At 41.9% G+C, this 224,035-nt stretch overlaps 3 protein-coding genes across 4 annotated transcripts; 1 reads left to right on the top strand and 2 right to left on the bottom strand.

The window, feature by feature from the left end:
- Positions 1-63,189: 63,189 nt before the first annotated feature.
- Positions 63,190-127,392, bottom strand: LOC109869460 (phosphatase and actin regulator 3). Of its 2 annotated transcripts, none has more exons than XM_031803477.1 (12): positions 126,999-127,392; positions 96,437-96,601; positions 90,405-90,569; positions 89,388-89,606; positions 88,277-88,496; positions 87,382-87,623; positions 85,255-85,408; positions 65,905-65,960; positions 65,204-65,265; positions 64,705-64,845; positions 64,209-64,285; positions 63,190-63,803 (listed from the first exon to the last, which is right to left on the bottom strand). In XM_031803477.1, the coding sequence occupies exons 2-12, from the start codon at positions 96,591-96,593 to the stop codon at positions 63,788-63,790; spliced, it is 1,509 nt and encodes a 502-aa protein (XP_031659337.1). In that variant the 5' UTR covers positions 96,594-96,601; positions 126,999-127,392; the 3' UTR covers positions 63,190-63,787. The 2 variants fall into 2 exon arrangements, with proteins under 2 accessions (XP_031659337.1, XP_020315226.1); XM_020459637.2 differs by lacking the exon at positions 126,999-127,392 and adding an exon at positions 119,403-119,818.
- Positions 127,393-127,781: 389 nt separating this feature from the next.
- LOC109869036 (phosphatidylinositol glycan anchor biosynthesis, class T) lies at positions 127,782-164,765 on the top strand. Its single transcript, XM_020458857.2, has 12 exons — positions 127,782-128,400; positions 129,011-129,188; positions 131,166-131,293; positions 131,841-131,941; positions 132,171-132,257; positions 142,644-142,731; positions 144,061-144,158; positions 144,404-144,563; positions 149,847-150,047; positions 158,035-158,200; positions 158,517-158,600; positions 163,216-164,765. Exons 1-12 carry the CDS (start codon positions 127,857-127,859, stop codon positions 163,463-163,465), a joined length of 2,085 nt encoding a protein of 694 aa, XP_020314446.1. The 5' UTR covers positions 127,782-127,856; the 3' UTR covers positions 163,466-164,765.
- On the bottom strand, positions 164,248-169,176 carry wfdc2 (WAP four-disulfide core domain 2). Its single transcript, XM_020458856.2, has 4 exons — positions 169,010-169,176; positions 168,498-168,644; positions 168,079-168,216; positions 164,248-167,791 (listed from the first exon to the last, which is right to left on the bottom strand). Exons 1-4 carry the CDS (start codon positions 169,110-169,112, stop codon positions 167,655-167,657), a joined length of 525 nt encoding a protein of 174 aa, XP_020314445.1. The 5' UTR covers positions 169,113-169,176; the 3' UTR covers positions 164,248-167,654.
- Between the last annotated feature and the right edge of the window lie 54,859 nt (positions 169,177-224,035).

Here is a 224,035-nt window from a genome sequence, read left to right on the forward strand (position 1 = left end):
GCACACAGCCACACTCAGGCTGCCCAACTCTCACAAATTGGTATTTTGACCAATCAGATCAGCTCTGAAAAATATCTGATGTGATTTGTTAAAAAAAATGAATTAGGCTGCCTGTGTAAACACAGCTTCAGTCTTGTCTGTCTGCACACACGTTTACAGACTGCAGCTACCCACACACAAACAACTCCCTGCCTCACGTGTACAATACCTCCCTCATAAGCTCCCACTTGTGCAGTGTGCAGGCGTAAACATGAGCTTGGTGTGTGTGAAATAAATCCTTGTGCCGGTGTCCTCCTGCCTGGGTTTTTATGGCTGCTTCCCCCAGCCTCCCTGCGCACACGTACAACCCTGTCCTGCTCAAGAGGTGACGGGCTGTTTCATAGGCCTGTCGACTCAGGAAGGCCGAGCAGAGGCAAAATGCGCAGCACTACAGTAACTCAGGGAAGCAGACAAATTCCAAATAGAAAGTCCTAAGAGATCTTGTGTAGGTCATGTCCATGGAAAAGGACCAATGAGTGCCAATGTGAAGTTCATAGGAACATGTCAAATGAAAGCTAAGAGTCTAGATTTTTTTTAAATGAAGGCATATCTACATTTTCAACCATTTTCCACCCCCAAAAAATTGGAATAAGCAACGGCTTTGATTTCTGGTCCAACAGATGAAAAAGTCTTAAAGTACATCAAATCACAATACTGGTCAAATAAAGACCACTGACATCAATACTTCTATATAGTTTGAGAAAATGTTCTGCCTTCTGTAAGTTAAAGAAACATTGCCTTGTGCCTTGGAATTCCATTACCAAAAACCCACATTCTTAACATATTTTCTCATTTCTGTCCCTCATGAGGAGAGGATAATAAAAGTTCACAGAAGTAACAAGTAAAGGTAGACCAATCAATTAGTTTGTGAAACATCGACATCTATGCTTTGTTCAGAGTTGATCTTGTTTTGGGTGCAGAGCTCATTAAAATAACAGCCAGTGGGTAGAATAATGCCCCAAAATCCAAAGGATGGTAATTGCATATTCTTACCTCTGTCTAGCTATTTAGGATACATCACATGAAGAGAATGACATTCACAGCCATAATTATGCATTTCTGTGTAGTACAGATCAGCAAATCATGATGAAATTCATTTACTGCAATTCCATTACTGGGTGTAAATCCACTTCACTTACTGTAGTTTAATAAACAGTAGAGTCAATGTGTCATGTTATCGCTGGCACCCCATTCTTTCTGCAGACATCGTTGAATCTCAATTCAGAGCAAATATTTGGCAATTGTGGACACCAAAAAAATTGGGAGATTTGACCAAAAACTCTGTTACCAAACTTTGCATCTGCACAATTCTTCCAATAAATGTGTTTTTTTTAAACTGTAAAAAGTAGTCCTTGTACATAAAATGGTATGGTTTGTTAAACTTTGAAATGAATGGCATACATTTGAGTGAAAAAGAGCCACTCCATTAACGTGAAAATGCTCTGTAGCAAAACAATAAGTGTAACCTAGCTTATCCAGAACCCACTACACAGACGTGAGTTAATTTGTGACTGGAAATGTGATATTATTACATGCCGGGATTTAATCCGATTGGGCGTTATCGACAATGTCCCTTTTAAAGACAATGTTCCTGTGATCGCAGAGACCACATTCACGGTGAACGCTGCATAAGTCCGCTCAATCAGAAATTATATAAATGTCAAATGTTCTACACTTCGGGTTGAATTGCAATTCTGTCAATAATGCTAGAACATGCGTACATGAATGTTTGCAATTTAGCTAGTCCAGCATCAACTACACACGTCAGATGAATTTGAGTTAAACTGTGAAGAAAAACAGGCCACAAACGGTACATTCAGGAAGTATTCAGACCCCTTAACCTTTTCCAAATGTTGTTACTTTACAGCCTCATCTACAGACAATACCCCATAATGACAACGCAAAACGTTTTTTTGCCATTTTTGCAAATGTATTATGAATAAAGAATAGATACATTATTTAAACAAATATTCGGACTCAAAATTGAGCTCAGGTACATCCTGTTTCCATTGATCATCCTTGATGTTTCTACAACTTGATTGGATTCCACCTGTGGTAAAATCAATTGATTGGACATGATTTGGAAAGCACACACCGGTTCCACAGTTTGCAGTGCATGTCAGAGCAAAAACCAAGCAATGAGTTCGAAGGAATTGCCTGTAAGAGCCCCGAGACAGGATTGTGTCAAGGCACAGATCTGGGGCAGAGTACCAAAACATTTCTGCAGCATTGAAGGTCCCGAAGAACACAGTGGTCTCCATCATTCTTAAATGAAAGAAGTTTGGAACCACCAAGACTCTTCCTAGAGCTGGCCGCCTGGAAAAACTGAGCAACCGGGGGAGAAGGGCCTTGGTCAGGGAGGTGACCAAAAACCTGATGGTCACTCTGACAGAGTTCCAGAGTTCCTCTGTGGAGATGGGAGAACCTTCCAGAAGGACAACCATCTCTGCAGCACTCCACCACTCAGGCCTTTATGGTAGAGTGGCCAGACGAAAGCCACTCCTCTGTAAAAGGCACATGACAGCCCGCTTGGAGTTTTCCAAAAGGCACCTAAAGGACTCAGACCATGAGAAAAAAGATGATCTGGTCTGATGAAACCAAGATTGAACTCTTTGGCCTGAATGCCAAGAGTCACATCTCAAGGAAACCTGGAACCATCCCTACGGTGAAGCATGGTGGTGGCAGCATCATGCTGTGGGGATGTTTTTCAGCGGCAGGGACTGGGAGACTAGTAAGGATCGAGAGAAAGATGAATGGAGTACAGAGTGATCCTTGGTGAAGAGCGCTCTGGGGGGCTCAGGACCTCAGACAGGGGCGAAGGTTCACCTTCCAACACGACAATGACCCAAAGCACACAGCCAAGACAACGCGGGAGTGGCTTTGGGACAAGTCTCTGAATGTCCTTGAGTGGCCCAGACAGAGCCCGGACTTGAACCCGATCAAACATCTCTGGAGAGACCTGAAAATAGCTGTGCTTTCAGAATAAGATTGCAATTTTGCAAAATGTGGAAAGTGTAAAGGGGTCTGAATAGTTTCAGAATGCATTGTACATGAATAAAGTCATTTTATTACAATCCTCTCACCACAAGCTTGGTTATCATATTTTCAAGATATTGCTAGTCTAGAGTAGTCAGTCGCTGTCATATACAAAGCTTCCCACTGGGCACAGTTGTCAAAGTCTATTGCACATTGAAATTACGTGGAAATAGTGTTCCCAGTGGGTGTGCCTCCACAGTTGAAATGTTGATGGACTATGCCAGGTAATTCCAAACTGGGGTACGTGCAATGCCGTCAGGGGTACGCAAAATAAAATTCACATTTAAAAAAATTATAATAATCTTCACATTTTCAAACAGTCCATTTATATTTTCCAATGGGGCTGAGGTTTTTTTCTCGCCTGAATAGCCTCGTTTCACTTCCAAAAATATAATTAAACCATCTACACATATATTTTCAAGAATGTTAAATATTGGAATTGAGTATTTTTGAATTTCGCGCTCTGCAATTTCACTGGATGTTGGCCAGGTGGGATGCTACTGTCCCACGTACCCGTAAGAAGTTAAAGCAAGGCCCCTGAACTTTGTATTTCTGCACTATGCAATATGGGCAGCGACCATGTAACGCTTTTACAACATACAGAAGTGCGCTGGTTATCAAGGGGCAAAGTATTGACACGTTTTTTTAAAATTGAAAGACGAGGTTAAAGTTTTCACTGACCATAATTTTCACTTGTCTGACCGCTTGCATGATGTCGAGTTTCTCACACGACTGGCCTGGGTGATGTTTTTTCCTCTCCTGACTGATCTGAATCTAAGATTACAGGGACTCTCCGCAACTAGATACAATGTGCGGGACAAAATTGAGGCTATTATTAAGAAGTTGGAGCTCTTCTCTGTCTGCGTTAACAAGGACAACACAAGTCTTTCCATCATTGTATGTTTTTGTGTGTGCAAATTAACTCAAGCTTACGGACAATGTCAAATGTGATATAGCGAAGCACCTGAGTGGGTCATGTGCGCAATTACGCAGGTACTTTCCTGAAATGGATGACACAGACAACTGGATTCGTTATCCCTTTCACGCCCTGCCTCCTGGCCACTTACCAATATCTGAACAAGAGAGCCTCATCGAAATTGCAACAAGCGGTTCGGTGAAAATGGAATTTAATCAGAAGCCAGAAGCTCAGAGTATCCTGCTTTGGCAAATCGCGCTTTTAAGACACTGATGCCCTTTGCAACCACATACCTATGTGAGAGTGGATTCTCGGCCCTCACTAGCAAGAAAACGAAATACAGGCACAGACTGTGTGTGAAAAATTATTTTAAACTGAGACTCTGCATACAACCCAACACTGCAGAGTTATGTGCATCCTTTCAAGCACACCCTTCTCATGAACCTTTGGTGAGTTATTCACAATTTCGAAGAACAAAAAGTTTTATATGTAACATGGCTAAATAAAGAGCAAAATGATTGATTATTATTATTATTTGTGCCCTGGTCCTATAAGAGCTCTGTCACTTTCCACAAGCCGGGTTGTGACAAAAACTCATACTCATTCTTATGTTTAATAAATCCATTGTATAGTGTGTGTGTGGCAGGCATACAACATTTGAGATTGAGCTGACCCTGGTGCTAGATGGTGTACGCACCTGGAGGTTGAATGTTTGAAGGGGTGCAGGACTATAAAAAGTTTGGGAACAACTGGACCATGACAAACTAACAGATCTTAACAATTCTTGATCCTAAACAATTGACCTACTTGTTAAGGAAGAGAGGAGAACATCTTTTTTTATGAGTTATACCATTATAACCTTCTTCCTTGTATGATTATCAAATCGGTGCACCCTGTGTTATGATCTAAACCCTTGACAGTATGTAAATAGTTCTATTGTTCCCATAAAAGTACATTTTGATTTTGTTTTATGTGTATGGTCACGATTGCTGATATCTGTGATGTGATCCTCTGGTATGTGTGTATTGTATATTGTTAAAAATGAATACACATGTTGAGCACAAAAAATTTAATAAAGCCATTTTGTAACAGTACTACTTGTTCACTGAGGTAGTTTAAAAAATGAGCATATTGGAAGTTAAATCTCAGCAGACAACACAATCTGCATGACAACAGAGGTTAGTTGATTTGGGGTAAAATGGGTTCGAGGGAAACGGACAAAGTCATTTTATACCAGTCTACTTGTGTATGTCATTGTAACATTGTATTTCAAATATACAGAAATTAATTGATGTTCACATAGGTGGCAAAATAACAACAACACAATTAGCATATCAGAAGTTATTTTCCTCATAAAAGATCATTTCACATTAAGTCTCAGACAATACTATCTATTCTGCATAACAACATAATACAACGGAATATATACCTGAGCATAACCCCAAAACTACGAATTTATTAGCCAGAATTTATTATGATTTTGTTGTCATGGAGGACTTATTGGGCTCATTGATTTGAAAAATAAATAATGCGCTCATGGAATGGCATGCGTTGAGCACTACTGAAAAGTGCTATTTACATGTGAAAAATGAATGCCATATTGGAATTTGCTATAGGCCTATTGGTTTACCTTTTTATTGGTGACACTTTGATATCTTGATAATATACAGCTGTTTAAAGGGCAAATCCATAGACATAAAATATATTTTGATTTGTTTAACGTGTGTTATTTCAAAGTATACAGTACCAGTCAAAAGTTTGGACACACCTACTCATTTAAGGGTTTTTCTTTATCTTTACTATTTTCTACAGTATGAAATGACACATATGGAATCATATAGTAACCAAAGTGTTAAACAAATCAAAATATATTTTAGATGCTTCAAAGTAGACAACCTTCGTCTTGATGACAGCTTTGCACACTCTTGGCATTCTCTCAACCAGCTTATGAGGAATGCTTTTCTAACAGACTAAAAATGAGTTCCCACATATGCTGAGCACTTGTTGGCTGCTTTTCCTTCACTCTGAGGTCCAACTCATCCCAAACCATCTCAATTGGGTTGAGGTCGGGTGATTGTGGAGGCACAGTGATTGGAACCAAAAATCTCAAATTTGGACTCATCAGACCAAATGACAGATTTCCACAGGTCTAATGTCCATTGCTCGTGTTTCTTGGCCCAAGCAAGTCTCTTCTTCTTATTGGTGTCCTTTAGTAGAGGTACCTTTGCAGCAATTCGACCATGAAGGCCTGTTTCACACAGTCTCCTCTGAACAGTTAACGTTGAGATGTGTCTGTTACTTGAACTCTGTGAGGCTTTTATTTGGACTGCATTCTGAGGTGCAGTTAACTCAAATGGACTTATCCTCTGCAGCAGAGGTAACTCTAGGTCTTCCTTACCTGTAGCGGTCCAGTATCATCATAGCACTTTATGCTTTTTGTGGCTGCACTTGAAGAAACTTTCAAAGTTCTTGAAGTTCTCCGTATTGACTGACCTTCATGTCTTCAAGTAATGATGGACTGCCGTTTCTCTTTGCTTATTTGAGCTGTTCTTGCCATAATATGGACTTGGTCTTTCACCAATTAGGGTTATCTTCTGTATACCACCCCTACCTTGTCACAACACAAGTGATTGGCTCAACTGCATTAAGAGGAAAGAAATTCCACAAATTAACTTAACAAAGCACACGTGTTAATTGAAAAGCATTTCAGGTGATTACCTCATGAAGCTGGTTGAGAGAAAGCCAAGAGTGTGCAAAGCTGTCAGGGCAAAAGGTGGTTACTTTGAAGAATATAAAATATACAACATTTTGGTTACTACATGGTTCAATATGTGTTATGTCATAGTTCTGATGTCTTCACTATTACTCTACAAACACACACACACATTTGAAGTCAGAAGTTTACATACACCTTAGCCAAATACACTGCTCCAAAAAATAAAGGGAACACTTAAACACCATGTAACTCCAAGTCAATCACACTTCTGTGAAATCAAACTGTCCACTTAGGAAGCAACACTGATTGACAATAAATTTCACATGCTGTTGTGCAAATGGAATAGACAACAGGTGGAAATTATAGGCAATTAGCAAGACACCCCCAATAAAGGAGTGGTTCTGCAGGTGGTGACCACAGACCACTTCTCAGTTCCTATGCTTCCTGGTTGATATTTTGGTCACTTTTGAATGCTGGCGGTGCTTTCACTCTAGTGGTAGCATGAGACGGAGTCTACAACCCACACAAGTGGCTCAGGTAGTGCAGCTCATCCAGGATGGCACATCAATGTGAGCTGTGGCAAGAAGGTTTGCTGTGTCTGTCAGCGTAGTGTCCAGGGCATGGAGGCGCTACCAGGAGACAGGCCAGTACATCAGGAGACGTGGAGGAGGCCGTAGGAGGGCAACAACCCAGCAGCAGGACCGCTACCTCCACCTTTGTGCAAGGAGGAGCAGGAGGAGCACTGCCAGAGCCCTGCAAAATGACCTCCAGCAGGCCACAAATGTGCATGTGTCTGCTCAAATGGTAAGAAACAGACTCCATGAGGGTGGTATAAGGGCCCGACGTCCACAGGTGGGGGTTGTGCTTACAGCCCAACACTGTGCAGGACGTTTGGCATTTGCCAGAGAACACCAAGATTGGCAAATTCGCCACTGGCGCCTTGTGCTCTTCACAGATGAAAGCAGGTTCACAATGGGCACATGTGACAGACGTGACAGAGTCTGGAGACGCCGTGGAGAACGTTCTGCTGCCTGCAACAGCCTCCAGCATGACTGGTTTGGCGGTGGGTCAGTCATGGTGTGGGGTGGCATTACTTTGGGGGGCCGCACAGCCCTCCATGTGCTCGCCAGAGGTAGCCTGACTGCCATTAGGTACCGAGATGAGATCCTCAGACCCCTTGTGAGACCATATGCTGGTGCGGTTGGCCCTGGGTTCCTCCTAATGCAAGACAATGCTAGACCTCATGTGGCTGGAGTGTGTCAGCAGTTCCTGCAAGAGGAAGGCATTGATGCTATGGACTGGCCCGCCCGTTCCCCAGACCTGAATCCAATTGAGCACATCTGGGACATCATGTCTCGCTCCATCCACCAACACCACATTGCACCACAGACTGTCCAGGAGTTGGCGGATGCTTTAGTCCAGGTCTGGGAGGAGATCCCTCAGGAGACCATCCGCCACCTCATCAGGAGCATGCCCAGGAGTTGTAGGAAGGTCATACAGGCACGGAGGCCACACACACACACTACTGAGCCTCATTTTGACTTGTTTTAAGGACATTACAACAAAGTTGGATCAGCAGGTAGTGTGGTTTTCCACTTTAATTTTGAGTGTGACTCAAAGCGTTTATTGAAGTTGGATAATCTATGAATGCCGACAGAAGTCGCACCATTGGAAGACAGCTTGGACTGTAGCATACAAAAGCCTATTCCTGCTCTTTTCCCGCGATCCATCAAACACATTTGGTGTGTCATCATAGTGGTCTCTGACTTGTGATCAGACTCGCTCAGGTGGAACCAACTTTTTTTCAATGCTGATTTGAATGTCATTGAGAAAACAGAAGTGTCAAAGATTTGTTTTCACAAACCCTTTCTGAATTTAAAAGTAATCCTCAATGTAATCTAGTTTTTCAAATGTATTTGTAATCTGATTACAATATTTTTGTTGGTAAAGTAACGGATTACAGTTTTTTTTCTCTAATCCCTTACATGTAACGGATTACATGTCATCATTGCTCCCCAACTCTGCCAATTGGCAGGACTTGGCCAATTGGCACACGTGGTTAGGCCCTAAAGTTTAGGCTTATGCACTAATGCCAGATCAAAATAATGAAAGTAAAACCTCAATGTAACCTATTGAAATGAATTGCACAATAATTATAGTCATGGATTTTTAATGCACTGTTTTCTCTTCATTCAACCTGCCCACAACCCACCCTCTCTTCATCCATACAATATTTAATGACCCTAAACCTGCCCCACAGATATAACCGCAGGGACTGCGGGTTATGAGTCAACCCGCACATCACTAGTGTTGGAGAAGTGACCGGGAGAGCACTGTGTATGGTGTGTATGAACATGTGTGTCTTGTGTTAAGGGAACTAGGACCATGGGAGAATAAGTCGAATTTATGGTAGAAAAGACAAGTGTCGTCTGATGGTGTCTGCGACAATTTAAAAAAGCACAGGTCTTTTTGTCTGCTCTGTCGTCACTTTTGGCTGCAACCAACCCGGAATACATTTGTCTTTTCTACCATGAATCGGGCATTAGGCATCCAGGACAGGTGGTATTTGTGTGTTTGTATGTTTTTGTGCATGTGTACATGTGTGCACGCACACGTACTTGTGGGCGAGTCCTTTGGCTGCACATCTGGTGTGCTGTGATATATAGAAGTGTTTTTCTGTTCCAATAGCATGACTGTACTTTCCTGAGAGGCACAGCTTTGTGCCTGGCAGCTGGGAACATGCATTATCGTCGTGTGACACTCGGTGTCTGTAAGAGACACATAATTGTTCTGGCCAAAACATTGATGGGGCCCAGATTAACAACGGCATTACAGGGCCCTCCGTCCCCCACACTTCAGTGGCCATGGTGCACATGTCATTGGCACAAGCTTGTGTCTGTCTGCCTTGACAGGATACTTTCCCATGCATTTAAATCAGTTGCACGATTCTGCCCAGTTTTACTGATTTCTTCCAACAATAGCTCTGTTTAAATCACCTTTGATCAGACTGTAGATCTGTGAGTGTATTTTAAAATTGGGTGAACTTTGTTTTCAGGTCCCGTCTTCCTACTGCTGTAGAGAAGTAGCATGTTAACCTTAAAGTAGTAGTGTGTAAATGTAGTCCTCGTTTTGGCAGATGGCCACATTTATCGTATGGTTAACCCGTTTCTCAGAAGTCACAAAAGATGCCATGCATGCACTGGACATGTGGTGGAAACATTTGGCACACATGATTACTGAATATAAACTCGACAAGTCAAGGGAGGTTGAGAGCCATTGCATTGTGTGAGATTTTCACACGAAAGATGTAGATTTTTTGATGAATGACTATGTATTATTTTAATGCTTTCTGAAGATACAATAAGGGTGGAGGTGGTTATTTGTAAACTCAGCAAAAAAAGAAACGTCAGGACCCTGTCTTTCAAAGATAATTTGTAAAAATCCAAATAACTTTCCAGATCTTCATTGTAACGTGTTTAAACACCATGTCTCATGCTTGTTCAACGAACCACAAGCAATTAATGAACATGAAGCTGTGGAACGGTCGTTAAGACACCATACAGCTTACAAACGGTAGGCAATTAAGGTCACAGTTATGACATTTTTGGACACTAAAGAGGCCTTTCTACTGACTCTGAAAAACTCCAAAAGAAAGATACCCAGGGTCCCTGCTCATCTGTGTGAACATGCCTTAGGCATGCTGCAAGGAGGCATGAGGACTGCAGATGTGGCCAGGGCAATAAATTGCAATGTCCGTACTGTGAGACGCCTAAGACAGCGCTACAGGGAGACAGGACGGACAGCTGATCGTCCTCGCAGTGGCAGACCACGTGTAACAACATCTGCATAGAATCGGTGCATCCGAACATCACACCTGCAGGACAGGTACAGGATGGCAACAACAACTGCCCGAGTTACACCAGGAATGCACAATCCCTCCATCAGTGCTCAGACTGTCCGCAATAGGCTGAGAGAGGCTGGACTGAGGGCTTGTAGGCCTGTTGTAAGGGAGGTCCTCACCAGACGTCACTGGCAACAACGTTACCTATGTGCACAAACCCACTGTCGCTGGACCAGACAGGACTGGCAAAAAGTGCTCTTCACTGATGAGTCGCAGTTGTCTCACCAGGGTTGATGGTCAGATTAGCGTTTCATCGTCGAAGGAATGAGCGTTACACCGAGGCCTGTACTCTGGAGCAGGATTGATTTTGAGGTGGAGGGTCCGTCATGGTCTGGGGCGGTGTGTCACAGCATCATCGGACTGAGCTTGTTGTCATTGCAGGCAATTTCAATGCTGTGCGTTACAGGGAAGACATCCTCCTCCCTCATGTGGTACCCTTCCCAGGCTCATCCTGACATGACCCTCCAGCATGACAATGCCACCAGCCATACTGCTCGTTCTGTGCGTGATTTCCTGCAAGACAGGAATGTCAATGTTCTGCCATGGCCAGCGAAGAGGCCGGATCTATATGGTTATGATTACTTTGATTAAGACCCTACTCTGATTTACATAGATTTATATAGATAATAAGAGTAAGACTTTGCAAGATTTCTTCTTCTTCTTCCATAATCTGAGTAATATTGGATTATAATCAGGCATGTGTTATGTGGCTGTCTGGCACTAGTTAGAAACAATTCTTGTTTTTTTTCAGTTGGTGTGGTCCCCATTCATTTAATCTCATTATGGTACATTAACATACAGTATATGCCCATTAAATCAAGAGGAAGGGCGACTGTAGAGCTACTTATGAAATGCAGGTGCTTTACAGCCACAACACCATCATTAGTGTAGCAGAAATATCCAAACTAGGGTCAAAAGTGAATCCAAATTAACTTATTTTCAGATGGTGTTACAGCTACTTTAGGTTTGATAAATTGACATATTTATTTGGTTGGGCACGGCTTTATAGCAGCATTTGAACCATAGGCATTATTTATCAATGGTACAGTATCGTTTAGGAAATGTAACAGTTTGATTGAAGTACCACGAATATACCAGCGAGATGTGAACCTCTAGCAAACGCAGAGTAAAATTGAGTCAAATTCACACATCACTATCACACAATAAATGCTGAGAGACTGACACCACAAGTAAATCCAGACCTACTAAGTTAAAAATTCTGTGACAAGCACACAAATGGGCTTCCCTGAGGCGGTTTCTGACAGTTTGTGCAGAAATTCTTCGGTTTTGCAAATCCAGAGGTTCATCAGCTGTCCGGGTGGACATTAAAACAGCATATTCAGTTAAACGTTAGCCTTCGATGAGTTATTGTTCTCTACCTCTCAGACGATCCCGCCGGTGAAGAAGCTGGATGTGGAGGTTTTAGGCTGGCATGGTTACACGTGGTCTGCGGTTGTGAGGCCGGTTGGACGCACTGCCAAATCCTCTAGCTAAAACTATGTAGCAGAGGCAGCTTATGGTAGAAAAATGAACATTCAATTATCTGGCAACAGCTCTGGTGGACATTGCCGCAGTCAGCATGCCAATTGCACACTCCCTCAAAACTTGAGATCTGTGGCATTTCATTGTGACAAAACTACACATTTTAGAGTGGCCTTTTCTTGTCCCCAGCACAAGGCGCACTTGTGTAATGATCATGGTGTTTAATCAGCTCCTTGATATGCTACACATGTCAGGTGGATGGATTATCTTGGCAAAGCTCATGAAACATGGGACCAACACTTTACATATTGTGTTTATATTTTTGTTCAGAATAGATGTAGGTCGAAATCATCTCTAGGATATAACAGATTCAATAGTATATGCCTTTGAGCATACACCACTTTGACTTAACATCTACTACTATTTTCTACCAGCTGTTTATTGTATAATGAGCTACATAATTATGTTTCCAAACAAAACAAGGTATTCTTTGCTATATGTAGCCTGCAGCATCAGAGGCTGACTTTGGAGAAAGTGGTCCATCTTCTTCTATACATTGGGACATAGTGTACTCTAGTGGAGTATAAAGCTAATGCATGTATAATCAGTGTCTGCACAACTGCTGGTTTTCATCTTTCCTCTCTAATCCTGGATCTGGACCAGGAACACCAGATGTGTGGGTTTTGATTAGTCTAAGGACAAAAGAAAGAAAACCTGCAGCACTGTAGACCTCAAGGCCCGGATATAAATGCCTCTGCAATACAAGAGACTTGTTCAGCTGACAGTCTTAAAAAATACAAGTCCTGCAAGGTCAGTTACAGCCTTCAGGCTAGCCCCTGTTGGAATGTTTGTTTGCAGGTTACGAAGCAGATGCATCATTAAATCCCATCTAAGGTATGAGCGGATGAGGACTTCAGTGCTTAATTTGTAAATGGAGATGTGCCAGTACAAAAAGTGAGCGCGAGAGGGGGTGACTTGAGGAGCTCTAAAAGGTACCGCAAAGCATGAGAAAAAAAATCCCCATTATAATAAAGCATTACATGTGTAGCAGTGTGATGTTGTTCTCCTAGATTATGCACCAAGTTGCACACAAGGACCAATTCAAATAGGCCAGGTCAAGAGGGGATGTTAATAATTTGATAATAATACTAATAATTCAGTGTATTTTTTTATTTAATTACAGCTGCATAGCTAATGTTTTTCTTTGGTGTACAAACACTTTTTCATATCAATATTGTACATACATGTGATTGTAAAAGTTTTGTATATTTTGGTTTGGCCCATCGCATCTGTACTTCCATACCCCCTTATTGTTCTCTTTTGCCCGACCTTCAGCTAGCAAGGTATGTTGTCCTTGGCTCCGAAATTGTTTAATATAAAACTGTCATAATGTTACACAATGTACTGTTATGCTACCATAAGTTTGTTACAATGTGGATAATATAAAGATTTATGTTAACAAGTTTCACAAAGCTTGCTAACTAGGGTATCTATTGTAACTTGTGAGTACTTGGGACAGTGTTTGAGTGAGTGTCCATGTGCTTGCGCAGGTGCCTGAGAGCTAGGATCGTGCCAAGGGTTAACATAATGTGTGTTATCTCTTCATGTGCAGGTATGTCTTTTACTTTGTCCGAATTATGTTCTGTATCATTTTGCTTGTATTGTATGGTGCACTGTTGTGCATTGACTGTGTGCACGTAGCACCTGTTATTTCCTTTTGGCGCTCTTTTGCCTGACCTTCAGCTAGCAAGGTGCCTGAGAGCTAGGACTGCGCCAAGGGATAACAATGTGTGTTGTCGCTTCGTGTGCAGGGCAAATAAAAATAATTCAACTAGCAGACCTTCAGTTGTGGCAGCGTAATAATTAAAAGTACACAACGCAGAATGAACCACGCTACACATGCATATCATGACATTTGCGTCGTGGCATAGAGCAGTAAAGGCATTTACATATCGGGAACATTTTAGTAACCTAGTCTCCGGGAAATTTGTGCCATTTTATAAAGCCATTTCATGCAATTCTAAATAATTTTAGATGCCTGGACACTTTGGCAAAATCTTTTTTCAAACCGCACAAATGATCGAAATGACAAGCCACATACAAAAAATACACTGACAAATTGACAATATGAGAACAATAAAAATGACCTTGAATCCATCAATAGTATAGGCTTATGTGTGGTTTGACGAGGAAAATATAATCCTTAACGTGCTTTTTAGTTTCACTCACCCAATGAAGTGCAGCTCACTCACAGGTGATGGCCGATGCGTTCGTGCTTAACTTCTTAAACCGTATATCTCGCTCTTGTTTTACTTTGTGAAACAATATTTGGAACTTGAACAAATATTTTGTTTACCTACAGCCGACAGATTAGTCTTCCCTAAGAATCCAAACAGTATTTCCGCGATTGTATTTTAAATATTGCGTAGTGCCCGTTTTGTCTGCATGCTGTTCACTGACGCTTTGAACACACCCAGGGTGCAGGTGCATTTTGGTACAACAGAACTACATTAATTTCCAATGAAATGCTGCGTTTGCCTTGCAGAATTGCATTGCAGAGGCAGTTGTGGTGCATACTGCTAGACAGAAAGTGGCAGAAGGCGAATGTTAAACTTTTTTTTGCATACATATCCAGATGATGCATACTATTTTGTGAAAAAAAATTTTTTCATGGTTTCAGTTGGCCATTTCTTTCTGTAGACGCCTTTTTTTTCCTGAGGAAGATGACATTTATGAATTTCCTGACCGGGCTGCGTATAGTAGAATTATGACAGCACGTAAACAGGATTTGGAAGAGTTTTCATACAACTCCCGCGTATCAACCAATCAGCATCCAGGATCCAAACAACCCGTTTTATTATTGCACAGATAGAAAGATGAGTCTTCTACCTATCTCTATGGCCTGCCTGGTCCCAGGTGTATCTGCCCTCATTGGCTAGAATGGTCCCACCTGATCTCGCCTGCCTTCCACTTTCCACGCTGCGCTTTGGTCCTCCTCTCTTTCTCCCGAAGACAATCGTTACAGAAACACCCACCACAAAAGGACCAAGCAGCGTGGTAACGGGCAGCAGCAGTGATCTCAGGACTCCTGGACAAGGGAGCGAGATCTGGACTATGTCACTACTTGGGAGGAGATAGACAGGTGGTCGGTCACCCCAGGGAGAGTGCCGGAGCCCGCCTGGGATTCTCTGGAGCAGTGTGAGGAGGGATACCGGCGAATTGAGTCAGCACGGCGGCGCGGAAGGAAGCCCGAGAGGCAGCCCAAAAATGTATTGGGGGGGCACACGGGGAGTGTGGCGAAGTCAGGTAGGAGACCTGCAGCAACCTCCCCCTGCTTACCGGAGAGCGAGAGGGACGGGGCAGGCACCGTGTTATGCACAGTGTCCCCGGTGAGTGTGCATAGCCCGGTGCGGTACATTCCAGCTCCTCGTATCGGCCGGGCTAGAGTGGGCATCGAGCCGGGTGCCATGAAGCCGGCTCTACGCATCTGGTCTCCAGTGCGTCTCCTCGGGCCAGCGTACATGGCACCAGCCTTACGCATGTTGTCCCCGGTTCGCCAGCACAGCTCAGTGCGGGCTATTCCACCTCGCCGCACTGGCCTGGCTACGGGGAGCATTCAACCAGGTAAGGTTGGGCAGGCTCTGTGCTCAAGCGCTCCAGTATGCCTGCACGGTCTGATCTATCCGGTGCCACCTCCACGCACCAGCCCTCTGGTGGCAGCTCCCGCACCAGGCTGTCTCTCCATCTTCTCCCTACAGGTGCTCCCGCCTGCCCAGCGCTGCCAGAGTCTCCCATCTGTCCTGAGCCGCTGGAGTCTCCCGTCTGTCCTGAGCCGCTGGAGTCTCCCGTCTGTCCTGAGCCGCCGGAGTCTCCCATCTCTCCTGAGCCGCCGGAGTCTCCCGTCTGTCCTGAGCCGCCGGAGTCTCCCGTCTGTTCTGAGCCGCCGGAGTCTCCCGTCTGTCCTGAGCCGCTGGAGTCTCCCGTCTGTCCTGAGCCACCGGAGTCTCCCGTCTGTCCTGAGCCGCCGGAGTCTCCCGTCTGTCCTGAGCCGCCGGAGTCTCCCATATGTCCTGAGCCGCCGGAGTCTCCCGTCTGTCCTCAGCCGCCAGAGCCGCCAGTCTGTCCTGAGCCGCCAGAGCCGCCAGTCTGTCCTGAACCGCCAGTCTGCCCTGAGCCGCCAGAGCCGCCAGTCTGTCCTGAGCCGCCAGAGCCACCAGTCTGTCCTGAGCCGCCAGAGCCGTCAGTCAGCCAGGAGCCGCCAGAGCCACCAGCCAGCCAAGAGGCGCCAGCCAGCCAGGAGCCGCCAGAGCCGCCAGCCAGCCAGGAGCCGCCAGAGCCATCAGCCAGCCAGGAGCTGCGGGAGCCGTCAGTCAGCCAGGCGATGCCAGAATCGCCCTTCACTCCGGAGCTGCCGGAGTCTCCCACCTGTCCGGAGCTGACGGAGTCTCCCGTCTGTCAGGAGCTGCCGGAGTCTCCCATCTGTCCAGCTGCCGGAATCTCCCGTCCATTCGGGACCCGTGGCGTTGGTCCCCAGTCCAAGGTCGGCGGCGAGGGTCGCCGCCCTAAAGAAGCCACGGAGGCGGGCTAAGAGGCGCAAAAAAACTATGGTGAAGTGTGGTCCAAGTCCAGCCCCAGAGCCGCCACCGCAGACAGACGCCGACCCAGACCCTCCCCTTCAGGTTTTGCTGCCGGAGTCCGCACCTTTGGGAGGGATACTGGATACACACACACCTTAGTTCCTTTGTTTTTGTCTTTGTTTTAGTATGGTCAGGGCGTGAGTTGCGGTGGGCAGTCTATGTTTGTTTTTCTATGTTGGTTTTTAAGTTCGGCCTAGTATGGTTCTCAATCAGAGGCAGCTGTCAATTGTTGTCCCTGATTGAGAATCATACTTAGGTAGCCTGGGTTTCTCTTTTGGTTTGTGGGTGTTTGTTTCCGTGTGAGTGTTTGGGCCACACGGTACTGTTTCGGTTTTGTAAATTCACGTGGTCATTTATTGTTTAGTGTTCTGAGTTTTAATTAAACATCATCATGAACACTTACCACGCTGCGCTTTGGTCCTCCTCTCTTTCTCCCGAAGACGATCGTTACAACCATTCCCAGATTGCTTGAAAAGGAGAACTGCACACTCTAGGAGCTCAGATGAAATAATTCGACAGACAAGCTGTCTTCATTAGGGTATAATTGTCACACCCGGATCTGTTTCACCTGTCTTGTGCTTGTCTCCTCTCCCACCAGGTGTCTCCCATTTGTCCCCATTATCGCCTGTGTATTTATACATGTGTTTTCTGTTTATCTAATGCTAGTTTGTCTTGTCAAATCCTACCATTATGTTATCCTGTGTTTGAGTGTCTATAGTTGCTGTTTTCTAGTCCTCCTGGTTTTGATAATTCTGCCTACCCTGAGCCTGCCTGCCGTTCTGTACCTTCCTGACACTGCCCTGGATTACTGGCCTCTGCCTGCCGTTCTGTACCTTACTGACACTTCCCTAGATTACTGACCAATGCCTGTTTTGTAAATAAACATCTGATTCGAACTGCATCTGGGTCTTGTCCTGATAATAATGAAACACACTAGTTTGTATAGTGTCAAATGACACACATAGGTGTCTGCAATCATGGCTGGGTGTGGCTTGATATCATTGGTCAATTTTCAGATATAAATAGAACATACAAAAAACATGAGTGGATAGCATGCGATCATAGATACAATTTGGCGACAAAGTCCTACACACATTTACAATTAATAGCAAAATCACTAATCACAAGAATGGCTTCAGATCAAAGTCTACGTTGAGAATGAGGGGAGCAATGGTCTTTAAATGAAAGATTCAGGCAGCCTCTCGTTTTAACAATATATTGTCGAGGTTACCCCGTCTCCTAGGGAGGGTGACATGTTTGATGCTGATATAAATAATGTAGGGACGAAATCTTTGGTTCGCTTCCAAAAAATGGGCCCCAACTGGGCACGTCGAGTTTTTGCACCTAATGGTGCTCTGATGCTCCGAGATTCATACTTTTAATTCGCGCTTCGTTTTACCCACATAATTTTTCCACAAGGACAAGTTATAAGTTACAAATAACTTACCTAGTGGAGCATGTGATAACGCCTTTGTTTGGGATCCGTTTCCCTGTTTGGGGATTGTTTAAAGGATCTACAGTTGTAGCCGGAAGTTTACATACACCTTAGCCAAATACATTTAAACTCAGTTTTTAACAATTCCTGACATTTATTCTGTGTAAAAATTCCCTGTCTTAGGTCAGGTTTTATTTCTTTCATCACATTCCCAATGGGTCAGAAGTTTACAGACACTCAATTAGTATTTGGTATCATCATCAGAGTTTACCAATTGATTCCAGAATTTTCTGCCCCACGAGAATACAAAAGAGGGCGGGTCCAAAAACCTTACCGATACTGTCATCGGATCTTAGAATGTGCCAATGTTTGTGAATGATTCCCTTAATATGTTCAGAGCACCATTCCCAGATTGCCCCTTAAATATTATTTTTATTTTGTGCAGTTTTAAAAGTGTACTGGTCAGAGCGGGCCATTGGAAAGATTGATTAACTGGCCCGTTGTTCAGAAGACATTGTCGGGCCAACAGGCAAGTGGAAATGTTGAGTCCTGACTAGTGTGATATATTTGCACTGTCAATATGAGGCACTTAGTCTGAATAGATATTAAATGACAGGATCTTAATTTGTATATATGTTCTCCCACCTGCCGATCCCTGCACAAAGTGTATGTGTCACAGAAAAGGGTACGCAGCTTCCCAAGGCCATGGACAACTTTCACACTTTATACATTTCATAATTGGGGGATGGTGAAAATGTGGAGGAGGAGGAGATGGGGAGAAGGAGCCAGAGGAAAGTCACTGCAATCTTTATTTTAAGCCCATGGAAACTGATGAGCTGGCAGATTCAAACACGAGTTGCCAAGAACCTAAGGCCAAAGGCTGTGGTCTGAAGCAGGATTTAGGATTGGTCTACCGTTTGACAACCCCTGAGATCCTACAGGATCCTGACCACAACCCTAATGTAGAGCTCCAGGATTATTTCCCTGCCAATTCTGTGAGAGACATTTTACCAGCAAGCAAGACTTAGAACATCACATACCCATTAGCTAATCACCACACACACATATTCAAGTGTAAGTACTGCATCAAGTCCTTTGGCTCTAAGATTGGCCGCCGGCGGCATGAGAGGAGACCCAAAAAATGCAAAGGCAAGGCCTGGATCTTTAATATAGCCTGTGGGCCCTTTAAGTTCTTCCCCTCAGAGTGACGGTCCAGAACGTGTTTCTTCTCCCAGTAGCTCCAGTGCCTCTGTTTTGACAGAGGGAGAACAGGCATCCACATCACATGAACATAGATAATTGCAGGGTGGTCACACTTGCAAGTATTTCAAAAAGGTTTTTGATTTGCATACAAACATACAACAACATCAATGCAGGATGCACGAGCGCCACCTGTGGCTCAAAGGTAAGGAAGCCCCTCTGTTGCAGGTGGCAAACCCTCTGAAGCTACCTCCTATTACATCTCAACACGATCCCTCCAACAAGAGCTCAATAGCATTTCTTAAGAATGTAGGGGACCAAGAGGAGAAATATATGCTGAATAGCTCTAGTAACATCAGAACCTCAGCTTTTATATTGATGGGAAGATTGTGTCAACAAGCACTGTCAGTAGATGTGAGGTAGTTGGACTGGATGCGGTGATTATTAATCTTGCCAAGATCAGTCAGGCTCTTAAAGAAGAGGCTGCTACTCGCACAGGAAAAGAGAGACCTGGTCAACCCTTGACAAAAATTAGAACTGCCACACCACCTCTTCTACGCCAAATCAAAACTGAACTAGAATTGGACGCTGTTGTGAAACAGCTTTTAAATATGTAAGATGGCCTCAAACCCACCTTAATTGACTCCTATCCAGAAGAAGTTAAACATTTTTGCAAATGTATAAAAAAACTTAAATATTACATTTACATAAGTAATCAGACCCTTCAGTACATTGTTAAAGCACCTTTGGCAGCGATTACAGCCTCAAGTCTTCTTGGGTATGATGCTACAAGCTTGTCACAGCTGTATGTGGGCAGTTTCTCCAATTGTTCTCTGCAGATCCTCTCAAGATCTGTCAGGTTGGATGGGGAGCATCGCTGCACAGCTATTTTTAGGGCTCTCCAGAGATGTTCGATCGGGTTCAAGTCTGGGCCCTGGCTGGGCCATTCAAGATCATTCAGAGACTTGTCCCAAAGCCACTCCTGCATTGTCTTGGCTGCGTGGAATTTTGTCCTGTTGGAAGGTAAACCTTGCCCCAGTCTGAGGTCCTGAGTGCTCCGGAGCAGGTTTTCATCAACAATCGCTCTGTACTTTGCTCCGTTCATCTTTCCCTCAATCCTGACTAGTTTCCCAGTCCCTGACCAGAAAAACATCCACACAGCATGATGCCTCCACCACCATGCTGCCACCACCATACTTCACTGTAGGGATGGTGCTAGGTTTCCTCCAGATGTGACGCTTGGCATTCAGGCCAAAGAGTTCAATCTTGGTTTCATTAGACCAGAGAATCTTGTTTCTCATGGTCTGAGTCATTTAGGTGCCTTTTGGCAAACTCCAAGCAGGCTGTCATGTGCCTTTTACTGAGGAGTGGCTTTCGTCTGGCCACTCTACCATAAACGCCTGATTGGTAGAGTGCTGAAGTAATGGATGTCCTCCTGGAAGCTTCTCCCATCTCCACAGAGGAACTCTGGAGCTCTGTTAGAGTGACCATCAGTGTCCTGACCAAGGCCCTTCTCCCCTAATTGCTCAGTTTCCTCAACTCTAGGAAGAGTCTTGGTGGATTCATACTTCTTCCATTTAAGAATGATGGAGGCCACTGGGTTCTTGCGGACCTTCAATGCTGCAGAAATGTTTTGGTACTCCTCTCCAGATCTGTGCCTCGACACAATCCTGTCTCGGAGCTCTACGGACAATTCCTTCGATGTCATGCTTTGGTTTTTCCTCTGACATGCACTGTCAACTGTGGGACCTTATATATCGCCTCCTCGTTTGTTTTATTACCTCAGCACACTCTGCCAACCCAGATGTTGTAGCTGTGTCTGAATCCTGGCTTAGGAAAACCACCAAAAACCCAGAAATTTCCATCCCTAACTATAACATTTTCCGAAAAGATAGAACTGCCACTGGGGCGGAGTTGCAATTTACTGCAGAGATAGCCTGCAGAGTATTGCCTTACTATCCAGGTCTGTGCCCAAACAGTTTGAGCTCCTACTTAAAAAAATCCACCTTTCCAGAAACAAGTCTCTCACCGTTGCCACTTGCTATAGACCACCTTCTGCCCCCAGCTGTGCCCTGGACACCATATGTGAATTGATTGCCCCCCATCTTTCTTCAGAGCTCATGCTGTTAGGTGACCTAAACGGGGACATGCTTAACACCCCGGCCGTCCTACAATCTTAGCTTGATGCCCTCAATCTCACTCAAATTATCAATGAACCTACCAGGTACAACCCCAAATCCATAAACACGGGCACCCTCATAGATATCATCCTAACCAACCTGCCTTCCAAATACACCTCTGCTGTTTTTAACCAGGATCTCAGCGATCACTGTCTCATTGCCTGCATCCGTAATGGGTCTGCGGTCAAACGACCACCGCTCATCACTGTAAAACGCACCCTAAAACACTTCAGCGAGCAGGCCTTTCCATTTGACCTGGTATCCTGGAAGGACATTGACCTCATTCCGTCAGTAGAGGATGCCTGGTTATTCTTTAAAAGTGCTTTCCTCACCATCTTAAATAAGCACGCCCCATTCAAAAAATGTAGAACCAGGAGCAGATATAACCCCTGGTTCACTCCAGACCTAACGGCTCTTGACAAGCACAAAAACGGCATCCCGGGTGGTGCAGTGGTTAAGGGTGCTGTACTGCAGCGCCAGCTGTGCCACCAGAGACTCTGGGTTTGCGCCCAGGAGGTCCGTGGGGCGACGCACAATTGGCCTAGCGTCGTCCGTGTTAGGGAGGGTTTGGCCGGTAGGGATATCCTTGTCTCATCGCGCAACAGCAACTCCTGTGGCGGGCCGGGCGCAGTGCACGCTAACCAAGGTTGCACGGTGTTTCCTCCGACACATTGGTGCGGCTGGCTTCTGGGTTGGATGCGCGCTGTGTTAAGAAGCAGTGCGGCTTGGTTGGGTTGTGTATCGGAGGAAGCATGACTTTCAACCTTCGTCTCTCGCGAGCCCGTACGGGAGTTGTAGCGATGAGACAAGATAGTAGCTACTAACAATTGGAACCACAAAATTGGGGAGAAAGAGGGGTAAACATATTTTTTAAATAAAATAAAAAAGACATGCACAAAAACTGTGGCGTACTGAATTAGCTTCAAATATATGCAACTTTTCAGGGAAGTTAGGAACCAATATACACCTTTAGGAAAGCAAAGGCTACCTTTTTCAAACAGAAATTTTCATCCTGTAGCACAAACTCCAAAAAGTTATTGGACACTGTAAAGTCCATGGAGAATAAGAGCACCTCCTCCCAGCTGCCCACTGCACTGATGCTAGGAATAACTGTCACCACCGATAAATCCGCGATAATTGAACATTTCAATAATCATTTTTCTACAGCTGGCCATGCTTTCCACCTGGCTACCCCTACCCCGGTCAACAGCACTGCACCCCCCACAGCAACTTGCCCGAGCCCCCATTTCTCCTTTACCCAAATCCAAATAGCTGATGTTCTGAAAGAGCTGCAAAATCTGGACCCCTACAAATTAGCCATTCTTGACAAACTGGACAAACCTCTCTTTCTAAAATTATCTGCCGAAAGTGTTGCAACCCCTATTACCAGCCTGTTCAATCTCTCTTTCGTATCGTCTGAGATCCGCAAAGATTGGAAAGCTGCCGTGGTCATCCCCCTCTTCAAAGGGGGAGACACTCTAGACCCAAACTACTACAGACCTAAATCTATCCTACTCTGCCTTTCTAAGGTCTTCGAAAGCCAAGTTAACAAATAGATCACCGACCATTTCAAATCCCACCGTACCTTCTCCGCTTTGCAATCTGGTTTCTGAGCTGGTCACCTCAGCCACGCTCAAGGTCCTAAACGATATCATAACCGCCATCGATAAGAGACAATACTATGCAGCCATATTCATCGACCTCGCCAAGGCTTTCGACTCAATCACCACATTCTTATCGGTAGACTCAACAGCCTTGGTTTCTCAAATGACTGCCCCGCCTCGCCTGCCTCACCAACTACTTCTCAGACAGAGTTCAGTGTGTCAAATCGGAGGGCCTGTTGTCTGGACCTCTGGCAGTCTCTATGGGGGTGCCACAGGGTTCAATTCTCGGGCCGACTCTTTTCTCTGTATACATCAATAATGTCGCTCTTGCTGCTTCTCTGATCCACCTCTACGCAGACAACACTATTCTGTATACTTCTGGCTCTTCTTTGGACACTGTGTTAACTAACCTCCAGACAAGCTTCAATGCCACACAACTCTCCTTCTGTGGCCTCCAACTGCACTTAAATGCAAGTAAAACTAAATGCATGCTCTTCAACCGATCGTTACCCACACTTGCCGGCCGCGCAGCATCACTATTCTGGACGGTTCTGACTTAGAATATGTGGACAACTACAAATACCTAGGTGTTTGGTTAAACTGCAAACTCTCCTTCCAGACTCACATTAAGCATCTCCAATCCAAAATTAAATCTAGAATCAGCTTCCTATTTCGTGACAAAGCATCCTTCACTCATGCTGCCAAACATACAGTCATAAAACTGACTATCCTACCGATCCTTGACTTCGGCGATGTCATTTCCAACACTACACAGCAAACTGGATGCAGTTTATCACAGTGCCATCCGTTTTGTCACCAAAGCCCCTTATACCACCCACCACTGCGACCTGTATGCTCTAGTCTGCTAGCCCTCGCTACATATTCGTCGCCATACCCACTGGCTCCAGGTCATCTATAAGTCTATGCTAGGTAAAGTTCTGCCTTATCTCAGCTCACTGATCACGATAACAACACCCACCCGTAGCACACGCTCCAGCAGGTGTATCTCGCTGGTCATCCCCAAAAAAGCAAACACCTCCTTTGGCTGCCTTTCCTTACAGTTCTCTGCTGCCAGTGACTGGAACGAATTGCAAAAATCGCTGAAGCTGGATGGAGACTTATATTTCCCTCACTAACTTTAAGCATCAGCTATCTGAGCAGCTAACCGATCGCTGCAGCTGTACATTGCACATCTGTAAATAGCTCATTCAATCTACCTACCTCATCCCCATATTGTTTTTATTTACTTTTCTGCTCTTTTTCACACCAGTATTTCTACTTGCACATCATAATCTGCTCATCTATCATCTAATTTGCTCAATTGTAATTACTTCGCTACTATGGCCTATTTATTGCCTTACCTCCTCATGCCATTTGCACACACTGTATATAGACTTTCTTTTTTTTATATTGTGTTATTGACTGTACGCTTGTTTATTCCATGTGTAACTCTGTGTTGCTATTTGTGTCACACTGCTTTATCTTGGCCAGGTCGAAGTTGTAGATGAGAACTTGTTCTCAACTAGCTAACCTGGTTAAATGAAGGTGAAATAAAAATAATAGTAAAAAAAGGTTGAACATATCAAATCCACAAGGGAACCTGTGACTGAAATAAAAAATAATTGTATAAGTCCACTTGTTTTCATTAGAGCCGATTACAATGGCCACAACATCAAGAAACACTGTATTTTTGTCAGGCACTGAAGGAAAGCAAATTTGATGTGAAAAGTTAATCAGTTAATTAATCAGCTACAAAGTAGCTATTAATTAATTTGAAATATTTCTGATATTTCTGTGTACTCATTAATATATCCTAATAATGTTTGTTTGTGTATGTTGGGCAGACAACTAAACTACTTCTCTTCCACATTGTAGCAATATCAGAGCTTGCAATATCGTTAACATGAGCTTATGTGGCCCATCCCCCCCTACAGCCAGGCATTATTTAGCACTTTGAGTTTGAGAGGGGTGTGTCACTATCTATCAATTTAACCACTTTTGCAGTGAAATATTTTTACACAACCATCCATTTCATAAATGGGAGACATAAGAGATATGGAAAAACATAATTGCGCTTTGTTATATCTCGGGTAGGGTATTTTTAAAACTAAAGCCCTTTTTGAGGATGGGCCACTTGTAACGGCCGTTGGTGGAAGAATATGAGGACCAAAGCGGCAGCTGAACACTAAATACACCAAGTAACAAAAGAACAACCGAAACCTCTCCGTCAGGTGCAAAACACACTAAACAGAAAATAACTATCCACAAACACAGGTGGGAACAGGCTACCTAAGTATGGTTCTCAATCAGAGACAATGATTGACAGCTGCCTCTGATTGGCAACCAGGCCAAACACATAGAAGTACAAAACCTAGAACAAAACATAGAATGCCCACCCCAACTCACGCCCTGACCAAACCAAAATAGAGACAAAGGTGCGGACTCCGGCCGCAAAACCTGAACCTATAGGGGAGGGTCTGGGTAGGCATTTCACCGCGGTGGTGGCTCTGGTGCAGGACGTAGACCCCACTCCACCTTAGTCTTGGCCCACTTAGGTGGCGCCTCTGGAGTGGCGACCCTCGCTGGACAGGCGGGAGACTCTAGCGGCGCCGGACAGGCGGGAGACTCTGGGGGCGCCGGAGTGAAGGGCGACTCTGGCGGCGCCTCTGGACTGACGGGCGGCTCTGGCGCTTCCTCTGGACTGACGGGCGGCTCTGGCACCTCCTCTGGACTGATGGGCGGCTCTGGCACCTCCTCTGGACTGACGGGCGGCTCTGGCGCCTCCTCTGGACTGACGGGCGGCTCTGGCAGCTCCGGGCTGCCGGGCGTCTCTGGCAGCTCCGGGCTGACGGGCGGCTCTGGCAGCCCCGGACTGACGGGCGGCTCTGGCAGCTCCGGACAGGAGGGCGGCTCTGGCAGCTCCGGACAGGAGGGCTGCTGAGTAGGTTTTTAACATACTAAAAACCTACTCAAATCAATCACTAATTTTTTTATCATTCAGTTCTAATCATAATTCAAAACCCAATTAATTATCCAACCCAAAATCCAGAATGACATTGGTCAGTGATTCACATTGGTTCTATCACTCAAAATTAAACCCTCAACTTAACCCACATCAACGCTGACAGAATGTACATTTATATTACCATACAATATATTCAACCTATAACTCTAGATTTAACCTTCTCATCAGGGTTGTAAGTTACAGATCAGTACCTCAATGTATTCTTAGCATAAATTACTATACGTTTAGAAGTGTGTAAACCTCCACAATCAACCTGATACCCCCAATAACTATTTCAGACAAGTCTAAATCAATTACGGGCACAGTTTGACCAACCCCCTCCCTTTCCCAGCACTCAATCTTCTGGTGTTTCTTCATTTTTTTCACAGTTCAAAGTGGATGGCACATGACAATGTCCCAATTTCAATGTCTCACCTGATTCCCACCTGATTCTCACCTGATTTCCAGTCCTATTATGTCTTGTCCATTTGGCAACCGGTATACCAGCAATATGAGAAAGGTTTTGGAACGAATCTCTCTCCATTCTCACTCCACGTGGACTTCTGTTGTACTCCTGAGAGAAAAGGCATGAGAGAAAAGGCTGTCGATAACTTCAACTGGATGCTGTACACCAGTTGCTGGCTCGGACTCGGGTCTCTCGATAGAAGTTGTGCAGGACAAGGCCGTAGGGAACGCTATTTCTTCAGCCGGTTAAAGGTGGATTTAAGGTCCACACCATTTGGCAAATTATCCCTTCCATGCATTTAGATACCATCTCCACCATAACCTTGAAAAAGGACAGATCAGAACCACAACTCATCTCTGATTAAGGAAATCCAGACAAGCATTTCAAGAAATCCAAACAAATGTATGACAAATTACTGTATGACAAATTACTACTACTATCAATATTCCCAATGCAAATCTCTAAAACAAATGTCAAAGAGAATAACAAAACATTTGGTTGAAAAAATGTTTCAAATGAGCCCTTATCACACTGTCAATCTCATCGCAATCATAGGATCAGGAAGTTATCCCAATCATCCAGCAGACCCAATCTGGTGAGATTTATCTAAAACAAAACAGAAGAACCAACAATACACTTCTTCATACATCATTCGATACATTCCTACATATCACTCAAGCTGTGTAAACATCTATCCAAAATCCATCAATCCAATCCATTAAACATTTTTAATAGCAACCTCTGCTGGATATTCTCTCTCTACTTCCGGTGCCGACAGAGATGGCCGCCTCGCTTCGAGTTCCTAGGAAACTATGCAGTTTTTTGTTTTTTTACGTGTTATTTCTTACATTGGTACCGCAGGTCATCTTAGGTTTCATTACATACAGTCGAGAAGAACTACTGAACATAAGAGCAGCGTCAACTCACCATCAGTACGACCAAGAATATGACTTTCGCGAAGCGGATCCTGTGTTCTGCCTTTCACCCAGGACAACGGAATGGACCCTAGCCGGCGACCCCAAAAAATGACTTCGTAAAAGGGGGAAACGGAGCGGTCTTCTGGTCAGACTCCGGAGACGGGCACATCGTGCACCACTCCCTAGCATTCTTCTCGCCAATGTCCAGTCTCTTGACAACAAGGTTGATGAAATCCGAGCAAGGGTAGCATTCCAGAGGGACATCAGAGACTGTAACGTTCTTTGCTTCACGGAAACATGGCTCACTGGAGAGACGCTATCGGAGTCGGTGCAGCCAACTGGTTTCTCCACGCATCTCGCAGACAGAAACAAACATCTTTCTGGTAAGAAGAGGGGTGGGGGCGTATGCTTCATGGTTAACGTGACGTGGTGTGATCATAACAACATACAGGTACTCAAGTCATTCTGTTCACCTGATTTAGAATTCCTCACAATCAAATGTCGACCGCATTATCTTCCAAGGGAATTCTCTTTGATTATAATCACAGCCGTATATATTCCCCCCCAAGCAGACACATCGATGGCTCTGAACGAACTTTATTTGACTCTTTGCAAACTGGAATCCATTTATCCGGAGGCTGCATTCATTGTAGCTGGGGATTTTAACAAGACTCCCTAAATTTTATCAGCATATCGATTGCGCAACCAGGGCTGGAAAAACTTTGGATCACTGCTATTCTAACTTCCGCAAATAATATAAGGCCCTGCCCCGCCCTCCTTTCGGAAAAGCTGACCACGACTTCATTTTGTTGATCCCTTGCCTACAGACAGAAACTAAAACAAGAAGCTCCCGCGCTGAGGTCTGTTCAACGCTGGTCCGACCAATCTGATTCCACACTCCAAGACTGCTTCCATCACGTGGACTGGGATATGTTTCGTATTGCGTCAGACAACAACATTGACGAATACGCTGATTCAGTGAGCGAGTTCATTAGAACGTGCGTTGAAGATGTCATTCCCATAGCAACAATTAAAACATTCCCAAACCAGAAACCGTGGATTGATGGCAGCATTCGCGTGAAACTGAAAGCCCGGACCACTGCTTTTAATCAGGGCAAGGTGACCGGAAACATGACCGAATACAAACAGTGTAACTATTCCCTCCGCAAGGCAATCAAACAAGCTAAGCGTCAGTATAGAGACAAATTAGAATCTCAATTCAACGGCTCAGACACAAGAGGTATGTGGCAGGGTCTACAGTCAATCACGGATTACAAAAAGAAAACCAGCCCCGTCACGGACCAGGATGTCTTGCTCCCAGGCAGACTAAATAACTTTTTTGCCCGCTTTGAGGACAATACAGTGCCATTGACACGGCCCGCAACCAAAACATGCGGACTCTCCTTCACTTCAGTCGACGCGAGGAAAACATTTAAACGTGTCAACCCTCGCAAGGCTGCAGGCCCAGACGGCATCCCCAGCCGCACCCTCAGAGCATGCGCAGACCAGCTGGCTGGTGTGTTTACAGACATAATCAATCAATCCATATCCCAGTCTGTTGTTCCCACATGCTTCAAGAGGGCCACCATTGTTCCTGTTCCCAAGAAAGCTAAGGTAACTGAGCTAAATGACTACCGCCCCGTAGGACTCACTTCCGTCATCATGAAGTGCTTTGAGAGACTAGTCAAGGACCATATCACCTCCACCCTACCTGACACCCTAGACCCACTCCAATTTGCTTACCGCCCAAATAGGTCCACAGACGATACAATCTCAACCACACTGCACACTGCCCTAACCCATCTGGACAAGAGGAATACCTATGTGAGAATGCTGTTCATCGACTACAGCTCGGCATTTAACACCATAGTACCCTCCAAGCTCGTCATCAAGCTCGAGACCCTGGGTCTCGACCCCGCCCTGTGCAACTGGGTACTGGACTTCCTGACGGGCCGCCCCCAGGTGGTGAGGGTAGGCAACAACATTTCCACCCCGCTGATCCTCAACACTGGGGCCCACAAGGGTGCGTTCTGAGCCCTCTCCTGTACTCCCTGTTCACCCACGACTGCGTGGCCACGCACGCCTCCAACTCAATCATCAAGTTTGCGGACGACACAACAGTGGTAGGCTTGATTACCAACAACGACGAGACGGCCTACAGGGAGGAGGTGAGGGCCCTCGGAGTGTGATGTCAGGAAAATAACCTCACACTCAAACGTCAACAAAACTAAGGAGATGATTGTGGACTTCATCCAGAAGGCGAGGTCAGTACAGGTGCATCAAAGCTGGGACCGAGAGACTGAAAAACAGCTTCTATCTCAAGGCCATCAGACTGTTAAACAGCCACCACTAACATTGAGTGGCTGCTGCCAACACACTGACTCAACTCCAGCCACTTTAATAATGGGAATTGATGGGAAATGATGTAAAATATATCACTAGCCACTTTAAACAATGCTACCTAATATAATGTTTACATACCCTACATTATTCATCTCATATGTATACGTATATACTGTACTCTATATCATCTACTGCATCTTTATGTAATACATGTATCACTAGCCACTTTAACTATGCCACTTTGTTTACATACTCATCTCATATGTATATACTGCACTCAATACCATCTACTGTATCTTGCCTATGCAGCTCTGTACCATCACTCATTCATATATCTTTATGTACATATTCTTTATCCCCTTACACTTGTGTCTATAAGGTAGTAGTTTTGGAATTGTTAGCTAGATTACTTGTTGGTTATTACTGCATTGTCGGAACTAGAAGCACAAGCATTTCGCTACACTCGCATTAACATCTGCTACCCATGTGTATGTGACAAATAAAATTTGATTCGATTTGATTTGATTTTTGCTTCACACTTATTAAACAACTATTATTTTAAGATGAACCTGTAATGCACCCAATATATAAAATACAACAGCCAATTATTAATCAGTCCAAACAATTACTTTCCAATTGACTTACTTTCCTTTGTTACCTTCACTAGACTACATCTCTGTTTCCTTCAACTCAGAAAGCCCTCTACAATCTCTACTATACTCTACCTCTGTCTTTCCATCGAACGTTACTATACCAGCTAAAAACTTTTTTTATTTTTATTATAGTCAAAACAAACATAACTTCTGTTCACAGGGAGGCCACTTTAATTACTATGTTATCTCTTGTTTTGCTGGTTATACTTTCCCATATGATGCCTTTTCACCCTGCTCTACCAAATAGTTTAGTAATGTTGCGATGTTTGGCATATGAGTTTCTTCATCTTTTTACACCAATATTGTATATTACTGCCAATTTTAATATCGTACATAATATCCACTGTCCTTGATTCTCACAAGGATTATTCAACCCCAAAATCTGGTAAGGACCAAGGTTGATCCAAGCTCTCTGACCTCACAAAATATAATTATTTTCTTGCCTCACAAAAGCAGTCAAGCACCCAAGCTAACTGGCTAAAGTTGGCTAGCTTGCTAGCTAACGTTACTTCCAGACACAAACAAGAGACCACATCTTTAATATGAACATTCTACTCACCCTAGCAGAGCTGGTTAGGCTTTTCTCATGTTATTCAAAGCGTTGGTGATTAACTGTGCTGCTGGCAAAGTTATTTCCCTAATGTTTACTGGCACCGGCCATATTTACCTGACATTGAGCATTCGTAAATTAATCAGTTATTCTGCACTCTGGTATATTCAAACCAGTGCTCTGAAATCCAAACAAATGGCCAGAGTGAATTTACCAAGTACCCCATTTAACAATGTCCATTGAGAACGCACAATGACTATACCATTTAGCCAAGCTAAGAATGACATGAATAGTCATGTCAGTCGACAAATGTTGGGAAGTTGAATAGAATATAGTGAATATACTAGCTCGATGCAATGAAATGCTATGTGGTTCATAAGGCTAGCGCAACCAACAAATTTGTCATAATTAGTTCAAACAGGACCTTATATCTTAAGACCAATAAGCATAACACATACTCAAATTACTTCACAAATAATACAGTTAGTGCGGTTACACTGAGCACATCTATTAATCTTGATTTTATTGGTTTTAGATCTTCTTTTATGTCATTGTGCTCGGTCACAATTGCATCCCTGAATTCTGTAGTAGTTTGGAATTTTCCAGTCAGCAGGGAAACGCTGCCAAATGTTATCCATGATTGGATTTTTTCATATATGAGCCGAATCACTTACTGCGAAAAATACATATTCCGGCCTTAGGGGCAGTTCTCTAAATGTATAATATAACCCTGATGGAAAAAAATCCCATAAGCATTTCAGACAGTCATGATGCTTTTAACCTTATCACTATCATAAAGAGACCACTCTGAACCTACATACGTCTACGTATGGGTTGTTTAAGTTGCATCTCATTATATTCCCAGTATTACTTTATCAAATCTCTAGGAATCGATTATACACACACACAATTTCTCTTCTGTGTTTATCTTCACAGAATCCATGTATAACGTAGGAAATCTTAGGTACTCACATTAATTAACCACTCCATGTGTGTTTCCAACGGCTCTCTATCCCTACTAATCCCAGCGGATGCTGCCCTATGGGAATAATGCTCCACACGAATCCTCAACGCTTCTCCAGACTTCCAGAAATTATATACTTGCCGCTACATTCTAATTAACATCCCGTACTCAATACCACCCCGTGATATTCTATGATGGGCAGTGATGGACAGAACCCTAAGATAACCGCAAGATAACACTCCATTTCGAAACCAAATTTAAATCACCTTATTGTACACATTTTTATTTCTTATTATCCAAACTTCAAATTAAAACGTATTTCCACACTTACACAACTCTCCTATCACAGGGAATGAGACAGACAAGAGGAAAAACAGTTTAATGCTGTTTTTAGATTTTAAACCCTGTCTATATGAACAGGGACTCATACCATTATCAAAATATTGCCTAAATAGTGGTCCCACAACGGGGTGTTGTATCCACAACGGGATATCGCCTATTGCGATTACTATGGTATAGATTCTCTTATGTCTATCCAAATGTGCAAAACTACCTACAGAGTACCCATGTCTCCTATCCAACCTATGTGACCACAGTCACAAGAAATCCAATCTTACCTTGTATTTTCTAAGTATCAGGAATATCAAACACTCACAATAACACCTAACAATAGTAACCCAGGGCATACCTGTTTACCTCATTTAACAACATTTTTTTTAATTACATACATGTTATAATTTGAACTTCACCAAGCCAGATGCCCTTGCAAGGTGTCACCTGCACTCTAGTCCCTCGTTCAATGAGCTTCACCAAACCGAGTTCTCTCGCAAGATTACCAGTGCTCTAGTCCTTCACTCCACATTAACTTCACCAGTCCTACTGTGATGAACTCAGTACCACGTATCTGGACATTGGCTAATTAACAATTATGCCCAAGGATACCTCACTTAAGAACACTCTTATCAACTCAACTCAGTCCTGCTAGTTACCTCAGCTCTGGCACTCTTAAGGAAGACCTCACTCTGAGTGTACCCTCAACAGAGGCTTTTATGTTTTTACAATTTGTATTTTTTATTTATAATTTCATCACTTCTTGATAGATTGTCCAAGCCTATCTCTCTCAGTACTATGTCCGAGCTCTGGTATCCACCCATGCCCGCCACCTCTCAGAGATCCTCCTCATTGCCAAAAATTCTGTGGAAATCCAGTACTGAGAGAGACTTTGTCATTTCTTCAAACAGTCATCTTTATTTAATATCAATTAATTATTGCAATAATGAAACCATCAACCCAACAGTCTTAGGCAGAAAGCCTACCCTTTACAGACCATGCTGTTTCTTATATAGCTGATACCAAGAATGCTTCATCATGGCTGGTTCAACCCCTCCCATATAGATTGGGGTCACCATAAGCCACTTTGGGTTCATCCTCTGATCATCTGCCTCTGGTCATCTGCCTCTGGTGTTGTCTCCCAGATGCCAGGATATTTAGGAATACTGAGGCCTTTGTTCCTTCAGGCTCTCTCTATCTTGGTGACACCCACCACTTATCTATGGAATGCCAGCTATATGTTTTTAGGCTCCTCTCAGTTCACAAAGATATTTAACAGAACAGAAATGTTTTCCTGTTTAGTTAAGTATATAATCTTCAAATATCCAATGAATCAGGTAAATATGTAATTTTTCTATCACACTGGCCCGAACTGCAGTCAGGTTTAGACCCTGGTGAGGACGACGAGCACGCAGATAAGCTTCCCTGAGACGGTTTCTGAGGGTTTGTGCATAAATGCTTTGTTTGTTGTGCAAACCCACAGTTTTATCAGCTGTCCGGGTGGCTGATCTCAGATGGTCCCGCTGGTGAAGAAGCCGGATGTGGCGTTTCCTAGGCTGGTGAGGTTACATGTGGTCTTCGGGTTGTGAGGCGGGTTAGACTTACTGCCAAATTCTCTAAAATGACGGGGCGGGTTATGGTAATGAAATGAACATTCAATTCTCTGGCAACAGCTCTTGTGGGCATTGTTGCAGTCAGCATGCCAATTGCATGCTCCTTCAACTTGAGATATCTGTGGAATTGTGTTATGTGACAACTGCACATTTTAGTGGCCTTTAATTGTCCCCACCACAAGGTGCACCTGTGTAATGATCATAATGTTTAATGCTTCTTGATATGCCATATCTGTCAGGTGCATGGATTATCTTGGCAAAGGAGAAATGCTCACCGACAGAGATGTAAACAAATTTGTGCACAGAATTTGAGAAGCTTTTTGTGCATATGGAACATTTCTGTGATCTTTTATTTCCGCTCATGAAACATGGGACCAACACTTTACATGTTTATTTTTGCTCAGCATATTTAACTATTTCGCGGCCTTATGGCTTGAGGGAAGAAGTTGAGCAGGGTCCTGTAGGTTCCAGACTTGGTGCATTGCTTCCACTTGCTGTGCAGTAGCAGATTGAACAAGTCTATGACTTGGATGGCTGGAGTCTCAGACAATTATTTGGGGCATTCCACTGACATTGCCTGGTGTAGAGGTCCTGGATGGCAGGGAGCTCGGGCCCAGTGATATACTGGGCCGTACGTACTACCCTCAGTAGCACCTTTCAGTTGGATGCCAAGCAGTTGCCATGCCAAGCGGTGATGGAGTCAGTCAAGATGCTCTGAATGGTGCAGCTGTATAACTTTTTGTGCTCACTTCACACCTCACTTCACCTTTCCACACTACTGAGCCAAACCTAGCCAAGCTTTACTGGGCATCCGCCATAGTTTCTGGAGCCATGCTGGAAAATTAAGGACAGTGTGATTAGAGAATATCCAAGCCAGCACATTAAGGCTCAAGTTGGGTCTATAGTATGAATTACAGCCAGAAGAGGACTGACTGGCCAGTGGTCACCCCTTGGAGCCTGTTTCTTCCTCTAGTACCGCCACTGCCTAGAACGCAGGAAGCGTTCTAGGCAGTGGCGGAACTAGAGTTTTTCTTTTGATTTTTGGGGTAATTGGCCTAATCAAGACCATATTAAATCTGTGTGACATGTGTGACATGATACCCTTTGGTATTTAGCATTTTAGAATGTCAGTATACTTGCTAGTATACAGTGAAGGTTTTAATCATGACCAGAAGGACCGCTTAAGTGCCAAATTATCCAAGGTAGATTTAAACAGCATCATTCTGCGGTTCTGGTAAGAACTGGCTAAATGTTTCACAAACCCATCCATGTTGAGGGAGCGTGCCCTCCTTGACTCATCACTGAGAATTCCGAGGTGACTTAACCTGTCATCAACCATTGTTGTCCTAAGGTGGGTTTGAATCAGTTTTAAAGCTGAGAAGCTTCTCTCGCAAAGAAGCACTGCTGACTGGTGTAACAACAGCAATCTTACAAAGTCGAAATAGCTCATGGAAGACCTCTTTACAAGGTTCTAGAAACACAACAAAGTCAAGGAGAGTAGACGGTCTGTCCCGTCCACTTTTCTCTCTCCTATCAAGAAGCCGCTTGGTTTGATGACCCTCATGTTTGAGGTCCTCTCAATCTGACTCAAAGGTCTGAGCAAATGCAAACAGAGGCTCCTTATTCAATAATGTTGTACTCTTTGGGTTGAGAGACTGGGCCCCTTGCATTATCTCGCAATTCTTCTTTGAAAAATGCCTCTGCAGCTCAGCTGTGAGACTGTCAAGCACCTGATGAAAGATAGCTCTTTGGAAGCTCTCACCATCACTTTGGTCACTATTTTTCTGTCCTACAGTGTTTATCAATGAGTCGTGAAATCTTAAATTTGTTTTAGGCTGTCTTTTACACGCTGTCATTTGCATACTGTTTGAACACTTATTTTGCAGTGCTCTGCAATCTCTTCAACCTCTTTCCATAGTTCTCCATAGTAACCCTACCTTCTGTAGTCCTGTAATGTGTCTGTAAGGGCACCTACTAGATCTACATCCCTTGCTTGGTCAAGAGAGCTTGATTGGAGCATGTCAGAAAGACATTTAGCATCACCAAGCACTTTACAAAAGGTACCCAAAAGCCCTATGAAATATAAATCTGAGAAAAAAGGCCCCTTGCCTCCACTGATCTATCATCACTATTTTCAAGTGTGATAGCACTCTCAGAGCTGCTGAAAGCCTGTCCCTCAGATTATGGCATGCCGTGTATCTGCATGCTCACCTTACATCCGTAAGTCTCAGTAGTTCCCTGGGCTGCTGCTGTGGATACAGCTCTTTCTGAACTACAAGCCACTTGAGATGAATGTACGAGCCAGATGCAAAGTTATGAAGCTTCTGCAGGAGAGCAAAACAGTTTACTTCCTCAGGCACTGATTTTACAGCATCGACAGTAACCAAATTCAATGTGCATTACAGTGCAGATAAAATGCAACTCTTGCACTGTTTTTAATCCGTGCAGACACACCATAATGCTTTCCGCTCATGACGGATGCACCGTCATAGCCTTGTCCCACAAGATTATTTATTAGTCCAGACCATGATTTTCAAGGCAATCAATTATCATTTTTATGAGACCTGCTGCATCTAAGCTTTCAGCTGACTGAAAGTGTAAAAAGCTTTCGTGGATGGCCTCGTTGTAATAGTACCTTACAACTAAAGGCATTTGTTATTTTTTATTTAAATCTTTGGTTTCATTTGCAATTACACTAAAAACTTCACTTTCTTTTACTTCTCTTATTATTTCACTTTGTACCATCTCAGCTAAGTCCTCAAGAACTTTGTTCTGGATTTGGTGGCTTGTGTACTTAGCATTGCCACATGCATTCATCCTTTTCTCTATGAGAGGGTCATGCTTTGCTATTTCTTCTAAGATTGTCAAAAGATTACCCTTGTTGTGAGAGTCAGACTCTCGATGACCTCTCTGTGCTATATTTTGAGTGGCAGTTAATAGGAGCACATCTGCAATTGTTTAAATGTAAGTACAGTTCCTCCACTTTCTTTTTCCGGTCCTCATTTATGACATCTAACATTGATGAGATGCCGTCAATAACCATTTTATGCTGATTCCAATAGCATTGATATGATGCTCCGTCTTCGAATGGAGCTTAAACCAAGAATCTTTAAACAGCGCCTTTTTCCAGTTACAAGAACCTGACTGTGATGTGAAGGCAGATTTAGGTGTATTGGTGCAGAGAAAAATGCCTACAAGCGAAACAATAAGTTGAATCTTGACTTACAGAATATTCAAGCAATGAATTGTCCTTTTACCAGGAACTGTTGAAAGCCCTTTTCCTAGTACCATGTTGAGTTCTGGGAAATATTTTCAAACACGGCTGTACTGGACCCTCTTCTCTGGATCTTGAAATTACTGAAATACACGTTAAATAATGTGTCATATCTCTATGGAAATGTATAATTAAGGGATCAACAAGATTAGATACTAATAGCTGCTAACTAAAATGTGTAGTTTAAAGTATAGGCCTGGCCTACCATTGGGTCCTTCTGGAACAGCACATCTGGTGCTTGATGCAGTTAGGAGGGGCTTGATGACATCTCCTGGCAGCTCTGGCTCACTGTCCTGCTCAGAGTCAGAGGTCTCTGTGTCATCCCTTGTGTGTCATCTATTACATTAAAAGAACACAAGAACCATTAGTGTATAATAACAATAAAAATGCCACAGACATCAAAACAACAAGACACATGAATCAACAACCAACATTTTAAAGTGAGGCTTAATCTGACAAAACCATCTATTACAATCTGAAGCTAAACTTAAATTCTGAACTGGGCATGTGACTGACTGCCTGGTAGATGCTCTGACCTGGTGGTGGCAGACTTGGTCCTTGTGAAGTCTGACCACAGTGACTCTGACTAGACTCAGGTAGGGAGCTGCTCTGGGGTCCGGTGGTGATGCACCTGATCTGCCTGTTTGTGCTTCTTTAAAAAGAAGTCTGATATCTCTCCCTTTCTTTTCATGTTGAATTGACCCTATGCAAAAATAAGAGTCTATGACAGTCTATCCAATTACACACATTTTAGTCCAATCTCAACCTTAATTACAAATCCCCATTATCAGAACCATACCTTAAAATCAACTACCAGCCTAAGTTACTAGTTGGCTAGCCCTACTCTGCAGTAAGTAACTTAGATAGCCTGTTTGCTATTGTAAAGGTGTAAGAAATTAAAGCTATCTGCAAATTGTGGAAATCGTTTGAGTAACGTTAACAGATTGATAATAACAATTGTTCATTTTGAGTTCAAGTACGAACTGAGTTAATGGATTTATCTAACTGAGTTACTGAAGTTGCTGAATGTTAACTTGATGAACACTGAGAGCTGTAGCCTACTAGTTATCCCACATCAGCTAAACATTTGTATACTGTAACTTACGACACTGCACTGTATATGCATGTATTACTAGCACAGATGTAAACATAATGTTAGTCTAAATTGGGAACCGATCTCTCTCATCTGATTAACTGTCGGAGCCAAAGGTCTAACGTTTTAACTTACACGGCGACTCAACTTATTTTAAAAGTTGTTCAGGAAACCTAAACCCAATGCTAAACCTTAAAACTTACTTCAAATATGATTATTTCGCCAATTGCGAAAAGATCTTGTGGAGCTGTGGAAATATTCTCTCTTCTTCTTCTGTATGTTCTTCTTATTCTTCTGTATCTCGCAACCAACGTTAATATTCTCTCTTCCTCGTCCTCAATTTGAAAAATGTGCCGCAGAAAATCAAAATAAATGTGTCTTTCAACAAGTGGTGAAATGAGATGTCAATCAGCATCAAACTGCCAGTAGCGAATTACATTTTGCGGTGGCACCCGAGTTGGCCAATCAGACGTCAGTGGTGTCCAGTGCCACCCCAGACACCCCTCTGGCTCCGCCCCTGTTTCTAGGTAGTCTACAAGTTTTTCCTGGCTGTGCGTCTGAATTGCATTCTCTTTGTGGTTTTAGGCTGGGTGTCTGTAAAGCACTTTGTGACAACTGCTGATATAAAAAGGTCTTTATAAAATAGATTTGATGAATCAGTCTGTGTACGAGAAGTAAAACATAAGCCAAATGCTGTGATGAAATAACTCTCTTCCTCTGTGTTTTAGATGACCCTCGTCCAAACCTGAGAAAGCCAAACCAAAAAAGGTGAGACTGACAATCCAATGCTTTTAAATCAGTGAGGGCTAATGGGGGAATTGGAATGCAGCCCTGGCACTCTAGCCTTGTCTTATGAACCCTTCGAATCCAAAGTGTACTCATCAACGTTTTGATGAATGGCTTCCCCATTCAAGTCAATGGGTGGAATTCTATTTCTATGGTTGCATCAGTCAGCATTGCCCCAGTCGGCCATAGAGTGTCATGGTTGCCTTTCAGGAGAGACCGAATGTGAAGGAGAGCAGTGTGGAGCAGAAAGAGAACTGCGGAGTGGCAACAGCAGCACCAGTGGCTGCGGGGACCAGTCGAGCAGGCAGGAGGCCCCAGAGAGCCGCCGCCACCACTGCCAAGAGCTACAGGAAACCTGACATTGCTAGCCAATCAGAGAAAGAAGAGCTGTCCGATCTCAATGTCCTGCCTCCCTCCCTCACACATCTGACGTTTCCTCATGATTAGGCTCATCACAGAATCAATAGAACAATTAAATAATATAGGCAATGTATCTCTATGGGCTCTAAGAGTTCTCTTTATGTTTCTCCTAGCAATATATATTCACTCACTACTGTAAATCGCTCTGGATGAGAGCGGATACTAAATGACTAAAATGTCAATGTAATTCTCTTTTGGTTGGTAGTAGGGGTTGCAGACAGCATTTACCATGAATGCAGTCTCTGACATGGAAACATTGCCTTTACATTTCTTCTGCACTACGGATTGAATCAAGCCCTAACTTCTAAATCAAATGGTTCAGTCACCGACCCAAAAAATGTAGAGAGCCAAGAACGCCTCCTCTTGGCCACAGTGACAACATATATGTCACGCCCTGGCCATAGAGAGGTTTTTATTCTCTATTTTGGTTAGGCCAGGGTGTGACTAGGGTGGGCTTTCTATGGTCATTTTCTATGTTTTGGATTTCTGTGTTTGTTAGGCCGGGTGTGATTCTCAATCAGAGGCAGCTGTCTATCGTTGTCTCTGATTGAGAACCATACTTAGGTAGCCTTTTCCCACCTGTGTGGTGGGGGTAGTTATTTTCTGTTTAGTGTGGTTTGCACCTGACGGAGCTGTTTCGGTTGTTCTTTTGTTGCGTGTTTGATAGTGTTCAGTTTTACCATTAAAATGATGAACACTTATCACGCTGCACCTTGGTCCTCACCTTCTTCCACCAACGGCCGTTACAGAACTACCCACCACCAAAGGACCAAGCAGCGTGGTGAGGAGCAGCAGTGCTATCTGGAGAAATGGACATAGGAGGAGATACTGGAAGGCAAGGGACCCTGGGCACAGGCTGGGGAGTATAGCCGTCCACAGGAGGAACTGGAGGCAGCTAAGGCGGAGCGGAAACACTACGAGGAGTTGGCACGGCTGGCAAGGAGGCCCGAGAGGCAGCCCCCAATATTTTTTGGGACGGCACACGGGTAGTGTGGCAAGATTCAGACCTGAACCAACTCCCCGTGCTTATCGTAAGGAGCCAAGGATTGAACCAGAGCCGGTCAGGGCGAAATTGGAGGTGAGCGACAGAAGCGAAGCTGTGTTGGTGCATGAGGCATGACATCCGCCCGACAGAGCGTGTCTGGGATTTGATGACACCTGAATCAGCTCTCCATACTCGTCCTGAGGTGTGTGCTAGCCGTCTGGTGAAGACTGTGCCAGCCCCACGCACCAGGCCTCCTGTGCGCCTTCCTAGCCCTGCACGTCCTGTGGCAGCTCGGTGCTACAGCTCTCCAAGACGTGCTTACCATGGCGGGCATCGTACTGGTCAGGCACCGTGTTATGCGGTGGAGCGCACAGTGTCTCCAGTACGCGTTCTTAGCCCGGTGCGCTACATCCCAGCTCCCCACATCTGCCGGGCTAGGGTGAGGATCAAGCCAGGACGGATGGTGCCAGCCCTGCTCTCCAGACCTCCAGTGCGTCTCCTCGGGCCAGGATATCCTGGGTCGGCACTGCGCACTGTCTCCCGTGTGTCTGCACGGCCCAGTGCGTCCGGTGGCTGTGCCCCGCACGTTCCGGGCTAAAATCCAGCCAGAATGGGTTGTGCAGGCCCTTAGTTCGAGACCTCCAGTGCGCCTCCACGGCCCGGTCTATCCTGTGCCTCCTCCAAGGACCAGGCTGTCTCTCCGTCTCCTCCCGCCAGAGTCTCCCGCCTGTCCGGCGCCACCTAAGTGGGCCAAGCCTAAGGTGGAGCGGGGTCCACGTCCCGCACCAGAGCCGCCGCCGTAAAGAAGGCCCACCCGGACCCTCCCCTTTAGAGTCAGGTTTTGTGGCCGGAGCCCGCACCTTTGGGGGGGGGGGGGTACTGTCACGCCCTGGCCATAGAGGTTTTTATTCTCTATTTAGGGTGTGACTAGGGTAGGCATTCTATGGTCATTTTCTATGTTTAGGATTTCTGTGTTTGTTTGGTATGGTTCTCAATCAGAGGCTACTGTCTATCGTTGTCTCTGATTGAGAACCGTACTTAGGTAGCCTTTTCCAACCTGTGTGGTGTGGGTAGTTATTTTCTGTTTAGTGTGTTTTGCACCTGACGGAGCTGTTTCGGTTGTTCTTCTGTTGCTTGTTTGATAGTGTTCAGTTTTACCATTAAAATGAACACGTACCACGCTGCACCTTGGTCCTCACCTTTTTCCACCAACGGCAGTTACAATATAACTGTTTTAAATCTAATTCCCAGCAATTCTACACATTTCTCCATGGCTTATGCTATCTGAGTGACCCAAACATAACAAAATCAATGGGGGCCTCATGCCATGACAGATACTCCTGAATGCATCATTTTGGGAATTTTAGGTTCTCCCTGACTGTCATTTTGGTGATTGTAAAAAAAAACATATAGGTCTACCTTTTCTACATACTTTATCTGGTTTTAGTCATTTAAGTTCACACTAAAAACCTTCAACAATCCTGAAAATTATAAATAATAATAATACAAAAGAAGCTTTGAGGTCCAGATGTGATTTTGAGGGCCCAAGTAGATACTCTTACCAAGATGGCATAGCAGTCCTTTGTCCTTGTCTTGTCGTGTCCAGTGTATATATATATTTACATCTTTCTTCGCATATCTTTTATATATTTTATTTTCCAAAAACTGCAACCTGCCTCACCAATTTAAAAAAAATATATACTGTATATTATTTACCTCTGAAATCCACAATAGAAGCTAGCCAGAAGCTAACCAGAAGCTAACCAGAAGCTAGCAAGTTTACTGGCTAACGTTAGTATTCAGCTAACCACGGTTTGTGGTCATCAGCTATCCTTTAGCTCGAAAAGCTATAGCCAGTTTTGTACAACACAACTCAGACCAGAACATACCAGACCTATTTTTCTCTCCATATCTCCCGGATTTCAACTGCAAGCTCTGGACATTTACACCTGGATCTCGCAGCTAGCTAGCTGCTATCCATGGGCAAACATCAATTATTCCGGAGCTAGCCAGCTGAAGAGTTCCATCAGCCACTCCTGGGCTACAATCACCTATCCGGACCCGTTTTACTGTGGACGCGGATCCCCACCCATCTCCGTCTCGACGTTACCTGAACGCCCATCTGCGGCCCGCTAATCATTAGCTGTCTTATCGGCTGCTATCTGAATAGGTCTATCGGACAATTTTTCTTGGGTCACTATAACTATATCTATTTTGCCAATTGGATTGATCTCCTCTACCACACGGAACCCCACTAATCTACCGACGGAAACGCACGAGGTGGCTAAAAACAGACCTCCATCCTATGCTAGCTTGCTACCGATGGCCCGGCTAGCTGTCTGGACCCTTATGATCACTCGACTAAGCATGCCTCACCTTAATGTCAATATGCCTTGTCCATTGCTGTTCTGGTTAGTGTTTATTGGCTTATTTCACTGGAGAGCCTCTAGCCCTGCTCATTATACCTTATCCAACCTTTCAGTTCCACCACCCACACATGCGATGACATCACCTGGTTTCAATGATGTTTCTAGAGACAATATCTCCCTCATCATCACTCAATACCTAGATTTTCCTCCACTGTATTCACATCCTACCATACCTTTGTCTGTACATTATACCTTGAAGCTATTTTATCGCCCCCAGAAAACGTATTTTACTCTCTGTTCCGGACGTTCTAGACGACCAATTCTCATAGCTCATTAGCCGTACCCTTATCCTACTCCTCCTCTGTTCCTCTGGTGATGTAGAGGTGAATCCAGGCACTAGTGCCTAGTTCCACTCCTATTCCCCAGGCGCTCTCTTTTGATGACTTCTGTAACCGCAATAGCCTTGGTATCATGCATGTTAACATTAGAAGTCTTATCCCTAAGTTTGTTTATTCACTGCTTTAGCACACTCTACCAACCCAGATGTTCTAGCCATGTCTGAATCCTAGCTTAGGAAGACCACCAAATATTCTGAAATCTTCATCCCTAACTATAACATTTTCAGACAAGATAGAACGGCCAAAGGGGGCAGTGTTGCAATCTACTGCAAAGATAGCCTGCAGAGTTCTGTCCTACTATCCAGGTCTGTACCCAAACAATTTGAACTTCTACTGTTAAAAATCCACCTCTCTAAAAACAAGTCTCTCACTGTTGCTACCTGCTATAGACCAACCTCTGCCCCTAGCTGTGCTCTGGACACCATATGTGAACTGATTGCTCCCCATCTATCTTCAGAACCCGTGCTGCTAAGCGACCTAAACTGGAACATGCTTAAAACTTGTTGATGATAGGGGGCAGTATTTTCACTTTGGATGAATTGCGTGCCCATAGTGAACTGCATCAAACTATTATTACTATTGGATAGAAAACACTCTGAAGTTTCTAAAACTGTTTGAATTATGTCTGTGAGTATAACATAACTCATAGGGCAGGCAATCTTCCAAACAAGAAGTGAAATTCTGAAAGTTGGGGCAACTTTGTCGTCATCGCCCCCTCCTTTCCCAACAAGATATGGATCTGGAAGCACTTCCTACGCCTTCCACTAGATGTCGTCATTCAGTAGAAAGTGTAATGGTGCATTTGCTGTGAACTTTGACCTAATGGGAGGGAAAAGAGTCAGTGTCCCCGACAGAATGCCATTTTGCTGTGGGTGCTACGGCTGTTCCATTCGGCTCCAGATGAAAACGTATGATCCGGTTGGAACGTTATTGGATATATATGATATCTTCATCCTGAAGATTGATTCTCTACTTAGTTTGACCAGTTTATTCGACCTGGAATATATGTTTTGGAAGTTTTCGTGCGAGTTATCTTGGACCAGCAGTCAGTTTTTGGGCATGTGAGCTGAAAGTGATAGCAAATGCAGCTACTTGGACACTAGTATTGGACATTATGGAACAAAACAACAATTTATTGTGGAACTAGGACTCCTTGCACTACATTCTGATGAAAGATCATCAAAGGTAAGGGAATATTTATGTTGTAATTTCGTATTTCTGTTGACTCCAACATGGCGGTTACGTCTGAGCGCCGTCTCAGATTATTGCAATGTTAGTTTTTCCGTAACGTAAAAAAAAAATCTGACACAGCGGTTGCATTAAGAACCAGTGTATCTTTAATTATATGGAGAACATGTATCTTTAGTCAAAGTTTATGATGAGTATTTCTGTTATCTGGCGTAGCTTTCTATAATTTCTCCGGATATTTTGGGGGAATTTCTGAACATGGCATCAATGTAAACCGAGATTTGTGGATATAAAAATGCATATTATCGAACAAAACATCAATGTACTGTGTAACATGTCATATGACTGTCTTCTGATGAAGATTTTCAAGAGGTTAGTGATTCATTTTATTTCTAATCCTGCTTTTGTTATTTTATCTTTGGCTGGAAAAAATGGCTGGTTTTTGGTTTTTGGTGGTGGTCTAACATAAATATATGTGGCGTTTTCGCTGTAAAACATTTACAAAATCTGACATGATGGGCAGAGGAACAAGATGTTTATCTTTCATTTGAGGTATTGAACTTGTTAATGTGTGAAAGTTAAATATATCTAAAGAATATTTTTGAATTCCCTGCGCCACCTTTTCAGCTGAACGGGGGGGGGGGGGGGGGTGGAGTTCCCTGAGGGGAACTCCTTGCCCCAACAGGTTTTAACACCCCAGCCATCCTACAGTCTAAGCTTGATGACCTCAATATCACACAAATTATCAATGAACCTACCAGGTACCACCCCAAAGCCGTAAACACCCTCATAGATATCATCCTAACCAACTTGCACTCTAAATACACCTCTGCTGTTTTCAACCAAGATCTCAGCGATCACTACCTTATTGCCTGCATCCGTAATGGGTCAGCGGTCAAACGACCTCCACTCCTCATTGTTAAACGCTCCCTGAAACACTTCAGCGAGCAGGCCTTTCTCATCGACCTGGCCGGGGTATCCTGGAAGGATATTGATCTCATCCCGTCATTAGAGGATGCCTGGTTATTTTTTTTAAATGCCTTCCTCACAATCTTAAGCAAGAACCAGGAACAGATATAGCCCTTGGATCTCTTCAGAACTGACTGCCTTTAACCAACACAAAAACATCCTATGGCCTTCTGCATTAGCATAGAACAGTGATATGCAACTTTTCAGGGAAGCTAGAAACCAATATAAACAGGCAGTTAGAAAAGCTAAGGCTAGCTTTTTCAAGCATAAATTTGCTTCCTGCAACACAAACTCAAAAAAGTTCTGGGACACTGTAAAGTCCATGGAGAATAAGAACACCTCCTCCCAGCTGCCCACTACACCGTGCACCTGGCGACCTGGTTAGCGCGCACTGCGCCCGGCCCGCCACAGGAGTCGCTAGTGTGCGATGAGACAAGGATATCCCTACCGGCCAAACCCCCCCTAACCCGGACGACGCTAGGCCAATTGTGCGTCGCCCCATGGGCCTCCCGGTCGCGACCGGCTGCGACAGAGCCTCTAGGGGCACAGCCCTAGACCACTGGGTCACCCCCAAAACCAATTCTTCATTTGGCCGCCTCTCCTTCCAGTTCTCTGCTGCCAATGACTGGAACGAACTACAAACATTTCTGAAACTGGAAACACGTATCTCCCTCACTAGCTTTAAGCACCAGCTGTCAGAGCTGGTGCTTATTTATTTATTTATTTTGCTCCTTTGCACCCCACTTTGCACATTCTTCCACTGCAAATCTACCATTCCAGTGTTGTACTTGCTATATTGTATTTACTTCACCTTCTTTTTTTTTGCCTTTACCTTCCTTATCTCACCTCGTTTGCTCACATTGTATATAGACTTACTTTCCTACTACTTTCACTGTATGTTTGTTTTACTCCATGTGTAACTCTGTGTTGTTGTATGTGTCGAACTGATTTGCTTTATCTTGGCCAGGTCGCAATTGTAAATGAGAACTTGTTCTCAACTTGCCTACCTGGTTAAATAAAGGTGAAATAAGGTGTTTTAACCCACACATAACCGCATCCGAGAGGTCGCTAGTGTTCTTACCCCGGTACTAGTAGAACGAAGCCTACACCTACATGTTGCACAATAGTATTGAAATGTTTTGAGAACTGTAGAGTGGCCACTGCAGTAATTATCTGTTGCTGACAAAGATGTATTTGACTAAGCTATGTTAACTTCAGCGTATGCAACATTGTTACATTTCATGTTGATGTTAATGTTAACTACTGCTAGTGAGCATCTTGTTAAAACCTCTTGAAACTAGGGGGCACTATTTTCATTTTGGGAAAAATAATATTCCCAAAGTAAACAAGCTATTTTTCAGGACCAGATAATAGAATATGCATATAATTGACAGTTTAGGATAGAAAACACTCTAAAGTTTCCAAAACTGTAAAAATATATATAACAGAACTGATATTGCAGGCAAAAGCCTGAGAAAAATCTAATCAGGAAGTGACTCTTATTTAGAAACCTCTACGTTCCTATGCATCCCTATTGAGCAGTGAAAGGGATATCAACCAGATTCCTTTTTCTATGGCTTCCCTAATGTGTCTAGTGTCATAAGGCATAGTTTCAGGCTTTTATTTTGAAAAATGAGCGTGAGCGACAACATTGCGTCAGTGGTCAGCTGGTGGCTCTGAGAGTGATATGCGCGTAATAGACAAATGCGGCCATTGTTTCTCTCGCTCCTACTAAGAAGCCAACTGACCCGGTTGATATATTGTCGAATAGATATTTGAAAAACACCTTGAGGATTGATTATAAAAAATGTTTGCCATGTTTCTGTCGTTATTATGGATCTAATTTTTTCGGCGTTGTCATGGATTAGGATAGGATTTCTCAACCTAACGTGAAGAACAAACGGAGGTATCCGGGAGAATTGTCATCAACTACACTAATTAGCATAGCGCAACGGCCAAAAAATATTACTAGAAAATATTCATATTCATGAAATCACAAGTGAAATATAGTGAAACACATGTCCACATTATGTCCAGCTAGCAGCAGCAAGCTTGGTCACGAAAATCAGGAAAGCAATCAAATTAAATTGTTTACCTTTGATGAGATTCGTTTGTTTTCACTCACGAGACTCCCAGTTAGACAGAAAATGTTCCTTTTGTTCCATAAAGATGATTTTTAGAGCCAAAATACCTCCGTTTCTTGTCCACGTTTTGTTGAGAAATCCACCGGAAATTGCGGTCACGACAACTCCGAAAAAACCTCCAAATTAGATCCATAATATCGACAGAAACGTTTTTTTAATAATCAATCCTCAAGGTGTTTATCAAATATCTATTCGATAATATATTAACCGTTACAATTGGCTTTTCAGTAGGAGCGAGAGGAACAATGGCCGCCTTTGTCTTATTTACGCACAAATCACTCTGAGAGCCACCACCTGACCACTGACACAATGTTGTCGTTCACACTAATTTTTCAAAATAAAAGCCTGAAACTATGTCTAGTGGCTGTAGACACATTAGGGAAGCCATAGAAAAAGGAATCTGGTTGATATCCCTTTCAATGGGCAATGGGGATGCATAGAAAGACAGGGGTTTCAAAATAAGAGTAACTTCCTGATTTGATTTTTCTCAGGCTGTCGCCTGCAATATCAGTTCTATTATACTCACAGACAATATTTTTGCAGTTTTGGAAACTTTTGAGTGTTTTCAATCCTAAGCAGGCAATTATATGCATATTCTAGCATCTGGTCCTGAGAAATAGGCTGTTTACTTTGGGAACATTATTTTTCCAAACATAAAAATAGTGCCCCCTAGCTTTAAGAGGTTTTAACTAACTTTTGTTGGCAGCTTTTAGCGACTGTATATCTTTTAAAAAGTTTTATCCAACATCTGATTCATACTGGCCCAGATATCCTCAATGGCCTCCCATATTCGCTCTTGCTCTCTCTCTTGCCCCTCGATCTCCCCCTCCTTCTGCAGCCCCAGCTGAACCCTATTCAGCCCCCATTCTATCCCTGGCCCAGTCACGCCTCCTCGCCCCTCCTGACCTCCACGGCCTTGCAGAAGTCGGCTCCGCCCTTTCTTCCAGTCGCAGTCCTCTACAGGAGACAGAACGATTCACCTTTCATTTTGGCTCCCAGGCCTGCCTCCTTCGACAAGGAGTCGCTGGTTTCCCGTGGTGACACTAAGCCAGTTCTCGTCTGGGTCAGTGACGTCATCGACCCGAGTGGAGGTGGTCAACCCAGCAGCCCTGACCACTGCACTGGAGGTATGAATACTAAGGGCCAGTTTCCCTGGACACAGAGACTGAGACTGAAAAGTTGTTTCAATGGCGTTTCTGGGCTTATGGGTAGTAGGCACCAATTTAGCGTCTGCCGAGCCCTTCATATCCACTAAATAACTATAGGGCTGCATCTGGAATGGCACCCTTTTCCCTATGTAGTGCACTATTTATGACCATTGGACTCTGCTCAAAAGGAGTGCACTATAACGCAATATTTTGACCACAAACTTCTGGGTTATCAAATGACTGTTACCCCCTAGAAAACCCCATCCTCTGAGTGAGGGCACAAGCTGGACCAATGTAGCTTTCACCGGTCAGGCAAAAGACCACAGCTGTAATCCCCTGAAAGAAAATGCTGTTATTAACACCTGTGTCCACAAAGAAAGATTGGCAGTAATAATGATGGGGACAAGTTATTTCATCTAGCATCATCTAGCATCATCTGGTCTGGTTCAATCATTTGGTCCCCCTCTCATAGGTCCCTGCGCAGGGCTCAAGTGCCACAACTGCCACCCCTCGCCCACTAACGCGGAGGGGGAGGGAGAGCGAGCCACACGGAGAAGGGGGCCAGGCGGTCAAGATGAGGCCCAGGGAACTGTTTAAACCCAGTGAGAACGACATTTCAACGTTTGTATTTATTTTCAACAATATTCGATACACATCCGTACACTTTTACATGTGTTCACATAATTGACAAACCAGCTCCCAAAATACCTATTTAATAAAAATGATTTCCCTCCACCTCAGTGGTCAAGCCTAACCTCCACACTCAGACCCAGGCATGGGAGGAACAAAGCAGCTCTGACGAAGGGAAGAAGGGATGAGGAACAAATGACGGGCCCTTCCGGACGACCACAAAAATATAGCACCACATCTAGAGCAGCAAGAGCGCTCATGACACAGGTACAGCCATGGAATTGAATATAACACTGAAATGTTATGCATCTCAATGGGTACAGCAATCCACAAAACCTTTACGACAGAGATTCACCTACCCCCATGGTTCTTCAGAACAAGTAATAATAGTTATGATTTAGTCAAACCAACTGCCATATTTATCTTAACTCATTGAGCAGGTTGAAGCTTGTAGGATGCACTTACACATCCAGTACATGTGGGAGATGGAGTGCTATAAACACGTTAGTCTATGAAGAAGTCTCTGTCTTAAGATGGTTTAAGGCATGATGTTGCTGCCCCTGTATGTCCTTGTGACTGTGTGCATTCATGACTGTATGCTCCTGTGTGGGTGTTCATGACTATGTGCCTGCATTTGTGTTGTCCCTAGTCATGGACGTGTCTCCAGAGGGGGACCTTAGTGGGGTGGTGTCGTCCCACATGGTGACATCGTCCAGCTGGGAGGCCAATGTGGACGTGGAAGCCGAGGGGGAGCTGCCTCGCCTCCCTCACGACATGTGTCGCCAGATCAGCTCTGAGCTCCAGAGGAAATTCCAGGTTGGACCCATAGAAAATAGAATGTTTACTTCCTCCATTACTCCTATTAGTACACTCAATGTAGCTGCCAGTCCACTTTTCACACAGACCCATTGAGGACTTGAATGGGGAATACTGTTCTAGGAATTGTATGTCTATGATTGGACCCAACAGTCGTTTTTACCCAACTAATCCTTAAAAAAAAATGTGCCCACTGTTTTATTGACTCGTACAGTAAAGTAAACTGACATGCCACATCAACTTCATATTTGGTTTGATGTTACTTTACAATGATTTGTCCATTTAAATAAAACATGCACACGTCCCATTCACTTCCGTTTCATTGTTAGCTAATGGTAGCTTAAGATGGTTGAAAACCAAACCATGGATTGCAGTTTTTCCTCAGCCATAAACTAGCAAGTTGTAAAATCCTGAACTTCCCCTTTAATCAATATGCCTTTGTGATGAGGATTTTGTTTTCTTTGAGAAACCTTAAGTGCAGTGACGTAAAGTAGTTAAGTAAAAATACTTTAAAGTACAACTTAAGTCGTTTTTTGGGATATCTGTACTTTACTTTACTTGTGCAATTAAACTAAACGTTTTTACTTCAGATCAACATGTTAACAACTCGTACAAAATGCACTCATCCAATCCTCACGCCTCTGTTCACGCACAACATGCCTGATACATTCTTAAAGCAACAGTATTCAATACTGAACTGAGCTACGACACTATATTACTGAACACAACAGTAAATTATGTCGGAGTGTGCCCCTGGCTATCCGTCAATATAAAAAAAATGTGCCATCTGGTTTGCTTAATACAAAAAATGTGACATGTTTTAATCTTTTGATAAAGTACATTCTAGCAATTATATTTACTTAAGTATACTTAAAACCAAATACGTTGACTTTTACTCTAGTATTTTACTGGGTGAATTTAACTTTTACTTTTTCAGTATGACAATGGGTTACTTTTTCAGAGTTGATCCAGGCAGATGGAGCTGCACTCCAAGCAGTCTCTGAAGACTGTCCAGCAGTATGTCTTCTCTGTCAATCTTTGCTGCATAACAAAGGAAACAGAATCAATCAATTAATCACATGTATTTAATAAGCCCTTCTTACATCAGCTGATGTCACAAAGTGCTGTACAGAAACCCAGCCTAAAACCAGAAACAGCAAGCAATGCAGGTGTAGAAGCACGGTGGCTAGGAAAAACTCCCTAGAAAGGCCAGAACCTAGGAAGAAACCTAGAGAGGAACCAGGCTATGAGGGGTGGCCAGTCCTCTTCTGGCTGTGCCGGGTGGAGATTATAACAGAACATGGCCAAGATGTTCAAATGTTCATAGATGACTAGCAGAGTCAAATAATAATAATCACAGTTGTCGAGGGTGCAACAGGTCAGCACCTCAGGAGTAAATGTCAGTTGGCTTTTCATAGCCTTATCATTCAGAGTATCTATACCGCTCCCGCTGTTTCTAGAGAGTTGAAAACAGCAGGTCTAGAACAGGTAGCACGTCCAGTGAACAGGTCAGCGTTCCATAGCCGCTGGCAGAACAGTTGAAACTGGAGCAGCAGCACGACCAGGTGGACTGGGGACAGCAAGGAGTCATCAGGCCAGGTAGTCCTGAGGCATGGTCCTAGGGCTCAGGTCCTCCAAGAGAAAGAAAGACAGAAAGAGAGAAAGAAAGAGAGAAAAGAAAGAGAGAGAATTAGAGAGAGCATACTTAGCATACTTAAATTCACACAGGACACCAGGAAAATACTCCAGGTATAACAGACTGACATTAGCCCCCCGACACAAACTATTGCAGCATAAATACTGGAGGCTGAGATAGGAGGTGTCGGGAGACACTGTGGCCCTGTCTGACGATACCCCCGGACAGGACCAAACAGGCAGGATATATCCCCACCCACTTTGCCAAAGCACAGCCCGCACACTACTAGACGGATATCTTCAACCACCAACTTACCATCCTGAGACAAGGCCGAGTATAGCCCACAAAGATCTCCCCCACGGCACAACCCACTCAAGTGACGCACCCCTCCTAGGGATGGTATGGAAGAGTACCAGTTTTCCAGTGACTCAACCCCTGCAATAGGGTTTGAGGCAGAGAATCCCAGTGGACAGCAAGGGCGGTTCGATTCTCGAGTGCCTTTCCATTCACCTTCACACTCCTGGGCCAGACTACACTCAGTCATAGGACCTACTGAAGAGATGAGTCTTCAATAAGGACTTAAAGGTTGAGACCGAGTTGGCGTCTCTCACATGGATAGGCAGACCATTCCATACAAATGGAGCTCTATAGGAGAAAGCCCTGCCTCCAGATGTTTGCTTAGAAATTCTAGGGACAGTAAGGAGGCATAGCGTACGTGTAGGTATGTACGGCAGGACCAAATCAGCAAGATCGGTAGGAGCAAGCCCATGTAATGCTTTGTAGGTTAGCAATAAAACCTTGAAATCAGCCCTTGCCTTAACAGGAAGCCAGTGTAGGGAGGCTAGCATTGGAGTAATAGAATCAAGAAATGTTGTTCAAATCACGATTCTAGCAGCCGTGTTTAGCACTAACTGAAATGTATTTAGTGCTTTATCCAAGTACCCGGAAAGTAGAGCATTGCAGTAGTCTAACCTAGAAGTGACAAAAGCATGGATACATTCTTCTGCATCATTTTTGGACAGAACGTTTCTGATATTTGCAATGTTACGTAGATGGAAATGTTTTTGTCCTTGAAACAGTCTTGATATGTTCGTCAAAAGAGAGATCAGGGTTCAGAATGACATCACCAAGAGGTAAAATATATTGTGAAAACAATAGTGGTCCTAAAACGGAGCCTTGAGGAACACCGAAATTTACAGTTTATTTGTCAGAGGACAAACCATCCACAGAGACAAACTGATATCCTTCCGACAGATAAGATCTAAACCAGGCCAGAACTTGTCCGTGTAGACCAATTTGGGTTTCCAATCTCTCCAAAAGAATGTGGTGATCGATGGTATCAAAAGCAGCACTAAGGTCTAGGAGCATGAGGACAGATGCAGAGCCTCAGTCTGACAACATTAAAAGGTAATTTACCACCTTCACAAGTGCAGTCTCAGTGCTGTGATGGGGTCTAAAAGCATTTCGTATACATTGTTTGTCTTCAAGAATGCAGTGAGTTGCTGCACAACAGCTTTTACATTTTTTTTTAGAAGAATGGGAGATTCGATATAGGCCGATAGTTTAAAAAAGATTCTGGGTCAAGGTTTGGCTTTTTCAAGAGAGGCTTTATTACTGCCACTTTTAGTGAGTTTGGTACACGGTGGATAGAGAGACGTTTATTATGTTCAACATAGGAGAACCAAGCACAGGAAGCAGCTCTTTCAGTAGTTTAGTTGGAATAGGGTCCAGTATGCAGCTTGAAGTTTTAGAGGCCATGATTATTTTCATCAATGTGTCAAGAGATATAGTATTAAAAAACTTGAGTCTCTCCCTTGATCCTAGGTCCTGGCAGAGTTGTGCAGACTCAGGACAACTGAGCTTTGGAGATTTAAAGAGGAGTCCGTAATTTGCTTTCTAATGTTCATGATCTTTTCCTCAAAGAAGTTCATGAAATTATCAGACAGACACTTTCCAACTGATTTTTGTACTTTGATGTCCTTGGGTTGGTGCAGGGAGTCTGATAGGGCATCTAGGAATCGTTGGGTTGTCCGAGAATTTATAGCACGGCTTTTGATGATCCTTGGTTGGGGTCTGAGCAGATCATTTTTTGCCATTGCAAACATAATAAAATGGTGGTCCGATAGTCCAGGATCATGAGGAAAAACATTAAGATCCACAATATTTATTCCACTGGACAAAACTAGGTCCAGAGCATGACTGTGGCAGTGAGTAGGTCCGGAGACATGTTGGACAAAACCCACTGAAAAGGATGATGATAGCCTTTTGGAGTGGTTCTGTGGACTTTTCGATGTGAATATTAAAGTCACCAAAAAATGTTAATATTATTTGCCATGACTAAATGGTCCAATAGGAATTCAGGGAACTCAGTGAGGAACGCTGTATATGGCCCAGGAGGCCTGTAAATAGTAGCTATAAAAAGTGATTGAGTAGGCTGCATAGATTTCATGACTAGAAGCTCAAAAGATTAAAACGTTCTTTTTTTTGTAAATTGAAATTTGCTACCGTAAATGTTAGCAACACCTCCTCCTTTGCGAGATGCGCAGGGGATATGGTCACTAGTGTAACCAGGAGGTGAGGCCTCATTTAATACAGTAAATTAATCAGGCTTAAGCCATGTTTCAGTCAGGCCAATCACATCAAGATTATGATCAGTGATTAGTTAATTGACTATAACTGCCTTGGAAGTGAGGGATCTAACATTAAGTAGCCCCATTTTCAGATGTGAGATACCAATATATTTCAATAATGGCAGGAATGGAGGTCGTCTTTATTCCAATGAGATTACTAAAGCGAACACCGCCATGTTTAGTTTTGCCCAACCTAGATCGAGGCACAGACAAGGTCTTAATGGGGATAGCTGAACTGACTACAATGACTGTGCTTAGTGGCAGACTCCACTATGCTGGCAGGCTGGCTAACAGCCTGCTGCCTGGTCTGCACCCTATCTCATTGTGGAGCTAGGGGAGTTGGAGCCCTGTCTATGTTCGTAAGATGAGAGCACCCCTCCAGCTTGGATGGAGTCCGTCACTCCTCAACAGGCCAGGCTTGGTCCTGTTTGTTGGTAAGTCCCAGAAAGAGAGCCAATTATCTAAAAATTCTATCTTTTGGGAGGGGCAGTTTTCAACCAGCGATTGAGTTGCGATTGAGTTGTGAGCTCATCACTCCCCCTAACTGGGAGGAAGCCAGAGACAATTACTCGATGCCGACTCATCTTTCTAGCTGATTTACACGCTGAAGCTATGATGCGCTTGGTAACCTCTGACGTGGATAACAATATCCATATACTCTCTACATTTGACAGTTTTAGCTTTAGCCAGGACCATCTTCAGATTAGCCTTAACGTTGGTAGCCTTGCCCCCTGGTAAACAGTGTATGATCGCTGGATGATGATGAGTATGAAACATGAGTCGTTTAGGATCATAACCATTTATCATAATCATAATCATGATAATGCAAATACATTTGGCCAGCAGCATACCACCCTGCATACCACTGCTGGCTTGCTTCTGAAGGTAAGCAGGGTTTGTCCTGGTCAGTTCCTGGATGGGAGACCAGATGCTGCTGGAAGTGGTGTTGGAGGGCCAGGAGGAGGCACTCTTTCCTCTGGTCTAAAAAAAATATCCCAATGCCCCAGGGCAGTGATTGGGGACACAGCCCTGTGTAGGGTGCCGTCTTTCGGATGGGACGTTAAATGGGTGTCCTGACTCTCTGAGGGTCATTAAAGATCCCATGGCACTTATCGTAAGAGTAGGGGTGTTGTCCTGGCTAAATTCCCAATCTGGCCCTCAAACCATCCACGGTCACCTAATAATCCCCAGTTTACAATTGGCTCATTCATCCCCCTCCTCTCCCCTGTAACTATTCCCCAGGTTGTTGCTGCAAATGAGAACATGTTCTCAGTCAATTTACCTGGCAAAACAACGGTAAAATAAAATAGATCAATTATTCAATCTATAATCTCAATCAGTTTTTTCAGGATAATCAATTTAGCAAATAATAATTATGTTTCATAGTTTCATGTTTGTCTTCATATGTACATGTCATTTTGTTACATTTTAACCACATGTAAATTGATTTATTGTCCGGTGATGATCTGTAGGGCCGTGATCATTGTCCATTGATATAACACAATAGGTTTGAAGCGTGCGCTCCAAGCTGCGCTCTGTGGTATTTACTATAAGCAATATTTGATGGCCCACTCTTCTGAGCACAACAGATAGTTCAGATGAAAGAGAACTGATTCTGTGTGCTTACGTTGATTTGTGGAAGCACACATTAGATGTAGTTGAGGGAGAGAAAGCAGCGAGGTCTGTTGGTGGCTAGTTCCTCTTTTTAATGAGTTGAGAGCTGTCAGACTTTTCCACCTGACCTAATTAAAGATCTCTGTCTCAGTTGCTCAAGTGGCCATGAATTAAATGGCGATTCCACCAACTCCATGGGCCTTTTCCACAAATGGTATTAGGCTGTTTTCATGTTTCGGGCTAGGCCCCTTAGTTCCAGAAGGGAAATCTTAACGCTATAGCATACGATGACATTCTAGACGATTCTGTGCTTCCAACTTTGTGGCAACAGTTTGGGGAAGGCCCTTTCCTGTTTCAGGCCCATTCCTGTTTCAAGACCCCGCAGCAATGTTCCAACATCTAGTGGAAAGCCTCCCCAGAAAGGTGGAGGCTGTTATAGCAGGAAAGAGGGGACCAACTCCATATTAATGCCCATGATTTTGGAATGAGATATTTGACCATCAGGTGTCCTACATACTTTTAGTCATGTACTGTACTGTATATATATTGAGATCTGCCTGCAGACCAACTACTTTCCGCTCATACCAGGAGAAAGAGACCAGAAGGTGAGAGAGAATGTGTACCCGTGCGTGTTTGTGTGTGCGCCATATTGGGGGAGTGTGAAATGTGTGGGAAAAGTGTGAAATGTTGTTCCACCTGCTCGAAAGGTCACACTGCAAAGATTGCAATCTAGCCTCTAGTCATCACCGGCTCCATTTCTAAAGGACCATATAACACATTGCCCAATTTATAACTTAGGGGAAATGAACTGTGACCAAAAATACCATTTAAAACTTAGGGGAAATTAACTGTGACCAAAAATACCATTTCAAACTTAGGGGAAATGAACTGTGACCAAAAATACCATTTAAAACTTAGGGGAAATTAACTGTGACCAAAAATACCATTTCAAACTTAGGGGAAATGAACTGTGACCAAAAATACCATTTAAAACTTAGGGGAAATTAACTGTGACCAAAAATACCATTTAAAACTTAGGGGAAATTAACTGTGCCCAAAAATACCATTTAAAACTTGGGGGAAATTAACTGTGACCAAAAATAGTTGTCATTGATGCTGGATCTGTCTCCAAAGAACTGATAGTCACTTGTTTCTTTAGGATGTGGTCATAGCATGCCTATCCACATGTCTGTTCAGAACAAAACGACAGTATCTCAAATTGTTCTTAGAAAGTGTGCTCATTAAATTTATCAGGGTTAGGGTCTATTCGAATTGAGGTCAGTCAAATTGGAATTGAGTAATCCACCCAAAAGGAGCACATTTTCAATGACTTCTCATTCAACTGTAAAGGTGAAGCTATTATATTGATATATTTCTAATCAACCAAGTGTTGAAACCCTAGGCCTATATGTATTGTCTGTTTTTAGTTTTACAACGGGTGGGTCAAATCCTAGATGCTGATTGGTAAAACAAGTTACCACCGGTTAAAGCTATGACATGCCTATTTACTCTGTTCCATCTCACTGTGCAATCCACTGCCTCATCAGCCCAGCAGGCAATTTATTAAGTTGATCTCCACTATAAAAAGCATCTAGACATTATCTCCCATTTCTTTTAGACTAGCATTTTGTTTTCATTAGCGGAGCATTGTATAAACCTTGCTGTCTGTCTCTCCGAAATTTGGAACATTGTTTCAATTTGATCTCCAACTGTCCCATAGTAATGAACGTGTTGGGACAAGATAGACAGGCAGCTTTTCTCAGTCATTTTTATGGATATATACAAATAAATGTCAATAGAAAACAGGTAATACGCAATGCAGCTAGTTGGCAGTCTTTCCAGCTTCAGTTTGAAGTGATCATATTAGCTGTGTTGTTGGCTAGCTCCTCTGAACAACAGTGTCCTAACGAGGCAGCACATTTTCTATGCCAGGGGAAATTGTGCCTCATTAGCTCATTGTTATAGATGTATCCAAATAAATGCCACTAGAAAACAGCTTTAAAAACTGCAGCTACTTTGCTGTTATTCTGGCTGCACTGTTTGACGTGACTGTAAATTAGCCGTAGTTGGCTAGCTAGCAAGCAAGGGATAAGAACGTTAACAGCCAGTATGGCAATAGAACATTTAGAACGAACGACTGGTTCGCGTCTCTAGCAACCCTAGATTTGTGTCTGGACTATATCTTGTGGAAGGATGAAATAGTACAAATATATTTATCAAAATAGTGTTTTTAATGACAATATGTCGATCATTATTTGATGTTGGTAAAACGAAACGCAGTTTGTCTGCTCTTTCCAGGTCAGTCTGAAGTGATTGTGTTAGCTGTCTAGTTGGGGGGGGGGGGGGGGGGGGCTCAAGTCCATATTTCAGGTCGAAGTTGTAAATGAGAACCTTAAATAAAGGTTAAATAAAAAAATAGGAAATGTTATGACATTTTTTATCATGGCTGGTAGACCACCACCAACACATGGCTTCTCAGGTAGTATTGCTTAATTGAATCCTGGGCTGTTTATGACTTCCCAAATACTATATGCCTAAATAGCATAATTGATGATATATGATTGATATGGTTACATTTAATTTGCTCTGTTGAACCTACCCTTTGGAATGATTTCAATAGCAACAGTGAATCTATTAATAAGTGGAGATTTCTCAACAATCATTCTCGCGATAGAACAATGGTAAATGTAGTCACAAACATACATTCTAGTCCTGAAATTGACCAACTTTGGTCATTAAAGACAATATTTTCCAAAACAGAGATTTGATAGATTTAGGAAATTAATGATGTTGCCGATATTTGAGGGTTGGATCTGGATTCCAATCATGCCCACTAACACGGAACAGCTGTCTGGCAGCACCCAAATGGTGGGAGCATGCCCCACGCTTTCCAATCGTAGCTGCAGAATCAACCTACAGGCCATTTCTTTACAGACAGCAGAATTACCCAATTGAGTCATTACACCACAGTCCTTCGGGACTTGTTTGATTGACATGAGACAATGAACGAAACATACTTTTGATCATTTAGCATATGTGGACACCTGGTCGTCAAACGTCTCATTCCAAAATCACGAGCATTAATATGGAGTTGGACCCCCTTTGCTGCTATAACAGCCTCCAGTCTTCTGGGAAGGCTTTCCACTTGATTCTGGAACATTTCTGAGGGTATTTGCTTCCATTCAGCCACAAGAGCATTAGTGAGGTCTGGCATTGATGTTGGGCGATTAGGCCCAAAGGTGTTCGATGGGATTGAGGTCAGGGCTCTGTGCAGGCCAGTCAAGTTCTTCCACACCAGTCTCGACAAACCATTTCTCCCTTTGTGCACAGGGACATTGTCATGCTGAATCAGGAAAGGGCCTTCCCCAAACTGTTGCCACAAAGTTGGAAGCACAGAATCGTCTAGAATGTCATTGTATGCAGTAGCACTAAGATTTCTCTTCACTGGAACTAAGGGGCCTAGCTTGAACAATGAAAAACAGCCACAGACCATTATTCCTCCTCCGCCAAACTTTACTGTTGGCACTATGCATTGGGTTAGGTAGTGTTCTCCTGGTATCCGCCAAACCCAGATTTGTGTGTTGGACTGCCAGATGGTGAAGCATGATTCATGACTCCAGAGAATGCGTTTCCACTGCTCCACGCTTGGCATTGCGCATGGTGATCTTAGGCTTGTGTGCGTCTGCTCAGCCATGGAAACCCATTTCATGAATCTCCCGACGAACGGTCCTTTGCTGATGTTGTTTCCAGAGACGGTAGTTGCAACCGAGGACAGACAATTTTTACACACTATGTGCTTCACTACTCTGCGGTCCCGTTCTGTGAGCTTGTGTGGCCTACCACTGAGTCATTGTTGCTCCTAGACGTTTTCACTTCACAATAACAGCACTTACAGTTGACTGGGGCAGCTCTAGCAGGGCAGAAATTTGACGAATTGACTTGTCCTATGATGGTGTCATGTTGAAAGTCACTGAGCTCTTCAGTAAGGCCATTTTACTGCCAATGTTTGTCCATGGAGATTGCGTGACGGTGTGCTAAATTCTATACACCTGTCAGCAACGGGTGTGGCTGAAATTTCTGTCCTACTCAAACATTTACACATTCGTGAGCTAACATTAGCATCACAAACACAAGTATCATTCCTTTGGTCAAAGTCATAGATAATACAGTGGCTCAGGCTGTTTGGGGTAACTCAACTACAGTGAGTGAAGAGGAACAAACAACAATAACTGCCAGGGTAGGATATAGCAAACATAACAAAATGTGTTAAACCACACTCCCAAGATGTAAATCTCCCTTTTTTCTAACTTAGGAGGAAAACAGAGTTTAGCCCCCATTTAAAACATAATGAATAAGAAAAATACCTGATCTCTCCTGTGATGAGAAATAACATTTGGTCTCATTTCCCATTATTGAATTAGGGCCTTCTCTCTCACGTTTGACCACAGCCTGGAGTCACAGCCTGGAGTACAAAGAGAGGATCTTCACCTCTCAGGTGTGGATTTTATCCAAACTTTAGCCTCCTACTTCATCCGAAATTTAGCCCCCTTATGTTGGTCATAGATCAAACAAGTACAGAGAATAGGGAAAGAGGAACAGCCAACCTACTGGGCACACCACATAATTTCAACGTTGTGAATTGGGTAATATTTGGTAGATACGCTGATCAATGAGATTCCAACCTATTTTAACTAACTCAAAAAGACAGCCAGGAAATTGTTGAGTTCCAAATGTGTTATCACTATGCTTTCAACCAAAGCTCAACCAAATTCCAATGGAAAATCAATGTCAGATTTTTGGTTTAGCACATAAAGTTCAAATGGAATAACAATGTCAGATATTTTGTTTATTTATTCAACAACTTAATGTGTTATCATTGTGCTTGATCTAATAGCACAAGCAAATGACCTAGATTGCAGTTAATTGAGATTACATTAAAGTAGGCTACATGCATGTGCAGATTATTATAGCAATTGTGAAGATTTCCACAGACCTATGACCCTCGTCATGCACACTTTCTATGATTACATAAGAATTGCCTTAACATTTGGCTATTCTTCGTCTTACAAAAGTAATATTGAAGTGTGTTTGGTTGACAACGCAACCAAATATCAACTTTTGAAAGAGATGCATCTTCTGCTTGGACAGCTCCATCTGTGCCACTAAGTCTGGCTTTAATTAAATCACATCTCCATTTCAACCAACAATCTAAGTTAAAGAACAGGACTAAATCAAATCAAACTTTAAATGCACTTTAAATACAGTTTGATTTGATTTAAAAATGCACTATGCAGAAATCCCGCCGCCATTTCCTGGTTGCTAAAATTCTAATAGTTTGCCTAATTTCAGTTTATGTGACAAAACAAGCAAGTGTAGTGTAGAGAATCATTTTACGATCTAAATCGCTGTGAAATATCTTTCCCATATCCAAAAATATTGTATTTTCAGCTGTTTCAAGCTGATTTACCAAACTGAAAGTAAGACTCAAAAACAAAAAGACTGGGAAGCATAGACATAGTGTACATAGAACAGATCTACCGCTTCTTAGACTTGCTTTCAATGAGAATGACAGATCTATATGGCATTGTGCTTATCCCCATTTCCTCTTCTATCTACTCTGGCACTGAAGAGTTCAAACCCTTAGAAAACGTTTTGTCACCTGCTGTTTTCAGATATGCTTGATGAGGAAAGGCATGAAGTCAGTTCAGAACAGACTCTTCAAGAAAATGGTGAGTGTAAATGACAGTCGTGACTAGGCTAGAGACAAAATAATAATAATTCCCCTTCCACTCACGCAGCATTAAAGAGGTCCCTCTTTTGTAGGCCATACTCAAAGTGCTGACTTTACAAGCGCCGACTGAGACTGCACCCCCTGAGGTGTTGCGAGTGTATTTGAGCGCTGTGTTTTGTGTCTCTCCCTTTAACAAGACAGGACATACTGAGTGTGAGGAGAGGACTACAGGCTAGTTTCCTGCCTGAGGGATCAAGGTTCTAAACCCAAATCAAGTACCACTGCACATTTATAAGATGTGTTTGCGTTCCATGACGTTTTCTCGTCATTCTACGTTAATTGCGATCAATGAAATATATTGAGCATAACTTAAATAAATATACATGCCTTATTTAAAAAGTATAAAATGTTAATTTATATGATATTAATATAGAATTTGTATATTTATGAATGAATGTATTTATTATTGCAGTGAAGTTTGACACTGTTAATAGCTTTTTTATGGTTTTAACCGTCTCTCGCTGCGAGTAGTATTTTCAAAATATAATACATTTCTGTGAAAATTGTTCTAATGGCATGCCTGCTGTTAACATAGCCTGAAGTTCATTTCACTTTTAAAATGTTTTATAATGTGAATTCAGATAAACTAAACTACCTTACTTGGCAGAGATATATGAAAATAGTACTTCAACTTATTCACGTTATTCCAATGGACAAATATCCATTTGAGTATCAGTTTGAGTGTCCTTTGCTGAGTAACTGTTATGCTTTATATAATCTCACATTGCCAGACTCATGAATCTCACATTCACCCTGCTTACCACTGTACCCGACTACTTTCTGAGCAACACAAAGGGGAAGGCTGGATCGAGGCTTTGCTTTTACATATAGAGCTCACCAGCTTGTAGTCCTAAAAAACTGAAATTAGTTTGCATTTTCTACCTCCAGTTAGTTGGAAATTCATGGGGAAAGATAGGGGTTTTGGGATATATGCCAAAAAGAAGGTCTGAGGTTAATACAGGCTTAGGATATCTTAGACATTTTGTTCTATGAGATAATACAGTATCAGTCAAGTATCATGACTTTCATGAATTATGAAGCTGTTATGAGCTTGTTTTGATTACATAAATGCTTAAAAGTTCACAAAAAGTTGTGTTAGCTGATGAAGATTGTCTCATAGAACAAAATGTATAATATCTCCTAAACATGTGTTTATCACAGACCTTATTTACCACAGACCTTTATCCACCCCCCCCCCCCCCCCCCCACGCGTACGACATTACTATTGCTCTCTGTTCAGCTGCCTAGCAATCCATTTATTAAAACTTTCAAAAAATATGCTGATTACCAAAAATAAGAGGAGGCAAAAACATGTTTTTAAAGACCTTGTATTTTGAAGACAAGTAGTGCTTACAAAGGTTTTCTATTTTCAGTAAAGACATTGACAGTCCGGTTCAGATTGACATATATACAGTTGGTACAAAATCTACCCCTGACCGACCACAGTCCCCCCCCCCCCCCCCAGTGACACTTATTTTTTATGTAAAAGGTGAAGCTGGTCACATGCACAACCGTCATCTTCCTCGTACGGGTTTGCCACCATCTCAAAGGAGACTGTTAAAAAAAACACACGCACACAGACCGAAGTAGATTGTTCTTCCCTCGGCTCCATCTTAACCGATGGGCAGACAGACAGACGGAGTCCGGGGTTCCGTCTTTAGTATTCTGCCTCCAGGCAGCTCCCACAGTGGGATTCACTGCCACACACCCAAACATCACCATCCGTCCACCCCTCCTATCGATGAAGGCCAGGGGCGTGCTGGAGGAATCGAGGACACCCTGCAGACAAAGGACCGGGCTCTGGAAGAATGGCTTTAAGTGCTCCGGCAGTTTTCTAACCGCTGCCGACGCAGCAACCGAAAATTCTAGGCTCAGCAGTATTTCTTCATAGAAGTATCTCCCCTTCGTATTCATGGCCTGTGGAACCTACAGAAGGAAAGGAAGGGGGAAGAGTGAGGGGGAGGAAGAGTCATGAGCGCAGAAGGTGCCTTTGTTATCCCTCCACTTATTATTACAGCTATTCATCAATCTTGTGAGGCTATTTTTAGCACGGCTATGTGCACCGGGGGAGTGGGGTTGCTGTCTCCCTAGATCATTGGTACAAATCGACCGGAGGATATTCGTTTACCACACACACTTAATTGGGGACAGACAGCATTTGTAATTTCTCTTGCCAATATCAGGCCGCGGGGAAGGTAAGCAAGGACTCCCCTCCTCCCCTTTTACGCATCTATCTTTAGCTCTGTGGACCTTTTCTAGACATGCAAGAGGAGTTAAAAATAGAGTCAGCCGCAAGCCAAGAATAGAAGCAAGCACAGAACACACACTGACCTCGTAAGGTGCTTGCTGGAGGCATGCACCTCCATCTCAGTGCTTTTGAACTCGTTCAGCTCTTTTCGGATAGCCGCCTGCAGAGGAAGAAAACGAGCGTTAGACTAGAGAGCATCCTTAAGCAGAGGCTTACCACGCACCCATCGACCCTCGCATGCATCGACCCACAGTCTGCAAAACTCAGCACGGAGAGCGTAGTAAACAAAAGAAAGATGACAACAACAAGGTCTTAGCCACAAGGACATAGTCTGAGATATGGAGTGAGAAAAAAAGCTGAAGCTAGCTAGAAAACAGCGAGACATTCTGGCTCTATGGGGGAGGTAGCCAGGGCAATAAATAGGACATGTACATCACAAAATGCTCAAAAAGGGTATGTGCCAGTCAATTTACCATTTGGGTGGGGAATCATTAATTTTGTGTGGAATGTGAAATATGGGAGATGCAGTCGAAGGATCCTTGTTTTTGACATGGTTGACATTCTCACACACACACACACCTTGTCAGCTGCCGAAAGCCTGGTCCAGGGCTTGTCTGCTCTCCTGTCATAATCTTGAGCTTTGGCCACCTCGACATAATCGCTGAAGCGGATGAGAATCTTTCGGTCCCGTAGTTCGTCGACTGTGGGCCGCTGATTGAGCTGAAATACACAATGGTCTGAAATTCCTGTATTCATCTGTGGTTTTGGCATCATAATGCTGCTCTCATAAAAGTAACGATGTTGCCATAGTAGGCTTATACAAGATTTTTGGGGACAAATATTTGTATGTCTTATTATGTTCTTCTCCAGAGCACTTCCAAAAACAAAGATACAACTAGTGTATAGCATGAAATAAATAGTGTATAGCATGAAATAAAGTATAAAAATAGAACAAGTACTTCAGTCAGGAGTAATGGGATGTCTGCATAGTGTACCTTACTGTTAGTGTATTATTACATTGCCAATAATAACAATAATACATAGTAACTAAGTAGTGTAATAAAAAAGTGTAACATACCTTTCTGTTGAGCCGCTGTTTGATTTCCCTCCTCTCCTCTTGTTCGGTCTGGTCATTTCTCTCTTTAAACCAATGAGAATAATACAATTAGTGATAGACAACGACACTGATAAGAACACTTGAGGTTTCAACTGATTTTCATCAGTTGTCCCCCTAATCCACATGTCAGTGATGTCACGGTTTGACCCTAAACCTTATCTATGAGTGAATGATTATGAAATCAATACCAGTGTCCCACTGTGTTTGACTGTAGACACCGCTTCAGATATTACAAATAAAGTCTCATCTATGGGGATATATATGTATATTTGAACCATTTAAACATAATTCTTGGTCTAAATGTAAATCTTGTTTCACTCAGGGTCAGATCCAAATTCCCATAGAATCTCGAAATTAAAACGCTTATGTAAGAAAAACACAACGCTTTTGAGCCTGCCCAAAATAATATGTGCTGTTGGTCAGTTTTCTAAACGAATTTCTCAACATCAAGTCATGTTACAGTATGTATGTTGGAAAACAATGTGTGCTCATCCTTTCCCTCTCCTGAATTTTGCACGAGTGAATGTGTGTATCATAATAAATGTATGTATTGTCCACCTTGGTAGAGTCATTTAGGACCTGCGCATGAATTTCACATTACTCAATGAAAAGAAAGATAAAAAGTGCAGAAATGTAAATAAAAAGGCAGTTTTACAACTCACGTTTCAGAATATTCCGGCTTTCCAACTCCTCAACGTTCGGCCTCTGGCTGAGTCTCCTGCGAAAAAATACCAGAACCACGTTCTGAACCATTTTCGATTCAAGCTAGGTCAACATCAAATAAGTAGACTTTTAAACCAAGTTCGCCTATCATTCTCCTCAATGTAGTCGTTCTATTGGGGAACACCTTGTTTTTCCATCTCGCGTCTAAACCTCGACTATGATGCTTTACTAGAGGCGCCCCCCACATCTGGAATACCCACAGACGCGCGATTTCTTTGTATTTCACGTTTTACCGCTGTTGAAACCTCTGGCTCTCTTAACTTATTGTCTCAAATCGTGAATTATCAGAGAGACGAAGAGCAAACACTAGGTCTACTGTCGTCTGCTGTTGCATGTGCAGCTGCGCGCTTCACTGTCATCCATTGCAGTCTACTCCACACAAACAGGCAGCACCCTTCTTGAACTGAGTCGTGATGCGCTACTCAGGCGAACCTCCCCTTTCCCGAATAAATGTATATTTGCTATCGGGAGGAGGTGCATACGAGATTCCCACTCAAGTTATCCACGATCACTCAGACAACATTTCTCAGTTTCACAAAGTTGCTTCTATTGTTCAAATGCTTTTGTTTCGAATTGTAAAATAGGTTACAATTAGCCTTTATTTATTATCTTGACTCACCTATCTAAATGTATATACTCCTGATATGGGTAGCTAGCTACAACACATCTATAGGCCTATCTCAAACTGATTACAAAACTGTATATACGTTTTTTCTTAAAATGTAATAAAAATGATGGGATACTAATAAGATGGTCCCCGGGTCATACAAATAAGCAACTCAAAATAATGACTAATTCATGTTTGCTTAAACCTCATCATCAAAGCTTCAAACAGTCCACAAAAACCAAATGCCCGTGACTTTAGAGTCACCTGTGCATGTGAGCATTTCAAAGACTTTGATATCAATAATAGATAGGGCTCAGCCCTCAGTGCATGTGGCAAACTCACCGCCCAAAAGATAAAGGTAGCGAGACAGAGTGCACCACACAACCTCACAGCATGTCTCGCCCCCGACCAACTTCAAACCTCAATTCCAGAGCTCTGAGTGAGGACCAAAGTCAGGTCACACACCTTGAAGTCGCACGCGCTGAACTCGCCACTGACGTGCCACAGCTGGGTATTGTGGCAGTAGTGCCCATTGCCCTCCCACACTGCTGCTCTTTCCCTCTGAAGAGGTGATCAATTTGCTGGAGCCCTAACAGTTATAGGCAACGTATATACGTACCAAATGCATACAATGAAATGCAAATACAGAGAAATCATGCTTGTATTCAAGACAATGTATTTAATAATACTACTATTACGACAAGACGACTAAACGAAATCAATGTTATTACATTTAGTAATCATTGTACTGTTTGTTTGGGTTTGATCATAAGAGTTGGATGATGACATTGAACAGCATAACGAATACAATGGCTTCAATTGTAAAATGGTATAGAATCAGCTTGATCTCCTCTGTCTAAGAGGTGTGGACCTTTTTTAAAAATATATTTTCAGTGGTATTGCTAACAAACACACCCCTATAAAGAAAATTTGAATTAAAAACTGATTCTACCGTGATCTTGCAGAGTTACTCCACCTCAAGAATTGCATTTGGTGAAAGGCTCGGCGCCCGGCTCGCCACAGGAGTCGCTGGTGCGCGATGAGACAAGGATATCCCTACCGGCCAAACCCTCCCTAACCCGGACGACGCTAGGCCAATTAACGAGCGTCGCCCCACGGACCTCCCGGTCGCGGCTGGTTACTGGGCGCGAACCCAGAGTCTCTGGTGGCACAGCTTGCGCTGCCGGGTGCCCTTAACCACTGCGCCACCCGGGAGGCTGAGTCAGGATTCTTAATTGACTCAGACATGCCTCCTTGCCCATCCAACATTTCCTCATCTCCCACCATTTCTAATGCGACTAGCCCCGACCCTTCTCCCTCTTTTTCCCCTGCTCCGCTACAAAGTTTCTCCCTGCAGGCGGTCACTGAGTCCGAGGTGCTAAAGGAGATCCTGAAACTTGACCTCAAAAAAACATCTGGATCAGATGGTTTAGATCCTTTCTTCTTTAAGGTTCCTGCCCCTATCATCGCCAAGCCTATCTCTGTGTCACACCCTGATCTGTTTAACCTGTCTTTGTGATTGTCTCCTGAAGGGGGGCTTCAGGTGTCGCCCATCTTCCCCCTTATCTCCTGTTTATTTATACCTGTGTTCTCTGTTTCTGTTGCCAGTTCGCTTTCTAGTTTTCCCGTTTTTTGACCTTTCTGCCTGCCCTGACCCTGAGCCTGCATGCCGTCCTGTACCTTTGCCCCACGACTCTGGGTGATCTACCCCTGCCTGCCTTGACCTGTCGTTTGCCTGCCCCTGGTTGCTGTAATAAACATTATTACTACGACATAGTCTGCATTTGGGTCTTACCTGAAACGTGATACTCCAACCTTTTTAACCTGTCTATCCTTTCTGGGGAGGTTCACATTGCTTGGAAGGCAGCCACGGTCCGCCCGTTATTTAAAGGGGGAGATCAAGCTGATCCTAACTGTTATAGGCCTATTTCTATTTTGCCCTGTTTTCAAAAATGTTGGAAAAACTTGTCAATAATCAACTGGCTGGCTTTCTTGATGTCTATAGTATTCCCTCTGGTATGCAATCTGGTTTCCGCTCAGGTTATGGATTTGTCACTGCAACCTTAAAGGTCCTCAATGATGTCACCAGTGCCCTTAATTCTAAGCAATGTCAATCAATCAAATGTATTTATAAGCTGTTCTTACATCAGCTGATGTCACATAGTACTGTACAGAAACTTAGCCTAAAACCACAAACAGAAAGCAATGCAGATGTAGAAAGGCCAGAACCTAGGAAGAAACCTAGAGAGGAACCAGGCTATGAGGGGTGGCCAGTCTTCTTCTGGCTATGCCGGGTGGAGATTATAATAGAACATGGCCAAGATGTTCAAATGTTCATAGATGACCAGTAGGGTCAGATAATAATAATTACAGTGGTTGTTGAGGGTGCAACAGGTCAGCACCTCTGTGCTGCTATTTTAATTGACTTGGCCAAAGCTTTTGATACGGTAGACCATTCCATTCTTGTGAGTATTGGTGTCTCTGAGGGGTCTTTGGCCTGGTTTGCTAACTACCTCTCTCAAAGAGTGCAGTGTATAAAGTCAAAACATCTGCTGTCTCAGCCACTACCTGTTAACAAGGGAGTACCCCAACGCTCGATCCTAGGCCCCACGCTCTTCTCAATTTACACCAACAACATAGCTCAGGCAGTAGGAAGTTCTCTCATCCATTTATATGGAGATGATACAGTCTTATACTCAGCTGGCCCCTACCCGGATTTTGTGTTAAACAATCAAAAAAAAAAATGCTTTCTTTAGTGTCCAACAAGCTTTCTCTACCCTTAACCTTGTTCTGAACACCTCCAAAACAAAGGTCATGTGGTTTGGTAAGAAGAATGCCCCTCTCCCTACAGGTGTGATTACTACCTCTGAGGGTTTAAAGCTTGAGGTAGTCACCTCATATAAGTACTTGGGAGTATGGCTAGACGGTACACTGTCCTTCTCTCAGGACATATCAAAGCTGCAGGCTAAAGTTAAATCTAGACTTGATTTCCTCTATCGTAATCACTCCCCTTTCACTCCAGCTGCTAAACTAACCCTGATTCAGATAACCATCCTACCCATGCTAGATTACGGAGACATCATTTATAGATCGGCAGGTAAGGGTGCTCTCGAGCGGCTAGATGTTCTTTAACATTTGGCCATCAGATTTTCTACCAATGCTCCTTATAGCGAACATCACTGCACTCTATACTCCTCTGTACACTGGTCATCTCTGTATACCCATCGCAAGACCCACTGGTTGATGCTTATTTATAAAACCCTCTTAGGCCTCACTACCCCCTATCTGAGATATCCACTGCAGCCCTCATCCTCCACATACAACACGCGTTCTGCCAGTCACACTCTGTTAAAGGTCCCCAAAGCACACACATCACTGGGTCGCTCCTCATTTCAGTTCGCTGCAGCGACTGGAACGAGCTGCAACAAACACTCAAACTGGACAGTTTTATCTCAATCTTTTAATTCAAAGACTCAATCATGGACACCCTTACTGACAGTTGTGGCTGCTTTGCGTGATGTATTGTTGTCTCTACCTTCTTTCCCTTTGTTTGTGCCTAATAATGTTTGTACCATGTTTTGTGCTGCTACCTTGTTGTGTTGCTACCATGTTGTTGTCATGTTGTGTTGCTACCATGCTGTGTTTTCATGTGTTACTTCCTTGCTATGTTGTTGACTTTAGGTCTCTCTTCATGTAGTGTTGAGTTGTCTCTCTTGTTGTGTTTTGTCCTATATTTTTTATTTTATATATATTTTTTAATCCCAGCCCCCGTCCCTGCAGGAGGCCTTTTGGTAGGCCATCATTGTAAATAAGAACTTGTTCTTAACTGACTTGCCTATTTAAATAAAGGTTAAATAAAAAATTTAAATGAGAACAGAGACGTATAATTTCAACAGCCTAACCTTGCCATTTTGTTTGATAAGCTGACGGGTGGAGCTGGGGAACCACTCAAATACATAGGAATCCATGAGATCAACATGACAGTTAGCATATTTTGAAACTATACACCGTTGACTGAAATGACAACAAAAACAAGAAACAGAGTTGAGAGTTTGGCTTATGATATTTTAGACAGCTGTGCTAGGTTCGGACATTTATACAGCATTTATACATTTATAAGAATCAATGTCAATACAGACTTGCTACTAGCAATACTGTTGAATAATTCATTAACTTATTTGTCTGATCAATTCGTTTTCCAAGGAATATTAATACCAGGCCATGTTATTTTAGTATTTCCAGAGATGCTTGATTACCAACAACGACGAGACGGCCTACAGGGAGGAGGTGAGGGCCCTCGGAGTGTGGTGTCAGGAAAATAACCTCACACTCAACGTCAACAAAACTAAGATGATTGTGGACTTCAGGAAACAGCAGAGGGAACACCCCCCTATCCACATCGATGGAACAGTAGTGGAGAGGGTAGTAAGTTTTAAGTTCCTCAGCGTACACATCACAGACAAACTGAATTGGTCCACCCACACAGACAGCATCGTGAAGAAGGCGCAGCAGCTCCTCTTCAACCTCAGGAGGCTAAAGAAATTCGGCTTGTCACCAAAAGCACTCACAAACTTCTACAGATGCACAATCGAGAGCATCCTGTCGGGCTGTATCACCGCCTGGTACGGCAACTGCTCCGCCCACAACCGTAAGGCTCTCCAGAGGGTAGTGAGGTCTGCACAACGCATCACCGGGGGCAAACTACCTGTCCTCCAGGACACCTACACCACCCGATTTCACAGGAAGGCCATAAAGATCATCAAGGACAACAACCACCCGAGCCACTGCCTGTTCACCCCGCTATCATCCAGAAGGCAAGGTCAGTACAGGTGCATCAAAGCTGGGACCGAGAGACTGAAAAACAGCTTCTATCTCAAGGCCATCAGACTGTTAAACAGCCACCACTAACATTGAGTGGCTGCTGCCAACACACTGACTCAACTCCAGCCACTTTAATAATGGGAATTGATGGGAAATGATGTAAAATATATCACTAGCCACTTTAAACAATGCTACCTAATATAATGTTTACATACCCTACATTATTCATCTCATATGTATACGTATATACTGTACTCTATATCATCTACTGCATCCTTATGTAATACATGTATCACTAGCCACTTTAACTATGCCACTTTGTTTACATACTCATCTCATATGTATATACTGCACTCAATACCATCTACTGTATCTTGCCTATGCCGCTCTGTACCATCATATTTGTGAACATGGCAGTATAATAGTCTGTCCTCCACAAAAAAAAAGAACTAGCCACCAACTACAGTGAGCTCCAAAAGTATTGGGACAGTGACCATTTTTTGGGGATTTCAACTGTGATTTGAACCATGATTACAGATAATCCTAAATGAATCGTGAATAACGATGAGTGAGTAAGTTATAGACACACAAATATCATACTCCCCCAAACAATGCTAACCTCCCCTGTTATTGTAATGGTGAGAGGTTAGCATGTCTTGGGTGTATGATATTTGTGCGTCTGTGTAAGTCTCTGTTCTCATTTTAAATGTTGTATCTCGCTCATCATTATTCACGATTCATTCAGGATTATGGGTAATCAGGGGGGCATCCACATGAATCTATAAGTGTTTAGAAACATATTTTATTCTTATTTAAAATAAAAATTACTCCAAGATGACACTACATTATTTACAATGAATTTCTATTGGGCACAAAATAATCTGAAACACAAATGCATCCAACAAAGTTGTAGAGTCACAAGCTTGATGTAGTCATTGTGTGCTATGAATATTGGACCAGCTACTTAATTTTTTCTACTTTAATACACACAAGTGAGTTTGTCCCAATACTTTTAGTTCCCCCATTTTAGGGTACCATGTGCAAAAAGTATGGAATTTCTAAACGGTTCACCCAATATCGATGACAATACACTCAAATTAAAGCTGACAGTCTGCACTTTAACCCCATAGTCATCGTATCATTTCAAATCTAAAGAGCTGGAGTACAGAGCCAAAAAAACAACACCATTGTCACTGTCCCAATACTTTTGGAGCTCACTGTGTATCCTACATCTGTCTCTCCAGTGAGAGTGTGTGATGAAGGCATAACATTTTCAACAAATGAAATGGAGTCACTCTCAAAGCCCCAATGGACGCTATATCACCATGACGTTGACCTGGCCGCTGTGTGGCTTAGCGACAGTTTCTCGTGGAAGACAATGGATTCTTCCCAGGGAACCCTTACTACAGGTGTAGGCCTAATAACAGCTGTGTGTATGTGCAGAACATTGGCTATTCTTGGCAAAAAAGTAATATCTTAATTTAGGGTATTTGGAGACGGAAAGTCGAGAGACTAAAGCGCTCATTAGATGTTTTGATGTTTCCTACCCTATATACATTTAATTCTGACCCAAGGACAGCTGTCTAAGATACAGTACAGTTCAGAACATCTACTTTTCTTGAACATACTGTAGAACATGGGATGATAATGCAGTGTATTGCAGGTGTATAGGTACCCAATGTCCTGAAATGGCTATTCAGCCAACAATGCGCCTTTTAAAGGCATTTTTCCCAAACATGGTAAACGCATATCGGCTCAAAAGTAAATTACCTTAAAAAGTCTGTTATTGTGTAATGCTTTATAACACCCCTTGGATTGAATCCCGGCCTATTCCCAGCTAGCTCATTTGGTCCCTTGGAAGTTATTTTGGTTACCATTGGTTCTGGGAACGAAGCAATATGTTTCCCGACCGGTAAAACTGAAAGTTTTTTAAACATTCTGAGAACGGAAGTGAATTTTGTCTGTTCCGGGAACGTAACATTTTAGTTTGCAAGGTTCCCTGAAATTTTTCCTGGGAGGTTTAATTTACATTCTGAGAACAGAAATGATAGGTTATTAATTAACTTTCTGAGAACATTTTAGTTTGCAAAACGTTTCAATAAGACTTAACACTGCTAGCTTCGGTTAATTGTTTTGAACTTCAAGCACAGATAGGACACATGGAAATTAATTTGCTTAGTCATTAATCATGCAAAGACATTTTTTTTATAGTGGCACAGCACGGCACGGAGATTTGAACTTATGATCTTCTGTTTTTTAGCCATGGAATAAGTCCACTGCGCCACCAGGATGGAGCTAGTTTAACATGTTTTTTAAACTCATACAAAGTTGTTAATTTCAGGCTATTCAAACAGACCCCAGTTCAAAGGAAACAAGCACTCATTAAAATCAGGTGTGGCCAATTAGTAGGCAGTGGCCAACACACCTGAACACACTTAACAAGATAGAAGAAAGAAAGCATTTAGTTGATGCTGAGAACAGAATGATTATGTTTTTAATGACATTCTTAGAATGTTCTCAGATTTTTTTAAAATCAAATTCCTTAAATGTGCTGGGAATGTTCCAAAGCCAAGCAACTATCTTGCACCTTTCCAAGAAAGTTGTGGGAATGTTGTATGCAAAATAACCATAGGACAACCACGCTCCACCAAGCTCTAAGAAACATGGTTCTCAGAATGTTATGTGCTAGATGGGTATTACTCAAATTGTCTATATATGTAAATATTTAAAGCATTGCTTGTGCATGGAGAGAAAAGGATAGACAGCCTTGAGTGGGTGGTTGCAATAGGCATTCGCTTCCGTTTCTCCTTCAGCCACAAATTGGCAGCCGAAAGAAGGCAGCCAGACTGCAGAGAGCTGTCACAATAAACCAGCTCTCCACAAAACACACCTCTTGCTGGCCCGGAGTCTGGTCGAGCGGGTAATGCTCTTGCCCCCGAAACCATACACTTCCCCTGGAGTGGGGATCCCGGTTCTATTGAGGCATGAACTCTACACATTTCTGTCTCCCTTCTTCAGCTCCTATCCTGTCATAAAAAAAAGAATGAGTTCGAAATTCCGCTCTTCTTTAAAATGGAAAAACCCCATCTCCTGCATTCTGGCCTACTGTAACTGTATTGCCCTTCCCCCACCATTTCTCCTCACATAACTCCTCAATAACACACATTTGAGGAGGAGTGGGGAGGCGGAGAGATAGGAGTGCACCGTGATGTATTATTCAATAGTCTCCAAGCTAAAAATAGCACCGGCGAAGCACCACCACAGCAGAAGTGGCAGGCAGAGAGCAGAGTGCTATAGATGGAAAGGTCATATCACTCTGAGACAACGGACAGGCAAGGTGTCATTATCCCAGTGAGAAGCTAGGATAGCATCTTTTTTTCTGCTTTTTATCTGGCTGTCGGTTTCTCCGACGTGGAAAGAGGCTCAGAAAAAGACGATTCAATCTAAGCTAGCAGTCATCTTGGGAGATCTGAGCCCGGAGTTATAGACTATTTTGTCATTCATTAAGAGTACCCTTGGGAAATAGGCTTTACTCCTCCATTAAGCTTCCCTCTTCTCCACCATCTTTAGGGCTAAATATAGTTGGGCTTTCCCCTCTCTGAAAAAGCGCAGTGTAACCAAAATATGGAGCATGCACGGCAAACGGGAACCTATTTGAAAAGCATTTAGACCCCTTCCCTTTTTCCTATTTTTTTTAGGTTACAGCCTTATTCTAAAATTGATCAAATTTTTGTTGCCCCTCATCAATGTACACAAAAACAGGTCAAATTTATAAAAATAAAGAAATACCTTATTTACATAACTATTCAGACCCTTTGCTATGAGACTCAAAATTGAGCTCAGGTGCATCCTGTTTCCATTGATCATCCTTGAGATGTTTCTACCTGTGGGAAATGCAATTGATTGGATATGATTTGGAAAGGCACACATCTGTCTATATAAGGTCCACAGTTGACAGTATATGTCAGAGCAAAAACCAAGCCATGATGTTGAAGCAATTGTCCGTAAAGCTCAGAGACAGGATTGTGTCAAGGCACATACCTGGGGAAGGCCTCCATCATTCTTAAATGGAAGAAGTTCGGAAGAAGTTGGAAGAAGCTGGCCGCCCGGCCAAACAGAGCAATCGGGGAGAAGGGCCTTGATCAGGGAGTTGACTAAGAACCCAATAGTCACTCTGACAGCTCCAGAGTTCCTCTGTGATGGGAGAACATTCCAAAAGGACAACCATCTCCGCAGCACTCCACCAATCGGACCTTTATGGTAGAGTGGCCAGACGGAAGCCACTCCTCAGTAAAAGGCACATGACAGCCCACTTGGAGTTTGCCAAAAGGCACATAAAGGACTATCAGACAATAAGAAACAATATTCTCTGGTCTGATGAAAGCAAGACTGTACTCTTTGGCCTGAATGCCAACCATCACGTCTGTAAGAAACCTGACACTATCCCTACGGTGAAGTGGTGGCAGCATCATGCTTTGGGGATGTTTTTCAGGGGCAGGGACTGGGAGACTAGTCAGGGTCAAGGAAAAGATAAACGGAGCAAAGTACAGAGAAATCCTTTAAGAAAGACTGCTCAGGACCTCAGACTGTGGCAAGGGTTCAGATTCCAAGAGGACAACGACCCTATGCACACAGCCAAGACAATGCAGGAGTGGCTTCAGAACAAGTCTCTGAATGTCCTTGAGTGGCCCATCCAGAGCCCGGACTTGAACCTGATTGAACATGTCTGGAGTGACCAGAAAATAGCTGTGCATCGATGCTCCCCATCCAACCTGACAGAGCTTGAGAGGATCTGCAGAGAAGATAGGGAGGAACTCCCCAAATACAGGTGTGCCAAGCTTGTAGCGTCATACCCAATAAGACTCGATGCTATAATCTCTGTCAAAGGTGCTTCAACAAAGTACTGAGAAAAGGGTCTGAATACTTACACAAATGTAATATTTAAGTTATTTAAGAAAAACCTGTTTTTGCTTTGTCATTATGGGGTATTATTGTGTGAAGGATGATGAGGGTAAAAAACAATTGAATGAATTTTAGAAAAAGGCTGTAACGTGACAAAATGTGGAAAAAGTCCAAGGGGTCTGAATACTTTCCGTATGCACTGTACGCACTAATGGCACCACGTAAAGAAGGAATAAGCAGCTCAGGATCTCAACAAAATGTCTACACTGGTGTGGGAATCGGAACGTTTACCATTTACAGTGGACCTTTTCATATGTGGTCTCTATTTTGTCTGGAGGTAACAGTGGCTAGAAAATGGGAGCACAAATTGCAATATAGTAGGATAATCCTACTATGCCTGCCCCTTCCCCTTACCTTTCAATTTTTGCTGATTTCAGTAGTCTGGATAGGTAGGAGCAATGTAGTGGTGGAGCTTTCACCACATTGCTCCTGTGAGTTATCTTCCACAGTGATCCCTCAGGACTCCAAGTCTTGGTCCTGGAAGCCCACTGTGTATGCAGGTTTCAGTTTCAACCAAACAATCACGTAATAACCAGGCTTAATTCAACAGTCAAAACTAAGACATTTAGGGGGAGAAATGTTAGATGTATAGCGGTCCCCTAAATTTTGTTCAACAGTTCATCTCAATGGTCCTAATTCAGTACACATTGCCTACAGGACACACGGTTGTTCTCCAAGACCAGGATTTGGTGACAGTTCTTTACACACACAAGACAGAATTTTGCAGAAGCAAATGGCAGTGCACATGACCATTGAGCAGTGAGCATAATATTTATATTTAAAATAGACAGGAAAGCATATTATTCGACAGAAGTTCCAAATACAACTTGCAATTGCATTGTGTGCATCGAATACATCCATTTAAATGAAAAATAAAAATTGCTTTATGCGCAGATTGGTGGTCTTTTGTGTGACTAGCCTACAATGGTGCTCTCAATGTGACCTTCTTCTCCCCAGACAGCTCCACATCTCACTCCCATGCTAGAGGAACCCCCTGTCTTCACAGAGCACACTGCCTGGGGCCTGGGGCTCTTACGCAAGCCGGAGTCATGCTGCTTTGCTCTGACCTTTTACATAAGGTGTTTGTTTGCAGCTGGTAGTGAATTGTTTTTGTTGTCCAGTGACAATATTACACTTTGAGGACCCTGTGGTCCGACGGGAACTAAGAATAGCCTGAGGTTGATCGTTTCCATGGGTCTGACTGTTAAATATTTTTCTTGAAGATGAGTAGCACTCAACTGTGAGTTGTTACATGGCTGGTTACATAACATGATGGTGTACCTCTAGCTTGACAAAATGGTGATGAGCAACACAGCAGTTATAGTTCTTAAATTCCTTCACATTCTGTCCTCGTACCAAAATGTTTTGTTTTTCCACAAATAAGAAACCATACAGTACGAGAACATTCTCTAAATGCTTTTGTTTAGAGAAGTGTGATGTATCCACATCCATAGTGTCCCGCTGGCCTGTACATAGCTAAGACTGTTACTGGAAGTTCGAATTCTAATAACTTCCTGTGAGGGAATGTCTTGTGTGTGGTTGGCACATACAGTAAACCAAATCAGTACACAAACACAAATGAGGCAAAAGAAAACAGGAAATTCAGGATTCCTGATTTCTTATCTTTAACGCTCCAGGAACATTCTTGAAATCAAAGATGTTTTGCTCTTGAGAAGGAATCTGGGTATTTCACCACCATAGTGAACCACATTCTAATTGTATGACTCAGGTCCACAAATGAACCATATTTCGAGTTTGCAGGATCTTACTCGTATTGGTGATGAAATCTCTCTTCCTCCACTAGGGATTGGTTTGGTCAAGACCTTGATTAGTTCAATCAGCTGGTTTAGCACCTGGCCGCTGTAAAATTAATCCAACACAATAGAGCGACTGATCCGGGATCAGGATTGGCCGAGTCCAAGCATCAATTCCAAAGTATGTACAAAACAATGTCAGATTGACTGACGGACGCAAATCAAGTCAATGCAAGCCAAGGAGGTAATCCTCCTAGATCAGATCGTCTTTCTCACCTCCGCTCTAAACCCTCCACTGTTCAACATTACATAACCACTACCTATTACCACTATTACATTTTCATCCCTTCCTAACACTCATTGTTCACCGTTCAGACTCTCCACTCATGGACATTCATAGGTGAAAAATCTGTCAATGTGCCCATGAGCAAGGCACTTAACCCTAAGTCACTCTGGAATTTACTGTATTTATATTGACATTCATATGCAATCAATATCAATGGTGTGGTCTTATGTCCCGAAAGAGCCTTCAGGTTAATGTCTTACATCCAGACCTGGGTTCAAGAACTATTTTAAATCATTTTTCAAATACTTTATTTGTGATTACCAGTAGAATAGATCCAGACCTGCAAACCCTACCCATATGGCAGGCATTTTAAAGATTTCAAATAGTATTTGAACCCAGGTCTGCTTACATACATTCTAGGGCCGCCCAACTCAACTGGCGGACCGTGGTCCAGACCCGGACACAAAGAACCGGACAACATTGCATTTTGTCATATAAAAGTCAATCCATTGTTTCTAGACAGCTTTTTTTAAATCAACGCAGTGGGCCTCTAACTCAGCAACCTCTTTTTCTCACTCTCTCTCTCTCTTTCTCCCGAAGCAACACCCGTCTCTACTAGTGCCCCGTCTAATCCAATCAAGTGGTTATATGCAAATACAAGAGGCCACGTTTTACCCAATCACATTAATCCAAATATCCTCTGCGGAACCTTGGGACAAGCAGGCGGAAATAAACAGAAAGATTTAACCGCGGTTCAACTGTAAATATCACAGACAGGAGCTTAGTTACCTTTATCGTTCTTAATATGGCTGAAAAAAGTTGACTGAAAACCGTATATTCAAAGGACGGGACAGTATTCATTCTCCCCACAACTAAGCACAAAACCAATGTGCCTGATATGCAGTGAGTCCATAGCTCTCGTGAAAAGTGCCAATGTTAAACGCGATTATGGCACCAGGCATAATAAATTCGATCAGACTGAACACGGAGGTGAGAACAAACAACTCAAATCCCAATATGAGAAGTCCACTAAAGTCCTTGTCAATTCCCTTACAGCCCAACAACATGCAATGGGGTGTTCACTGAGGATAGTTTGGGTTTGGGGAAAAGGAAAAATAATTCAGACGCTGAGATGGTAAAAGAATGCACATGTGTGAAGTTGCTGACACCTTGCTTTAAGGTAAACAAAAATATGACCTCGGGGAAAGATCAAACAGATCCCACTGTCAGATTCCACAGCAACGAGGAGAACTGAAATATTAGCTGAAGTTTTAACTTCACAAGTTGATGAGGCCATTCAGAATGCACCATGCATTTCATTAGCTGTGGATGAATCAACAGTTAACACTGATAATGTCCAGTTTCTGGTGTTTGTCAAATTTTATAACGAAACAAAGAAGGAATTCTGTGAGGAGCTGTTGGGCTTAACACATCTGGAAGCACACACACGGGAGAGGATATCCATGAGGTCATCAAAGGGAAGTTGACAAAAAGGGGGAGAGATTTAAATCTGTTTTAATTTAAGGGGCTTTATGGGAAACATGTTTACATTGCCAAAGCAAGTGAAACAGATAATAAACAAAAGTGAAATAAACAATAAAACATTTAACAGTAAACATTACACTGACAAAAGTTCCAAAAGAATAAAGACATTTCAAATGTCATATTATGTCTATATACAGTGTTATAATGATGTGCTAATTAAAGTACAAAGGGAAAATAAATAAACACAAATATAGGTTGTATTTACAATGGTGTTTGTTCTTCACTGGTTGTCCTTTTCTTGTGGCAACAGGTCACAAATCTTGCTGCTGTGATTGCACACTGGTATTTCACCCAATAGAAATGGGAGTTTATCTAAATTGGATTTGTTTTCAAATTCTCTGTGGGTCTGTGTAATCTGACGGAAGTATGTGTCTCTAATATGGTCATACATTTGGCAGCTCAATTTCCACCTCATTTTGTGGGCAGTGTGCACATAGCCTGTCTTCTCTTGAGAGCCAGGTCTGTCTTCAGTGGCCTTTCTCAATAGCAAGGCTATGCTCACTGAGTCTGTACATAGTCAAGGATTTCCTTAATTTTGGGTCAGTCACAGTGGTCAGGTATTCTGCCACTGTGTACTCTCTGTTTAGGGCCAAATAGCATTCTAGTTTGCTCTGTTTTTTTGTAAATTCTTTTCAATGTGTCAAGTAACATAATTCTATTTGGCCCTAAATAGAGAGTACACAGTGGCAGAGCCCCAGGACCAGCTTGCTTAGGGGGCTCTTCTCCCGGTTAATCTCTTTGTAGAATTTAACGTCTCTTTTCTGGATTTTGATAACTGGCGGGTATTGGCCTAATTCTGCTCTTCATGCATTATTTGGTGTTTTACGTTGTACACTGTGGATATTTTTGCAGAATTCTGAATGCAGAGTATCAATTTTGTGTTTTTCTCATTTTGTGAATTCTTGGTTGGTGAGTTGACTCCAGACCTCACAACCATAAATGGCAATAGACTGTAAACTCTCTTTCCAGACTCATATCAAACATCTCCAATCCAAAATCAAATCTAGAATCGGCTTCCTATATCGCAACAAAGCCTCCTTCACTCACGCCGCCAAACTTACCCTAGTAAAACTGACTATCCTACTGATCCTCGACTTCGGCGATGTCATATACAAAATAGCTTCCAATACTCCACTCAGCTAATTGGATGTAGTCTATCACAGTGCCATCCGCTTTGTTACCAAAGCGCCTTATACCACCCACCACTGCGACCTGTATGCTCTAGTCGGCTAGCCCTCGCTACATATTCGTCGCCAGACCCACTGGCTCCAGGTCATCAATAAGTCTATGCTAGGTAGCCTTATCTCAGCTCACTGGTCACGATAACAACACCCATCCGTAGCACGCGCTCCAGCAGGTATATCTCACTGGTCATCCCCAAAGCCACCACCTCCTTTGGCTGCCTTTCCTTCCAGTTCTCTGCTGCCAGTGACTTGAACGAATCGCTGAAGCTGGAGACTTACATTTCCCTCACTAACTTTAACAACATCAGCTATTTGAGCAGCTAACCGGTCGCTGCAGCTGTACATAAGTCCATCTGTAAATAGCCCACCCAATCTACCTACCTCATCCCCATATTGTTTTTATTTACTTTGCTGCTCTTTTGCACGCCAGTATCATTACTTACACACCATCATCTGCTAATCATCATCTGCTCATCTATCACTACAGTGTTAATCTGCTAAATTGTAATTACTTTGCTACCTATGGCCTATTTATTGCCTTACCTCCTCATGCCATTTGCACACACTGTATATAGACTTTCTTTTTCCTATTGTGTTATTGACTGTACGCTTGTTTATTCCATGTGTAACACTGTGTTGTTGTTTGTGTCGCACTGCTTTGCTTTATCTTGGCCAGGTCGCAGTTGTAAATGAGAACTTGTTCTCAACTAGCTTACCTGGTGAAATAAAAATATATATATCTTTTTTTGCCAGATCCTAATTGGTATGTCGAATTGTATGTTCCTTTTGATGCCATTGAATGCCCTTCTTGCCTTGTCTCAGATCGTTCACAGCTTTGTCGTAGTTACCTGTGGCGCTGATGTTTAGGCCAATGTATGTATCGTTTTTTGTGTGCTCTAGGGCAATGGTGTCTAGATGGAATTTGTATGCGTGGTCCTGGCAGCTGGACCTTTTTTGGAACACCATTATTTATGTCTTACTGAGATTTACTGTCAGGGCCCAGGTCTGACAGAATCTGTGCAGAAGATCTAAGTGCAGCTGTATCCTGGAGGGCAGGTAGTTTGACCCCGGTGATGCATTGGGAAGGCCGCACCACCCTCTGGAGAGCCCTGCGGTTGAGGGTGGTGCAGTTGCCGTACCAGGCGGTGATACAGCCCGACAGGATGCTCTCTATTGCGCATCTGTAAAATCTTGTGAGGGTTATAGGTGCCAAGCCAAATTTATTCAGCCTCCTGAGGTTGAAGAGTCGCCTTCTTCACCACACTGTCTGTGTGGACAATTTCAGTTTGTCTGTGATGTGTACGCCGAGGAACTTGAAGCTCTCCACGTTCTCCACTGCGGTCCCGTCGATGTGGATAAGGGGGTGCTCCATTTGCTGTTTCCTGAAGTCCACGATCAGCTCCTTTGTTTTGTTGACGTTGGGTGAGATGTTATTTTCCTGGCACCACACTCCCAGCGCCCTCACCTCCTCCCTGTAGGCTGTCTCGTCATTGTTCGTAATCCGGCCTACTACTGTTGTGTCGTCTGCAAACTTGATGATTGTGTTGGAGGCGTGCGTGGCCAGGCAGTCATTGGTGAACAGGGAGTACAGGAGGGGGCTGAGCACGCATCCTTGTGGGGAGGATCAGCGAAGTGGAAGTGTTGTTTCCTACCTTCACCACCTGGGGGAGGCCCATCAGGAAGTCCAGGACCCAGTTTCACAGGGCAGGGTTCAGACTCAGAGTACAGACTCGAGCTTAATGACGAGCTTGGAGGGTACCATGGTGTTGAATGCTGAGCTATAATCAATGAACAGCATTCTTACATAGGTAGAGTCCTCTTATCCAGATTGACAAGTGCAGTGTGCAGTGTGATGGCAATTGTATCGTCTGTGGATCTTTTGGGGCGATAAGCAAATTGAAGTGGGTCTAGGGTGTCAGGTAAGGTAGAGTTGATATGATCCTTGACTAGTCTCTCAAAGCACTTCATGACGAAAGAAGTGAGTGCTACGGGGTGATAGTAAATTAGTTCAGTTACCTTTGCTTTCTTGGGTAGAGTAACAATGTTGGACATCTTGAAGCATGTGGGAACAGTAGACTGGGATAGGGAGAGATTGAATATGTCCTTAAACACTCTAGCCAGCTAGTTTGCACGTGCTCTGGCAGCTAGGGATGCCGTCTGGGCCGGCAGCCTTGCGAGGGTTAACACGCTTAAATGTCTTACTCACGTTGCCCATGGAGAAGGAGAGCCCTTGGTGCCGGTTCACACTTTCAGTTTTGCGTGAATGGACCACGTCGGTGGCACTGTGTTATCCTCAAAGCAGGCAAAGAAGGTGTTTAGCTTGTCCGGGAACAAGATGTTGTTAGAACTTGGTAACGTTTTTCTCAAATGTACTTTTTTTTAAATCCTCAGCTACAATAAATGCAGCCTTAGGATATGTGGTTTCCAGTTTGCATAAAGTCCAGTGAAGTTCTTTGAGGGCCGTCGTGGTATCGGCTTGAGGGGGAATATACACGGCTGTGACTATAACCAAAGATAATTCTCTTGGGAGGTAATACGGTCGGCATTTGATTGTGAGGTATTCTATGTCGGGTGAACAAAAGGACTTGAGTTCTTGTATGTTATCACAATGAGTAGTTAATCATGAAACATGCAACCCCACCCATCTTCTTCCCAGAGAGATATTCATTAATGTCTGCACGATGAACTGAGAACACAACTGGCTGTACAGACTCAGACAGTATATCCCGAGAGAGCCATGTTTCTATGAAACAGAGTATGTTACAATCCCTGATATCTCTCTGGAAGGAAATCCTCGCCCTGCGCTGATCAACTTTATTATCCAGAGACTGAACATTAGCGAGTAAAAGACTCGGAAGCAGTGGGTGTTGTGCGTACCTCTTTTCCGCCTGCAGTGTTTTGGGACAGCCTCTGGAATCAGTTAAATTGCCCTGGGGGGTACGAACAAAGGATCCGATTCGGGAAAGTCGTATTCTTGGTCGTAATGTTGGTAATGCTGGTGAATTATCTCCAGGGAGAACTTGTCCACTTCCCCAATCTTCTGGTGCAAACGCAGGGAGACAAAGCTGTTCCCAACCATGTTGATTTCTTCCAGAAGCTGATGGATAACTTCAAGGCTTGCTTTAATGATTTCACTTTGGAAGAGAACTGCTTCTGCTCATTGTCAGAAGAAGCAAAACAGATCTTCAGGTGGGTAAATCACTATAAATGGAGTGATGGACCCTGTCACATTCTGGGAAAGATAATGCCTGCAGCTGATGTCCATGTTCTCAAGAAACTGGCACTAAATCCTGACCATGTTTGGCTCAACATACAGCGTTTAATCAGCCGTCTCCACAATTAACTTCATTAAAAACAAGTACCTCACCAGGCTCACCAATGAACACCTGCACCAGTGTCTGAGTTGCTCTCACACCATTTGTGCCTAAGTTCAAAGCATTGGCAGGAGACAGAAAGTGTCATTTCTCTCATTAATGCAGGACAAGGCCCAGAGTGACTTATACATGAATATTGCATGGCCCACAGTGACGTTCTGTGCATTAAGATTATAATTTTTGTTCAACTTTTTTTTTTTTTACGTTGTTCTTCAGAAAACATGCACTTTATTTTATTTAAACGTTTTGTTCCTCAGCAATGTTGATGCAATTTTGCGCATGTTTACATTTGAAAGAAATTGTAATTCATTCAAATTCTTAGTCATTTAATGTACATTTTATATAACAACATGTTTCCTAAGTCCTAGATGACTATGTTTGTTACTACGCTGTACCACAGTGCTGATAAAGGACAATATCCATCCGTACCTTTGCCATCTAGGGAATTTGGGTCACTGGACCTTCTCAATTAGTAGTACCCCAGTTCTAGGGTAGGAAAGATGTTGAAGAGGAAGAGGTGTCATAGAGGTCGGCCTACAGGATGTGATCTAGATGGGATTTTTCTCAATTGGCCTTTTTGGCATTCCTTGCTCCTTGCCTCCTTCCCAACTATATTGGACAAGAAGGTCCAAGGTCCCTTTCCTTGGACCTTCTTCTCCAATGCCTTTTGAGAAAAAGGGGTGACGAGACGATGTGAGGTGTTATGGAAAGATGAAGTGAGAAAGGAGTGGGTGAGGAGAGAAGATGACTACTTACTTGGCGAGTTTCATCTCGATCTGCTGGCGTATATCCTGACGCTCCTGTTCGGTCCGTGCCGGGAAGATATTCCGGTCTTCCAGCTCCTCCTTGCTGGGCCGATTCCGAAGCTTCACCGTCAACAGCTCCTTCCTTAGCCTGCGAGGTAGTGTACCTGCACACACACACACACAAACGACATCAGCGATCACTTCAAGATCACTCTCACAGGACAGAAACCTAACCTAAAATCACGTGGACCTCTCAAGTTTAGTCCATAATGCCCAACAAAAAAAACAAGCTTTTTACATTTGTCAGATTATTGTGTCTGCCATTTGTGTCTGTCTGTTTTCCCCCAAAAAGTTTAACACAGGAGTTAGAAAGTTAAAAAATTAAAGTCGATTTTTGAATTGTTATACAGTTGAAGTCGGAAGTTTACATACACTTATGTTGGAGTCTTTAAAACTCGTTTTTCAACCACTCCACACATTTCTTGTTATACTATAGTTTTGGCAAGTCAGTTAGGACATCTACTTTGTGCATGACACAAGTCATTTTTCCAACAATTGTTTACAAACAGATTATTTCACTTATAAGTCACTGTATCACAATTCCAGGGGGTCTTGTTTGCATACACTAAGTTGACTGTGCCTTTAAACAGCTTGAAAGATTCCAAAAAATGATGTCATGAATTTAGAAGCTTCTGATAGGCTAATTGACATCATTTGAGTCAATTTGAGGTGTACCTGTGGATGTATTTCAAGGCCTTCCTTCAAACTCTGTGCCTCTTTGTTTGACATCATTGGGAAAATCAAATGAAATCAGCAAATATCTCAGAAACCAAATTGTAGACCTCCACAAGTCTGGTTCATCCTTGGGAGCAATTTCCAAATGCCTGAAGGTACCACGTTCATCTGTAAAAACAATAGTACGCAAGTATAAACACCATGGGACCACGCAGCCGTCATACCACTCATGAAGGAGACGCGTTCTGTCTCCTAGAGATGAACATAGTTTGGTGCGAAAAATGCAAATCAATCCCAGAACAACAGCAAAGGACCTTGTGAAGATGCTGGAGGAAACAGGTACAAGTATCTATATCCACAGTAAATAGAGTCCTATGTCAACATAACCTGAAAGGCTTGCGGCCTTTCAGGTTATGTTGACATAGGACTCTATTTACTGCTCCAAAACCGCCATAAAAAAGCCAGACTACGGATTGCAACTGCACATGGGGACAAAGATCATACTTGGAAATGTCCTTTGGTCTGATGAAACAAAAGTAGAACTGTTTGGCCATAATGACCATCGTTATGTTTTGAGGAAAAGGGGGAGGCTTGCAAGCCGAAGAACACCATCCCAACCGTGAAGCATGGGGGTGGCAACATCATGTTGTGGGGGTGCTTTGCTGCAGGAGGGACTGGTGCACTTCACGAAATAGATGGCTTCATGAGAGAGGAAAATTACGTGGATATATTGAAGCAACATCTCAAGAAATCAGTCAAGTTAAAGCTTGGTTGCAAATGCGTCTTCCAAATGGACAATGACCCCAAGCATACTTCCAAAGTTGTGGCAAAATGGCTTAAGGACAACAAAGTCAAGCTATTGGAGTGGCCATCACAAAGCCCTGACCTCAATCCTATAGAAAATCTGTGGGCAGAACTGAAAAAGCGTGTGTGAGCAAGGAGGCCTAAAAACCTGACTCAGTTACACCAGCTCTGTCAGGAGGAATGGGCCAAAATTCACCCAACTTATTGTGGGAAGCTAGTGGAAGGCTACCCAAAACATTTGATTCAAGTTAAACAATTTAAAGGTAATGCTCCTAATTGAGTGTATGTACATTTCTGACCCACGTGATGAAAGAAATATAAGATGAAATAAATAATTCTCTCTACTATTATTCTGACATTTCACATTCTTAAAATTATGTGGTGATCCTAACTGACCTAAGACAGGGAATGTTACTAGGATTAAATGTCAGGAACTGTGAAAACTGAGTTGAAATGTATTTGGCTAAGGTGTATGTAAACTTCCGACTTCAACTGTATATTGCTTGGGAATTAGTTTAACAAGGGGGATGTCATTAATCTATGTTGTTCATTTGGTGGATATCATTGTATGCGATCTTTCCTTTAAGAATGGACACACCGGAGATGACAGAGTCGTTCCAGTCGTCCTGATCATGGGGGAGGCCCGAGCTGTCGGAGAAGCACTGGTCCAGCCGCACGTTCTCCTTGTTCTCCTCTGCCTCCATCTTCCTCTCCGCTTGGTGGAGCCAGTCGACAAAGCCACCACCCGCCACCGACTGATTCTCCGAGCTGGAGGAGCGAGAGATCCGCCCGTCAGATCGCCGCCAAGGGGGCGAGCACGGCTCAGCAGGCCCATGCACACTGAGGGGACACGGGAGGGAGGAGGGAACGTGGGGGTTAACAGAACAGGGGGGGTTAATGGATGGGTGAGCAAGGCAGTGCAGGTCTTATGGGAGGTAGCATTGGGTCAATTTGAAAGGTAACAGGTAGGAGTTAACATGGATGGGTGAGCATGTGGTGAAGATACCATAGGAGTGAACACTGGGTTCTTCAATTATGGGATAGTGAAAATGCAACATGGCAGTAGTAAGCTAATTGGCTGCAACATCACTGAAAGGAATGATGTTGAGGTTAGATGTGGGGTTGAACATTAAATAACGCTTTACTCAACACCAGTAGGTATAATGCCTTATGATTCAGTTATAATGCATTGTAAGATATGAGAATGTCTAGTCGCATGTGTGACAGTGTTTATAATGTCTTATCATCGTCTGATAATGAGCCTGACTAAATACCAGCCATTTTGAGTCAGTGGAACTGTTGATACAGAGACCTAACATATTATAATAAACTTTATTTTAAGACATTATAAAGGCTCATTATTGCTTATAACAAGTTAAAGAATTCTACCCACAGGCATTAAGTTTTACCAAACATTAGAGACAACATGAATGCCCTGTCACATGATGGAGAGATTATATGGCTGTTTGCTGTGAATGAGTTGTGCCCCTCACCTTTCTTGCCGATTCGCCTTTGAGGCAAAGGCTCGTTGTAGTTCTTCCATGATACAGCTAGGGGGCATTGGAGGGTGCATAATATTGGTGAGGTGAGGAGACCCTGAGGGGTTGGAGTGGGGCCCTCGTAGGGACACCATGGGGGCCAGGCTCTCGGGAACCCTGGAGGGCTCCTTAGGCAGGAAAGAGTTGGCCAAGTGTGAGGACACAGGGGATGGGTCTGAGGGGCAAAGAAAGACAAAGGTCAGGTATCTACTGTATTTGATCTTTGCATGTGCCAGCACCAGCCGAGCAAGCCGAGTTCGGAACAACTGAATGTATGGGTCTTAGAAGTCGTTTTCAGAATCAAACATGCTTCCCAGAAATAACATGGACCATGTTGTAGAACGTTTGTTTTGATTGCCGATGTTTTGCATTTATCAGAGTGCCATCAGGTAGCCTGATTGCAGATGTATCCATGTAAACAGGATTATTAGGGAAATCGGCCTCCTTGCAAAGCATGTAAACGCTTTAATTTAACTATTATATTTATCTGACTATCCACCATAATCGCATGCTCAATGTGAATTTTAAAAACTCTTACTCTCGTGGTATATGTGGTCCATCCTCTTCATGCACAGATGTGTGATCCTTTGGTGTGTTGTGTACAGTATAGGTAGCAGATGTCAGCTAGTTAGCTGTGTGTGCTAGTAGTACCCATCATGCCATGACAAAGTAGTATTACCCTCAGCCAAACAAAACTATTGGTAAGGTAATGGTAGGAAGGAAGCATGCTAGCTTTTGTAGTTTTGTGTCATTGGTGATGTGAGATTGAATCCTGGTCGGCCGTACATGGATGGTCTCCGTCACATGTTTTTGGGTGTTTATGTGCTTGTACATGTGGGGTTCACACTATCCTTGTCTGAGTGTGCAGTGCAGTACATGTGTATGTATTTGCAGGCCGATGTGTTTTGGCATGATGCTCCCTTCCTAATTATATACTCCAACCGGGTTAATTCCATTTCAATCAAATCCAATTTTTCTCAATGCTTTTCAATTAGGAAAAATTGGAATCTTAATGAGCTCGATTCGAATTGACCCCTACCCTGATACACTACACTCGTCTACTCACCCTCGCTACTGCTCAGCTGTGGCATCACCGGTTTGGCCGCTACTGGAGGTGGCGTGGTTCCTCTAGGTATTTCCTCTTCTAGTCTCTCCTCCGTCTCCTCTATGCCCTCCTGGACCTCGTCGGAGGCATCGGCACTAGGCTGCGCCTCCTCTTCTCCCTCCTCTTCTGTTTTCTGACTGCTCTCCTCCTCTGGCTCACAATCCTCTGGAGGCGCAGCCGCTGAAAGACATTTGTTTAATTGAGTTGAATCAAAGTTTAATCAGGTGCCACCATTTACAGTGAGATAGTTGTTGTCAGTGAATGAACCATGCTATTGTAAGTACCATTCTGGTTGTTTATACATTATCTGTTGCCCCCTAGTGGCTCTTGTGAGTATCATATGGCTAAACGTAACCTACTTTGAATAATTTGTACAGTATAAGAACATGAATAATAAAATGGTGATCTCTCCATATCATAGATCATGTATCTTGAGTTTTTCCTATTGTAAATACTGTCAAAAGTTTATTAATAATTGTTCACAATTATAAAGAAAAAATAAAATAGTGGTTAGAAGATATATTTTGAAAGTCTATATAGTCCCTTTGACATGCCTATAAACTATTATCAAATATAATATTCCATGGCCCTCTGTAAGTTTGATTACTCTGAAATGTGTCACTGGCTAAAGCAATACGGTTGATGGTAGACTTCACGGCTCTCCTATCCTGTGTCAAATAATGAATCTTCTTCTAAAGGAGTACAAAACATAAAAGGCTAAGTTCAGTACATTCAGCTCATATTCATAATTTGATTTAGAATCCAGAATGCTGGAGTATATGGCCCAAATAAATAAAAAATGCTTCGCTGTGAAAATACTGAGGACTGTAGCTCCACCTTGCCCTATGACAGGCTAGGAGGTGGAAGTTTCATCATATATACCAATCAAATCCTCTCAGATCTCCATAAGTGCATAATAACCCATAGGATTTAGGATTGGGTCTTAGTTTTCTTTGTAGGGTTGTTGGGCTGTCCTACCTGGCGGGGGGAGTTCCTCCTCTGGGCCCAGGTACTCCACACTGCTGACCGTGAGAGTGGCGCTGAGAGACCCCCCAAAACTCCCCAACATGCCTGTCCCGTCTGAGGAGCCCTGCAAGGGGGAGCCGGGCTCGGGAGAGATGCACCCACTGGACAATGCCACATCTGCAGGGAGACAACATACAGGGCTTAGTCTGCAGTATTCTACAAGTTGTACCTTCTATTTCACGCTCATGGTCTCCATAGCATGACTACATTACATTATTTTCATATTGGGTTTGATTTCAATCACTTTTTGACCACACCCCTTTAGATTTAAACAAAACTTTCCATACATACAGTGCCTTCTGAAATTATTCAGACACCTTGACTTTTTCCAAATTTTGTTAAGTTACAGCCTTACTCAAAAAAGTAAAAATAAAATAAAAACTCAGCAATCACACACAATACCCCATAATGACAAAACAAAAATACCTTATGTACATAAATATTCAGACCCTATGCTATGAGACTCGAAATTGAGCTCAGGTGCATCCTGTTTCCATTGGCCATCCTTGAGATGTTTCTACAACTTGATTGGAGTGCACCTGTGGTAAATTCAATTGATTTGACATGATTTGGAAAGGCACACACCTGTCTATATAAGGTCACACAGTTGACAGTGCACGTCAAAGCAAAAACCAAGCCATGAGGTTGAAGGAATTGTCTATAGAGCTGCGAAACAGGATTGTGTCAAGGCACAGATCTGGGGAAGGGTTCCAAAACATTGCTGCAGCATTTAAGGTCCCCAAGAACAAAGTGGCCTCCATAATTCTTAAATGGAAGAAGCTTGGAACCACCAAGACTCTTCCTAGAACTGGACCGCCCGGCCAAACTGAACAATCAGGGGAGAAGGACCTTGGTCAGGGAGGTCACCAAGAACCTTATAGTCACTCTGACAGCTCCAGAGTTCCTCTGTGATGGGAGAACATTCCAGAAGGACAACCATCTCTGCAGCACTCCTATCAGGCCTTTATGGTAGAGTGGCCAGACAGAGGCTACTCCTCAGTAAAAGGCACATAACAGCCCTCTTGGAGTTTGCCAAAAGTCATCTTAAGGAGTCTCAGACCAGGAGAAACAAGATTATCTGCTCTAATGAAACCAAGATTGAACTCTTTGGCCTGAATACCAAACGTCATGTCTAGAGGAAACCTGGCACCATCCCTACAGTGAAGCATGGTGGTGGCAGCATCATGCTGTGGGGACGTTTTCAGAGGCAGGGACTGGGAGACTAGTCAGGATTTAGGCCAAGATGAATGTAGGAAAGTACAGAGAGATCCTTGATGAAAACCTGCTCCAGAGCGCTCAGGACCTCAGACTGGGGTAAAGGTTCACCATCCAAGGTTTACCATGTTGAGAAATAAGGTGATGAAAGAAATCAGACAAGCCAAGGCAAACTTTTTTATTAACATAATTGGTGAAGCAAAGGGAAATGCTAAATTGGGAGAATGGGAGAATCTAAAAAAGTTAACAGGGAAAGACCATAGTAACACTGCAAAAAGACTAGAAATCATGGTGAATAACAATCTAACACAGGATGCAGTCGAAATAGCAATAGCCTTCAATTCCTACTTTATTGACTCTGTCAGGGTACTGACACAGAACCCCTCCACTTGTTTCTTGGGCTCAGTGCTAGTGAATGACACTCAACCTGTCTTCATCATAAGGGAGGTTTCTGAGTCAAAGGTGAACAAGGTGATTAGCTCACTAAAGAACTCTAAAGCCAAAGATGTGTTTGGGATGGACTCTACCTTTCTTAAAAACTACAAAGAGTCACTCATTGGCCCCATTACTAAGGTCACCAACACATCTATTGGTCTCGGTGTGTTTCCAAGGGTATGGAAGTCGGCCATAATAACGGCCATCTTTAAATCAGGCGACCCTGCTAACGTGAGTAACTACAGGCCCATTAGTATATTACCTGTGGTGTCAAGGGTTGTTGAAAAGTGTGTGGCAGAACAACTGATTGCCCACCTCAACAACAGCCCCTTCACATTACACTCCATGCAGTTTGGCTTCAGAGCGAAACACTCCACAGAAACAGCCAACTGCTTTCTTCTGGAAAATGTGAAGTCCAAGATGGACAAAGGGGGTGCTGTTGGGGCTGTGTTTCTGGACCTAAGGAAGGCTTTTGATACTGTTAACCATGAGATTCTCATCACAAAATTGTCCAAGTTCAACTTTTCCCCTGATGCCTTGAGATGGATGAAATCATACCTTGAAGGCAGAACTCAGTGTGTCAGAGTGAGCAATGAGCTGTCGCCCACTCGTAGCTATGATGTGGGCGTGCCCCAAGGGTCAATACTGGGGCCCCTCCTGTTCAGCCTGTACATTAATGATCTGCCTTCTGTCTGTACTGGGTCTGAAGTTCAAATGTATGCAGATGATACAGTGATATATGTGCATGCAAAGAGCAAACAACAAGCTGCACAAGAACTCACTACTGTAATGGTCCAGGTTACAAAGTGGCTCAGTGACTCGTGTTTGCATCTCAATGTGAAAAAAACTGTTTGCATGTTCTTCACAAAGAGGGCAACAGATGCTACTGAGCCAGATGTCTATGTGTCAGGGGAGAAGCTCCAGGTGGTATCCGATTTTAAGTACCTTGGCATCATACTTGATTCCAACCTCTCTTTTAAAAAGCATGTGAAAAAGGTCATTCAAATAACCAAATTCAACCTAGCTCATTTCCGATTTATACGAAATTGTTTGACTACAGAGGTAGCAAAACTGTACTTCAAATCTATGATACTCCCCCACTTAACATACTGCTTGACTAGTTGGGCCCAAGCTTGCTGTACAACATTAAAACCTATTCAGTCTGTCTACAAACAGGCTCTCAAAGTGCTTGATAGGAAGCCCAATAGCCATCATCATTGTCACATCCTTAGAAAGCATGAGCTCTTGAGTTGGGAAAATCTTGTGCAATACACCGACGCATGTCTTGTATTCAAGATCCTCAATGGCCTGGCTCCCCCTCCACTCAATATTTTTGTTAAACAGAAAACCCAGACATATGGCAGCAGATCCACAAGGTCTGCCATGAGAGGTGACTGTATAGTTCCCCTAAGGAAAAGCACCTTTAGTAAATCTGCATGCTCTGTGAGAGCTTCCCATGTCTGGAATACACTGCCATCAGACACACATGACTGCACCACATATCACACTTTCACAAAATGCTTGAAGACATGGCTAAAGGTCAATCAGATTTGTGAACATGGTCCCTAGCTGTGTGTTGCCGCTCTCCATGTTGTCTGTTGTCTGTAGCTTGTGAGGTGTGGAAACACTTTGTTGCGTTTATGAATTTTGTCTTGCTGCTTTTTGTTTTATGCTGCTCTGTCTGTATGCTACGTCTTGCTTGTCCTATGTTGCTCTGTCTGTATGCTATGTCTTGCTTGTCCTATGTTGCTATGTCTTGCTTGTCCTATGTTGCTATGTCTTGCTTGTTCTATGTTGCTATGTCTTGCTTGTCCTATGTTGCTATGTCTTGCTTGTCCTATGTTGCTCTGTCTGTATGCTATGTCTTGCTTGTCCTATGTTGCTATGTCTTGCTTGTCCTATGTTGCTCTGTCTGTATGCTATGTCTTGCTTGTCCTATGTTGCTATGTCTTGCTTGTCCTATGTTGCTCTGTCTGTATGCTATGTCTTGCTTGTCCTATGTTGCTATGTCTTGCTTGTCCTATGTTGCTATGTCTTGCTTGTCCTATGTTGCTCTGTCTGTATGCTATGTCTTGCTTGTCCTATGCTGCTCTGTCTGTATGCTATGTCTTGCTTGTCCTATGTTGCTCTGTCTGTATGCTATGTCTTGCTTGTCCTATGTTGCTCTGTCTGTATGCTATGTCTTGCTTGTCCTATGTTGCTATGTCTGTATGCTATGTCTTGCTTGTCCTATGCTGCTCTGTCTGTATGCTATGTCTTGCTTGTCCTATGTTGCTCTGTCTGTATGCTATGTCTTGCTTGTCCTATGTTGCTATGTCTTGCTTGTTCTATGTTGCTATTGTTTATATTGTAATTGTTTTTAATAACCTGCCCAGGGACTGCGGTTGAAAATTAGCCGGTTGGCTAAAACCGGCACTTTTACTGAAATGTTGATTAATGTGCACTGTCCCTGTAAAAATAAAAATAAACGACAACGACCCTAATCACACAGCCAAGACAACGCAGGAGTGGCTTCGGGACAAGTCTCTGAATGTCCTTGAGAGGCCCGGCCACAGCCCAGACTTGAACCCGATGAAACATCTCTGGAAAGACCTGAAAATAGCTGTGCAGCAATGCTCCCCATCCAACCCGACAGAGCTTGAGAGGATCTGCAGAGAACAATGGGAGAAACTCCCCAAATACAGGTGTGCCAAGCGTGTAGCATCATACCCATGAAGATTCAATGCTGTAATCGCTGCCAAAGGTGCTTCAACAAAGTACTGAGTAAAGGGTCTGAATACTTATGTAAATGTAATATTTGAGTTTTTATAAATTTGCTAACATTTCTATAAAGCTGTGTTCGCTTTGTCATTATGGGGTATTGTGTGTAGATTGATGAGGGGGAAAATCAATTTACACTCCAATTAGGATAATATGTTAGGTAGCCTAGTGGTTAGAGTGTTGGGCCAGTAACCAAAAGGTTGCTGGATCAAATCCCTGAGCTGACAAGGTAAAAAACATATGTTCTGCTCCTGAACAAGACAGTTGACCCACTGTTCCCCAGGAGGGCATCATTGTAAATAAGAATTTGTTCTTAACTGACTTGCCTAGTTAAATAAAGGATAAATAAAAAAATACTGTATGTATTAATTTGTGTATGGCCACCACCCATTTCATATGATATGTGATGAATTACAATTTGTATTATATGTTACGAATTAGCAAAACATGTACACTGTGTTACGAATTTGCAAAATGCATGATTTGTTACGAATTCTAGCGAGGTGGCTAACGTTAGCTAGCTAGACTAGGGGCTAGGGTTAAGTTTAAGGGTTAGGGTTAGCTAAAAGGGTTAAGGTTAGGGAAGTGGTAGCTAAAATACTAAAGTTATACGTGATGAGATTCAAGCTTGACGTTCGTGCTATACACCCACCCATTTTTGTTCGTGCATACGTTGTAGTTTAGACCCTAATTTGCATCACCTGTGGTGTTTGTGTTGTGCCTGCAATCGGTTGAGACTTATTATACTCTTGAATAGAGAATCAGAGAATGTTAACTTGAAAGGGAATATAATTTGTTTTAAATTATACTGTCCATCTTCCGTAGGAAACCTATTGAAATCATAGAAATATAGATAATAGAATATACATTTGCATTTAAGTTGACATTCGGGCGGGGGATAGACCAGCAGACATCTTGTGGTAGTTTAAAATGTCAATGGTGTACCAGCTAAACTGTAGTGGCCTGAAGTGATTGAAATGACACGCACCCTGTATTCAAGGGTATGCAGCTGTCTCAACCGATGACGTGCACAACACAAACACCTCAGATGATGAAAATTTGGGTCTAAGCTACAGCATATGTGACAATTAAATCCATCAGAGCTTACACGCTAAGAAAATTAATGTTAAAGGTTAAAAAATAAATGATAAAATAGTTTGACTAACCTGATTGTAGTAAGCTTTTATATGATATCAAACCGTTAATATTCTTCATTGATGAAGACATGGATGTCTCATGGTATGGTGGGGTATGCAATATGGGTGCGGTCAAAAAGTGATTCATTTCAAATGGAACGACCCTATTCTGAAATGGCTTCCTTTTTTGTGTCCTTTCTTTCATGATCCCTGATCTGACAGAAATGGAGAGTCCTATTTGGGGTCATGGTAAGTTGAGATAGAGGAAGCCATTTTAAAGATTTGGGGAATTACTCAAGTCCTTTTACTCCTAATCTACTACGCCTGCATGTGTGCATGTTTGTGTAGTTTCCATCTCTCTCTCTCTCTCTCACACACACACACACACACACACACACACACACACACACACACACACACACACACACACACACACACCTGTGGAGCTCTGCTTCAGCTTCTCGTTTTTCTTTTTCCTCCACTTCCAGGGTTTGAAGATGCGCCCAAGGCTGGCCAGCTTGCTGTTGCGGCGGATGGGCGGGGTGTGGACCCCCGACACCAGGCAGCCAGTATGCAGCACCCTCTGATGGTCCATCACCTCCACTGCAACCAGAGAGGTGTGTAGCAGACAGGGAGGATGGATATTAGTTAGCAGTCAATTATGCAAATCATGTCATGTGTCAATGTTCACCCTATATTCATTATGCAAATTAAACCTACTTTTGGCCACAAGGCCACAGGCCCACACAACAGCTGCACTGATGTACACATAGTCTTACTGATGTGTTGTGTTCATATTCAATTGCAAAGAAACAGGGTACATACATAGGAAATATACAATAAACAGACCAGAAAGAATCAAAGCGATAAACATTAGTGTGACTAAACCCATGACAACAGGAACAGGCAGGAGGCAGACATTTTGGTTTCTGTAGTCAGTACAGGCTACAGAGGCTTTCAACAAAACAGGGGGAAAAGGACGGGAAAACCTCACTTCACTGAGGAACTGAGTGTTGTTGGAGTACAGTGGAGGAGAGGGAGGGTGGACAGAGCCCGGATGCCGTGTGCAACATGCCTCGTTCGCTCCTCTCTCTCTCTCTCTCTCTCTCTCTCTCTCTCTCTCTCTCTCTCTCTCTCTCTCTCTCTCTCTCTCTCTCTCTCTCTCTCTCTCTCTCTCTCTCTCTCTCTCTCTCTCTCTCTCTCTCTCTCTCTCTCTCTCTCTCTCTCTCTCTCTCTCTCTCTCTCTCTCTCTCTCTCTCTCTCTCTCTCTCTCTCTCTCTCTCTCTCTCTCTCTCTCTCTCTCTCTCTCTCTCTCTCTCTCTCTCTCTCTCTCTCTCTCTCTCTCTCTCTCTCTCTCTCTCTCTCTCTCTCTCTCTCTCTCTCTCTCTCTCTCTCTCTCTCTCCAAATGCATGGGATGGGATGGGATGTGGGGGAGAAGCGGGCTCTGGAGTTTGACCCCAAATAATGGAGAAACGAGTCAGTTGACCGGCACGCACGTCTGGCCGGCTAACTGTCAACCAGCACACAACGGAATCCAGGTCAAGCCTGAAGACGTGCGGCAGCGAGCACAGCGAGATTAGAGAAAGGAGGAGGGGGGGCATTGCTGTTGCCATGGCGACAACATCCAGATGCTGCAGTCAGTCGGTGGAGAGGAGCCTCCTTGGAGGCAGAGCAGCCCAACTGCATGCAGGGAAAGGGGTAGGCAGCATGGAGGAGGTCAGTGAGTAGAAAAGGGGAGGGGGGGGGGCTAGGTGGGAGGGAGGAGAGGAGAGTTGAGGGGGGATTCTAGGCTGTTGCCATACGGAAGGAGAATCTCCAGTAGCCAATCAGAGCCCAGTAATTCATAATGTATATCAAGTATTTCTACATTTTCCATAGAGGGAAACCTGTTTAAAAAATGGAGTAACAGATAACATTGAATTTGGAGAAAGCTCAGAATTTGTTTCTTCACCGGATGGGGATATATAAAAAAGTGTGTAAAATTTCCATCAGGAAGGAGAATCTCCAGTAGCCAATCAGAGCCCAGTAATTCACATGTGGTGAACAATACAATTTCAATTAATATGCTAATGTACATTTGGATGAATTAAATCCATGTATCGTGTTTAGGAAGCACCCCATTTCTTTGCAGTAATGTACATAATCCACAGTATGTATTAGTCTTCCAGCTGTTACGAGTGTTTAGCCTACAAGTGCTAAAAGTCTGGAAGACATACCCAACCTATCACATTTAGGCTAAATACATTGTGTGTGGAAAAAAGGGAGATTTTATGATTGCAGCATAAGAAGTGTTCATGAGAGTCCAATGATTTTCATAGTAGACTCTGCATACAGTATTCTAGTTTTCACACGTGCTAGCCTACTATAAACTTTAAGAAGGATGTTTTAAATATGAAGAATATAGCAGAAATCCATATTCATTGCAATGTTACTTAATAATAATGAGGATTCAATAAAGAATCCTAGTGTACTAAACTCAGAACTACAGTGGTACTGCATGTCAAGGGGGACCCCACCCCGTTTAACCATGCTGTCAGTGAATTCAAAACCGGAATATTTTTACAGAGAAAACCTGCTCTGTATAGCTCCACAGCTAGTATTTTACTGTGAAAGTAAAGGAGAACAAAGCAAATGTAATTTTAACTGCCATTATGGTTTGCCACTCATGTACATATGACAGGACAGATTCAAAATTCAACATGAAAAAGATTTGAGCTACATCTAACCCTCCTAAAATAATATGTGGTATCACTGCTGCACATCTGATGTCAATACACTCTGTTTTCCTGTGACTCCAGTGTCTCTTTGAATCACGGTAAAGTGCACAATCAACAGAGATATGTGTGACGCTCAGATATATTTTCAAGCATGATTGACAGTGTTGTGAGGTTACTGTTGTACGGTCACAATAAAACGATGAAAAAAAAATACAACTTCGTTTGCATCTTAATATTTTGTAATGCATACCCTGTTTAGTGTGGAAGCTGTGGTAACTAAGAGTTCTTCAAATTGTGTGATTATAGTCACAACAATTGTGCCCTGCTGACTGGCCAAGATGAACTCCCTCACTGTTCACACACTTAAAGACCAGGGTCATGTTCCTACCAAACGGAAGAAAACAGATTGAAACAAGGATGGACTAGTTAGACTTGTCCAATAATAAATGCTGGTTTTCCAATGCAGATCATTAATAAAATGTGTTACGTTGTGTGCGTTAATGAACACGACCCTGCTCTGTGTTTGGTGCTACTTAGCTTGCCTTTCCCTGACATATCTCAGTAATACGTTACACTGAGTGAGATACTGCCAGCTCTAACAAATAATTGCAATTCATTTCCAGCTGTCTCTCTAATGACAAAAGTAAACTGTCATAAAACATGACTGACAGAATGCATGACTGACAGAATGCATGACTGACAGAATGCATGACTGACAGAATGCATGACTGACAGAATGCATGACTGACAGAGTGCATGACTGACAGAATGCATGACTGACAGAGTGCATGACTGACAGAGTGCATGACTGACAGAATGCATGACTGGCAGAATGCATGACAGACAGAATGCATGACTGACAGAATGCATGACTGACAGAATGCATGACTGACAGAATGCATGACTGACAAAATGCATGACTGACAGAATGCATGACTGACAGAATGCATGACTGACAGAGTGCATGACTGACAGAGTGCATGACTGACAGAATGCATGACTGACAGAATGCATGACAGACAGAATGCATGACTGACAGAATGCATGACAGACAGAATGCATGACAGACAAGATTGTAACTAAAAGGCTGTTGTCCTAAAAGGTAGAGTTGAAAGGCTGTTCATAGGTGCAATGACATAAGTAGGCCAAACATATGCCTTATGAGCGTGTTTCAAGGGCATTGTTGAAGGACACTTCATGGTGCAATATCACAGTTGATGGAGGTCACACACACCATATACAGTACACATGGCTTGTAGAGTGACATGTCTCAAATCCTACATAGTGAAAACGAATGGATCCACCAACCTTCAGAAATCAATTCAAAGCTCAGGATCTAGATATTTACATGTAAATTGCTCCATCATGCCCTCTGATAGGCCAGGTGGACTTGTTGCCATATCGCTTTCACCTATCCAATCGTCTCATATCTATCCAAGTGTATAGAGGGTAGGGGCTAGGGATTGATTTGGGATTCAGGGTCTTCTCAGGTCAGCTCTGTTCAAATCCATTCCTCCCACCCCCCTCACCCTCTTCACTCGGAGGACTAACAATGTGCCCTTCAACAGGCCACTTCCTTACCCACTGCCATGCTATGCCATGCCAGCTAACCTCCTCACTTACCCCCCTGGCATTGCAACTGTGCTGCCATCTGGCCATGGCCTACGGGCCTGTCACAGTCTGAGCACACAGCTAACTACCAGAAGAGAGTGAGAGGATGCTTGTGTCTATGCTTCCTAGTGAGCAGCCACACATTGATTTAAGACCCCTGATCTGAGAGAGACTAGCGAGCACCTGCACCACCATTACACAAAGGGAGGTGCAGAGTTCAGAGTGACCCAGTCTTTATGAAGAGTCCATGCTAGCAACTGGTCCCTTATATCTCAGTTATTGCATAGTACTGCCTTGAATGATAACATTGTATAATTGCATCTTTTTCAGATGCCAAAAATCTGAATTATCTGATAATTCCACTAACAGGTCAAATAGGGTTGACCAAGACCAGATTTGGGCTGCTATTTTTTATATATATATATATATATATATATATATATATATATATATATATATTTATATATATACATATATATATATATATATATATATTTATATATATACAGTGCCTAGTGAAAGTCTACACACCCCTTGCACAGTCTTCATATTTTGCTGCCTAAACATTTAATCTAAAAAGGGATTCAATTATTTTTCCTACAGTTCTACACAACCTACTTTTTTTCCCCGAGTGAAAGAAAGCCATAGAACATTTTCCAGATGAATTAGAAGAAAAAATGAGAATGTCTTGATGTCTTCACACCCCAGAGTTAATACTTGGTGGAAACATCTTTGGCAGCCATTAGAGCTGTGAATTGTTTTGAATAATATTCTACCAACTTTGCACAACTCTCAGGGCAACATGTCAAAATTGCTTCCACCAAGGATTAATTCTGGGGTGTGAAGACATATGCAATCAATACATCCTCATTCTGTATTTCTAAGTAATTTGGAAAATGTTCTATAATTTGTCTTTCACTTTGAAAATGTGGAGTAGGTTGTCGAGATAGATAGTGAAAAAATCTAATTGAATCCCATTTAAGATGTTATTTTAAGGCAGCAAAATGTGAAGACTGTGCAAGTGATGAGGAATTGAAACATTTTATGGTTGAGAAAGGTATGGCAAATAAACCTGGCAGCACGACCGATTGGCAAAGAAACTATATATATATATATATATATATATATAATAATAATAAAATAAAAATAAAAATATAAAGAATGATAGTAAAAAGCTTTGGAGCACCTTAAATGAAAAAAAGCTAATTCATCACAAAACCCACTGATATTGCCAAGTACTTTAATGATTTATTCGTTGGCAAGATTAGCAAACTTAGGCATGACATGTCAGCAACAAACACTGACACTACACATCCAATTATATCTGACCAAATTCTGAAAGACAAGCATTGTACTTTTGAATTCCGTAAAGTGAGTGTGGAAGAGGTGAAAAAATTATTGTTGTCTATCAAAAATGACAAGCCACCAGGGTCTGACAACCTGGATGGAAAATTACTGAGGATAATTAGCGGACAGTATTGCCGCTCCTATTTGCCATATTGTCACGTTCTGACCTTAGTTCTTTTGTTATGTCTTTGTTTTAGTATGGTCAGGGCGTGAGTTGGGTGTGTTGTCTATGTTTGTTTTTCTATGAGTTGGTATTTCTGTGTTTGGCCTGGTATGGTTCTCAATCAGAGGCAGCTGTCAATCGTTGTCCCTGATTGAGAACCATATTTAGGCAGCCTGTTTTCACCCTTGATTTGTGGGTGATTATTTTCTGTTTCGTATCTGTACCAGACAGAACAGTTTCGGTTTCATTTCGTTCTCTTGTTGGTTTTGTATTTTAGTGTTCTGAGTTCTATTAAAGAATATGAAAACTTACCACGCTGCGTATTGGTCCTCACCTTTTTCCACCACAGACAACCGTTACGCATATCTTAAATTTAAGCCTACTAGAAAGTGTGTGCCCTCAGGCCTGGAGGGAAGCAAAAGTCATTCCGCTACCCAAGAATAGTAAAGCCCCCTTTACTGGCTCAAATAGCCGACCAATCAGCCTGTTACCAACCCTTAGTAAACTTCTGCAAAAAAAGGTTTGACCAGATACAATGCTATTTTACAGTAAACAAGTTGACAACAGACTTTCAGCACGCTTATAGGGAAGGACATTCAACAAGCACAGCACTTACACAAATTACTGATGATTGGCTGAGAGAAATTGATACATATATCGTGGGGGCTGTTTTGTTTGACTTCAGTGTGGCTTTTGACTTTATCAATCATAGTCTGCTGCTGGAAAAACGTATGTGTTATGACTTTACACCCCCTGCAATATTGTGGATAAAGAGTTACTTGTCTAACAGAACACAGAGGGTGTTCTTTAATGGAAGCCAATCCAACATAATCCAGGTAGAATCAGGAATTCCCCAGGGTAGCTCTTTAGACCCTTACTTTTTTCAATCTTTACTAATGACATGCCACTGGCTTTGAGTCAAGACAGAATGTTTATGTACACAGATGACTCAACACTATACATGTCAGCTACTACAGCGACTGAAATGACTGCAACACTTAACAAAGAGATGCAGTTAGTTTCAGAATGGGTGGCAAGGAATAAGGTAGTCCTAAATGTTTCCAAAACTAAAAACATTGCATTTGGGACAAATCATTCACTACACCCTAAACCACAACTAAATCTTGTAATGAATAGTGTGGAAATTGAGAAAGTTGAGGTGACTAAACTGCTTGGAGTAACCCTGGAATGTAAACTGTCATGGTCAAAACATACTGATACAACAGTAGCTAAGAGGGGAGAAGTCTGTCCATAATAAAGCACTGCTCTGCCTTCTTAACAACACTTTCAACAAGGCAGGTCCTACAGGCCCTAGTTTTATCGCACCTGGACTACTGTTCAGTAGTGTCGTCATGTGCCACAAAGAGGGACTTAGGAAATTTACAATTGGCTCAGAACAGCCATGACTACATGGTACTCTGTTCCACATCAGGTAACTGATGCAAGCAGTAGAATCAGATTTTTAAAAAACAGGTAAAAATACACCTTGTGGAACAGTGGGGATTGTGAAGAGACACACACAAAGGTACAAACACACGCACTCTACACACATGTACATTGTGATATTGTTTTATGGTGGTATTGTACATTTTGTATTGTAGATATGTAGTGGTGTAATAATGTTATATGATGTACTATTTTATCTTTTGTTTTATATGTAATGCAAGTGCCTTAATGTGTTTGGACCCCAGGAAGAGTAGCTACTGCCTTGGCAGCTGCTAATGGGGATCCATAATAAATACAAATACAAAGTAGATTTACTCTGAGTCTGAGAAACCAGTCTATGTGTGGTATTGTCAAATGTGTTGGCTACTGGCTTTAAAGGAGAGAAGCAATGTCAACAAGGAGAGCAGCCAATAGGAAGTGCCCGAGGGCCTTGTTTCCTACCATATGTTTCAGTTAAGATTGGGGACAGGTGGGGGAGTACTCAAATAGACTGCATGCAGCCTCACTACAAAACACTTAGGATCAAGTCTTGTTTAACTTTTCAAAGAGGCCTGTTTTGGCCCTTTGGTTAGTACCTTGGTTTGTATGCTGCTTAGGTTAAGAGCTAAGTTGGTTTTGATTTTGACACACGCAAGTACACTACACAGTGGGATGTACTGTAGCCAGTCCTGCTAAAAGTGTCTCTCTTGCCCAACTCCTGTCACCCACATAATAGGCTCAGGCACTGAGAATAGACGTGTCATTTTAGCCAGAAAAAGAGCACACACGTCTTTGGTTTCCAACAGTTATCAGAGTAGACAGAGACGGCCTCCTGAGTGGTGCAGTGCTTGAGGCACTACAGATCCAGGTTCGATCCCGGCCGAGACCGGGAGACCCATGAGGCGACAAACAATTGGCCCAGCGTCATCCGAGTTAGGGGAGGGTTTGGCTGGCCGGGATGTCCTTGTCCCATCACGCTCTAGCGACTCCTGTGGCGGGCAGGGCACATGCACACTGACACATCGACATGCGTACTGTGTTTCCTCCGACACAATGGTGCGGGAATTGCAGCGATGGGACAAGACTGTAACTACCAACTGGATATCACGAAATTGGGGATAAAAAAACTAGACAGGCATCTTCCCCCTGTTTTTTCCCCCTGTTTTTTAATTTGTCAGATGTTAAATGAACTACTAAACATTTGAAGCGTTTTAAGCCCATGTTTTTCCAGCGGTAATTTGCAAGAGGGGCACACTAACTGGACCAGGCAAAGGGTACCACCCTCTCTTAATCTTCCTAGTAAGTGTTTCCTTCCAAGGTGCACCAAGGAACAAAGATATGCTAGACAGAATGTTGGCTACTCTAGTGAGTGCAAACAGTGTCGTCAGTGGAGGGGAGAGAGAGTGTAGAGTGACACACACACACAGTTTTGGATTTTATTTTAGCTGCCGGTGATGGGCAGGAGTCGCAGGAGGTACGTTTTAAAATGAATTTGAATTTGATCAATCTATGTAGCCTATTGATTCCTACTTTATGAATAAATTATAATATAATGTAATGATAAATGTAATACTAGCCATCTAGCAATTTTATGAAGTTGGCTTTATCTAGCTAGATTGGTAGATTTGGAACCTATCTCATAACTAGCTACCAAGCCATTTCAGGCTATGAATGAAGTTAAAGTATCTTGTCTGACTATCGTAGCTGGCATGCCTGCTGGAAAGGTTGCTAAACTTTAGAGAATACTAAACTTGCTTTAATTATTGGGTTATGATACTATATACCAGTGTGGCAGTTGTACTAAACTCCTAAGGCATAAAAGTTCTAAAGAATAAATGTGCATCATTATTAGTTAAAATTACAATTGAACAGGTGAAGAGGTATGCTTAGATAACTATGCAGAAACATATACAGATCTTTGGCTCTAGATTGCAGCAAAAAGTAGTTTCAGGTATTTTGGGACCCCTTTCTATAGTGAATGGTGGTGGTTTTTGTCTACTTGATAGTTGTAGAGACTAGCAGGATCAGGTAGGTGTGTGCATATATATTGCAGTTATTCTGCTGATTTAGGGAAATGCCTGAAAGATTTATATAAAACATGAGTGTGTGTGTGTGCGTGCATACTTGTGTGCATAAGTGTGAGAGTGTATGTGCATGCGTTAGGAGTTTTCAAAAAAAAAATCACGCCCAATTTTTCAGTTTTTGATTTGTTAAAAAAGTTTGAAATATCCAATAAATGTCGTTCCACTTCATGATTGTGTCCCACTTGTTGTTGATTCTTCACAAAAATTACAGTTTTATATATTTATGTTTGAAGCCTGAAATGTGGCAAAAGGTCGCAAAGTTCAAGGGGGCCGAATACTTTCGCAAGGCACTGTACATGGAATGGTTTGACTCTGATTCATACTGGTTTTACAGTCATGTATATCCACGAATAAGGAATAGATTCAGAAATAAGTTGACCATTATATTGATAAACTAAGTCAGACTACTATTGCAAGTACAATAACCTTGTTATGGGCTGCAGTATGTCTGGGAATAATGTGTAAAAAAATATTCTGATGCTGGATCCCAATGCGCTGACTCAACAAATACACAAACACATGGCAAATTCAGTTGGATACTGAATACAGCAGACAGTAGTAAAGCGTTAGCTTTCACAGACAGCAAGTGTACATTAGTGTGTCAACAGCAATTCTGTGTGTGTGTGATTTGGTTTTACTATCCTTGTGGGGACCAGATGTCCTCACAAGGATAGTAAAACAAGGACAATTCTGACAAGTGGGGACATTTTGCCGGTCCCCATAAGGAGAAGGGCTATTTTAGGCTTAGGGGTTAGGTTTATGGTCACAATTAGGGTTGGGGGGGGGGGGGGGGGGTGAGAGAGAGAGATGTGTCATATCTGCCATAAGACATGTACTGGGTGTGTCGGGAAAATAAACCAGTAAGAATAAGTAGCTGATCCATTGTGTGTGTGCATATAGAGAGGTAACCCAGGTAACACTGTAATTGATACCTCTCTCTCTCATAAGGTTTGTGAATACAGGCCTAGGAGTTCCACTGCAATGCAAGTGTTTTGCTCTCCATGGTGCTGAAATCCCCAATGCTGCCATGTAAACATACAGAATGCCCACCATCCATACAATAGTGTTATACATCTCTCTCTCACAGACATACACAAATGCCATGCATCCTACCACACACTCAAAACAGTCCGGCGAGACAATGAATAGATCAATTAATTTCCCTTACAACCAAATTCCTTCTATCACTGTCATCTAATACAGCTATGTATTTAATTTACCATCTCTAGAGAGGGCCTGTGAGGATTGTTGTGTTCAATACTGCTCTACTGTAAGTGCTTATCAAGCTAACAGTTACACTGAAAGGGCTTCCTCTACTCTCACTCGGTAATGATTCGATGATGGCACCCATTGAGTGGCTGAGAAGACTAGCTCTTCTACCTCGTCCGCCTTGGGCTCATTGTTCTTTTTCAGTCCACCCCTCCCCCCTCCTTCTCTCCTTCTTTCTATTCCCTTGTGTTCCCAGCCCAGACAGTGTTTATTTGAGTAAGGGACTGGGAATTACCTCTCCCTTGATCATCTATCTCTGACAGAATCGGCCACATCGTCAGAGTGGGAAACCCAGACTATAGATGGTGGGGAGAATCCTAACTTCCACTTAAGTTGAATTTTCACTAAGTAACGCATCAATTTCAATGGGATACTATAAGTGAACATTTGACTAAAGTGGGAGTTAGGATTGGTTGTAATACCAGCCAAAACAAAGGGTGAGTGGGGCCCCTTAGTCTACAATGATTATGTTCCTTGCTCCCCTTGATTAGAAAGGACTGGATAGTTGAAAGCAACCTCCTACCCAGCTGGATAGTGGGATTTAATTGCACCATATGGCTTTCACCAAACCAAGGTTTTTGTTTCTGATTGGAAAATTACTAACGAAAGGATACAAGGGAAAACACAATAGAAGGATACCAGAGCATGGTATTGGTATGTAGCCTCAAAAAAGGTGAGAAGTTGTTGATTGATGTTGATAAATACAGAAACTATCCATAAGAGCTCATGTAACTTTTACAACAAGTGTATTTACAGCCGATTCACACAGTCTATCCCTGTAATGTTGGCCAGATAGCAGGCAGGCCCAGGAGGGCAATACTACAGTATCTCTCTGGCTTTTCACACAGGCAGAGGCTGTCTCGTCCTCTGTTGTACAAGGGCCAAAACTAGAGCTTTCCTCTTATTGCTCTACTCTAGTGTAGCTTGGCCTCCTAAATTCCTGTCTTTAGCTCCTTTATTTTCTCCCTTAACACTGAGGCCTATGCTTTGCTTGGGTCCTAGTTCCACCACGGTCTCAAAGGGCTGACTGCTGACTGCTTTCCCACTCAGTCTGATTCCATCTGTGATTTTTCGGTGTTGCACAAGCTCAGGCAGGCGTGCCTGTTCTCCAACACATCAACACACACACATGCTCGTAAGTACATGTATGCGTATAGACACATGCACGCAAAGCACATACACACCACACACACACAGTTCACACATTGACTACCTCAGGGAATAAGTATAACCATGCGGCTTGTTGCTGCTGTGTTCCATTTTCATTCGTGGGGAAATACAGCGACCCCACAGTGAGCAGTGCTCGACAAGGCATACACTAACAGTTTGTCCCATTCACTTCACTTGCAGTTCTTGTATTTACAATATTGCAGTACCACATGCAGTGATGCTACAGTACAGGTTGAATGGTAAGAACATAGCGAGTTGGTGTCAGTGGGGACAGTATAACAGATGCTCCCGTGCACTCACTCTCATTTACCAAGTGTAGAGCTGAAGAGACACAGTCACTCACTTTGAAAGTAGCAGCTACATTTACAACCAACTGATGAAATGCATGTTCATGGATCAAGTGTACAAGTCGTGGCCCACATCTCTCAATAACTGTTTTTGAACCTGCATGGGATTACTTGGATAAATAAACAATATATAAACTAATATTTGTATGCAGGTTTTTGTGGTATTTCTTAGGAGTTCTTCTGTGATAAATTCTCAAGCTAAAAGTGCTTCTGTTGTCCTCTATGGAGAACATGAGTGGCTCAAGAGGAAAATGAACAGAGCATCTTGCCGCAACAAACAGGTGGCCTTAACTGGCATCCCAATCTTGGCAGGCTGAGATGAATGAGTCGTGAGCTGACAGCATTGTGAATTACAGCTCTAGTTCCATAATAGAAATGGGTTTAAAGGGCTAGTTCACCCAAAGTCCATTATTGATGACCCAACAATCGTTATACAGTATCTAAATGAGGTGGGAAGAGAAGCTCGGAGAAGGGCCTCCCTCCCACCCTGTAGTGGCCGTGATCTTTTTAGCAGCCAGTTAGCAACGAAGTGATGACTCATATCCTGCCAGCTTGGTCTCATGATATAACATAGTAAACTTAAATCCGGGACACTCAAATTAGTATGATATGTTACATTAGCTATGGTTACATCAGACAGAAGGTAAGGCCTCCCGAGTGGCGCAGTGGTCTAAGGCACTGCATCGCAGTGCTAGCTGTGCCACTAGAGATTCTGGGTTTGAGTCCAGGCTCTGTCGCAGCCAGCCGCGACCGGGAGACCCATGGGGCGGTGCAAAATTGGTCCAGCGTCGTCCGGGTTAGGGGAGGGTTTGTCCAGCAATGATGTCCTTGTCCCATCGCGCACTAGCCACTCCTGCGCAGTGCACACTGACATGGTCGCCAGGTGCACAGTGTTTCCTCCACCACATTGGTGCTGGCTTCCAAGTTAAGTGGGCACTGTGTCAAAAAGCAGTGCGGTTTGGTTGGGTTGTGTTTCGGGGGAAGCACGGCTCTCGACCTTCTCCTCTCCCAACTGTACGGGAGTTGCAGTGATGAGACAAGACTGTAACTACCAATTGGGGAGAAAAAGGGGTAAAATAAAATAATAATACATCTGACAGAAGGTTACTTAGACAAAAACTAAAGTAGGGTGGTTGGTCGGGTGGATGGGTAGGTGTACAACGTGAATGGCTAGCAACCCAAAGGTTGCGTGTTCAAATGTCATTATGGACAACTTTAGCATTTTAGCTAATTAGCAACTTTGAAATTACTTACTACTTTTTAGTTATTTTTCAACTACTTAGAATGTTAGCTAACACTTCCCCTAACCTTAACCCCTTAACCCTAACTTTAACTCCTAACCCCTAGCCTAGCTAACATTAGCCACCTAGTTAAGGTCACAACAAATTGGAATTTGTAACATATCATACGGAATGGATGCTGGACATCCACAAATTAATACATAGGTACCATACAAAACGTAGCCCATCATACTATTTGGCGTGTCACAGATTTACATTTACTATGTTATGTCTACCCGAGTCCAAGTTGATTCTGCTTCTGACTCGTTAATTACCCTGACATTGCATGCAGCGAGAGTGTGGGACGCCCAGCAGATCTAGGTGCAGAGGTAGGCTTCAAGACCAGGGTTACTGTGACACACTGAAGCAGCAGGTGAGATAGACAGCCAGAGAGAGAGAGCGAAGGAATGAGTGAAAAATGTAGATGTGGGGAGGTGATCAGAGAGAAATTTAAACTGAGGGGCTGGAAACTTGAGGTGTGAATATCTGTTTAAATGTGGTTTGCAGATCAGATATAAATAGTAAAACATGTAAAATAGTAAATACAGACTCACAGCTAGAGCAAGAACAAACACAGAAACCCAAGTAGGCCTTCGATCAAGCCTGAAATGAACTAGTTGCATGTGAGGTGAGATGGTATGAATGATACTGACAGAAAACAGTGGTAGGCCTATCACCTCATGAAAATGTAGAATGTCACTAATACTGTGTAAAATACAGTGACTTCAGAAAGTATTCATAACCCTTGACTTATTCCACATTTTGTTGTGTTACAGCCTGAATTCAAAACCATAACTGTTTTCTCACCCATCTACACATAATACCCCATAATTACAATGTGAAAACATGTTTTGGACATGATTTATAAAGAAACACACCTGTCTATATAAGGTCCTACAGTTGACAGTGCATGTCAGAGCAGAAACCATACCATTAAGTTCAAGGAACTGTCTGTAGAATTGTAATGAGGCATATATCTGGGGAAGGGTATAAAACAATTTCTACAGTGTTGAAAGTTTCCAAGAGCAGTGGTCTCCATTATTGGGAAATGGTAAAAATATAGAACTACACAGACTCTGCCTAGAGCTGGCCGTCCGACCAAACTGAGCAACTGCGCAAGAAGGACCTTGGTCAGGGAGGTGTCCAAGAACCTAATGACCACTCTGACAGAACAACAGAGTTCCTTGACTGAGATGGAAGAACCTGCCAACAGTCTCTACAGCACTTCACCAATCTGGGATTTTTGGGAGAGCGGCCAGACGGAAGCCACTCCTGGACAAAAAAGCACATGACAGCACATCTGAACTTTGCAAAAAGGCAAGTGAAAGACTTTAAGATCATAAGGCAAAAGATTATGTTGTCTAATGATGCAAAAAATGTAACTCTTTGATCTGGATTCAAAGTATATATCTGGAGAAAACCAGGCAGGAACTGGGAGACTGGTAAAGGTAGAGGGAACAATGAATGGAGCCAAATACAGGGAAATCCTTGATGATAACCTGCTTCAGAGTGCAAACAACCTTAGCCTGGGGGAAAGATTTACGTTCCAACAGGACAATCACACCAAGCATATAGCCAAAGCAATGCTGGAATGGCTTCAGAACAAGAATGTGAAAGTCCTTGAGGCTGCTGATTATCCCGCACACCTGTCACCATTGTCTCGCGCACCTGCGCCTCATGACAATCACCTGGACTCCATCACCTCCATCATTATCTTCCCTATATCTGTCACTCCCCTTGGTTCTTTCCTCAGGTGTTATTGACTGTGTTTTCATCTCGGTGCATTTGTGTTTCATGTTCATTGTTTATTTTATTTATTAAAACACTCACTCCCTGAACTTGCTTCCCGACTCTCAGCACACTCGTTTACACCCAGCCAAACCCCAGACTTGAATCCCATTGAAAATCTGTGGAATGACTTGAAGATTGCTGTTCCCCATCTAACATAACAGAGCTTGAGAAAATCTACAAAGAATAATGGGAGAAAATCCCCAGAAATCCAGATGTGCAAACCTAATACAGACATACCCATGATGACTCAAAGCTAATACAGACATACCCATGATGACTCAAAGCTAATACAGACATACCCATGATGACTCAAAGCTGTAATCGCCACCAAAAGTGCTTCTACAAAGTATTGACTCAGGGGTGTGAATACTTAGGATAAATTAGATAGTTCTGTATTTCATTTGCAATATATTTGGAAAAATGTCTAAACCTGTTTTCACTTTGTCATTTTAGGGTATTGTGTGTAGATGGTTGAGAAAGAAAATCTATTTAATCCATTTTGAATTTATTGCTGCAACACATTTTTTTGGAATAAGCCAAGGGGTATGAATACTTTCTGAAGTCACTGTGTATGTATAAATACACTAAACACAAATATAAAAGCAACATGTAAAGTTTTGGTCTACATGTTTCATGAGCTGAAATAAAAGATCCCAGACATTTTCCACACTCACAAGAAGCTTATTTCTCTCACATTTTGTGCACACATTTGTTTACATCCCTGATAGTGACCATTTCTCCTTTGCCAAGATAATACATCCACCTGACAGGTGTGGCATATCAAGAAGCTGATCATTACACATGTGCACCTTGTGCTGGGGACAATAAAGGCCACTCTAAAATGTGCAGTTTTGTCACACAACCCAATGCCAAAGATGTCAAAGAATGTTGAGGGAGTGTGCAATTGGTATGCTGACTGCAGAAATGTCCACCAGATATGTTGCCAGAGAATTTAATTCAAACTGCCCCCAACATCATTTTAGAGAATTTTGCAGTACGTCCAACCGGCCTCACAACCATGTGTGGGTGAGCGGTTTGCTGATGTCAACATTGTGAACAGAGTGCCCCATGGTGGAGGTGGGGTTATAGTACAGGCAGGCATAAGCTACGGACAATGAACACAATTGCATTTTATTTGAATGCACAGAGATACCATGACGAGATCCTGAGGCCCATTGTCATGCCATTCATCTGCTGCCATCACCTAATGTTTCAGCATGATAATGCACAGCCCCATTTTGCAAGGATCTATACACAATTCCTGGAAGCTGAAAATGTCCCACTTCTTCCATGGCCTGTATACTCACTGGACACGTCACCCATTGAACATGTGGATGCTCTGGATCGACGTGCATGACAGTATGTTCCAGTTCCCACTAATATCCAGCAACTTCGCACAGTCATTGAAGAGGAATGGGACAACATTCCACAGGCCCCAATCAGTCACCTCCCTTTCCCAGATCTGTGCCTCGACACAGTCCTGTCTCTGAGCTCTACGGACAATTCTTTCGACCTCATGGCTTGGTTTTTGCTCTGACATGCACTGTCAATGTCAATGTGGAGGTCAAGAAATTTTGTGAGCCGGTGATTGTCAAGCAATTGACCGTTACTTACCAAACACATTTATCATCTCCTGGATTCCACACATAGCTTACAAGCCACTGATGCAGACCTTTGGAACATCTACATTTTAAAAGTCTAATAAATCCATGTAATACAGCCTTCACAATAAAACCATTATTTACTTTAGACAGGTCTAAAGAAGCATGATATGAAGAAAATGTAGTCTATAACAGATTAGCACACTGAGTGGTCCTTATGTTAGGTTCTGATCTGGCTATGCCAAATGGCTGTGGGCTATACTAGCTAATTTATCAGACAAGATTTGCTTAGAATTACGTGCCATTATTTGATATTATTTTATAGTATGAAGTATACAGTTGAACAAAGCTGAATAAAATATAAGCATTTTCTCCAAACGATTTGAGAGTACATGCGGGCGGCTATTCTGTGTTGAGGGGTTAACAAAGAAATAGGTACTCCTATATGCTTCATTTAGAGTCATTATTGTAACTTTAGGTTTTCTACAAAACTATATGTTTTGACGTAATATATTGTATGATGCGACTCTAAAGATGATTTGAAAAAAGTTGCATGAAAGGCATGAGCCCTGCTTTGTTTTTTGTGCAGGCAGTACACAAGCTGTACACACTTCATCAGTCTCTCATTCACAATTTGACAATCACTTGATAATGACTCAAATTTCACAGTGGCATCCCCTTTGTGGCTGTAATGCACAACAAAAAAATCCATGCCTTTTGTGGCCAGTGGCTGCATTGTGCCTTTCTCCCTGAGTGCTGCGTACTCCTAAGCACCTCTCACTCACATGGCTCTCCATCACATGATCGGGTCTTTCTTACAGGCTACAAGTGAAGAAAGACACATTGTGGACACAACTGCGTTTGTACTTATCCAATTCCGAGGTGCATATCCATTATAAAGACATTGGAAGAACTGTCCACATTTACTTTTCGTCAGCCAACAAGATGAGTAGGCCTAACGAATAGCAAAAGCACTAGCCTATGTCAATCTACTATCCCACATAGTAGAAAAGTCAACCTATTCTATTCTGTGTGATAAATAAATATTCCAAACATAGTCTGGGACAGTTGTGGGAGGCAATAGATCTTGAATTAATACAACCACTAGCATAAAAAATGTGTCTGACGCAACAGATCAGAATGTTTAGCTTAAAATGTTAATAACTATCAGGCTGTTTCTTCACATTATAAGAGCAACAATGCACAATGCGCTATAAGCGCCAATGTTCCATTAGTGGGAAAACACTATTAGCATTTTCGTATGCTGGGCATCATTCACAAGTGATAAAATTTAATTCACAAGTGATGGGATCCATTTCTTTTTTTGTAGAGGCCATCACTCTGTTTTCTCCCGCAATTGCATAGCCTATAGAAATGTTGCGCAACATGAGATCATGGGCTCTCATGAAGTGTTTTAGTTTCTCAAATACATTTGCATTTATGTCAGAGTGATTAGAGGGACAATGGAGTGCTGAGAACCAGGCAGTTAGCAGCATCAGAGCTTGGAGAAGTCTAATTACCGTGACTAAACGGTCACATGGAATCTGACTGCCTTCATGACTCGTAACCGCCGGCGTGGCGGTAATACGGTCACCGCAACAGCCCTAACTGTCAACTGTGGGACCTTATATAGACAGATGTGTGCCTATACAAATCATGTCCAATCAATTGAATTTACCACATGTGGACTCCAATCAAGTTGTAGAAACATTTCAAGGATGATCAACGGAAACAGGATGCACCTGAGGTCAATTTCTAGTCTCATAGCAAAGGGTCTGAATACTTATGTAAATAAGGTATTTGTGTTTTTTTATTTTTCATACATTTGCAAACATTTCTAAAAACCTTTTTTTTCTTTATCATTATTGATGAGGAAAATTTTTATTTAATCAACTTTAGAATAAGGCTGTTACGTAAACAAAATATGGAAAAAGTCTAAAGGGTCTGAATACTTTCCGAATGCACTGTATATGACAAGAATGAGCACAAAGCTCAAAACGTGAGACTTTATAATATGCTTCAATCTGATCGAACTTTGATTGCAATGCATGTTTTAAAGTAACTTTAATTCATATTATTATTAAGTTGTAGGAAGTCTCTTTCACAGACATGTCAAATGAGAGGGTAGCTAAGTCAAATTATTGGTTCATTCAACTCGTGTTCATAATAGGCCTACCACATTCCAGCCCTACCAACCATATTTTTAACAAAAAATATGCTCAGCATGTGGTGGAAACATGGAAATGACCTGAATGAAGCTAATATATGACAGTATTTCAAGTGCCACAGATGACTGGGGTTATTGACAAATGCCTATAAGTCTCAAGCCGGTTACTCAGGACGATAGTAATTGAAAGCACCTTCAAGCGCAGTTGAAAAGACAGACGTGCTAGGCTTCTAGCGTTGCTGTAACTTCCAGTCCATTGTCTGCATGACTTGACTGACAGCACTGAGCACATCATGACTACTTCTAGTTTACTACTCCTAGCGACAGGTCCAGGCTGGTGTCAGGATTCCTTTCCAACTGAAAGACATTTTCTCACTGCTGCTGTCCCATCTTGTCCAGTGAGGTCCTCACCATGGGCCTCAGATCTGAGGCATTTTCCTAATGCCACTTCCTACTGATACCAGCTTTTCTGCTAAAAGAGCAGTAGGAGTGCTGATTTAGGATTGGTTTTGTCTTTTAGATCACAAAGAATAGGATTACATGGACAGGGGGGACCTGAGACTCTTGATACTTACGGCCCCGTGTCTCCTTTATTTGGTGCCCTGGTGCTCAGGAGCAGGAGGCAGAGGAGAGGTGCATGAAGTGTGAACTCAGTCAGGTCGGGGAAGAGGAGGCACATAGGCAGCTCTATGAACAGTATTGGTTGTATTCATTAGGGCACATTGTACCAAAATGTTGTGCAACGGAAACCGAAATAAAAATAGTGTTTCTTATTGGACAACTTCAGATAGTACCTCCCTGTTTATGACAATGTTCTTACGTTTAGTAAATACGACCCAATTCTGTCCATCTTGTGGAACAAAGCCTTCGAGCCTTCGAAGATGAAGTAAATCTCTGCTTGTGTCATTTTTTTAGGGCTTCAACACCTTTTTTTAAAATCAAGAATAAGTCCACTACTGGAAGTTTTTCCTGCGTGGGTAGGCCTTTTGTGGATTCCTATCTTTGTTGTTGAGCATCCTCCTCCTACTGTCATTTGTTGGCTGAATCAATCAATCACATTTATTTATAAAGCCCTTTTTACATCAGCCGATGTCATAAAGTGCTATACAGAAACCCAGCCTAAAAACCCAAACAGCAAGCAATGCAGATATTGAACCACAGTGGCTAGGAAAAACTCCCTAGAAAAGCAGGAATCTAGGAAGAAACCTAGAGAGGAACCAGTCTCTGAGGGGTGGCCAGTCCTCTTCTGGCTATGCCGGGTGAAGATTATAACAGTACATGGCCAAGATGTTCAAATGCTGAGGTCTACCTTAACTTGCTTAATGAGCATTTGAGCAGATTTGTATGGTGTGAGTGTGGTGATGTGTGTGCGTGCATGTGTTTGTGTAAATAGTTTTATGGTATAACTTTATTTGGATAGTCCACAGTAGATAGTTTGTAGATGTTTATCTAACTGTACTATTCTGAAGTCTTGCATATTGTCAAGGCTTCTGATAAACTTCCCTTGTCTACATTCAGAGTGAAGGGGAGGGTTATGATGCTTGAGCGTAACTCAAACCTTTTACATCAGCAATCAAAATGCTGTTCTTTATAATAAAGAACGCTTGGCTAATTGAGCATGTACACAAAATAATCTGAGTCACAACAGTTTAAAATATCATGATGGGGAAAGACTATACATGCGCTTGAAAAAGTCCTTGAAAATCCTTGAATTTGACTTGCCAATGTCTGTACGAACCCTGTATATGCTACTTGCTCAACCCGCAAATGAAAGATAAAATTATCTGCTATTGTCAGTATTTTTTTAATTCGGGCCAATAGCTTTCAGTTGACACTGGCCCGGACTGCTGACAAATTTACCTGAATGTCGAACCCTGTGTTGTGCAGTGTGTGTAGCCATTAGCCAAGTTAATGATAGCCTAAACATCTGCCGGTAGATGGAAAGGCAAATAAAAGGGAACTACAAAGTAGCCTATGCCTACCTGGCAGAATCATGATCATTTGCATTAATGGTCATTGCACCAGTGGTCATTTGTTTTGAAAACTCCCATCACAACTGCGCGACACTGCTAGCCAAACACAACTTACGCTGGTGCTTACCTGAGTTACCAACTACAGAAAAAAATCAACATTTCTCAGATTTTACCCAGACCCCAAGAATTGTCCCCAGATGTGGTTTAAGCATTGTTGAGGACTTAGAACATCCAATGTTGCTTATTTCAAATATGGCTATTCAATATTAGCCTTGTTCTGTATGGAATACGGTTATATTATGGGCCACAGGCCAGGTCATTATAAATTATTTAAAAAATTGGTGCGACCAAATCATTTGCTGGTGCCACTAACTGAAAAAGTTAGTGTAGAGCCCTGCATTACCGTGTCAAACATAGGTTTGTTCACAACAATGGCTAGTGTTACATACACATTCCAACTGGAATATAAGACCCTGCAGTGTTTTCCCTAAAGGTCTTTAAGCGGGGTGCAAACCCCCCCAAAGTGTAACATCCTGTCCTGGCAACAACACCTCAGACTAATATTTCATATAACCCATAGTACTTTAAATACAAATCAGCCCTTGAAATAATACAAACTTAGTGGTACAGTGCATTGCCCCAACAAGGATGGAGGGTAAAATAGCCTTGAACGTTCTACAACTAATATACTCACACACTCTCTCTCTCTCTCTCTCTGCAGCTGCAAAGGACACTGTGTAAAAGGCTTAGTAATCCTTTGGCAAAGACTGTGAGCCGCGACGCTCACACAGTGACGATACACTGAGGACGGACAATGTGTACTTTGGGTCACCAGACACCGCTATTGCTCTCTTGAATGCCACAGAACTGTATTTACGCTATAGTCCATTAGCAGTGCCCTGTGAATGGGTGCAGGCTACATGTGTAGGCACATTCAAGTATAAGACACGGTTATCATAGCCACTGCTTCAATGCTTCAGGACAATAACCTAAAACACAAGGGCCAAATCTACACTGGAGTTGCTTACTAACGTTCCTGAGTGGTCGAGTTACAGTTTTTGACTTAAATCTACTTCAAAATCTATGGCAAGACCTGAAAATGGTTATCTAGCAATGATCAACAACCAATTTGACAGAGCTTGAAGAATTGTGAAAAAATTGGGGCAGATGTTGCACAATCCAGGTGTGAAAAGCTCTTGGAGACTTACCCAGAAAGACTCACAACTGTAATCACTGCCAAAGGCGCTTCTACAAAGTATTGACTCAGGGGTGTGAATACTTATGTAAATGAGATATTTCTGTAATTCATTTTCAATACATTTGCAAACATTTCAAATAACATGTTGTTTTCACTTTGTCATTATGGGGTATTGGATGGGGAAAATAATCACTTTAACCCATTTTGAATTCAAGCTGTAACACAACTAAATTTGGAATAGGTCAAGGAGTATGAATACTTTTTAAAGGCACTGTAGTGGTCTTTTTTTAACCTTTATTCAACTCAGCAAGTCAGTTAAGAACAAATTCTTATTTACAATGACAGCCTAAACGACAGATTTGTACCTTGTCAGCTTGGGGATTTGATCTAGCAACCTTTCAGTTACTGTCCCAACGCTCTAACCACTAGGCTACCTGTTAACTTGTACTTCGTCGAAGTCTTTGATCCTATACATCACGTGGAACGCTGGGTCATTGATCATAGGACTGTTTGATCAGCTCAACCTCAACATGGGATCCAATTGATGCTGCCAAGCGCAGTGGCCGAGTCGGGATAGGCAAGGGTCCATTGAATGAAGGTCCAATATATGCTACCACCGAAACCGAGGCTTGTGCTGAACGAAATTGCTCAAATAATCATTATAAATGTGTCTGCTCAATGTCAGTGTCTGTGCGCTCAATGTAACATTGAATCCTAATATAACCTAGCGACGCAAAAATGTGTCTAGACATTTCGCCTAAAATGATGGACCACACAATGAGCTTTCTTCACTGTAGCCTATGTCATCTTTGCGTCCAATCTTATTGGGCCTATATATACATGTATTTAAATTGATGCAATGATGTCTGAAATATTATGGGTTTGTGTACAATAGGCTTCGCATTATAGGCTCAAGTTAATTTAAAATCTTCACATTTACTGCAAAACCACATAGCATTTCACGAACAAACAGCTTATTTTGGGAGAGCATCCATTCATTTAAATAGAACTGGAGGAAAATGGCAAACGCGTCATGATATTTTCCTACCAATTGTCTGCGAATCTTTTTTATTGTGTTTTCTGTCAAATGGAAGCGTGGAGTGCTTATTATTCTGATATGGTCCTCAAATCCCATTTAGCAATTGGGGATGGCTTTAGGAGACTACTGTAGCCTATCGCCAAAACGATGAAAATAATAAAACGCCAATACATTAGTCTATAACGTTTGAATATCCAGACAAAAAAAAACATGTATCTTACCTGTGCTGTGCACTAGATCGATGCCGGACTCTGTGAGTAGGTTTGGGTCACTTTGAGATCTGCCTCTATGCAGAAGACAGACATCTATTCCATTTCCATCGGATGTAGCCATTGGGGATAGAGCACATGAATACTGAATCAAATATTCAAAACCCTACCAGAGGCAGGCAAGGTCAGAAGTAAGCAGCAGTAGTGCAGATATAATTCGTTCTGACAACAGCCGCTTTGAGCATCTAATGGGGAGCCATGGGTGCTGAGCAGAAATTCCTAGTATGTTGGAGCCACTGAAGTATAATAAGAACGGTTGAAGCGCGCGTGTGTGTCTGGGCGCGCTCGTGTGGGCGTGGGAGGGGTGATACGGATGTGCCGGTCTATATGTCACTACGGCCTGATTGTTCCTCGCAACATTGTAGCCGGCGACACAAATTTAGGCCAGGCCGCCTACTTACACAATCTGAATTTATTAATGTAGCCTACTGATTTATGATGCTGGTTTGGTCTATATGGATGGTGATGAGGTTGTATAGAGCAGAACATCAACACGTGGTGAAATTGGTTCATTGAATAAATCTCAGGACTAACGTTATTAGTTTTGAATTGTTGAAAAAAAAATACTGCAATGTATCCCAATATTTCAATGTAATGCATTTATGAATGGCATTGAAGGGATTCAGAGACAACAGCTGCATAGGCCTAGTGGTATTGGCTGAAGGGAGATCAGTAGGCCTATTGATATAGTAGAGAGCGTAATAGACAGAAATGTCTAACATTGGCTTTAATACCTTGAGAAACGACAATGTAGCCTAAGCCTCCTGCTCAACGACTGTATAGGCTATGAAAAACACATACATTATTATATTATATTCCAAATGTAAATATGTTAGGTTCAATTGATCAAACAATTAATAATACTTAAAAATGTATGGTAACAAAGCCATTTTAGACCTTATGCGCATATTTTGCGCCTTGATGATTGTCCATTGGAAGTACTTTCATCCTATTGGTCAACCCTGCTATGATGCGCCGATGAGGAAGTAGTTACCGTTGCAGAGATTTTGGATATACTGACAAGATACACGTGTCTCCGCCCTAACAAATTGGAGTCGTTGTCCACAAAGTGGCACGGGGGGCCTGTCTAGCTCCCGCCTATCCTTTCTTTGGATTGGTGGATACATCTCATTGTTGTCAACATTTTTGAATAGTCGATGAAGTTTGTTGACGTCAACCGCCTGTAATTCAATGAATGGCGAGAGAGAGACACTACGCCGCTAGCCTCATGCATGAATATGCATAGCCATCTCGAGACAACTCCTATTTAAAGTGCTTTTTTTCTTGCCGGGATGTCACGTGTCCTACTTATATCAGTACACTCTTAAAACGTAAGCATTACGAAACTTTTATTCAGTCAAATAAACCTCACGCAGCAAATAAGTCATTCGTTTTTTGTTGACCAAATTCGAAACTCTTGACCTCCACATCAAATGACTGTGATTGGTTTACGAAAATACGCCACCTGTTGGAGGGTGACAGATTTTCCGCCTAGTTGGGCCACTCTTTCTCTGCCTGTCTGGTGTTAGAACATACTGTACTGTCTTCCGTATTAGCGTTACTGCAGCAACATTCGCGTTCTGGCAGCAACATTAAGACTTCCGGTTTTCTGATTTTGCTTCAAAATAAAAGACTGCGGTAAAACGTTATGATGATGTTAAAATAATGATACAAAATTAAAACTACATATGGGGAAAATCTAAATGAACATATTGTCTTACTGAGAAAAAACTATGCTATGGGCCGATGTAAAAGTGGGGTTGGGAAGTAGAGTAGGGTCTGGAGAATGTATGTATGGTGTCATTTCAAGGGGCACGGAATAATACAGTGTTGCTGGTCTTTTACTCCGCCCATTACATTGGCCACAATTCAAATCACTGTATTACATATTGGTTTATAGAGAGACAGCTATGTATAGGATTTCTCACTAGGGTCTGTAGAATATATATACAGTGAGCTCCAAAAGTATTGGGGCAGTGGCACATTTAGTGTTGTTTTGGCTCAGTATTCCAGCACGTTGGATTTGAAATGATACAATCACTATGAGGTTCATATGCAGACTGTCAGCCTTCATTTGAGGGTATTTTCATCCATATTTGGGGAACCATTTAGAAATTACAGCACGTTTTGTACATAGTCCCACCATTTTAGGGGACCAAAAGGATTGGGACAAATTCAATTATATGTGTATTAAAGTAGTCTAAAGTTAGTATTTGGTCCCATATTGGCCCCATATTCCTAGCACGCAATGATTACATCAAGCTTGTTACTCTACAAACCTGTTGCATGCATTTGCTATTTATTTTGGTTGTGTTTCAGATTATTTGTGCCCAATATAAACAAATGGTAAATAATATAGTGTCATTTTGAAGTTACTTAAATTGTAAATAAGAATAAAATATGTTTCTAAACACGTCTACATTCATGGGGATGCTACCATGATTACGGATTGTCCTGAATGAATTGTTAATAATGATGAGTGAGAAAGTTACAGAGGCACAAATATCATACCCAGACAAAAAACTCAATACCGTCTGTAGAAACCACCTCCAAATTAACCGGTGCTATCCACGTAGTAGTCAATGCTTATATACACACTAAACTATCAACACTCAAAATAAAACACATGAGGCAAACTTTTTAGTCTAAACGAAAATCGTATTTATTTAAAATGTAATGTAATGAATATCAACCAGGCTATAGGTAAATTCACTACAGTCACCAATTTTCTTGAAATTTATGGTCTAACACACTTTATGATAGATTCATTCGTTTCAATCCCTCATTCATTAAATTAGCGATGTACCATTTTGTTTCATATGGAAAATCTATGTCAATATCAGTTGCATTTTTTAATTAGATTTTGATATATCAGTTCGGAGAAAATACATTGCAACTGTGTGAATGTCACTAGCAATAGAATGTATACATGTGTCACAGTTCTCTTTAAGACTAAATCCATTTCTCCTCTCCACTCTGTTTGATTGGTGTTTTTGTATCAATTAGTTTGTCTTTGATTGTGTTGCACTGACTTAGCTTGTGCTGTCACCCTCATCTCCTATTTCATTACATATGGGTGACGGGATCAAAGAGATGGTCAACTCAACCTGTTCCTCAATCTGATTAACAGGATTGAATGTAACCTCTATTCTTGTCCCACATACTGTACTCCTAAGATTTTTGACACTACGTTGAGTGACAAAACGTTTTGGCAACTTCCTCCTAAAATTGGATCAAAATCATTTTTCTGCATAAAGGAATGTATTGCCATTGAAATAACATGGTAATCCAAACATTTATTTAATTTTTTCCAAATTTTTTGTGATTCTTAACTTTCTGATCCTCCGCAGCACCCCTGTCCCTCTCCCATACAATTTATGTTTCAGATTTGGTGGTTCAACAGCATTATTTTTTATTTATCATCTGTTGTGTCAAATTATTCTGATCTATGCATTTATCAGTAGGGTCAACTCTACAGTTAACTCTATCACCAGACAACTGCGTCACCATCAGTACAGCCAACTCCTACTATAGCACTAGGTCCACCCTCTACCAGTACCTCCACAGATACAATGGCTTGCAAAAGTATTCACCCCCCTTGGCATTGTTCCTATTTTGTGGCCTTACAATCTGGAAGTAAAATTGATTTTTTGGGGGGTTGTGTCATTTGATTTACACAACAGACCTGAAAATGCAAAATATTTGTTATTGTGAAACAAACAAGAAATAAGACAAAAAAAGAAACAGAAAACTTGAGCGTGCATAACTATTCATCCCCCCAAAGTCAATACTTTGTAGAGCCACCTTTTTCAGCAATGACAGCTGCATGTCTCTTGGGGTATGTCTCCATCAGTTTGGCACATCTAGCCACTGGATTTTTTGCCCATTCTTCAAGGCAAAACTGCTCCAGCTCCTTCAAGTTGGATGGGTTCAGCTGGTGTACAGCAATCTTTAAGTCATACCACAGATTCTCAATTGGATTGAGGTCTGGGCTTTGACTAGGCCATTCCAAGACATTTAAATGTTTCCCATTAAACCACTGGAGGGTTGCTTTAGCAGTACATGAAACTGCTTTAGAAACCGCATTCCTATCTCTCAAAAATATGGTGGTATCAGCAGCCAGTTGACATAGTTTATTTAAATTCATTGCCAAGTGCTGAAACACCTTGAAAATTCCCTTTCTTGATATGAAGAGACATAATTTGAATAACCAATAAAAATGGACTAATTGGGCAGCCCTGCCTAATGCCACGGCCAATATCAAATCTTTGGGATGTCCCGTGAGCTAATTTTCCAGAGCTAGTACAACCACTATATAATGTTGACTTTCAAAGAAGTCACCAAACCCCCAAAAACATATTGCTTTGAACATAAACTCGTGTTCTACAGTGTCAAAAGCTTAATAAAAATCAACAAACATAAGAAAGCTATCATCAAGGATGAGGTCCTTATAGTCAATCATATCTAAGAACAACCTAATGTTATTACTAATGTGTAGACCATGCATAAAACCAGATTGTTCTTCATCAATTATATGACGCAAACCTGGTTTCAACCTCTTAGCAAATACAAGGGCAAATCATTTCCCATCATTATTCAACAGGCTAATGGGTCTCCAGTTGTCTATATAAAAGAGTATCCTTATTAGGTTTGGGAATCAAAATAATTCCACCTTGCTTTAAGGAAGCTGGTAACTCACCTTTTTCTATTGATTCTTGAAACATAGCAAGAATGAAAGGAATCAATTTATCATTGAATGCTTTATAAAACTCGCTTATTAAACCATCATTTCCAGGGGACCTATTGTCCTTAATGCTTAATTTTAATACAGTCTTTTATCTCAATTTCAGATAACTCATCACAAAAATCATTATCTTCTTAGCAATGTTTGCTACATTGTCTAAAAAAATATCTATATTGGAAGTTGACTGGGCTGATGTATAGATTCTGATAAAACTGGGCAACATGCTGAGAGATTTCTTGGGAGTATTATTAATCATTAATTTACATATGGAAGTCTTTTCGCCCGCTATTTTTTCTAAATTAACAAAATATTTTGTATTTCTCTCTTCCTCTTCCATACATTTTCATCTTGATCTTACAAACGCTCCCCAGGCCCTTTCCTCATAGATACAGTCTAACTGCATTTGCAATGATGATAGCTTGATTAGTTAGCTCAGTTTTTTTTTTTGTATAATCCATTATTCCCTTTATGATGTCATTCTTTCTCTCTCAATTTCTTTCCCCATTAAAATAGCCAAAATTTCATTAGCTCCCAGTAACTTCCAAACGTATTCATAACACAGGCACAATTCCAGTATTTATCAATAATTCCTGCTACTTCCTTCTTAAATACTTCATTCTCTAGTAGTTCATTTTCCAGTAACCTTTACTAACTTTTTTTGTTAACAAACCATGCATATATATCTTTATTGAGATCCCTTTGTGGTCTTGTTCAAATCAATGATTCAATTGAGACTGTATCAACCTTGTCAGCCATATCTTCAGATATCAGCCAGAAATCAATACGGGATTGTATAGATAAATCTTTGGTACTCCATGTAAACAATCTTATCTGGGTTCTTATGTCTCCAAATATCTAGAACACCTAACCTTAGACATATATTCCTTATCTCGCACACAGAATTGCTATCCTTAGGGGGCCATCTATCTAGATTATCATGTAATACTGTATTAAAATCTCCACCCCATATTACTTTGGCCAATGGAAATTTAGACATAATTGTACTTATTTTCCTCTCAAAGTCTCTAAATAAAACATAGTTACTTGACTTATTCGAAGCATAAATATTTCCAACAATGGATTGAACGTGGTTGACATCTACCAATAGTATAATCCATCTCCCTGTATTATCTGCTTCATGACTCAATACATGACCCTTAAAGTTGCCTTTCAAAATAGCGATACCTGCTGACCGATTAGTACCAAATGAAAACCAAATATCACCCCCCCCCCATTGACACATCCAAAATGCAGTATCTGTGGAACAGGCATGAGTTTCTTGAATGAAATAAAAGTCAGCACTTTCATTTTCAAAATATTACAGATTCTCCTGGCATTAATAGAAAAAACAGAAATGGACATTTAATATCAGTGACTATATGAAGAATATTAAACTTGTATACGTTCACATGAATCGGGTTCTCACAAAAAGAAAAGTTGTTACTAGTTGCAAATAAAAACAGTCCAGTGGTTGACCTAAATATATATATATATATATATATTTTAATACAATTGCAAATAACATTGTACCATAGATTGGTAGAACGAATACCCATCAAGCTAATATTAAGTGTCAGTGCAAATATCCCTGCCATAAAAAAATATATAAAAAAAAAAAAGTTTGGCTCACACAAACAATGCTCTTTCCTCAAGAAATATTAAATTTTATTAGATGCAAATAAAACTCAGTCTTGCACAACTCACTTGATAAATCCAGCAGTCAACAAACTAGGCGTCAGTGTGAATTTCCCTTCCATTAAACAAAAGCCTTAGCTCCCATCAAAGTATGCAATTTTCCCTTCCTTGCTCTCTCAATCATCGGCCACAGATGATTCCGAGCTTCTTTATCAAATGCTGTCAGATCCTCCTTGAACCTCAGGTTGTTATTTTTAAAATAGCCATTTTTCTTTGCACTTTTTCCATGTCATATCCCTGGCTGTCCTACAGATGAATCTCATGATCACTGGTCGTGGTGGCTGGTTTTCCCAATCTCTCAGCCTACCCAGGCGTTGTACTACATCCAGAAAACCTGCAACAACATTTCGCTCCTCCTCCGGGACTATTCTGCCCTTGAATTGCGTTCCCAACAACTAAGTCTTCAATAAAACTCTGAAGGCGTGACTTTTCTTGAATGAATATATTGAAAACGTTTATGTTGTGAAACTGCAAAATACAGAAAAGAATATACTTTAGTATTCAATTCACACCGACATACTGCAGCTGTACATTATACATTTGAAGTTGCATAAATACAAAGCACGTGCTAAGGTACCATGCATCTGGCATGACGCCAAAACATATAGCTAATTGTTACTGATATGGTAATTGGCTAACTCCTTTCATTACTCTAATAATGTACAACCATCTATGTAGAATAACAAAGCATATTACACTAGAAACAGTAACAAAACTACAGTATTGTATATTTTACAATTCGTTTGCATGACGCACGAGCAAAGCAATAGAGCTAACAGCATACATGAAAGGCATTGCAATTTGTGAGTAAATGTAACCAACCAACATTGAGTAAGCAACTCTATCAATAACAAGATTATCATCATTAGCTAAATGCTTGAATCGAACTTACAAACAAATATTTTCCAAGGCTGAAGCGTGACAAGAAATAACTACACTGAAAGACCTGCAGCCTCGCGTTGTTTTTAGCTGCTTCTATGGTTGCAGAACAATTCTCTACTTCCCGTTTGCGTACAGTCTAAGTACCAGAAAGCTCCACTTGGGGGCGAATAACACCACGGAACACAATGAAAATCAATTTTAACCATTGTAATAAAATTATCTGTTACCTCCTAACAGGATGGCAGCACAGGGACTATTGCCCTGCAAATGTCCTTCACTCTTGCTTTGATGTTCTCGTCAGATTTCAACAGGTTTCAACATCCATTATCTCAGCAACAGTTTGGTCATGTCCTGACTCCATGCTACTAGCTATGAAGACGTTAGCAGGCTAACTTAACTACACACGCTGAAACTTTTCGGTAACTAACGTCAGCTTGTTCGTTGGAAATCTTCAAAAGTTTGATTAATTAATTACAGTTTGATTAATTAATTATTTTTGTGAAAAAACAAAACAAATTTCAACTGCAGTCTAAAACTATAAACCTTGTGAGAAAACCCTAAAATTGATCCTCAGCTAGAAATGTTAAACCACCTCATGCCGCCATCTTGAGCATCCCCCCCACCAAAAAGTGTCCATGCACTGATTTTAAGGTGTTTGACCACAGTAAAAGGCCAGCAACACTCCGTATTATTCGGCCCCATGAAATGACACCATATATACATTCTACAGACCCTACTTAGTATTCCCCAAAATACGTTTACTGTGGCACCCATAATTTAGCAATATAATAATATATAATAATAGTTTTTGCTCTTTAAGTTACTATGTGTTACATATAAAGTGATTCATTTGGGGCATTTATTTGAAAACCCAAATGTAATGCAAATGTCACATAAATATAAACAAACATGCTTCATTAATCTTTAGACAATTATTTTCCATATATCATGAATAGATACAGGATATTGACACCTTTCTATAATTACGTAGGGGAGTTTTATTTTGAAACATCTCGCTATTTCGTGAGCCGGAAGTACTTTTTTAGTGTTGCTAATGGCACGCTGATTGTTCAGCATTCGGAAAAATGGCAGCGCACAGGTGCAATATTTTTATGCTGGTGTTCGTTCTTTGTGGATTAACATATGTGTTTGTTAGAGCGGACATAGAAGACACAAATCATGTGAAAGATGCTGAAAGCGTGGCCGTTGATATTGCACGGAAGGCGAATATAGGCGCGTCACTGCGATCAACTAAAACCGAGGACCAAACCCAGGCCGCTGAAAAGGAGAGGCAATGGGAGGCCGAAACGAATCCCGCAGATGCCCCAAGCGACAACAAAGCTGACCATGTCCATGATACCATGCAAAACCTTGACAGTCGTCCAGCACCGTATGCAAAAGACCAAACCCAAGAGGCAGCGGAAGAGGAGAGGCAATGGGAGGCTACCGAGGTCAAAGAAGCTGACCATGTCCCTGACACCATGCAAACCCCTGACGTCCCTCCACCAACGCCCGCAAAAGATCAGTTTCAGGAAGAGTTGGTGATCAGACCATTGCATTCTGGGGATATCTATGCCAGCTTCCAGTTCCGCACCATGTGGGATACAGACTTCTTACGAGGAAGTAAAGGTAAATAGTGTGGTTTAATATGATGTGTGGGTCAATCACATAATTTATCAAGTAGTCACACAGGGACACCACCAGTCGTCAGTGCATATCCAGCACAGGAGGTTGGTGGCATCTTAATTGGGGAGGACAGGCTCGTGGTAAGGGCAGGAGCAGAGTAAGTGAAATGGTATCGAAGACATGGTTTCCAGGTGTTTGATGCCATTCCTTCCGCTCCGTTCCAGCCATTATTATGTGCCGTCCTCCCCTCAGCAGCCTCCACTGAATTCGTAATGGTCCTGTAGACTCACAGAGCAGGCTTTTGTTCCAGCCCAGCACTAAACATGTTATTCAACCAGTCAAGGGCTTGATAAGTTGAATAGTTGAACTAGGTGTCTTATTGCTGCTGTGCTATGTTGACTAGCTGTGCATGCATTGTCATCAGTACATAGGACCTAGGCCTAATTTGTATGAGGTATGTCCGCTGTCCAGTGCACACTTTTGGGAGATTATAGGCCTAGATCTGGTATGTGCACACCCCTAAACTCAAGGATGGATTTTATGAACTACATATCAAGTCAACATATTAGTGTTCTATGAAACTCACTGTTTCCTCCCAAATGTTCATTTTCAGTCTCCCACTACCGACTCTTCCCAAAGTCGCTGGGCCAGGTGATTTCAAAGTTCTCTGTGCGTGAGCTCCACATCTCCTTCACTCAGGGCTACTGGAGGACCATGCAGTGGGGCCAGCCATTCCTACCATCGCCCCCTGGTGCTGAACTTTGGGTATGGTTCCAGGACACTGTCACTGAGTGAGTACATATACTGTGTATTTATTTATCCTTACAAGTTCACTTTCTTTATTGTAGAAGATAATGGAGTAGCTTTAGATCTGTTGAATCATTGTTTGTTGGTTCTGGTGTCAACAAGAGCTGTATGAATACATATGTGTGGCTTTAGGCTTGTTCATATGATTTGAATCCCTTTTTGGCTGTACCCCATTTGATTTGAATGAAACCGCCATACATTTTGTCCCATGGAAGAAGTTGTCAGAAAGTGACTTCAAATGGATGTCAAACTCAACCATTTCTATTTTCCAGTGATGAAGACACTGTTGATGTATCATGGTGGGGTATGCAAAATGGTTCAAATTTGAGCACCTCTTTCTCCTGACTGTTTTGGCATTCAGTTCTACCATGGGCAAACATGTATGGAAGGTTTCGTCCAAATCAAAAGGGGTGCTGTCAGAAAGTGGTTGAAATCATATGGAACGACCCTGTAGTCTCACCCATTTTCTAAACTGTACCGCTATTATTTGCTCCATTGAGTCTTCGCCCATGAACATATCACAACATTTGACAGGCATGTCTTTCTTGTGGCTGGTTGCAGATACTACCATTCTCCCAAACTATATCGGCATTAAAGTGATCTAGTTGTCTATTAAAGTGAGTGTCCACTGAAGTGAATGATCCAGTGCCTTCAGAAAGTATTCACACCCCTTGAATTTTTACACATTTTGGGATTAAAATGTGGGATTAAAATGTTTTTTTGTTTGTTTTTGTCAATGATATACACAAAATAATTATCTTCACTATCTTGATTGATATCGTTTGTGTTAAATCACCTTTGGCAGCGTTTACAGCTGTGATTCTTTCTGGTAAGTCTAAGAGCTTTGCACACTTGGATTGTACAATATTAGCTCATTATAAAATGTTAACTTGCTAAGCAACTCCAGTGTATTGTGTTCTAGGTTATTGTCCTGCTGAAAGATTAATTTATCTCCCAGTGTCTTTTGGAAAGCAGACTGAACCAGGTTTTCCTCTAGGATTTTGCCTGTGCTTAGCTCTATTCTGTTTCTTTTTATCCTAAAAAAGCTTTCATGTGTTGTTGGATTTGCCCTAAACATAACGCTTTGTATCCAGGACATAAAGTTAATTTCTTTGTCACATTTTTTGCAGTCTTACTTTAGTGCCTTATTGCAAACAGGATGCATATTTTTGAATATTTGTATTCTGTACAGGCTTCCTTCTTTTCACTCTCCTTTATTTTAGTATTGTGGAGTAGACCTAACTACAATTTTTTTGATCCATCCTCCATTATCTTTTGTCAGAGCCATGTTTTAGCTGTTTTAAAATCACCATTGGCCTCCTGGTGAAATCCCTGAGTGGTTTCCTTCCTTTCCAGCAACTGATTTAGGACGGTCGCCTATGTCTTTGTAGTGACTGGGCGTATTGTTACACCATCCAAAGTGTAAAATTAATAACTGCACCATGCTCAAAGGGATATTCAATGTCTGCTTTTTCTTTTAATCCATCTTCCTTATAAGTAAGTGCCCTTGTTTGCGAACGATAGGACAACCTCCCTGGTCTTTGTAGTTGAATCTGTGCTGTTCACCTTGGACCTTAAAGATAATTGTATGTGTGGGGTACACCAGTAGGGTAGTGATTTTAAACCTGTTAAACACTATTTTTGCACATAGTGAATCCATGCAACTTATTACATGACTTGTTAAGAACATTTATACTCCTGAACTTTAGGCTTGCCATATCAAAAGGGTTGAGTACTTATTGGCTGAAGACATTTCAGCTTTTCATTTTTTCAATTAATTTGTAAACATTTATAAAAACACAATTCCACTTTGACATTATGGGGTATTGTATGTAGATCAGTGACACAATTTCAATTTTAAATTCAGGCTGTAACACAACAAAATGTGGGAAAAAACCAAGGTGTGAATTATTTCTGAAGGCCCTGTAACTGTACCCTTCGTTTGATCCTTCGTCTTATAGTGTGGACGGTGCCTGGAAGGAGCTGACCAACGTTCTCTCAGGGATCTTCTGTGCCTCCCTGAACTTCATTGACTCCACCAACACAGTGCAGCCCAGTGCCTCCTTCAAACCTCTTGGCTTGGGCAACGGTACGTTTCTTCACACTCAACAGTCTCTACAGTAGCTCGCCTACCTCTGAACTGAGAGCAGTGCTCATGAAGCACCAGAGTGAAACAGAGGTACCATCTGTAATTGTCCAGTAAGGAACACTTCTACGGTGTGACCATGAATATGATCCCGTGCCAACCAATGCTTGGTTGCTATGTCAAACTGAAAATACAAGGCCATTAGTCTTTACAGCAGGGGTGGGCAATCCTATGTCTGGTATGGGGGGAGTTTTTACTCAAGCCAAGAGGTTAAACACCCCATTCAACTACCTAACTAGTCATATTCAGGTGTGCATCTTGGCTAGAATATAAGCCTGCAATCTTACCAGCCCTGGTGGGGTAAGAATCCTACTCCTGAACAGAGGGCAGTGCTTTAGAACAGCCATATTTTTGTCATATGTACTCAAAAGAAATCTCAAAGAAGTGAGTTAAAGATGTGAAACACTACAGTAGCGATGTGTGACTCTCCATAATCTCTTGTCTGTTGATTTTTGTCGTTTCATGTACCTTCTTTGTGTCCTCTAATCAGTAACAGACCAGCGCTTCCTCCGCTATGCTGTGTTGCCGCGGGAGATCGTCTGTACTGAGAACCTGACTCCGTGGAAGAAACTCCTCCCCTGTGGCTCCAAGGTACCTGTCTGTCTTATGTTTGATGCTCTTATGAAAGTTGCATCTAGCCAAAGCTTTAGACTTTCGTACAATACATCTGAAATCTGTCATAACTCCTATGTGTGCAATGGCTTCCTTCTTGGCTTATGTGTTTGGCTTTGGGTGGTTATTTTTGTTATCAATTTATTGTAGTTGACTTTGTGTGTGTGGTGATTAACCATGTCATTCATGTTGCCCCTCCTTCCACTAGGCTGGTCTGGCAGTCCTGATGAAGTCTGAGAAACTCTTCCACAGCAGCTTCCACTCCCAGGCTCTACACTTCAGACCTGTGTGTCAGGTAATACAGTTTGTAGTGTACATACACTACCGGTCAAAAGTTTTAGAACACCTCATCAATCTAAACGCAATACCCCATAATGACAAAGCGCTATATATATATATATATATATATATATATATATATATATCATAAACTCAGCGAAAAAAGAAACGTCCCTTTCAAAGATAATTTGTAAAAATCAAAATAACTTCCCAGATCTTCATTGTAAAGTGTTTTAACACTGTTTCTCATGCTTGTTCAATGAACCATAAACAATTAAGGAACATAAGACACTAACAGCTTACAGACTGTAGGCAATTAAGGTCACAGTTATGAAAACCTAGGACACTGAAGAGGCCTTTCTATTGACTCTGAAAAACACCAAAAGAAAGATGTCCAAAGTCCCTGCTCATCTGTGCGAATGTGCCTTGGGCATGCTGCAAGGAGGAATGAGGACTGCAGGTGTGGCCAATAAATTGCAATGTCCGTACTGTGTGACGCCTAAGACAGAGCTACATGGAGACAGGACGGACAGCTGATCATCCTCGCAGTGGCAGATCACGTGTAACAACACCTGCACAGGAACGGTACATCCAAACATTACACCTGCGGGACAGGTACAGGATGGCAACAACAACTGTCCAAGTTACACCAGGAACGCACAATCCCTCCATCAGTGCTCAGACTGTTCGCAATAGGCCGAGAGAGGCTGGACTGAGGGCTTGTAGGCCTGTTGTAAGGCATTCGTGTTTATCGTAGAAGGAATGAGCGTTACACTGAGGCATGTACTTTGGAGCGGGATCGATTTGGAGGTGGAGGGTCCGTCATTGTCTGGGGCGGTGTGTCACAGCATCATCGGTCGGAGCTTGTTGTCATTGCAGGCAATCTCAACGCTATGCATCCCAGGGAAGACATCCTCCTCCCTCATGTGGTACCCTTCCTTCAGGCTCATCCTGACATGACCCTCCAGCATGACAATGCCACCAGCCATACTTCTCATTCTGTGCGTGATTTCCTGCAAGACAGTAATGTCAGTGTTCTGCCATGGCCAGCGAAGAGCCCGGATCTCAATCCCATTGAGCACGTCTGGGACCTGTTGGATCGGAGGTCGAGGGCTAGGGCCATTCCCCCGAGAAATGTCCGGGAACTTGCAGGTGCCTTGGTGGACGAGGGGGGTAACATCTCACAGCAAGAACTGGCTAATCTTGTGCAGTCCATGAGGAGGAGATGCACTGTAGTACTGAATGTAGTTGGTGGCCACACCAGATGCTGACTGTTACTTTTGGTTTTGACCCCCCCCCCCCTTTGTCCAGGGACACATTATTCCATTTCTGTTAGTCACGTGTCTGTGGGACTTGTTCAGTCTGTCTCAGTTGTTGAATCGTGTTATTTTCATACAAATATTTACATATTTTCCTGAAAATAAATGCAGTTGACAGTGAGTGGACGTTTCTTTTTTAGCTGTGTGTGTGTATGTATACGTATGTATGTATATATATATATATATATATAGTACACCCCTCACATTTTTGTAAATATTTGAGTACATCTTTTCATGTGACAACACTGAAGAAATGACACTTTGCTACAATGTAAAGTAGTGAGTGTACAGCTTGTATAACAGTGTAAATTTGCTGTTCCCTCAAAATAACTCAACACACAGCCATTAATGTCTAAACCGCTGACAACAAAAGTGAGTACACCCCTAAGTGAAAATGTCCAAATTGGGCCCAAAGTGTCAATATTTTGTGTGCCCACCATCATTTTCCAGCACTGCCTTAACCCTCTTGGGCATGGAATTCACCAGAGCTTCACAGGTTGCCACTGGAGTCCTCTCCCACGCCTCCATGACGACATCCCAGAGCTGGTGGATGTTAGAGACCTTGCACTCCGCCACCTTCCGTTTGATGATGTCTCCGAAGGGAGGGGATCATGCTCTGCTTCAGTATGTCACAGTACATGTTGGCATTCATGGTTCCCTGAATGAACTGTAGCTCCCCAGTGCCAGCAGCACTCATGCAGCCCCAGACCATGACACGCCCACCACCATGCTTGACTGTAGGCAAGACACACTTGTCTTTGTACTCCTCATCTGGTTGCCGCCACACACGCTTGACACAATCTGAACCAAATAAGTTTCTTGGTCTCATCAGACCACAGGACATGGTTCCAGTAATCCATGTCCTTAGTCTGCTTGTCTTCAGCAAACTGTTTGCAGGCTTTCTTGTGCATCATCTTTAGAAGAGGCTTCCTTCTGGGACGACAGCCATGCAGACCAATTTGATGCAGTGTACGGCGTATGGTCTGAGCACTGACAGGCTGACCCCCCACCCCTTCAACCTCTGCAGCAATGCTGGCAGCACTCATACGTCTATTTCCCAAAGACAACCTCTGGATTGGGCCAAATTGGGCCCAATTAGCCATTTTCCCTCCCTGGTGTCACAAGGTCTCAGGTGTGAATGGGGAGCAGGTGTGTTAAATTTGGTGTCATCGTTCTCACACTCCCTCATACTGACTGGTCACTGGAAGTTCAACATGGCACCTCATGGCAAAGAACTCTCTGAGGATCTGAAAAAAAGAATTTTTGCTCTACATAAAGATGGCCTGGGCTATAAGAAGATTGCCAAGACCCTGAAACTGAGCTGCAGCACGGTGGCCAAGACCATACAGCGGTTTAACTGGACAGGTTCCACTCAGAACAGGCCTTGCCATGGTCGACCAAAGAAGTTGAGTGCACGTGCTCAGCGTCAAATCCAGAGGTTGTCTTTGGGAAATAGACGTATGAGTGCTGCCAGCATTGCTGCAGAGGTTGAAGGGGTGGGGGGTCAGCCTGTCAGTGCTCAGACCATACGCCGTACACTGCATCAAATTGGTCTGCATGGCTGTCGTCCCAGAAGGAAGCCTCTTCTAAAGATGATGCACAAGAAAGCCTGCAAACAGTTTGCTGAAGACAAGCAGACTAAGGACATGGATTACTGGAACCATGTCCTGTGGTCTGATGAGACCAAGAAACTTATTTGGTTCAGATTGTGTCAAGCGTGTGTGGCGGCAACCAGATGAGGAGTACAAAGACAAGTGTGTCTTGCCTACAGTCAAGCATGGTGGTGGGCGTGTCATGGTCTGGGGCTGCATGAGTGCTGCTGGCACTGGGGAGCTACAGTTCATTCAGGGAACCATGAATGCCAACATGTACTGTGACATACTGAAGCAGAGCATGATCCCCTCCCTTCGGAGACATCATCAAACGGAAGGTGGCGGAGTGCAAGGTCTCTAACATCCACCAGCTCTGGGATGTCGTCATGGAGGCGTGGGAGAGGACTCCAGTGGCAACCTGTGAAGCTCTGGTGAATTCCATGCCCAAGAGGGTTAAGGCAGTGCTGGAAAATGATGGTGGGCACACAAAATATTGACACTTTGGGCCCAATTTGGACATTTTCACTTAGGGGTGTACTCACTTTTGTTGTCAGCGGTTTAGACATTAATGGCTGTGTGTTGAGTTATTTTGAGGGAACAGCAAATTTACACTGTTATACAAGCTGTACACTCACTACTTTACATTGTAGCAAAGTGTCATTTCTTCAGTGTTGTCACATGAAAAGATGTACTCAAATATTTACAAAATTTGAGGGGTGTACTCACTTTTGTGATATACTGTATATTATAGTTGAAGTCGGAAGTTTACATACATCTTAGCCAAATACATTTAAATTCAGTTTAACAATTCTTGACAATTAATCCAAGTAAAAATTCCCTGTCTTAGGTTAGTTAGGATCACCACTTTATTTTAAGAATGTGAAATGTCAGAATAATAGTAGATATATATATATATTTTTATTTCAGCTTTTATTTCTTTAATCACATTCACATTGGGTCAGAAGTTTACATACATGCAATTAGTATTTGGTAGCATTGTCTTTTAAATTGTTTAACTTGGGTCAAATGTTTCGGGTAGTCTTCCTCAAGCTTCCCACAATAAGTTGGGTGAATATAGGATTGAGGTCAGGGCTTTGTGATGGCCACTCCAATAGCTTGACTTTGTTGTCCTTAAGCCTTTTTGCCACAACTTTGGAAGTATGCTTGGGGGTCCTTCTCCATTTGGAAGACCCATTTGCGACCAATCTTTAACTTCCTGACTGATGTCTTGAGATATTGCTTCAATATATATCCACATAATTTCCTTTCCTCATGATGCCATCTATTTTGAAGTGCGACAGTCCCTCCTGCAGCAAAGCACATGATGCTGCCACCCTAGTGCTTCACGGTTGGGATGGTGTTTTTTGGCTTGCAAGCCTCCCCCTTTTCCCTCCAAACATAATGGTCATTATGGCCAAACAGTTCTATTTATTTTTCATCAGACCAGAGGACATTTCTCCAAAAAGTACGATCTTTGTCCCGATGTGCAGTTGCAAACAGTAGTCTGGCTTTTTTATGGTTGTTTTGGAGCAGTGGCTTCTTCCTTGCTGAGTGGCCTATCAGGTTAAGTTGACATAGGACTCGTTTTACTGTGGATATAGATACTTTTGTACCTGTTGTCTCCAGCATCTTCACAAGGTCCTTTGCTGTTGTTCTGGGGTTGATTTTCACTTTTTGCATCAAAGTACATTCATCTCTAGGAGACAGAACGCATCTCCTTCATGAGCGGATTGACGGCTGCGTGGTCCCATGGTGTTTTTACTTGCGTACTATTGTTTGTACAGATGAATGTGGTACCTTCAGGCATTTGGAAATTGCTCCCAAGGATGAACCAGACTTGTGGAGGTCTACAATGTTTTCTGAAGTATTGGCTTATTTTATTTTGATTTTCCCATAATGTCAATCAAAGAGGCATTGAGTTTGAAGGTAGGCCTTGAAATACATCCCCAAGTACACCTCCAATTGATTCAAGTGATGTCAATTAGCCTGTCAGAAGCTTCTAAAGCCATAACATAATTTTCTGGAATTTTCCAAGCTGTTTAAAGGCACAGTCAACTTAGTGTATGTAAACTTCGGACCCACTGGAATTGTGATTAAGTGAAATAATCTGTCTGTAAACATCTTGTCATGCACAAAGTAGATGTCCTAACTGACTTGCCAAAACTATAGTTTGTTAACAAGAAATTTGTGGAGTGGTTGAAAAACAAGTTTTAATGACTCCAACCTAAGTGTATGTAAACTTCTGACTTCGACTGTGTGTGTGTAACGTTTTTTTTGGTTACTACAATATTCCATGTGTTATTTCATAGTTCTGATATCTTCACTATCATTCTACAATGTGGAAAGTAGTAAAAATAAAGACAATCCCTTGAATGAGTAGGTGTGTCCAAACTTTTCACTGGTGTTATTTACACACACAAAGAAGCAATAAAACTGGCCATCTGTTGACTAGTTGAGTATCTGGAGCATCAGCATTTGTGGGTTCGATTACAGGCTCAAAATGGCCCGAAACAAAGAACTTTCTTCTGAAACTCGTCAGTCTAGTCATGTTCTGAGAAATGAAGGCTATTCCATGCGAGAAATGGAATAACCAAAATAGAAAGAGGAGTGGTAGGCCCCAGTGCACAAATGAGCAAGAGGACAAGTACATTAGTGTCTAGTTTGAGACTTCATTAAATAGTACTCGCAAAACACCAATCTCAATGTCAACAGTGAAATCAAATCAAATCAAATGTTATTTGTCACATACACATGGTTAGCAGATGTTAATGCGAGTGTAGCGAAATGCTTGTGCTTCTAGTTCCGACAATGCAGTAATAACGAACAAGTAATCTAACTAACAATTCCAAAAAAACTACTGTCTTATACACAGTGTAAGGGGATAAAGAATATGTACATAAGGATATATGAATGAGTGATGGTACAGAGCAGCATAGGCAAGATACAGTAGATGATATCGAGTACAGTATATACATATGAGATGAGTATGTAAACCAAGTGGCATAGTTAAAGTGGCTAGTGATACATGTATTACATAAGGATGCAGTCGATGATATAGAGTACAGTATCTACGTATGCATATGAGATGAATAATGTAGGGTAAGTAACATTATATAAGGTAGCATTGTTTAAAGTGGCTAGTGATATATTTACATTTCCCATCAATTCCCATTATTAAAGTGGCTGGAGTAGAGTCAGTGTCAGTGTCATTGACAGTGTGTTGGCAGTAGCCACTCAATGTTAGTGGTGGCTGTTTAACAGTCTGATGGCCTTGAGATAGAAGCTGTTTTTCAGTCTCTCGGTCCCAGCTTTGATGCACCTGTACTGACCTCGCCTTCTGGATGACAGCGGGGTGAACAGGCAGTGGCTCGGGTGGTTGATGTCCTTGATGATCTTTATGGCCTTCCTGTAGCATCGGGTGGTGTAGGTGTCCTGGAGGGCAGGTAGTTTGCCCCCGGTGATGCGTTGTGCAGACCTCACTACCCTCTGGAGAGCCTTACGGTTGAGGGCGGTGCAGTTGCCATACCAGGCGGTGATACAGCCCGCCAGGATGCTCTCGATTGTGCATCTGTAGAAGTTTGTGAGTGCTTTTGGTGACAAGCCGAATTTCTTCAGCCTCCTGAGGTTGAAGAGGTGCTGCTGCGCCTTCCTCACGATGCTGTCTTTGTGAGTGGACCAATTCAGTTTGTCTGTGATGTGTATGCCGAGGAACTTAAAACTTGCTACCCTCTCCACTACTGTTCCATCGATGTGGATGGGGGGGTGTTCCCTCTGCTGTTTCCTGAAGTCCACAATCATCTCCTTAGTTTTGTTGACGTTGAGTGTGAGGTTATTTTCCTGACACCACACTCCGAGGGCCCTCACCTCCTCCCTGTAGGCCGTCTCGTCGTTGTTGGTAATCAAGCCTACCACTGTTGTGTCGTCCGCAAACTTGATGATTGAGTTGGAGGCGTGTGTGGCCACGCAGTCGTGGGTGAACAGGGAGTACAGGAGAGGGCTCAGAACGCACCCTTGTGGGGCCCCAGTGTTGAGGATCAGCGGGGAGGAGATGTTGTTGCCTACCCTCACCACCTGGGGGCGGCCCGTCAGGAAGTCCAGTACCCAGTTGCACAGGGCGGGGTCGAGACCCAGGGTCTCGAGCTTGATGACGAGCTTGGAGGGTACTATGGTGTTGAATGCCGAGCTGTAGTCGATGAACAGCATTCTCACATAGGTATTCCTCTTGTCCAGATGGGTTAGGGCAGTGTGGTTGAGATCGTCTGTGGACCTATTTGGGCGGTAAGCAAATTGGAGTGGGTCTAGGGTGTCAGGTAGGGTGGAGGTGATATGGTCCTTGACTAGTCTCTCAAAGCACTTCATGATGACGGATGTGAGTGCTACGGGGCGGTAGTCGTTTAGCTCAGTTACCTTAGCTTTCTTGGGAACAGGAACAATGGTGGCCCTCTTGAAGCATGTGGGAACAGCAGACTGGTATAGGGATTGATTGAATATGTCCGTAAACACACCGGCCAGCTGGTCTGCGCATGCTCCGAGGGCGCGGCTGGGGATGCCGTCTGGGCCTGCAGCCTTGCGAGGGTTAACACGTTTAAATGTCTTACTCACTTCGGCTGCAGTGAAGGAGAGACCGCATGTTTTCGTTGCAGGCCGTGTCAGTGGCACTGTATTGTCCTCAAAGCGGGCAAAAAAGTTATTTAGTCTGCCTGGGAGCAAGACATCCTGGTCCGTGACTGGGCTGGGTTTCTTCCTGTAGTCCGTGATTGACTGTAGACCCTGCCACATGCCTCTTGTGTCTGAGCCGTTGAATTGAGATTCTACTTTGTCTCTGTACTGGCGCTTAGCTTGTTTGATAGCCTTGCGGAGGGAATAGCTGCACTGTTTGTATTCAGTCATGTTACCAGACACCTTGCCCTGATTAAAAGCAGTGGTTCGCGCCTTCAGTTTCACACGAATGCTGCCATCAATCCACGGTTTCTGGTTAGGGAATGTTTTAATCGTTGCTATGGGAACGACATCTTCAACGCACGTTCTAATGAACTCGCACACCGAATCAGCGTATTCGTCAATGTTGTTGTCTGACGCAATACGAAACATCTCCCAGTCCACGTGATGGAAGCAGTCTTGGAGTGTGGAGTCAGCTTGGTCAGACCAGCGTTGGACAGACCTCAGCGTGGGAGCTTCTTGTTTTAGTTTCTGTCTGTAGGCAGGGATCAATAAAATGGAGTCGTGGTCAGCTTTTCCGAAAGGGGGGCGGGGCAGGGCCTTATATGCGTCGCGGAAGTTAGAGTAACAATGATCCAGGGTCTTTCCACCCCTGGTTGCGCAATCGATATGCTGATAAAATTTAGGGAGTCTTGTTTTCAGATTAGCCTTGTTAAAATCCCCAGCTACAATGAATGCAGCCTCCGGATAAATCGTTTCCAGTTTGCAGAGAGTTAAATAAAGTTCGTTCAGAGCCATCGATGTGTCTGCTTGGGGGGGGATATATACGGCTGTGATTATAATCGAAGAGAATTCTCTTGGTAGATAATGCGGTCTACATTTGATTGTGAGGAATTCTAAATCAGGTGAACAGAAGGATTTGAGTTCCTGTATGTTTCTTTCATCACACCATGTCACGTTAGTCATAAGGCATACGCCCCCGCCCCTCTTCTTACCAGAAAGATGTTTGTTTCTGTCGGCGCGATGCGTGGAGAAACCCGCTGGCTGCACCGCTTCGGATAGCGTCTCTCCAGTTAGCCATGTTTCCGTGAAGCAGAGAACGTTACAGTCTCTGATGTCCCTCTGGAATGCTACCCTTGCTCGGATTTCATCAACCTTGTTGTCAAGAGACTGGACATTGGCAAGAAGAATGCTAGGGAGTGGTGCACGGTGTGCCCGTCTCCGGAGTCTGACCAGAAGACCGCTTCGTTTCCCTCTTTTTCTGAGTCGTTTTTTTGGGTTGCTGCATGTAGTAATCCACTCCGTTGCACTGGTTGTAAGGCAGAACACGGGATCCGCATCGCGAAAAACATATTCTTGGTCGTACTGATGGTGAGTTGACGCTGATCTTATATTCAGTAGTTCTTCTCGGCTGTATGTAATGAAACCTAAGATGACCTGGGGTACTAGTGTAAGAAATAACACGTAAAAAAACAAAAAACTGCATAGTTTCCTAGGAACGCGAAGCGAGGCGGCCATCTCTGTCGGCGCCGGAGGTGACTCCGGGGTGCTGGCCTTCTAGGCAGAGTTGCAAAGAAAAAGCCACATGTCAGACTAGCCAATAAAAATAAAAGATTAAGATGGGCAAAAGAACACAGACACTGGACAGAGTTGCCGCTTCACTGTTGACGTTGAGACTTGTGTTTTGCGGGTACTATTTAATGAAGCTGCCAGTTGAGGACTTTTTTTTGAGATTTACTTTTCAAATAACCGAATGTGAGAGGTTTTAATTTGAATTAAGGGAAAAAGGCCGTTATTGAACATGCGTTGAGACATTCTTACTAATCTGCTAGAGAACCAGTTCTGATTTAAGTATAACTTTTGTGTGAGTTCTAATGCCCTCCGAATTCAAATTAATTATATAAATGGGCCCATTTTAATTTTGTCTGGCTTGCCTTTCCAAATAATGTAATTTTTTTGCTCATATTGTTTAAATCAAATTGATTTATATAGCCCTTCGTACATCAGCTGATATCTCAAAGTGCTATACAGAAACCCAGCCTAAAACCTCAAACAGCAAGCAATGCAGGTGTAGAAGCACGGTGGCTAGGAAAAACTCCCTAGAAAGGCCAAAACCTAGGAAGAAAGCCTGGTTCCTCTCTAGTTATGTGGGGTGGCCAGTCCTCTTCTGGCTGTGCTGGGTGGAGATTATAACAGAACATGGCCAAGATGTTCAAATGTTCATAAATGACCAGCATGGTCGAATAATATTAAGGCAGAACAGTTGAAACTGGAGCAGCATCACGGCCAGGTGGACTGGGGACAGCAAGGAGTCATCATGTCAGGTAGTCCTGGGGCATTAAAAAGCAAGTCGCTAGGTGTAGGCAAGGCCATAAGCAAATAGGTAACCTGGGATATGACAAAAAAGTTAAATCGGTATGAATTCTTTCCACAAATAGATAGCAAGATCTACCATGGAAAGGAAAATACCTATCTATTTTTGTTAACTTTCTATTCAAATGTATTATAGTGAGAGGATCTTTCTTTTGGGATATGAAATAAGCTTTCGTGCATATGGAACATTTCTGGGATATTTTATTTCAGCTCATGAAAAATGGGACCAACACGTTACATGTTCATATTTTTGTTCAGTGTAGTTGGTCGTAGTCATTTTTTTATGTAAGAGTGTAGGAATAGAGAATCTTCGTTAATTGTCTCACGGTCTTCATTGTCTCAAACAAAACCACTGGTTTCTCCTTCCATGTTACATCTTTCCATCCTATCCTAATCCCATTTGAAATCTTGTCACTTTTGATGAGCCCCAGCCTTGATATGACACTACGGTTGTTTCAGGACTGGAAGTGCAAATCCACAGTGTGGGAGCTGAGACAGACACTGAACGTGGTGTTTGACCTGCACACTTCTGGCCAGGGAAAACGAGGTGAGAGGTCTCTTGCATTCAATATTATACCCCTTTCACACACCTAAGCTGAGCCGAACTGTACTGCACTGGCCTGTTTATGCATCCACCATATATTTGCTGGAAACTTAAAGGAAAATAACAGAGCCAGCACAGTACGGTTCGGGTCTGCATGATAGTGTGAAAATGGTATAAGTAATTTCACCCCACTATTGCTAAAACACACCGGTGTTACCAAGATCTACTGTACCTTCCACCGATTCATGTAGGTGCTAGGCTTGAACGGTATATCATATATATGTACTGTATACTGGGGTATTTGGGGAAAAAATACGGGATGGTTTTTCAATACTGTCAACTATTTGAAGTTTTTCAATAAATCTGAATATTTTTAGCTAATACCTGCAGTGTAATAAATTAGGAGATTAAGCAGATTGCGTTCTTCATTTTACCTTTCTCGTGAGTCCAGCTGTGTATTAGGTTTAACTTGCTAGTTAGCTAAGTAAAGTGGCTGAATTAATAAGGAGGTTGGGCGTCATATAGTTGTATCTTTCTGCCGTGTTTGAGAAGTCAAATCGCTTTGGATGAGTTATCTGTACAGTTGCCACTGCTGCCATCTTGATTTCCTTGCGTTTATTTTTTCCCCTCTCCATTCTCGGCCCGTCAGCTTCTTCCCCCTCTTCCCTGAGCAGAGCAGGCAGGCCTGTGGCCATAGCGACTCCACACAGACTCAGTGTGTACACATGTTGCTCTAGAGCCAGTACTATTCTTCCTTCAGACAAGCATGCATCAAAACGTTGTTCTTTTGCACAATGTGTCTCATTCATATTTGTTTGAAAATGCCCAGACTCACCAAACATTACATTCGGTGGCTCCTACCTGCACTTGTATAAACGTTATGAGCTGGATTGCTGGTCTTTGCAATTTAGTTTATTTTCAAATGTTCTTAGCTTTCTGGTAATGGTCGCCCCCTGTGGTCTTTAAAAAAAAAAATGTGCGCCCCTTGTGTACTAAGACGGTAATACTGTAAATCCCATGATGAGAAAGGACGGTATAAACATCTGGATACCCCACAACCCAATAACGGCCTTGCTAGCTGGATGATACAAAGCAAAAAGGGCATGTTTTTCAAATAAAATCAAACTTGATTTAAAGTGCATTTAAAGTTGCCAAACCCGTTAGTGAAACAATAAAATTTAAGAAATAAAGAACAACTTTTCATATAAAAGTTGCTTATGTCTAATGCGGTGTACAGACATGGACCTTTCTGTGCTCCTTTTTTAAATACAAAAGGGGCTAAGATGAATGTGATGTTACGATGGTGATGTTTGTTATTGGGTGTTTTGACAGAGTGGTCCCTGTTCAAGATGTTCTCTCGCACCCTGACTGAAGCCTGCCCGCTGGCCTCCTCCAGTAAAGTGTACGTGGATGTCACAGACAACCCTCAGGTCTGCATCTTTACATGACTGTTAACTTTACCCAACTCCACATTCTATTCAGTTGGCAGACAATCTTACTCTTGAGTGCATACGCATTATTGTTAATTAATTGATTGGCGAATCAATATTTGTCTATTTGTATATGAATGCTTGCATGTGTGTGATTTGTTAACTCTAAAACATCAGACAACACTATGGAGAAGTGTTATTCTATGGTAATTATGCAGGCAGGTGTTGTTGTATTTCCCCTACAGGGAGAGCTGTTTGAGCTGAGCCCAACCACTCCCCTGCTCAGCCAGGCTGTGGTGCTTGGGGACCGGAGAACCTACTCGGTCTATGACCTCACTAACCAGGCCACGTTCGGACAAACGCGCTCCCTCAACATGCTGCTGCGCTGGCGAGCAGCCGAGAGTGGTGAGTGACCTGTAAAGAACACAACACACGAGCTGCGTTTTAATTCCAGAAAATATATTCTTTCCCTCGACTGTCTGTTCCCCTCCCTTCACAAATTGCTGTTACACAAGTGGAATAAGGAACAATCCCTATCCGTCTTGTATAATTACAAAAACTGCTCAACCCCATTTACAATATAATTATTATGCAGTTACTAAAATAGTAAGAAACTGCATGTTAATACAATGTTACTCGTATAATTTGCAGTTACTGCCAGGGCTGTTGCGGTGACCGTATTACTGCCACACCGGGGGTCACGAGTCATGAAGACAGTCAAATTCCACATGACCGCTTAGTCATGTTAATTAGGCTTCTCCAAGCTCTGATGCTGCTGATGGTCATTAGTAGCCTACCAAACTTGCTGACTGCCTGGCACACTCAGCACTCTCTTGTCCCTCTAATCACTCTGACATCAATGCAAATGTGTTTGAAAATCTGAACAAACACTAAATGAAAGCCCATGAGCTCATGTTGTGCAACATTTCTGTAGGCTATGCAATTGCGGGAGAAAACAGAGTGATGGCCTCTACTAAAAAGAGGAGGATCCAATCAGCTTTCTATAGGCTAGGCCTACTATATTTATTTCTTAACTTTCCTAATATTAAGCACATTGTTTATCTTCCAAAGAGGAGCATAGCCTATCTGGCTGGCATGAAAATGAACAACGGGAAAGCGTCCTCCATTCGCTATTTAAGTGCATAGTTGACATTTATTGTTTCCCTCTGTTTCAAGACCGGTGCATGGTAATGGTCCATTCTAAATCAAAACAAATTTCTCACACCTTATTTACTATATGTAAGGACAAGATTAAATCAAGAATAGTAGGATTGGTGACAATATTAACCTATCACTTGTGAATTACAGTGGGGCAAAAAAGTATTTAGTCAACCACCAATTGTGCAAGTTCTCCCACTTAAAAAGATGAGAGAGGCCTGTAATTTTCATCATAGGTACACTTCAACTATGACAGACAAAATGAGAAAAAAAATCCAGAAAATCACATTGTAGGATTTTTAATGAATTTATTTGAAAATTATGGTGGAAAATAAGTATTTTGGTCACCTACAAACAAGCAAGATTTCTGGCTCTCACAGACCTGTAACTTCTTCTTTAAGAGGCTTCTCTGTCCTCCACACGTTACAGGTATTAATGGCACCTGTTTGAACTTGTTATCAGTATAAAAGACACCTGTCCACAACCTCAGTCACACTCCAAACTCCACTATGGCCTAGACCAAAGAGCTGTCAAAGGACACCAGAATCAAAATTGTAGACCTGCACCAGGCTGGGAAGACTGGTTTGAAGAAATCAACTGTGGGAGCAATTATTAAGAAATGGAAGACATACAAGACCACTGATAATCTCCCTCGATCTGGGGCTCCACGCAAGATCTCACCCCGTGGGGTCAAAATTATTACAAGAACGATGAGCAAAAATCCCAGAACCACACGGGGGGACCTAGTGAATGACCTGCAGAGAGCTGGGACCAAAGTAACAAAGTCTACCATTAGTAACACACAACGCCGCCAGGGACTCAAATCCTGCAGTGCCAGACGTGTCCCCCTGCTTCAGCCAGTACATGTCCAGGCCCGTCTGAAGTTTGCTAGAGAGCATTTGGATGATCCAGAAGAAGATTGGGAGAATGTCATATGGTCACATAAAACCAAAATATAACTTTTTGGTAAAACCTCAACTCGTCGTGTTTGGAGGACAAAGAATGCTGAGTTGCATCCAAAGAACACCATACCTACTGTGAAGCATGGGGGTGGAAACATCATGCTTTTGGGCTGTTTTTCTGCAAAGGGACAAGGACGACTCATCGTGAGATTTTGAGTGAAAACCTCCTTCCATCAGCAAGGGCATTGAAGATGAAACGTAGCTGGGTCTTTCAGCATGACAATGATCCCAAACAAACCGCCCGGGCAACGAAGGAGTGGCTTCGTAAGAAGCATTTCAAGGTCTTAGAGTGGCCTAGCCAGTCTCCAGATCTCAACCCCATAGAAAAGCTTTGTAGGGAGTTGTAAGTCCGTGTTGCCCAGCAACAGCCCCAAAACATCACTGCTCTAGAGGAGATCTGCATGGAGGAATGGGCCAAAATACCAGCAACAGTGTGTGAAAACCTTTTGAAGACTTACAGAAAACATTTGACCTCTGTCATTGCCAACAAAGGGTATATAACAAGTATTGAGATAAACTTTTGTTATTGACTAAGTACTTATTTTTCACCATAATTTGCAAATAAATTCATAAAAAATCCTACAATGTGATTTTCTGGAGAGAAAAAAATCTCATTTTGTCTGTCATAGTTGACGTGTACCTATGATGAAAATTACAGGCCTCTCTCATCTTTTTAAGTGGGAGAACTTGCACAATTGGTGGCTGACTAAATACGTTTTTGCGCTACTGTATATACATTTGAAGCCAGAAGTTTACATACACCTTAGACAAATATATTTAAACTCACTTTTTCACAATTCCTGACCTTTAATTATTGTAAAAATTCACTGTCTTAGGTCAGTTAGGATCACCACTTTATTTTAAGAATATGAAATGTCAGAATAATAGTAGTGATTTATTTAAGCTTTTATCACATTCCCAGTGGGTCAGAAGTTTACATACACTCAATTAGTATTTGGCAGCATTGCCTTTAAATTGATTAACTTGGGTCAAATGTTTTGGGTAGCCTTACACAAGCTTCCCACAATAAGTTGGGTGAATTTTGACCCATTCCTCCTGACAGAGCTGGTGTAACTGAGTCATGTTTGTTGGCCTCCTTGCTTGCAAACATTTTTTTAGGCCTGCTCACACATTTTCTATAGGATTGAGGTCAGGGCTTTGTGATGGCCACTCCAATAGCTTGACTTCATTGTCAGCCATTTTGTCACAATTTTGGAAGTGACCCATTTGTGACCAAGCTTCAACTTCCTGACTGATGTCTTGAGATGTTGCTTCAATATATCCACATAATTTCCTTCCCTCATGATGCCATCTATTTTGTGAAGTGCACTAGTCCCTCCAGCAGCAAAGCACCCCCACATCATGATGCTGCCACCCCCGTGCTTCACTGTTGGGATGGTATTCTTTGGCTGCAAGCCTCCCCCTTTTTCCTTCAAACATAACGATGGTCATTATGGCCAAACAGTTCTATTTTTGTTTCATCAGACCAGGGGACATTTCTCCAAATTGTACGGTCTTTGTCCCCATGTGCAGTTGCACCGTAGTCTGGCTTTTTTATGGCGGTTTTGGAGCAGTGGCTTCTTCCTTGCTGAGCCCTTTCAGGTTATGTCAATATAGGACTTGTTTTACTGTGAATATAGATACTTTTGTACCTGTTTCCTCCAACATCTTCACAAGGTCCTTTGCTGCTGTTTTGGGATTGATTTGCACTTTTCGCACCAAAGTACATTCATCTCTAGGAGACAGAAACCATGCGTTGTCCCATGGTGTTTATACCTGCGTACTGTTGTTTGTACAGATGAACGTGGTACCTTCAGGTGTTTGGAAATTGCTCCCAAGGATGAACCAGACTTGTTGAGGTCTACAATGTTTTTTCCTGAGGTCTTGGCTGATTTATTTAGATTTTCCGATGGTGTCAAGCAGAGGCACTGAGTTTGAAGGTAGGCCTTGAAATACATCCACCTCCAATTGACTCAAATTATGTCAATTAGCCTATCAGAAACTTCTAAAGCCATGACATTTTCTGGAATTTTCCAAGCTCTTTAAAAAGGTACATGTATGTAGTGTATGTAAACTTTTGACCCACTGGAATTGTGATACAGTGGAATAATCTGTCTAAACAATTGTTGGAAAAAGTACTTGTCATGCACAAAGTAGATGTCTTAACCAACTTGCCAAAACTATAGAAATTTGTGGCGTGGTTGAAAAACAAGTTTTAATGACTCCAATCTAAGTGTATGTAATCTTCCGACTACTTTATCACTTGTGAATGATGTCCAGCAAAAGAAACTGCCTTTTGTTTTTTGCGTCTTTTCCGAATCATAGTCATATATATGTTTTGATAAGGTTTGTATCACAAGTAAAGTGGCCAAATAATTTCTTAAAATTGAGCACATTAATCTGCTTTACAAGGGGTGTAAGAGCCTAACAGGCATACATAAACAGCGTGTGAGTTTCAAGTTTGGGGGAAATCATTTTTCTATAAAAATACATCTTTTATAATGAAAGCATTACATGCATAATCACATTTGCGGTCAGTTTTGATAATGGTGTTTTCCCACTAACGGAACATTCGCCCTTATAGCCTACTACCATGTGCACATTGTTGCGCTTATAATGTAAAGAAATACAATTTTAACCTAAAATGTTCTGATCTGTTGCATCAGCCACATTGTGTAAAAAAAAGTGGTTGTGTTATCTATTGCATTCCACAATTGTCTCAGAGTATGTTTGGGATATTTATTTCTCACATAGAATAGGTTGACTTTTGTACTATAGAAGATTGACATAGGCTAGTGATTTTGTTGTTCGTTAGGCCTACTCATCTTGTTGGCTGACGAAAAGTGAATGTGTACAATTCTTCCAATATCTTCAATATGCACCTCGGAATTGGATAAGGACGCACGCAGTTGCGTTGCCCGAAGTGTCTGTTTTCACTTGTAGCCTGTGAGAAAGACCCGATCATGTGATGGAGAGCCATGTGAGTGAGAGGTGCCTAGGAGCATGCAGCACTCAGGGAGAAAGGCACAACTAAGCATTCTCATCCACAATTTATCCAAATCTTGTCTGTATGATATGACTAATGATGATTTGAAAAAAGTTTGTAGAACAACTAAATTTACATGAATAACTCTAAATTAAGCATATAGGAGTATCTATTTCTTTGTTAAACGCTCAACACAGAATAGAGCAGTCCCTCATTGTTTCGAGCTTTGTTCAATTGTATTCTTCATACTATAAAATAATGCCAAGGAATTCTAAGCAAATCTTGTCTGCTAAATTAACTAGTGTAGCCCACAGCCATTTGGCATGAGGACATAAGGACATAACATAAGGACAACTCAAAGTATGCTATTCTGTTCTTCTGAAATAGACTACATAGCCCTAGTAACTGCACAGTAAGATCAGGTAATGTGTTACTGAAAAAGGTGAAAAAATTGTGATATAAATTAATTTCCATGTAGAGCATATAAAATGCTGTCTGTATAAAACTCACCATAGAAATTATATTTATATTCTAGTAATTTTATGATTGACAATATGAACACTCCCTCCTCCCCCACCCCAGGAGACATGCTGCGTCCCCTGCTGCATGGAGAGCGCTACGTGGCCGGCTACGGGCTGCAGACGGGAGAGATCCACACCCTGATGTACAACAACCACCCATACCGGGCCTTCCCCGTGCTCCTGCTAGACACTGTGCCCTGGTACCTGCGCCTCTACATCCACACGCTCACTGTCACCAGCAAGGGCCGTGACAACAAACCCAGTGAGTACTTCAGTCCCGCTGTTCACCTGCTGACACTGTTCCACCTAAGTCTGATATAAATGGCAGCTACCTATTGATAGCAGTTGAGGGAAAGGCCATTTCTTCCCACATGGGGGAGCACATGCTTCAGTATCATAAAGCCTCATGCAGCCACAAAATGTGCCTGATCTAAAATGTTATATTTTGAAGAGAACTTGACAAAGCGAAAACAGGTTTTTGACATTTTTAGAAATGTCTTAAAAATAAAGAACATACCGTACCTTATTTACGTAAGTATTCAGACCCTTTGCTATCAGACTCTAAATTAATCTCAGATGCATCCTTTTTCCATTTATCATTCCTGTGATGTTTCTAGAACTTGATTGGCGTCCATCTGTGGTAAATTCAATTAATTTGAAAAGGCACACACCTGTCTATATAAGGTCCCACAATTGACAGTGCATGTCAGAGCAAAAACCAAGCCATGAGGTGAAACTAATTGTCCACAGATCTCCAAAACAGGATTTTGTTGAAGCACAGATCTGGGGAAGGGTACCAACAAATATCTGCAGCATTTAAGGTTCCCAAGAACACAGTGGCCTCCTTCGTTCTTAAATGGCAGAAGTATGGAACCACCAAGACCCTTCCTAGAGCTGGCCAGACGGCCAAACTGAGCAATCGGGAGAAGGGACCCGATGGTCCCTCTGACAAATCTCCATAGTTCTTCTGTGGACATGGGAGAACCTTCCAGAAGGACAACCATCTCTGTAGCACTCCACTAATCAGGGCTTTATGGCGGAGTGGCCAGACGGAAGCCACTCCTCAGTAAAAGGCATATGACAGCCCGCTTGGAGTTTGCCAAAAGGCCCCTAAAGGACTCTTTAGCCTGAATACGTCATGTCTGGAGAAAACCTGGCACCATCCTTATGGTAAAACATGGTGGTGGCTGCATCATGCTGTGGGGATGCTTTTCAGCGGCAGGGACTGGGAGACTAGTCTGGATCGAGGGAAAAATAAACGGCGCAAAGTACAGAAAGATCCTTGATGAAAACCTGCTCCAGAGCTCTCAGGACCTGACTGGGGTGAAGGTTCACCTTCCGACAAGACAATGACCCTAAGAACACAGCCAAGACAACGTAGGAGTGGCTTCGGGACAAGTCTCTGAATAACATCTTTGAGTTGCAACAGCCAGTTGAACCCAATTGGACATCTCTGGAGAGACCTGAAAATAGCTGTGCAGCAACGTTCCCCATCCAACCCGACAGCTTGAGAGGATCTGCAGAGCAGAATGGGAGAAACTCCCCAAATACAGGTGCGCCAAGCTTGTAGCGTCATACCCAAGAAGTCTCTGGTCTGTAATCGCTGCCAAAGGTGCTTCAACAAGTAACTGAGTAAAGGGTCTGAATACTTATGTAAATGTGATATAAAAAATAAATAAAAAACTGTTCGCTAAGGGTTATGTGTGTTTGTAGATTGAGGGAACATTTATTTTAAAAAATATTTAATAAGGCTAACGTAACAAAATGTGGAAAAAGTCAAGGGGTCTGAATACTTTTCGAATGCACTGTAGTATCAATGAATTAATCAATGTTGGTATTATTTTCTCCTTCATGGCATGAAGAGTGCAATAGCTCAAACTGAAGAGGACTTATATGAGAAGATTGATTGGATTCTTTCTCTCGTTGATATGTTTCACACCTTTTCGATTCAGACTCAAAGTAGGAACTTCATTTTCATAATGTGGGATGGGTATACAGTTGAAGTCGGAAGTTTACATAGTTATGTTGGAGTCATTAAAAGTCATTTTTCAACCACTTCACAAATTTCTTGTTAACTATAGCTTTGGCAAGTCGGTTAGGACATCTACTTCGTGCATGACACAAGTAATTTTTCCAACAATTGTTTACAGACAGATTATTTCACTTATAATTGACTGTATGACAATTCCAGTGGGTCCGCAGTTTACATACACTAAGTTGATTGTGCTTTTAAACAGCTTGGAAAATTACAGAAAATGATGTCATGGCTTTAGAAGCTTCTGGATAATTGACATCATTTTAGTCAATTTGAGGTGTACCTGTGGATGTATTTCAAGGCCTACCTTCAAACTCAGTGCCTCTTTGCTTGACACCATGGGAAAATCAAAAGAAATCAGCCAAGACCTCAGGAAAAACATTGTAGACCTCCACAACTCTGGTTCATCCTTGGGAGTAATTTCCAAACGCCTGAAGGTGCCACGTTCATCTGTACAAACAATAGTACGCAAGTATAAACACCATGGGACCACACAACCTTCATGGAGCTCAGGAAGGAGATGCATTCTGTCTCCTAGAGACTTTGGTGCGAAAAGTGCAAATCAATCCCAGAACAACAGCAAAGAACCTTGTGAAGATGCTGGAACAAACCGGCACAAAAGTATCTATATCGACATATCCTGAAAGGCCGCTCAGCAAAGAAGAAGGCACTGTGCCAAAACGGCCATAAAAAAAGCCAGACTAACTGCACATGGAGACAAAGATCGTACTTTTTGGAGAAATGTCCTCTGTTCTGATGAAACAAAAATAGAACTGTTTGGCCATAATGACCATTATGTTTGGAGGAAAAAGGGGGATGCTTGCAAGCTGAAGAACACCATCCCAACCGTGAAGCACGTGGGTGGCAGCATCATGTTGTGGGGGTGCTTTGCTGCAGGAGGGACTGGTGGACTTCACAAAATAGATGGCATCATGAACGGAAATTATGTGGATATATTGAAGCAACATCTCAAGACATCAGTTTGGATGTTAAAGCTTGGTCGCAAATGGGTCTTCCAAATGGAAAAGGACCCCAAGCATACTTCCAAAGTTGTGGCAAAATGGCTTAATGACTACAAAGTCAAGCTATTGGAGTGGCCATCACAAAGCCCTGACCTCATCCTATATTACATTTGTGGGCAGAACTTAAAAAGCCTGTGCGAGCAAGGATGCCTACCAACCTACACCAGCTATGTCAGGATGATTGGGACAAAATTCACCCAATTTATTGTGGGAAGCTTGTGGAAGACTACCCGAAACATTTGACCCATGTTAAACAATGTAAAGGCAATGCTGCCAAATACTAATTGAGTGTATGTAAACTTCTGACCCACTGGGAATGCGATGAAAGAAATAAAAGCTGTAAATCATTCTCTCTACTATTATTCTGACATTTCACATTCTTAAAATAAAGTGGTGATCCCAACTGACCTAAGACAGGGAATTTTTACTATGATTAAATGTCAGGAATTGTGAAACACTGCATTTAAATGTATTTGGCTAAGGTGTATGTAAACTTCCGACTTCAATTTTATGGTCTTCTCTATTCGCAACAGAAAATTGACAGTCAAATGATTTGCCGTAAATAAAAGCAAGCACCAAATGCTTGATAAGTGTATGACATGTGAAAGCTTAATTACACTATTAGTGGGAATGGAATATAATTGGATAATTACAGGAAAGTTCAGATTGATGCAGCGTGTGGATCGCTATTTCTAAGATCAATATGGACAATGCCCTGTGCTTGAAGTTGAATAGGCACTTTACTAACAAGGGGGCTTTGTTAGAGCACTATTTAAGAAATGAGAGAGGCTTACCGGTTTGACAGATGCAATTATGTCATCCATATATTTTTGTCGATAGGCCTATAGCTATTTCCTCCCATTCTGTCATCATGCACTCCTGTGTCGGACTCGGGCCTCAAGTCTGGGGTGGAAAATGTACTTCTGAAAGTACCATGCTTAGATTCATAATGACATTTCAGATTGATTTCTTTGCAAACAGCGATAGTTTAGTTCCAAACAAGACACACTAGTTTTGCTTTGGAGAAACACTTAATATTTAATATATTTTAATATAATAGGTAGGCGTATTAACATAGTTATTGGTGATTCTACCACTGTAATCAGATCTTAATTTTTATATTTTCAATAAATTAGCCCACTAATGTTAATTCTGTAGTTTAACCTATTGTGTAGGGCTTTGAATTGGGCAGCTAGTAGGCTATTTGCTAATAGGCTAATTATGTTCAGCCCACAGACAAGCTCAGGAACAAATTGGCTGGAGGCCAAACCTAGCTGTATATTGTAAATTCAACCATCATTCAGATCATTCAAATGTGTGGATATAGGCCTAGTACTAAACTTGAAGAACTTGTGGTTTGTCTTTGTGAAATTGTAGTTGCTCACTAGTGCTATTTTTATTGCTATATAGCACTGGTCCTCTTACATTTAAATTCCAGGTTGCATATCACAATATTTAAGCGCATTTCGGATGGTCTGCTCTGCCCATAAGTCACACCAAGCATAAGGTCAGTTTTTTTTTACCGTGCTCTGTGTATTCCATTTAAAATGTGGCTCCCAGTGTGGCTAGTTCCAGGGCTATTATGACGCATCTGACAGTTCCTTCTCTATATGTTCCTAGGGCAAGTGCAGGGGGGTTGCCTAGCAACACATGCCTCGGCGGGAGACAAGGTCTGCATATTCCCATGATTTGTGAATCTATCCGGACAGTACAGCTAGCGCAACAACTAAAATGGCTTTTAAAAAATACGATTTCATCTAATAGGGAGAAGTAACTAACAAAATAACTACATTATGGTATTCACTTATCATAAACTATTTACATAATATAAATTTGTGTACACAATTCTTACTTACCTACTGTTTTATATTGATTAGTTTATGGGAGAAGTTTTTGTTTAAGCTGTTGGGTTTCTCACCTCTGCTACACCTATATATTATGTTACTGTCACTATTAGGGCTGTGACGGTATTTGTATAACCATGTAATCAATGATATTGGATGATTGTTTTAATCAACTTCATAGTCGGCAAACTTTACTCACAAGCAGCAAATTAAAAGGAAGCCTGTTTTACGTCTAAACTCTGATATAAGGAGAGAGAGGATGAGGAAAAACCCAGCCATAAAAACAATGACGGGTGCAGTTGAGTCTGTTTCCACGTTAACATGGACTCTTTACAACATGTTTAAACTTGGCTGCTCCTTGGTTCAGCAAGCAAACAAATCTTCAGTTGCCTAGGCTATGCATAGGAGAATTTTATATCTATCTATCTCAGTCAGTCAGTCAGTCATGGCCAAAAGATTTGAGAATGACACAAATATGAATTTTCACAAAGTCTGCTGCCTCAGTTTGTATGATGGCAATTTGAATATACTCCAGAATGATATGAAGAGTGGTCAGATTAATTGCAAAGTCCCTTTTTGCCATGCAAATGAGCTGAATCCCCCCCAAAAACATTTCCACTGCATTTCAGCCCTGCCTCAAAAGGACCAGCTGACATGTCAGTGATGCTCTCGTTAACACAGGTGTGAGTGTTGACGAGGACAAGGCTGGCGATCACTCTGTCATGCTGATTGAGTTCGAATAACAGACTGGAAGCTTCAAAAGGAGGGTGGAGCTTGGAATCATTGTTCTTCCTCTGTCAAATATGGTTACTTGCAAGGAAACACGTGCCGTCATCATTGCTTTGCACAAAAAGGGCTTCACAGGCAAGGATATTGCTGCCAGTAAGATTACATCTAAATCAACCATTTATCGGATAATCAAGAACTTCAAGGAGAGCGGTTAAATTGTTGTCAAGAAGGCTTCAGGGCGCCCAAGAAAGTCCAGCAAGCGCCAGGACCGTCTCCTAAAGTTGATTCAGCTACGGGATCGGTGCACCACCAGTACAGAGCTTGCTCAGGAATGGCAGCAGGCAGGTGTGAGTGCATCTGCACTCACAGTGAGGCGAAGACTTTTTGCCTGCAAGAAGGGCATCAAAAAAGCCACTTCTCTCCAGGAAAAACATCAGGGACAGACTGATATTCTGCAAAAGGTACAGGGATTGGACTGCTGGGGTAAAGTCATTTTCTCTGAATCCACTTTCCGATTGTTTGGGGCATCTGGAGAAGACAAGGTGAGCGTTACCATCAGTCCTGTGTCATGCCAACAGTAAAGCATCCTGAGACCATTCATGTGTGGGGTTGCTTCTCAGCCAAGGGAGTGGGCTCACTCACACCCTCCGAGAGCAACTTCTCCCAACCATCCAGGAACAGTTTGACAAACAATGCCTTTTCCAGCATGATGGCGCACCTTGCCATAAGGCAAAAGTGATAACTAAGTGTCTCGGGGAACAAAGCATCGATATTTTCCATGGCTAGGAAACTCCCCAGACCTTAATCCCATTGAGAACTTGTGGTCAATCCTCAAGAGGCGGGTGGTCAAACAAAACCCCACAAATTCTGACTAACTCCAAGCATTGATTATGCAAGAATGGGCTGCCATCAGTCAGAATGAGGCCCAGAAGTTAATTGACAGCATGCCAGGGCGGATTGCAGAGGTCTTGAAAACCAAGGGTCAGCACTGCAAATATTGACTCTTTGCATCAACTTCATGTAATTGTCAATAACAGCCTTTGACACGTATGAAATGCTTGTAATTATACTTCAGTGTTCCATAGTAACATCTGACAAAAATATCTAGACACTGAAGCAGCAAACTTTGTGAAAATGTATATTTGTGTCATTCTCAACTTTTGGCGACGACTGTACACATATGTACAGTGGCAAGAAAGAGTATGTGAACCCTTTGGAATTACCTGGACTTACCTGGTTGACGCTCTTTTGGCAGCAATACCCTCAACCACACGTTTTCTGTAGTTGTGGATCAGACCTGCACAACGGTCAGGTGGAATTTTGGACCATTCTTCTTTCCAAAATTGTTTCAGTTTTGGAATACACTCAGGATGTCTGGTGTGAACCGCTCTCGATGTCATGCCACAGCATCTCGATCTGTGTTTAGGTCAGGACTCTGACTGGGCCACTCCAGAAGGTGTGTTTTCTTCTTTGAAGCCATTCTGTTGTTGATTTACTTCTATGTTTTGGGTTGTTGCATCACCCAACTTCTGTTGAGCCTCAGTTGGTGGACAGATGGCCTTATATTCTCCTGCGAAATGTCTTGATGAACTTGGTAATTCATTTTTCTGTCGATGATAGCAAGATGTCCAGGCCCTGAGGCAGCAAAGCAGCTCCAAACCATGATGCTCCCTTCACCATACTTTACAGATGGGATGAGGTTTTGATGTTGGTGTGCTGTTCCTTTCCTTCCAAACAACTCAACTATAGTTTAATCTGTCCACAGAGTATTTTGCCAGTAGCACTGTGGAACATCCAGATGCTCTTTTGCGAACTTCAGACTTGTAGCAATGTTTTTTTGGACAGCAGTGGCTTCTTCCGTGGTGACCTCCCATGAACACCATTCTTGTTTAGTGTTTTACGTATCGTAGACTCGTCAACAGATGTTAGCATGTTCCAGAGATTTCTGTAAGTCTTTAGCTGACACTCTAGGATTCTTCAGGACGGCAACAGTGCTGAACTTTCTCACTTTATAGACAATTTGTCTTACCGTGGACTAATGAACATCAAAGGCTTTTAGATATACTTTTGTAACCCTTTCCAGCTTTATGCAAGTCAACAATTCTTAATCTTTTTTTTAATCTCTTTTGTTCAGGGGATTGTTCACATCAGGCAATGTTTCTTGTGAATAGCAAACTCAAATGATTGTACTCCAGTTAGCTTTTGGAGAAGTCCTTAGCCTAGGGGTTCATATACTTTTTCCAACTATATAATGATTGCTATTCGACCAATTTTTATGATGGTGACTTCAGTCATTTGACTGACAAAACCTCCATCCAAAATGCCATGACCTTCACATTTGGGGTGGCAGGTAGCGTGGTTAGCGTGTTGGGCCAGTAACCGAAGGGTTGCTGGATCGAATCCCCAAGCTGTCATTCTGCTCATGAACAAGGCAGTTAAGTTAACCCACTGTCACCGTGTAGGCTGTCATTGTAAATAATAATTTGTTCTTAAATGACTTGCCTAGTTAAATAAAGGTAAAAAATATATATAAAAACAGCCCTAGTCGTCATTTTACTTGTTTTTCATTGTTGTGAGTAAATAAATACAATTTCTCTTACTCCCCTCTTTTCTACCTAGGCTACATTCACTACCAGCCGTCCAAGGACCGCCTTCGGCCCCACCTGCTCGAGATGCTGGTCCAGCTGCCCCCTAACTCTGTGACCGAGGTGACCATGCAGTTTGAGAGGGCACTCCTCAAGTGGACCGAGTACACCCCCGACCCCAACCATGGCTTCTACGTCGGGTACCACTTGACTTTGACTTTGATTCATGTTCACTTTTTACAGAAACTGAAAAAGGGCAATGCTATGGGTGAAGTTCTGTACTCTATCTGTCTCTGTCTAATGAAATGCAAACTGAGATGGAAAATTTAGGTATAAATACATTTTTCATGTTTGCCTAGTGCTGTCAGCTTTTATACGTGCCCTTTTCTCTTGTCTTGCTTCAATTCTGATTGAAGATGGGGCCATTGCTGAAATTGAGATGCTACTTGCTTGTAGTCTCTCGATGTTCAGGTTTGCAGTAGAAGATATCTGATTAAATGTTGTCCCTCGCTTCAGGTCTTCTGTTATCAGCGCTCTCGTGCCCAGTGTCGTTGCCATGGATACCAACAGCACTCGGGAATGCCCACTTTTCAGCAGCTTGTGAGTAATGAGGCTGTTTTTTTAAGTAGTGTTTGAGCACTTACGTAGTAGTTGTCTTAAGTGTGTTAGTTTATCACCTGAAGTAATGCAATTTGAATGCATCTAAAGGAAATTACACCAAACAAAATCCTATTTTAAAAGTAGTGTACTATTCCTCAATTCCATTGATTTGAAATGGAATTGACCCCTAACTCGCATACACCACAAGGGAGAGTTAAAGCACTCATTATGCGTTTGGGTCCCAAGGTTTTAATATGACCAATCATATCGTTATGTTTGGAGGAAAAAGGGGGAGGCTTGCAAACCGAAGAACACCATCCCAACCGTGAAGCATGGGGGTGGCATCATCATGTTGTGGGGGTGCTTTGCTGCAGGAGGGACAGGTGCACTTCACAAAATAGATGGCATCATGAGGGGGGGGAATTTTGTGGATATATTGAAGCAACATCTCAAGCTTGGTCGCTAATGGATCTTCCAAATGGACAATGACCCTAAGCATACTTCCAAAGTTGTGGAAAAATGGCTTAAGGACAACAAATTCAAGCTATTGGAGTGGCCATCACAAAGCCCTGACCTCAATCCTATAGAACATTGTGGGCAGAACTGAAAAAGCGTGTGCAAGCAAACCTGACTCAGTTTCACCAGCTCTGTCAGGAGGGATGGGCCAAAATTCACCTAACTTATTGTGGGACACTTGTGGAAGGCTACCCAAAACATCTGACCCCAAGTTAAACAATTTGAAGGCAATGCTACCAAATACTAATTGAGTGTATGTAAATTTCTGATCCACTGGGAATGTGATGAAAGAAATAAAAGCTGAAATTAATCATTCTTCTCTACAATTATTCAGACATTTCACATTCTTAAAATAAAATGGTGATCCTACCTGACCTAGAACAGTGAATTTTTACTAGGATTAAATGTCAGGAATTCCTGTGTGCTCAGGAACTCCACCTCCCACAGGAAGAGTCAATATACAGTACGTGGCGGGTTCGTCAGGTTTTCGGTTCACCCTGACATTTCCATTCCTCTTCTGACAACAGAACTTGACCAACTGCTCACCAGGCACAGCAAGGGATACCCGGACTGTTCTGCTATTCCAAGGATGTGTAACCGAAGAGATACCACGTGTGGGCACAGAATACAGTACATAGCCTTCCCCCTGTGGGCCTCTATTTCGGCATCGTTTCGCGCTGCTCTGAGAGAAGCATGGAGAAACGAAAATGTTGAATATTCCATGATATTCTTAAGATATTTGTTGACTGAATATAAGTAAGTGATGATTATTTAGCAGACAAGTTAGGTTTCTCCAGAAATAAATAATTCTAAATAACTGGCTTTATTTACAAATTAGCGAGAATGTCTCACCCCATGTTCAAGAATTGCCTTTTTCTCGCTCGTGCTGGGTTAAATGAAAACGAAATCTCAAATATTTTTACTTTTAAAAGAGATTTATTATTATTAATTAATTTATAATGATATAAAAGCCCCTTAGATATTCTCACAGATCCTAACGGAAAATGCCCCTTAGATATTAATATTAGAGTCCTCATCCTCTAAATGTAATTATTGGCTGAAAGTCACATCATTGAAAACATATTTTAAGATACATTGTTGGTCTTATTTATTTAAAGAGTATATTGAAGTTAGAAGCAAAAGCCTACAACTATTTTAGTACTGTTTCGGCTGCTCTGAGACTAGCACAACAGAGATTCTTTAGCTAAATAGCCCAGTACTGTACTGCCGGACATCACGTTGTGCAGTGTAGAGGTCGACCGATTAATCGGAATGGCCGATTTAATTAGGGCCGATTTCAAGTTTTAATAGCAGTCGGTAATCTGCATTTTTGGGCACCGATTATGGCCGATTGCATTGCACTCCACGAGGAGACTGCGTGGCAGGCTGACTACCTGTTACGCGAGTGCAGCAAGGAACCAAGGTAAGGTGGTAGCTAGCATTAATTGTTTTTTAATAAGTTTAATCTTAACATAATCATTAGTTCACTACACATGGATGATGATATTACTAGTTTATCTAGATGGTCCTGCGTTGCATATAATTGATGCAGTGCCTGTTAATTTATCATTGAATCACAGTCTATTATGCCAAACGGGTGATTTAACAAGCTCATTCGTGAAAAAAGCACCGTCGTTGCACCAATGTGTACCTAACCATAAATATCAATGCCTTTCATAAAATCAATACACAAGTATATATTTTTAAACGTGCATATTTAGTTAATATTGCCTGCTAACATGGATTTCTTTTAACTTGAGAAATTGTTTCACTTCTCTTGCGTTCTGTGCGAGCAGAGTCAGGGTATATGCAGCAGAATTGTACATAATTATGACATAACATTGAAGGTTGTGCAATGTAACAGCAATATTTAGACCAAAATAAAAGTTTTGTTTTCTAAGTGATTTTACCATATTAATTACCTAAGGCTCATATTTCTGTGTTATTATATTATAATTAAGTCTGATTTGATAGAGCAGTCTGACTTGAGCGTTGGTAGGCAGCAGCAGGCTCGTAAGCATTCATTCAAACAACACTTTCCTGCATTTACCAGCAGGTCTTCGCTGTGCTTCAAGTATTGCGCTGTTTATGACTTCAAGCCTAACAACTCCCGAGATTAGGCTGGTAATACTCAAGTACCTATTAGAACATCTAATATTCAAAGGTATATGAAATACAAATGGTATAGAGAGAAATAGTCCTATAATAACTACAACCTAAAACTTCTTACCTGGTAATATTGAAGACTCGTGTTAAAAGGAACCACCAGCTTTCATATGTTCTGAGCGAGGAACTAAAACGTTAGCTTTTTTACATGGCACATATTGCACTTTTACTTCTCCAACACTTTGTTTTTGCATTATTTAAACCAAATTGAACATGTTTCATGATTTATTTGAGACTAAATTGATTTTATTGATGTATTATATTAAGTTAAAGTAAGTGTTCATTCAGTATATTGTTGTATTTTATATATATAAAATTGGCCGATTTTAATCTGTAACTGCTTTTTTTTGGTCCTCCAATAATCGGTATCGGCGTTGAAAAATCATAATTGGTCGACCTCTAGCTACAGTGCCATATTTTCTGTTCCATCCTAACAGTTGTTCATGGAATAGAAACACCATCATTTTAGTCAAATGAATTAAGCAAGTACCAGTCAAAGGTTTGGACAAACCTACTTATTCAAGGATTTTTCTATATTTTTACTATTTTCTACATTGTAGAATAATAGTGAAGACATCACAACTGTAGCAGGTGTAGCCCATCATGCCAATGTTTGCTATTAGCAGGACAATATACTTTTTATAACCCCACTACTGGTGTGAAAATCCCCAAACTTGCAATGTATTTGTTGCTTTAGTACTCAAAAGTGTTACATTTCTTACAGTATTTGTTCATCAACATCTTTATGCTTTCATTAATAAAATAACAAGAAAAAAGGACATTCAAATGTGGATGTTTATATTTCACTTAATATCTATTTGGGTCTTGGTTAGACAACAATTAGAAAATTAGGGTGCAGAAATGTTATGCTCTTAGTGTAACCTTTATTTAACTAGGCAAGTCAGTTATGAACAAATTCTTATTTACATGGACAGTCTACTCCTTCCTCGTAAATAGCCCAATACTGTACTGTCAACGTTCATTTTCTGTTCCAGCAAGTACCAGTCAAAGGTTTGGACACACCTACTCATTCCAGGATTGTTCTATATTTTTTACTGTTTTCTACATTTTAGAATAGCAGTGAAGACATCACAACTATGAACTATGGAATCAGTTAAGAACAAACTTCTATTTACAAGGACAGCATACTCCCCTTCCTCCCCAACATGGATTTGAACCCCGGTCTCACGCGTGCCCTGCATTCTGTAGTACAGACATGGCCTGCTCTCCCTTATGTAAGGAATTAGGCACATTCCAATGTTTACTACAGTATGTATTGTAGACTGCACAGTAGCCTAATAAAATTATGATAAAAAAATACTCTTTCAAAATGCAGATGTTGATTTAGTTATGGATCCATAACAAATTACTATGGGAATAAATATCACAGATTTACAGAAATATTGGAACAAAGTTGTCTAATGAAGGCAAACCATTTAGAATCCTTCAATCCTATAGCCTACTCCCGAACGTCATGTTGTACATTGACATATTTTCCATTCCATCCTAACGGAAACCCTGAGGGTTTCGTTTTTCATTTTTCTCTGAATAGAAACACCATAACATAAATCAATCCCATATACTATGTTATTACAAAAAAGGTTTTAAATTCTCTGGTAATGCCAATAAGGAATACTATCAAATGCTTCTCAAAGATGCCATCTGGGGATCAAATAGTAACAGAAAAAGGGCTGAGAATTAGATGATGTGCCACTGAATGCTGCGGCAGCACACAAGGTGTACTCCAGTATGACGCAACTTTTAAAGGAGGAGCCACTGTAGGTTATTGTAATAAGACATTTCATTTGCATAGGACTGTTCTTTACAGAGGAATCTCACTAGCTCTACATTGGCAAAAATAAAGGCATTCAATTTTAAATATTAAAAACACATTTTTTACATTAAACATAACTCATCTTGTCTTTCTTCCCAGTTTCCCCTGTAAAGAGGAGTCAAGTTACTTCATGCGGGTCTACACGGAGCCCTTGCTGGTGAACCTGCCCACCCCTGACTTCAGCATGCCCTACAACGTCATCTGCCTCACTTGCACTGTGGTGGCCGTGGGTTACGGTTCCCTCTACAATCTCCTGACCCGCACCTTCCAGGTGGAGGAGCCCAGTCCGGGCCTGGCCAAACGGCTAGCCAACATCATCCGCAGGCTAAGGGGTGTGCCACTGCTGTGATGAGCCAAAATGCTAACTTAAACAACAACCACAGCAGAGGTCGGTGGCTACATCACTTGGGAACTGTGAGTGTAAGTTTCAGGAAGATAACGCTGGAAGCTTCGACAAAGAAAATAAATTACTCTTAAGTTTGTTTCGTGAATGATAAAGGAGTTGATGAACAATGAAGTCTCTAATGAAGTGTCATGGATTCGATGGACGTTAAAGGCTTTTTCTTGCCCGTGAGAAGCAAAAAGGGTGGCCTTTCTTCAGTGCACTACTACTGCTGTTGGTCTAGTTAAACAGAGAATATTGTATTTTTCATGTTTAAGGCAGGAACCAAAGTGTTTGCTCCAGGGTTTCAGTGGGGACAGATGGCTGCAAGAATCACAGCAAGCTCATATTGGTTCCTGGAAAAAGGAATTGTCTGTTATAGATCACTAGGAAGCCATTGCTCTGAGATCTGGGGCCGTACGTATCAAGCGTCCCGGAGTATGAGTGCTGATCTAGGATCGTTGTGTTCTAGAAAACAACTGGTCCTAAATCAGCACTCCTACTCTGAGACGTTTGGTAAATTTCGGCTCCAGATTCATCTCTTAAATCTTTACTGAGATAAATAAGGTTTGTTTTTAGTTGATGTTGAAATGCTAAATGCACTGACTTACAGAACTTTCATAAACAGTTGTCTATTGTTTTGATACGTGGGATTTCGTATCACATTTGTTCATTAATCATAGAACCAGTCAAAACGTTTGCACTTGTAGAAAACCCCCAAATTTCTACTGGAAACGACTGATTTTTTAACTTGCGTTTGTCCAAATTTCTGTTCGAAGTTGTTCTCTAATTGGCATTACCTTTTGGTAAGCCTTTGTAGCACAAATACCCAACAGACAACATTTAAAAAGATGAGTTTGCCATGCATTTCTATTAGGAACTTGACTAAGGCTCTAAGCACCCTCCATGCATTAACTTTTTAACACTGCTCGTTCTTTGTATATTAAACTGTGCTTGATACATTAATTTTACTGAACAACATTCAAATGTGTGAACATATATTGGGTAACCTTGGGTATATAAAAAAATAATACATCTATAAAACTGGTCAACTGACCAAACATTTGTCATTTTTGTTTTAATCCAATGGCTTTAAGGCAAGGCACCACACCCTAATAAGGTACATTTTCTCCCCCTTATTCATATCACAATTTTACCAGTTGAATGTAGACACAAACATAATACTTTTTGTATTACAACTTTCCTGAAATGTTGTATTAAAATATGTGCACATTTGCATATACTGCAAATCTGTTTTTCTGGACACAGGATGAAGTCAGCCTAAATTATTTGGTGTAATTTTGTTAAGACACTCCAGGACCGGACGTGTTGTGGATAAATGTTTTAATATTTCTATCTGTGAAATACTAAAGTCACATATGTCAAATGCATTTTAGGTGCGTTTTTTTATTTTTATTTTTAGAAAATGTGATCTAGAATAAAACATTTACAACATATCAACAATTCCCTCTACACAAGTCTGGAGAATATATCTAAGCATAACCACACAACATTTGGTAAATGCAGAAGCTTCTGAAGCTGAGAAAAAACATGTTTTCATGTGGGAAGGTCTGACTTTTGTGAAATGGCAGTTAAAGAGCAGTACAAGGAATTTATCTTAGCAAATGCAAAACACCTAATTAGAGCCAATCGCAATTTCTTCAAAGTTAGTTACTACATATAGTCCAGATTGTAACTTTCTCTACGAAATGGGATTTTAATTGCCTGACGACTAAAACTGAGTTCTGGTCTTCCGCTGCTCAATTGTTCCCTACATACAATCTGAGACTGCAATCATTGAAGTTGTTTTGGGTGATGTCAAAATGAGGGAGGGGTGTTGTACAAAGCAAAGTCATTAGCGATTGAATTGTCTCTAACCAATCACAGTATCAAAGCCAATGATGCATTTTCAAACTTAGCTTTACCCACGCTCTGGCCCAACCCATTGGTTTTTGGGACCAATCAGATGAGGCTTTTGAATGATGTATTACTAAATGTAGTAAGCTTCGAAATTATGGATTTATGTCCATTTGAATGACGGTAGTATGATAAACTAAATCAAATAAACATTTACATCAAGTTTGGACATTTTTATGTTTACATTTTGAAATACCTAATTTAGGGACAAAAATACCCCAAAATTCTAAATCGATAAGTAGATGCAAAATAGGTAAGTTAATCCTGTGGTGCCTCGCCTTAAAATAAGAAATACATGGAGGCTTGTAGAGGGGCCATGTGAATCTCAATTGTCTCAGACTAGGATCAGGTCACTCCTGTCCATATAATATTATCCATTATGATCCAAGTCAACACTCATTCTAGATCAGCACTCCTACTCTCGGTTGATACATACAGCCCATTGAAAGTCGAATTGTGCCCTTGATGAATGCTGTTGAATCCCTGCTTCTCAGTCTAAAACATTATTTTTGGACTGCTAGGAGAACTCTTGAGGATTCCTGAGAATAAATTATGAGGAACCACTTGGCTGCAACTAAGCATGGATCAACTGTATCAATATATAGCAAAAGAGTATTCCCGACATACAGGGGTATCATCACGCCAAAAATCTGAGGGGGCACAAAGTACATAAGGAGGGCTGCGGGGTGCTCTGGAAGTTGGACAATTTTGCATTTTTCAAATAACTGAAATCGCTTTTACCTGCAATCTAGAGCCATAATCATTATGCTTGATTCTATTTTTTATTTTAAAGACTTTCTGCATGCTCTTGAGCTGTCTTTATCCTCCTAACTGGTGGTTCCTTTTTTTAAAGAAACAAAATATGCTACCCTGCATCTTGGCAAAAATCTTGGTAGAAGATTTCAAAACACGCATCCAGTTCGTCATTACATTTAGTTATTGCTTGTTTTTCTAAAGTCTACCAACCTTTCCAGAAGGCATGCCAGCTAAGTTAGTTAGACAAGCTAGCTACTCTTACTTAACCTGAAAAGGCTTCTTGGTAGCTAGTTATGAGATTGGGAACCTACAGTATCTGGGCTAGCTGAAGCCAACTTCATAAAATTGCTAGGTGGGGTTTTAGGCTGGGTTTCTGTGACATCTGCTGACATAAAGGAATTATAAATACATTTGATTGATAGTATTACATAGAGACACATTTATTTTAAATAAATATTTAAAAATATATATTTTTAAACTGGACAAATCTGAAGGGGCACATATGCCTCTGACGACATAACATGTCATAAGCATTCAAAAGAATTTTATGACAAGCCATAGAGTATGGATCTATTCAGTAGAAGGTAACATTACATTTCTACTTGAATGTTCTGTTTCATGAAGAATAGATCATTTCCCTATTCTATCTGATAGAGTAGGCAATGTGTCATCACTATTCATTCTATTTCTATCTGTAATGTTCAGAACGTTTCACATCACTGAATACACCCCAGGTCCAGGAGTTCACTTTCTGTATTCCATCTCAATTGCCCCAGTTATGGAAGTGCGTGTATGTGGAGGGTAGGTGAGGGAGCGGCTGATTATTTTCTCTATAAACAAACTTGGCCTAACTCCTGCCAAGTTCCAGCAGAACAGACAGACACAGAGATCCCTTTCTTTGCCAGCCAGTCATTTTCTCTCTTGCATGTGTTTGGCACTCTAGAGTGGAACAAAAAAGCCCTCTGCATTCCTAATCAGTGATGGTCATGTCCGGTTTAATAGCTCTGCTTAACTCTGTCCGTTTAGGCAGGGAAGTGGGTATACCTTGGCAGGGAGCATAGACACTTTGTGCAGAGTTGAAGGTTAGGGGAGGTGTAGTAGCACACTAGAATGTTTTCTACAGCTTTTCTTTAGACCAAATCACTGGTCAAATAGAAGTATATGTACTGACTCTGGTGGACAGCCAGTACATACTTGAGCAATTTCCATTCTTGGAGTGTTCCATAATTTGTTATTGTAGCTCAGTGCCGCCATAAAAAAACCATAAAAAGGCATCTCAGACACTCAAGACGTCCACCAACAAGGTCATAAATGCACAGGAATGTATTTAAAGGCTACACAGATGGTTTTATTGATTGGAATACAAACAAGAACAAAAAACACCCCCTCTAAAAAAAGAAAAAAGCCAACAAGCATTCTTGTTCTTGAAAGAGAAGGAGTCTATTAGCATTGTCACTAATCTCCCGACCCAAACCTTGCCGTCCTATGAACATGGCTCGCTGCAGGCGTGGCCGCAGGTTGTCCGGCAACACTTCTGTTCTTCTGGGCACTGGCCGTCATGGTAACAGTACTCAGCACACATAGGGGTCCCCTTGGGCAGGGCACATCGACCGGGCTTCACTGTGGTAACAGAAAATAGGTGTTCAGTTATACTGTAGCAACATTGGTCTATAGTAACAACTTGTCCGTCTACACTGACTGTTCCCATTTGAAGTCTTACTATTACAATGCTCAAGGTCATATGGACTCTATAGACATACATGGCTCTGGGAATTCTGAAGTGTCTCAGCTCTAAAAAGAGTATATGAAATGGATTTTCCCATGTGCATGACATGTACATAAATAGCCCAGCTTTCTTGTTTCCAGAGTAATGCAGCAATATCTGTCACTTTGGGACCATCTCCTACCTGTGTAAGGTGTAATGCACTCATGCCCACATCCGTTGTGGCAGCATTTTTCATCATTGGAGCAGTCACTGTCGTTGGAACAGAACTCCGCACACATCCCTGAGCCCCATAGTCTGCGAGGGCACATTCCTGGCTTTGCTTTTGGTACACAATTTGCAGAGCAGACATGTCAGGGAACCCAACTTACTGCAAAAGGACATGAACATATGGATACAATTGGACTATAATTTTCTGGAAATCTCATATATGTGTGGAGATGGTTAGCCTACTATAAATAGGCATTTGCATTTGTGGGAAGAATGCAGACTCCCAAGTATTTTTGTGTCTAAGTATAGGAATCATCCATGTTTTTCACATATCACCCATGAAAATGAATGACAGCATTCTGAACACTGTTAATAAACCAGTCAGGTTCTTACTGAAGGCAGGTGGGACACACACGGCGCCACAGTCAAAGACACAGCACTTGTCATCTCCAGGACAGTCCTTGTCACAGACACATCCCTTGTGTGACGGCACGACGTTCAGAAGCCGTGGGCAGTGACCTGCCTTCTGGAGGGTCAGCACTGTGAGAGAGCAGGAGGTATCGTGAACTGTGGAGACCTCATATCAAGTTAATTACGGTGTAATTACGCAGTAACACAGCAACCTTGTGGCAATGGGTTACAAAACCAATTTCAGCTAATATTTTTTCTCTCAACAGAAGCTTTTTAGTTCACACGCAGACTCTGTATATGCTTTCAACCAGCAAATGAAAGTCATATATTTAGTAAGTAACAACAAAATAGGTTGCAAATGGGCTTATGCACAACTATAGCCTAGTGTGTCTCACCACATAGGTACGCCTACAAGAAAGCAGTCAAATGTAGTAGGCAATACTTCAAAAAATCTGTTTCATGACAAATAATGCAAAGTAATTAGAACAACTCACCTGTAGATTTGCCTCCAGTTTCAGCAGCAGAGACTATTTTCAAATCTACAATTGCCAACAGAACAATAGCCAAAGCACAAAGCGCTGAGGAATTCATCTCCATGCGGACTTCAAGACAGGAGTCTACTTGTTGGAGCAAATTCTCCAAATCGATTACATAAAAAGGGGGAGAGACCAAAAGAGAGACGAACGCACAGGGAACAATGCGCCTGTAGGGTCCCTATGCCCCTCAATTTACATTCCGAGTTCGGAGCCGAACATGCGCTAAGGTCACATGTAATAACAAAAATTCATAGATGGAAAAAGGGGTCCCCCAAATGGATATAAATTCATAATTGGACAGAAAGGGACTCACCTTTCCCAAATCCATGAGCAAAAGCAAATATTGTTAACCTAAAACTAAGGGTTTTTGTGTGGTTTCCTTAGATAAGAAATTGGTTAATATTACAGTGCCTTCAGAAAGTATTCTTACCTCTTGACTTATTCCACATTTTGTTGTATGAATTCTAAATGGACTAACTCTATTTTTTTCTCTAACCCATATACACACACAATAACCCCATAATGACAAAGTGAAAACATGTTTTTAGAAATGTTTGCAAATGTATTAAAAATTAAATTTAGAAATACATAATTTATATAAGTATTCACACCCCTGAGTCAATACTTTGTAGAAGCACCTTTGGCGGCGATTACAGTCTTTTTGGGTTAGTCTCTAAGAGCTTTGCACACAATATTCGCCAATGTATTATTTAAAAAATTCTTCATGTTCTGTCATTGCTAGACAGACATTTAAGTCTTGCCAAAGATTTTAAAGCCAAAACTGTAACTAGGCCCACTCAGGAACATTCAATGTCGTCTTGGTCAGAAACTTGGTTATTGTCCTGCTGAAAGGTGAATTTGTCTCCCAGTGTCTGTTGGAACACAGACTGAACCAGGTTTTCCTCTAGGATTTTGCCTGTGCTTATACCTCTATTCCATTTAATTTTATCTTAAAGAACTCCCTAGTCCATGCCGATGACAAGCCTACCCATAACAGAATGCAGCCACCACCATGCTTGAAAATATGAAGTGGTACTTAGTAGCTAGGTTTCCGTCCAATTAGCAACACATTTTCATGCGAGTATTCAAAAATCGAGTTATTTTTATTTGTGAAATGGCTGCCAAGCATCGACGATCATGTCACCCAAATAAGACTCTCAATATTTATTGGAAAGGAGCATCAAAGCTCATCTTGCATTTTTCAACACCCTGTGAAGTTCATCATAACTTATTTCATCTGTTGCCTAATAAACTGCATGCTTTCCCGACGAGTCGTAGTGGGAGGACCACACATGTCATCGTGTGACTCCAAGTTTACTTCAATGGTTATTATATCAATATTTAGGCATAAAAGCGTTTCCACCGACATTTCTCGCATAATTCATTTTACAGACACAAAAAGATCCCACCTTGTCTAGCGTGTTTTGTAGACATTTGGAAAGTTTACCGACAAATGTTCTGTTTCTTTAAGGCATCTCATTACATTTTTCTCGCATAAATAGGTTCAATGGAAACCTGGTTAGTGGTGGGTTGTGTTGGATTTGCCCCAAACACGACGCTTTGTATTCAGGACCAAAAGTTCATTTCTTTGTCACATTTTTTTGCAGTGTTACTTAGTGACTTGTCGCTAACTGGATGCGTGTTTGGAAATATGTATATATATTTATATATTTATTATATATATTTATTTGGTGCAGGCTTCCTTTTTTTTACACTGTCATTTAGGTTAGTATTGTGGAGTAACTACAATGTTGACCCATCCTCAGTTTTGTCATATTAAACCATTAAACTCAGAAAGGACGCCTGTATCTTGGTAGTGACTGGATGTAATCCCTGAGCAGTTTCCTTCCTTTCCGGCAACTGAGTTAGGAAGGACGCCTGTATCTTTGTAGTACCATCCAAAGCCTAATTAATGTGCTCAAAGGGATATTCAGAATCTCCTTTGTTTATTTTCACACATCTATCAATCATTGACAAAACTCCCTGGTCTTTGTGGTTGAGTCTATGCTTGAAATTCCCTACTCGATTGATGGACCTTACAGATAGTTGTATGTGTGGGGTACAGAGATCATGTTAATCATAATTATTGAACATGGAATGAGTCCACGCAACTTCTGCAATTTGTTAAGCACCTTTTTTACTCCGGAACTTATTTAAGCTTGCCATAGCAAAGAGGTAGAATACTTATTGACTCAATACATTTCAGATTAAGTTTTAATTATTATTTTTTCATTCTACAAACAAAATATGAAAGAGGTGTGAATACTTTCTGAAGGCACTATTCCATACCCTCAACATTCAAGCCAAAATTTGATGCAACCGATTAGTAAGTCAACGTCCATAGTGTTTTTTCAACTGAGTTGGTAGGTCAGTGACCACGTTTACAGTATTCCGGATAGTAGCTCATATCCCGCTTAAGGTCTTATTTGCTATAAGCTGTTTACATGCACCTTTTGATATCCCACTTACGAGTATCCCTCTATCCATGAATACAAATAACATTCCTCATTTAAATTCATATGGGTTAAATGGAATAGTAACTGAAATATGGACACTCACTGTAGGCTCACTCACTCTCACATGTAGTGTAATATTAACTCCTGCAGAATTATGCATTTCTTGCAGTAAAATAATGGACTGAATTTTTATTTTGTCTCTGGAACAGGAGTGGAGAAATATATGATTTATTTATTTCAGCATCTTGAGAAAATGCAAATGTTCATGTAATGTGTTATCTTTGACACTTATGCAAGCCGACAGTATTTCAACCAAATAAATTATGCACCCAAGGCAAACTGAAGTATTAGCGGAAACGTATTGCATCGTTTTCTCAGCTTCTCATTTCCTTAAACCCGGTCAAACAGATGACACAATCTTTCTACTGTTTTTTTTACCGATGGCCTGGACCCTTAACATTCTTGCTCCACGAATGTACTGCCTATCAATTTAAGACATTCTGATGAGCACTGCTTTATTTAGTATTCTAGGGAAACAAGTTATGACAGAAGAGAAGCTGCATGTAGGCCTACCAAATGTCAGAAATTATAATATGGCCTACCAAATGATTGGAAATGATGAATTAGGGGTGAAAGTAGCCTAAACCAGTCAATCAAGAACAGAGTATCAGCTAAATCAATTATGGAATTATTATGGTGGATCGAACTGCACAGGTAGCCTACTTTTTGAAGTGATTTGTTTAACAATCTGATAACCTCACACAACACCCATGATATGTGAAACTGGAAAAACAACAGTAAACGGAATAAGATGTTTACATGACACAGTATCCCATCTAAGATCAGCATATCCCAGGCATTTTATCCGGGTTTCTCATAACCGGGATACAAGCTTTTTCAGGTTATTGTAAACAGGATATGATACAGTGGGGCAAAAAAGTATTTAGTCAGCCACCAATTGTGCAAGTTCTCCCACTTAAAAAGATGAGAGAGGCCTGTAAGACAAAATGAGAAAAAAAATCCAGATAATCACATTGTAGGATTTGTAATGAATTTATTTGCAAATTATGGTGGAAAATAAGTATTTGGTCAATAACAAAAGTTTATCTCAATACTTTGTTATATACCCTTTGTTGGCAATGACTGTCACGCCCTGGTCGAAGTATTTTGTGTTTATCTTCATGTATTGGGTCAGGCCAGGGTGTGGCATGGGTTTTTGTATGTGGTGTGTATATATTGGGATTGTAGCTAGTGGGGTGATCTAGCAAAGTCTATGGCTGTCTGGAGTGGTTCTCAATCAGAGGCAGGTGTTTATCGTTGTCTCTGATTGGGAACCATATTTAGGCAGCCATATTCTTTGAGTTTGTCGTGGGTGATTGTCCTTAGTGTCCTTGTTCCTGTCTTTGTTAGTTTTCACAAGTATAGGCTGTTTCGGTTTTCGTTTCGTTCATTTACGTTCTTTGTTTTGTAGTGTTTGTATTAATTCGTGTTTACGTTCATTCATTAAACATGGATCGCAATCTACATGCTGCATTTTGGTCCGACTCTCCTTCACACCTAGAAAACCGTTACAATGACAGAGGTCAAAGTTTTCTGTAAGTCTTCACAAGGTTTTCACACACTGTTGCTGGTATTTTGGCCCATTCCTCCATGCAGATCTCGTCTAGAGCAGTGATGTTTTGGGGCTGTTGCTGGGCAACACAGACTTTCAACTCCCTCCAAAGATTTTCTATGGGGTTGAGATCTGGAGACTGGCTAGGCCACTCCAGGACCTTGAAATGCTTCTTACGAAGCCACTCCTTCGTTGCCCGGGTGGTGTGTTTGGGATCATTGTCATGCTGAAAGACCCAGCCATGTTTCATCTTCAATGCCCTTGCTGATGGTAGGCTTTGTTACTTTGGTCCCAGCTCTCTGCAGGTCATTCACTAGGTCCCCCCGGTGGTTCTGGGATTTTTGCTCACCGTTCCTGTGATCATTTTTACCCCACTGGGTGAGATCTTGCATGGAGCCCCAGATCGAGGGAGATTATCAGTGGTCTTGTATGTCTTCCATTTCCTAATAATTGCTCCCACCAGTTGATTTCTTCAAACCAAGCTGCTTACCTATTGCAGATTCAGTCTTCCCAGCCTGGTGCAGGACAACAATTTTGTTTCTTGTGTCCTTTGACAGCTCTTTGGTCTTGGCCATAGTGGAGTTTGGAGTGTGACTGTTTGAGGTTGTGGACAGGTGTCTTTTATACTGATAACAAGTTCAAACAGGTGCCATTAATTCAGGTAATGAGTGGAGGACAGAGCAGCCTCTTAAAGAAGAAGTTACAGGTCTGTGAGAGCCAGAAATCGTGCTTGTTTGTAGGTGACCAAATACTTATTTTCCACCATAATTTGCAAATAAATTCATAAAAAAATTCTGGATTTATTTTCCTAATTTTGTCTGTCATAGTTGAAGTGTACCTATGATGAAAATTACAGGCCTCTCTCATCTTTTTGGTGGCTGACTAAATACACTTTTGCCCCACTGTATGTGTCCACTCAAAAAACAATACTTGAATGTCCTGAATAAAAACAGGATATTGGTGTGCATGTAAACATGGTCACTGACAAATTATTTCTGTGGGTGAAAATCCCTATGCCTATAAACTAAATGTGTCAAAATAGGTGGAGAGATTTTGGGGCAGTGGTTGGAGTCCGTTGATTGTTTTGTGTAGTTTTCCAACAATCATAATTACTATAATTAATCTTTAGGAATAGGCCTACACATAAATAGGTCTACATATATCACATAGGCCTACATAACCCATTGCTGACAGGTGTATACATTCTTGCACACAGCCATGCAATCTCCATAGACTAACATTGTCAGAAGAATGCCCTTACCGAAGAGCTTTCAATTTGCAACCGTCAATTTGGCACCGTCATAGGATGCCACCTTTCCAAGTCAGTTCATCAAATTTCTGTCCTGATAGAGCTGCCCTGGTCATTTGTAAGTGCTATTATTGTGAAGTGGAAACATCTAGGAGCAACAACGGCTCAGCTGCGAAGTGGTAGGCCACACAAGCTCACAGAACGGGACTGCGGAGTGCTGAAGCGTGTAGCGCCGAAAAATCGTCTGTCCTACCTGCCGGAATGCCTAGTGCCATCTGTAAAGTTTGGTGGACAAGGAATAATGGTGTGGCTGTTTTTCATGGTTTGGGCTATGCCCCTTTGTTCCAGTGAAGGGAAATCTTGACACTACAGCATACAATGACATTGTAGACGATTCTGTGCTTCCAACTTTGTTCCAACAGTTTGGTGAAGGCCCTTTCCTGTTTCAGCATGACAGTGCCCCCGTGCACAAACTGAGGTCTATATGGAAGTGGTTTGACGAGATCGGTGTGGAAGAACTTGACTGGCCTGCACAGAGCACTGACCTCAACCCCATCGAACATCTTTGGGATGAATTGGAACGCAGACTGCGAGCCAGGCCTAATCGCCCAACATCAGTGCCTGACCTCACTAATGCTCTTGTGGCTGAATGGAAGCAAGTTCCCACAGCAATGTTCCAACATCTAGTGGAAAGCCTTCCTAGAAGAGTGGCTGTTAGCAGCAAAGGGGGGACCAAATCTATATTAATGAGATGTTTGACGAGCAGGTGTCAACATACACTAAATGACCAAAAGTATGTCATGTTTATGATGGGCAGACCAATGTGTTTTTCATTTGACTACACTGACATCTACTGGCTGAGGATGGACAACTATTTAGCAGACGGCAGACTAGATGCTCAACATTGGATTTTCTTCCATAATCACTTTTACAACGTAAACCTCTATCAACATAGTAATACTGCTACTGTATTTCAACTTGCCTCAATTTTTTTTTAGGAATATACACGTCATTCTATATGACTAAATAAAACTCCACTTAGGTTAAACACAGGCTGCATGAGCAAATGTTTAAGAGGAGCCTATTGCTTAATTGCTTAATAATATATAACATGTTATGGTTGATAGTGATGGAAAATGCATGTATCAGGGGAAGGGAATTTGGTCAAATCGGGCTGAGACATATGCTACTTGCTACACAGCAATTTACAGAGCATTGTTGCGTTTGTCAAGGGCCATCAAGACTTCTAAGGTCAGCCAGGAACCAATTCATAGCAGGGTCCAATTTTCCAGTCCATACAGTAGCTCATCACCCTGCCAGCATTACATGGAGATAGGCCCAATACTGAAAATAAATATTTCACTAACCCCATGATGGTCTGAAACACAGGATGTTATATGCATGTAGAATTAAATACTGTATACTTTTTTTCCTTCTCAAACAAACCAAGTTGGTTTTAAAAAACGTGTTTTATTCCACATGCAGGCGTTTGTCATTTGTTTGATATACCTTACATACCGTCCATGTTTACATGTCATAGACATAATTATACATGCAATCATTTAGAATTTCTTAAAATCATGTACAATAAAGCTCCCAAGATTAATCTGAAGGCAAAGTTATGCTATCTTGTAGCCTATTAGAGCATCGTCATCCCCCACCAAAATATTCTGAAAGAATTTAAGATAAATCCTACATTTTTGGCCCCTGTTCCCACCAAACATGAGATACCAGCTTCTAGGACTTCTCTCTGAGAGATTACAGAAGGTTTACATGATATTGGATTTCAGATGAGAGCCAGGCTAGATGTGCATCCCAAATGGCACCCTATTCCTTATATAAGTGCACTACTTTTGACCAGAGTCCTATGGGCCCTGGTCAAAAGTATTCTGGTCAAAAGAAGTGCACTAAATTTGGAATATGGTACCATTTGGACTCCCCACTCTGAGATTGCCCTGTCTCTCTGATTCAGCTCCTTGATCTTGATCTAAAGTAGTGTCTGCCTGCTCAAGCAATATAGTTCACTCTGTCACATCCCACCACAAGCAGAGAAGCCCTACGTAAGCATTACGTGGTTATGTTACAGTGCAAACTGCCACTAGAGATAGGAAGTACATCATTACACAACACTGTATCTGCTCAATTATTAGTAGGGTCATGAAAATGACAGTGGAAATGTGCAAGGTATTTGTAATGATAATTGTAAGGCAATTGTAAGTTTGTGGTTGTCTGTTCTGGAGAGTAGGGCAACATGTACAGTTGAAGTCGGAAGTTTACATACACTTAGGTTGGAGTCATTAAAACTCATTTTTCAACCACTCCACAAATTTCTTGTTATACTATAGTTTTGGCAAGTCGGTTAGGACATCTACTTTGTGCATGACACAAGTAATTTTTCCAACAAGGCCTGTTTACAGACAGATTATTTCACTTATAATTCACTGTATCACAATTCCAGTAAGTTTACTGTGCCTGTCCACTAAGTTTACTGTGCCTTTAAACAGCTTGGAAAATTCCAGAAATGGTCATGCCTTTAGAAGCTTCTGATAGGCTAATTGACATAATTTGAGTCTACCTTCAAACTCAGTGCCTCTTTGCTTGACATCATGGGAAAATCAAAAGAAATCTGCCAATATTTATTTTTGTAGACCTCAACAAGTCTGGTTCATCCTTGGGAGCAATTTCCAAATGCCTGAAGGTACCGCGTTCATCTGTACAAACAATAGTACACAAGCACCATGGGACCACGCAGCCGTCATACCGCTCAGGAAGGAGATGCGTTCTATCTCCTAGAGATGAATGTACTTTGGTGCGAAAAGTGCAAGTCAATTCCAGAACAACAGCAAAGGACCTTGTGAAGATGCTGGAGGAAACAGGTACAAAGTATCTATATCTACAGTAAAACAAGTCCTATATCGACATAACCTGAAAGAAGAAGCCACTGTTCCAAAACCGCCATAACAAAAGCCAGACTACGGTTTGCAACTGCACATGGGGACAAAGATCGTACTTTTTGGGGAAATGTCCTCTGGTCTGATGAAACAAAATTAGAACTGTTTGGCCATAATGACCATCGTTATGTTTGGAGAAAAAAGGGTGAGGCTTCCAACCGTGAAGCACGGGGGTGGCAGCATCATGTTGTGGGGGTGCTTTGCTGCAGGAGGGACTGGTGCACTTCACAAAATAGATGGCATCATGAGGTAGGAAAAGTATGTGTTTATATGGAAGCAACATCTCAAGACATCAGTCAGGAAGTTAAAGCTTGGTCGCAAATGGGTCTTCCAAATGCATACTTCCAAAGTTGTGGCAAAATGGCTTAAGGAGTGGCCATCACAAAACCCTGACCTCAATCCTATAGAACATTTGTGGGCAGAACTGAAAAAGCGTGTGCGAGCAAGGAGGCCTATACCAACCTAACTTACACCCGCTCTGTCAGGAGGAATGGGCCAAAATTCACCCAACTTATTGTGGGAAGCTTGTGGAAGACTACCCAAAACGTTTGACCTAAATTAAACAATTTAAAGGCAATGCTACCAAATACTAATATTGAGTGTATGTACATTTCTGACCCACTGGGAATGTGATGAAAGAAATAAAAGCTGAAATAAATTATTCTTTCTACTATTATTCTAATATTTGACATTCTTCAAATAACTGACCTAAAACAGGGAATTTTTATTGGGATTAAATGTCAGGAATTGTGAAAAACTAACTAAACTAGTTTAAATGTATTTGGCTAAGGTGTATGTAAACGTCTGACTTCAACTGTATTGGCACTTCAAGACAGGGCATGAATACGAACAATAACTAGTCAGCACAGTCAGTCAAAGCTGATTTTTTTTCATGGCCTGTATTAACGAGGGGATCTCCATTTTGATAGACATGCATGAGTGCACTTGATGACTGGCTTTCTCAATTAGTCTTTCTGCGATTCCTTGCATACTTTCCTTGCCACCTCTCCTCCCCTCAACCATATGGAGAACATCCAAGGTCCCTTCTCCAATGTGTTTTAATGAAGGAAGCTAGGAGAGGGAATTCGAAGGAAGAGGAATTGAGAAATAGCCACTGTAGTGATTTCACTGCAGTACCACCGTTTTTCTTTAGATGGGTGTCTTTGCTTGAAGATGGGGCTGTAGTGTAGTTGCTTAAATTCTCCTACAGATTTTCTGTACCTAATAATGACCTATTCTGAAAATCCCACAAATTTAGTCACCTCGACAAAAAATGAAATGCCTAAAACAACAATTTACAGTATTTGAAAGATTTTTGTGCAACATTTATTTAAAGGCCCCATTCTATTGTGAAATATGAAAAGACATAATAAGCCAGTCAGTGGCTGCAATTTGTCTTCTGTGTCAATGAATGCTGCTGTCTGTGTTCATTTGCATTGACAGCTATGCCCAGATCCCTCAGACACAGACAGAACCCAGAGTGTTATTATACAGGGTGTAGTGAGGAGTAGTTTCTCTCCAAGAAAGGAAAGCCCATGCAATTTACAGACCCAAGAAAATGCAGGACTGCAGTGCTAGATAGAGTGCACAGTCAGTAACCAATGGAATTGTTGCTGTAGTCTGTTCAAGACATGCTCTCGTAGTGTCTTCTGTAAGAGCATCATCTTCTTAGCCACATACCATAGCACTTCATATTTAATTTTGTATGTAGGCTACAGTATCTGCCATACACACTAATTACAGCATTGACTATTTCCTCCATATTGTTTGTCTACACACAGTTGTATTTGTACTTATTATGGCAGCAGCTACTCTTCCTGGGGTCCAGCAAAATGAAGGCAGTTAAACATTAAGTGTGTGTGCCCTCAGGCCCCCTACTCTACTACCACATATCTACAACACAAAATCCATGTGTATGTGTGTGTGTATAGTATGTAAACTCAGCACAAAAAGAAACGTCCCTTTTTCAGGACCCTTTCTTTCAAAGAGAATTCGTAAAAATCAAAATACCTTCCCAGATCTTCATTGTAAAGGGTTTAAACACGGTTTCCCATGCTTGTTCAATGAACCATAAACAATTAATGAACATGCACCTGTGGAATGGTCATTAAGACACTAACAGCTTACAGACTGTAGGCAATTAAGGTCACAGTTATGAAAACGTAGGACACTAAATAGGCCTTTCTACTTACTCTAAAAAACACCAAAAGAAAGATGCCCAAGGTCCCTGCTCAGCTGCGTGAATGTGCCTTAGGCATGCTGCAAGGAGGCATGAGAACTGCAGATGTGGCCAGGGAAATAAATTGCAATGTCCGTACTGTGTGATGCCTAAGACAGCGCTACAGGGAGACAGGACGGACAGCTAATCGTTCTCGCAGTGGCAGACCATGTGTAACAACACCTGCACAGGATTGATACATCCGAACACCACACCTGCTGGACAGGTACAGGATAGCAACAACTGCCCGAGTTACACCAGGAACACACAATCCCTCCACCAGTGCTCAGACTGTCCGCAATAGGCTGAGAGACGCTGGACTGAGGGCTTGTAGGCCTGTTGCAAGGCAGGTCCTCACCAGACATCACCGGAAACAACATTGCCTATGGGCACAAACCCACCGTTGCTGGACCAGACAGGACTGGCAAAAGTGCTCTTCACTGATAAGTCGCAGTTTTGTCTCAAAAGGCAAGATGGCCGGATTCCTGACATGACCCTCCAGCATGACAATGCCACCAGCTATACTGCTCGTGATTTCCTGCAAGACAGAAATGTCAGTGTTCTGCCATGGCCAGCGAAGAGCCCGGATCTCAATCCCATTGAGCACGTCTGGGACCTGTTGGATTGGAGGGTGAGGGCTAGGGCTGTTCTCCCCAGAAATGTCCAGGAACTTGCAGGTGCCTCGGTGGAAGAGTGGGGTAACATCTCACAGCAAGAACTTGCAAATATGGTGCAGTTCATGAGGAGATGTACTGCAGTACTTAATGCAGCTTGTGGCCACACCAGATACGGGGCGGCAGTAGTGGTTAGAGCGTTGGACTAGTAACTGAAAGTCCACGAGCTGACAAATCTGTCGTTCTGCCCCTTAACAAGGCAGTTAACCCCCTGTTCCTAGGCCGTCATTAAAAATAATAATTTGTTCTTAACTGACTTGCCTAGTTAAATAAGGTTAAAAAAAATACAGACTTTTACTTTTGATTGTGACCCCCCCCCCTTTGTTCAGGGACACATTATTCCATTTCTGTTAGTCACATGTCTGTGGAACTTGTTCAGTTTGTTTGTGGTTGAATCTTATGTTCATACAAATATTTACACATGTTAAGTTTGCTGAAAATAAACGCTGTTGACAGTGAGAGGATGTTTATTTTTTTGTTGCTGAGTTTAGATCCCCTGAATGCAGCTCACTCTCCAGATCCCAGTCACCTGAATTCTGATCACCTGTATGTCGTAATCACTCACTATTTAGTTCAGTTCTTTGCACCCCATCATTGTGAGGTATTGTTTGTTTTGTGACACACTGTCACACCCTGACCATAGTTTACTTTGTATATTTCTATGTTTTGGTTGGTCAGGGTGTGAGCTGAGTGGGCATTCTATGTTTCATGTCTAGTTTGTCTATTTCTATGTCTGGCCTGATATGGTTCTCAATCAGAGGCAGGTGTTAGTCATTGTCTCTGATTGGGAACCATATTTAGGTAGCCTGGGTTTCACCGTGTGTTGGTGGGTGATTGTTCCTGTCTCTGTGTTTTCACCAGATAGGGCTGTTTCGGTTTTCGTTACGTTTCCACGTTTGTTGTTTTTGTATTGATTCGTGTTTTATGTTTGTTGATTAAACATGGATCGCAATCTACACGCCGCATTTTGGTCCGACTCTCCTTCACCAAAAGAGAACCGTTACACACACTTCTGTTCGGAGCTCTCTTTTTCCCGTAATTTAATCCTTCTGTGTATGATAGTTTTGGCCTGCCTCACTAACGACGTCTTTTGCCTATTTCCTTCCTGTACTTTAGCCTATCGGATTCCCTGTTATCAGCCTGATGTCCATGTTACTAGCCTTTTCCCTGCCTATACTGTTGCCTTTTTGGACCACCTGTGTAGGACCTTCTGCCTGGACCCAGCTACCTGCCAGCTACCTGCCTCCTCCTGTGAAATTGCACAAAGTAGGGGGGTAGGCTTAAGAGGTTATTAATTAACATTAAACACCTGCTGTGCCCTGCGCTTGAAACCAGCACTCTGTCTCCCATCGTGATCAATACAACGTCATCGACGTGGGTCTTTTTTACATCCAAAATTTAACCTAAATCCAATGACATGGTGATTTTGTTGTTGTTGTTGAATTCACGTTAGCTTGACAACTCAACTAAATATAAATAAAAAATAGACGTTGAACTGACGTCTGACCACTGGGTATTAACACATTTTTTTGCATATGTAATGCAATCATTCTGTTCATGAACCATATGCCAGATTCACTCGACAATATCGTTTTCACTTTGAGTTTCATTACGAAACGCTATATTCAGAAACGTTTCACGTTTGTATTTTTTCATCAAATGATTGCTCATGGGTACCTTCGTGTACTGTTCTCAGATAGTTTTATTAATAGATTTGAGATGTGTATTAAAATGGGGTTTGTTGCAAAATGCTATGTATACATTCTTTAGCTGGAATAGAATGTTCGTATCCTGTGTATTTGACTGATATGTGGTTGTCTCACATAGCTATCTTAAGATGAATGCACTAACTGTAAGTCACTTTGTATAAAAGCATCTGCTAAATGACAAATGTCATTTTACAAAGAGAACTCATATTGCTATATTGATTCATAAAAACTAAAAATAAACTTAAAATAATGTCACGTTATTTGTTGCATTTGACTGTTTAAAACCTAGCAGTACTAGTTATTTATCTGATAGTAAAGCAGATATATAGCTGTTTGCAACAAAACTATTTGTCTCTCTGAAATGTCTGTCATTTAACAACCCCATGCCATGATTCGATGAGGAAAAAACAAGCCAATCTCTTTCATGTAAGTTCTTCAAACAGTAAAGCTAATTTACAAAAAAATCTGAAATGGATATATAGCGTTTTGTGATCAAACTCTTCACAACTAAGACCATGAAAATATTGAGATTTCAATTTATGTGAATGATATCTATGCAACAATATGGTTGAAGTAGAGTATGGTACCATTCAGTAAACTGAACTTAAATCAATACTCCACCAACTGCAATATGAATATATACCAGTCAAAAGTTTAAACACACTCATTCAAGGGTTTTTATTTGTACTATTTTCTACATTGTAGAATAATAGTGAAGTTCCCACATACTCTGGACACTTGTTGGCTGCTTTTCCTACACTGTAGTCCAACTCATCCCAAACAGTCTCATTTGGGTTGAGGTTGGGTGATTATGTAGGCCAGGTCATGTGATGCAGCACTCCATCACTCTCCTTGATAAATAGCCCTTACACAGCCTGGAGGTGTGTTGGATCATTGTCCTGTTGAAAAACAAATGATAGTGGGACTAAGCGCAAACCAGATGGGATGGCGTATCGCTGCAGAATGCTGTGGTAGTCATGCTGGTTAAGTGCGCCTTGAATTCTAAATAAATCACAGACAGTGTCACCAGCAAAGCACCCCCACAGCATCACACCTCCTCTATGCTTCACGGTGGGAACCACACATTTGGAGATCATCCGTTTATCGATTCTGCGCCTCACAAAGACACGGCGGTTGGAACCGAAATCTCAAATTTGGACGTATCAGAACAAAGGATTTCCACCGGTCTAATGTCCATTGCTCATGTTTCTTGGCCCAAGCAAGTTTCTTCTTCTTATTGGTGTAGTGGTTTCTTTGCAGCAGTTCGACCATGAAGGCCTGTTTCACGCAGTCTCCTCTGAACAGTTAATGTTGAGATGTTACTTGAACTCTGTGAAACATTTATTTGGGCTACAATTTCTGAGGCTGGTAACTCTAATGAACTTACCTCTGCAGCAGAGGTAACTCTGGGTCTTCCTTTCCTGTGGCGGTTTTTATGAGAGCCAGTTTCAATCATAGCGCTTGATGGTTTTTGCAAACTTCACTTGAAGAAAAGTTATAGAAATTTTACGTATTGACTAACCTTCATGCCTTAAAGTAATGGACTATTGTTTCTCTTTGCTTAGTTGAGACTTTGAGACCAAATAGGGCTTCTATATGTCACAACACAACTGATTGGCTCAAATGCATTAAGAATGAAATAAATAACATAAATGAACTTTTAACACGGCACACCTGTTAAATGCACTCCAGGTTACTACCTCAGGAAGCTGGTTGAGAGAATGACAACGCTTCTTGTTATTGAATCCTTAGTGGATCCATTGTCTTTCGACAGACCTAAACATTTCTGATTTTGACCTTTGAGAATGCCCCCCCCCCCCCCCCCGCACCACACACACACACACACACCGCACACACACACACACACTATAATATTCTGTATAGCACTGTACATGCCCTGGATTTGACCCCCATGCTAAACCCAATTGCCACATTATCTGCACTCTAATGTTCCTCTCATCCTAGTCATATCGCAGAGAGAGAATCAGATTTAGTGCCTAGAATGCCCTGAGGCATCTTCAAATGACTGTTAGGCACATGAAGGGTAAAGGGCTTGTCATATCAATCTGACAAGCCCATTGGGAATTCAGGGATATAGAGCATGCAGGGTGTGTAAGGGATTGGCTGTGATAGGTTTAGGAGGAAACATGATTCCCATTGTTGGGAGGTGAGAGAGAGCCTTATACCGTTCATGTCGTATGGCTAGTAGGGCCCTTTGTCAGTTAGAAACCTTGAATAGAGTGCATTTAAAATGCAATGACTAGTACTGTTCTACCACTACTGCCACTTCAACTATTTATTGTGTATACTTATACTATGACAACTAATACTACTTCTACGATTACTACTCTGCTTCTACTACTACAATTACAACAACCACTACTAATAATAATACATATTCAATAGTAAAACTGATGCTAATAACAACGATGGTGATAATAACAATGCTTTTTTGAAATCCTTCCCATAATCTTATATATGTACGAGGACCCCAAGATCCCTTGGGAAATCTCTAATGTATTCAGCACAAGCCTTGGGAGTAAAATGAAAACAAATGTGGTGTAATAAAGCCGAGAAGATGAAGCGATTCCGTGATGATGCTCTCCACCACCCCTATAAATCTAAATAAAAGTGGAGCAGGTCATATTGGCCGCCTCCGCCTCCCGCATGCATATAGATATGGGGTGCATATAAGACAGAAGGGGCCTGAAGTTGATCCTATCTCCCCCAACTACAACACCAGTAGGAATATTATCTAGTGAGAGAGAGCGAGAGCAGCAAGGACCTCAATATGACAGCCACATATATGCCCAGGTTGTGAGCAGAGCAACAAGCCCAACTCCTACACCCAACCAAGCCCAATCCATTGACCTAAGAGGCATTCACCAGATGCTTAGCATGCTCTGATCAAACCTAATCGTCCAAAACTAAACCACAACAAATAACAAAACTGGACACTATGGAACATAATGCGTTTACCATCTCATGCTGGAATATACAAGGTCTGAGGTCAACTGCCCTTGCCCTAAAGAGCAGGAACCCAGACTTCACCAATGAAATACAGACATTGTTATCCTACAAGAAACATTGTATAGAGGAGACGGACCCATTGGTTGTCCTATGTTACAGGGAGCTGGTAGTTCCTTCCATCAAGCTACCAGTAGTAAAACAGGGAAGGAACTCGGGGGTATTCTAATATAGTCCAGACAACTCATTCTATTAAATTAATCAAAAAACATATGGTTAGAAATGAATAGGGAAATAAAAGAGACATTTCCTCCCGTGTGCTACTACCTATATCCCGCCAACAGAGTCCCCATACTTAAAGGACGACAGCTTCTCCACCCTAGAGGGGGAAATCAACAACTTCAAGGCCCAGGGACATGTACTAGTCTCTGGCGACCTAAATGGCTGAACTGGACAAGAACCTGACAACCTCAGCACACAGGGGGACAAGCACCTACCTGAAGGTGACAGCATCTCTCCCCAATATGCCTCCCTAGATACAACTACGACAAAACAACAAAAACAGGTCACAATTCCGGCAGCTCTGTCGCACGCTGGGTCTGTACATAGTCAATGGTAAGCTTAGAGGGGACTCCTATCGCAAGTACACCTATAGCTCATCTCTTGGCAGTAGTACTGTAGACTACTTTATCATCGACCCCAACCCAGAGTCTGTCAGCATGTTCACAGACAGCCAACGGACACCCCTAACAGACCACAGAAAAATCACAATATGAACAATATGACATTTTGAACAGAACAATACTCAACCACGAAGCATCAAAGCCAAACAAATTGCATGCTATTAAGAAATGCAATAGATGGAAGGTTGGTAGTGTAGAAGCCTACCAAAAAAATATTGACCAACAAATCCTTTCCCTCCTAGACAACGTCCAGGGCAAAATGTTTCCCTGCAATAGTGAAGGTGTAAACTTAGCAGTTTGAAGTCAGAACAGTATATTTAACCTATCAGCTAACATATCACATTTAATCCTAAGAAATCTAAAAACAATGAGAAATGGTTTTATAAAGAATGCAAAAACCTTAGTAATAAATTGAGAAACCTATCCAACCAAAAGCACACTGACCCAGAAAAACTTAGCTTAGGCCTTCACTATGGGGGAACACTAAAACAGTACAGAAATACACAAAGAAAACAAAGAAGGATCAGCATGTCATAAAACAGCTCAATGTGATTGAAGAATCCATAGAATCAGAAACACACCAATCAAACAACAGCATGAAGAGCTACCTATCCAAAAATGGAGATGCATAGATAAACAACTTCTCCAACCTTTTCGGACATATAACAAAGAACTGAGAACATGATAATTTACAAAACTTAGAATCAGTTATGAAAGACTACCACTGGATTCTCAAATTACATTGAATGAGCTACAGGACAAAATACAAACCCTCCAACCCAAAAAGTGCTGTTGGGTTGATGCTATACTTATCGAAATGATGATAAAATATACAGATCCCAATTAAAATGGGCTATACTTAAACTATTCAACATTATCCTCAGCTCTGGTATCTTCCCCAATATTTGGAACCACGGTCTAGTCACCCCTAATCCACAAAAGTGGAGGCAAATTTAACCACAATAATTACTGTGGAATGTGCGTCAACAGCAATCTTGGAAATAATCCTCTGCACTATCATCAACAGCAGACTCCAACATTTCCTCAGTGAAAACGATGTCCTGAGCAAATGTCAAATTGGCTTCTCACCAAAATATCGTACGACAAACAACGTATACACCCTGCACACCCTTATTGACAATCAAACATATTAAAACAAAAGCAAAGTCTTGCTTTGTTGACTTCAAAAAAACATTTGAGTTGTGATGGTATGATGGTTTGTTATATAATGGGCTCCCGAGTGGCTCAGCAATCTAAGGCACTGCATCTCAGTGCTAGAGGCGTCACTACAGACCCAGGTTTGTTTCCAGAGTCCCATAGGGCGACGCACAATTGGCCCAGCGTCGTCCGGGTTAGGGTTTGTCTGGAGTAGGCCATCATTGTAAATAAGAATTTGTTTAAATAAATAAATAAATATATACATTGTGTGCAGTATTCTGCAAAAATATACTTTGTATTCAAGCAAAACCCCCACACAATACAATTAAGACTACACCCGCTAGTTATCAAAATCCAGAAAAGATGTCCACATGTTCCACCACAAAGCCCTCACCTACAGAGAGGTGAACCTAGAGAAGAGTCCCCATCAGACAGCTGGTTTTGGGGTTCTGTTCACAAAAAGAACACAATTAGAACCATCAAAATTACAAGAAAGCAAAAAGATAACTACTTGACACACGGGAAAGAATGAACCAAAAACCAGAGCAAATTGGAATTCTATTTGGCCCTAAACAGAGAGTATACAGTGGCAGAATACCTGACCACTGTGACTGACCCAAAATGAAGAAAATCCTTTCCATAGGAAGACCTGGCTCTCAAGAGAAGACAGGATATGTGCCCATTGTCCACAAAATGAGGTGGAAACTGAGCTGGACTTACTAACCTGCTGCCAAATGTATAACCACACTAGAGACAAATATTTCCCACAGATCACAAAGAATTTGAAAACAAATCAAACAATGATAAACTCCCATATCTGTTAGGGCGAAGTACTGCAATATCCAATCACAGCAACAAGATGTGTGGCCTGCTATCATGAGAAAAAGGCAACCAGTGGAGCACAAATAACATTGTAAATACCACCAATATTTATCTGTTTAGTTATCTTCCCCCACTATTCAAGAGAGAGACCGAGAGAGACTATTATATGTGCTGCACATTTGTCTTTTGTCTCACTGCATGATGACGTAAGTACATAGTTCTCCCTGTAAAATGTGTGTTTGCACTTCCCTGAATGTTTTATAGAACCTCAACATCTAAATACTACTGCACTGTGAGACGGATCCAATAAAGAAAAGTGGCATTATAGATTTTAATATCGAGAGAGAGAGAGGTATGTTTCCCATGCCAATATAGCCCTTTGATTTGAATTGAATTTAAATTAATTGAGAGAGAGAGAGAGAGGGGGAGAATACAGGGAACAACTTAGCAAAATGTGCCATCTTCCATTTGGTGCTTAATTAATACAACCAAGATGTATAACAGAGAGAGAATAACAAGCTCACTTTTACTAGTACAGTACCTCAATGGTCCTCTAAGGGCCACTGTTGTGTAATTGTACCATAATGAGACAAGCCCTCCAAAACAGAGTTAAATATAATGCCAGTAGTTTTGAACAATATCAGAGGGAAAATGTCTGTTTAACATACAATAATTAATATAAAATAAATGTTTCCTATTAAACAACAACAACAAAGGCTATCACACATATGGAAGGAAACTGAGGGGAATAAGGGCACATTTTTTACAGATGTGAATCAGGCAGTGTAGAATTAATCAACACTAACTAGAGCTGGTTTCTTTTCTCTCTCCAATAACACATCTACTGTAGTAGTCATACTTGGTGGTTACGAAACCCATTCAATGCCATTCAAAGCAACTGACTCCCTGACAAGGAGCCTACTTATTACACAGATAAAGAATAGTAAACAGTATACGCACAATAAATAATTGATACCAAATAAGTCTAGGGAGCGTGCCACAGCCCTTTCCAGGCTAGGAAAGGAAAGGACAGAGCTCCCAAGTTGTTTATTTTTGTCCCCCTTTTCATGTCCCTCTCATTTTACGAGCCATGAGTCAACAGCACCACGTAAATGATATTTTGACACAGAGAGACATAAATTATTCAATGGAATTTACTTTTATGCTAGAATTTAGACCGTTTCAGAACCCTTTCTCTCTATCCCTCCCTCCTCTACCCAGTCCTGCCAGCCAGCCAGCCAGTAGAAACTATTCAGAGATGGATCAGAGGCTGAGAGAGGGAGATTCTGCAGTGACTTGAAGATCCATCACTGACTTGTTTCATATTCAGCCCTCTAAGCTCCCCGATCCCTGACACACTTCCTCAATCATGTGCTCTGAAAAGATTAGGGAAGACACGAAAAGCCTCCGAAACCATTTTTGATGACTGAGATATCAGTTCAATGTGGTCATTAGGTCATCCGAGTAAGGCCCTGGCCATGGTTGGATTGTGCTTTGTTTTGATACCAAAACTTTAAAGAAAAGTTTTTTCTTGTTATATATTTGGCCACGTTGCAGGGGTGTTTACTACGGAGGGGTCAGTTCAATGAAACCTGTAATTCAATCTAAGACACATTGTGAATATTGCTATGATGGGTATGATTGAATTCCAGCCTCACTCACATTAAGCTGCCACTCAAAAAGGAAACAAAAACATTCCAATAGGAGGCTATTTCCTGTATACTTGTCATCTTATCATGGTTGCGGTAAAACAGCCATCTTAGAATTCCCAACATTACTTCCCATTTCGGTACGACAATAATGGGTATGGTTACATGCACACAATAATGTGATTTGTTGTAAAATAGTCCGATTAATAAGTCGTTGATTTCCCTAATAATCCTGTTTACATGAACACATCTTGATGGCACCGATAAACGCAGACAATCTGCATTCCAAATACTTGTTCTACCACAGTGACCATGTTATTTTGGGATGGATATTTGATTCTGAGTTCAGACATATAAAGTTTGTATGTGAAAACTATTTATAAGACACATACATTCAGTTGTTCCGAACTCACTTCATTCCCGCTTAAGAGGGAGGCTTGCCCTGCTGGTGCTAGCACATGCACAAATGAAATACACAGCTGAAACGCCGATTAAGGTGTTTACATGCCCTAATAAGATTGCTCAGAAAACAAAGTGTTTTAATCTCTGTATGTTTACTTCGATGTTGACCGTACGCCGGCTAAACAGAGTAAGGTGTTTACATGACTATTGCATAATCTGCCTAGTGCCATAATCAGTTTATTATCGAATTATAACTGTGCATGTAAACATACTCAATAATGTTGTTCTAGTGCAAAATGGATTCCTGTCATCTCCAAAATGGGCGAAACACTCCATCATCATCAGAATTATAATCTTGCCACAGATAATAGTCCCTGCCTGTAACTATAATCTACTACTAAGTCATCACTTGTGGGTAATCCTCAATCACTCATCCTCCAAGTGGTTCTTCATTCATAATTTATTCTCATCACATTTGATGAAAGTCACTGACCTAGAACTACCAAGAGAGTCAACTCTTTTAAGTAGCATTAACATTGTACACCCACCCACCACCACGTCTTCAAGAAACAGCAATAAAGCTCTCTGGTATCAATATTAGGATCCCACTTTTATGCTCTGCTACATATATATTCCTCATGGAAAAAATACAAGTTTTGGCGAATGACAAAATATCCAAACAAAACTGTTCTATTACAAAATGTAACTTTCCTTTTTCAACTTCACACAGTGCCTTCAGAAAGCATTGACGGCCGTGGACTTTTTCCACATTTGGTTGTGTTTTAAAGTGGCATTAAAATTGATTTAATCGTCCTCTTGTGATCGTTTCATGTTAATTAATTCTGTGTTCCCGGTCCAAAATGACCGCCCCATTATAGCTGATTATAAATCCATAATAATACATATATTATCACCTAATGTGTTAGATCTTTTTATCAACTGTGAACATTACACATTTTGAACTTCTATTTGCTATTTATGGCCTGTAGGACTCATTAACCTGAGCTCATACAACTCGTTTTTGAGAAAATAAAATGTATAATGTATGGATTATTTTGACTATAACAGATACTCAGATGAACATATTGTGCTATTTATCACAGACTACTTTGTGTCAAAGTTTAACAAGGACATTTGTTTTGAAACCATTTAAAATGTTTAAAGAGTGGCAGGATTTTATGTCATCAACCCGGGATATGGCGTATCTCGTTGGTCCTGATAACATTTTCAGCTGACCTCTCCTCTCAGGTGGGGATGAAGATCAGGACAAATTCCCATTCTTTGACCGGAATGTATCAGCAACCTCAGCAGGGCCCTCTTCCTCATCACTGGATTGTTTCACATCGGTTGTCTCTTGGTCTGGATCATATTCTGTATTGTCTTCAACTTCTGACACTTCCTCCTCTAATGCATCTTTACTGTCAGTTTCCTGGCCTCTCTCCTCCTCACCAGTGTCATGATCAAAGATATGATCAAGAGCCTCACATACAGTATATTGTTTGGTCATTGTGTTGCCACAGAATTAATTGTGAGCAAGGCCTCAAAAAAGCTTTATATACCAGGAGAAAAGTTCTATATATTATTGAAACAATGTTGCGATTGTTTGTGAGAATGCCAACAGGTGTGGTTCCCGTGGGGGAAAGATTATATTGGGGAAAGGTTCCCGTGGGGTTGCCATGAAAGCCAAGAAGGGGAGGGAGTTGTGTGTGTGTGCTCAAACACACATGCATATGTGGGGGTCTGGAGTGGAAGTGTGTCTATCTGATGAATGGACATATGCCTGAACTCAATTTTATACACTAACTGTAGTCTCGCCCATTCATTTCTAATGACCGGTCATTTTTTTTAACCTGGAACACCATAGGTGTACAAAAGTTAAATAAAACATCCCCAATTTCATGAAAATCATCCAAATGTATTTTGTGTGTTCATGTGTGGACAAAGTCATGGAACCTTGTGACAATCAGATTAAATTAACTACATTTTTCAGAGAGAAAACTTGGAAATCGGTCCAATTCGACCGGAACACAGCATGAGGGTTATTGTCAATTTTTGTCAACAATCTACACAAAATATTCTCTAATGGCAAAGTGGAAGAACATTAAACAAAGTGTATATATATTAATGGAAAATAAATATATTTTGATTAAGTATTCAACCCATGTTAGGATCACCTTTGGAAGCGATTACAGCTGTGAGTCTTTCTGGGTAAGTCTAAGAGGTTTGCAAATCTGGATTGTACAATATTTGCCAATTATTCTTGAAATAATTCTTCAAGCTCTGTCAAGGTGATTGTCTAGCAATGATCAACAGACATTTTCAAGTTTTGCCATATATCTTCAAGCCGATTTTAAGTCAAAACTGTAACTATGCCACTCAGGAACAAACAATGTTTTCTTGATAAGCAACTCCAGTGTATATTTGGCCTTACAAACCAGGTTTTCCTCTAGGACTTCGCCTCTGCTTAGCTCTATTCCTTTTATTTTTATCCCTAGTACTTGCCGATGACAAGTATACCCACAACATGATGCATCCATCACCATGCTTGAAAATACGAAGAGTGGTACTCTGTGATGTGTTGTGTTGGGATTTGCTCCGAATATAATGCCTTGTATTCAGGACAAAATTTTAATTTCTCTGACACATTTTTTACAGTATTACTTTAGTGCCTTATTGCATGTTTTGGAATATTCTTATTCTGTACAGGCTTCCTTATTTTTCACTCAGTGTTTTAGGTTAGTATTGTGGAGTAACTACAATGTTACTCTTTAACTCTTTAAATGTTTTAAAATCCCAATTGGCCTCATGATGAAATCAAATCAAATACAATTTTATTGGTCGCATACACTGTTACATTCCCACAAGACAAACTCAATATGTGGCTCACAACAAAGACAACAAAGAAAATCAATTCGACAACCAAAACAAGACAGAAAGGGGTTCAAAATGGGTTTGGAAAGGCACCCATATGGTTGCCCACTGAAAATTGGCAAAGCCACTAGTAAGGGGTTCAAAAAGACATCCACCGTGGATGCCCACTAGGTTTGCCTCCAAATAGACAAACTAAAAGAAAACCCCACAAAAACTTAGGGCGTAAAAAGGATATGGTGTCACATTCGTCGTATAGAGGAGGCGCAGCGTGATGAGAATACATTCTTCTTTAATGAAAGAAAGAACACTAAACTATACAAAACGACCGTGACGCTATTAAAAACAAGTGTTGACATGCAACTACACATAGACAATAACCCACAAACTATCCAAAGCATATGGCTACCTAAATATGGTCCCCAATCAGAGACAACGTTAAACTGCTGCCTCTGATTGAGAACCAATCTAGGCAACCATAGACATAAAAACACCTAGACCGGTGAAACCCCATAAACAAACAAAAACCCTAGACAGGACAAAAATGCATATATCACCCTCGTCACACCCTGACCTAACCAAAATAATAAAGAAAACAAAGATAACTAAGGTCAGGGCGCGACAACCCTCCCCCCCCGGCCGCAAACCTAAACCTATATGGGAGGGTCTGGGTGGGCATCTAACCTCGGTGGTGGCTCTGGTTCTGGACGCCGTCCCCTTCTTTACACTGAGTCCGCTCTTGTAGCACCGACCCGTGGAACATCGTCGGAGGCTCTGGACTGCAGATCCTCAACATAGGCCCCGGGCTGGGAACCCTCGCTGCGTGGATCATCGCCGGATGTTCTGGACTGGGGACCGTTGCTGGAGACCCCGGACTGGGGACCTTCGCTGGAGACCCCGGATTGGGGACCATAGCTGGAGGCCCCGGGCTGGGGACCGTCGTTTGAGGTTCCGGACTGTGGCCCGTCGTTGGAAGTTCTGGTCTGTGAACTGTCACCGGAAGCTCTGGACTGGGTACTGTCGCCAGACGCTCTGGACTGGGTACTGTCGCCGGATGCTCTGGACTGGGTACTGTCACCGGACGGTCCGCGGTCCGGAACCTCCTGAGACGGTCTGCGGTCCGGAGCCTCAAACGACGGTCTGCGGTCCGGAGCCTCCAGTGACGGTCTGCGGTCCAGAGCCAAAAGCAGGGGTTCTCGGACCGGAGCCAACAGCAGGGGTTCTCAGTCCAGTCTCCGACGACGATCCCCGCACCAGAGCCACCATGGAGGAAGACATCGGATCTGCGAGCGGAGTGGGTACTTTGTCCCGCACTGGAACCGCCCGGGAGGGTCCGGGTAGATGCCCACCCGGACCCTCCCCTATTGAGTCAGATTTTGTGGTCGGAGGCCGCACCTTTGGGGGGGGGGGGGGTCATATTTAAGTAGCCATTCAGGTAGCCATTTCCTCATTTGTGTTTGTGGGATCTTGTCTACATTTAGTTGCCTGAGTGCACACCAGTAGCATCACGTTTCGTTTGTGCGTTTTTGTTTTGGTGAGTTTCAGTTTATTTCAATACGTGGAACTCTATTCACGCTGCACCTTGGTCTACTCCTTTCGACGAGCGTGACAGGGGTTGAATAATTATTGACTGAAGACATTTCAGCTTAGAATGTTTTATAAAAACATAATTCCACTTTGATGTTATGGAGTATTGTGTGTAGATCATTGACCCAAAGTCTAAATGTAATCCATTTTAAATTCAGGCTGTAACACAATAAAATAAGGAAAAATTCAAGTGGTGTGAATATTTTCTGAAGGCACTGTAGCTATGTCTGTATTCACAAATGATCACCGACCCGACCCGTGATCAACCTCAGGCAAATGATCAAGTGTTTCTTAAATTCAGTGGAAGGACACCAAAAGTCTATGCCAGGGCCCGTATTCGCAAAGTGTCTCAGAGTAGGAGTACTAGGATAATCTTTTAAATGGATTTTGTTCCTCGATGACTTGGTTTAAAAATATTTTGGGATGATTTGAGCATGACATTTCAAACATACTAAATGGGGGAGATTGGATTAAATGGGGGTTTGGTCTCCAAATGCTAATATTAGCATTTGTTGGCAGTGGTAGTGTGGATTGCAGTCACTATTTGGAAACTAAAACACATTTATTTAAAAGCTATGCATTTCCCCTTGCAGTGACCCAGAAAATTAATTTTCCCAAAGGTATTTTAAAAGTGCAAACATACACAGTATGCACTCGCATATTATATAATGTAAGGTGTGTGTATGTGCAGGTCATATACAATTGAAAGTGCAGCTCACATTAACATTGTGCTTCCTTTTGCGTTGTACTATTTCCTGAGCTCAATGCTTTCAATAGACATGCCTTTGTCCTATAATTGGATTCCAGGGAACAATAGGAATGCTTACCATAACAAGTAATTAGTACATTGCTCCATCCTTTTCCCATAATGCACTGCCCATTATAGAAAACACAAGAATACAGGCCAAGTGTTGAACTGGTTGAATGGTATTAGCTGTACAAGAAATGTGTATTTTAAGTACACTGAATTAATTCTACACTATTTTGGTTTGGTACTGCCAACACTGTGGAAACTTCTGTTTCAGCTAACCATAACAGAATCACAAAATGTTAATATCCATGTGTGTTGTTCTTTATCATTTCTTTCTGAAATTAGAAAACTTGAACAGGTAAATACATGTAACGTAATCCTAATTAAAGGCATATAAGACATAGTTAAGTGTTAGCGAGAACTAAAGGCAACATGTTTTCAGCGTTTCATTTGATATCCATTGATACAGCACCCCTTTAGTTGCCTGGTTTCATAACACAATATTTAACTAAAATGCACATTTACCATGTTTTCTGTTTCCTTTGGCACACTTGCCAATGTCAAGCTCCTCCTAGCTGATGACCAAATATACTCTTAACCCCAAAATCCGCTGTAATCATTTCATGGTCTGTTCTCATTTAGAAATTTCAAAAGTGATGCAAAATCATTAGATTACCAACACTGGGCTCCTAGTCAGACACCCACAATGATGAAAACTAATCATTTGTTGAAAAATTAAATCCTTGGCATGCCTTCTCTTTGTGAACAGATGTGCCGTCACCTGGGAGCACAAGGTCTGACAGGGAGAATCACAATCCTTGACAATTACAAGTAAACGCTCAATGAATGACTTAGTGTATGATTCAGTCTCTGATTGCTCTACCCCCTTTCCCTTCCCTTAACCAGATGGCAGGAGGAACAGCATTCATATAGTGAGAAAGTGACTCACTGACTACACAACACCCATATACAGTGGGACAAAAAAGTATTTAGTCAGCTAGTCAGCCACCTATTGTGCAAGTTCTCCCACTTAAAAAGATGAGAGTGGCCTGTAATTTTCATCATAGGTACACTTCAACTATGACAAACAAAATTAGAAAAGAAATCCAGAAAATCACATTGTAGGATTTTTAATGAGTTTATTTGCAAATTATGGTGGAAAATAAGTATTTGGTCACCTACAAACAAGCAAGATTTCTGTCTCTCACAGACCTGTAACTTCTTCTTAAGAGGCTCCTCTGTCCTCCACTTGTTACCTACATTAAATGGCACCTGTTTGAACTTGTTATCAGTATAAAAGACACCTGTCCACAACCTCAAACAGTCACACTCCAAACTCCACTATGGCCAAGACCAAAGAGCTGTCAAAGGACACCAAAAACAAAATTGTAGACCTGCACCAGGCTGGGAAGACTGAATCTGCAATAGATAAGCAGCTTGGTTTGAAGAAATCAACTGTGGGAGAAATTATCAGGAAATGGAAGACATACAAGACCACTGATAATCTCCCTCGATCTGGGGCTCCATGCAAGATCTCACCCCGTGGGGTCAAAATGATCACAAGAACGGTGAGCAAAAATCCCAGAACCACACGGGGGGGCCTAGTGAATGACCTGCAGAGAGCTGGGACCAAAGTAACAAAGCCTACCATCAGTAACACACTACGCCGCCAGGAACTCAAATCCTGCAGTGCCAGACGTGTCCCCCTGCTTAAGCCAGTACATGTCCAGGCCCGTCTGAAGTTTGCTAGAGAGCATTTGGATGATCCAGAAGAAGATTGGGAGAATGTCATATGGTCACATAAAACCAAAATATAACTTTTTGGTAAAACCTCAACTCGTCGTGTTTGGAGGACAAAGAATGCTGAGTTGCATCCAAAGAACACCATACCTACTGTGAATCATGGGGGTGGAAACATCATGCTTTTGGGCTGTTTTTCTGCAAAGGGACAAAGACGACTGATCCGTGTAAAGGAAAGAATGAATGGGGCCATGTATCATGAGATTTTGAGTGAAAACCTCCTTCCATCAGCAAGGGCATTGAAGATGAAACGTGGCTGGGTCTTTCAGCATGACAATGATCCCAAACACACCGCCCGGGCAACGAAGGAGGGGCTTCGTAAGAAGCATTTCAAGGTCTCCAGATCTCAACCCCATAGAAAATCTTTGGAGGGAGTTGAAAGTCCGTGTTGCCCAGCAACAGCCCCAAAACATCACTGCTCTAGAGGAGATCTGCATGGAGGAATGGGCAAAAATACCAGCAACAGTGTGTGAAAACCTTGTGAAGACTTACAGAAAACGTTTGACCTCTGTCATTGCCAACAAAGGGTATATAACAAAGTATTGAGATAAACTTTTGTTATTGACCAAATACTTATTTTCCACCATAATTTGCAAATAAATTCATTAAAAATCCTACAATGTGATTTTCTGGATTTTTTTTCCTCATTTTGTCTGTCATAGTTGAAGTGTACATATGATGAAAATTACAGGCCTCTCTCATCTTTTTAAGGGGGAGAACTCGCACAATTGGTGGCTGACCAAATACTTTTTTGCCCCACTGTACAAACGGAATATGGTTTATGTCAACAATAAAATTCACCTTGCTCAGAAATCATGCAGAAACAGTTGAATTGTATAGTGAACCATAGGGTGGGCTTCACAATCTATTTCAATTCTGCTAAGAGGAATTTATGATTTTAATCTGAAAGCCCTGATATTTAACAAAGAGCTATTATTTGCACACACACACCCATACCCAAATGCACATGCTCAACACTTCTGAACACTTGCTCCTCTTATGATTAATCAAGTAAACTTCATCTGAAGTTGCAGCCTCTCTTTGAAACGGATGCATCTGCGTCATTGTGGTAAGAAATAATTGTGGCCACTTTTATCTCAGCACAATTAAACTATTTTCTGTGAAGTTGTTTGTCATACAAAGGACAAGAGCCGATAGAACCTTTGTTACTTTCATCATGCTTCTCTTTTTCTAAATCTAAATGTGAATCAATACCTAACAGTTGAATGTCAACAACTCCAAATGCCCTTCAACCTGTTTATAATGGGCTTTTCAAGATGAGCTGTCCAGGCAGCCCCTATACAGAAAATGATATTCATCATCAACCTTTACAATCACAGTGACTGTTTACCCCATGTCATGACTATTAGTCTATCACAGGGTTTCCTAACCACCGGGCCACGGATAGTTTAGTACCAGGCTGCCTGGCCTTGGAATAAAATATATACAAAGCCTTGTGAAAGTCTACACATCGCTTGCACAGTCATCACATTTTGCTGCCTTAACATATAAAAAGGAACTAAATAAAATTGTCTTCAAACATCTACAAAAGTGAAAGAAAAAGTATAGAAAATGTTTTCCGTGAAAAGATAAGCAAATTCTTATTTTCAATGACAGCCTAGGAACAATGGGTTAACTGCCTGTTCAGGGCAGAACGACAGATTTGTACCTTGTCAGCTCTGGGGTTTGAAATTGCAACCTTCTGGTTACTAGTCCAATGCTCTAACCACTAGGCTACCCTGCCACCCCATAATGAATGGAAAAGATAAGTACCTTATATGGTGCTTATCCTTTCCATTCATTTGGGGTCTGTGGCACATAGCTGGATCTACACAATCGATGGCATGGGATGTGGATTCATCTTGACATTAGACTACATTTGAGGTCTGAAACTGTCTGACAAACTTTTACTTTGGAGTGTAATGTCCTTTTAAGTTGACTGTAAAGAAACATGTTTTGTCAAGGCACAAGGCGAGACCCAAATGCAGACACAGGAGGCAGATGGTTGGAGTCTTACAATGTTTATTAATCCAAAGGGGTAGGCAAGGGAATGTCGTGGACAGGCAAAAGGTCAAAACCAGATCAGAGGCAGAATGGTCAGGCAGGCAGGTACAAAGTCCAGAAACAGGCAAGAGTCAAAACCGAGTGGACTAGAAAAAGGAGAATGCAAAAAGCAGGAGAACATGAAAACAGCTGGTTGACTTGGAAACATACAAGACAAACTGGCACAGAGAGACAGGAAACACAGGGATAAATACACTGGGGAAAATAAGCAACACCTGGAGGGGGTGGAGACAATCACAAGGACAGGTGAAACAGATCAGGGCATGACATGTTTATTTGTTAATTTGAGCATCTAGAGATCATCTGTAGACTACTATCCAAATAAAGTGATCCCAGTCATGTTTTGATTTGTCAATCAACGTGCGTAAACTAATTTCAACACATAATTACATATATATTTTATTGTACAATAGGTCATTATGGATATTAGTTGCCTTTACCCTTGCCACCAAAACAGTCTTTAGCTTTCAGCGAAACCAAATATCAACAGCACTCAAATGCCAAATTCTGGCTCGTTGGACATACAAGTCTTCCTCTTGAATAATTCAGCATTAACACAAGATGCCCAGACATGATTAAATTTTGCATAAGTGTTAATTGAACACACACATTAGAAAAGGTCTTTGCTGTGTCAATTAGTTGATTAAGTTCATCTACATCCCGTGGGCTCTGGCAACCTGATCTGTTTTTAAATGGATTCGTATTACAGAGCGAACCGAGAGCAGAGAAAGGGGACATTTTCAATTACATGTTACTATGTTGACTGACAGTCAGGGACTATTTGATAGGGCTTTTATTATTAATCGCTTGCATTTCATTAAGGGAATAATTTATCATGGAAATTGTTCTGTTTGGATTTTCAGCAATGCATTAGTTCAGGTATGGCCAGCAGTCTGTCGAATACATTCAATTATGGTATGAGAAGCCAGGTCTGACAATATGGGCTCTATTTTAACGAACTTAACGCAATGGTAATTCTAAGCGCAGGCGGTAGCGCTATAGGTTCAGGGTCAGAAATATTTTCACTATCACAAATATTGGGGCACTTGCTGGTGTTGGCGCGAAAGGGTTGGGTTTTGATGAATAAACAAGTTGTGGATGTGTCGATGCTCACTGGCCAATCAGAACATGCTCCATGCCGAAATATGTGGTTGCTTCATGTTGTGTATTTACGGTATTTTATGTATTGCCTTGGAATCAACTCCAATGTAAGTCCATTATAGTTTGTTAAAGGGCTTCCAGAAACAAAATAACAAAATGTAGACCTATCTTTGCTAAATATGTTAATTAACTTGAACCCATTTGCAGTCCACATTGTTCTAAGTAATTCCATGGCTTCAATCATTCGCACTGATGTAGGGGCTAGGCCTACTGTAAATTGCATTTTGGCTGAGCATTGACATGCTCATGATAAGGCCTAAAAAGAGAACAAATAATTCTAATCAAAACTTAAAAACAACTCGTTTTAAAGAGGCTATGTAACACTTACAGGCACCAACATTTCTCCCTGTGGGCATCTAATAATAAAACAATGCAGACTATAGAGGGTTTTACCCACATCCAAACTTTTCACAATTGCTGGACAATAATATAAGATCCAATATAAATAGAAAGGGAGAAGGGAGAGAGAGAGAGACTCTCTCCAAGGTAGGGGGATGAAGGCCCCTGTCAGAGCAAGAAACCCTTATCCTTCAAGAAGTTCCAAGCACCTGATCATCAGCTGATTTAAAAGACTCCGGGCATATTTGGACTGGAGCATCACAAAGCCTGTGTGCCAGAAGCACACTCACAATATTCAACCACGATAGCTACAGCTGATTATTATTTCCTCAGGGCTGTAAACCCCAGCGGCTTGCCAGTTTTTCTAATTTCTATTTCATCCGTCTCTATAAGGCCAGACACAATTTTAAGATAGATTAAATTTTATCTGAATGAAAGTTGGAGAAAAGCAAACAGAGGGAGAAAACAAAAGGGTTCTAAGAATATCTTGTTTATCAAAATAATCAATCTGAATCTGCAACTACTGGCCATATACTGACATTTCAGCTCTGCTTGGAAATGTATGGCTCTGGACTTCTGATTTATCCATTATGCACACAACTCGGATCCCCCATCGACTCCATTGCTTGGAGTTGTGCTCATAGCTCAAGTAAGGATATGGCTTACACGGTTTTAATAGGCTGCGTTACCAATGACAAACTCAAGAGGTTAGCATCACTTTTGCACCCTGGTAGTTAATTCAAGGGCAGATTTCCAAGAACTGTATGCATTGGCCTTTGACAGCATACATTATGTAATCCCTTATATTTATAGTGTCCTTTCTATGGTCCTTCGTTGATTTTGACACATTTTTAACATATGCCCCTTTTCAGTCAAACACTGCATACAGTTGCACACCATTGATGTGTTGTTAGCTCAAAAGAGAAGCCCACTGGTCTGCTCTCACAGTGCTTTTAGTTCAAATGTGAACTCAATAAACTTGAATACCCCCTCAGTTTTCAAATCATGTAGAGGGCTTGGGCTGTTGCACGATAGCAACCAAAGCCCATGTAAGTCAGTTTGTAACATTCCATCATTGGTTACTCTGAGAGTTCCTCGTATTGACATTGGCTGCGGCCTCAGGCCCTATGGTGCTAACCTTGGAAAAGTAATTCCAATTTCTTCCTCTTATACTAATAGGGATAGACCAAATGGTGCAGTTCTATGCAATCTTATAGCCATACTAACTACATAATATCAACCATCAGACAGGGCCTGCAACCGCCTATTGAACATAGTTTTCATTTGACTTAAAAAATTGTAAAGGACTTGGGTTGATGCAGCTGAACATTAGGAGCTTCCTTCCTAAACTGGATTACATCAAGATCTGGGCTATGCAGACGAATCTGGACATTCTGGTACTGACTGACTGACTGAAACTCGGATCTCTGGGGACATTCTGGACTTGGATATTAATGTTAAGGGTTCTAATGTGTTCAGAGCTGACAGACAGGGTAGAGGTGGTGGAGTTGCCAGGTTTAAAAAATATAATATCTCTCTTTACTGATATCCATTTCCCTTGCCAATTATTTTTAGCTTCTATGTTTAACCCTTTGTTATAGGGGTGTCATGACGTTGGCTTGATGGGGAGGTTTATGACCCCCATAAATACCTTCCCCCCGTTTCTCTCTCCCTACTCTATAGATTGGACTCTTGACTAAGCCCTTTGTTAACATAGAGATTCTGGTGACATCAAAAGATGGGAAACGGAACCATATTTTGGTAATCCAACCAGTTGAAAATATGCGTCGGGACTTAATGAATATGATGTCAGTTCAGTTGGCGTCTGAGACATGATTACTGATGATAGGACGACAAACTGTATCTTGGAAAGTCTACACATTATAGTTGTCAGATTCACATGGAATTGTTGTGCAATTTAAATGTTTAAATATGACACTATTTGTGAAAAGATTAAATGTAATTTAGCTTCTTAATGAGAGAATGGTTTGTCATAGAGTAAACTCTGCCAACTCAGTGGCCCCGCCCATGTGAACAGACAGTTGTTGTAAATGATGAAACACGGCCCTCTCTCCAAATCCTATATAAGCCCCTTAATGAAAATGTAACTTCCTGTTCTGAGGACGTTAGGGCAAGAGTCCTACATTAAAAGGGCTCAGATAATAACCTGTTCCAAGGACATGCGGACTGGCAGTCCCCACGTTGAAAGGACAAAGACCACCTACAGAACTAAGCCAACCTCAGCAAGAATCTAACGAAATTAGCATCGAATTTCAATGTGAAGGTGACGACCTACACGCCGGAAGGATGAATTTCGACTATACCAGCCAGAATATAGCATGAGCATATAAGCATGGCAACTTGGTATGAACTTTGAACCCTTATTCACTAAAGAAGTGATACCTCCTAGCCGTTGCGTTTGCGCAGCAACTGTAGACGTGGGCTAGGAGAGGACGGACAGAGTATCCAACCTACCACACTCCAGTTCACCAAGAGACATTCTTCAAAGGACAAACCGGCCTTCCATCGACGACCAATCTACAGAAGCGCAGCTCAGAGTAAATATTTATTGCGTTCACCTTTTTCAAATAGGCGGTAATTTAGAATGCATAAGATACTGTATTTACGATAGCATAGCTTCTCCCTGTTCCTCAGTCTTCCCGCTCTTTCACTCAACCCCCCCCCTTTCTTTGTGTAACCAGCCACTATATTGGCTCCGTTCACCAGGTCCATCAATGTATGATTCATTCTGTGTATATGTAATTCTGTGTGATTAGTTAGGTATTTAGTAAATAAATAATTTAACCACATTTTGTATTGCTGATTCAACTTGTTAGCCAGGGTTTGTGAAGAACCAAGAATTTACAACTTTCAGATGAGACTAAATAAGGTGACGATTAAATATTGACTGCTACTGACATAAAAGATTACCAGGCCTTTAAGAGTTTATTAGGAAGATAACAGCTCTATAAACATTCTTACGTGGTGCCCTGACTTTCTAGTTAATTATTTACCTGAGTAGCTTAATCAGGTAATATTAATTACAGATAAATTATTTTATAGAATAGCATGTCATATCACTTAATCCGGCATAGCCTAAGACACGACAGGGGTCTTACAGTCCTCCCTCGGCTAACCTTTGTGCCATTGAGGAGTTACTAGTTTGTTGTCTTCTTTTACAAAATCAGAAGTTATTTTCCTGGGTGACCTGAATTATGATTAGGAAATGCATTTACAACATACAGAAGTGCGTTGGTTATCAAGGGGCAAAGTATTGACAAGTCTTTTGCATTGAGAGATGAGGCGGACAAAATTGAGGCTATGATTAATAAGTTGGAGCTCTTCTCTGTCTGCATTAACAACACACAGGTCTTTCCATATGATGTTTTGTCTGCAAATGAACTCAAGCTTACGGACAACGTCAAATGGAATATAGAGAAGCTGGGTGCCCAAAACGGATGACACAAACAACTGGATTCGTTATCCTTTTCATGCTCCGCCTCCAGTCCACTTACCGATATCTGAACAAGAGACTCTCATCGAAATTGCAACGAGTGGTTCTGTGAAAATGTAATTTAATCAGAAGCCACTGCCAGATTTCTGGATAGTGCTGCGCTCAGAGTATCCTACCTTGGTATATCGCGTTGGTCACTGATGCCCTTTGCAAACATGTATCTATGTGAGAGTGGATACCCTCACCAGCATGAAAACTAAATACAGGCACAGACTGTGTGTGGAAAATGATTTAAGATGCCAATAAAACCCAACATTGCAGAGTTATGTGCATCCTTTCAAGCACACCCTTCTCATTAACCTGTGGTGAGTTATTCACAATTTTTGATGAACAAATTAGAATTTATATGTAAGATGGTTAAATAAAGAGCAAAATGATTGATTATTATTATTATTATATTATTTGTGCCCTGGTCTTATAAGATCTCTGTCACTTCCCACGAGCCGGGTTGTGACAAAAACTCACACTCATTCTTATCTTTAATAAATGTATCGTATATTGTGTGTGTGGCAGGCTTACAATGATGGCAAAAAACAACATTTGAGAGTGCGCTGACTGACCCTGGTGCTAGAGAGGGTACGCAGCTGGAGGTTGAATGTTGAAAGGTGTACGGGACTATAAAAAGTTTGGGAACCACTGATCTAGACCTAACCCAGCTGTTGACTAAGCCTACACGGCCCAATCCTAAAGATCCTCTAAAGTCAACTCTGATTTGTCTGATTTTATCGAATACACCACAGAAATGTTTCTACTGGTGTCTTCGCCCAAGACATTAGTGATCATTGTCCAGTTGTTTGTGTTAAAGATGTGAGAGTACAGCAATTTAAGCCTTGTGTCATCACAAAGAGGAACTTTAGAAACTTCAGTGAATAGGCTTTTTCACATGCTCTTTATTTTAGTGACCTTGATTGTATTTCAGATATCCCTGTACCCGATTTAGTTTTAAGACTTTTTGCAGATGTATTCAATACTACTGTGGATAGTCATGCTCCCTTCAAAAAAATGAAGGGTTAAAAGTAGATTGAATGCCTGGTACACTCCAGAATTATCAGAAGTCATTCATAAAAGAGATGACACTTGGTTCAAGGCCAGGAACACAGGCTTAGGCCCGGAAAGCTTTTAAGCAACTGAGGAATCATAGGCAGCATGCATGTAACTGACATTAAGCACTGATCTTGCGATATTATATAGAAGGACCTTTTTTCTTTCTTCAATTATTTATTTTTTCTCATTTTTTCAAACAATCGAATCCATTGAACTGAGCAGGCTGGGCTGACATGCGTATAGCCTTTCCTAGGATGTTCTTAATATAAGCATACATCTATAACATTGTGCTAATGTTATCATTTCTATTTTCTATTTCTATTTCTGTTATTCTTGTATTATTATGACTGTTTTCCATGTTATTAGGCTATTAGGTTATTATTCTTAAGAAGCACCCTCATTGACATGCAATATACCTATGGGGCTTTGAATGTGTGAGTGAAGGGTGGCAGTATCGAATTAGGTTATCATGGGACTGCGCATATTTCCATTGGGCCCACGCCAGTTGATGCCCAAAGGTTTGCTTAGGACGCAAAGGCGAGTCATGAGTCAGGAAGGTAGTCTGATGGTCTTAAAAGGACAACAGACCTCATAGATAGGGGGAGGTTTAATTGGGTGAATATCAGTGGACAATTGGAGATTTAAACAGTTGCAGCTACAGTATGCTTAACAGATATCATGGTACAGCTATATGGACAATCAATCATCATGGTGCTTTTTCATGGTAAGTTTACAAGCATTGGTTGTGGTAAGTATAGCTGAAACATGTGTATCATTCTGGTAAGTGGGAAAATAAATATAGCCAGTTACAATTGTAATGGCTTAGCAGATTGTTAGAGCCGATTTGGACATATTTGTATAAAAGACTGAGCATGAGGAGCTCCATGTATATTTGTGTATATATATTAAATATTAATAAACATGATGAAATATTAGGTATGTACCTTTTTATGATTTATATTTACCTGATTGAGATATATTCATTTGTTAGTGTAACTCAGTTTTTGCCCCCCCTTCTTGCCCATTCATTGTATTGTAGTAAGTGTGTTAGGACACAGGCAGGAAGTTGGGCCTTGGTGGGGGGTTCCTTGCTAGATGCGGGAGCAGTACGTTTTTTTTTGACCATACAGACAGACATACAAACAGGTCATATTATGTATTTTCCATATCAAGTAATCTATGTTTTAAGTTGATTGAAGAATCACTTCTTTGTTAGAAAAAGAAGAATAAACATTTATGTTGCACCATATCCCTGGATCTCATTGAATGTTTGGTCGTATGCAGTGAAAACCCTCTTTGGATGGGTGATGAACGGTCCTCTTAACAGTTGTACCATGGCAGAAGAATCTGGGCATCCTACGGTGATGGCCAATCGTATCTCAATGGCTGACCTGGGGGTTATTCTTGTGAATCATTACAACCATGACTTCCCTAAGAGAGAGTATGAAGAGAAAAGTGAGATGTCAGCTGAGGATCGTAGGTTTATGGAGATCGTATCAAGCTCCATAATCCTCAAAGACCATCACTACTACTTACTGTTGCCCTTTCGCAACAAAGATGTAGTCCTGCCAAACAATCGTGACATGGCAAAGCAGCGGGCTCTAAATATTATCAGGAAGCTCAAGAAGGACAAAGGTTACGCTGCAGAGTACAAAGGCTTCATGGAAGAGATGATAACAAAAGGTTACACCGAGAAGGTACCACAAGAACAGCTCCTCAGAGAGAAAGGCAAGGTATGGTACATACCAAACCATGGCGTTCACCATAAGGGCAAAGGAACGATACGAGTGGTGTTTGACTGTTCATCATCCTATAAAAGGTACATCTCTTAACAGTGAACTCCTTCAAAGCCCTGACCTGGCAAACAAGCTTATAGGAGTCTTGCTATGATTTCGGCAAGAGCACATTGCCATGATGGCAGACATCGAAGGAATGATCCATCAAGTACGTGCCCATGAAGATTACTTAGACTTCCTGCGATTCCTATGGTGGCCGGACGGTGATACTAACAAAAGATTGGAGGAGTACAGAATGACGGTACATCATTTCAGTGCTATATCCTCTCCAAGTTGTGCAAACCTTGCACTCGGAAAGACTGCAGAAGACAACTGTGAGAGGTACGATGAAGAGGTGATTCAAACAGTCAAGTCCAACTTCTATGTTGATGACTGCCTCAAGTCAGTGTCCACAGAAGAACAAGCCGTAGCGCTCACAAAAACCCTCAGGGATGTGTGCTCTCAGGGTGGGTTCAAATTGACCAAGTGGGTCCGCAACAGTCGCACTGTGCTGGCTTCTATCCCTGATGAACACAAAGCCAAGCAGATAAAAGAACTGGACCTGGACAGAGAAAATCTGCCTGTTGAAAGAGCACTTGGAATCCGATGGAACATTGAAAGTGATGCGTTTACCTTCCAAGTCACTGTCAAGAACAGACCCCTTACAAGAAGAGGTATTCTCTCAACTGTCAGCTCTATTTATGATCCATTAGGTTTCCTCGCCCCATTTGTATTAAAGGCAAAGCAAATTATTCAAGTGCTCTGCAAGCTAAAGTGTGGATGGGATGAAGTCATCCCTGAAGAACACACTATTTCATGGAAGATATGGCTCTCAGAGCTGGACCAGCTCGCCAGATTCCAGATAGACAGGTGTATGATGCCTGGGAACTTTGGTCAAGTCAAGACCGCACGGCTGCATCACTTCGGTGATGCAAGTGAACAAGGTTATGGCACGGCAAGCTACTTTAGTTTCACAAACGGTATGGAATAGGTCCACATTGCATTCATACTGGGGAAATCAAGGGTGACTCCACTCAAGCAGATGACAATCCCCAGACTGGAACTTGCGGCAGCAACATTGGCAGTGCGAGTGGACAGGATGTTAAGGTTGGAGCTCCAGATTGAACTTGAGGAGTCAACTTTCTGGACAGACAGCCAGTCTGTGCTAAAATACATCCGCAATGATACCAAGAGATTCCATACCTTTGTGGCTAATAGGGTTGCTATGATCCGTGACCTATCGAAAGCAAAACAGTGGAGGTATTTGAACTACAAACACAACCCAGCCGATGATGCCTCGAGGATTACATGTTGAAATTTTCCTGAACTCAAAGAGATGTCTCAAAGGACCAGAATGCCTGGAGGAAACAGAAACTCAATGGCCGAAAGTCCCCGAGGAGCTTGGCTCCATCCCCCCGGATGATCCAGAGGTGAGAAAAGACGTAATCGTAAACAGTACAAGTGTGGAAGAAAAGAGTCCAACCAGAAAACTGATTGAGTACTATTCAACATGGAACAGCTTGAAGAAAGCAGTTACCTGGATGCTGAAGCTGAAGACTTCTTCTACAGTTAAGCCAGAAAAGGAAAAATCTCTCACAAACTGTTCCACGATCAGATCAGAGTCTGACAAACTCACTGAAGGAACAAATTGACAAGGTCAAACTGACGTTTGGAAAAGAAAGTTTGTCTGTGGATGACCTAGATGAAGCAGAAAAGGTCATCATTCGATTTGAGCAATGACAGCACTTTAAACAAGAAATTGCACTAGTTGTGAAAGGAAAACAATGTGCCAAGAGAAGCGTCTCAATCTGTAAATTTGATCCATTTGTTGACAATGACATTCTGAGAGTGGGAGGAAGGTTAAGCAAATCTGCTATGCCTACGGAACTAAAGAATCCTATGATCCTGCTCAAAGACTCCAGGCTGATCTTACTCCACATCCATGAGCAGGTTGGCCACTGGGAGAGGTCACATGCTTTCTAGACTTCGCCAGCGATATTGGATTCCCTGTGCCAACTCCTTAGCAAAGAAGTTCCTTAAGAGCCGTGTCTTCTGCAGGCGGATGCAAGCTAGAGCTGGAGAACAGAAGATGGATGACCTTCCACAAGATCGGGTGTCACCTGATTTGCCGCCTTTCACCCATGTGGGCATAGGTTACTTCGGCCCCATAGAGGTGAAGCGAGGCCGCGTTCATGTGAAGCAGTATGGTGTGATCTTTACTTGCCTTGAGAGCCGAGCTGTCCATCTAGAAGTTGCTAGTTATCTGGATACTGATTCCTGCATCAATGCCCAGCGCAGGTTCATCTGTTGAAGGGGCCCATTAACAAGTATCAGAACAGACAATGGCACCAACTTTGTCGGAACACACAGAGAGCTAGGATAAATTCTGAAATACAGTGCCCCCTTGAACTTTGCGACCTTTTGCCACATTTCAGGCTTCAAACATAAAGATATAAAACTGTATTTGTGAAGAATCAACAACAAGTTGGACACAATCATGAAGTGGAACGACATTTATTGGATATTTCAAACTTTTTTAACAAATCAAAAACTGAAAAATTGGGCGTGCAAAATTATTCAGCCCCTTTACTTTCAGTGCAGCAAACTCTCTCCAGAAGTTCAGTGAGGATCTCTGAATGATCCAATGTTGACCTAAATGACTAATGATGATAAATACAATCCACCTGTGTGTAATCAAGTCTCCGTATAAATGCACCTGCACTGTGATAGTCTCAGAGGTCCGTTAAAAGCGCAGAGAGCATCATGAAGAACAAGGAACACACCAGGCAGGTCCGAGATACTGTTGTGAAGAAGTTTAAAGCCGGATTTGGATACAAAAAGATTTCCCAAGCTTTAAACATCCCAAGGAGCACTGTGCAAGCGATAATATTGAAATGTAAGGAGTATCAGACCACTGCAAATCTACAAAGACCTGGCCGTCCCTCTAAACTTTAAGCTCATACAAGGAGAAGACTGATCAGAGATGCAGCCAAGAGGCCCATGATCACTCTGGATGAACTGCAGAGATCTACAGCTGAGGTGGGAGACTCTGTCCATAGGACAACAATCAGTCGTATATTGCACAAATCTGGCCTTTATGGAAGAGTGGCAAGAAGAAAGCCATTTCTTAAAGATATCCATAAAAAGTGTTGTTTAAAGTTTGCCACAAGCCACCTGGGAGACACACTAAACATGTGGAAGAAGGTGCTCTGGTCAGATGAAACCAAAATGGAACTTTTTGGCAACAATGCAAAACGTTATGTTTGGCGTAAAAGCAACACAGCCCATCACCCTGAACACACCATCCCCACTGTCAAACATGGTGGTGGCAGCATCATGGTTTGGGCCTGCTTTTCTTCAGCAGGGACAGGGAAGATGGTTAAAATTGATGGGAAGATGGATGGAGCCAAATACAGGACCATTCTGGAAGAAAACCTGATGGAGTCTGCAAAAGACCTGAGACTGGGACGGAGATTTGTCTTCCAACAAGACAATGATCCAAAACATAAAGCAAAATCTACAATGGAATGGTTCAAAAATAAGCATATCCAGGTGTTAGAATGGGCAAGTCAAAGTCCAGACCTGAATCCAATCGAGAATCTGTGGAAAGAACTGAAAACTGCTGTTCACAAATGCTCTCCATCCAACCTCACTGAGCTCGAACTGTTTTGCAAGGAGGAATGGGAAAAAATGTCAGTCTCTCGATGTGCAAAACTGATAGAGACATACCCCAAGCGACTTACAGCTGTAATCGCAGCAAAAGGTGGCGCTACAAAGTATTAACTTAAGTGGGCTGAATAATTTTGCACGCCCAATTTTTCAGTTTTTCATTTGTTAAAAAAGTTTGAAATATCCAATAAATGTCGTTCCACTTCATGATTGTGTCCCACTTGTTATGATTCTTCACAAAAAAATACAGTTTTATATCTTTATGTTTGAAGCCTGAAATGTGGCGAAAGGTCGCAAAGTTCAAGGGGGTCGAATACTTTCGCAAGGCACTGTATTAAATATTAATAAACATGATGAAATATTAGGTATGTACCTTTTTATGATTTATATTTACCTGATTGAGATATATTCATTTGTTAGTGTAATTCAGTTTTTGCCCCCCCCCCTCTTGCCCATTCATTGTATTGTGGTAAGTGTGTTAGGATAAAGGCAGGAAGTTGGGCCTTGGGGGGGTCCTTGCTAGATGCGGGAGCGGTATAGTTTTTTGACCATACAGACATACAAACAGGTCATATTATGTATTTTCCACATCAAGTAATCTATGGTTTAAGTTGATTGGAGAATCACTTCTTTGTTAGATATAAGAAGAATAAACATTTTTGTTGCACCATATCCCTGGATCTCATTGAATGTTTGGTCGTTTGGAAACCTTGAGTGTGGACTGTATGCCTACCAATCAACCCCGCTTCAGGCTTGGGCAGTGGCTATGGTAAAGAGGAAAGGAAGCCACTAGACAGATCATGAAAAAGAAGATCAATATTTACCTGGCTAATCTAATGTCTATTGTTTACATGAAACTCACTCTGGCGCAACTAGAGATGAGGTTGTGTGGAAAAAGTACTGGGAGGGAGAAATATATTTTTGTCATAGGCAAAGAAAGTCAAAAGGGATGATTAATTAACAACAATTTTGATTCGTTTGTGCAAACTGTGCAAACAGATCCTCAAGGAAGAAGGATCATTTTAAATATGCTATTGGACCAAAAACAGACTTGGCTAATTCATCTATATGGTCCAAATAATGATGAGCCACACTTCCTCAGAAATATATAGAACAACCTATTGAGTAACCAAGTAACAAATTCATCTATTATTATGGTGGGAGATTATAATAAGAATTTAAGTACCTCAATGGATCACAAATAAAATCACACTACAAACTATCACCCTCATGCACTTAAGGAGATCACTAATATCATGGATACATTAGAACTAGTGGATTTATGGAGGCAGAAAAACCCTGACCTAGTGAGATGTACTTGGAGGAGGTTTAATCAAGCTAGCCTTCTTGACTACTTTCTTGTGTCATTCTTGATGGCATGAAAAGTTTAAAAGGTATTGATAGGAGACCGAATGTGATCGGACCACCATCTAATTGGCCTCCACAAAACTCTTACAGAATGTCTACGTGGACAGGGATATTGGACATTTTATCAAAACCTACTGTATTACTATTTGTTTAGGTACAGCAGATCCCCTTATTGTATGGGATACTTTCAAATGTACTTTTAGAGACCATTCAATTCAATGATCATCATGAAAAAAAGCAGTAAAAGAGATTAGACTAATACAAGAAATAGAGGGAATAACAGTGCAGGTGGATGGTAATGGAAACGGTACTATAGAGGCACAAAACAAGTTAGAGGAAAATAAAAAGAATTGGAGAAACGTATTCACTAGATTCTTCTTGTATCTCCAACATAGAAATACTACCAACATTTATTTACAGAAACATGTTACAAATGACATGTTACAAATGACGGCGTCATCCATGATTCACCAAATTATAATTCATTATGAAAGGGGAGGAATGTCAATCTTTTCAGTCTGGAAATACACCAGGGCTTGATGGTATGTCAGTAGAGGTATATCAGACCTTTTTTTAATGTACTCAAAGATCCATTATTATCATGTTTTAACTACTGCTATGAAAATGGTAGACAATCAGGTACTCAGCAAGAATTCTGATTTCATTACTACTGAACAGGACCCAGGTGGTAAGTATAAAAATCCAGTCCATTTCAAAAACTGGAGGCCTCTTACACTTCAATGCCTCTTACACTTAGAATTAAAAAGGTTTTTACCAAATATCGTTAATCCTGATTAGACAGGTTGTTTACACGGACGATATATTGGAGATAATATACGACAATTACTTTAAACAATAGAACATTATGAAACATCAAAGATACCATCCCTGGTCTTCATAGTAGATTTTAAAAAGGCTTTGATAAAGTACGACTATAATGTATATATTAATGCCTGAACTATTTTAATTTACCTGAATATCTTATACAACCCCAGGTGTAAAATTAGTAAATCATGGTTACTTCTCAGAAAGTATTGAGCTGGCCTCCAGAGTGGCGCAGGGGTCTAAGGCTGTGACACTAGAGATTCTGGGTTTGAGTCCAGGCTCTGTCGCAGCCGGCCGTGAGCGGGAGACCCATGGGGCGGCGTACAATTGGCCCAGCGTCGTCCAGGGTAGGGGAGGGTTTGGCTAGCAGGGATCGCTTTGTCCCATCGTGCACTAGCGACTCCTGTGGCGGGCCGGGCGCAGTGCACGCTGACACGGTCGCCAGGTGTACAGTGTTTCCTCTGACACATTGGTGGGCATTGTGTCAAGAAGCAGTGCGGCTTAGTTTGGTTGTGCTTCGGAGGACGCACAGCTCTTGACCTTCGCCTCTCCCAAGTCCATACGGGAGATGCAGCAATGAGACAAGACTAACTATCAATTGGATACCATGAAATTGGGGAGAAAAAGGGGTAAAAAAAATAAAGTATTGAGCTGTTATGGTCATTCGAAATGCTAGCTATTAAAAACGATCCAACCAAGAACATCAAGGGGTTAGAAATCCAAGGTTTAAAAACAAAAGTGTCAGTGTATGCCGATGACTCAAGTTTCTTCTTCTTTGTCATTGAAGATCTTGATCACTTTTCTAGCCTCTCTGGACTAAAACCCAATTATGATAAGTATTACATATTGCATCGTTAAAAGACACAATGTTTACACTACTGTGTAGTTTACCAATAGAATAGGCTGATGGTGAAGTAGACATACTTGGTATTCATATCTTTAAAGATATAAATTAACTTCACAACTAATTTTAATAGAAAGTTAGCAAAAATAGACAAGATTCTGCAACCATGGAGAGCTAAATCGCTGTGTATTTATGGACAAAGCACATTGTTTAACTCTTTGTTCCTATCCAAGTTTACTTACTTACTTATGACGCTGACTACCTTAGATGACTAGTTTTTTAAATCATGTGAGCAAAAAATATTACACTTTATTTGGAACGCTAAACCTGACTAAATTAAATGTGCCTATTTATATAATGAATATGAGTTTGGGGGCTGAAATGATAAAATATTAAAGTATTAAACCTCTAACTAAAAGCTTCACTAATACATAAGTTATACTTAAACTCAAACTGGTTCTCAAGAGAAGAAAAGCTCATCCTTTGTTCAAAAATGGCCTCTTTTCCTTTATACAGATTACAACTTCTCATTTCCGAATATTTGAAAATGAAACTTTGTTCAAAGTATCACCCCTTCGGGGCCTCCCGGGTGGTGCGGTGGTCTAGGGCACTGCATAGCAGTGCTAGCTGTGCCACCAGAGACTCTGGGTTCGTGCCCAGGCTCTGTCGCAGCCGGACGTGACCGGGAGGTCCGTGGGGCGACACACAATTGGCCTAGCGTTGTCCTGGTTAGGGAGGGTTTGGCCAGTAGGGATATCCTTGTCTCATCGTGCACCAGCGACTCCTGTGGCGGGCCGGGCGCAGTGCGCGCTAACCAAGGTAGCCAGGTGCACGGTGTTTCCTCCGACACATTGGTGCGGCTGGCTTCCGGGTTGGAGACGCGCTGTGTCAAGAAGTAATGCGGCTTGGTTGGGTTGTGTTTCGGAGGACACATGGCTATCGACCTTCATCTCTCCTGAGCCCGTACGGGAGATGTAGTGATGAGACAAGATAGTAGCTACTAACAATTGGATACCATGAAATTGGGGAGAAAAGGGGTGTAAAAAAAAACGATCACCCTTTCTTAAAATAGCAATAGAAAGCTGGTTCCAATTTAAATATTATCCTTCAGAAAAAACCAGAACAAATACTACAACAAATATTATGGTTAAACACACAAAAAAAATGTATCTTTATGGATTTTTTTTTATTTTTTATTGTTTGACTTAATAATTGAATTCTGAATAGGAATGATGAAGTTCTGTAACATTTGCAGCTATCGAAAATATATGGGAATGTTTGGTCAATCCAAATTTACAGCCAACTGATTGCAGCATTACCACAAAAATAGAGAAGGCAAGTGGAAGAGAGACAAGTTCCCTACATTCTCTGTCTGCCATATATTAAAGATAGAAATTGGCTGAAAAGGATTGGTATAAATATAAAAATATACCAGTTTCATTTGAGGACCAAAATGTTAACACCTTCGCCATCCAGGTTGCAAAATAGCTGGGAAGAGATTTTCGGTGTCCCAATTCCATAGCACACGGTAAATGAACCGTAAACAAATAAACAACAACACTTGATTCAACACTTCGAGTTTTTCAGTTTAAATTATTGTATAAAATTCTTGCCACCAACAGTTTTCAAATAAAATAAAATTTTATTTGTCACATACACATGGTTAGCAGATGTTAATGTGAGTGTAGCGAAATGCTTGTGCTTCTAGTTCCGACAATGCAGTAATAATCCAACAAGTAATCTAACAAACAATTCCCCAAAAAACGACTGTCTTATACACAGTGAAGGGGATAAAGAATATGTACATAAAGATATATGAATGAGTGATGGTACAGAGCAGCATAGGCAAGATACAGTAGATACATATGAGATGAGTATGTAAACAAAGTGGCATAGTTAAAGTGGCTAGTGATACATGTATTACATAAGGATGCAGTAGATGATATAGAGTACAGTATATGCGTATACATATGAGATGAATAATGTAGGGTATGTAAACATTATTTTAGGTAGCATTGTTTAAAGTGGCTAGTGATATATTTTACATGATTTCCCATCAATTCCCATTATTAAAGTGGCTGGAGTTGAGTCAGTGTGTTGGCAGCAGCCACTCAATGTTAGTGGTGGCTGTTTAACAGTCTGATGGCCTTGAGATAGAAGCTGTTTTTCAGTCTCTCGGTCCCAGCTTTGATGCACCTGTACTGACCTCGCCTTCTGGATGATAGCGGGGTGAAGAGGCAGTGGCTCGGGTGGTTGTTGTCCTTGATGATCTTTATGGCCTTCCTGTAACATCGGGTGGTGTAGGTGTCCTGGAGGGCAGGTAGTTTGCCCCCGGTGATGCGTTGTGCAGACCTCACTACCCTCTGGAGAGCCTTACGGTTGTGGGCGGAGCAGTTGCCGTACCAGGTGGTGATACAGCCCGCCAGGATGCTCTCGATTGTGCATCTGTAGAAGTTTGAGTGCTTTTGGTGACAAGCCGAATTTCTTCAGCCTCCTGAGGTTGAAGAGGCGCTGCTGCGCCTTCTTCACGATGCTGTCTGTGTGAGTGGACCAATTCAGTTTGTCTGTGTTGTGTATGCCAAGGAACTTAAAACTACTACCCTCTCCACTACTGTTCCATCGATGTGGATAGGGGGGTGTTCCCTCTGCTGTTTCCTGAAGTCCACAATCATCTCCTTAGTTTTGTTGACGTTGAGTGTGAGGTTATTTTCCTGACACCACACTCCGAGGGCCCTCACCTCCTCCCTGTAGGCCGTCTCGTCGTTGTTGGTAATCAAGCCTACCACTGTTGTGTCGTCCGCAAACTTGATGATTGAGTTGGAGGCGTGCGTGGCCACGCAGTCGTGGGTGAACAGGGAGTACAGGAGAGGGCTCAGAATGCACACTTGTGGGGCCCCAGTGTTGAGGATCAGCGGGGTGGAGATGTTGTTGCCTACCCTCACCACCTGGGGGCGGCCCGTCAGGAAGTCCAGTACCCAGTTGCACAGGGCGGGGTCGAGACCCAGGGTCTCGAGCTTGATGACGAGCTTGGAGGGTACTATGGTGTTGAATGCCGAGCTGTAGTCGATGAACAGCATTCTCACATAGGTATTCCTCTTGTCCAGATGGGTTAGGGCAGTGTGCAGTGTGGTTGAGATTGCATCGTCTGTGGACCTATTTGGGCGGTAAGCAAATTGGAGTGGGTCTAGGGTGTCAGGTAGGGTGGAGGTGATATGGTCCTTGACTAGTCTCTCAAAGCACTTCATGATGACGGAAGTGAGTGCTACGGGGCGGTAGTTGTTTAGCTCAGTTACCTTAGCTTTCTTGGGAACAGGAACAATGGTGGCCCTCTTGAAGCATGTGGGAACAGCAGACTGGTATAGGGATTGATTGAATATGTCCGTGAACACACCGGCCAGCTGGTCTGTGCATACTCTGAGGGCGCGGCTGGGGATGCTGTCTGGGCCTGCAGCCTTGCGAGGGTTAACACGTTTAAATGTTTTACTCACCTCGGCTGCAGTGAAGGAGAGTCCGCATGTTTTCGTTGCAGGCCGTGTCAGTGGCACTGTATTGTCCTCAAAGCGGGCAAAAAAGTTATTTAGTCTGCCTGGGAGCAAGACATCCTGGTCCGTGACTGGGCTGATTTTCTTCTTGTAGTCCGTGATTGACTGTAGACCCTGCGACATACCTCTTGTGTCTGAGCCGTTGAATTGAGATTCTACTTTGTCTCTATACTGACGCTTAGCTTGTTTGATAGCCTTGCGGAGGGAATAGCTGCACTGTTTGTATTCGGTCATGTTACCAGTCACCTTGCCCTGATTAAAAGCAGTGGTTCGCGCTTTCAGTATCATGCGAATGCTGCCATCAATCCACGGTTTCTGGTTAGGGAATGTTTTAATCGTTGCTATGGGAACGACATCTTCAACGCACGTTCTAATGAACTCGCACACCGAATCAGTGTATTCGTCAATGTTGTTATCTGACGCAATACGAAACGGCGCGATGCGTGGAGAAACCCGCTGGCTGCACCGCCTCCGATAGCGTCTCTCCAGTGAGCCATTTTTCCGTGATGCAAAGAACGTTACAGTCTCTGATGTCCCTCTGGAATGCTACCCTTGCTCGGATTTCATCAACCTTGTTGTCAAGAGACTGGACATTGGCGAGAAGAATGCTAGGGAGTGGTGCACGATGTGCCCTACTCCGGAGTCTGACCAGAAGACCGCCTAAAACAGAGTTTTACACACACTAAAGTGTGTGTGCCTTTAAGCAGCTTGGAAAATTCCTGAAAATGATGTCATGGCTTTAGAAGCTTCTGATAGGCTAATTGACATCATTTGAGTCAATTAGAGGTATACCCGTGGACGTATTTCAAGGCCTACCTTCAAACTCAGTTCTTCTTTGCTTGACAGCATGGGAAAATCAAAAGAAATCAGCCAAGACCTCAGAATTGTTTTTGTAGACCTCCACAAGTCTGGGAGCAATTTACAAACACCTGAAGGTACCGCGTTCATCTATACAAACAATAGTACGCAAGTATAAACACCATAGGACCACACAGCCGTCATACCGCTCAGGAAGGAGACGGATTCTGTCTCCTAGAGATTAACATACTTTTGTGCGAAAAGTGCAAATATAGAATTGTTTGGCCATGATGACCATTATGTTTGGAGGAAAAAGGGGGAGGCTTGCAAGCCGAAGAACACCATCCCAACCGTGAAGCACGGGGTGGCAGCATCATGTTGTGGGGGTTCTTTGCTACAGGATGGACTGGTGCACTTCAAAAAATAGATGGCATCATGAGGTAGGAAAATTATGTGGATATATTGAAGCAACATCTCAAGACATCAGTCAGGAAATTAAAGCTTGGTCGCAAATGGGTCTTCCAAATGGACAATGCCCCAAAGCATACTTCCAAAGTTGTGGCAAAATGGCTTAAGGACAACAAAGTCAAGGGATTGGAGTGGTCATCACAAAGCTTTGACCTCAATCCCATAGAACATTTGTGAGCAGCACTGAAAAAATGTGTGCGAGCAAGGAGACTTACAAACCTGACTCAGTTACACCAGCTCTGTCAGGAGGAATGATCCAAAATTCACCCAACTTATTGTGAGAAGCTTGTGAAAGGCTACCCGAAACATTTGACCCAAGTTAAACAATTTAAAGGCAATGCTACCAAATACTAATTGAGTGTATGTAAACTTCTGACGAACTGGGAATGAGATGAAAGAAATAAAAGCTGAATTAAATCATTCTCTCTACTATTATTCTGATATTTCACATTCTTAAAATAAAGTGGTGATCCTAACTGACCTAAGACAGAGAATTTTTACAATAATTAAATGTCAGGAATTGTGAAAAACTGAGGTTAAATGTATTTGGCTAAAGGTGTTTGTAAAATTACGACTTCAACTGTAAATGTATATATTTACATATGGGCTATTCAACAATCTCAGCTCTTCAGATGTTGGTGCGAAGAGACAGAATCATTAGATCATTAATTCTGGTACTACCCCTATGTAGTTTGTTTCTGGTCACAGTTTCAGGAATGGAAACAACAAAAGATTCAACATTAATTTAAAATTAACCATATAAAATTAGCAGTGTTGGTTGATTTGGAAAGCCATAGTCAATCAATCAACAACATAATTATACTTATCGGAAAGGCTTTCATCTTTAGCTGACAATCTGTGGATACTATGCGATCAGAAAGGTTCAAAATTCATGTAAAACATCACAGCACAGTTGAAAAATTCATGGCACATGGAAACCAAACGAGGGTGGTCTATGGTGATAGGTGGGATGGACTGATGGTAGCTGAGGGGTGGGATTAAAGACCTCGTGATCGGTAATGGTATTATTGAAAACACTATATATAATATAACGTATAAATCACATTTTATTGGTCACATAAACATGGTTAGCAGATGTTATTGCGAGAGTAGCGAAATGCTTGTGCTTCTAGTTCCGACAGTGCAGCAATATCTAACATGCAATCTAACAATTCCACAACAACTACCTAATACACATAAATCTAAGTAAAGGAATGGAAAAAAATATATATATATAAATATATGTATGAGCAATGGCAGAGCGGCATAGGCAAGATGCAATAGATGGTATAAAATACAGTATATACATATCAGATGAGTAATCCAAGATATGTAAACATTATTAAAGTGTCATTATTAAAGTGACTAGTGATCCATTTATTAAAGTGATCCAATGATTTCAAGGCTGTATGTAGGCAGCAGCCTCTCTGTGGCAGTGATGGTTGTTTAACAGTCTGATGGCCTTGAGATAGAAGCTATTTTTCAGTCTCTCGGTCCCAGCTTTGATGCACCTGTACTGACCTCGCCATCTGGATGGTGCGGGGTGAACAGGCAGTGGCTCAGGTGGTTGATGTCCTTGATGATGTCACATCTGGTGCTGTAGGTGTCCTGGAGGGCAGGTAGTTTGCCCCCGGTGAAGCATTGTGCAAAGAGCATCACCCTCTGGAGAGCCTGCGGTTGTGGGCGGTGCAGTTGCCATACCAGGCAGTGATACAGCCCGACAGGATGCTCTCAATTGTGCATCTGTAAAAGTTTGTGAGGGTTTTAGGTGACAAGCCAAATTTCTTCAGCCTCCTGTTGCGCCTTCTTCACCACACTGTCTGTGTGGGTGGACCATTTCAGTTTGTCTGTGATGTGTACGCCAAGGAACTTAACTTTCCACCTTCTCCACTGCTGTCCTGTCAATGTGGATAGGGGGGTGCTCCCTCTGCTGTTTCCTGAAGTCCACGATCATCTCCTTTGTTTTGTTGACGTTGAGTGTGAAGTTATTTTCCTGACACCACACTCGGTGTGCCTTCACCTCCTCCCTGTAGGCTGTCTCGTCATTGTTGTACAACTGTTGTGTCGTCTGCAAACTTGATGATTGAGTTGGAGGCATGCATGGCCACGCAGTCATGGGTGAATAGGGAGTCCATGAGGGGGCTGAGCGCGCAACCTTGTGGGGCCCCAGTGTTGAGGATCAGCGAAGTGGAGATGTTGTTTCCTACTTTCACCACCTGGTCAGGAAGTCCAGGACCCAATTGCACAGGGCGGGGTTGAGACACAGGGCCTCAAGCTCATCATTGATACTATGTTACTATGGTACTATGCTGAGCTATAGTCAATGAACAGCATACTTACATAGGTATTCCTCTTGGGATAGGGAAGTGTGATGGTGATTGAATCGCCAGATTAAAATCGAATCATGTATGTGTGTATGTATACACTACCGTTCAAAAGTTTGGGGTCACTTAGAAATGTCCTTGTTTGTGAAAAAAAGCCAATTTTTGTCCATTAAAATAACATCATATTGATCGGAATTACAGTGTAGACATTGTTAATGCTGTAAATGACTATTGTAGCTGGAAATGGCTGATTTTAATGGAATACCTACATAGGCGTACAGAGGCCCATTATCAGCAACCATCACTCCTGTGTTCCAATGTCACATTGTGTTAGGTAATCCAAGTTTATAATTTTAAAAGGATAATTGATCATTAGAAAACCCTTTTGCAATTATGTTAGCACAGCTGAAAACTGTTGTTTATTTATTTATTTTATTTTACCTTTATTTAACCAGGCAAGTCAGTTAAGAACACATTCTTATTTTCAATGACGGCCTGGGAACAGTGGGTTAACTGCCTGTTCAGGGGCAGAACGACAGATTTGTACCTTGTCAGCTCGGGGGTTTGAAATCACAACCTTCCGGTTACTATTCCAACGCTCTAACCACTAGGCTACCCTGCCGACCCTGTGCTCATTAAAGATGCAAAAAATGGCCTTCTTTAGACATGTTGAGTATCTGGAGTTGCCAGATTGCCAGAAATTGCCAGAAACAAATAACTTTCTTCTGAAACTCGTCAATCTATTCTTGTTCTAAGAAATGAAGGGGAATACATGCAATAAATTGCCAAGAAACTGAAGATCTCATACAACGCTGAGTACTACTCCCTTCACAGAACAGCACAAACTGGCCCTAACCAGAATAGAAAGAGGAGTGGGAGGCCAAGTATATTAGAGTGTCTAGTTTGAGAAACAGATGCCTCACAAGTCCTCAACTGGCAGCTTCATTAAATAGTACCCGCAAAACACCAATCTCAACGTAAACGGTGAAGAGGCGACTCCGGGATGCTGGCCTTCTGGTCAGTTTTCTTTTTATTTGCCAATAAAACTACAAGATTAAGATAGGCAAAAGAACACAGACACCGGGCAAAAGAACACAGACACCGGACAGAGGAACTCAACCACAGACGGATTGAGGTCAGGGCACTGTGCAGACCAGTCAATTTCTTCCACAACGATCTCGATAAACCATTTCTGTACGGACCTTGCTTTGTGCACCATGGCATTGTCACGCTGAAACAGGAAAGGGTCTTCCCCAAACTGTTACCACATCAGTTGGAAGCACAGAATTGTCTAGAATGTCATTATATGCTGTAGCGTTAAGATTTCCCTTCAATAGAGCTAAGGGATCTAGCCCGAACCATGAAAAACAGCCCCAGACCATTATTCCTCCTCCACCATACTTTACAATTGGCACTATGCATTGGGGCAGATAGTGTTTTCCTGGCATCCGCCAAACACAGATTTGTCATTCGGACTGCCAGATGGTGAAGTGTGATTCATCACTCCAGAGAACAAGTTTCCACTGCTCCAGAGTTCAATTGCAGCGAGCTTTACACCATTCCAGCCGACGCTTGGCATTGTACATGGTGATATTAGGCTTGTGTGCAGCTGCTTGGCCATGGAAACTCATTTCATGAAGCTCCCGACGGACAGTTATTGTGCTGACGTTGCTTCCAGAGGCAGTTTGGAACTCGGTAGTGAGTGTTGATACCGAGAACAGCGGATTTTTACGTGCCGTGTGCTTCATAACTTGGCAGTCCCGTTCTGTGAGCTGGTGTGGCATACCACTTCACGGCTGAGCCGTTGTTGCTCCTAGACGTTTCTACTTCACAGTACCAGCACTTACAGTTGACTGGGGAAGCATCACAGGGCTGAAATTTGATGAACTGACTTGTTGGAAAGGTGGCATCCTATGACGGTGCCACGTTGAAAGTCACTGAGCTTTTCAGAACGGGCCATTCTACTGCCAATGTTTATCTATTGAGATTGAATGGCTGTGTGCTCAATTGAATACACCTGTCAGCAACGGGTGTGGCTGAAATAGCCGAATCTACTAATTTGAAGTTGTGTCCACCTACTTTTGCATATATAATGTATATGTATGTGCGTATGTATGGGAATGCTGTATATAAAAGTACCATGTTTGTAGTATGTAAAATGTAGATGTGAAATTTAATATGCAAAATGTATGTATATGTAACAAAAAAGCTGTAAAACAAAAAAAGCTATTTTTGTCCTCCAGAGAGTATGGATGGGTTCATTTTAAAAAGAAGAAAAAAGGAATCATTGTGTCAGACAAATCAGAAAGGCAAAATGTGATTATTATGTAACTGCTCTTTCGGATTGTAATGGGAACCAGGCTACATTCTGGAAAACTGTCAAATCCCTGAAGGTTTCTACTTCCTCTTCTCTGCCATAACAAATTCATTCAGACACTGGCCTCATTACAGATAAAAATGCCATCATTGATGCATTTAATCACTATTTTATTTCAGGGGGCTATCTCTTTGAAATAAATTCTTAGCCTATTCACAATTATATTGAGCTGGATTCTGATAGGGAAAACTTGCTGAATGATAAGAAAAATGATAGTCAAAGCCTTTCTTATGGACTATATACAGAAAAAGAAGTCCTGGATGCTTTGCTAGGAATAGACAACAAGAAATCGACAGGGGCTGGCCAATTGTATCCTGGGCTGCTTCCGTGTGCTGCGCCCATCATTGTTGGCTCAATAACCCACGTGTTTTATTTAACACATTATTCACAAAGTATGGAAATCAGCAGAGTGCAGCCACTCCATAAGGGAGGGGATAGTAGTGATCTTAAAAATGATCGCACCATTTGAAGGCTTTCTGGTCTCGACTAGTATTCTTGAATCCTTGGTAAATGTACAACTTTGCTCTTTTCTATCTGAGAAATATATTTTAAATGTAAACCAATCAGGCCTGGGCATAGCACTATTACAGCAACCACTTTAGTTGTTCATGATCTTGTTAGTGCTTTAGACACTAAAATAAAATGTGCTGCTTGGTTTGTGGACCTTTCAAAAGCTTTTGATACTGTTGATCATGCTATTTTATTGAATAAGTTGTCCTCGGTAGACCTGAGCTCTGACACCTGTTCATGGTTTCATGATTATCTTAGTGACAGAACTCAGGCCATCGTGGTTGATGGGGTTAAGTCTGAATTTCTTGAAGTACATAAAGGTGTACCACAGGGGTCGATTTTGGGACCTCTTCTCTTCACTATTTATATAAACACCATTGGTCTATCTGTTGAAAATGGTTAACTTCATCTATATGCAGATGATATGCTATTGCCCTGACTGTTGATCTGGCTGTGTCAAAACTACAGTCAGATTTGATTGCTATGCATGAATCCCTTGCTGATTTAAAACGTGCTTAATATGGGCAAAACTCAAAATGTTTCAGATGAACTACATGTTCACTCATTAGATGGTTCTCCAAACAAACGTGTTCCCGCATATAAATACTTAGGCATTTGGATTGATAGGGATTTGACATTTAAAAACATATACTGTAGATGAGCTGGTTATGAAGAGATTGAAAGTTAGCTTTTTCTACAGAAACAGATTGTGCCTTTCACTAAGCAGTAGGAAGAATATTATTCATTAGCCTTTTTTATCTGTTCTTAATTATGGTGATATTATCTAAGTGTAGCTGCTACTACTT

Source organism: Oncorhynchus kisutch, linkage group LG24 (genome assembly GCF_002021735.2).
Source record: "Oncorhynchus kisutch isolate 150728-3 linkage group LG24, Okis_V2, whole genome shotgun sequence".
In the NCBI taxonomy this organism is placed as follows: Eukaryota; Metazoa; Chordata; class Actinopteri; order Salmoniformes; family Salmonidae; genus Oncorhynchus; species Oncorhynchus kisutch.

What these genes read in the sequence shown, in the direction of transcription:
- LOC109869460 (XM_020459637.2), bottom strand. Translation starts at nt 119,514, where the DNA reads ATGGCTACATCCGATGGAAATGGAATAGATGTCTGTCTTCTGCATAGA. An exon ending in ACAGCTGAGCAGTAGCGAGG is followed by an intron (nt 88,497 to 89,387) that starts GTGAGTAGACGA and finishes TTTGCCCCTCAG; the next exon opens with ACCCATCCCCTGTGTCCTCA. An exon ending in AACAGCGGCTCAACAGAAAG is followed by an intron (nt 64,846 to 65,203) that starts GTATGTTACACT and finishes TGTGTATTTCAG; the next exon opens with CTCAATCAGCGGCCCACAGT.
- LOC109869036 (XM_020458857.2), top strand. Translation starts at nt 127,857, where the DNA reads ATGGCAGCGCACAGGTGCAATATTTTTATGCTGGTGTTCGTTCTTTGT. An exon ending in CTTCTTACGAGGAAGTAAAG is followed by an intron (nt 128,401 to 129,010) that starts GTAAATAGTGTG and finishes GTTCATTTTCAG; the next exon opens with TCTCCCACTACCGACTCTTC. An exon ending in TGCCCACTTTTCAGCAGCTT is followed by an intron (nt 158,601 to 163,215) that starts GTGAGTAATGAG and finishes CTTTCTTCCCAG; the next exon opens with TTTCCCCTGTAAAGAGGAGT.
- wfdc2 (XM_020458856.2), bottom strand. Translation starts at nt 169,112, where the DNA reads ATGGAGATGAATTCCTCAGCGCTTTGTGCTTTGGCTATTGTTCTGTTG. An exon ending in GTGTGTCCCACCTGCCTTCA is followed by an intron (nt 168,217 to 168,497) that starts GTAAGAACCTGA and finishes GTGTACCAAAAG; the next exon opens with CAAAGCCAGGAATGTGCCCT. An exon ending in GTGCATTACACCTTACACAG is followed by an intron (nt 167,792 to 168,078) that starts GTAGGAGATGGT and finishes CTGTTACCACAG; the next exon opens with TGAAGCCCGGTCGATGTGCC.